We start from the raw sequence: 288,358 nt of genomic DNA, 5'->3' as shown, positions 1-288,358 counted from the left end.
AGCCTGCCAGTGACCAGAAGTCAAGAACTGGGGTTTGGGAACCTCCACCTAGATTTCAGAGTATGTATGGAAATGCCTTGATGTCCGGGCAGAAGTTTGCTGTCGGGGCAGAGCTCTCATAGAGAACCTCTCCTAGGGCAGTGCAGAAGAGAAATATGGGGTCAGAGCCCCCACACAGAGTACCTACTGGAGCACTGCCTAGTGGAGTTATGTGAAGAGGGCCACCATCCTCCTCCAGACCCCAGAATGGTAGATTCACTGACAGCCTGCACTGTGTGCCTGGAAAAGCTGCAGAACTCAATGCTAGCCCATGCAAGCAGCTGGGTAGGAGGCTGTACCCTGCAAAGCCACAGGAGCAGAGCTGCCCAAGACCATGGGAACCCACCTCTTGCATCAGTGTGATCTGGACGTGAGACATGGAGTCAAGAGAGATCATTTTGGAACTTTAAGATTTGACCGCTCCACTGGATTTTAGACTTGTATGGGACCTGTAGCCCCTTTGTTTTGGCCAATTTCTCCCATTGGAACGGTTGTACTTACCCAATACCTGTACCCCCACTGTATCTAGGAAGTAACTAACCTGCTTTTGATTTTACAGGCTCATAGGTGGAAGAGACTTGCCTTGTCTCGGATGAGACTTTGGACTGTGAACTTTTGAGTTAATGCTGAAATGAGTGAAGGCTTTGGGGGACTGTTGGGAAGGCATAATTGGTTTTGAAAAGTGAGGTCATGAGATTCTGGAGAGGCCAGAGGTGGAATGATACAGTTTGGCTGTGTCCACACTGAGATCTCATCTTGAATTCCCACATGTTGTGGGAGGGACCCGGTGGGAGATAACTGAATCATGAGGGCTGGTCTTTTCCATGCTGTTCTCAAGATAGTGAATAAGTCTCATGATATCTGATGGCTTTATAAGGCAGAGCTTCCCTGCACGAGCTCTCTCGTTGCCTGCTGCCATCCATGTAAGATGTGACTTGCTCCTCCTTCTGTCATGATTGTAAGGTCATTCTAGCCACATTGAACTTTGAGTCCAATTAAACCTCTTTCTTTTGTAAATTGCTCAGTCCTCGGGTATGTCTTTAACAGCAGCATGAAAGCAGGGTAATACAAGTAGTATTGACATTTCAGCAATATGAATTCTTCCAGTCCATTAAAATTTGAAATCTTTGCATTTATTGGTGTCTTCCTCAATTTTTAAATCAATGTTTATATTGATTTTTATTGTATATAAAGTTTTTATTTTATGGATGTTTCACCTCATTGGTTAAATTTATTCTTAAGTATTTTATTCCTTTTGATGCTGCTGGAAAGGGATTGCTTTCTTAATTTCTTTTACAGATAGTTTGTTGTTAGTATATGAAAATGTAACTAATTTTTGTATATTGATTTCGTATTCTTCAAGTTACTAGATTTGCTTATTAGTTCTAACAGTTTTTTGGTGGAGTTGAGAAATTTCTGCACATAAGACTATGTCATCTTTAAAAAGAGACCATTTTATTTCTTCCTTTCAGATTTGGATGAAATTTACGTATGTATTGTTACCTAACTGCACTGGCTAGACTTTGAGTCACTCATTGAATAGAAGTGATAAGAATCAGCATCCTTGTGATATTCTTGATTTTAGAGGAAAGATTTTCAGCTTTTGACAATTGAGTATGATGTTAACTGTGGGCTTATGATAATTGGCCTTTATTGTGTTGAGGTGCATTTCCTTTATACCTAATTTATTGATAATTTTTATCATGAAAGATGTTGAATTTTTTAGCTACCTTTTCTGCATGTTTATATAATTTTTTGTTCTATTAATGTAGTGTATTACATTTATTTATTTGCATATATTAGACTATATTTTTATCGCAGGGATAACTCCCACTTGATTAGGGATAAGCTAAAATAATCTTTTATATCACTTATTTAGAAAACAATCATTTCATAAATAAAAAGATTGTGTTCCAATGCAGATGAAAAACACCCATATTACTTGTATGTTACCACATAACTAGTTAATACAAAATTTAGTGGCTTAAGACAAGAATGCCACATGGTCTTTGACAGTATTTCATAAGGAGGTTAATCAAATGGTTCTGGCTTTGGGTCTTTCATGAGGTTGCAGTCAAGCTTTTGGCTGGGCTTCATTTCTACAGCTTGGCTGAAGCAGCAGGAACTGTTTTAAGCTTACTCATGTGGCTACTCGTAGAAGATTTTAGTTCCTTTCCATGTATATCAAACCATAGGGCTTTCCCAAGATCAAGTGATCTAAGAGAGGCTTTTCCAAGAGTGAATGATTTAAGAGAGAGAGGAATCAAGCAGCAAGTTATAATCTCTTATAACCTAAGCTCAGAAGTGGCATACTTCCTTTCTGCCATATTTAATTGGTTGCACACATCAGCCCTAGTACAATTCACGATAAGGGTTGTAGGACATCCATTTAAATATGGATAACACAGAGCTTTTGACTTGACATTCAAAAACTTGAGTTAAAATCACTGGGTAGAAAAAAAAAATTACTTTTTTTACCTGCCCTTTCCAAAAGTACCGTCTTTAGAAAAGATGATTCTATACATAAATTGTGTTTCCACTTTTGAGTTTTGGATATTTCCCTGATACTTTCTCATCGTTGGCAAACATAAACTAACAGTGTATTTGAGCAGTGAAGAGATAAACTGAATGTCCTCCTGAAATTCTGAATTCCCTTGCTTTTGTGTATCCTCCAGCTAATTCAGTGGATTTACTAGAAAAGCCTATTGTTAAGCAGAAGCTGAGGTAGTTTTCTTAATACGAGGAGCTGAGCAGAATGGCAGAGTAGTTGTACCTACACCTTTAATGTGTCACAGTCTGCATTCTTTTCAGAGTTTATATTTATCCTATTGGAACTCATGAAATAGCTTAACTCTTCAAGGACTTAAGAATTCCTCTTTGATGTTTTCCTGAGAAGTTTACAATATGCTTCAAGTCAGAGTATTAAATTTAGTTAGTCCTAAGGCTAATTTATACACTAAGCTGACAATTCCCATACTATGCTTTAGTCAGTTTAAACTAGGCTAGTAGGAGTGATATAATCTGGAATGACAGTTATGTTTTTGGCTTGCTATTGTAAGGAGTGTTTTACATATTGCAGACCTCACTCTAAGTTTGCCTCTTTAAAAACATTTAAAAAAAAGACACTTATTTTAAAATATTTTTTTAGGTACAATGATTGTATAACATTTAGGATGGGCTCAAAATCAGTGAGCATTAGAACTATAGAGAAATACTTTTGTGCTGAGCTTTGTTGCTCAGAGTAACTACTTACATGGAAGAAATGTGGTACAAATATTAGCTGGTGTCTTCATTCATTTTAAGATAGGCCCTTTTTTCCCTTATTGATTTTTCTCTGCTCATTACAGATCACTTCATCTCCCTCTGATTTGTTTCTCTTACTGACTTGGCACATCTTGTAGGTGCTTCACTTCTTACTAATGGCAATTGCTAGCTATTGACCAAATATGACATGACTACTGAATCGAAACTTTTTACATCATTATAGCTCAATATTGGTAAGTGCAGTTTTATGTGCTCTAAATTAGCTCTGCAAATGCCATTTTAAATGTAGCAACCAGCAAGGACAAAATCATAATAGAAATGTCCAATAACACAATCACAGTTTACATGTCTCAATATTGCTGGGTAAAGTAATTTTACTGATTTAGAATTAAATGAAGAAGATAGTTCACAAATATTCCTGTACTTAATGGGTTTTTATGTTCCTTCATTGGTATTTTTATTTTACTTGGTAATAAAATTGCAAAAATAAATTTAATCCTATGTAGTAAATATTTGGCCAGTGAGTAAACAAGCCAAATAATACATTGATTTTATTTATATATTTTTTTTATTTTTAGATGGTGCATTTTGCAAGCATGACTGTAAGGACAGTAATTGCTCTTTAGCCTGCTCTGTCAGTTGGCAGTGGCAGAAAACAGATAATATTGTGTGTTACATTCGCTGTTTTTTAATCTGCTTCTATGACCTAGAGCACTTATGGACTTAATTTTTTCTATAGGTTGCTTTTGTAATACAACATTCCAAAAATATATGCACCTGTAGCCATAAATGAAATAGATTTGTGAAATGTGAATTATTTGGAAACATGGATAGTCAGATAGAAGATGGAGAGTCATAAGAAATGATATGAGAAAATAAACTTAAAGTTGAAAAATTCGGAATAATATCTTAACGGCTTTTTTCATGCTTGCCAAGGCCCCAAAAATGATGTACACATTTTATACAGGATAACCTAGTGGAAACCAGAGGAAACATAAGGTACAGAGCTGTATATTGAGAAATTATTCAAATTCTTATTTGGATATAGATCTATTTATTTTTTGGCTTGAGCATATAACTGCATAGTCATTTCTATGAATGAGGTAGGTCTGCCCTTTCTTATTGACTTCCTTTGCCATTCTCCTCAGTGGTTGTATTATGTATTTACTACTCCCCTTGAATCCTTAGCCTGCCTCTTGACTGAAACCCTTGCTTTGACCTTTACATATACTCAGTCATCTATACTCAGAATGTGGACAGAAAGGTGATATATTTTAGCTGCTTCTTTCTCCTCTTCCAACACAGACTCTTAACAGTAATCTATACCCATTGTTTCAGTCTTTTGCCTTTCAGTGTGTATTTTCTCTCCTTTTAATAGACTTTATCTTTTAGAGCAGTTTTAGATTCACAGCAAAAACAACAACAACAAAAATAACAAGAAGGCAAATAAATTTCCCATATATGCTGTGCATACCATTACCAACATCCCCACCAGAGTAGTACATTTGTTAAAATTTATTAATCTACATTGACATATCATTATCACCCAAAGTCCATAGTTCCCATTGAGGTTCACTTTTAGTATTGTACATTCTCTGGGTTTGGACAAATTTATATGACATGTATCCACCATTACAGTATCATACATAGTAGTTTTACTGCCCTAAAAATCCTCCATACTCTGCCTGTTCATCCCTCCCTTCCCCTAAATCCTGGCAACCATGGATCATTTTACTGCCTCCATAGTCTTGCCCTGTTTAGAATTTGACATAGTGGGAATCATATAGTATGTAGACTTTTCAGACTGGCTTCTTTCACTCAGTAATATGCATTTAAGTTTTCTCCATGGCTTGATAACTCATTTCTTTTTAGTGTTAAATGGTATTCCATTATTTCGATGTACCACAGTTTATTTGTACACCTACTGAAGAACTTTTTTCTTTGCTTTCAAGTTTGCTTTCAAGTTTTGAGAATTATGAAGAAAACCTACTATAAACATGTTTTTGTTATAAAAACATTCAGAGTTTTGTGTAGACATAAGTTTTTAATTCCTTTGGATAAATACCAAGGAACACAATGGCTGGATCCCATGATAAGAGTATATTTAGCTTTTAAATGATGAGTTAATGGGTGCGGCACACCAGCATGGCACATGTATACATATGTAACTAACCTGCACATTGTGCACATGTACCCTAAAACTTAAAGTATAATAATAATAAAATAAAATAAGAAAAAAAAGTATATTTAGCTTTATAAAAATCTGCCAAACTATCTTTCAAAGTAGCTGTAGCATTTTGCATTACTGTGAGCAATGAATGAAAGTTTCTGTTGTTCCACATCCTGACCAGCATTCAGTGTTATCAGTATTCTGGATTTTTGCATTGTAGTAGATTTGTAGTGGTATCTCATTGCTGTCTTGAACTCACTGAACTATGTTTTTCTTTCTGGTATTCGATTAAAACTGCTTGGAACTGACCTCTGGATTGTCAAATAGACTTAATTTTTAATCTGCCTTGATTTCTTTGTGATATCTGTCTTCCTAGAATTCTCTCCTTTCTTGGCTTAACTGGCAATAATATTATGATTTTCCTTCTTATCACTTACTGTTATTTATCTGGCTGATTGAGCATTAGTTTTTTTGTCTGCTCTGTTACCCACAGATGACCATCTTTTTCCTTGTTATGATCTTTCTACAGTTCTTTCCATGATACAAATGTACAAAATTATTTCCCCACTATTAAATTTTCTTCTGAATGTAAGGGTAATTTTAATTCACCCATGAAACTCATTCATGTATTCTCCAATAGAAACCTCAAGTATATCATGCCCCCAAAATAGAAGTAGTATTAATAATAATGGCAATGATAGAAATGATAAAATAGTTTACAGACATTATTTGTTTTAATCTGCATAAATACCCCTTGACAGGAAATTACTCCATGTCTTTTACTGTGGACAAAACTGAGAATCAAATTGTGATTAGACAATTTTTACTATGTGAAAATGATGTGTGTACTCCCCTTGAATCCTTAGTCTGCCTCTTGACTGAAACCCTTGCTTTGACCTTCACATATGCTCAGTTATCTATACTCAGAATGTGGACACCCAAAGTCCATGTGTACTATGACCAAAAGTGAGAATCAGAATTGATTAAGTAATGTGCACAATGTCAACAAGCCAATAAGGGTAAATAGAGTTATTTGAATGCAAGTCTATCTGATTGCTAAACTCTACTGCTTCCTAAAGTAATTTTATATACCATAAAACCAGCATTTTTAGTTTGTTTAAAGCTCAGTTTAATAACTTTAGCATCCACCTGCCATTATACTTTAAATCTAAGATACATCTTTACCACTCCATCTCCAACACCATTCAGTTTGTTTCTGAGTTGTGATAAATGGGTGCCAAAAACTGTCAAAATAAATTTCCTGCTTCTATTTTTTTCTTCCACTATCCTTGTTCACAGACTTTCTGATCCATCCTCTATCTAAGTCTTCTTCCACACATTACTTGAAATATCAGACTGAAACTCAAGCTTTTTATTTCATTGCCTTGAATACAGTTTTTTAGTTATTCTAACTGCATACAAGAGAAAGTCCAAACTCCCAATCTTCTTGTTCACGTATCTGATATAATGTCTAGTTATATCCCTTGCCACTCAGCCCCATGCTCTTTTGACTTTAGATTTACCCTATCATTGGTGTGTGAACATACTAGTCAATTTTATACCTTCACTTATTCCTTTGCTCGTGATCTTCTTTCTGTCCTTATTTTCTTTCCTGACTGAAAATACACTCTATCTCTTTTCATCACTGATACATTTATATTCAGATAGGTTGCATATGGGTCTATCTCCAAATACACTGACAGGTTGTCTGGGCAAAAGTCAGGTCTTCATTTTCACAACCCTACTCTCTTTTCTGTAGAGGCCTTATTGTCTACAACTTTTTGCACACAAAGGCTCGGGTTGAAATCTTTGATTCATAGCCACAGTGAGAAAACAAGAGAAATGTTCAAAATCCATATATAAAGTTTTGAGATCCTAGAAAATGATATAAGTAAGAATAATCATAATAATTAGCTATTTAATAAATTACAGTGTGACAATGACACATGCAAAACTCCCACCACAGCATTACCTAGTAACATTTCAGAGCATTTAAAATACAGAATAGAGCATAACAGATTCCAGAGATAGAAAAACTAATTTTATACAGTAGTTGGGAGATCAGAAAAGCATTACATTTCTCAACATTTATAGCTATAAATATAACTAGGAAAAAACAAATATAACACAAAATATTCAAATCACCAAAGGAAATAGATGAAAGAAATACTCTTATTTTAGCAAAATTCATAAAAGCAAGAAAGGAAACCATAAGAAAGCTTAATAAACACGTAATGTATACTTGATTAGGATACATAAAACAAGTTTAACAATAAGTGTAAATTAATGTTTAAAAACTGTGTATTAAAGAAAAATGAAAAGAAGCAAATCTGGGTATACATAGCTTATAACAACAAAAAAATGAAAGATAAGCAAATAAGTAAATAAATACACAAAACTAAAATAGACAAAGGCAAAAATATTTCATAGATGACGATTTTATGTTCGATGACACAAGACTCAAGAAAAAGTGCTTTAATGAAACAAATGTATATCTTTCATTTCAAAGCAATATAAATATAAATATTTGTGCTTATAAATACAGTTTATTATATAGCAGCAAAATATATAAAGTAAGTATATCAGAAAAAAAGATTATCAGGCACTCCCACCAAAAATGATTCATTTTAGGAGATAATAATTAGTCTCAGAATTTGATAAACTATGGAGACCAAGAAAATGATACAAGATATTTGAATACTCCTATAATTTTATACCATGGTGTGAGTATATATTCTTTTAAAATTTACAAATATCACTTATGAAATTACTTCTTTTGCCACCAAGAAAATCTCAGTAAGATTTTCAAATGGTAACTATAAAGGCAATATTCCATAACTTCAATGCAATAAAATATATTTTGACAATTCATAGAAGACATTTTGAAAATTAATTCTCTGGATTTTTGAGGAACCTCCAAAGTGTTCTCCATAGTGGCTGTACTAATTTGTATACCTACCTACAGTGTAAGGATTTCCTTTTCTCCACATCCTCACCAGTATTTGCTACTGCCTGTCTTTTGAATATAGGCCACTTTAACTGGAGTGAGATGATAACTCAAAAAAATAAAGAACACAGCAATTGTAATAAGGATACAATGACAGATGAAAATAAGACTACAGTTGTAAGGGAGAAAAATTATTTTAAATTAAATAAAATATATATTATTTATATTAATTATATTATGTTTACAAGATATGTAATAGCATATGCTACCAGAGCTGATTTTAAAAATGTATGAAATCTAAATAAACCAATTTACTTTAAATAAATGGAAAAATTAGTCAATGATCTGCTTTGCTTTTTATGTCATTTCATCTAAATATTTAAAACCATATGTTAAAATTGCTTTCAAATTAATTTTACAAATCTAACTAAACTCTGACATCAAAATTGAGTAATATGGCACAAAAATAGAGAATAATAGACTCCCTTCATTCATAAAGTTGCAGTGGATTTTCATTTTACAGGAGGACTACTTTCTAAAATCAGTCTCTAAGGTGAAAAATGTGTTTAATATTTGGAAATACCCTTGAATACCCCTTTAAATACTCATAACAACATAATATATTGTCTATAGTAACAGCAATAAACATTATTTAAGCAGCATGCTGCTAAGATTGTTCTAATTACAGGCCAACTTATAGGAATCATGAGAAGAAGAAATGTCAACATTTATCCATCACCATAGCTGGAGATCTATCTTCCTAGTAATGATAGCAATTCATAGAGTAGGGAGGTAAAGTGGTTATGAAACTGCGCAACTTATTTCCTATCCTAATTTGACCAGAGTGAGGAGGAGAAACAAAGACTCTTCAATATTCCAAACTTGTCTTGGTTGCATGTCCTTAAATTAACTACTTGGAGTTCTGCATGATAAACCATCACTCCTGCCACAAGAAGAAAAAGCATACCTGCACCAGAAACAGACACCTGCACCAGAAACAGACACCTGCACCAGAAGCAGACACCTCCATTTTCTGCAGTGTCCTTTTAGCACCCTCTACTGTCAAGGGAGAAAGGTTTACAAGTTCTAGGATTATGACCAGGGCAATGGCGGGAATCTTTGGAAGTAAGAGGAACAGTTTCCAACTACCTTTGTTGACTTTTTCATTTTGTCTCTATAGGTCTTTCAAATGTTGCTTCATCTGAATATATGTAGGCTTTATTATTAAGAACATGTGTATTCAAAAATGTTACATCTTCTTGATCTATTTTTGCTTTAACAAGTATAATGTTCATATACAGATGTGGATACAGATATATAGATAGGTGTTTTCCACTTTGAGCTCTATATTGTCTGGCCTTAAAATTGTTACTCTGATTTCCTTTACTTCATATTAGTCTGACACTTTTCCACTTTTTTTTGCTTTGAACTTTATATATCTTATTTTATGCATATCTCTCCTAAACAAAATAGTGTTGAGTCTTACTTGTGTTTTTCTTGATAACCAATTGATAATTTTTATATTTTAATTAGTGGGTTAAATCATATTTGAATTCTGCAATGACCACTATAGTTTGGCTTAATCTAACTCATTTTGTTTTATATTTTCAATTTAAATATTGTCTTTTATTTTTGTAATTTTTCTGTAATACATTGGATAGGTATATGAGAAGAAATGGAATAATTAATTTGTTCCATTAATGTCTACAGAGCAAGCATAAAAAAATTAGAAATGAAAAGACAACAGAAGAGAGGAAGGAGGGAGAGGAAGAAGGAGGTTTCTGGAACAACTCAGAACCAAAACTCTTATTAACAATAATGGTCCAGGGGAATAAAGGAGGCTGTAACAAAGGAGAATGGAAGAAGGCAAAAGTTATTTCTATGTTCAGTATCTCTGCTTTGTTCTTTTTTTTTTTTTTTTTTTAAGACAGAGTCTCGCTCTGTCGCCCTGGCTGGAGTGCAGTGGTGCGATCTCTGCTCACTGCGAGCTCCGCTTCCCGGGTTCACGCCATTCTCCTGCCTCAGCCTCCCGAGTAGCTGGGACTACAGGCACCCGCCACCACGCCCGGCTAATTTTTTGTATTTTTAGTAGAGACGGGGTTTCACCGCGTTAGCCAGGATGGTCTCGATCTCCTGACCTCATGATCCGCCCGCCTCGGCCTCCCAAAGTGCTGGGATTACAGGCGTGAGCCACCGCGTCCGGCCCTCTGCTTTGTTCTTTATGACTTCTTGTTTCCCCTTCATGCTATCAATACTCTCTTCATTTTTGAACATATTTATTATGATTATGTTACATTATTGAACTAGCTTCTCTATTCTGGTTTGTTTAGACTGCAGCGCATTGTCTTTCTGTTATGGCTATGTCCCTCAGATGTCTGATAATTTTTTCCTGTAAATTGTGGGAAATGGAGAAAAATCCAGGCATGAATTAACTTTGACAATTCCTGTTTATTTTTGAGATATGGAATGCCCTAGGCAATGTCCTATAACTTCTCTGCCTTAAAACACCTTCATTCAATATCCCCTCAAAGGTGGCCCTAGTCCTTAGAGCCACCTTTTGAGGGGATATCAAATGAAGCCCTTTAAATCTGTTAGAGCTCTAAAGATACTCTCTTCCAAGAGCTCACTCTATAAATGCAGTGCTTCCCAAATTTGGCTGTACGTTACAATAACCTGGGCTACTTTACAAAATATTTGATGTTCACTTCTCAAAGAGTCTCACATACTTGGTTAGAGTTGTGTTCCTGGCATCAGAATTTTTTAAAGCTACCCAGGTGACTCTACTGTGTAGTCAAGGTTGAAAGTGCTACTTCAACAGAAGACTCAGTTTACAGATAATAACTATTCTTATTTCTCCATTTCAATGTTTTTGCATTTGCAATACTCTAATTGTAGTGGTGCTTAAACTATAGCCTACTTCAATGAAAACACAGATTCCGAGGCCTACCTCCGAAAATTCTGATTCAGTATTTTGGGCTGGCATTTGATAATTTTCATTTTTAACAAGTCCGCTGTTGCTATGGGTCCTACTCTCTAAGAGAATGACTGTCCTACTGTTGATATTTATGCATATACTATACTTAATTTCTAAAAAGTACATTAACAGGTTGCTGGCAATTATTTTCTCAATATTTAGACAATTATTTAAGACAATATAGCATGAGCATTCATTAAAACAATTTTAACTTATATTAATTAAAAGTTTTTTTTTAAAGAAAATGGATTGAAATTTTTGAATGCTCATATAAGTAAGTAGAAAAATTATAGAATGTTAAATAACTCATACTGGAAGTTACTATTCTGACTGGAAAGCTTCCTGGAAAATAACAAATTTATTAAAGTTGATAATGATCTTGAAGTTTTTCTACAAATATTATCTTAATTTTATTAGTACTTAAAGTATAAACATGAACAAATCATTTCCCAATATACCCTAGTGTAATATAATTTTAAAAATATTTTCATAATCATAAAGCTCAAGCTATTCTTTTTTGACTTAGTCTGAATTAAATAAACTGAGTAAAACTATCATTTTTGATAAATTGTTATTAAACCATCTTGTAGATGTAATATAATAGGTTTTTGTCCTATTAGAGTAGATCACATTATAAATTGAATCATACTAAACTATAAATTGATTTATATAATTGATAAGTTCAGTTTCTATGATACAGATTTGCGTGATGCACTATAACATTGAATTTTTTAAAAATAGAGATAGGGTCTCCCTAAGTTTGCCAGGTTGGTCTTGAATTCCTGGCCTCAAGCAGTCCTCCCACCTGGGCCTTCCAAAGTGCTAGGATTACAGGTGTGAGCCAGCACGCCCAGCCGTATAATATTGCATAGTTTTCATAGTTAAAATTCAAGAATATGTCAGTAATATTTAAAATTTTCAGATGTGACTATTATCACATAGCCTAATAACTCATTTTTTATGTTCCCTACATTAGTGTGACAGAAGCTTCAAAGCTTCCATTTTCCAAATATTGATTCTGCGTGAAAGTTACTCTTGACATGGAATCCTAGCTTGTAGGTACATGACATTGCACTGCTGAGAATCATGACTTTCACAAGAGCCTTTTCAAAAAGGATCATGAAAACTTCCATCCTAGTGCAACCGTTTTATTAAATCTAAACTTGGGCTAGAAACTTGAAATGTTTTATGTTTTTCCTAGTCGCTGCCTTCAACCATCTTGATCAAATCTCTTTCTCCACACTTAAGGGCATCTTTGGGTTCACAGTAGGACAGGAGTGATAGTTTCCTCAAATAATCCTGTAGGAGTGTTTGGCTTCATGTATTCTCAGCTCTCTTCAGAAAACATGATACTTAAGTCTCCTCATCCTCAGTTCTGGTTCCTAGTTATCAATTCCAAGGCCACAAAAAGACCTACTCACCAGTCTGTACATTTGTTGCAGAAAAGTGATCATGTTAACCTCAGAGCACGAAATTCTAATGAAATTAATTTTTTTGTTTCTTTTTACTGAAAATCTGTCTTTTATATTCAATTAAATAAAATGTTTTTCTTACATACATCTGTATAAAGTTTAAAGGCAGTTTCTCTTAAATATACAAACTGATTTATTTGCACAATTTAAAATATTATTTAGAAATACATTTGATTGGAGATGTTATAGAGCTATCTAATTTGTTTGATATTCCCCTACCTTCACCACCATCACCACCCACACCTAAAAAGAGAATAAAATAAATGTTAAAGAAAAGAAATAAGGAAATTTATCTTAAACTCTCTCACCAAACCTATGTTTTCCAGTAGAGCCATCTCAATGACAGAAACTTAAATAGTACATTTGGCTTTAAACATCACATAGTGAATTTTTAGAAGGGGTGTAGGTGACCCGATACATGACGTAGGACACAAATAGTATATGCTCATATTTATAACTTGCAGAGTTAAATTGATAAAAGTTGAGCAAGAGACATTAGTACACTAAAGATTAATTGAGGAAGATATTCTAGAGAAAGAATGTTTTAGGTTGAGTTCTGAGGAAATAAGAGGTCCAGGGGAAAAGTTAAAGATTATGTACTCTGGAGAGTAGGCAAAAGGAACAGTTACATCAGGACTGACACAATGAATATTGAGGTGGAGGAAGGGACTAAAAATACCACCTCTGATTCACTCAAATTAACCACTAACAATTTAAATTCCAACTGTCCCCTCCCAGCTTTCAATCATGTTACTTCTAAAATCCAATTCTTTTCTTTTCCTGAACGTGGTAGGGCGTAGAGAATGGGAGTTCCTGGAGTGTGACAGACTCACTGATTGAAAGGGTAGGTGGCTTGGGTCTCACTGGTTGTTCCTCAGCTTTTGAGCCCTCAAGAAGACTATTGTCCCAATGTCTGCTCTAGATTTCCTCTCTCCCTATTAATGTAAAACAAGCATTTTAAAATTATTCAGTAAACTAAATTTAATAAAAGCTATACGCCTAGTCTATTGAACAGAAGGTTAACCACAGATTAGAGAAAATCATCTCCTCAAACTAGTAAACCACAGAAGAAAGGGCATTCCTTTTCTGAGGGTAAATATTATTTATTTTAATATCTACTTTATGTACAAGAAACAATAATAGGAATTTTAGCATCTTCTTATGAAAAATTGTCAAACTCAAAAGACAGTATAGTAATTCTAAAGGACTAGAAAGAAGGAAAGGAGAACTGTCAGCCGAAAATTCTATACCCCAAAAATGTTCCTTAAAAAATAAAGGAAGTATATTTTTAGACAAATATTGATCTTTTTTAAGCAGACTTGAACTGTAAGGAATGCTAAAAGAAGTTCTTCAAGCTTTGAAGAAATGATACTATGTGAAGATAAAAAGGAAAAGTACTTATATATTTGTAGGCAAATATTAAAAATTGAACAAATATATGTAAAGAACTACACTGTCAGGTTAAAGAATGGAAATCTAGTATATAATAATGAAAGAACAAAATAATTTATTATCTATTTTTAAAAAAAAACTAGAAGAGTGGCATTGGAATGTGCCTAACACAAAGAAATGACAAATGCTTAAGGTGACAGATACCTCAATTACCCTGATTTGATCATTACACATTGGATACCTATACAAAAACATCATGTGTACCCCAGAAGCATATTAAAGTATTATTTGACCATAATTATTAAATTTTTTTTGAAATGGCATCTCACTCTTTTGCCCAGCCTGGAGTGCAGTGGTGCGATCTCGGCTCACTGCAACCTCCACTTGCTGAGGTCAAGCAATTCTCCCACCTCAGCTTCCCGAGTAGCTGGGATTATAGGTGCGCACCACCACACCCAGCTAATTTTTGTATTTTTAGTAGAGACGGGGTTTCACCATTTTGGCCAGGCTGGTCATGAACTCCCAACCTCCGGTGATCCACCCACCTCGGCCTCCCAAAGTGCTGGGATTATAGGCGTGAGCCACTGCGCCCGCCTACAATGTTTTTAAAGGTAAAATATTCTAATTCCTTCAAGGAAGTTTTCATTTCTAGAGGTTCTGTTTGGTTTTTTAAAATAATGTCTATCTCTTCTTTCAAATCCCAAATTGGTTTTTGGATTTATTTATGTTAGTTTTCAAATTTATAATGGATTTCATTGAGCTTCTTTAGAATCAATATTTTGAATTCTTTAGTATTTCAAAGTTTTCTTTTTGGTTAGGATTCATTGCTGGAGAGTTAGTGTGATCCTTTGGAGGTGTTATATTACTCTTTAAAAAAAAATACTTCCAGAATTGTTTTTCTGATTGCTTCTCATCTGGATAAGCTATCTCTCCTCAGTTTTGAATTCGCTTTAATTTGGATGGGATTTTCCCTCCCTAATAATGTGACTATAATATGTGTTGTGTAGCATACTAGTATAAAAATAGGCACATAGAAAATTGGATAAAATGGAGAACAAAGAAATGGAGCCACATACTTTCAACCAACTGATATTTGATAAAGTTAACAAAAATATACCCTGGGCAAAGAACACCCTATTCAATAAGTGGTGCTTGGGAAATTGGAGAGTAAAATGCAGAAGAATGAAACTGGAGCCCTGTTTCTCACTGTATACAAAAGTTAATTCAAGATAGATGAAAGATTTAAATGTAAGACCTGAAAATGTAAACACACTGAAAGAAAACCTAAGAAAAATTATTTAGACATTACTCTAGGCAAAAAAAAATTATGTCTAAGTTATCAAAAGGAAACACAACAAAAACAAAAATAGACAAACAGGACTTAATTAAATTAAAAAGCTTCTGCACTGAAAACAAAAGAAACAGAGTAAAGACACAGCCTATGGAATGAGAGAATATATTTGCAAATTATTAATCCAACAAAAAACTATTATCCAGAATCTACAAGAACTCAAACAACTCAACAAGAAAAAATACAAATTACCTCATTAGAAAGTCGGCAAAGTATAATGAACAGACACTCCTCAAAAGAAGACATAAAAGTGGTAATAAACATATGAAAAAATGTGCAACATCACTAATCACCAGAGAAATACAAATTAAAACCACAATGATATACCATCTATACCAGTCAGAATCGCTATTATTAAAAAGTTAAAAAAAACACACATGTTAGTGAGGATGTGAAGAAATGGGAATGTTTATACACTGTCAGTGGGAATGTAAATTAGTACAACCTGTAGGCCAAAGAGTATGGAGGTTTCTGAAAGAACTAAATATAGAACTACCCTTAAGTCCACTAACTGGATATCTACTGGGTATCTACCCAAAGGAAAAGAAATAATTATATCAAGAAAACAAAGTATATTCACAATAACAAAGTAATGGAATCAACCTAAATGTCCATGAATGAATGAATGATTAGATAGAGAAAATGTTATATATATATACTCATATATATATGCGTATATATATACGCATATATATACACATACATATATTTACACACCCATACATATACACAAATATATATATGTGTGTATATATATTATATGCCATGAATACTACTGAGTCATAAAAAGAATAAAATCATGTCTTTTGCCATCAACATGGATGATGCTAGAGTCATTATACTTAGTGAAATCATTCAGAAACAGGAAGGGAAAAAATTGCATGTTTTCATTTACAAGGGGGAGTTAAACAATGGGTGCATACAGACATACAGAGTGGAATAGTAGACTTTGAAGACAGCAAAAGGTAGGAGTGTAGGAGTGTGGTGAAAATTAAAATACTAACTATTGGGTACGATATATACTATTTGGGTGATGGGTATACTAAAAGCCCAAACTTAACCTCTACACAATATATCCATAGAACACAAGTGCACTTGTAACCCCTAAATCTATAAAAATAAAAAATTAAAATTAAAAAGTATTTTTAAAAAGTATTTTTAAAAAGTCAGAAAATGTGAAATTCACAGATTTATTTATAATAGTGGAATTTCTGAAGGAAAATGTATTTGAATATTTGGAGTCAGAGAAAAAGGAAAGCAAGACAACATAAAATAATATGAAGAAAATGATAGGGAAAATTAGGCTATCACGTAGGGCTGGGGAGGGATAGCATTGGGAGAAATACCTAATGTAGATGATGGGTTGATGGGTGTGGCAAACCACCATGGCACATGTATACCTATGTAACAAACCTGCATATTCTGCACATGTACCCCAGAGCTTAAAGTATAATAATAATAAAAAAAGAAATGTCAAATGCATGATTATATTATTAATTTATTTCATTAGCAGAGTACAAGAAATGTAAACTTATGGTAATTGAAAAAGTAAGTTTATTAATTTATTTCATTAGCAGAGTACAAGAAATGTAAACTTATGGTAATTGAAAAAGTAAGTTTATTAATTTATTTTGGTTAATTTTCTAAAATCTCTTGAAGTCAGGGCTTAACTGTGGCTTTGGAAAAATTTCTGTCCTCATTAATAAAGTAGTCTCCTGGTACATCTCAAAAGAGGCCCAAATGTTTAATACATAGAGGATGTAGGAAAAATGAATCTAATTGAGGCTTAATCATTGTGCTATTAGATTTATATCATAGAAACTTTCTGAACTGATCTAAATTATTATTTTTTCTTTTTTTTTGAAACGAAGTCTCCATCTGTCACCCAGGCTGGAGCACAATGGTGCAGTCTCGGCCCAATGCAATGCAACCTCTGCCTGCTGGGTTCAAGTGATTTTCATACCTCAGTCTCCAGAGTAGCTGGAAATACAGGCGTCTGCCACCAAGGCCAGCCAGTTGTTTTTTGTTTTGTAGAGATAGGTTTTCACTGTGTTGGCCAGGGTGGTCTCTAATTCATGTCCTCAGGTGATCTGCCTGCCCCTGCCTCCCAAAGTTCTGGGATTACAGGCGTGAACCACCACACCTGGCTGAACTGATGTAAAAATTTAAAAATACACTATATCATTCACAAAATGTAGAACCTCTCTAGAATTATATATTTTATTGAAAAAAGCATGTGACAGTGAATGTTAAGGTATTCATGAAAAAACAGTATTTTTTAAACTAGTATATAAAGTGTATGTACTGAATAAAAAACTTCTGGAAATTGCTCCTGATGACTCACATATGAATAATGTGCTAATTTCAAAAGTACTACTATGTTAATTTACATAGCACACATTTTAAAATGCTACCCAGGAGGCTGAGGCAGGAGAAGTGCTTGAGCCCCAGATGCAGAGGTTGCAGTGAGCCGAGATCGCACCACTGCACTCCAGCCTGGGCGACAGAGTGAGACTCCGTCTCCGAAATAATAATAATAATAATAATAGTAAAGTATACAATAAATTGTTGTTGATCATGTTACCCTGTTGTGCTATCAAATACTAGATCTTATTCATTCTAATTAACTATATTTCTGCACCAACTAACCACCTCCACTTTCCCCTTTCCGTGCTTTCCTTCCTATCCTCTGGTAACTATCATTCTGCTCTCTGTCTGGATGAATTCAATTGCTTTAATTTTTAGGTCCCTCATATGGGTGACAACATGCAAAATTTGTCTTTCTGTGCTTGCATTATTCCACTTAATATAATGTCCTGCAGTTCCATCCATGTTGCAAATGACTCAATCTTATTCTTTTTATGGCTGAATAATATTCCTCATGTATATGAAACACTTTTTCTTTATCCATTCATCTGTTCTTGGACACTTAGGTTGATTCCAAATCTTGGCTGTTGTGAATAGTGCTACAGTAAACATGCAGGTATCTCTTTGATATACTGATGCCCTTTTAAAAATATATATATACCTAGTGGTGGGATTGTTTAATTGTGATGAAATATACATAACATAAAATTTATCATCTTAACCATTTTAAGTGTATGTTTTTGTGGCATTAAGTACATTTTGTACAACCCACCATCCATTCATCTTCAGAACTCTTTTCATCTTGCAAAACTGAAACTCTAGTTAACTCTATTAAAAAATAACTTCCTATTCCCCACTTCCTCAACCCCTGCAATCACCACTCTACTTTCTGTCTTCATGATTTTCACTACTCTAGTTACCCCACATAAATGAAATCATACAGTATTTGGCTTTTTGTGACTGACTTACTTCACTTAGCATAATGGCTTCAAGGTTCATCTATGTTATAGCTTGTGTCAAAGTCCCCTTCCTTTTTATAGTTGACTGATAAGGAAGAATTTACTTCTGTCATTTTGCTATTGGTTTTCTATGTACCTTATAGCTTTTTTGTTCCTCATTTTCTGCATTTTTATTTCCTTTTGTGTTTATTTTTGTAATACAAATCCTTACATTATTTTCTTATTTCCTTTTGTGAATATTTTATATCCATATTCACTATAGTTATAGATTATATATAATATCCTTAAGTTATATACTAACTTAGATTTACCAGCTTAATTTTAATGACACACAGAAACACTGATCCTTTAAATTCTTTGTTCCCATTCCTTTCACTTGTTGATGTCACAAAATTATATCTTTACATAATGTGTTTAAAAACATAAATTAATATTTTTTAAATGCATTAGCCTCTTACGTAGAAAACAAAATGTAGAATTACAAACAAAAGTTAAAATAGCACCAGCTTTTAAACTAATAATTATTTTTAAAAAATAGATTAGTGACTTTCTGTTGAGTAGAGAACAAAAAGTGGAGTTACAGACTGTTGTTATGATAGTACTAGATTTTTAAAGTGTTTACATATTTATCATGTATTTTCCTTACTCAGATCTTTATTTTGCATATTACTTCAAGTTACTGTCTGGGTTCACTTACTAGAATGAAACTAGACAGTACTATCTATTTACTGTCTATACATTTAAAAATATGTATATATACCATATTTTTAAATCCAATCATCCGTTGTTGGACACATAGGTTGATTCCATGACTTTACTATTGTGAAGAGTGCTTAATGACTTATTTCCCTTTTGTTCCTCTGAAGATTCTTTTTTTTTGTCTTTTGAAAGTTTGATTATAACATATATTTATGTGTATATCTTTGAGTGCATCTTATTTGGAGTTTATTAAGCTTTTTGGATGTTTATGTTCATATCTTGTGTTAAATTTGGGAAATTTTCAACCATTATTTCTTCAAATATTCTCTCTTCCCACATTTCCTGTCTTTTGTACATTTTCTGTACCCGCAATACATATGTTGGTCAAGTTGATGGTGTCCTACAGGCTTTTTGGCTTTGCTCACTTTTCCTCTATTTTTTCTTCCTGTTCCTTAGACTTGATAATTACCATTGTTCTGTCTCCAAATTTGCTGCTTCTTTGTTCTGCCTGATTAAACAGTTTTAAGATACCTTTAAAATTTTTTCATTTGCATTATTATATGTTTCAGCTCCAGAATTCTTGTGTGTATCTTTATTGGTTTTCTATCTTTTTATTGACATCTCATTTTGCCCATACACTGTTTTCTTGACTCCTTCCATTTCTTTATTTAGGTCTTTGAATACCTTTAAGGTTTTTTAAAATCATTGTCTAGTAGATCTGCTATGAGGTCTTTCTTCAGAGATAGTTTTTGTTTTGTTTGTTTTGTTTTTTGTTTGAGTGGGCCATAATTTTTGTTTCTGTGTATGCTTTGTGACTTTTTTGTTTGAAATTGAAGATTTGAATTTACAATGTGGTTACCTCTTGAAATTAGATTACCCCCTTCAGGGTTTGCTCTTTATTATTATTTGTTACTGCTTTAGGCTGGCTCTCTGTTGAGGTGTGTAAACTTAAAAGGGATATTTTGCCTACCCTTGCTCCTACAAACTACATGCAAGCTGCTGCAGGAACAGGTATACAGCTGCCTGCCATGTGGCTGGAGGTGGAGGTAGTCACTATTGTGCTAAAAGCTGTGACTGACTGAAATTAAACCAAGCTTGCTGTCCAAGCCTCCCCCAGAAGTTGCAAGCCTTCAGTAAACTCCAGAGTTCCAAAATAATACATTAGACAGATTCTACCAGTTCAATTGTTATCTAGGTGGGAAGTCAGATTCCCTGTGTTTCCTGCTTGCCATTTTCCCAGAATTCTCTTTAAATAAAATATTTTTTTCTTTATATAACAACCTAGCAAAGACAGAACAAAAGTTCTAAGTTGTTAAGAATATCTAAAAGCAGTTATTTTTAAATAACATGTTACATTCATTATCAAAATAAAAGAAAACTTTGGGCTTAAAACATATTTAAATGTGACAGCTTCACTAAGCATTAAAATGGGTATTATCACAGGTACCCCCGAAATAGGTACATCTATTGTGTATCAATAAAAAATAATAACATAAATAAAATGGGTAACAGATACATTGAACTTTATTTTGTACTTGAAAATATAACATTTTTTATTAATTAGACTTGTATTTTGAGAAAAAAAGAGATAAATCACATAATGTTTTATATTTGGACAGAAATGACTTTAAAAAGTTTTTTTAAACAATATATCATACTTCCAGGTGAATCTCTGCTTCTAATTTACCTCATGTTGTTTCCATCATGAAAATATTCTTCATCCATAAGCTTCAAAATATTCAGGTTAAATGGCTAATTTGTTGTTTTCTCAGAAGCCATGTAACAAACAGTTTTTTGAATATATTCTTAAAGGTAGATACTGTTGTAAGTGCTAGAGATTAAGAAAAAAGATACATGAAACAATTTTTTTCTCAAAGAATATAAAGTCTCTGTGAGCACTGACAAATATAAAAACAAAGTCTACATAATGTATTAGATACAACGGACATTTATTTAAGATTTAAAAATTATAAAATAATTTTGATGTAGAACGCTAAACATTGTAATAAAATTTTGCACAAGATACAAACATAGAAATGTGGATGGTAAACACGTGTGGAAGACATGAGAAATGATTAAGTCATTGAGACCATTTAATATAATTGGAGGAAATATCTAGTCCATGTTTTTGAAGATGATAGGTACTCATACAGAGAATGATAAGGACATTTTAATACATAAATATGCATGGACAAATGAGGCAAAATAGTGCATTCAACCAACTACTAGTAATTTTATATTGCTAGAATGTGATGTTCAAAGATTAGAAAACAACAAGAGATGAAGAAAGCAGACAATTTAAACAGCCAGTGCAGTGATCCAGGCAAAATGCAAAGAGAACCAGAACTAACTTAGTGGCAGAGACCTGAGAAGAAAAAGAAAAATAGCCTCAAGGAATTGTCAGGAAACAGGAACTTTGGGACTTGTTGATTATTCAAAAGTAGGGGATATTTTAATCACTTTATACTTTCCAATGCCTTTTTGATCTTTAAATAAATATGAGAGCTGATATTATTAGAACAAAAAATATCTTTAGGTATTTATATATGGATCATTATATTTATATGCTTTTCCATTTAAATGTCCTGTTCATTAAATTTTTCACTTATCATCTAGATATTTTATTGATGAATACACAGAGAGTAGTTAAAATTATTAATACAAAGTGAAATATTTTTAAAAATAATAACAATAAAAGATTAAATTTAATGAGTCCAGATTTATTTAAATCCCAAAGTCAGTTAACTGGCATAGAACAATATTTTTATGATATGCAAAACTTTCTAAATTCTCTTCTCTATTTTGAGAACATCCTTCAAAAATGCTCCACAAACCTCTTTGCTTTTGGTTAGTCAATATAAGAAATAAAGTAGAAACTCTTTTCCAGCAGAGTGCAGAAAGACATTTTAGCTCCTTTTCTCATTAAAAAAACCCAGCAACTTTTCTTTCTTTGATGTATGCAACTTTTAAAAATATCTCCATCTGTATTCCCTTCTACAATATAACTAATTGAATTTTTGTTTTCTTATAAACCGTAAATGCAGCTGTAATGTCCTGGTTACTAAAAGTGACTGAAGTAATGTAATTCTTCTTAGAATTCATTTGATTGCAGACTTGTTCACTGTAATCAAGCAACAGCAAATACTTTTCTTGACAAAAAGAGGAAATAATTTATAAAAACCAATTTCAAAAAATTTTTTTGTTCAGGAATAGTCTTTGCTAGGCATACTCCTAACAGTGATTTTGCTGCTAAAAAAGAAAGAAAAAAAGGAAGTTACACTTTAGTCATACAGGGAGTGTTTATGAGGATATATCAACTTTCTTTAGCTTCCTTGTAATATACAATCAATATTCAGTAATATCTATGGACCTTGGATTTTATGCATATGCACATGTGTGTATGTATACATACACACACATATATGTACGCCTATACATATTAGATACAATAATCTGTAGGTATGTTTATTGGCCATCTTTTTCTGCTTAACAAACAACCACAAAACCTAATTGATTTAAACATGTTTTTCAGCTCATGATTCTGTGTATGATCAATTTTTGGTTGGGCTCAGCAGGAAGGTTCTCATGATTTAACCTGGATCTGCTCTTGCGTCTGCATTCAGCTACTGGTTAAGTAGGCAGATCTGCTTTAAAGGGATTGATTACTGGCTGGAACAATACGTGCAAGTCGGCTATGGGTCTCTTAATATCCAGTAGGCTGGTTCAGCCTTGTAAAAGTTGTTGTGACAAACTTCAAGATGGAGAGAAAGCAAGCGTCGATGCTTAATTGTCATTCAGTCCTCTGCAAGTGACATATTTGCTACTGTGCCATTGGTCAAAGAAAGCTGTATTTAATATGGCCAAGCACAAAATCCATGTAGGATGGTAATTTCCAAAAGGATAGGCATGCAGTGAGACATGAACAAATTAGCAGGAATTATTGCACTAGTCTACCACAACATGGCAGTCTGAAGGCAAGCTTGTCTATCTCTCTTCTTCTGTCTATCTAACTCTCTTATCTACAAATCAAGTGACTAAACAAATAAAATCAGCTCCTAAATTTAGCAGTACAACCTGTGACCCATGATTGGCCATTTCACGGAAGCCAGTGGCATGATTTGAAAGAGAAGTAGACAGAACAGCATTATATCATAGGACCTGTTTAGCTAGCATTTTTTATATTGTGAACACTTTCTTTCTAATTATTACTTTATCTACTTCTATTTATTCTGGAAATGTCTGTATTATTTTGCTAATTGCAGTGGGAGAGAAACCCTTGAGGTGACTCCCAATATTTCCCACTTTCTGGCATTCATGCCTTTTATAATGTCCTCATCTGTGACACATGGATTATGGCAAATTGGATGTCATTCTAATGATTACATTACATTTTATAAGACTCTGTCTTGCTAGCAGTCTTCCTCCCTTCCTCTGCTGGCCTTAAATAAGTTAGTTGCCATGTTGTGAACTGCCTGTGAAAAGGGCCACATGACAAGGAACTGTGGGTTACTGCTAGGAGCTGACAGTGTACAGCAAGAATCCAGGGCCCTGAGTCATAGCTTGTAAGAGGATTTTCTCCAATTAAATCTTTAGACAAAAAAGTAGCTTTGGTCAGCATCTTGATCGCAGCCTTGTGAGACCCTATGCAGAGGATCCAGATAAGCTGTAGGGACACAGAAGCTCTGAAATCATAAAAGTATGTTGTTTTAAGCTTCAAATTTTTGGTAATTTGTTATGCAGCAATAGAAAACTAGTACACTGGCAAATATGTACTTCAGTTAATATTCACATGGAAAAAGCTTAAATTTGTCCCTAGTTGTTTTTGTTTAAGGCTATTTTTTATACAAAACCTATATTAAAAAAGGCTTGGATCCGGGAGCCAAGATGGCCGAATAGGAACAGCTCCGGTCTACAGCTCCCAGCGTAAGCGACGCAGAAGACGGGTGATTTCTGCATTTCCATCTGAGGTACCGGGTTCATCTCACTAGGGAGTGCCAGACAGTGGGCACAGAACAGTGGGTGCAGCGTACCATGCGCGAGCTGAAGCAGGGCGAAGCATTGCCTCACTTGGGAAGCGCAAGGGGTCAGGGAGTTCCCTTTCCTAGTTAAAGAAAGCGGTGACAGACGGCACCTGGAAAATCGGGTCACTCACACCCTAATACTGCGCTTTTCCTACGGGCTTAAAAAACGGCGCACCAGGAGATTATATCCCGCACATGACTCGGAGGGTCCTACGCCCACGGAGTCTCCCTGATGGCTAGTACAGCAGTCTGAGATCAAACTGCAAGGCGGCAGCGAGGCTGGGAGAGGGGTGCCCACCATTGCCCAGGCTTGCTTAGGTAAACAAAGCAGCCTGGGAAGCTCGAACTGGGTGGGGCCGACCACAGCTCAAGGAGGCCTGCCTGCCTCTGTAGGCTCCACTTTTGGGGGCAGGGCACAGACAAACAAAAAGACAGCAGTAACCTCTGCAGACTTAAATGTCCCTGTCTGACAGCTTTGAAGAGAGCAGTGGTTCTCCCAGCACGCAGCTGGAGATCTGAGAACAGGCAGACTGCCTCCTCAAGTGGGTCCCTGACCTCTGACCCCCAAGCAGCCTAACTTGGAGGCACCCCCCAGTAGGGGCAGACTGACACCTCACACGGCCGGGTACTCCTCTTGAGACAAAACTTCCAGAGGAACGATCAGACAGCAGCATTCGCGGTTCACGAAAATCCGCTGTTCTGCAGCCACCACTGCTGGTACCCAGGCAAACAGGGTCTGGAGTGGACCTCTAGCAAACTCCAACAGACCTGCAGCTGAGGGTCCTGTCTGTTAGAAGGAAAACTAACAAACAGAAAGGACATCCACACCAAAAACCCATCTGTACATCACCATCATCAAAGACCAAAAGTAGATAAAACCACAAAGATGGGGAAAAAACAGAGCAGAAAAACTAGAAACTCTAAAAAGCAGAGCGCCTCTCCACCTCCAAAGGAATGCAGCTCCTCACCTGCAACGGAACAAAGTTGGACGGAGAATGACTTTGATGAGTTGAGAGAAGAAGGCTTCAGATGATCAAACTATTCCGAGCTACAGGAGGAAATTCAAACCAAAGGCAAAGAAGTTGAAAACTTTGAAAAAAATTTGGACAAATGTATAACTAGAATAACCAATACAGAGAAGTGCTTAAAGGAGCTGATGGAGCTGAAAGCCAAGGCTCAAGAACTACGTGAAGAATGCAGAAATCTCAGGAGCCGATACGATCAACTGGAAGAAAGGGTATCAGTGATGGAAGATGAAATGAATGAAATGAAGCGACAAGGGAAGTTTAGAGAAAAAAGAATAAAAAGAAACGAACAAAGCCTCCAAGAAATATGGGACTATGTGAAAAGACCAAATCTATGTCTGATTGGTGTGCCCAAAAGTGACGGGGAGAATGGAACCAAGTAGGAAAACACTCTGCAGCGTATTATCCAGGAGAACTTCCCCAATCTAGCAAGGCAGGCCAACATTCAGATTCAGGAAATAGAGAGAATGCCACAAAGATACTCCTCGAGAAGAGCATCTCCAAGACACATAATTGTCAGATTCACCAAAGTTGAAATGAAGGAAAAAATGTTAAGGGCAGCCAGAGAGAAAGGTCGGGTTACCCACAAAGGGAAGCCCATCAGACTAACAGCGGATCTCTCAGCAGAAACTCTACAAGCCAGAAGATAGTGGGGGCCAATATTCAACATTCTTAAAGAAAAGAATTTTCAACCGCGAATTTCATATCCAGCCAAACTAGGCTTCATAAGTGAAGGAGAAATAAAATACTTTACAGACAAGCAAATGCTGAGAGATTTTCTCACCACCAGGCCTGCCCTAAAAGAGCTCCTGAAGAAAGCACTAAACATGGAAAGGAACAACCGGTACCAGCCACTACAAAATCATGCCAAATTGTAAAGACCATTGAGGCTAGGAAGAAACTGCATCAACTACCGATCAAAATCATCAGCTAACATCATAATGACACGATCAAATTCACACATAACAATATTAACCTTAAATGTAAATGGGCTAAATGCTCCAATTAAAAGACACAGACTGGCAAATTGGATAAAGAGTCAAGACCCATCAGTGTGCTGTATTCAGGAAACCCATCTCATATGCAGACACACACATAGGCTCAAAATAAAGGGATGGAGGAAGATCTACCAAGCAAATGGAAAACAAAAAAGGCAGGGGTTGCAATCCTAGTCTCTGATAAAACAGACTTTAAACCAACAAAGATCAAAAGAGACAAAGAAGGCCATTACATAATGGTAAAGGGATCAATTCAACAAGAAGAGCTAACTATCCTAAATATATATGCACCCAATACAGGAGCACCCAGATTCATAAAGCAAGTCCTGAGTGACCTACAAAGAGACTTAGACTCCCACACAATAATAATGGGAGACTTTAACACCCCACTGTCAACATTAGACAGATCAACGAGACAGAAAGTTAACAAAGATACCCAGGAATTGAACTCAGCTCTGCACCAAGCGGACCTAATAGACATCTACACAACTCTCCACCCCAAATCAACAGAATATACATTTTTTTCAGCACCACACCACACCTATTCCAAAATTGACCACATAGTTGGAAGTAAAGCTCTCCTCAACAAATGTAAAAGAACAGAAATTATAACAAACTGTCTCTCAGACCACAGTGCAATCAAACTAGAACTCAGGATTAACAAACTCACTCAAAACCACTCAACTACATGGAAACTGAACAACCTGCTCCTGAATGACTACTGGGTACATAACGAAATGAAGGCAGAAATAAAGTTGTTCTTTGAAACCAACAAGAACAAAGACACAATCTACCGGAATCTCTGGGACACATTCAAAGCAATGTGTAGAGGGAAACTTATAGCACTAAATGCCCACAAGAGAAAGGAGGAAAGATCCAAAATTGACACCCTAAGAGCACAATTAAAAGAACTAGAAAAGCAAGAGCAAACACATCCAAAAGCTAGCAGAAGGCAAGAAATAACTAAGATCAGAGCAGAACTGAAGGAAATAGAGAAACAAAAAACCTTTCAAAAATTAATGATCCAGGAGCTGGTTTTTTGAAAGGATCAACAGAATTGGTAGATCGCTAGCAAGACTAATAAAGAGGAAAAGAGAGAAGAATCAAATAGGGGATATGACCACCAATCCCACAGAAATACAAACTACCATCAGAGAATACTACAAACACCTCTACACAAATAAACTAGAAAATCTAGAAGAAATGGATAAATTCCTGGACACATACACCCTCCCAAGACTAAATGAGGAAGAAGTTGAATCTCCGAATAGACCAATAACAGGCTCTGAAATTGTGGCAATAATCAATAGCTTACCAACCAAAAACAGTTCAGGACCAGATGGATTCACAGCCAAATTCTACCAGAGGTACAAGGAGGAACTGGTACCATTCCTTCTGAAACTATTCCAATCAATAGAAAAAGAGGGAATCCTCCCTAACTCATCTTCTGATGCCAGCATCATCCTGATACCAAAGCCTGGCAGAGACACAACCAAAAAAGAGAATTTCAGACCAGTATCCTTGATGAACATTGATGCAAAAATCCTCAATTAAATACTGGCAAACCGAATCCAGCAGCACATCAAAAAGCTTATCCACCATGATCAAGTGGGCTTCATCCCTGGGATGCAAGGCTGGTTCAATATATGCAAATGAATAAATGTAATCCAGCATATAAACAGAACCAAAGACAAAAACCACATGATACTCTCAATAGATGCAGATAAGGCCTTTGACAAAATTCAACAACCCTTCATGCTAAAAACTCTCAATAAATTAGGTATTGATGGGACATATCTCAAAATGATAAGAGCTATCTATGACAAACCCGCAGCCAATATCATACTGAATGGGCAAAAACTGGAAGCATTCCCTTTGAAAACTGGCACAAGACAGGGATGCCCTCTCTCACCACTCCTATTCAACATAGTGTTGGAAGTTCTGGCCAGGGCAATTAGGCAGGAGAAGGAAATAAAGGGTATTCAATTAGGCAAAGAGGAAGTCAAATTGTCCCTGTTTGCAGATGACGTGATTGTATATCTAGAAATCCCCATCATCTCAGCCCAAAATCTCCTTAAGCTGATAAGCAACTTCAGCAAAGTCTCAGGATACAAATTCAATGTACAAAAATCACAAGCATTCTTATACACCAATAATAGACAAACAGAGAGCCAAATCATGAGTGAACTCCCATTCACAATTGCTTCAAAGAGAAGAAAATACCTAGGAATCCAACTTACAAGGGACGTGAAGGACCTCTTCAAGGAGAACTACAAACCACTGCTCAAAGAAATAAAGGAGGATACAAACAAATGGAAGAACATTCCATGCTCATGGGTAGGAAGAATCAATATCGTGAAAATGGCCATACTGTCCAAGGTAATTTATAGATTCAATGCCATCCCCATCAAGCTACCAATGACTTTCTTCACAGAATTGGAAAAAACTACTTTAAAGTTCATATGGAACCAAAAAAGAGCCCGCAGCACCTAGTCAATCCTAAACCAAAAGAACAAAGCTGGAGGCATCACGCTACCTGACTTCAAACTATACTACAAGGCTACAGTAACCAAAACAGCATGGTACTGGTACCAAAACAGAGATATAGATCAATGGAACAGAACAGAGCCGTCAGAAATAACGCCACATATCTACAACTATCTGATCTTTGACAAACCTGAGAAAAACAAGCAATGGGGAAAGGATTCCCTATTTAATAAATGGTGCTGGGAAAACTAGCTAGCCATATGTAGAAAGCTGAAACTGGATCCCTTCCTTACACCTAATACAAAAATTAATTCAAGATGGATTAAAGACTTAAACGTTAGACCTAAAACCATAAAAACCCTGCAAGAAAACCTAGGCATTACCATCCAGGACATAGGCATGGGCAAGGACTTCAAGTCTAAAACACCAAAAGCAATGGCAACAAAAGCCAAAATTGACAAATGGGATCTAATTAAACTAAAGAGCTTCTGCACAGCAGAAGAAACTACCATCAGAGTGAACAGGCAACCCACAAAATGGGAGAAAATTTTTGCAACCTACTCATCTGACAAAGGGCTAATATCCAGAATCTACAATGAACTCAAAGAAATTTACAAGAAAAAAACAAACAACCCCATCAAAAAGTGGGTGAAGGACATGAGCAGACACTTCTCAAAAGAAGACATTTTTGCAGCCAAAAAACACATGAAAAAATGCTCACCATCACTGGCCATCAGAGAAATGCAAATCAAAACCACAATGAGATACCATCTCACACCAGTTAGAATGGCAATCATTAAAAAGTCAGGAAACAACAGGTGCTGGAGAGGATGTGGAGAAATAGGAACACTTTTTCACTGCTGGTGGGACTGTAAACTAGTTCAACCATTGTGGAAGTCAATGTGGCGATTCCTCAGGGATCTAGAACTAGAAATACTATTTGACCCAGTCATCCCATTACTGGGTATATACCCAAAGGACTATAAATCATGCTGCTATAAAGACACATGCACACATATGTTTATTGCGCCACTATTCACAATAGCAAAGAGTTGGAACCAAGCCAAATGTCCAACAAATGATAGACTGGATTAAGAAAATGTGGCACATATACACCATGGAATACTATGCAGCCATAAAAAATGATGAGTTCATGTCCTTTGTAGGGACATGGATGAAATTGGAAATCATTCTCAGTAAACTATCGCAAGAACAAAAAACCAAACACAGCATATTCTCACTCATAGGTGGTAATTGAACAATGAGAACACATGGACACAGGAAGGGGAACATCACACTCTGGGGACTGTTGTGGGGTTGTTGGGGGGAGGGATAGCTCTAGCAGATATACCTAATGCTAAATGACGAGATAGTGGGTGCAGCACACCAGCATGGCATATGTATACATATGTAACTAACCTGCACATTGTGCACGTGTACCCTAAACTTAAAGTATAATAAGAAGAAGAAAGTAATGGCTTTATGCATTTTAAGCAAATGGAAATGTATAGATTTCTTGCATTACACATTTTTCACACTCTCCACATATTTTCATATATTATACTTCAGATCAAGGCAGAATTAGCTTTGGGTATAGAAGACTTAATGAAACAATTTAAAAATCGTATTTCCTCACTGTGTTTAGCATTTTGCCATGACATGGCATATGTGTTTATAACCTTATTTCTTCCAAAACAGTAGGGAATAATCATTTTCATTGTATAACGTACTGTGAATTTACAGTGGCTACTCTCTCCAAGTTATTATATATTTAACTGAAAAATTTTGAATGTATGCAGAGTTCTTCACATTTTATGTTAAGGATATGTGTTCCTTTCTAGTATTCAAGGAGTAGTTGGGTGAAATAAAAGACTAGTATCTGTTTTTGCTACTTGTGGGCCCTAGGAAAAAATTAACACTAAAAGTTCATATATTATATATTAAGATTGTTTATAGAATATTTATTTATTTTAGCTTATCAAAATGTATTGGTTATAAGTTACTTGTATCTACAGGCACACAATTATTTTAAGAGAAAGCTGTTCTTAACATATTTTATTTATTTTCATCTTCTATTTATATGCCCATTTTAACGTTGTGTGAAATGAGTGTCAGCTGGTGAAGATCATTTTGATGTGATTTTGACATAAAAGCATTCTTTGCCCTAAAATAAATGCTATGATGGTAATGTTAATGAGTTTGGACTCCGACAGAATTTCAAGGAAAATATTAGAAAGAGAAAAACAACAGTATTATTACTATTAATTTTGTAATTACCTTCCAGTTATTTCACCATTAAAATATTTTTTTACTTTCTTTTAAAAATTAGCATGTCTATTTGAAATGGAAATTTCAAAATCAAGTCCTATAATGCTATTGTGTTATAATAGTAGAGGTAAGCAGAGCTTTAAAAGATGCAGCTGTATTAAAAGAAAAAATATTTCTGTTGTTCTCCAAAGTTACTCTTAGAAGAAAGGAAGCATTGAGAGTAAGGAACAAATGCCAGTGATGACAACCCAAACACTATGTGAGTAACATGCAAACTTTTATTTCTGGATGACAGTCACTCAGTGTTACAGGTAGCTGCAGCATTGGATACTTCCTTAGAATCATTTAAAGATACTATTTAAAGGTTATGTTGCAGAGGTAGAGAAAAACAGGGAGAATGGAAGAAAGCAGATTAGACTGAAACTGTGTGTTTTCTCAGAGGCCATCATGGTGTTAGTTAGAAACTAAACCACCTACAAAATAAGACCAAAGAGGAATGACATCACAATGTTGTGGCAGGAAGGAGTCTTCCTGGGTGTGAGCAAGAATCAAGTAGTGTCAGTTTTCATTTCCAAGGCCTGTAAAGCTAATTAGAGAGAGAAATTTGTGATTATATTACATGTACCATTCCACATTTTCATGCATTTTTCTGGGTCATTTACTTGAGGAGAGATTCCAGCAAAAACCAATGTATCTTGTTTCATTTAGGATGCCAAGATAGTGTGACATTTTTGCAGTTGAGATAGTATTGGTAGACTAACAAATTCAATACTTGATAAATATCATTTTCTCAGCCAAACAGATTTAATGATTGAATATCGTGAAGTCCATTTCCAATAAAAAAGAGACAAAAAAGTACAACCATAGTGGATAGTGAGTATTCAAGTTTTAAGAAATGACAATCACTTAAGCCAATTAGAATTTCACAATATTCGATTTAAAAAAAGGACTGTCAAATAGATATACATTTCAGCAGAACAAACAATAGCATATTTTAAAATACAAGGTTTACATTCAAAACATTAAGTATCAATGATACTGTAATAACGTTATTCAAAACAATCTTTTTCAGATGACTGGAATACGACACATATATAAATGAAATATATTTAGATCTCATAGGATATATGGAAGAAAATAGAATTGGAAATAATCTAATATAGTTTTCTTATTGTCTCGGTGAATAAACTGAAGCCAAAATTTGATAAGCATGTTTTATAAATCCTCATTCAAATTATTCAGAAAAAAATAATGAGTAAGAGTGTAATGGATGAAGATTTATACAATTAGAATCTTTTTTTCTCAGAAAGAGTTATTAGTCAAGAAATTATGGCTATCATTGCATAATGAGTTACTATTATTAAATAATATTAAATAATTAAATAATTAATTTTGGCAGAATCAGAACAAAGATTCTAGACATCTGACCTTAACACTTTACTCTTTATATGTTATGCTGCAGCAATTATTTAATGTTTCTTTCAACATGAGAAAATTGAATATGTTATAGCTCTCAATACTTATATGTCAAGATAAACATAACATTTTGTGAGTATATTGAAGATAACCTATTTATCACTATATATCTGTATATGTTTATTATAAAAACAGATGTGTGTGTACAAACATTGTAAAAACTATGGATCTCTTTATTATAACAACTATTCTTTAAGGTTGCTATTTTTGATATGTAAACAAATATTTATTCAATAGGTAAATGTCACTGTGTGACTTTTTCTATTCATTTCACAAATCGCCTTATGATATTTTTCTATTAGGAAGATAATATTTGAATGTGATGAATGTTAGTGCAACTAGGTGGATTAATAACTCATTATGCAATGATAGATGTAATTTCTTGACTAATATTCTTGCTGAGGAAAAATGATTCTAATTGTATAAATCTTCATCCATTATACTCCTACTCATTTTTTTCTGGTTAATTTGAATGAGGATTTATAAAACATGCTTATCAAATTTTGTTAGAATATATTTCAAGATGATAGTCCTTTTTAAATATCAGAAACAGAATCCAGAAATACCGTAGAGAAAGAATAAAATAGATTTGATAAGATAAATTTTAACGTACATAAATGTAAGACTTTCTGCCTAGAAAAAATCAAACTGAATAAATATCAGTACCAGAATTTATACAGGAATTCTCATATTTTAGTCCATCATTAATTATATCAATATGGGGCATGTAAGTGACTTATTATAATGTCAGGGCAATTTCCAGGTTTTTGCTAAGTAATTAATTCACAGATCAGTAGAAGGAAGTTGCGGAACACTAAGTGGTATGTACCAATAAAAATAGTTTTTCAACATTGGCATTGAAATTCAATTTAATATTATATAATAAAATATTATTCACAATTTCCATCAGCTTTTTGCTGATCAATATCTTTATACCATCTTATATATAAATTTCCAAGCAATGGATTTTGTCTCCTCCTATCCACCATTTTAAGAGATGTAGAGAAAACTAGTTAATCATAAAAACTTTCTCCAGCTTCCCCCAAATCCCTTATCAGTTGTTTGCCTTCCTGAGAGAGGAAACAGAGATGACCTTCAATTACAACTTTCCTTTCACATTTGAGAAGTGGGTATCATCTGTCATTTACAGAGATTTTATAAAGTAGCACACATGCAAAGCCCTCATGCCATATAACGATTTATAAAGACAAAGAGTCTCTCACATTTTTGTTCCATTACTATACAAATTACCTAATTGCAAGTGGAGAGCCCAAGGCTTATTTTGCTGTATTCTCCCTGTAATGTAAATTGAGATAAATTATACTTATCCTGGTTCTTTTTTAATGAACTCACTGTATTATGGTTAGCTCCTGGCACCAAATTAAAAAAAAAACCTCAATAAATAAAAAAACACATAGAAGTGATTATGATGAGATAGAGCATGTGTCAAAATAATGTAACCTTGAAAAAAACATATAGGAAAGTTTTATCTAAGTTTGTTATGGTAGCTGCCTTCAAATGTGTTTTTGTACAACTTTAAAAGTGGAATTAGTAAAATTAGGATATATAGTTATAAAGTTAGGTGGAATAAAAGAGAGCTCCCTAAAATGGAAGGCTGTGTAACAGTGTATGTTGTAGACGACATAGGTATTGTCAGGATTTGAAAAATTCTGCATAAAAAAGGGTTTATGCAGACATTTGATAGTCATTTGTAAGATGCTGATTCTTTAGGAATTAATGTGCCTTAGCTTTAAGCCTAAAGTTGCTATAATTCTACAAGTGGCTTCCTTATTACTGCTTTTCACTCAGCATCATAGGGTGCTGAATGGGATGGATAGATATTTATTTAATGCAAAATTATAATTCTTATATCTATTAAGAGATAAATATAGCCATCTGTGAAAGCAGAAATGATTATAACATGAAAATTGTAAATGAAAAATCCTACGCTGTTCTGTTCCAGTTACAAATGAGCCCCTCTTATATGTTTCTTATTATCACGTGTATGTATTGATATTAGTGTGTGCATACATGGAGCAGGGAAGGGGTGCGCAAAATATTGCCTTATGAGTCGTAAATCCACCACTCTGGAATCTATTCTATACGTGAAGATTTTTTTCTTTATGATATTCTGCCTTTTCATTTAAACTCAACCCATGTGTTCATTCTGCACTTTAGAAATTCCCTCTTTGAAATGTTCAATAATTTCTTGTCCTACCTATTCTTACACTGTCCATATATTTGTAGGCTTTTATCGTCTTACCTTTTAGTTATCTTTTTGCACAGTTATAGAGACTTCTTTTATTAAAATCTTTTTTTCACAAGTCAAAACCTATATTCTCCTAATCATTTCTGTTATACTTCTCTAAACTTCTTTTACAACTTTCTTATGTACAGTGTTTTAGTTCTGAGATGTTTAAAACCAAGCCTTTGGTAATAGTATAAAAGAGTGTGTCACAAATGTGGTTTTGAGACTCTCTACATTGAGAAATGAAGAGTTCCAGTTTTTCTCTGCTATACTGCTATATGGAGCATGAAAGACCTCAGTTTCTTAAAAAAAACCCTTGTTTAGAGGGAGAATTTATAATAAGATATATATTGATATATCTATAGATTATATCTATATATATAATATATCTTACTGTAGAAAGTCATTTTGCTATAGATAGATAGATTAGATAGAGAGAGTGAAATGACTTTCTGGCACTCAGCTGGTTATTTTGAAAAGGTATCTGGGTTTTCTTTAGGCTCATCTGCATGATTACTTGCAAAATTCTGCAGTAAATTCCTGTAATTTTATATTACCTTAGCATCTATTTTCAATACTTTATTTTTAATTGGAACATAATAATTTTACATATTTATGGAGTACGTCGTGGTGTTTTGGTACATATATAGTGATCAGATCAGGATAATCAGCGTATCTATTATCTCAAACATTTACAATTCACGTTGGGAACATTCAATATACTTCTTCTGGATATTTGAAACTATGTATTATTGGTAACTGTAGTCATCTTACAGTGTTATAGAACACTAGAATTTATTCCTCCTGTCTAGTTGTAATTTTGTATCCTTTAGCAAATCTCTCCCTTTCTTCTTCTTCCTACCCTTTTTAGCCTCTGGTAGCCTCTGCTCTAGTTTTTATTTCCATGAGATAAGCTTATTTTTAATCTGGCTTCAAAATTCAGTGAGAACGTGTTGTGTTCAACTTTCTGTTCCTAGCTTATTTTACTTAGCATAATGTTAACCAGTTCCATCTATCTAGGAATGATAAGATTTCATCCTTTTCATAGCTGAATAGCAGTTCATTGTTTGTGTGTGAGTGTGTGTGTGCGTGTGTGTGTGTGTGTATGTATATGCATGCCAGATTTTCTCCATTTATCTGTTATTGGACACTTAGTTTGATTTATATCTTAGCTATTGTGAATAATTCTGCAATAAACGTGGGGGTGCAGATGTCTCTTCAACATACTGATTTCTTTTCAGTTGGATAAATGCCCAGGAGTAACACTGCTGGGTCATATGTTAGTTCTATTTGTAGTTTTCTGAGGAAACTCATACTCATAGTGGCTGTACTACTTTACATTTCCACCAGCAGTGTAAAAGAGTTACTTTTTGTCTGCATCCTCAGCAGCATTTATTGTTTTTTTTGTCTTATCTATACCAGTCATCTTAATTGGTGTGAGAAGATATGTCATTGTGGTCTGGATTTGCATTCCATGATAATTAGTGAGGTTAAGCATTTTAAAATTCATTTATTGGTCATTTGTATGTCCTCCTTTGAGAAATGTCTGTTCAGATCATTTGCCCATTTTTTAAATTTGATTTTTTTTTTTTTGCTGTTGAGATGTTTGAGTTTTTATATATTCTGGATGCTAATCCCCTGTAGCATGAACAGTTTGTAAATATTTTCTGCCATTCTGGTGGTTGCTTTTCACTCTGTTAATTGTTTCTTTTGCTGTGCGAAAACTTTTTAGTTTGATACAATCCCAATTGTTTATTTTTGCTTTTGTTGACTATGCTTTTGGAGTCTTATTTATAAAATCTTTGCCCAAGTAAGTGTCCTGAAGCATTTTCCCTATGTTTTCTTTCAGTTGTTTTATAGTTTCAGGTCTTACATTAGGTCATTAATTCATTTTGAGGTTTTTTTTTTCTTTTGTATGAGGTGAGAGATGGGTATTTAGTTTTATTCTTCTGTGTATGGATATTCAGTTTTCCCAGCAAAATTTATTGAAGAGACTATCATTCCTCTGATGAATGCTCTTAGCACCTTTGTCAAAAATGCATTGCCTATAGAGGCATGAATTAATTTCTGGGTTCTTTATTCTGTTCCATTGGTCTATGTGTCTATTTTCATGCCAGTACCATGCTGTTTTGGTTACTATCGCTTTGTAATATCTTTTGAAATGTGGTAGTGTGATGCCTCCAGCTTTGTTTTTTTTAAAATTAGGATTGCTTTCCCCATATGGGTTTTTTCATGGTTCCTACAAATTTTAGAATATTTCTTCAATTTCATTAAAGAATGTTATTGGTATGTTGATAGAAATTGCATTGAATCCATAGATTTCTTTGGGCAGTATGCTCATCTTCTTAATTCTTCTGATTCATGAGCATGGGGTATCTTTCCATTTGTTTGTATCCCCTTCAATTGTTATTTTGCAGTTTTTCTTGCAGAGGTCTTTCATCTATTTGGTTAAATTTATTCCTATTTTTCATAGGTATTGTAAATAAAGTGGACTTCATGGTTTCTTTATCCACCAGTAAATTAAAATAAAACTTACAGGAAATGGACACAGCCCTGGATAAATGCAACTACTAAGATTCAACCAAGAAGTAAAAATCCTGAACACACCAATACAACTAATGGATTTAATCAGTAATAAAAAGTCTCTCACCAAGAAACAGCCCAGGACTAAATAGTTTCACTGCTGAATTCTACTTAACTTTTAAAGAAGAATTAATATTACTTCTTCTAAAACTATTCCAAAACACTGAAGCAGAGAGAATTCTTTCTAACTCATTCTGTGAGGTCAACATAACCATGATTCCAAAACTAGATAAAAACACCACCAAAAAAGGAAAACTACAGGCCAATATCCCTAATAAACATACAGGCAAAAATTCTCAACAAAATATTACCAAACTGAATCCAACAGCACATCAAAAAGATAATACATCATGATCAAGTGGGATTTATCCCAGGGTTGTAAGGATGTTTCAACATATGCGAATAAGTAAATGTGATACATCACATCAACCAGATGAAGGACAAAAAGTATATGATCATTTCAACAGGTGTGGAAAAACAATTGATACAATTTAACAATGATATATGATAAAAGCTCTAAATAAATTGGGTTTAGAAGGAAAGTAGCTCAGGGCTATGAATGTCACATATGACAAACCCACAGCTAACCTAGCAAACGGGGGAAAGCTGAAAGCTTTTCCTATAAGAACTGGAAGAAGATAAGAATCCCCACTGTCACCACTTCTATTCAACATAGTACCGGCAATCCTACCCAGAGCAATTAGGCAAGAGAAAGAAATAAAGGGAATCCATGCTAGAAAGAAAGACGTCAATTTACCTCTGTTTGCAGATGACATAAACTTATGTATATAAAAACCTAAAGACTCTACCAAAAACTCTTAGACCTGACAAAAAATTCAGCAAAGTTTAAGGATACAAAATCAACATATGAAAATTGGTACTATTTCTATACATGAACAACAAGCTAGCTGAAAAAGAATTATTTTTTTTTCTGAATCTGGTTCCTGCTGTTGCATTTCTTGTTAAAGTATTATTCATGCTCCCTTATTCTACTTAGATGATCATTGTTTACATTTATTCAATTTCTTATCATTTCCTTTCTGTTATTTAGCACTGCTTATTTAAAATTATAAATTTGAGTCAACTATTTCACAAGATAATATTCAACTATATTTATTACAGTGCAGAACATGGAAAGGTTCAGAATTTTAAAAGGCATATGTCTTAAAGTAGCAAAATTTAATTATACTCTGAATATTAAGTACATTTGAGAGATGTATCTTCAAGTTTAAAGTTCTTTTTTTGGATTCTACATCTGGAAGAAATAAAATGCAGAGTTTTAAAAAAATTCTTTTAAACTAGCTTCTGAATATCATCTCTGATTTTTATAATTTTCGTCAGGTCACATATCCTAGAGCCATTATTTCATTTAATTAGGGGCTTATTCTTCTCTGCCCCATGAGGAAATAATTTCTACACTTTGATTCTAGATCTCAGACAGAAATGCAGTGTTTTTGCTTGAGACTTGATCTGTTCTAACATTGACAGTTTTCACTTTTTTGACATTGTCATCTTCTGATTTCTCAAAGGAAAAAGTTCCCAAATCTTGAATTCGTTGGAGAACTGAAAAGTTAGTTCTTCTTTAAGTAATACCTTAGAAATATAATAATTTGAATTTGCATAGCTGTCCCTTAGGATTATGACTTGTCAATCATTTTTTGCTGTGCAACTCTAAAGCACATAATTTCTGCAGTGATAGGATTAATTTGCAATATCCTGAAAAATGAAGGTAGTCAGCATGTGCATAAATCACCTTGTTAGTATTTCAAATGATCACATTTATTTTACACAGTGATGTTAATCATTAGCTGAAAAAGAGCTTTTACATTTTTTTCTAACATAGAGGGAATGAGACCACCGGTTTAAATAATTTGAGGCCTTCAAGACCAATGACACACAGTTGTTATTCATGCAATTCAAGTTACCTGGGTGAAGATACAAGGTGTTTTGAAAAGGTAGACCCAGATTCGTTTTTGAAATTATAGTCTATACCTTGTAATTCACAATACTTTACAGATCATGTGTTAAATACACACACACACAAACACACATACACGCACAAGGTTAAACAAAATTCAAAGCAGGCAGTGCATCAGGTAATTAGACTAATATGTTGTTTGGAATTAAAGTCAAATTCTTTTAATTGGCACATCTCAGTGGGAATAGAAATACAAACTTGTAATTAAGTGATTGGCCTGATTATCAAAGCCTCATTGGCATGGATTGTGCACAGAGAGTCACTTTTTTATTTTTATTTTTTGGCTTGAGTTTCTCAAACAACTATAGCATGCTATGAGAGATGCATAGAATAGCATAGATAGCCATAATAGGAATTTGATGTTGACTAAAATGAATAAATGTATATAGAGTGAATAATCTAGGCCATTCAAAGCTATTTGACAACCGTATGTAAGTAAGAAATAGTGTTTTTAGAAAAAAAGTCTGTTATTTTAGTAAAATAATCTATTTCCTATTTATAATCAGTTAAATATACTAAACTAAAGCCTCTGCCAATTAAGCAGGCTTGCGTAATGTTTGTCATTATTAGACACACAACAGTTTCAGCTCAGATTTATACTCTGGAGTCCAGCCACGTTACTCTGGGGTGTGTGAATGGAAGTCAGTAAACAAGAATGAGAATTTTTCTTCTTTTTAATCAAATGTAAAAGCCTACGTGTGTGTGGGGGGGGGGTGTTCAAAATTTAAAGGGCTGTAAACAATCAACAAATCATTATAGATGTTTTTAAGGAATGATTTATGTAATTATTTAACAACATGTAATTGCCATTTTCTTTCCCTCACCTCTTTCTCTGTGTCCAGATAGTGGAAACTGGGACTTCACCAATAAACCAACTGCAGCATAACAACCACAAACAATTCAATGAAGGTCATTCAAGCACTCTTAATTAGGAATTTGTACTAAAACAGAAAGAGTCAGAGCAGAAGCTTAAAATGAATTGTTAATAACAATGGATTCTCATAAAATATTAAAGAATATGCTGAAATATTTAAGATAAACTATGTCAAATACTTTAGAAAACTTATTTGCATTTAATTCCATTGCTATTTGGGAATTATTTTTAACTGTGCCTAATATGTTGTTTGGATATCCTATTTTATGTATATATAAAACATATATATATATGTATATATAGCTGAGCCTGAGTGTTACGTGAGTACACACACTTGTGTGTATATTAACTCTAACTACATTTCCTACCAATAAGAAAAGCTCTATGACCCATAAAGAAATTAGATTAAATGAAAACATGAAGGACAAAATTAAAATATGTGAGTTACAAGTTATTTTCCTTGTCAAATATACTGAATGGTAGTGTTATCATTTTCAAGAAACCACTAAGGTCTTAGTTTTAAAAAATAGAAAACAAAGGGAAATAAAGTCTTACATGTTGTATTTATACTGCATGGACAGGTGTCCTGGGTGAGATAGATGCTAGCTCACCCACAATCATTCACATTAGCTTTCCTTGTAGTCAAAGATGATTTATACTATGAAGATTGTTGTTATTTTATACTGAAAATTCAGCCCAATAATGCTTTGTGTAATATGCTCTATTACATTAACACAGTGTTAATAGACATGCTAGTAAAATATAGAGATGAACTTGGACTGTAGTTTGGGTTAAAAGGTCACCTCAGCAAAAGATAATCATTTTCCATTAAGGTTGAAATCACTATGCACTTCACTGAACTATATGGAAGGACACAGTGTCTTATTAGAAGATTAGTTTATATTATGGGCTGACAGGAATGGCTTGTAAAGTGTGATTCATGCTCTGAAATAGCACATTAAAGATCATTTTTCCTCTGTCTTGTCTATAATAGTGAAAATAACTAAGAAACTACATCTTAGACTTTACAGGTCTATAAACATATAAGGGAATCAGGTCACCATATGCCACCACTGTCACTCCCCATTCATATGTACTGTGGTTGTTATTATCCAGGTCCACACTTGCATAGAAGTGGAAATAGAATCTGTTGTTCAGTTTGCAGGAATTCTTTCTCATTTCCCGAATGAACAAGATATGGAACACCAAATGATAAGAAGAGAAACTCAATTAAATATGCTCTGTGAATTTATTCTATAATTCATCTATTGATATATTCATAGTATGAATAATTTTGCCCAATTCATATAGTTAGTCATGGCCAAATAATTCAAAGATATTAAAATATTTAGAGAACTCTTGAAATAGTTTAAAATAATAGAAACAACCCATGATCCTTGGTATCTGGAAAGGTATAGTACAGAAGGATATCTAGTGGTGTATTATTTATTATTATAATTTTCATACTTAACCATTTTATAGATTATATAAAATTCTGGAGGAGAAAATTTGCAGCAATCCTCTTCAATATAAAAAAATTCCATGTTGTAAGAGAGATATAATAATTATGAATTATCAGCTTTATATTTATAAAATACATCGTTACTATGGAGTTACAGTATTAGACAATGAGTGGAAATTTAGTAACCTTTTTAAAGTATATTGTTATCTAACAGGATACATCTTAACTGATAGAGGTAATATTGTTTGCTAGATTATTTGCTAGTATTTGTTACTTAGACAAAATCTTCAATTGATGTTTTCCTATTATATAAAATACAATATCCCTTTACACTTCATTAATTGTATTTTTTAAAAAAACTTATTATTCAAACCCCAGTTTAGATGCCATTTTATTAATAAAAATTTCACTGACCCATTCTCAGAAACAATTACTCTGTTTCTTGTGCATTTCCCACTATAATTCAATTATCTATTTACATATAGCCTCTCTAACTCTTGAACTTATGAAAATTATTCATCCAGCACAATGATACTACAATAATGTGTGTATATGTGTATTTAATTCACAAAGATTCTATTGGTTATATCGAACAAGACTTTTTATAAGAAAACTGTAATACAGCCAAGTCCCAGAGAAGAGGTTACATTGGGAAAAATTAATCACCAGCATCAGAGATAAAAGTTGAGGTAAATTGCTACATTTTTAGCTTTTTATAAGGAGCTGCAGATATTGACATGTACCTTACTGGATCTATTCAAATTTGACTTTTTCCTCGAAAAGATATAAGAAATACAAATTGCTTAAAAAATTAGAATAGATTAAATGATTGTAATTGTCTATTGAATAACCATACATTAATTGATACAAAAAGAAACTTCAACTAAGAAACTCTGCCAGATGTGTGATCTTTCGCCATCTGGAAAATGTATAATTCAATTGTCAATATATTGAACTCAGTTAAACACATCAAAAGCCTGGACTAATTATAGTTTCTTGATTTCAGACCAAAGAAATAAAACAATGAGTTTGTATATTCTTCTAGAAAAATAGAGTTGGTAAGGAGTCCAGCTCCTAGTTAAAACCTGTGTGTGATTTTTCAGGCCTGGCCATAGGTGATTTCAAAAGCTTTACCTGGCAGTTCACACAGGGAAGCTACCCTGCCTACACAGAGCCGGTGCACAGCTGGTTCCTGGCAGCCTCTGAGAAGAGTTGCCCTCAAGATCCCAGCCCTCCCTTTCCCCTTCTGTTCTTCCCATATTTACATTCCTTGCCTGGTAAGAACTTGCACTCCTAGGTCTCTTTTTCTGAGGCCTTGGGTAGGGGTCTTCAGATGCCTTTGCCTAGGCCTCATCATGGAGGGAGAAGGGGGAAACATCAAGACACTTTTCTCTACTCTGACTTAATATCATTCCTAACCCATCACCCTTCAACCTCACCCGCTTTCCCACATCCTGCCTCCCAGATTCCATAATTACTGTCACAGCCTTTTGTTCTGGGCTTCCTCAAAAATGAGATGGCCCCCAAGTCTGTGCTGTTTCATGAGGGAAAATGAAACAGGGTGAGTCAGTGTTTTCTCTGGTTTTAGACTCTTGCTTATACCATAGCAGGAGGTGACTAAAGGCTGAACTCTTTTATTTCTGTCTTGCTGCTTTAAATGGCTACTCTGACAGCTGATGCCTGCTCAGCTGAGTTATCCAGGTGGGATAACTCTTAAACAAAAATCCACAAGATGTAACAATATGCAGAAATTAATTAACATTTTGAAATGTCATGAAAAGATAGTGGTAACTGGCAGGGATATTTAAGTCAGAGGTTGATATATCATCCCCTCTTTATATGTAGGCCAAGGGCCACGTAGTAAGTATTCTCCCAGAGTAATGGCATTTTTTGTCCTTTCTTTAACCCTTAGCTATATTGAAATGAATTCTTTAGAATGCAGGATGTTCCCTCTTGACTTGATGAGGGATGCCTACCTTGCACTTGATGAAAAGGAAAACTACAAGGAGGCTAACATGGTAACAGGGCCTAGGATATGGGTACTCCCATCTATATTTGCAAAGCTTCTTAATTAGGCATTTACCTAAAGGTAAGTTAACTGATTATTAAAAAGTTTCTGCACTATATTTTGCAAATAACTCAAAGTAACTTTAAAAAGTCTTGAGGTTCTAAAATTGTGAATAATTATATGGCAATATTCCAATATATATTTCATATATATTTTATGTATATAATAATATAATAGTATAATTATATATTATATAATATAATATTCCTATATATTAAGCATAGTCCAATATGCTTAATGTATATTTTTTGAAACATATATTTTATTCTTTTTATTTCAGTCTACATTTTTGTAGGATTGTGAGTTGTGGAAGTTTGTAGTTAAATTTTGGTCAATTGGAGGCAAGTCACAAAACGACGAAGACATACCAGAGAAAATGGGGCAATAATTATTGTTTGTAGGGGAATTTTTCTATTTAAAGGCTCGACTATAGCTTTTTTACTGATTTTACTCATACATTAAGTGACATGAAATATATATAATATATAATAAAAAATATAATATATAAGTATATATTTATAACAATAGATAATAAATATAATAGTAAATATAATAAAAATAATAAATAATATATTAAAATATATGAATATATATAAAAGTTCTGTTGCATCTCCATTATCTTCCCAAAGGATGAAGTGAACTTCCTAGTATGGCATTTGTAGCCTTTGAGCAGCTCCAAACTTCTTTTCCATTCTCTTCTGCAAAACTGCCATAGATCAGTTTTTGCTAAAAGAATAAAGTGGTTATAAAATGAGGTTAAGTACTTTATTGTTACTAAGTCTTATTTTCATATCTCATTCATTCTTTTAATAATCAATATCTGCTAATAATTTCTCCGACCTAGCTAAATACTGTTGTAAATTACTAGAATGTCATTTTGATTTATGCAGTCATTCATTCAATTATTAATTCAGCAAGCATTTCTTAAACATGATTATTTACTAGGGACTCTGCCAGACATTGGAGATGTAAGGTAAACTAGAAAACTGATGTGATCCTTGTCTTTATGGGCAGGAGCATGTGTATTTGACCATGTATTTTCCCTACTTCTACCTACTACAGTTCCCTGCTCAAATATTTTATCTTCTATGAAACCATAACACTTTGCCAAATTCAGTGTGGTTCAGTTCTCTGTGTCTCATAGACTTCCTTCTGTCCTCTATTAAAACAAATCAAAACTATATTTGTATCTGGTGTGGACATATACAATTGATATTTGTTTTTAAATGTTACTAGTAATAAAGCAATATAATGAGTATGGATACCAAATTAGTACCTATAATTTTTTTCTAATTTGATGCACAAAACACAGTATAAAATAGGTTACATTTCAGTATTCATCTTGACACTTATATTTGATATTTAAGAACCTCTAATTATAAAAAGTTGTCTTTTTCTTATTTATTTAGACCCTAGATCTAGTGCTCAAAATAGATACATTTGCTTAGCCCTCTAGTTTTCTTTTTTCTCCCTTTCTCTTTTCCTTTTCTTTTTTTTTTTTTTTCTGAGATAGTCTTGCTCTGTCACCTAGGCTGGAGTGCAGTGGTGTGATTTCGGCTCACCGCAACCTCTGCATCCTAGGTCCAAGTGATTCTCTTGACTCAGCCTTCTGAGTAGCTGGGATTATAGGCGTGTGCCACCATGCCCAGCTAATTTTTGTATTTTTCATAGAGACTGGGTTTCACTATGTTGGACAGGCTGATCTTCAACTCCTGACCTCAAGTGATCTGCCCACCTTGGCCTCCCAAAGTTCTGGAATTACAGGCATTAGCCACCGCGCCTAGCCTCACTTTCTTTTTTCTGTTTAAGTGTCCAGCCAATGAGTTTCAGACAGCTATCTGCACACTTCTAATTTTCTCAGTCATGTCTGAATGTAGTGGATACTATGAAGGTAACTGAGTAGGACTGACATTTTGCCTTTCTCTCTGAGAATTTTGAAGGACAAATGTCAGCAGTCATTGCTTAGTTTTACTAGGGGTAATCAGGACCAAATAAATTATTAAGTCTGTGGTACATACTTAGGTATTGCTTCATATGACTAGCACAGATTCAGGAAACTGCATATTTATATTTAAAAGTTTTATTGTACATATAAGAATGCACAAAATTTTTATGAGCAAGGGATAAACACAATTATATTATACATGTTCTACAGGGATCAGTCTCTCTTTTTTATCCTTTATTGTTTTGTTCTTCTCCTTCCAACCAATATCTTTTCCAGTCTCCTTCAGTTAACCAGTTAAATCAAGTTGCCAACTTAGAAAACATCCTTTCTTATTCTTCTTTAGAGCCACCAAATACACACTCTCAGAATCTTGCTTTTCTCACTCAATAATACTTTGTGAAATATTTTCAAGTCAGCTGAGATATTTCTAAAAAATTTTTGTTAATGGTTGGTGACATTTTATGGCAAGGATATAATGTAACATTGTTAAACAATTGCTCTACTAACAGGCATTCCATATTTCTTTTGCTGTTTGTTTTTCATCACTGGAAGCAATACTATAATACGCAACTTTTTAATGTACAACCTTACCTACTCGTAGCTTTACTTTAGCAGATAGGTTTACTGCATTGAGAAATACATATATGCCTATATACACACATATACACACAGTAATATATGTGCATTTGTGTGTACATATATATATTTTCCCATATTGCTTTCATAAAAGGTCAAAACAGTTCACATTTCCATCAGCAGTGCATGTGAACGATTTTCCAAAAACATTTCCTTAAGGAATATGTGTACCAAGTTACCACGTAGACAAAATTTGAAAATTTCTTTATAACAGCATTATTTTAAATGTAGTGATTATCTTCAGTGTTGCAGATGCTTAGGTGTAACACTTAACAAGACTGTCATGATCCCTGCATTTATAGAGCTTACAGGTAAATGGCGGAGAGCAACAATTAACGGTATGATACACTAATGATAAGGAAAGTACAGTATCATTAGAAAAAAATGCAGGAGTGATGTCTACCATGGACTTCAGAATCAAGGAACATATGGAAGTGACATGTATCTCAAGGTCTGAAAGATGAGTAATAATTACAGAGGCAAGGTATGGGGACAAGTATCCCAAGGAGAGAAATAGGGACAGTCTTAGTTAATTTATGTGTTGCTATAAACTAATAACTCAGGCTGGGTAATTTATAAAGAGAAGAAGTTTATTTGACTTACAGTTTTGCAGGCTGTACAAGAAGCCTGACACCAATATCTGCTTCTGGCAGGGGCCTCAGGAAGGTTACGGTCATGGTGGAAGGTGTAGCCCACTATATGGGGAGCCCACTATATGGTGATGGCAGGAAGCAAGCTAGAAAGGTCCAGGTACCAGACTCTTTTCAATAACCAGTTCCCCTGGGAACTAAAAGTGAAAACTTACTAACTCCACTGGGAATGTCATTAAGCCATTCATGAGAGATCCATCTCCATGATACAAACACTCCCACCAAGCCCTGCACCCAACACTGGGGATCAGATTTCAACATGAGACTGGGCTGGGTCAAGGAAACATATCCAAACCATAACAGTAACCTAGAGAACCTAAAAAGCAAAACGGAGCAACTTCAGGTATCACAAAAAAATCTCAGTGCAGAATCTTAGAATTAGAAAGTGGAAAGTGGAAACAAATGAGACTGGATAGCAAGAAAAGCATGAGATAATGAAGAACATTGCAGTATTAGACTTGCTAAGAACATCCTGTGACAGCAAAAGGCTAATAATGGTTTAATATATGTATTAATATAATTGAATATTGTATTTTTAAGCAGTCACCCTATTAGACCCTGATCTTTGTACTGGACATTTGGAATTCATCTGATATTTAATGCTCAATATTTAAATTTTATATTTTTCCTGGGTTCCTATTTGGGTGTAAGGAATACTATTCTGTTTAGATCCAAGCTATTTAAAATTTTGGTAATACATCTTTCCTAGTTTTGATTGATCTTTGTAAAATGTTCGTAATCTCATTAAATATTTTATGTAATTCCATGTTATTTTATTTATTATTTGTATCATTATGTCATTGGAAAAAAATTGCACCAGTGTTAGAGGTCATAAAGATACCGATTAATTCACACTCATGGAGTTTCTTCTACAAAGCTGTCTCCTTTCCATCAAAGGACCAAGAAGAAATTCAGTAGGAAGACATATATTTGGGACCTTCTACTGTGATGCAAGTTAAATGTTAGCATAATAGTACTTTTTGAAGTCAGGTAGCATGATGCCTCCAGCTTTGTTCTTTTGGCTTAGGATTGACTTGGCAATGTGGGCTCTTTTTTGGTGCCATATGAACTTTAAAGTAGTTTTTTCCAGTTCTATGAAGAAAGTCATTGGTAGCTTGATGGGGATGGCATTGAATTTACCTTGGGCAGTATGGCCATTTTCACGATATTGATTCTTCCTACCCATGAGCATGGAATGTTCTTCCATTTGTTTGTATCCTCTTTTATTTCCTTGAGCAGTGGTTTGTAGTTCTCCTTGAAGAGATCCTTCACATCCCTTGTAAGTTGGATTCCTAGGTATTTTATTCTCTTTGAAGCAATTGTGAATGGGAGTTCACTCATGATTTGGCTGTCTGTTTGTCTGTTATTGGTGTGTAAGAATGCTTGTGATTTTTGTACATTGATTTTGTATCCTGAGACTTTGCTGAAGTTGCTTATCAGCTTAAGGAGATTTTGGGCTGAGACAATGGGGTTTTCTAGATATACAATCATGTCATCTGCAAACAGGGACAATTTGTCTTCCTCTTTTCCTAATTGAATACCCTTTATTTCCTTCTCCTGCCTAATTGCCCTGGCCAGAACTTCCAACACTATGTTGAATAGGAGTGGTGAGAGAGGGCATCCCTGTCAAACTATACTACAAGGCTACAGTAACCAAAACACATGGTACTGGTACCAAAACAGAGATATAGATCAATGGAACAGAACAGAGCCGTCAGAAATAATGCCGCCTATCTACAGCTATCTGATCTTTGACAAACCTGAGAAAAACAAGCAATGGGGAAAGGATTCCCTATTTAATAAATGGTGCTGGGAAAACTGGCTAGCCATATATAGAAAGCTGAAACTGGATCCCTTCCTTACACCTAATACAAAAATTAATTCAAGATGGATTAAAGACTTAAACGTTAGACCTAAAACCATAAAAACCCTAGAAGAAAACCTAGGCATTACCATTCAGGACATAGGCATGGGCAAGAACTTCATGTCTAAAACACCAAAAGCAATGGCAACAAAAGCCAAAATTGACAAATGGGATCTAATTAAACTAAAGAGCTTCTGCACAGCAGAAGAAACTACCATCAGAGTGAACAGGCAGCCTACAAAATGGGAGAAAATTTTTGCAACCTACTCATCTGACAAAGGGCTAATATCCAGAATCTACAATGAACTCAAAGAAATTTACAAGAAAAAAACAAACAGCGCCATCAAAAAGTGGGTGAAGGACATGAAGAGACACTTCTCAAAAGAAGACATTTATGCAGCCAAAAAACACATGAAAAAATGCTCACCATCACTGGCTGTCAGAGAAATGCAAATCAAAACCACAGTGAGATACCATCTCACACCAGTTAGAATGGTAATCATTCAAAAGTCAGGAAACAACAGGTGCTGGAGAGGATGTGGAGAAATAGGAACACTTTTTCACTGCTGGTGGGACTGTAAACTAGTTCAACCATTGTGGAAGTCAATGTGGCAATTCCTCAGGGATCTAGAACTAGAAATACCATTTAACCCAGTCATCCCATTACTGGGTATGTACCCAAAGGACTATAAATCATGCTGCTATAAAGACACATGCACATATATGTTTATTTCGGCACTATTCACAGTAGCAAAGACTTGGAACCAATCCAGATGTCCAACAATGATAGACTGGATTAAGAAAATGTGGCACATATACACCATGGAATACTATGCAGCCATAAAAAATGATGAGTTCATGTCCTTTGTAGGGACATGGATGAAATTGGAAATCTTCATTCTCAGTAAACTATCGCAAGAACAAAAAACCAAACACTGTATATTCTCACTCATAGATGGGAATTGAACAATGAGAACACATGGACACAGGAAGGGGAGCATCACACTCTGGGGACTGTTGTGGGGAGTAGGGAGGGGGAAGGGGTAGCTTTAGGAGATATATCTAATGCTAAATGATGAGTTAATGGGTGCAGCACACCAGCATGGCACATGTATACACATGTAACTAACCTGCACATTGTGCACATGTACCCTAAGACTTGAAGTATAATAGTAATAAAATAAAAAAAGTACTTTTTGAAAAGTATGTTTAAAATGTTGTTAATCATTATTATTATTATAATGCTTGTTATATCAGACTATCTTTAAAATGTATTTGACAAAATTAATTGAAATGCCATTGAAGCATGTTTTTAAGATACTTAACCTTTTCTTCAGACATAAACTAATTCCTTCTTTTTATTGAGATAGCCAAGTCTATGTTGGCTGTCTCACCAGCAGCAGATCTTGGGGAAATAGAATAGATATACCACTGCTTTAAAAGCGATAGAGAGATAATTTAATACCACAGAACCATTAGAATCTAAAGCCCCAAAATATTATGTGTATGCAAAATAGGAGAAATTTCTATAATTTTTATTTGTTTTTTACACAAATAATGGCACACTCTCTGTTTTTTGTATGTTTTTCACTTTATAACATACCTTAGAAATCCTTTCATAATAATACATAAAGAGCTACCTTTCCCCACTTTTAGCAGATATATTATTTTTCATCATGCAAGAGTCTCACAATTTAATTTTTTAGCTCTTATTGATAGATTCAGTTTCTTTTAACTTCTTTGCTAATATAGACAGTGCCTTGATGAGAAACGTTTTACATATTGCACACATTTTGCACATATGTAAGTGTATGTGTAGGCTGATTTTCTAAACTACAATTGCTGGTATATTTATAAATACTGTCTAATTACTCTCCATCGATAGTCTACTTTTAGATTTTTATAATTTTGCTATGTGAGAAATGGTACCTCAGGGCAAAATTAATTTGCATTTCACTTATAATGACTGATCTCCTGCCCTGCATTTTCTATGACTTGTCTTATATTCTTCACCTATTTTCTTTTGGCTGTCAGTCTTCTTCTTACCATTTTTCAGGAACTATTAATTTATTATAGACTTTAGCCCTTTGCTTTTAGAATTATTTTTCCCTCCTTTTGTTATTAGTTTCCACATCTTGTATATGATGGCGTGTGGTCAGGCAGAATTTCTATTAATTTTTAATTTTGATGAAACCATAGATGAACACAATTATTTGATGTATTATTTTGGTACAAGTCACAATTCTGCTGTTAAAATTTTCAGAGTTAAGTGAAATGAAAGATGAACCCAACAAAATGATATAACAATGTGATATATGATAAGGTAGAGGGAAGTAAAAAGTGTTATACAAGTGTAGCTCTGCCCCAGCTATGAAATCTGATATAATCAATAATATTCTACCCAACATACCTATAAAATAATATTATTGTACACTTTACACTAAAGTTTTACCTAGCTAATAAAAATATTCTCAGGTTGATTTTTTCTTCCTTATATAATTGCAGTCTCCTCAAGAATAAGCACGCACTGTTTTACTTTAATGCCCTCAGAGAGTGAATGTCATATTTAACTTTAAACAAATGTATTGACTGAATTTATGTAATCTTTGAAAATTTGTTTCCATTCTAAGACTTGGGGTTTTCTATTTGATACGTACCAAATAAATAAGTCAGATAGAAGGAACTTAGATCCCTTGAATCAGAGATCTATGTAGTACAAGAATTTATGGTAGCATTAGTCCAATTGTTATGACAAAGAAATGTGTGCCAAAGGGAAGATGATAGCCATGTAAAGTCTATCTCTGTTGATTCTGCACAAGCTTCTGAATTTGCCCAATAGTATCATGTATTAGTGAGTATTCTCCAGAGAAACACAATCAATAGTATATATGTAGATCTACTAGAAGAGATTTATGATGGAAATTGGCTCATGAAATTATGGCAATTGAGGTGCCCCAGGATCTTCTGTCTGTAAGCTGGAGAACCAGAGAAACTGGTTATGTAATTCAGTCACAGTCTGAAGGGCTGAGAACCAGAGGAGACAATTGTTAAACTCCCAGACTAAGGCTGAATGCCTGATAACTTGGGGTACTGGTAGTGTTAACTCCTGGAATCCAGCAATCTTAGAATCAGGAGGTCTGATGTCCAAGGACAGGAGAAGATGGATGTACTAGCTCAAGAAGAGAAAGAGGGAATTTGCTTTGCCTCAATCTTTTTGTTCTATTTAAGTGGGCCCTCACTTGATTGGATGATACCCATCCACATTGGGGAAGGTGATCTTTACTCAGTCTAGTGATTCAAAGATTAATCTCTTCCAAAAACATCTCACAGACACACTCAGAAATAATGTTTTAGAGATATCTGGGTATCTTTTAACCCAGTGAATGTGACACATACAACTAATCATCACAAATGGCAACAGTGCCATCTGTATTTTTGGCATATATATAGCATTGAATTCTTCAATCACCAACATATCCTATGTACACTTCTGAATTTGTCCATTCAAGCGGATGCTGCCTCTGTTTCAGACTGAGATATATCAGTCTGTAGAGTAAATTGCTGCATTAAGGATAACCATTGCAAAGAAAAATAGTGACATATTTAAAGAGATTACCATTCAGTAAGAATAAACCATGTCCCACATTCTTTATTCTATTTCTACTTTTACAATGATCTTAAAAGTTCGTCAAATAAAACTGAGTCATAAATAGTAGATACCAGGCTTAATTTAACTTAGTCTGTAATAGAGCTGGAATTCACGTCTATGTCATTCTGATTTTAAAACCATTTTTTCATCACACCATGAATTCACCAGGACTTTTTCACTGAGTTAGGATTTAACACTGTTCATTCAAGTTTTCTAGATTAAATTTCAAAATGATGTGATTGGACCCAATTCTACATTTTTAAACAATAGTAACAGAGGACATTATTAATTATATTTTTTGCTTCTATTTGAATAATTAAAAAATACATAATTTCCTCAATGTATGCATTCCTCTAAAAATGTCCTTCTTGAAGTTTTGAATCAAGCAGGATTTTACATAAAATATAACCCATTCAGATGGTTTAAATAAAGGTAATTTAAAGATCGGACTGGGTAAAGATGTAGCAGTATTAAAAAAAGAAGGAGACATTACACCACTTTTTGAGAATCAGAGTGAAAATGAGGAAATGGTGAGAGCTGGAGCCAAGGGCGAGAGGCTACTAGGAAGTAAACTCACGACACAGTGTACTCCAGCCAGAGAAATAACTCTAAATAGAGATGGGGCTGGGAAGAAATGTTATCAAATCTCACCTTTCTTATTTCACTGTCTCTCAGTAGCTAACCCTAACTATGAACTAGCTGGTCAGGGAGCTCATATGAAGCAGTCTGTTGGTTTCGGCCTCCTAATGTATAGAGCAGGACAAAGATGGGTGGAGACCAGACAGGAGAGTATGTGCAGAAAGAGGAGGAATCAAATAAAAAAAAAAATTTCAATCTTTAACACTGATGACAAAGATATGTGTAAAAATACTCCTTGTCTGCATTAGATAGTAAAAAACTTACAAATAAAAATTCTTTACCTAACTGTAATAATTTAAATTATCTCAGCTATTCTCTAACATACATTCTTCTGCATTTCTTAATTTTGCTTTTTTCTTCTAAGTAACAATTTTGTGATGCATTGAATTTAGAAAATTTAGTGACACTGAAAATGCAAGATATAAAGAAAAACTAATATAAAATTAAAAAGATAATATAAATGATATACATAATATAAAGCTAATAGTATAAATTGCACAGCAAAACAAATATTAAATATTTTTCACAGATAATACAAAATACAAATATAATTAATATTAAAAATACATATTTTGTGTATATTAGAAAATTATAAAAGTAAATGTATGATCCTCATAACTGGTAAAATAGTAATCATTGTCTTTCTTTTTCTACTTCACAAACTGAATATTTTTAGCAAATGTTGCTGAAATAAAACCACTAGATGACAACACATTAACTTGAACATATTTAATGACCTCTAAGAGATGCAAAAGGCAACCATAGACTGCTAAAGATGAAGACACAAATCCAGTTGTTTTTACTGATGAGGAAATTGAGGTCCAAACATTTTACATAACTCGTCCAAGTGTCAGATTAAGATTAGAACCTAGATCTTTTGGTTGTTCTGTTCTTTGCCTTAAGCCCAGGAGACTTCTCATATGCAAAGTGCATTTTCAAATTCTGGCTTTACATAAAGAACTTTAACAAGGACCCACAGCATCAGGGCACATCTTAGATTTGTGTACTGTCTGTAGTTTATTATGACAGAGACTTACAACACTTGTGGAAAGGTTTCAAAACACAAGACTACAACAGGCCTTCTTAAGCCATAGTGAAGTGTTTGGCCTTATCTTAAAGGCAATGAGTAGTCTTTGATGGGTTCCAAATAGTGTAATAATATGACCATTTCTGCATTTTAGAATACACATTTTAATGCTTCTGTATGAAGAAATATTGTGAAGGGATAAGGCTGGAGGTGGGGATTCAGATGAAAGAAAATAAATGCTTAATGGGATAAAAGAACAAGTCATATTTGAGAATAATTAAATGCACAGAATTGACATGACTTGTTAATTGATTGGGTGGGAGAACTAAAAGAAAAGGGATAAAGTATAACTCCATATTTATGGATTAAAAAACTAGGTGGGTAGTGGTTGTCATTGACTGAAATTGGAAATGAACTAGTATATGTAAGCGTGAGCAGAAGACAGTTCCATTCTAGATATGTCAAAGTGTAGTGGCTGCAGGTTATCTACGTAGGCATTAGGTTTGAGATAAAAATGTAGAATTTTCAGTCATTTGCATATACCTCTGAAGCCTTTAAACCAATAAATGATTTTAGAAAACTCCTGAAAAACCTGAAATGGCAAACAATAGGTAATGTATGTGTATATGCACCTCTCTAGAAGAAAGTTGGTAATTTTTATTAGATTATAAGAAGATTCTCTTCTGCATATGGCTAGCCAGTTATCCAAGCCCCAGTCACCTGTACAAACAAACCCCCATAACACAAGATAACCTATATAACAAACCTGCCCATATACCCCTGAACTTAAAATAAAACTTAAAAAAAATAGCTAGTAGTAGCAATGAGAAAACAAAAATGTCCATAGTCGTGGAAGATATTAAAATAATTATAAGAAAAAAAAAGATTCTCTAGCGCACTAGTGCTTTCTGAAGTCTTGCCAAAGAATGAAATCATTATAATCTAGGGAAAGTTAATACATGAAAAAGGAGTGACTATATTACATTTCTTGGACTAAGTTTTTTTCTTCATATTGAATGGTATATTCTAAAGCCACTGAATTGCTGAGTAATAACAATTTTCCTCAGCAGGAACATTAATATGCTTTTGGTTCTATCCAGATTTAGATATTTTTAAAATCTGTGGTCCACAAAATGCCAGAGACAATGTTATAAAGTGTTCTCTACTTTATATAGTTCAGAACGCTTCTCAACCAAGACACTGGAAAAAAGTAACTCCCTCATGACATAAATGTAATGTTTTTAGAGTATGTTTTAAAAATATTATAATTGAACTTTTCCAAAAGTAGCTCACTGATATGTCAATGTACTACTTGTATGGGTGTGAGTACAACAGAGAGATGTCTTATGGAAGAAAAGCCTTAAATTATGTACATAGGAATCCCATATTTATTTAGACTTCTATCAATTATTCTTATCAGAGAAATGAATCATCATCCTATTTCCCATGATAGTAAATTAGAAAAAATAGAAAGAGAACATTTAAATTTAAGTATATACTGTTGCTCACCTGCAACATTGAAGTCCATTCCAATTTTCCACTCCCCCAAGATAGTGGAAAACATACTCCAGTTTTCAGTTTCACAAACTAATTTTTGAAATTTTCTTTATATACGATGTCTTTGATGCTTTTTCAAATGACACATAGGCTAAAATATTTCAATTCAATATTGATATTTTAAATCTTGAAAGTAGTTTGCATAGCTCCTATAGTTTCCATCACAGGAAGGTATTTTCTGGATTGTGTGTGTATTTAGTAAGTGAAAAAGAAGTGTGATATTAAAAAATTGTACATAAAATATTTCAATCCAAATATCATAAATTTATTGATAAAGAAAGATATCATCTCTGACATACTGGAAATGATATAATTTTAAGAATAAGAATGATGGCTGGAAGGATAGCATTTTACTTCACTCTATTACTTAGTCTTTGTTAACCTGTTAATAAAATACCAATGCAGGCACAAATAAATGATGAAAATAACTAATATTAAGGTTTACACTCAAACAATTGTCAGAATTAAGGAAGAATTTCCCTTGACTACAAGAGATAAAGAACTATAATAACTGGCTGTTGTTAGCATATTGTCTGCTGTTTGAGAGTAAACTGCTTTTTCTGATGATAAAGCAGTATCTCCTTCCTTCCCAATTATCTGTACTCTTACTTAAAGAGTAACCATCCAAAAAATTGAGGTGCTGACCCTGTACAATGGGAGCTTATTCTAGTACTGCCTTCACTATTTTTCTTTCTGTATATATAAAGTAGAAATAAAATATACATTGAGATTATCGTGTATTCTAGACAGTGTGTTCCTCAATAGCAATGGCGAACACAACATAGGTTCTGGTTTCATAGACATTATAGCTTAAAGCTTGATACAGACAAGTAAACAAGTAATTATAATGTTATTTTGAATGTTATGGTATCAGTAAGTTGGTAAGTGTTGTGGGAGTATTCATTCAGGAAGCATATAACCCACTCTTTGGGACTTCTCAGAGAAACGACTGTCTAAATCTCAACTTTATCTTATGTAATTGGGTAACCATTGAATGGTTTTAGGCAGAGCAGAAATATAATCAAACGTGTTCTTACAAAAGACCTTACAAAAGTTCTTACAAAAGTGTGTTACCAATTCATGCAATACCAGTACCTCTGTCTACAGTCATATTAAGAGTTCAATTCTCAATATTGCAACCTGACTAGCAACAGAAAAAGGCAGCAATTCTTAGATTCCAGGTATGTGAGGTCAATGCCAGGAAGAATTTTGGTTGTAACTATTAAGAAAATAACATTGCTACCCAGAATTTCAGTTAGGATTATATTTAATCTCATATCTAGGATAACCATATGTTCTGGTTTGTCTAGGACAGCTGGTTGCTGTCAGTTGTCCTTTAGACCCCAAATCTGTGGTCATGTTTATAAACCTCTGAAATAATTATGTAGTAAAGTAAATACATGTTCCATTCTGAGTCAATTCAGAAATCAGAAATGAAATCAGACATTTTAACATGAAACAATTTACTACAAAACTGTTTTAACCATGGTATCACAAAGATAATAATTGTAGGTGACAACTGAAATCCTTAGGACTGGATAATCAAAGGGAACAGACTGAAATGATTGAAATTTAGTAACTTGGAGAAGGCTCCCCGTGAAGATGAATACCAGATTTCTGAGGAGTGGGTGCTGAGCAGTAGGTGCTAGTGTTTCTGAGGACCTGTGTTGAAACTGATTTTGCAAATGTTGGGGAAAATGCAAATTCGGTTCAACTGCTGAAGCTATTAGAGCAAAATTTTTCCCAAATATTAAAAAGGTGGGCCTGGCTGAAGCTGACAGGAGCAGAAAGTAGGCAGAAAGCTCAAGGGAAATTCTCTAGCCCTGCAGTCGTCCTCTAGCTCCACCTATTGGCAGAGCCTAACTTTCAATGCGGATGGGCAAGTGAGAAATGTGGTTTGCACCCGCAGCCCCAAAACTGCATGCTCATTTACTGCTCATTTATTGGCACACTGGAAAATGCTTATAAAGAAAAATGAAGACTATTTTTAAGTTGATTTTTAAATTTTGGCCTATGTAGGTAAAGATATCAGAATATCAGAAAAATTAACCTTGTTTTTCTTCAAAGTCTGTCTTAACGTACATTATTTTAAAAGGAATATACAGTAAATTAAATATTAGATTGGATATTACTACACAAGTAAATACCTTTTATATGATACCTGAAGGCATTTACTTTCACTAGTATACTTAGTCTGTTTCTTCATATGTGAAGTAAGTTGGCTTAAGTGTAATAGATAGATCCAAATAAACATTCTGTTTTTGCAAAATTAAAGTTTGCTGTGCTGTTTTTACTGCACACAGACACACATAGATATGCATTTAGGTATACCGTTAGTAAAGATGATTGAATTTTCACCTTATTTGCAAGCATGGCCATGTTTCTTACTTTGCATGTCCTTCAGGCCTCATCAGAGCACAAAGTTCCAAGTGACTTCAAAGGGTTTTCTGTACTCGGAGCAGCTCTATGGGACATGGAAGATGAGAAATGAACCGACACCAGAGGTGCAATGAAAGGTAAAACTCATAGCATCACCACAGCTCTTAGGTAAGTGGCAGGCTAAATTACTGCATCTGGATATATGAATCTCATGGGTTCATGATGGAAAAGATGACAAGCATTTAAGGCCAAAAATAAATCTGAGTTTGTTCACTGGATGCGGGAAAAGTTTTCCTAACCAAATAATGTGGGTAACATTTCATTACTAGCATGGAAATATGTCCACTTTCATGTTTAGAGAAGGAAATAATAAATAAATGAATGATCAAACATAAAAGCAAAATACAGCATTCACAGTAGGCATCCAATATAACATGCTATTTAGATAAAAACAGTCCCTTCAAAGTCCAGTATGTTTTTAAAAGCCTGATATTTACAGTGGTATGATTTCTCGGGAAATTGAGAAATTAAATATATATCCAGCAACATACAGAAGAAACTCTATATATCCATTTGTACCAGCCTCTCTTCTCTCTGAAAGATTGGCCTTCGGAAAGTGAAGGAAGATTGGATTCAGACACTATGTCCTCTTACACAAATTGTTGCAATAACTTGTCATAAACAGGAAAATATAAAATTAAATGCAATGTTTATATACAGATAAATGTTAAAAAGAGCACAATATTACAAAATTAGGTGGTTTATATTTTAGGTAGATTGTATGTGTACTTGATAAAATATTATAAAATTTGCATTTTTGTTAACTTAATTCTTTGAATAATTGTGATTTGATATTAATCAACCTGAAATTTTTTTTCCAGGATTTAAGATGTGTATGCTCTCTTCGTTTAAGTATCAATTTAAGTATTTGCACTTGTGGACTTTCTCTTTATTTCTTTTTATTTTCATGACGATTCCCACCTTACAAATATCACTTTCAGGGTTCTTAGGGATCATATTATTATTATTTTACAATTTATTGAAAATGGCATGAGGTTAGATATCAGATTATTTTGGAAAGTTATTATAAACAAGAACATGTTTCCCTTTTTAGCTGAATGACAGGATATCTGTTTAACATGAATACTTAAAAGCAGCTTGAATTTCATTCTTCATGCTCATCATTTACAGTTTTCTATAGCAATATTATTTTTTCTGGAATGTGCCTTAGAATGCAGACAATAAAGGCTGGATGAGAGAAATGTTAGGCTAGGCTTAACAAAACACATTGCAATTATTGTTTCTTCAATTATGTCTAAAATGATTGCTTATAAAACAAAATTACATGATAATATTATCTTAAAACCAGCTATATTCAATAATTGTCTTCTCACTATATTTCTAATGTGTTAGCACTCATTCTATACAGTTTGTATTAATATATCTTATACTCTACCTCTATCCCTATTATCAGGCTTCACTTTAACTAGATACTTAGGATATTATCTTTACCTGGAAATGAAATTACGTGATTGGAGGAAGAGATTCCCTATAATTGGCAATAGGTTTCCTCCTCTAAAATGTTAGATCTTTTTTTTTTTCTACTTCCTTATTCTGGGATGTGGATGTGACCTCTTGGTACTGATTGAAATTTATAGTGTTGTATACCACTGTCAACTTTCCCAATGTCTGACAGCTTAACGGGGCCCCAGTTGCAGCCACTGCTGCCCACCTTGTTCTTCAGCTTCAGTTCTTGAAACAACCTTCTCACGGTTTCATGAGAGCATCCGCTTTTCACTGCATGGTATTTGACTCCAAGATTCACACCTGCAGTTCTGATATCTTTTATTTATGCTCTATTATTTCTGCTTGAATAACCTACTTTTACTAGAAATTTAGCCTATGAAACTTTGAAGATACAGGGCTAAAATCCACCTATGTGGCCCAAGTACCATATGTCTTGATAAGAGAAAGATTGTTTTAGATTCAAGACACTAAGATTGTTTTCAGTCTAGTCTTTATGAATTTGTTTTTCATATTAAAAATTAAAAAATCAAATGAAAAAATAAATGAGGAAAGAATAAAAAAAGAAAAAGAAGAAAACACAAGGAAGGAAGGGAGAAAGGGAGGGAGGGAGGGAGGGAGGGAGGGAGGGAGGAAGGAAGGAAGTACTAACTGAGGAGCCCACTGTGAGGACAAAGCATCAGCAGTGTCATTGCCAGCAACCTTGGCAGCAGTAGGAGTCAGGGATATTCCAATAGGCATCCATTTTTCAGGCATTGTTACCAGTCTTGGCACAGTCATTGACAACATTAGAGGTGTCATCAATACTTTCAAAACCTCTTTGTAGGAACAGCCCCTTCAGCAGACACTGATGGAAATTTCAGTGATTCCCTTCAGGGGACTTGATAATTTAAAAAGTTCAAAGTAACTAAAGAAAACGATAGATGTCATATGAATTATTCTTAAAAGTAGATTTTGGATCACATACAAAACATCCTCTAGGCACTTTCAAAACTGAAGGAAATTGATAAGCATGGTTGGAGATTCTGTAAAATGTGTAGGAATGGTGTAAAAATAATGCTATATTGTAACATTTATTGTGGCTCATTATTTACTTCTTATCCAGTGCACCTTACGATATGCAAGCCACCTGAAATTCTGACACTTAAATAGTCTGTTGTTCTTTATTTTCTTGCTGTGATGGTAAATGGATACTTAGCAGGATTTGGGATTTAATTTCTCCGGGAAGATGTGAACAAGTGTTTCAAATTGTTAAATTATTCATCCAAATTCCTCACAGTAGGTAATCTTTGCTTCATGCTGTAATGTTTAATATTAGGTATTTTTTCATAGTCTTAATGTAAAATTGCTTTCATTAATACAGATATTCCTTCATAATTTCCGGAAATCTATATGGCACTGTCATCCTTTTAGTATTCCAGGTTACAAATTTTAAAGTCATTTTATTTATTTTTATTTATTTATTTATTGAGACAAAGTCTCGCCCTGTAGCCCAGGCTGGAGTGCAGTGGCGCTATCTCGGCTCACCGCAACCTCCGCTTGCTGGGTTCAACTGATACTCCTGCCTCAGCTTCCTGAGTAGCTGGGATTACAGGCCCCTGCCACCATGCCCAGCTAATTTTTGTATTCTTAGTAGAGATGGGGTTTCACTACGTTGGCCAGGCTGGTCTTGAATTCCTGACCTTGTAATCTGTCTGCCTCGGCCTCCCAAAGTGCTGATATTACAGGCGTGAGCCACCGTGCCCAGCCTTAAAGTCATTTTTGACTACATATTATTGTCACTCTACATCTCACATGCATGAAAGTCAGTAATTAAAACATCTCAAATCACTAACATACAATTTTCCATCTAACTCTCACAAGTAGAACATGAATTGAGATGATTAATTATTTCCATTTCTGGATCATAATAATAGCTTCTTAAGAGTTTCTTTAACTCAATTTTTTGCCTTTTTAATTATCTGTCCATATTACTGCTAGATTGATCTTCTCAAAACTAATTTTGTCTTGACATATAATAGGAGAAAAATAATTTATCTGTTCAAAAGCTTATAATATCTTTATGTTGCCTATCATATTAAATTTAAATTCATGTCTGATTTGTGTAATTTTTTAAATAATCTGGTTCTAGATTATTTTTCTCAATTTAGTCCATTATTTAATCAGGAAGTCTTTCAGTGATTTAGTGAGTATAAACTATTAATTTGGTAAGTTCTACCTTTCCAACGAGAATGTGAACTTATTGATGGCAAGGATAATGTCTAATTTTTTCACAGAACTTATAGTAATTTCAAAAATGTAGTTTTTAAAATGATCACAGATTTATAAATGAACTTTGAAAAATTAAAGTCATTTCAAATGTTGCCGAAATATTTATTTCAAATAAACTAAAGTAATGTGAAATAAAAAAGATGAAAGCAAAATATTCGTATGGTTCAAGAATTGGTATTATGTCATTCATATTTTAATGTTCTTTGTTCATAGATGAAAAATTAGCTCACCATGTTTCCTAAAAGACAAAATGCTTTTCTATCATAAGTTGTTTACAGGCTTGATTTCAAACCTCTGTCCATTGTCTTTATATGAAAACTGCTTTGTATATTTCAGAATAGTTGTGGAAATTCCAATGCACAGCTTACACCTTCTTTGATAATTGCCTACTGCATTGTCATGCGTGTCTGGAATTGGTTCCTACTGGTGAGTTTGTGGTTTTGCTATTTCAAGAATGAAGCTGCAGACGCAGACCTTCGCGGTGAGAGTTACAGCTCTTAAAGATGGCACAGACCCAAAAAGTGAGTGGTAGCAAGGTTTATTGTGAAGAGCAAAAGGACAAAGCTTCCACAGTGTGGAAGGGGACCTGAGTGGGTTTCCACTGCTGGCTGGGGTGGCCAGATTTTATTCCCTTATTGTCCCCTCCCATGTTCTGCTTCTGTCCTATCAGAGTGCCCATTTTTCAATTTTCCCCGCGATCAGCTACTTTTAGAATCCTGCTGATTGGTGCATTTTACAGAGTGCTGATTGGTGCATTTTACAATCCTCTTGTAAGACAGGAAAGTTCCCCAAGTCCCCACTCGACCCAGGAAGTCCAGCTGGCCTCACCTCTCAATTGCATATGTCAAGCTCCCTTAAAAGGGGAATCCATTTAGAATTTAATTGAACTTAAATAGTGTTAGTATTGTTTTATTTATAACATATCTTCTTCAATCTACTTTTCAAAATACATTTTTTATAATGAAAAAACCAACTTCTGCTCACCTAAAAATAACATTATGTTTCATTTCTCACTGTCACAGCTTTTGAAGTATGCTCTCAGATTTTTAGTTTATGTTTTGTATTGTGTAGGGAAATGCATTTATTCAGTCAGACATTAAAAACTTTAAACTTAATCCTATTAATCACTCATTGCGAAGGTCTGCGGCTTCATTCATGAAGTCAGCTAGACCACGAACCCACCAGCAGTAACCAATTCTGGACATATCTTGGGGGCTCATCCGGGATATCGCTATGCAGTGAGTGCCATTGGACCCCTTTCACTTGCTCTTCTGTCCTGTTTTTCCTAGTAAGTCCTATTAAGACTTAATCACCTCTATATAGGCCTAATATGTTATTAAATCCATTGCTTTTAACCTATTGAGACTATTTGTTTCTTTTCTCCATTGTGCACTCAAGTAAATGCTATTTTATTGACATTTTATACTTAACATGTTGGAGATCAGGTTTATTACTTTTACCCAGCAAATTTTTCATTTCTCCAACACCTGGAAGTTCTCAGTCATACTGAAGCAGCCTTGTTGTCTGGGGTAAATACCAGGGTTCTTGGTCTCATGGCCAAGGAAATCAAGATCATGGACACACACACACACGTAGAGTGAGATTGGAGCAGGAGCTTAATAGGCAAAAGGAAAGAACAGCTCTCTGTCACAGGGAGGGGTCCTGAGCGGGTTTCCAAGTTGTAGTAAAAAGTCAGGGATTTTATAAATGGGCTAGTGAGGAGGGGTGTCTTATCTTCCTAAGGCCTGAAGATTTAGTTGGAATCAGGTGTGCTATCTGCATAGAGCAGAGTTTTCTATCAGCTCTCACCCAATTCCTTGATTACATAGGTAGACTCTTAGTTTTTGCTGCTCTGTTTTGCTTATCTGGGAGGGAGAGTTTCTGTGTCTGTTCCAGACATCTTCTCGTCTTCTTGCACAGCTGCAGGGATCCTCCCCTGCCCCCCTGCTTTTAGCTTCCTTATCTTAGTGTGCTTAAAGGGAAAGGAATGTGGTTATTAAGGCCCATTGTTTTTACTAGGGCCCATTTTATGAATGTGAAATTTGGTGATTACCGAGGAGACTCCCCCACCTCTTTCTGTGCCCAAGTTGTTTATCTGTGTTTTTACAGCCTTTCAGGTTGTTCTTTGTTAGAAGAGAAATGATTTCTTTGAACTTCACAAGGTTAGAAAGGGAGCCATTTCTGAGCTGCTTTTTGTTAGAAGGAAAGTATTCTGCCGGGGACTCTCTTTACTCTGTCTACCCAAATAATTTATTTTTATCTCCTATAACAAACACCCCCCTCAGGAATGAAATTCCTAACTGCTGTTAGGTGGAATTGGGCGACAACTTAAACTCTGGCTACTTCCTGCTGGAGAGGGGCGTGGTATGGGAATAGCAGCTAGGGCTCCTCCTGGGTCAATTTAAGGGTACGCAGTAGAAGGTCAGTTTAATTTTCAGCTCCTTTTGCCACACCATTTAAAGCTTGATGGTTTCTAGGTGAGAAGAAGTAAACTTTACAAGGAGGTTTAGAATATAGGGTTAAAATATGAGTATTAAGACTACCATTATTAGTGGGGGCACTATAGGCCATAACCATGACAACAGAGTTTGTTTGATACCTGTAAGCCATTTAGATGTGTTGTGCTGTTTTAAGTGAGTGTATGGGGGTAGGCTTTTTAAAACTTTCTTGATCTTACTTTCCCAAAAAAAGAAAACCTTGGGGTTATAGGCTACCTAGCAAGATTTATAGGATAATTGCCCAGCTAGAACATTGTTTGAGATTTTTACATTACCTATCACTTTCTGTTTTATTTGAGCCACAGCTGGAGATGTGGTTGGATTACAAGAATTAGCATGGTTAGTTTAAAACGTAGACAAGAATTTAAAAATGACTAATGAGACTTGAATCCAATGATAGATGTATGATAAATTTTGAAATATAATTTCTGTCTCTCTAGTCCTCATTTTGTTAAAAAACAACTTATGATAGGACTTAGCTGTTTGCAAAGTAAACTTTAGTTGTATACTTGGCCTGATTATTTGCATAAAATGAAGCAAGAATAATCACCTCTATATAGGCCTTTTTGATTGGCTTTGATGGAATTCTCTGTTCCACAAGGAATTTCAGATTGGACTTTTTAAAACCAAGCCCAGCCATGGGTTTGTATCTACAAATAACTGTGAGTTGGGTAAACTTTTTTCTTCCTGAGATTTTAGAAGCATGGAGTTCCTAGGTCTGTTAGAAAGTGACATTTTTTTTGCTCACCACAGGTCAGTAATATTGTACAGAGACTGTGTAGACAGGTAGGAGGCCAGTTTTCTTAAGGGGGTTTTATTGGCTTTGCAAATCAAGCTTGATTCCTTAAAGGGAAGCACACCCTTCCACTCAAAGCCTCCACAGAACAGTTTCTCCAGTTGTATCTTGTTGCAAAAGAAAACGGATACTTGTTGTACTGATGCGAACACCTATATTGTTGTAATTCAAGAATACTTACAACTAGTTTCCAAATTCTAGAGGAACTAGGCACAGAGAAACAAACACGTTTTAAATATTGTTCACAGGAGTATAACTTGTTTAGTTGTTAAAAGCCTTTAAGAAAGTTTCCTTGACTTTGAAAAACAAAATAATAATCAGCAATGTTCCAAGCATAAATTAAGAATATTGCTTTAATTTTCTATTAGTTCATTCCATTCTGTTAACTCTTGTTCTGCTTGATATTCCTAAACATTTTAGCTTTTTATGAGTCCTGTACATTTTTCTGTTATCAGAAACCTGCATTGAAGAGCACCTGTTAAAGTTCCACAGCTTGATTATAAACCATCTTTTGAAGACAATTAAAACAAGACAAATGTCTATAAATGACAAAATGTTCAGGGTGGTTACAGTTAAGAACATGATTGACAAATTTGGTTATTTCCATGGCTTACAATAACCCAACATAATAACCTTAATTGTGATTAATAGCACATATTCAGACACTAGAACCTTAGACAGCCCAGACCATTTTGGAACATATGTTGATATTATTCCCTAGAATATAACCTGAAGAGTATTAAACATCATTTTGGCAATTCCATGTGCCTAAACATGTTAAATAATCCTGTTTACCTCTTTTCCAGATGCTCCAGGGGCGCTCAGCAGCACCCAAAAGCTAGGGGTCAGGAAAGACAACCCTGAGACTAAAGTTTGATTTTGGGAAGCCTGTTAAATATGTTCAGAATTTAAAACACTTGATATTATGAAATAGAATTTTAGATTACCACAAGTTATTTGTTTTGCCAAAATGATGAGACAAAAATCTGAAAAAGCAAAAACCATTCATCAGCATTTTTAATTACATGAAAATCCCATTCAAGAAAGAAAGTTAAATTTTACCCATGCATTAGTTTGCTATTAAAATTAACTCTAATTTTTAATGAAACCTTGTAGACAATCCTACATAATCTTAACCAGTTTGACTATGAAGTGAGATTTTCACAAACCTTTTATAACCCTCTACAAATTTTGCTAAAGAGTGGATTGGCATCTTAAGAAAACCCTGTTCTGCTTTTATTATAGTGTTTACAGAAAAAAAAGTATAATACCCTTTTGTATTTAGTTAATATGTTCACACACAGAGTTTCCTTTGAAAGATTAATTTTTACAATCTTTTCACAATTTGCTTAAACTTTCTACTTTAAAAAGGCAATCCTTTATTTCTAGATAAAATGTATATTTCCATGCTTTCTTATAATCTTTAAATAAAAACACATTTTACTGTTTTTTATACACCTTGCAGGTAGATTTCTTTTTAGTAATTTCAATTACATGTCATAATGGTAACTCTTAGAAATTTTCAACTTTAATGTGAAATCTAGTAGGTTGTTTTAATTATGTGCTAGATGCAGATAAAGTTTGACTCCTTTTAGGATAGTTACGGGCATGGTAACTTCCCTATGTTCCCAGGCCTTACCAATTGTGAGGCAGGTGAGTTGACAGTTTTTAAAGGCCAAAGAAGAGTTTACAACCTTAAAACATTTAGCAAACCTAGTATCTGGCCTGCATAATTTAGACCACATTTTTACACCTTGAAGACATTTGTATTTTACCAATAATTTCTAGGACTTTTTATTTGTAAAGATTAAAGTCATGTGAACTGAAAAGTAACACAGCTTTTACTTTTCCCTTAAAAATATTTTATTTAAGTGCTTACTGTTCTTAGGCCAATTAATTAGAGCCCTTTTTAATAGATATTACACACATAACACATATGTAACCACACAGATAAACAGAAGAAGATCCAGTAGTTATGAGATTTTTCATTGGCTAGTTTCCTAATTGGATTATTACGCCTCCTAGTGAGACACTCTAAGAACAGGGCTAGGACTACAAATTCCAGGGCCTCATAAAAAGCATAGCCAGAAGACAAAGACAGATTTTGAGAGGTACTTACACACCTCTAATTCCAGGGGTTCCATGAGTAAAACAGATTGTTCCCAAAATGGGATTTGTGGCCCCTTTTCTGTTTTCCCAAGGAGTCCCAGGCCACCAGAAGTCATATTAGGGTCTTTGATGCATGCACGAAGAGTGGCAAGACACAGTGAAAAAAGTAATTCAGTCGACTGAGATAAAATCCTTTTCTAGGAAAACAAGATCTATGAAGAGAAAAACATAAAGGCCTTTTAAATATACTCATAACTTGGATATCTACTTTCGCTTAAGCTGAGCACCCTTTAAGACAATCATTTTTCATTAATTAAATCTTTACAGAGAATGCAAACAGTGATTCTTATTATTTCTCTTACCAGTTTGCTCCACTGCCTGTTCACAGTTATGTTCAGGTTCTCCAGTTTTCTCTGGGAGAAAGTGGCTGGGCTCAGGCAAGGACAGGTTTTCGAGTGGACTGCAAATCCCTTTAGCAGAAAAGTTTGATATTTGAGGAGGCGATTTTACAGTAGCCAGAGCCTTTCCTTAAAGGACAGCAGTCCTGCTATACTGTGTGGGGTGCACACAGTTGTTATTCCCCATGGTTAAGTCAGTAGCCTCTGGCACCAGAAAAGTCACCACTGTAACTGCTTGGAGGCAGGCTGACCATCCTTTAGACACCAGTTATGTTACTTGCTCAAGCAACCTACTGGCTGTTGAGTTGGACCTCAAGCCTTAGCTTAAACTTCCAGGGCTATTTCCTTCCTTTCTGATACATAGAGACTGAAAGTTTTCCCTATGGGATGACTGAGGGCTGGTGTTTTAAGTAAGGTACACTTTAGCTGGTTAAAGGCTTTTTGAGCCTTAGGTTCCCCAAAAAGGGGGTGGGGGTGAGTTTTAACTGCTTGACTTTCTCTTATGAGGTGGTACAAAGGGTAAGCCATTTTCCTGTACCCAGGTACTCACAGTCTGCAATATCTTGTAATATCCACAGAATCCTCTTAGTCGTCTTTTAGCTTCCATATCTTAGTGTGCCTATAGGGAAAGAAATGTGCTTATTAAGTCCCAGTGTTTTTACTGGGGCCCATTTTATGAGTATGTAGTTTCGTGATTAACCGGGAGACTCCCCCACCTCCTTCTGTGCCCCAGTTGTTTATCTGTGTTTTTACAGCCTGATCTTTCAGGTTGCTCTTTGTTAGAAGAGAAGTGATTTCTTTGAACTGCATGAGGTTAGAAAGAAAGCTACTTCAGAGCTGCTTTTAGTTTGAAGGAAAGTTTTCTGCCAGGGACTCCCTTTGCCCTGTCTACCCAAATTATTTCTTTCTATCTCCTATAACAATATATTTCTCTCTTTCTACTCCAGATAATTTGATGGATAATTGTCTTCTTTAAAGGTCATAAAATTGAGTGAGAAATATACCTAAAATTTATAGTAAGTAGACGTGAGAAAATTCCAGCTGTTCCTATTGAATATTAGTTGATATCTGGTCATTAAATGGACATAATAATATGTTCCCTTCTGTAGAAGTCTGGAAACCTGAGATCTCCAACTCTATCAAGAGGTGACTAAAAGTTAATAGTTCAATCTCTTTTGTTCTCCATTCCCTCATTTGTATAATTCAGTTATTGCGGTATCTCTTGGAAGTCCTTTTAACACGGACACTGGGCATAATTCAGTGGTTGGTGGGGATTCTGTGAGTGCATCTCTGTATCTGAACAATCATGGATAATCAGTATTTGAAATTCTTCTAACAATACTACCTACAAATGCAAGTTTGCCTCAGGTAATTACTTGCCACCTTGCATATATATATTATATTGATAAATCAAAAGTATTATGACTTTTAATCATAGTACACTGAGATATACATTTATTATATAAATATGGATTATTATAATTAGCATTTCTCCTTAAATTCATTTAATTTTTCTTGATTCCAATTTTTTTTTTTTACTAGTGTGAACTAGGAGATTCATTTTATCCTCTGAAAATAGAAATCATTTAGAAATCGGGAAAGAAACTATGTTCCCTTGGCAAAATCCCCTGGGCTAAGATGCCAGACTCATTTTTCTTCATTGTTCAGTGTTAATTTGGTTCAGCTTTGTTTGCTGCCAGTGCAGTGTCATTTGAAATCCAGAAAACAAGAAAAGAACTTCCATCCTAGTAAATCAATATATTTGGCCCATGGGGAGTTCTTGACTGCCGAATGTTTGATAATCTATGTATTTACTTCTATTTATGATATAATCATTGGAAAAGTGGCATTTTTTAATATAAAGTATATTGAACATATCTCTGTGCAATTTCCTATATAATGTTCAACGTCATACCTCCCTGATCAAGTCAGTTGGCTCAAAAATGTACAGTTATCATTTTTTAATCTCATGAGGAATTTTTAAACTATGAAAAATATATCAACAAATCTATGCTTAAAAGAAGAAATGATTCTATTTTCATAACTTCCTATTGAAATCGATGTGTCTAAATACTAATTATTTTGGCCTGGATTCTACAATAGATTTTTATGGAGTACATTCAAAAGGAGATACTATTAGTCAAATTATATTCTGCACATAACTATTTGGCACACGAAAAGAAAAAACTATTATAGTGGTGTTACCCCTAATGATCTGTTTGGTTTAACTATCATATAAGAATAGTCATCTGTTCTTGGCTTTTATTTCAGTTGCATGAAATTTCCTTTAGAATTGAGTATGTCTAAAAAAGGCTTTTGGAAGAATAAATATTTCTGAAGAAACAGTATATTTAAATACATTTTTAAAGAAGCAAGTTTACAAGAATAAAAAATGATGGCAGCTTCAAAACTTACTGCCCTGCTGTCATTATCCTAATTGCCACTAAACTACTTTATCTCTCACTTGCCACAGAGCTGCTGAGGCTTAGGGTCTGGTAGCAAGGCCTCAGATTTAAGTGGAGTCTCAAAGAGAGGGCTGGTGTATTAATTTTCCCCACTGGGCTTCATGTCACTTTGGAACAAGTGGAGGGAAGTTTATGATGAAGATCTAAAGAAATCAGATGGACTCCAAAGAGAACCTGGCCTGTGGATATCCTGGATCCCATCCCTCATATTGGGAGAGACTGCATCTTTTTTTTGAGTGTTTCATGGAGGACTAGCTGGTCCTCTGCACCAGAGGAGGTGTGGGACAAAACACTGGCATGTATGTTGAGCTCTCTGTACCCTAAAAATTAGAGTAACATGAAACTGAAAACTTGACTGTTGTCTCTTCTTAGGCAAGGAATACATTGTTTTGCACCTCTCTCCACATCACTGCCATGTCACTCCAGTATTAGGAATGAGCTTTAATGAGAAAACAAGAGAAGGCAACCCATCAGACAGAAAAAGCAAAAGAAGGAGAACAGACACAAATAAGATTGCTGTTAGGAGAAGAATATTTTCAATAGAAGTAACAGTTTCAATTTAACTTCAAAAATTGTATTTTAAACAAAAGCAATAAACATTTTACATCTGTGGCTTGATGATCACATTTGAGAAGTTCACAACCAATATTTCTTCAGTTACCATTCTTCCCTATTACTTCTCTTCTCTCTATTGCAAATTCACTTAGACGAATGACAGACCATTAGCTCTTTTGTTCTTTTCTTTATTTTCCTGGATATTTCTCTACTATCTTCTACCTTGCTTGTCTTCTGTTCGTTATGCTACTTTTAATTTACTCACTACATGTTTAATTTCAGTTAGCTGTGTTTCTCAGACTTAGCATTTCCAAGATTTTCTATTTTTAGGGATTCCAGTTTTCTGGTATGAATCTTCAGTTTTTCCATTTTCTCTGGAATATATTAATCACAGTAATTTTAAAATTTGTGTCTAGAATTCTTATACCTCCATCATCTCTGCCTTTGTTTCTTTTGTCTGATTTTTTTTTCTTTTTAATTTCTATCATTTCTATTCTACCTTCTCGTATTCCTGGAAATATATTTTACATTTTGAAGAAAGATAAACTTTTCCTGGTCTAAATAGGGATAGGATATTTCAGTCTTTGTGAAGGTTAGCCAATTTCCTATTGGCTTTTTGTTAGGCAGTCCTACGGTATACCTCTTTTCCTAACACACTTGCTAAGAAACTCCTTTCTGCAATCAAAATGTTGGGTTGAAACAGGAGTCAGCACACTTTTCCTTTGAATGACCAAATGATTAATATTTTAGGCTTTGTAGGTCAGACAGCACATACATAAATGGCTGTGTCTTTGTTCCAATAAAACTTTATTTACAAAAACAGATGTTGGGATGAATTTAATTTGAGTATCCCAAATTGCTGATACCTAATTTAGATCCTGAATATGTGTTCCCTCAATTTCTTAGCCTTTTCCCTATGACTGTATGAAATTGCTAATGCCTCAAGGATAAAAACAGCACAGAAAGGCAAGCTCATTTTTCCGCAGTTCCCTTTTCCACAGGATCTTTCTCTTCTAGTATTAACATAATTTGTAGGCTTGCATTGAAATTTTTTAGCCCCCTAACCCCATGAGACCACCATAAATTCTGAACCACAGTTTCTGCTTGTTTGCTAAGTTTTCTATTGTTATTAATCAACAAATATTTGGAAGGAAAAGTGGCAGAGAATGTCTGGCTCATGTCAATACTTTTCTCTCCATGATCTTGGCCCTATAAAATTCAGGCTTTCTTAACTGCACTCTATCACATTTAATGAGCAGTCTTTGGCATTTCTTACAGTGGTTTTATTTCTTCTTGAAAGGATAAGTTGGTCTAATACAAGTAATCTGTCATAAATGGAAGCAGAAGTACCCAAAGGGAAAATTAAAATGCAATTTGTAGCATCTTGAGTAAGTCAACAAAATATAGAAGTGAAAAACTATAATAACAATGAAATATATAAAAGCAAGCACTGCATAAGAAAATAGATCAAGTATATCTAGTGTTATGCTATATTTTGAAAACTGCTTAATCTTAATGCAAAAGAAAATATGAATAATAGAATGACATGCTGTGCTTTTGATAGGAAGATTAATACAATAAAATTGTCAGTTCTTTCTGAATTATATTATACATTTAATGTAATTTCCATTGGAATCACATGTGTTATTTCTTTGGTTAGGTAAAAATATCTCAAATTCCATTTGAAAAATAAATGCCTGAGAATACCCAGGTCACTTATAACAAAGTAGAATAGTTGCAGAATAATAGACTTATAGTAAAACAATGCAAAACCACCAGAATTTTAAATTGCCATTGCTATAAGAATAAAGTAATCCAAGAGTGAAACAAATGGATTCTAGTGCATGCATCGTTAAAAATTTTATGTTTGACAGTGGTGTATTTTAATTTTGTGGAAACATGACTGATTTAACAAATATGTTGACCAAAATACCATTCCAAGTGGGAGAAAATACAGATGATTAAGCCATGCTACTTATACAAACACATTTTACATAAATGTAAATTAAGGGTAAAAACTAAGTATGTTAAAATAAGATGTAAGAGATTAAACAAACATACTATTAGTTGGAGAAAGCTTATAACCATGTCAAGAAACCTAGAAACTATGAAAAACATAAAGGTAGACATATTTAACTATATAAAGTTTTGTTTTGTATAGATGGCTTCATGCTATGTTGCCTTGGCTGCTCTCAAACTCCTGGGCTCAATCAATCCTCCAGACTTAGCCTCCCAAAGTGCTAGGTTTACAGGTGTGAGCCACCACAGCCTGACCTAAAGTTTTAAACATATGCTGATTCACAAAATACAGTATAAACAAAGTTAATATACCTATTATTGATTAGAATTAATGTTTGCAACTAAGTTAATAACTGTAAGACTGCAAGGCCATACATTCTGAAAACTTAAAGCAAAAAATAATTTATTGTTATTACATTTCAATAAATAATATGTTCAATATGTTTTTCTCTCAGCAACAACTAATGTTGACAGAACAAAAAAAGACATTACAATATATTGCTAGTGGAAATGTACATTTTACAGTACTTGGAAATCTCTTAGGTGAAATGCATTGAAATGTAAATGTGTATATTTAACGTGTCTTCTGTGAATATATCCTATGGAAATAAAAGCCTCAATCATATAGCTACAAGGATGTTAATTGCAACTGGATTGTGGAAAACATAAAATAAGGTAAATATTAATCTATAAGAAAATGATTAAATAAAATATGGAATATTTAACTATGGAAAATATGAAGATAATAAAGAGAATCCTCACTCAGAAGTTTTCTCTTTTTGATCTATTAAGTAAAAACCGTAAGATACTGAGCAGAGAGTATGTATAATATGATCACATTTTTAAAAAGCAAATAAATATATTAAAAATATACTTACATCTCTAAATGTACTATTTTATATAATTTTCTTAGTGTGGAAAAACAATGGGGGTGAATATATATTAGTTTTTTTGCATGCAGTTGGGACAAAGAGACATGGCCCAGAAAGGGGAAATGTTTAATTTACTTAGCCCTTACAGACAAAGCTCACCAATAAAGTCCAAGTTTAAGAGATTTTAGAAAGTAAAATTCTAAATAGCTTGAAAGAAGATAGGTAAGAAATCTTCACACACTCGTAGGTACAAGTTTATCTGGACACACAAAAGAAGATCTTCAGTGGTAGCAGAATTAGTCCCTTAACCACACTTCTTTTAAACACTTTACAGCCTTGCTTTTCGAAGTATGACTTTTGTGCTAGCAGCATTGACATCACCTGGGAACGTGTTAGAGAGTCATATATCTGGCACATCCCAGAATTATTGTTCAGAATCTCCATTTTTACCAAGCTCCCCAAATAATTGGTATGTACATTAACGTCTGAGGAGCAATGCCTTAGTGGATGGCAGATGGACTAAAGTGAGAAGAATGTATTTTTCCTATTTAAGTATCTATAAGCATGCATAGAAATGTGTGACAAGTTCTTATTTTAAAAAATTTTTATAATAGACAAAGTTCATTTTAATGAAGACAATACAATGAATAAAGCAAAAATAACTCTGACAGATTTTGGTGGGAAACTCACAAATAATTCATTGTTAGATTACTTACCATTGAAGCTACTGGAGTCTTAGTTATCTCAACTACAGATTGGAATCTTAATGAAGTAAACCTGTTTCATTAGACTGTCCTCATAACAAAAAGTGTATGCAAAATAATTGAAATATTGAAAAGCATTACATAAATATAAATGAATTGTTTTCATTGGGGTTCTTATTAAATGCACAGAAATCTTTTCCTTTTCCTTTCAGTGTTTTTTCAAATTGAAATTTCAAAGAAGGTCGTGGAAAAATTTTAGTCAATCAGGAAAACTAAAGGCATAAAATATTATGTACCTACTTATTGACACATATTTAACAGATTCTTAAAATTTTGCCTTCAATTCTGTTTTTCTGTTTGCCCTCCAATCTAGTTTTTATGATTTGCACTAACCTAGATCTGTTTTATAAACATTCTGTAATTTTTATAATCTAAAAAAATGCATGAATACTAAATGAAATATAACATTATAAACTGAGTTATTTCAACAGAAATAATATATCTAACAGATAAAATAATGTGATCTATGATCACTGCAGTTAGAAATTTAAATCTTTCTACCAGTTTTCATCAACAGATTCCACCTTCAAATCTAGAGAAATATTTAGAAGGTTGATGAAGACTCAGGTATTTTATTTTTTTAATGAAAAAGAAGAGCATTTTCTTCTTTTTGGGAAGAGAAAGGAAGTACATACAGTGTCTTATAGGAAATATGCAAAAACACTCAAAAATATAATATTTTCATTAAAACAAACTACTTCCAATATCGTATTACTAAAAACATCTACTCACTAAAATACAAGCCCCATGAAAACAAGTGTTCTCAGTTTTGTTTACTGCTAGAACCCTAATCTTAGAACATTGCCTGACATAAAGCATAGAAATTTATGCTTTGGCAATTAAATATTTTCCAAATATTGAATTTTTCAAATAATTTTAGCACAATGATTTTTCAACTCATATTTCAGAAAGTAGAGATTTACCTCTCCTTGTGTAAGTTCTCATATTTTTAAGCTACATGTAATTAAATCATATTAAAATTGAGACAGTGCAATATTTCCAAGCTGTATCTTACAGGAACTAATATCCAGAATGTGCAAGGAACTTAACAAAGTAAGAAAACAAACAAAAAATGAATAATACCATTAAAAAGTGGACTAAGGACATAAATAGACACTTTTCAAAAGAAGACAAAAAATGGACAACAAGCATATGAAAAAATGCTTATCGCTAATCATCAGATAAATGCAAATTAAAACCATAATGAGATATCATCTTATGTCAGTCAGAATGGCTATTATTAAAAGGACAAAAATAACAGATGTTGGTTAACATGTGGAGAAAAGAGAATGCTTATACTATTTGGGAATGTATATTTGTGCAACCTTTGTGGAAAATAGTATGGAGATTTCTCAAAGAACTAAAAGGAGAATTATCATTTGACCCAGCAAATACTCAAATGAAAAGAAGTAATTATATCAAAAGATATCTGAGCTCATATGTTTGTCATAGCAATATTCACAATAGCAAAGGTATGGAATCCACCTAAGTGTCCATCAATGGCAGATTGGATAAAGAAACTGTCACAAATATGTATGTGTGTATATATATACGTATGTATATACAGGATTACACACACACACACACACACACACGATACTATTCAGCCATAAAAAGAAGGAAATGTCTTTTGCAGCAACATGAATGGAACTGGAGGCCATTATCTTAAGTGAAACAACTCAGAAACAGAAAGACAATACCATATTATCTCATTTATAAGTGGGAGATAAATAATGTGAACAGAGGCCTGGCGTGGTGGCTCTCTCCTGTAATCCCAGCACTTTCGGAGGCCAAGGCAGATGGATCACGAGGTCAAGAGATTAAGACCATTCTGGCCAACATGGTGAAACTACGTCTCTACTAAAAATACAAAAAATCACCCAGACGTGGTGGCAGGGGCCTGTAGTCCTAGCTATTTGGGAGGCTGAGGCAGGAGAATCACTTGAACCCAGGAGGCGGAGGTGGCAGTGAGCCGAGATTGCGCCACTGCACTCCAGCCTGGCGACAGAGTAAGACTCCGTCTCTAAATAAATAAATAAATAAACAAATAAATAACGTGAACATAGATTGTGGAATGAGAGGCAGCGGATGCTGGGAAGGGGGGAAGGGTTGAGGAACGGGTTGACGGAGAATTTCTTAAAGAGTACAAAGTAAGTTATTCGGGTGATATAGACACTAAAAGCCCTGACTTCCCCACTATGCAATATATTCATATAATGTAGCAAAATTACACTTATACCCCTTAAATGAATACAAATAAAAATCAAAAATAAATTTAAAAATTTGAGAGTGCAGTTCTTAAAGAATATGCACAAATAGTTTCTGTAAGTTAAGAATATTTTGTGAAGGCCAGGCATGGTGGCTCACACCTGTAATTCCAGCACTTTGGGAGGCTGAAACGGGCAGATCACGAAGTCAGGAGTTTGAGACCAGCCTGGCCAATATGGTGAAACCCTGTCTCTATTAAAAATACAAAAATTAGCTGCGGGTGGTGGTGTGTGCCTATAATCCCAGCTACACAGGAGGCTGAGACAGGAGAATCACTTGAACCCGGGACGCAGAGGTTACAGTGAGCTGAGAACGTGCCACTGCACTCCAGCCTGAGCAACAGAGCGAGACTCCATCTCAAAAAAAAAAAAAAAAAAACTGTGAAGCAAATAATTCAATTTCCTTTTGCATTTTTACTGAACATTTGGATTTTAGTCTCTAAAATTTATCTTTTCATTTTTTTTTTTTCTCTTTGAAGACCTGTGTTTCTTCCATGGTTAACTGAGCAGAAATTTTAAAACTTTATCAGAAAGCAACTACTAAATGAAGGCTTTTCAGGGAAACTGGGCTGTGTTTCTTCTTTGGGGTTCAGCCAGGATTAGTTAACACTAAGGAGATGAGACAATATTTTTGTTGTTCACACACCCCTTTTGTCACGAGCAGTAAAACTTCACATTGGCTACAATAGCAATTGGCCTGACATTTTCAGCCCCGATATTCTCAGCTGTGTGGTACAGCCCCCTGCAAAATGATGGTAAAGCAGTTATTGTTGTTTCTTGCCAGGATTAGAATTGTGAAGTGTAACCAGGAAGTATTTTTCCCCATTTATATGCATATTGATAATTAGGCTCAAGGAAATGAAGTGCATAGAATGGGAATTGAGATTTTGTTTTTTAATGTGAACTTGTTTGAGATCAGCTTCCACCGTTCTCTGACAGATGGATTCTTTTTGGCAGATGATGATGCAAACTGTTCCTTTCGTGCCTGTCTATATGAAATGTATTCTATAAACACATTGAAGCATCATGCTCCTCTGAGTCCTCAGTGCTTGGGAATGTATTAGCACCACCATGATTTGGATGACAGGATTCAGAAGCATCTGAGAGTGGAAACTGGGGGAATACTAGTGTGATTGCTTTGGTTCTCTCAAGGGTCCTGGGAGATAATAATGTGTGGTTCCCTTGAAATTTGACATAGGACATTTTTATGTCAATGAAAAAGAAAAAAGAAACCTCATAGATAACAGGAAATTTCAAACAAGCAAACTCTAAATAAGTTTTAATAAGTGTTTTAACAGATACTGGAAAACTGAACCATTTGGAAAATAGTACTTAGGAAATTTTAAATTCATGAGAAGCATGTAAGGAATAATTCTCTTTCAAGATCTAATTTTCAGGGTCAATTTTCCTCATGATTTAACAGTTTTATAATGATTGCTCTAATATGTTGATAACAAAGAGACTTTGCCTTTTATATTTCTACAATCAAGGGTATAACAGCTGACTCAGTTGTACTTTTACAATGCAAATTTTAATGGGAATTTTCTTGAGGAACTATCCCCCCCCTGGCAAAAATAAATAAATAAATAAATCTGTATTTTAGGAGAGAAAACTAAATTGCTTCAACTGAGCCACAGGTAATGTTAGTTAAGTACATTTAGCCATTCTCTTGGGCAGTATAAGAGTGCTACATTATACACTTATTAGGAAAATATAATGCTACCTTACACATCTGTCCAGTCAGCCACTTACCTAAAATTCTGAAAGTTAGTCTCCCTGAGGGGATTCCTGGAGCCTTAAGACTTCCTTCTTATTCATTGATATTGTTGGGAATTTTGTAGAATACAAAGGGGAAGGAGATGACAATTAAAGACTTTCTGAAATCCATTCAATAAGGTTTTGGTAAAGGCACATAGGGTACTAGCAGAACTAAAAAGAAAGGAGTATGTCTTCTAGATCCCACAGGCATGAATTTTCTCTCTAAAAGTTAGATTAAAAAAAAACTGTGATCTTTTATTTTCCAAGAAATAAATCCACACACTGCAAAAGGATAACACACAGTTATAGATGCTTCTGCACAAATGTGACAGCAAGAGTGCCCTGAATTAGGTAAAAAGAAGTGGAGTAAAGCGTTTATGTTTTTGAGAATGTGTGTGCGTGTGTGTATGTGCACGTGTGTGTATAAAACTATCATCTAACTCAAAATATGTGAGATCAGAGAGGCAGGCCCAGCATGGTCACTCATGCCTGTTATCCTAGCATTTTGGGAGGCTGAAGCAAGAGGATCATTTGAGCTCAGGAGTTCAAGACCAGCCTGGGCAACATAGTGAGACCTTATCTCTACATAAAAACAAAGCAAAACAAACAAAAAACAATTAGCCAGGCATGGTGGCACACATCTGTAGTTTGTAAGTACTTGGTAGGCTGAGTTGGGAGAGTCTCTTGAGCCGGGGATGCCAAGGTTGCAGTCAGCCATGATGGTGCCACTGCAATCCATGAAAAATACTCTAACTGCAGCCACAGATTGGATTTTTTTTGGTTGTGTGATTGAACAGCAGATTTTGATGTTGATTTTTCTAATTTATCATAACACATTTATCCAGGTCAAATCAAATTACATTGGTTTGTGATCAACCAGCCAACATTACAACTATCTGGATATTTGGGTTGTAGGTGTAAGATATCATTGTCATTGGTCAGTTACGAAGATTTGAGTCATTTATAATCTAGTTTCTTAATTGATGACTCAATATTTGAGAAATAATGAGAAAGGATTTGGGAACACAGAAGATGGACCGATAAGCTTCTAATATTCTCTGTCTCTATTACCACATAATCAGATCCTCTTTTATAGTAAAGTTAGTAGAACAGAATTAGTAATTTATTTATTCAATAAATATACAATAAGTGCATGTATATTGAGGTATTACTTTAAGTGAAAGTGATATAGCAAATAACAAGTCAAACAAATTCCTTTAATTTATGGAACTTGTGTTCTAATTATGGCAGGAGTAGGTATTTACAAATAAACACTTAACAAAACAAATACAAAAAAGATAATGTGATTGACTTGAGAGTATAAAGATACCTAAGACTGAGTATACGTTCTTACGATATTTCATTTAAGTGAGTACTAAGTACTGAACGAAACTAGCTCTGAAAAGATTTGTGTGACGATAATCCCACATAGAGCAGAATCATTCTACTGTGAAAATACTCTAGGATTTGAATAATCTATTTTTGGTTAATAATGCCAAAACATATTGGCTTGAAATAGAAATTTTATATTGCTCCTGACTTTGTGGATGAAGAATCTAGGATGGACTCTATGGTGTGCAAGTCTTTGCTGTATGTGCTATCAGCTGTGGTGACTCAACCATGGCTGGAGCAGCTACTCACATAACGGATGAACTGGTACTGGTTGAGAGCTTGGATCTTAGCTGCAGCTGTTGGCTTGGGGCCTCAATTCTTCCTCATGTGGGCTTACTTCAGCTCCCTCACAGTATGGTGGCTGGCACCTAAGAGTGAGTATTTCAAGAGAGAGGAATTGAAAGTTTTCAGTCTCGTAATCTGTCACTTATACTATACTCAAGTAGCTATAGAGTCCACAGATTGAAGGAAAGTGGGTATGGACTCCAACTTTCAGTGAGAGAAATGTAAGGAATATATGATCATTTTTGACCTGTCACAGTAAACCTCTGGCCAAAAACTCTTTACAATATTCCCACATGAAAAATACACTCACCCCATTTCAAGACCCCAGAAATTTCAGTTCAATATAGAATTAGTTTCAAGATCAGGATTCATAATGTAAATCAGGTTTAGGTGTTGAGGAGGCTCCTCACATGGAAAACAAATTCGATGTTGGCTGCTCAGCCAGGCTAGTCCTCTCCATGAGGCAGCTTTGGCTTTCTAACAGCATGATGGCTGACTTCCAAGAGTGAGTGTTCCAATAAACATGAAGTGGAAGCTGCCAGTCTCTAAAGGTCTGGAGGCAGGAACAGATGCACACACACACACACAGACACACACACACACAAAAGAAAGAAACCCTCCAATACATTTCATTAGAGCTGTCACAGAGCCCACCCACTTGATGGGAGGAGTATCAATGAATTTGTGATTTTCTTTAATTCTCACATCTGGTATATCCAAAGACCAGAAAGATGAATGCTTAGACAGTATCCCTTACTGCCCTTTGTGTACTTCTAATTTAAAATCAAATTCTTTAAAGAAATCAGAAATATAGATAATGCTCTAAATGGTATCTTTGAGTACAAGATATCTATAGAAGTTATAAAATTACTTAACTATGATAAGTCCATTTGGAGTATCAGTCAAGTCAATCGGCACAGAGGTCTTACTTTTAGAGTGCAACGAGAGAAGAATTACAGTGGCCCAAAGTAGTCAGGAGCAGGAGGAGCAAGAGAGTGATTAAGAGCTCAGTACTGAACTGCAGCTGAAATTAGAGGCATCCAATGTAAAAGTCCATTGGTGGAGGATGACAAGAGGACCACAAATTGAGCAAAACAATACAATTTGGAGGTTAAGTTCAACTGAAACACAACAGGAAGTGAGAACAAGGGGAACAGGAAAGTAAGGGAATTTAAATTTATTGTCATAAGCAGGACTTAGTATTAGCTCCCTAATACTGCCTCCTAGTGCTACTATGAATGGTGAATTAGGTTTAAAAGTACATAGGTAGGAAAAATAAATAAATTAATGATTTTCTTCCTCTGGAAATAAAAAAATAGATAATTACATATTGCTTAGAGTGAGATATTAAATGGCATATGGAAAATATGGATTACCAAGCTCTAAAATATTTACAAGTTTTTTCTGGGATCCAATGGAGACCTGATTTGGTATTTTGGAGGATACTCTTAAGTTTATGGGATTTTTCTGATGATTCCTTTTTTAATGCTTAAGTTAACACTGGAAGAAATCCCACAAGCACCAATCACAGTAAACAGAACAATCTATTTTTGAAAGTAGGCATGGTCAAGATGATTTTAATTGGTTATTGTTTTTTTTTTTTCTGCAAGTGAACAAAGAATCAACTTGGCTCTAACTCCTAGTCCTACTTCAAGACAACTTGTTTTTCTTTCCTTTAGAAACTTTCCTTTATGTTTCTCCATTTCTTCTAAGGTGAGTTAGAGCATCTTCAATGTTCCTTTAGTCACATTACATCCAATATTATGACTTTTGAATTGTGCTTAAGAATTCTACTTAATTGTTTTCTCCCATTATTGTGAAAATGAGAACACAGTAACTGTTTCTAACTGCCATAGATCTGTTCTGTTTAATGTGGTAGCCATTAGATACACAAAGATGTTACTTAAATTTAAATGCAGAGTATTATTTAAACTTACATTAAATTAAAATTAATTTCCTCAGTTGCACCAGCCACATCTCTGGTGCACAATAGCCATGTGTGGCTAGTGGCTGCCACTTTGGAAGGCATAGATATAAAGCACAGCCATCATTGCAACAAATCTATTGGACTGTGCTGCATAAAATTTTTCATAATTTTTATAGAATGAAAGAAAAACATCTATGAGTCAACATTGTTACAAGAATTTGACTTCATGTAGGAAATTGTGAAAATATGCATAAACATATACATATATATACACACACACACGCATACTGAATTTCAGTTTTCTTGGCATGGTACTGTACTTAGATATAAATAAAATTTGAAATATAAACATATTCAACATAAATTAATTCATGAAATATAAATTAGAACCTGGGCATGTTAAATAAAAGCATTCCATTTCACAGAAATGATTAATGACTACAGGTTGTTTGGACAGTCTAGCTTGGTTATTCACTAAGATTAGCCGTTGTACTCTTTAGTTGTTCATATCGAGGATCCATACTGGAGGAAATGGAATGACTAAGAGAGTGAATCTATATAAATCTGTACCATGCCAAACATGGTGTGAATTTCTGTCACACTAAAAGGTGCCTTAACCCTTACTTAAATCTATTTTTTAAAACAGCTTAAGCTATAGAATCCCTTAAAGAGGCAATCTGAGAGACAATGATGTAATGAAAACTGGTCAGAGTTACAAAAGTGCTTTTCACACACAAGTTATATGAAACAGAGAGCTAGAAATCAGCAAGTAAAGGGAAATAATTTTCTGATGGTCTTATTTTTAGCTCTTTGGAAAATTACAGAGATGATCTGATAATTTGATTTTTTATTCCTTAACTCACATAAATAAGACAGGAATGACAAAACAGTTGAAAGAATGTGCTCTTTGGTCCTTAGTGGAATGTGTGCTCCTGCTACTGATCAGAGACTCTCCAGATTTATGCATTTTGCTTCCTTAGCTGGAAATAATCGCAGACCTTCAATTCTACATGAAGAGGGGACAGGAAACCCCTATACTTTGGAAAATATGAGACAATGAAAATTAAATATTGACTGAAGAGGAAAATTTTTAATTGGATGGGAAAAGTTAATACATCGTGGAATAGAAAATGAGACCATACCTCAAAACAGTCTCAGATACATGAACATTTACTAGTTGTATTTTTCCATATAGATACAAAACAGTCTCAGATACATGAACATTTACTAGTTGTATTTTTCCATATAGATACAAAACAGTCTCAGATACATGAACATTTACTAGTTGTATTTTTCCATATAGATACAAAACAGTCTCAGATACATGAACATTTACTAGTTGTATTTTTCCATATAGATCGCCATGTATGGCAGGATGAATTTTTCATTTTCCCCATATGGATGTTCCTACACTGAATGTTTTCTAATCTCTGCTGTTCTTTTATAAATATTCTGAAGACATCATACTTCTTATTAAATAAATACAAACAACTCTCTCCATTGCAATAATTATGCAAACAGAGATTATTGCTTTTGCTTGCACCTGATGGAAATCTGTATATTCAAATATTTATTTTACTTCATATATTCTCCATGCTTATTGCCTTTTTTAGATTTTTATTGACATATTATAGCTGTACACATTTTGGGGGGATATGTGATATTTTGATACCTATATACAATGTGTAATGATAAAATCAAGGTAAGTAGGATATCAGTCACCTCAAATATCGATCTTTTCTTTCTATTGGGACCATTATAATTATTTTCTTCCAGCTATTTAAAAATATACAATAAGTTATTACTAACCGTAATTTCCCTTTATTCCATCTATACAATTTTATTTGTATGCCTTTAACCAATTTCTCTGTAACCCTTTTGTTTTTTAATTCTACATCCCATGACCTGTCTCCTTTCCCAATGTTCTTTTCTATCTATTCTTATAAACACTAGGCCTTCCCTTCTGAACTACAGTGTGGTCTTTGTTGAAGTCTTTAAATTTCTTTCTAAGATAATCTGATGGGAGTTTTGGGGTGATGGAATAATGGCTCCCAGTATAAAAGAAATCCATGTGTTATAGCTTATCCTAACATAAAATAGAAGGTCTATACTTTGGGAACAACAATATTCATAATGAAAGTAGACACAAGCTTTTTTTATGCTTTGTATTGTGATTATTATATGTTAAAACTTTATCTTGTTAAAAATTTTAATCTGCCAAAGTATTATTACAATCTTTAGTTTGGTCATGACTTTTGGTCAATTTTGTATCATTATTTGTAAAATACTCCATTATATTTGTCCAGAGTTTTGGAATTTGACCCACTTTTGTTCCTGCCCACTTACTGCTATATAGACAGAATCAGAATCTGCATATATAATTGATATCATCGTAAATTTTAATTGGTCTTGGCCATCAAATCTGATTTTGGACACGGATGGAATGACTCCAGTATAAAACCTTCTTGGCTGTAATAGTAATTTTTCTTTGCATGCTGGCTTCATCAAAAAATTTTTAATGTCATTTTCTATTATAGCAGTTTTGGAAGCATAGGTAACTGGACATTTCAGAAATGTCAATGACTTATCTTTCAGAAATACAGGAGATCTTATTATGGGAGAAGGATCCTGTGAAATTGTCTATATTTGAAGACAGCAGAGGAGCTCTTTGACTCTATTTTCTGTTTTTTTGTTTTGTTTTGTTTTGTTGTTTTTTTTGAGACGGAGTCTTGCTCTGTCACCCAGGCTGGAGTGCACTGGCGTGCCATCTTGGCTCACTGCAAGCTCCGCCTCCCGGGTTCACGCCATTCTCCTGCCTCAGCCTCCGCAGCAGCTGGGACTACAGGCACACACCGCCACGCCCGGCTAATTTTTTTTTTGTATTTTTAGTAGAGATGGGGTTTCACCGTGTTAGCCAGGATGGTCTCCATCTCCTGACCTCGTGATCCGCCCGCCTCGGCCTCCCAAAGTGCTGGGATTACAGGCGTGAGCCACCACGCCCGGCCTTTGACTCTATTTTCAAACAGCTGTTCCAATGATATTTCTGTAGTGCAAGTACAATATGAGCATATCACCACTACTCTACTTTAATATTTCCATGTTCTCGCACCCCTGGCATAAATTTCACATTCCACAGCGTGGTTTACAAGTTTTGAATATGTTCCCTAATATTTTTCCAACCTTATCTCCATCCATTTCCTGCCTCTCATATGCTGCTCCTAATAAGCAGTCTGTCATTGTATCATAAGCAGGCTGCTGTCCTAATCATCACATTCTCATTCTTAGGCCTTCACATGTACACTTTCCCCACTGCCTTGATATCTTACGATATCCCTTCTACATCCCAGACAGTTACTTAGCTTCTGTTCTTTCGTTTGACTCTCAATATCTGCTCAGCCTTTTTTTTTTTTCCCTGTGAAGTTTTTGACTATTCTTTGCTCTATACACAGCCAAATAACTAGAATCCCTCCTTCGTGAACTTGGAATGGATAGAGACAGCAGGAAAATTTTGAATTTTTTCATGAAGATAGAAAATAAAAATCTATTAATTATTGCATCTGGATAATGTGTGATTCCCACTAAGTATTTTGATCATGGGATATCTATGGGGGCCTCTTTTTAAAATCTCTACAAATGCCTTGTTTCCCTCTAGGGAAACAGTCATCACATTATATTTTTTTTGTAGATATAGAGACACATTTTGCATGTCCCTTCAAAGAATAACTTACTGTCAAGCTTCAGGGAATGTGTGAGTATGCAGCCTTTATTTGTGAGCTTCTTCAGGATCTGCCTTAGCTGTAGAAATTCACTTTGCCTGAGGTCATAACTTTTCCCTGGGCAGTTTGTCTGTTGACTCTCTGTGGTAGGGCTTAGAAGCCTAGCTATTTACTTAAAAAAAAAAAAAAACAAACAAATAAGAAGGAAAAATTGCACTAAAGGAAAAGAGATAACCAGATTAGAAGATTAAGGACAAAAAGGTCTGGAGTTAGAGGCATATATCAATGGATATATGGGAGCAGCTGCAATGTGAGAAGATCTTTGTGTTCCATATTAGTGTCCACCAGAAAGCATATACTACAGAAGAGGATTTGCACAGCCAAGTGGATAAAATAGACCCATCAGATGACATCGGCTTGTGTGTGTCATAGAGTCTTCTAGTACCAACACAATGAACATGTGCATGATGTTGACAGAGTGGTTGTTATGCAGGCTGCACATAAACATAAACCAAATAACACATACTCCATTAAGTTTGATTTACAAGGAGCCACCATCAGATACCAGTGCTGATCTTAGGAAGTTTGAGGGAGCTGGGGTTGAGAGTAATCCTTATATGTGTGTTGGGGAGTTTCTCCTCTATGTGATGGATGCTATAGTTTTGTTGTTGTAAACTGTGTAACAGAGTGAGACAGAGTCTCACTCTGTTGCCCAGGCTGGGGTGCAGTGGCGCCATCTCTGCTCACTGCAAGCTCTGCCTCCTGGGTTCACGCCATTCTCCTGCCTCAGCCACCCGAGGAGCTGGGACTACAGGTGCCCGCCACCACACCTGGCTAATTTTTTGTATTTTTAGTAGAGACGGGGTTTCACAGTGTTAGCCAGGATGGTCTTGATCTTCTGACCTCATGATCTGCCCACCTCAGCCTCCCAAAGTGCTGGGATTACAGGCGTGAGCCACTGCTCCCAGCCCGTATGCTGTAGTTTTAGGAAAGATAGTAGGTTTTTGACTATATGTCTTTGTTTTATTAACCCTATATTATCTCTTCCACATAGTTTTTTGTGCCTGCTGCCTAATTTTTGTGACAACTGCTTCCATAAGGGCATCCTTGCTGCTTTGAGAACGAACCACCCATGGACTTCATGGTTTCTGGGTAGTTTCATATGAGGCTGTTGCACTCTTTCTGGGAGGTGCTTTCCTAATCATTCTGATCTTTTCCTACTAGAAATTTCTGGATAATTTCCAGTTTTCAGTAGTCCTTTCATTTATCCTGATTTTATATTTTTCTAGGTTATTTCTTTTGGCATTTGGAGTAGGGAAGTCTGATGAAGTCCTCAGCTCTTTTTCCTTAGACGCCTTCTATATTTCCTATTTCCAAATTCTTAAGGATTCCTTATTTCTATTCTTTTTTTGCACCCTCTGCAGAATCAACCTTATATTGACAAAATATATTTTTACATTTTTGGGTGACATTTACAAGTCCTTAATTAATTAATTAATTAATTAATTAATTTTTTGAGATGGAGTCTCGTTCATTCACCCAGGCTGTAGTGCTGTGGCGTGATCTTGGCTCACTGCAAGCTCCGCCTCCCAGATTCATGCCATTCTCCTGGCTCAGCCTCCTGAGTAGCTGGGACTACAGGCGCCTGCCATGATGCCTGGCTAATTTTTTGTATTTTCAGTAGAGACGGGGTTTCACCGTGTTGGCCAGAATGGTCTCGATCGCCTGACCTCGTGATCCGCCCGCCTCGGCCTCCCAAAGTGTTAGGATTACAGGCGTGAGCCACCGCGCCCGGCCCAAGTCCTTAATTTGTAAGTCTTGAGTATTTTGGTTAGCAATAATTAAGACATGTACTAAACACATACTAACTTGTAGTGTATTTGAAATAACATTGCACTTGGCTACCAAGATTTTATACCCCTCAAATAATCTTGGCATTGGAAATAAAGTAGTAATAATAATAATTACTTGTTTCAGTTACTGTACTAGGTGTCTTTATGTATATTATTTTTAATCCTCACCCAATTTTATAAAAAGTATTATTTCTCATGTTTTTTTCAGTGGAGGAAACCAGGACTCAGCAAAGTTATATTAACTAGTACATGAACTCTGTGGGTTCAGGAGCATCTCTGTATAGTGCTGCCATCTAGTCTTGTCTCCTCATTTTCCATGAAATAAGGAGACTGAGGCTGGGCGTGGTGGCTCATGCCTGTAATCCAGCACTTTGGGAGGCCAAGGTGGGCGGAACACGAGGTCAGGAGTTTGAGACCAGCCTGACCAACATGGCGAAACCCCATCTCTACTAAAAATACAAAAATTAGCCCAGCGTGGTGGCGCGCGCCTGTAATCCCAGCTACTTAGGAGGCTGAAGCAGGAGAATTGCTTGAACCCAGGAGGTGGTGGTTGCAGTGAGCTGAGATCGTGCCACTGCACTCCAGCCTGGGTGACAGAGCGAGACTCTGTATCGAAAAAAAAAAAGAGACTGAGTCTAGTGAAGCCAGTGGACTTGCTCATGATCACGCAGCTAGTTAGCAGCAGAATGAGGACTTGGATCCCTGAACTCCTGACTCACATTCCGGTGCACTTTTCACTACAGCAGGACACCTGGGCTCCTGAGCCCCAAGTGACAGCCCCAAACAGCTGTGTTTATCTGTCTTGCATGTCCCAGCTTGTTTTGCTAGCTGAGCAAAAACTACTTAAAAGGATCCTCAATCTTCACCTTCCCACTCCCTTCCACTTCTACTCATATACTCCCACTTGCCTCATGAATGACTTCATAGAAACAATTGTGCAATGTCACTAAGCCTTCCTCTGGTGTCAGAGTTACTCCCTGAGAGAGCATTCACTTACTCATGACTCTGGTTTACTGGTTAGATTGGCTTTCCCTCTCTTCTCTTTGATCGGAATCTTCGTTGTTTAGGCAGGAATTTGAGGAGCAGATGTTATGCCCCTTGAACAGACCCTTTAATTCTCCTTAGTACTGTGTCTAATGACTCTTAATCCTGTCCTTTTAACTCTGTGGCTAGCAGATTTCAGAGTGAAGTGAGAGAGGAATGATGAGCTTGATGCTGAACACTTCATTTTAATGTTGGCAAAGTAGTCTACAGAGAGTACATGACAAACAGTGAGACAGAGGGAAAATGTTAAAAATGTTCCTATATAGCAGAAAAACAATGTGAACATTAGTGTGGGATCACTGAAATTTTGGGTTTCCCGTCAAATGTAGATAGAACAGTTTGGTTGATTAGTTTGCCAGAGAAATGGAGCCATTGACTGTTTCTACTTTGTCTTCTTAAACTTTTATATTTTTCAGATTTTCATTTCCCTTTTAAAATAAAAATAAATCATCAGAAGAAACAAAGTGATCTCTTGTTTTTCCTGGTTACTGGAGAAAATTACACTTCCCCCAAATGGGAGTAGCATTAACAAGCATATATCCTGTGAACTGATTCCTTCCATTCTTTAGAGACTTTGGTTTAGTGCTCTGAACTTTCTGATTATCAGATCTTATGTGTTTGCTAATATATAAAATAACAAATTAGACATAATGCCCTATAATTGTCTCAGTTTGATTAATTGCCTGAAATTTGATCTATCAGTCAGTGTTTGATTAGAATAGAGAAATCACATGTAATTTGAACAAGGAAAGATTAATACGAAGAACTGCTAGCTATAACAGGGTTTTGGAGCAATGAGGATTGGCTAGTAAAAAGTAAAGAGAACTCTAAGGAATATAAGAATAACAGGTAAAAGGAGCATCAACCCCTGGGGTTGAGATAGAACATCCATGGCCTCTGGGATTAAGATCCAGACCCTGTTTGAGGGGGCATGGCTGTGGCTCACTGAATGAAGAGAAGTTGCTGTGGTAGAAATCTGTCTCATCAGAATCACTCTGCTATAATACTGCCTTGTGGAGGTACTGGTGGAAGATACTGGGTGCTGCTGACTGCTGTGCACTTCAGGAGCCTGACAATGGAGCAAACTGCACGGATTCTGGATCTGGACACTGGAGAAGCTGTGTTGCAGTACAGAAGCCTGCCAAGAGGAGCACACAAGACTCTTGTAAAGAAGAGGAAAATCTCCTCTTACAATGTCGATCTAACATCATGCCAACTAGCAAAGGAAAAATGTTTAAAGGGTCCAGGTTCATTTCTGCAGAGCAGATAGGAAAGGATGAATTTGGAGCTGAGAGACAATAAGTGGACAACTGGCACATTTGGTCAAACTTGTAATTTTATATCTTAGATGGACAAATTTAAACCCAAGTCCATAGGTGTTTTCCTTACAAGCTTACATTTAAATTTGCGATCCTGGTCTGAATTTTGCTAAGGACTTCATTCTTTCCCAGTGTTTCAGGAAGGATACCATGGGGCCAGAGCCACTTTTCTTTATTGTAAGGTCCTGGGCTGTGGCCCCTTTTGCTTTTCTGGGCTCCTTTCTCATGGGCATCTGTTTTGGGAGCTTCATTTCCTCATCTGCTTTGACACTTTAATTTTGGACGTTGTAGTGAAATGCTTCACATTGTCACACATTCTAATCTCAGAGACCACTCCAAATCTTTTTGAATTTTCTTGGCCATTGGAATTAGTACTCTGGAATCAGTACATTAAGAATGGTTTTTTAAAAACTATGAGCTAGAATTTCAACATTTTAGAAGAAATGGTCAGTATAAATTTGGAGAAGCAGTTTCTAGCTAGTAGTAACTGTACAGAAAAACAGTTTTATTGATAAGTATCTGATTTGGATTTAGGAACCAGCTAGGATGAAAAATTCAATTGAGGTCTGGCCAGTTAGACATAAATTTTATTTTTCCTTTATATTCTGTGTCCAAAAGACAAATTGTCATGAGTTATTTTTTTTTTCTGAAGTATCCGTTTGTTTCTCAGCTTTGGAATTAGAGGTGTAGAAAATAAACGGGACTCAACAGCCTAAGATTTTGTTTAAAAAGATGTTCTTATTTATTTATATTTAAAAAATTTCTAAACTTTTTTTTTTGCAAGAAACTGTATGTCAGCATTTTCATTTTTGATAGATAAATTTTATATTTGGGATTTTGATTATGAAGTTGTTTCTGCACCAGAATTCCTTATGGATTTTTGTAATAATCTGTATTTAGTGTGTTTAATTATTTGCTTTCCATTTATATTTATTTTGGGATTTCTTTTTTAAGAGAATGGCACCTGTGACAGCATACTGTTAATATTACCCTTGTATCGTACTTTACCATGCCATCTCTGAAGAATATTACAGACCATTTTGGAGCATGGTGAATAACAAATTTTTACCTTAGGAGTTCACTTGAATAGTCGTTTTTATATTTGTGACTGCAAGTCACTTTTAGGGGCTGTACTTCCTTAGTACTGGTAGCATTATTATCCAATGGACTTTTATAGCTTTCATTAGGTTTTCTTTTGTTTTTGTTCTTTAAAGAACATTTTACTTATCTTAGTATTTCATTTTTCATCTATATTATGAGGCAGTAAGAGTCTTCTGTTTTTCCAAAGTGGAGACTGCTTTATATTTATCTCATATTGTCTACAGCTGTAGTGTTCAATACATTAGTCACTAGCCACATGGGGTTATTTAAATAAGATGAAATAAAAATTGGCCGGGCGTGGTGGCTCACGCCTGTAATCCCAGCACTTTGGGAGGCCGAGGCGGGCAGATCAGGAGGTCAGGAGATCGAGACCATCCTTAATAAGACAGTGAAACCCCATCTCTATTAAAAATACAAAAAATTAGCTGGGCGTGGTGGCGGGCACCTGCAGTCCCAGCTACTCAGGAGGCTGAGGCGGGAGAATGGCTTGAACCTGGGAAGCAGAGTTTGCAGTGAGCCGAGATGGCGCCACTGCACTCCAGCCTGGGGGACAGAGCGAGACTCCATCTCAAAAAAAAAAAAAAAATTAAAATTAAGTTCTTTAGTTGCACTAGCCATATTTCAAATACTTGATGGATACATGTGGCTAGTGGCTAACATAATGGATAGCACAGATATAAAACATTTCCTCGTCATATAAAGTTCATTGGATAGTGCTGGTCTGTAGCTTATAGGATGGTATCTTAGTCTGCTTCAGCTGCTAAAACAGAATACCATAAATTAGGTAGCTTAATCAGTAGATATTTTGACCAGGCATGGTGGCTTATGCCTGTATTCCTAACACTTTGGGAGGCCGAGGCAGGTGGATAACTTGAGCTCAGGAGTTTGAGACTAGCCTGGGCATCATGGCAAAACCTTGTCTCTACAAAAATTAGCTGGGCATGGTGGTGCATGCCTGTAGTCTGAGCTACTTGGGAGGCTGAGGTGGGAGAATTGCTTGAACCTGGGAGGTGGAGGTTGCAGTGAGCCATGATCGCACCACTGTACTCCAGCCTGGATGACAGAATGAGACTCTGTCTCAAAAAAAAAAAAAAAAAAAAAAAAAAAAAAAAAAAAAAAAAAAAAAAAAAAGAAGAGATATTTCTCACAGTTCTGGAGGCTGGAAGTGCAAGATCAAAGTGTTGGCAAATTACGTTTCTTAAAGAGGGCCTGCTTCCTAGATTGGAAATGGCCATCTTCTCTCAGTATCCTCACATGGTAGGGAGAAAAGCAGCTCTAGTGTCTCTTCTTATAAAGGAAGTAATGCCACCATAGGGGCTCTATTCTCATGACCTCATCTAAACCTAATTCTCTCCTAAAGGCCACTCCTCCCAATATCCTCACCTTGGGGGTTAGGGCTTTATCATAGGAATTTTTTTTTTTTTTTTTTTTGGGACAGAGTCTCGCTCTGTCTGTCACCCAGGCTGGAGTGCAGTGGCACAATCTCGGCTCTCTACAAGCTCCGCCTCCTGGGTTCACGCCATTCTCCTGCGTCAGCCTCCTCAGTAGTTGGGACTAAGGCGCCCGCCGCTGCGCCCGGCTAATTTTTTGTATTTTTAGTAGAGACGGGGTTTTACCATGTTAGCCAGGATGATCTCGATCTCCTGACGTGGTGATCCACCCGCCTCGGCCTCCCAAAGTGCTGGGATTGCAGGCATGAGCCACCGCGCCCGGCCTATCATATGAATTTTGAGGGAACACAAACATGCAGTCTGTAGCAGATGGTAATAGGCTGATATATTGCACTTGTTGATGTAAATCTGATAGGTTTCTTTGTCTCCAAGGACAGCTTTTAAAATATTTAACAATACCAATAATTTTTCAGGTTCTGTGAGAATTTTGTAATTTATAAGTTGCAAACTTAAAGTAATCTATAATCTATTTTGTCCTAACAATTACAAATATATTTTTTATTTCAGATTATATGTATTCCTACCAGATGGAGATAATTACAGCTTTAACAATTTTTATTTTTTCATTTTATTTCACATATTGACATTAAATTTTTATTGACACATACTTGTACATATATATGGGGTACAATGTGATGTTTTAATACATGTACTCAATGTGTAATGATCAAATCAGGGTAATTTGCATAATGATTTTTCTGTAGGGAGAAAATTCAAAATCTACTCTTCTGGCTATTTTCAAATATATAATATGTTATTGTTAACTATACTCATCCTACTATGCAATAGGACACCAGAACTTATTCCTGGGTTCTACATCTGTTTATTAAGCCAACCAAGGATCGGAAATATTGGGAAAAAAAATTGCGTCTGTACTGAACATGTACAGACTTTTTTCTTGTCCTTATTCCTTACACAATATAGTACAATAACTATTTGCATGACATTTACATTGAATATTATGAGTGATCTAGAGTTGATATGAAGTATATGGGAGGATGTGCAAAGGTGATGTGCAAATAGTATGCCATTTTATATCAGGGACTTGAGTATCCTTTGTTATCCTCAGGAGATCCTGAAACTAGTCCCCCATGGATACTGGGGGCTGACTGTATAGTCCTATCCTCACGGAACTTTCATTCTAATGAGGGAAGACTGACTATAAACAAAATATATATAATAGGTGGTGGTAAGTACCGTGGAGAAGTAACAAATGGGGCAAAGTGAGTTATACAGCTCCATTCTTAGAAACGTTGGAGTACTTTTCTTAGTTTATACTCGCGGTGGTTTCCTTTTGTCTCCTTTATTACATGGGACTCTGACATGTGCCCATAGCTAGGGTGGCAGTAGGATCTACCCGATAGTAGGGTGGCAGTAGGATCTACCCAAAAAGCATCCTGCTGATACAGGACCAAAGCATCCTGTTGTTCTCCAGCCTATAAAAAGAGCTAATGGTCTTGCTTCTCTTAACTGTGGCCTCCTACACTGTGTTTTGGACGATTGGTGATGTCTTGGATATTCTGTTTCTTTGGAACTTTGAATATACAACACTTTACTAGGGAATTAGCAATGGAAGCAGAGCAAAGATGTACAGAGGAAACAATGCATAACTCTGATGGAATTGAAGTCATGAGGCAGCAGAAAGCTGAAATAGGCAGAGTGGGAGGGTTAGAGGGAATTTAACTGGGAGTAACAGAAGTAATAGTTAACGGAGCCAGAATGCTTGAGTCATATAATTGCAAAGCAGAGTTGGGAGCAACAGATGCTAAAGAGTAGTTGCTGTAGTTCCTCTCTGGGTGGTAGGAGCAGTTGTCATATTACTATATAGCTACTGAATGAAGAAGAGTTCTTAGTGAGGTCTGGGTGAACAGCTCTTCTTAGTATTCTGTGTGACCCCATTTAACCTTTTAACAAATCTCTAAGTCAATAAATAGCCCCTAAGGTAAACTAAGTTTTTCTCTGCTATTTTTTTGCTTGAGAGAGCTATAACTGTAATAGACTTATATTTCTGAAGATTTTAGTGCTTGCCAATATTTGGTAATATTTATGTTTCCTATATTTGTAATGAACATTCTTCTGGTACATTTTTTGTAAATTATTGTTTCATGCATAAAAGTTCACCTTTTATTGTATAAAATTCACGCAGATTAATTTATACACATTGACAATGGGTAAATAGAATTTTTCAGATTATTAAAAGCTGAAGGATGCCCATGTAAGCAAAAAAAAAAAAAACAAAAAAAAAACCAACAAACATAAACCCAAACCCCTCAAACAATTTCGAACACAAAACATTCTTCTCATGCCGGCATTCATTCTCATGCCGGCATCCATGCTTGCAGCTGTGAAGGGGGCAGGAATCAGCGAGGTGACCTGGGCTGAGTCCCGGTAGTGGGAAGAGGTGGCAGGAAGGGGATCTGAGGAGAACAGGGGTCCTGGTGCTCTGTGCTTCTTTCCAGACACGGGAGCTGTAGAGGGGACCTCTGCAGCAGATGCTAGGGGGGCCACTAGGCCCAGGCAGTCTTGGGACTTGGGTCTGTCCTGCTGTGCATCCATAGTGGGTGCTTTAGAAACGGCAGACCCACCAGAAGCCCCTGTTGCAAGTGAGGACAAAGTGTGGGAAGGCCGTGAGGGTCTGCAGTCCGAGATGGCCTTGTCCTCAACGTGCAGTGCACTGTTGATGCGGGGCCTGGAGGCCTTGGATCTGGGGGAGCCACCGGTGGGGGCGAGTGTCTGCCCTGGTGCTGTATCTGCATTGTTTTCACAGTGGCTGTGACCCGAAGAGACAGCCTGAGGTCCGTCCTCACTCACTGTGTTTGAGGAACTGAGGGCCAGCTGGCAGTGGGATGAGGCTGGCCCCCTCCTCTGCTTTAGCCCCGGCAAGTCTCCCGTGGAGCTGTAGGAGCTGGAGATGGCATTTCGTTTGGTGCACGAGCTCGCCCAGGAGGTCTGGGATGTCTGATTATATCTGATTTCTGAGCTCTGGGCATGGAGGTCTGTCTGCAGAGGCCCGGGCCTGGGCAGAAAGGGAGAGAGGCCTCCATTGTCCCACAGGGGCCGAAATGCAGACCATGCATCCCCGGTGACCTTGGGGACTATTCTCTGATCATCAGGATTTTCTTGGACTCTGGGGTCCTCGTCCTGCTCAGGCATCCCTGCCCCGCTCTCCTGCCCTGCTGGCCCCCTCCTCCACTTTAGCCCCAGCAAGCCTCCCACGGAGCTGTAGGAGCTGGAGATGGCATTTTGGTTGGTGCACGAGCTCGTCCAGGTGATCTGGGATGTCTGGTTATATCTGATTTCTGACCTCTGGGCATGGAGGTATGTCTGCAGAGGCCCGGGCCTCGGCACAAAGGGATAGAGGACTCCATTGTCCCGCAGGGGCCGAAATGCAGACCGTGCATCCCCGGTGACCTCAGGGACCCTTCTCTGATCATCAGGATTCTCTTGGACTCTAGGGTCCTTGTCCTGCTCAGGCATCCCTGCCCCGCTCTCCTTTAGGGCCCTCAACACTATCTTCCCTGGACACAAGTCTGGGGACAGCCGGGTGTTGTGGACCCCAAAGGGGTGACTACCTGCTCCTGGGCCCCACAGAGTCCTCGTGCTCAGTGTAGTGTCTGAGCTGGAGGATGCCCTGGAACTCGGAGCACACAGCACTGGGTGCTATGGTACCTGTGCAGTGAAATTGAAGGCAGAATCACCAGGATGGAACACAGGTCTTGCAGGATCACGGAAAACCTTCTTGGAGTTGTCTTGACACCACTGATGTCGAGTGTCTGGGTGCTTGTAGGATGGCCTGCCACTCAGTCCAGGGGCAGGAGCAACGGGGAGATCCCACAAGCAAAGTGAACTGGGGGATGGGCTGAAGGGGCTCCAGGCAACTGAGCCCTACTCGCGGGTCCTCAGCCTTGGCCCAAACAGGAATGAGGGGCACAGAGTGCCCGGGTAACTGCTCCTGGGAGCAGTGGGGAACCGTCCGATGCTTGAACTCTTGAGAGCTGGGCTCTGAGCGTCCTCGTCCAGCTGCCAACTCGGCCAAAGGCTAAGACAGCAGACTCTTCTGTTGCCGGGCAACGCACCTTCTAAACCTGAGGGAGTGGGCACGTGAGCACATAATGGCACCAGTGACAGAGCGACCATAATGGATTAATAAGCACAGCCAGGTACCCGCACAAGGCACTTGCTGTCAATGGCAGGAGGCGGACGTGGGGTGTCGTGCAATAGGTACTGGAGGGAGAGACGCGGGCACAAAGATCGCGGGAGGAGCAGGTGCCCACAGTGGCTGCAGATCTGCCCGTGGATCACTGAAGATTCCTGCTCTCCTGCTGAGGTGGAGACTGCAGTGAGCTGAGATCGCACCATTGCACTCCAGCCTGGGCAACAAGTGCAAAACTCAGTCTCCAGATAAAAAAAAGAAAAAGAAAAAAAAGAGGCCGGGTGTGGTGGCTTATGCCTATAATCCTAGCACTTTGGGAGGTCGGGGTGGACGGATCACGAGATCAGGAGTTGGAGACCAGCCTGGCCAACATAGTGAAACCCCGTCTCTAGTAAAAATACAAAATTTAGTCAGACATGGTGGGCAGGAGAGAGCATGTGCAGGGAAACTCCCATTGATAAAACCATCAGATCTCATGAGACTTATTCACTACCATGAGAACAGCATGGGGGAAACTGCCTCCATGATTCAATTATCTCCACCTGGAGCCAAACCATATAATTCTTCCCCGGCCCCTCCCAAATCTCATGTCCTCACATTTCAAAAGCAATCATGCCTTCCCCAAAGTCCCCCAAACTCTTCTTTCAGCATTAACTCAAAATTCCATAGTCCAAAGTCTCATCTGAGGCAAGGCAAGTCCCTTCCACCTATGAGCCTGTAAAATCAAAAGCAAGTTATTTTCTAGATACACAGGGATACAGGCATTGGGTAAATACACTCGTTTCAAATGGGAGAAATTGGCCAAAGCGAAAGAGCTACAGGCCCCATGCAAGTCCAAAACCCAGCAGGCAAATCTTAAAGCTCCAAAATGACCTCCTTTGACTCCATGTATCACATCTAGGTGATGCAAGAAGTGGGTTCCCAGGGTCTTGGGCAGCCCCACCCCTGTGGCTTTGCAGGGTACAGCCCCCCTTCTGGCTGCATTGAGTGCAGCTTTTCCAGGCACACAGTGCAAGCTGTGAGTGGATCTACCATTCTGGGGTCTGGAGGATGGTGGCCCTTTTCTCACAGCTGTGCTTGGCAGTACCCCAGTGGGAACTCTGTGTGGGGGCTCCAACCCCATATTTCCCTTTGACACTGCCCTACCAGAGGTTATCCATGAGGGCCCCCCTCCCCCATGCAGCAAACTTTTGCCTGGATTTCCAGGCATTTTCATACATCTTCTGAAATCTAGGCAGAGGTTCATGAACCTTAATTCTTGACTTTGGAGCATCTGCAGGCTTAACACCACCTAGAACCTGAAAGGCTTGGAACTTGCACCCTATGAAGCCATGGCCTGAGGTGTACCTTGGCCCCTTTTACCTATGGCAGGAGCAGCTGGGATGCAGGGCACCAAGTTCCTAGGCTGCACACAGCACGGGGTTCTGGACCCACAAAACCATTTTTCCTTCTAAGCCTCCTGGCCTGTGATGGGAGGGTCTGCTGTGAGGGTCTCTAACATGCCCTGGAGACGTTTGCCCCATTGTCTTGGTGATTAACATTTGGCTCCTCATTACTTATGCAAATTTCTACAACCCAGTCTCCTCAGAAAATAGATTTTTCTTTTCTGTTGCATCATCAGGCTACAAATTTTCTGAACTTTTATGCTCTGCTTCTTCTCGAATGCTTTGCTGCTTAGAAATTTCTTCTGTCAGATACCTTAAATCATCTCTGTCAAGTTCAAAGTTCCACAGATCTCTAGGTAACTCTAGAAAAAAATTCTTATTTTCACTCTTTCCCGCCTATCTTATGCCCGTTTCTAATACAGGTGCACAATGCCTGCAGTGTCTTTGCATAGTAAGAGTGACTTCACTCCATTTCCCAACAAATTCCTCATCTCCATCTGAGACCACCTCCGCCTGGACCTTATTGTCCATATCACTACGAACATTTTGGTCAAAGCCATTCAACAAGTCTCTAGGAAGTTCCAAACTTTCCCACATTTTCCTATCCTCTTCTGAGCCTTCCAACCTGTTCCAGCCTCTCCCTGTTACCCATTTCCAAAGTTGCTTCCACATTTTCAGGTATCTTTACAGCAGCACCCCACTCTACTGGTATCAACTTACTGTATTAGTCTGTTCTCACACTGCAAATAAAGACATACCTGAGACTGGGTAATTTATAAAGGAAAGAGGTTGAATTGACTCACAGTTCTGCATGGCTGGGGAGGCCTCACAATCATGGTGGAAGGCAAGGAGGTGCAAAAGCATGTCTCACGTAGTGGCAGGCAGGAGAGAGCATGTGCAGGGGAACTCCCATTTATAAAACCATCAGATCTCATGAGACTTATTCACTACCACGAGAACAGTATGGGGGGAACCATCCCCATGATTCAGTTATCTGCACCTGGCCCCACCCTTGACATGTGGGAATTATTACAATGCTAGGTGAGATTTGGGTGGGGACACATCCAAACTAAATCAGTAGGTTTTGACTTCTTGCTTGATTGCTAGGTTGCATAGAGGACAAACATGGAAATTAATTAAGTACCTTAATATCTGACTTCAGATCTTAGACAGGATCAGAGGGCCAGCTCAAATTTGCAAGGAGGGGAGGTAGGTCCCACCATTTTATGGGTGAATGGCAAAATCAAACAGAAATTATGTGGGATGGGAGATACTGATGCAGGCATCTTTGGAAACATTCTACTTAGCTAATTTTATGCTAGGCTTTAGGTCAAGAAGAAGAGAGAGAGCTGACATGCTGTGGTACACACTTATAGCCCCAGCTACTTGGAAAGCTGAGGCAGGAGGATTGCTTGATCCCAGGAGTTTGAGGTAGTGTGCGATGATCGTTCTTGTGAATAGCCACTAGCCACTGAACTCCAGCTTGGGCAACATTGAGACACCCTGTCTCTTAATTTAAAAAAAAAAAAAAAAAAAAAAAAAACGGAGGGAAGAAAGTGATCAGTTTTTAATGTAAATATTTTTAATGGGATAATGATATTTTAAGATTAATGTATATTGTATATCAGTTAACTATAGGTCAATAATTATATAAAACTTAAGGTACGAAAAACATTTATTTTTGCTAACATATCCATGAGTTGACTGTTCTTGGCTTGGTGAGGCTGCAAGCTGCAGATAGAGTCTAGGTATGTTTTCTGTGTGTTTGTTCCCCCTTGGATCAGTGGACTACCTGAGAATGTGTTTTTGTCACAGTGATAGAATCACAAGGAAACTCCGGTTCTGGAAGTACATTTGAAGCCATTGCTTCTATCATGTCCACTAACATTCAGTCAGCCAAAGCACATACCTTGTCCATGGCTAACATTGATAGTCTAGATAAATATACCTGATCTCTAGCAGGAGGAACTGCATTGTCTTGGGGAAAGGTTGTAGATATAGGGAGGGGTGATGAGTTGGGAACAATAATGTAGTCTGCCACAAACATATTAAAGTGTAACTGGATATGGTTGATGCAGAATTTTGAACCTTTGTTTTAATTCTGATTTTCACTCTTTTCCCCGTATCTAGTGCCCTTTTGTAATACAGTAATTCTCATGATTTTTGTCTGAAATGAAATCTTCTATGAGATTAGATTGTCTACGAAAATACAGTCGATCCTCCTTGTTTTCAGCTTTTGTATTTGTGAACTCACCTACTATTTTTTGTAACCCCCAAATCAGTACTCACAGCACTTTCATAGTCATGTGTTTGCAAAGAGTGTCAAAGAATTTGAGTTTGAACAGGGTGATATTCTGCCTTCTTTTTCAGCTCTCATACAATAGTCAGGTATCCTTTTTGTGGTCTATTTAATGCCATGTTTTTCCTATTTTTGTACGGTTTGTTGGTTTTTTTGCCATTTAAATTAACCCCCAAGCATAGTGCTGAAGTGCTGCTTAGCATTCACAAGTCCAAGAAGTCTGTGATGTGCCTTACAGAGAAAGTACATGCATTATATAAACTCCATTCAGGCGTGAGTGCTGTAGTGCCATTGGCTGTGAGTTCAATGTTAATGAATGAACAATGTATATTATTTATTTATTCATTCATTTAATTAATTATTATTATTATTTTTGAGATACAGTCTCACTCTATTGCTCAGGCTGGAGTACAGTGGTGCAGTCTTGGCTCACTGCAACCTCTGCCTCCTGGGTTCAAGCGATTCCCCTGCCTTAGCCTCCCAAGTAGCTAAGACTACAGGCATGCGCCACCATGCCTGGCTAATTTTTTTTTTTTTTTTGTAGTTTTAGTAGAGACGGGGTTTCACCACGTTGGCCAGGCTGGTCTCGAACTCCAGACCTCAAATGATCTGCCCGCCTTGGCTTCCCAAAGTTCTGGGATTACAGGCGTTAGCCACTGTGCCTGGCCAACAATATATATTAAATAAGCACACATACAACAAAAGTAGGTGTTGGTAAGCTTACAAAAATATGACCAGTAGCTTGCTGAAACCTAACTTTTTATTTGTTCATGGAACTTTCTAGACCTAGACCGTAACTACACTGAATAATGAGAATCTGCTGTAATCTTTTTAGGTGCTGTAGATGAGCCATTGGATTAAATTATTACAGTATGTTTCAGACTGCTCTATGTTGAACCCTAGTGAAATGCCTCTCAAACCCTCATAAGGATCACAATCTCATGTCCTTTTTTTTGTTATTAAATGCCCAGTATGTGTTAGCGATTTAAACAAAGTTCAAATATAATTTTTTTTTTTTTTTGAGACAGCTTCTCACTCTGTCACCTAAGCTGGAGAGTGCAGTGGCATGATCTCGGCTCACTACAACCTCTGCCTCCCGGGTTCAAGCGATTCTCCTGCCTCAGCATCCTGAGTAGCTGGGATTACAGGTGCCCGCCACCATGCTGGGCAAATTTTTGTATTTTTAGTAGAGAAGGGGTTTCACCAGGTTGTCCAGGCTGGTCTGGAACTCCTGACCTCATGTGACCTGCCTGCCTTGGCCTCCTAAAGTGCTGGGATTATAGGCGTGAGCCACCATGCCTGGCGTTGACTTTTTAATAATAACCATTCTGACTGGTGTGAGATGGTATGCCATTGTGGTTTTGATTTGCATTTCTCTAATGATCAGTGATATTGAGCTTTTTTTCATATGCTGGTTGGCCGCATGTGTGTCTTCTTTTGAAGTGTCTGTTTATGTCCTTTGCCCACTTTCTAATGAGATTTTTTTTTTCTTGTAAATTTGTTTAAGTTCCTTATCAGTGTTGGACATTAGATCTTTGTCACGTGCATTGTTGCAAAAATTTTCTCCCATTCTGTAGGTTGTCTGTTCACTCTGTTGATAGTTTCTTTTGCTGTGCAGAAGCTTCAAGAAGAAAGGAATCCGATTGGTTCTGTGTCTATCTCTTTTGGTATTTTCAGACTTATGTAGTCATCCATATAGAAAGATGATTAGGAAAATAGGACAAGAATAGCAGAAATCTACATAAAAATGTAGGAAATTAAAATTAGTTACCAGCATACAAAAAACTACTATATGTTCTAATTACATACTATAACTCACCCCTCCTTGCCAAATATTCTCTCTCTTTTGACTTCAAAATCATGGCTTATATGTACTTTCTCTATTTCCCAGATTCAAATATAATTAATTGACTTATTTATCTAGGAAATGTTACTGATATCTTAATTGTAGTCATTGGCTTGAGTGACGGGTTTTGGTAATTCAACTACTATTACTTGAAAGTAGTAGATTTCATAGGATACTGTTATAAAATCTTTTTAACCTCTTTTCTGATTTCAGGAGTAATTAGTAATTGTGGTTTACTGGAAAATTCAATGAATAGGGTGTTAAAGGAAGCAATTCATTAATAATATATCTAATCTATTGGGAGACTGAGGCGGTTGGATCACCTGAGTTCAGGAGTTCGAGACCAGCCTGGCCAAAATGGCAAAACTCCGTCTCTACTAAAAATACAAAAATTCGCCGGGCATGGTGGTGCATTCCTGTATTCCCAGGTACTCGGAAGGCTGAGGCAGAAGAATCACCTGAACTCCAGAGGTGGAGGTTGCAGTGAGTCAGGATCGCAGCACTACACTCCAGCCTGGGTGACAGGGTGAGACTCCATCTCAAAAAAAAAAAAAAAAAAATTAAAAAATTAAATTAAAAAAAAGCGGGCCGGGCACAATGGTTCAGGGCTGGGCCCGGTGGCTCAAGCCTGTAATCCCAGCACTTTGAGAGGCTGAGGCAGGCGGATCACAAGGTCAGGAGATCAAGACCATCCTGGCTAATGTGGTGAAACCCCGTCTCTACTAAAAATACAAAAATTAGCTGGATGTGGTGGCAGGTGCCTGTAATCCCAGCTCTTCCAGAGGCTGAGGCAGGAGAATCACTTGAACCTGGGAGGCAGAGGTTTCAGTGAGTCCAGATCATGCCACTGCACTCCAGCCTGGATGACAGAGTGAGATTCTATCTCAAAAAAAAAAAAAAAAAAAAAGCAACAGAAGCAAATGAGAGTGCCTGGAAGTGGTCATTGTGGGGCATTCCCATTTGTGTGACCCAGGTCATGTCCCTCCCTAAGCCCTGGTCTCTCTTGCCTCCTGCAGGGCTGGTGAATTACCAGATCTCCGTCAAGTGCAGTAACCAGTTCAAGTTGGAAGTGTGTCTTTTGAATGCAGAAAACAAGGTCGTGGACAACCAGGCTGGGACCCAGGGCCAGCTGAAGGTGCTGGGTGCCAACCTCTGGTGGCCGTACCTGATGCACGAACACCCCGCCTACCTGTACTCGTGGGAGGTAATGGTGGTTTGGGACTTGCTTAAGGGAGGTCTTTTGCCCCCATCTGGTAGCCCTGGCTTCAGCAGGATCCCAGGACAGGTGAACGGGCAGGTGTGGTCCTCTGAGCTTTCTGATGTTTCCCACCCTTGGTGGGAGGCCCAGATTTTTTATTTATTTATTTACTTTTATTTATTTATTTATTTATTTATTTATTTTTTGTGATGGTCTCACTCTGTCACCCAGGCTGGAATGCAATGGCCTGATCACAGCTCACTGCAGCTTTGAGCTGCAATCCTCCTACCTTGGCCTCCTGAGTAGCTGGGACTACAGGCACATGCCACCATGCCTGGCTAATTAAAAAAATTTTTTTTGTAGGCCGGGCATGGTGGCTCACGCCTGTAATCCCAGCACTTCGGGAGGCTGATGCGGGCGGATCACTTTAGGCCAGGAGTTGGAGACCAGCCTGGCCAACATGGTGAAACCCCATCTCTACTAAAATAGGAAAGTTTGCAGGGCATGATGGTGCACGTCTGTAATCCCAGCTACTCGGGAGGCTGAGGCAGGGTAATTGCTTGAACCCAGGAGGCAGGGGCTGTGGTGAATTGAGATCATGCCACTGCACTCTATCCTGGGTGACAGAGTGAGACTGTCTCAAAAAAAAATCCTTTTTATAGAGTTGGGGTCTTACTCTGTTGCCCAGGCTGGTCTTGAACTCCTGAACTCAAGTGATCCTCTTGCCCTAGCCTCCCAAAGTGTAGGGATTCCAGGCATGAGCCATCTCGTCTGGTCAAGGAGAAGGCCCGATTTTGAAGGGCAGGTCCCAGGGTCAGCCAGTGAAGGGCAGAGCCTCTAAAATTGCTGCTTCTCTGCAGGCCCAGAGGTGACTGCTGGGGTGCATGCACGAGGGGTCTTCCTGTTGTAGGGCAGGCCAGATGGGGATCAGGCTGTCGGGGCGCTGACACCTGGCACTTTGGCTGTAGTAGGTGTGGCTGACTGCACAGAAGTCACTGGGGCCTTTGACTTCTACACACTCCCTGTGGGGCTCCGCACTGTGGCCGTCACCGAGAGCCAGTTCCTCATCAGCGGGAAACCTTTCTATTTCCACGGCGTCAACAAGCATGAGGATGCGGACGTGTGTTGGGGCTCCTGGGTCCTGGTGGGGGCTGCTTCTGGTCACCTTCCACTTTAGCCTTCCCTGTGTCCTGCAGTTGAGGGCAGCTGAAGGCAATGAGGCAAATGGCTCCAAACCACCCCATGGTGGAGCCGGTGCTTGGGCTGGAGAGGGGGCCTCATGGGGTGGTTCTCCAGGGTCCTGGCTCTCAGAGGAAGTGCCGCTTTGACAGGGACAGGGGTCACTCGGCTCTGCTGTCCCCTAGATCCAAGGGAAGGGCTTCGACTGTCCGCTGCTGGTGAAGGACTTCAACCTGCTTTGCTGGCTTGGCGCCAACACCTTCTGCACCAGCCACTATCCCTACACGGAGGAGATGCTGCAGATATGTTACCGGTATGGGATTGTGGTCATCGATGAGTGTCCTGCTGTGGGCCTGATGTTGCCATGAGTCCCTGCTGCGCACCCGCTCTGCCTGGCCAGCCCTCGGGCCACACCGTGACCCTCTGTCCCTTCCCTCCTGGCCCGCTGGCAACTCTTCAACAACGTGTCTATGCATCACCATATGTGGGTGGTGGAGGAACCGGTGCTCAGAGACAAGAAGCACCCGCCATGGTGATGTGGTCCGTGGCCAACGAGCCTGCGTCCTTCCTGGAATCTGCCGGCTACTCCTTCAAGTGAGTGCCCGCTGCCTGCCCTGGGCCGGATCAGGCAGGAGACCCTGGCAGATGGCAGACTGTGGTGGACGTGTGCTATCGGAGATCAGCATCCTGTCCTAGCCCAATGGGAGGGCCGTCCATACCCAGACGGTTCAGGGAACTAAATATCTACCCACCCAAATTGTAGTTTTCTTTTTCTATTTTTTTGAGATGGAGTTTCGCTCTGTCGCTCAGGCTGGAGTGCAGTGGCACGATCTCGGCTTACTACAACCTCAGCCTCCTGGGTTCGAGTGATTCTTCTGCCTCAGCCTCCTGAGTAGCTGGGATTACAGGCACAAATGAGCCACTGTGCTTGGCCTGTTTTTTTTTTGAAACAGGGTCTCACTCTGGTTGCCCAGGCTGGAGTACAGTGGCACGATCTCAGTTCACTGCAGCCTCGACTTCCCAGGCTCAGGTCATCTTTCTGCCTCAGCCTCCCAAGTAGCTGGGATTATAGATGTGTGCCACCATGCCCAGCTAACTTTTGTTTTTTGTTTTTTTTTTTTTTTTTTGACAAAGTCTTGCTCTGTTGCCCACACTGGAGTGCAGTGGTGCGATCTCGGCTCACTGCAACCTTCACTTCCCAGGTTCAAGCGATTCTCCTGCCTCAGCCTCCTAAGTAGGTGGGACTACAGGTGTGTCCCACCATGCCTGGCTAATTTTTGTATTTCTAGTAGAGACAGGGTTTCACCATGTTGGCCAGGATGGTCTCCATCTCTTGACCTTGTGAGCCACCCACCTCGATCTCCCAAAGTTCTGGGATTACAGGCGTGAGCCACCGTGCCCGGCCAACTTTTGCATTTTTTATAGAGACAGGGTTTCACCATGTTGGCCAGGCTGGTCTTAGACTCCTGACCTCAGGTGATCCGCCTGTCTCAGCTTCCCAGAGTGCTGAGATGATAGGCGTGAGCCACTCTGCCCGGCTCATTTTTGTATTTTTTAGTAGAGACGGGGTTTTACCATGCTGGCCAGGCTGGCCTTGAACTCCTGGCCTCTGGTGATCTGCCTGCCTCATCCCTCAAAGTGCTGGGATTACAGTTGTGAGCCACCAGTCCTGCCCAACTTTTCTTCCTTACAATTGTGCAGTTCTAACTCGGCATTCAGAGGTGGAGTTTTCATTTGCGGTAGAGGCAGCAGAGGTTGTAGAAATGCTCCTTGAGGCAGATGCCACACCCCAATTTCATGGAGTGCTTTGGGCTGAGCCGAGTCTGCAGCAGGCAGAAGGCTCTGAGATGTTGTCCCAGCCTGGGCAAAAGACAATTCAGAGCTCGGGGGAATAGGGGTGTGCTCAGCACGACTGGGTGGACAGGCCCTTTGTTGTGAATAGTACAGGCTTCCAGGAACGGGTGCCTGAGGCTTCCAGACAGGCTTCTTTGGGAGGTGGCCAGAGGAGATGCCTGTTTCCGGGGCAGGAAATGGAGGGAGCGCCCAGGCTGGAGAGGTTCAGCCAGGCTGTCACAAGGCTCTGAAGCTTCCCATCTGAGAGCCTGGCTGTTGGAGAGTGTGGGTTTGGAACTTGAGGCTAGGAGGTTCTGTTCTGTCCTGTGCCAGCCACAGCCTTCAGATGGGCAGAGCAATGATGGGGGGAAGATGTAAAAGAAAAGAATGAGGAAAGAAGAAGAAAACCAGCTTCAACAACAGTCTAGGCTGGATGCGGTGGCTCACGCCTGTAATCCCAGCAGTTTGGGAGGCTGAGGTGGGTGGATCACCTGAGGTTAGGAGTTTGAGACCAGCCTGGTCAACAGGTAGTGAATCCATCTCTACTAAAAATACAAAAATTAGCTGGGCATGGTGGTGGACGTCTGTAATCCCAGCTACTAGATAGGCTGAGGCAGGAGAATCACCTCAGGTGAACCGGGAGGCAGAGATTGCAGTGAGCTGAGATAATGCCACTGCATTCCAGCCTGGGCTACAGAATGAGACTCTGTATCTCAAAAAAACAACAACAAAAAACAAAACAAAACAGTCTGTTCTGTGGAGGCCTTGGGCAGATGCTGGGAGCTCTGAGCACGGACTGGTCCCTCTGTTGGGAGCCTCTTCCCTTCATCCCGCCTGGTTAACTTGACTCAGCGTAAAGGCCATTTCTTCTAAGAGCCTGTCCCTGACTCTCCAATCCGGGATGTGTCTGTTGTCTCATAGAGTGCCCAGTTCCTGCCACCACTTGTCATTTCCATTCGCAACATTTCTTTCCTTGTTTGTTTTTCAGAGTCAGGGTCTCACTCTGTTGCCCAGGCTGGAGTGCAGTGGTGCAATCACAGCTCGTTGCCATCTCGACCTCCTGGGCTTAAGCGATCCTCCCCACTCGGCCTCCCAAATAGCTGGGACCACAGACGTGCGCTGCCTTGCCAGGGTAAATTTTAATATTTTTTTTCCCCACGAGTCAGAGTCTTGCTCTGTTGCCCAGGCTGGAGAGCAGTGTTGCGATCTTGGCTCACTGCATCCTCTACCTCCTGGGTTCAAACAGTTCTCCTGCCTCACCCTCCCGAGTAGCTGGGATTACAGGCTCATGCCACCATGCCCAGCTAGTTTTCTTCTTTATTTTTTGTTGAGATGGGGTTTCACCATGGCCACGCTGGTCTCGAACTCTTGACGTCGTGATCCACCTGCCTCGGCCTCGCAAAGTGCTCACAGGCTTGAGCCACCATGCCCAGCCCTAATTTTTAAATTTGTTGTAGAAACAAGGTCTTGCTATGTTGCCCAGGCTGGTCTCAAGCGCCTGGTCTCAAGTAAGCCTCCCAAAGTGCTGGGGTTCTAGGCGTGAGCCACCTCACCTGGCACTTGCACTGTTTTTCTGTGCATGCATCTCCACTCCCACTGCCCAGGACCTGTGGACTTAGATTTGAGTCATTACTGAGCACCTAGCACCCAGCCCCGTGCCTACCTCCCACCTCGCACTACCTGTTTGCTTGATGCATTGATAAATATTCCACCTGAATCCACAGCCCATTCACTCCTGTGTTCAAGAGCTATTTCAGGAAGTGAACCTCATTTTTGGCAGTGTTCAGTCCAGTGACCTCAGCTGTGTGTACCTGGCAGGGTGGCTACGCCTCTGGGGGAATTGGATTCAGGGGTGGGGGAGAAAGAGTGATGTTAGAGAGCTCGGTCTAGGACTAGAGGAACGTGCCCTTATGTAAAATACATCTCAAGTTAGGGAAGAGAGCAGCGGCTCTGTGCTTTTTTTTTTTTTTTCCTTTTCTTTCTTTCTTTCTTTTTTTTTTTTTTGTTTGTTTGTTTGTTTTGAGGCAGGGTCTTGCTCTGTGGCCCAGGCTGGAGTGCAGTAGCCTGATTTCGGCTCACTGCAACCTCCACCTCCCGGGTTCAAGCAATTCTTGTGCCTCAGCCTCCCGAGTAGCTGGAGTTACAGATGCGTGCCACTATGCCTGGCTAATTTTTGTATATTTAGTAGAAATGGGGTTTTGCCATGTTGGCCAGGCTGTTCTTGAACTCCTGACCTCAGTGATCTACCTGCCTCAGCCTCCTGAAGTGCTGGGATTACAGATGTGAGCCATCGTGCCTGACCCCCAGTTGTGTTCTGGCAGGGGAAGATGGGACAGAGAGGATGGGAGGGTGTCTGAGCCTTTCCCAGACTGACGGAACCTGTGTCTTCTCTCTTTTGTGGACAGGATGGTGATTGCTCACACCAAAGCCTTGGACCCCTCCCAGCCTGTGACCTTGTGACCAACTCCACCTATGCAGCAGACAAGGGGGTGAGCCTGGGGGTCCCCACCCCATTTCTCCCTGCCTTTGCCTGGGCTTGTCCTGAAGCCTGCTCATGGGAACAGCTGGAAAGAACCATGTGCTGCCAGTCTGAGCTTTTTATTTTGTTTTACTTAGAAAGATAGAGACAGGGTCTTGCCATGTTGCCCAGGATGGTCTCGAACTCCTGGGCTCAAGTGATCCTCCTGCCTCGGCCTTCCAAAGGGCTGGGGTTACAGGCGTGTGCCACCGCACTCAGGCGCAGCCAGTCTGTTTTCAAAGATGGTCTTTGGGTTAATGACAATTCTCTCTCTGCTTACTCTCCAGGCAGTGTGGCTTTCTGAATCCAAGGAGGCTGGGCATAGGGAGATGGGATTTGTTTTGCTCAGTTTGGACTCAGCATTTTTTGTACTCGATTTAATAGACTCATAAAATGTCAAAGGTTTAAGTGAGCTTAGAGTTCGTCTGGCCCAAACCTGGCTGATCAGAATCTCCAGGGGACGTTTTTTTTGAAATGCCAGATCTCTGCATTCTGAGATCCTGATTTAGTAACTCCAGGGTTGGAACCTGAGATTTTTTTTTTTTTTTTTTTTTTTTTTGTGAAGGCAGGGTCTTACTCTGTTGCTCTGGCTGGAGTGCAGTGGTGTGATCACAGCTCACTGCAGCCTTGAATTCCTGGGCCTAAGCAACCCTCTTGCCTCAGCCTTCCAAGTAGCTGGGACTCCAGGTGTACACCACTGTGCCCGGCTAATTTTAAATGTTTTTGTAGAGATGGGATCTCACTATGTTGCCCAGGCCAGTCTCAAACTCTTGAGCTCAAGTGATCCTCCTGCCTTAGCCTCCTAAAGTGCTGGGATTACAGGCATGAGCCACCGTGCCTGGCTGATACTAGCATTCTTTTTTTTTTTTTTTTTTTTTTTTTTAAAGATAGAGTCTTGCTGTGTTGCCCAGGCTGGAGTGCAGTGGCACAGTCTCAGCTCACTGCAACCTCCGCCTCCCAGGTTCAAGCAATTGGGGGCATAGGTAGTGACATCCCACTTTTGTTTGACTCTTGCTCAGAACCTTTTGGCCCAGCTCAAATCTACCATCTACCTCTTAATTCTGACCCTTCCCATGGGCTGCCACATCCTATTAGAAATATCCTATCCCACCTGGCATGGTGGCTCACACCTGTAATTCCAGCACTTTGGGAGGCTGAGGCAGGTGGATCACCTGAGGTCAGGAGTTCGAGACTAGCCTGACCAACATGGAGAAAGCCTGTCTGTACTAAAAATACAAAATTAGCTGGAAATGGTGGTGCATGCCTGTAATCCCAGCTACTTGGGAGGCTGAGGCGGGAGAATTGCTTGAACCTGGTAAGTGGAGGTTGCGGTGAGCTGGGATCACGCCATTGCACTCCAGCCCGGGCAACAAGAGAGAAACTCTGTCGAAAAAAAAAAAAAAAAAAAAGACAGAAAGAAAGGGAAAAAAGAAATATCACATCCCGTTTCTCTCCTAAATTGGGAAACTTACAAGGAACTACAGTAAAGATCTATGAGAATAGTGCAAAAAGGGGAAAACCAAAGAGTTCCTAAAAATTCCTATTCTCTTAAAAGTAGCAAACCAAAATGCTGTTACCCTCTACATGGTCCATTTCCCACATGGTTTTGGAAGTACAAATTGGGTAAACACCAATTTTTAGCTATTACTATTTCCGCTATTTTAAAAATAATCTTGGAAGGGTAGTTTTTTGAAAGGAGAGAGAGGCATGACATGGCAGGAAATTAGAAAGATTTTAGTTTAAAGCAAAATTTGTGACTGTTGATTAAAGTGATAGAAAATATGGAATATCATGCTGCCTCAGGTTATATGAGGGAGGGATAGGAGGATTATTTTTTGGCATTCCTGCCAATAATTCATGGAGTTAACTGACCAGTCACCTATTATATCCATAATTATGATGAGCTGCTGTGAAAATGTCACAGGGTGAACCACAGCTTGCTTTGATGTTGTCTCCATGCCCATAAAAATTGTCTCTGTCACTTCCAATCTTTCTAAACAGGTTCCTGCAATGTCTCTAGGGTTGGTATAATGTTAGCTTCAAAATACATATTATATTTAAAGATGCATTCAGCACATTTTCCTCTACAGGAGTAAGCTTAAAACAAATTATTGTGTATCATAATACAGCTTTGGCGTTTACAGTAATTCTCAGGCAAAGCTCAGGGTATAAGTATGTACTTTGTAAAGTAATAGGGCTTAAATTCATTAAGTAAATCTGTTGCTACCCTTGGTGCTTCTTTCTTATCTTCATTCAAGTTATTTCTTTTGTTTCACATGAAATAGAGAAAAACTCTAAAACTTGAGAAATTTTAAAGTAACATTGTAATATTTATATTTTTAATTATAAACATAGGTTTTCAATTTGAGCTTTAATCTTGAATCTTATAATACATGACCATAACAAATTTGCGTGAGTTTCAATGTTTCTGCTTTCCTACTAATATAACAGTGTTTGTATTTTACTTCACATGCAGGGTTCTGTTAAGTTTTATGTTAGATGCTAATGTTAGTGGACTTTAGTTAAAACATTAGAGAAGTCAGAATTAATGAAATAACTATCCTATGGAAACAATAACATCTTCTTTTCCAGATAAGGTTCAGGGAAGCTAGGCAACTTATGTAGATCACATAGCTAATAATTTGCACCAACATTAACTTTTTCCAGAATTTTCAAACACTTTTAAAACTAGATAGCAGTATAATGAACGTACATGTGCCATTGCCAAGCTTACAATAATTAACCCTTGACCAGTCTTATTTAATGAACACTTCTTCCTACTTTCCCTCTCCTTCTGTTTTATGTTGAAGCAAATATTCATATTACTTACATCTTGTATTAGTCCGTTTTCATACTGCGATGAAGAAATACCCAAGACTGGGTGATTTATAAAGAAAAAGTTTAATGGACTCACAGTTCCACATGGCTGGGGAGGCCTCACAATTATGGCAGAAGGTGAAGGAGGAGCAAAGGCATGTCTTACATGGTGGCAGGTAAAAGAGAGCCTGTGCAGGGGAACTGCCCTTTATAAAACTTTCAGACCTCATGAGACTTACTCACTATCACAAGACCATCACGGGAAAAACCCACCCTCATGATTAAGTTGCCTCCCAGCAGGTCCCTCCCACAACACCTGGGGATTATTGGAGCTACAATTAAAGATGAAATTTGGGCGAGGCCACAGCCAAACCATATCATGTCTAAAAGTAAAAAATTATTATATAAATTACCAGAAGTATGATGATTATACTTAAAAATTATAATTTATTAATATTAAATATAAGGGACTCAAATTTCTCTCTTTTCAAGTTACTTGTTTTAGTTAGGATTATGAGATTAATACATTGAAAGTGGTTGATGCACTTGGTATTTTTAACCTAAAGCTCCCCTCCCTTCTTTTTATTTTTCTTATAATTCAATTGTTGAACCAACAAGGTTGTTTGATGGAATTTTCCAGTCTAATTGCCATCTTTTTGTAACACGGACTCAACGTAAAGGAATGAAGAAAAATCTATCATGCAAATGGAAAGCAAAAAAGAGGAGTCATCATTTTTGTATCATGAAAAATAGAGTTTAAACTAACAACAGTATAAAAGGACAAAGAAGGGCATTACATAGTGATAAAGTGTTCGATACAACAAGCAGACTTAGTTATCCTAAACATATATGCACCTATTTATGCACTAAACATTGGAACACCTGGATTCATAAAACAAGTACTTCTAGACTTATAAAAAGGCTTAAACAGCCACACAATAATAGTGGGTACTTTGACACCCCACTAACAGTGTTAGATAGATCATGAAGGCAGAAAAGTAACAAAAAAAATACTGGACTTAAATTTGACACTTGACCATTTGGACCTAATAGGCATCTACAGAAAACTGCACTCGTCAATCACAAAATATACATTCTTCTGGTCTCCACAAGGAACATACTCCAAGATTAACCACATGCTGAATCATAAAGCAAGTCTCAATAAATTTTAAAAATTTGAAATCATACCACCAATACACTCAGACCACAGTGGAATGAGAATAAAAATAAATACCAAGAAAATCCCTCCAAACTACAAAATTATATAGAAATTAAACAACTTGCTTCTAAATGACTTTTGGGTAGACAACAAAATTAAGTCAGAAATAAAAGGATTCTTTGAAATTAATAAAAACAGAGACACAATATACCAAAATCTCTCAGGTGGAGCAAAAGTAGTGTAAGGAGGAAAGTTTATAGTGCCAAATACCTACCTCAAAAAGTTGAAAAGTTTTAAATTTGTGATCTAGCATCACATCTAGAAGAACTACAAAAACAAGAACAGTATAGTCCCAAAGCTAATAAAAGAAAAGAAATAACTAGAATCAGGCTGGAACTGTACAAAATTGAGACCCAAAAATCCATACAAAGGATCAATGAAAGAAAATGTTGGTTCTTTGAGAGGATAAAACAACATTCATAGACTGCTGCTAGATTAACAAAGAAAAAAACAGAGAAGATCCAAATAGGCACAATCAGAAATGACAAAGATGGCATTATAACTAATCCCACAAAGATACAAAAGATCTTCAGAGACTTTTATGAACACCTGTATGTACAAAAACTAGAAAATTTAGAAGAAATGGATAAATTCCTGCAAACTCCAAACCTCCTAAGGATGAACTGAAAGAAATTGAAATCCTGAACAGATCAATAATAACTTCTGAAATTGAATCAGTAATAAAAAACCTATCAACCAAAAAAAAAAAAAAAAAAAAAGAGCTCTGTACCAGATAGATTCACAGCCAAATTCTGCCAGATGTACGAAGAGGCTGACATCATCCTGATAGCAAAACCTGATAAAGACACAATGAAAAAGGAAAACTACAGGTCAATATCCCTGATGAACACAGATGCAAAAATCCTCCTCAAAATACTAGCAAACTGAATCTAGCAGCACATCAAAAAGTTTATTCATCATCACCAAGTAGGCTATATTCCTTGCATGCAAGACTGGTTTAACATATGCAAATAAATAAATGTGATTCATCACATAAACCACATTATTCATAAACAGAATGAAAAACAAAAACCATATAATCATCCTTATAAAATCCAATATGTCTTCATGATAAAAATCCTCAAAAAACTAGGCATTGAAGCAATATCTCAAAGTAATAATAGCCATCTATGACTAACCCATAGCCAATATCATAATGAATGGGAAAAAGCTGGAAACATTCTCTTTCAAAACCATAACCAGACCAGGGTGCACACACTCACCACTCCTATTCCTCATAGTACTGGAAGTCCTAGTCCTAGCTAGAGCAATCAGACAACAGAAAGAAATAAAAGGCATCCCAATAGGAAAAGAAGGAGTCAAATTATGTCTCTTAATTCACAATACGATTCTAACCTAAACTCCACCAAAAGGCTCCTAGATCTGATATATGCTTTCAGTAAAGTTTCAAGATACAAAATCAATGTACATACTAATGTATAAGTCAGTAGCATTTCTAAACACCAATAACATTCAAATTGAGAGCTAAATCAACAATGTAATCTCATTTATAATAGTCACAAAAAGTATAATATCTAGGAATGCATCTAACCAACAAGGTAAAAGATCTCTATGAGGAGAACTACAAAACACTGCTGAAAGAAATCATAGATAAAACAATCAAATGGAAAAATATTATATGCTAATGGGTTGGAAGAACCAATATCATTCAAATGTCCATGCTGTCCAAAGCAATCTACAGATTCAACATTATTTTTATCAAACTACCAATGTCATTTTTCACAGAACTAGGAAAAACTAAGTTAAAATTTACATGGAACCAAAAAAGAGCCTAAATAGCCAAAGAAATCCTAAGCAAAAGGAAGCTGGAGGCATGACATTACCTAACTTCAAACTATACTACAAGGCTACAATTACCAAAACAGCATGGCGCCGACAAAAACCAGACACAGAGACTAATGGAACAGAATAGAGAACCCAGAAGTAAAACCACACACCTACAACCAACTGATCTTTGACAAAGTCAACAAAAATAAGCAATGAGGAAAGGACTCACTATTCAACAAATAGTGCTGCGATACCTAGCTAACCATATGCAGAAGAAGGAAACTGGACCCCTAACTCTTACCATATACAAAAATTAACTCAACATGAACGAAGGACTTAAATTAAGACCTCAAACTATAAAAATCTTAGAAAAAAACCTAGGAAATATTCTAGACATCAGCCTTGGGGAATTTGACCCAGCAATTCCATTACTGGGTATATACCCAAAGGATTATAAATCATGCTACTATAAAGACACATGCACACGTATGTTTATTGTGGCACTATTCACAATAGCAAAGACTTGGAACCAACCCAAATGTCCATCAATAATAGACTGGATAAAGAAAATGTGGCACATAAACATCATGGAATACTATACAACCATAAAAAGGATGAGTTCATGTCCTTTGCAGGAACGTGGATGAAGCTGGAAACCATCATTCTTAGCAAAATATCACAAGGACAGAAAACCAAACACCACATGTTCGCACTTTCAAGTGGGAGTTGAACAATGAGAACCCATGGACACAGGGACGGGAGCATCACACACTGGGGCCTGTTGGGGCTTGGGGGGCTGGGGGAGGGATAGCATTAGGAGAAATACCTAATGTAAATGACAAGTTGATGTGTGCAGCAAACCAACATGGCACATGTATACCTATATAACAAACCTGCATGTTGTGCACATGTACCCTAGTAAAGTATAATAATAATAATAATGATAGTAAAAGAATTTATGACTAAGTTCTCAAACGCAATTGCAACAAAACCAAAAATTGACAAGTGAGGCCTAACTAAATGAAATACTTCTGTGCAAGAAAAGAAACTATCAACAGAGTAACAAACAATCTACAGAGTGGGAGAAATTATTAGTAACCTCTGCATTTGATGAAGGTCTAATATCCAGAATTAGGAATGTAAACAAATCAACAAGAAAAAATTAAATAAGTTCAGTAAAAAGTAAGCAATGGACATGAACAGACCCTTCTTAAAAGAAGACGACAAGTGGTCAATAAACATGAAAAGAAGCTCACATCAGTAATCATTAGAGACATGCAGACCAAAACCACAATGAGATACGATCTCACACCAGTCAGACTGGCTATTAGAAAAAGTAAAAAATAACAGATGTTGGTGAGGATGAGGAGAAAATGGAATGCTTATTTAGTATTGATGGGAATGTAAGTTAGTTCAGCTACTCTGGAAAGCAATTTGGAGATTTGTCAAAGAACTAAAAACAGAACTATTGCAGGCACGGTGGCCCACACTTGTAATTCCAGCACTTTGGGAAGCCGAGGTAGTTGGATTTTTTTGAGCTCAGGAGTTTGAGACCAGCCTGGGCAACATGGCAAAACCTTGTCTCTACAAAAAAAATAGAAACAAAACAAAACAAAACAAAACTAGCTGGGCATGTGGTGTGCACCTATAGTCCCAAGTACCTGGGAGACTGAGGTGGGAGGATTGCTTCTGTGATCAGGTCACTGCACTCTAACTCGGGAACAGAGCGAGACCCTATCTCAAAAAAATAAAAAATAAAAATAGAACTACCATTTAATCCAGCAACCCCATTACTGTTTATACACCCAAATGAAAATAATCACTGTATCAAAAAGACTCATGCACTAGTATGTTTATTGTAGAGCTATTCACAATAGCAAAGAAATGGAATCAAGCCAGTTGTCCAATATTGGAGGACTGGATAAAAAAAAGTGTGGTACATATATACCATGGAATACTACGCAGCCATGAGCACAATTGAAATCATGTCCTTTGCAGCAATGTGAATGCATCTAGAGGCCATTATCCTAAGTGAATTAACACAGTAACAGAAAACCAAATACCACATATTCTTACTTATAAGTGGGAGCTAAACAGTAGGTACACACAGATATAAAGATGGGGACAGTAGACAGTGGGGACCATAAGGCGGGAAGTGAAGGAGGAAAGAAAGGGTTGAAAAACTATTTGGTACTATACTCCCTGTGTGGGTGATGGGTTCGATCATACGCCAAACCTTAACACAACACAGTGTACCCTTGTAACAATCCTGCACATGTACCTCCTGAATCTAAAATAAAAATTGAAATTAAAAAAGAGAAAACAAAAAAAGTTGATAAAATCAGAACAATGTGAAGGTAATAATATACAGAACAAAAAAATTGAGGTAAAAAGAGAGAAGGTAAAAGTCCTAGCGGAATAACTTTCTAAATGGGGAGCTAGACAAAACTGGAACAAGTAGCTTGAGATAAAAACATAGTGAACAACACATGATAAATTAGAAAAATAAATAACAAGTTTTAAAAATCAATGAATTAGGCTTCCATTAAAAAGCCAACATTAATAGAACGATAAAAAATAATAGTTTAGATGAGTTGTAGCATATTATACAAACTTTCTCTTTTTTGGTTTCTCCACTTAGAAATATATACTGGAGCTGACTCACTTCACCATATGGCTACTTATTAGTTTTTTTTCTTTTACAAATATGTATACTTCATTGCATACTTATGAAATATTTCACCAAGCTTCCCATTAATGGTTATTTTCAATATTTTGTGATAGTAAATTATAATGGTCTAATTCATTGCCATTTGCGTATTTTTAAAATTTTTTTCCTCATATATTTAGGATAGATTTATAGAAGAGAGATTGCTGGGTCAAAATTAAAGCATTTATGATTTTGCTAGATATGGTGAAATTCTCTTCTACAAGGGCTGTATCATTTTGCATTCCCACTAGCAACATATAAAGGCCCCTTTTACCTCAACTTGATAAAAAATGTAACTTTTGGATTTTTACCAATTGCAGCCTATGATACTTCATCCAAATGAAAAGCAGATATTTTTCTATTATGCTATATTTCCTTCTCTTACACTTAATTTATATTTTTTCTAGTATCATAAATGTAATTCTAATAACTTCTTTATGCTACAAAAACAAATGTATGCCTCTCTATTTATTCCCAGATAGTATTGCATTCTATAATATAGTAAATATTTTTATTCTACTGCTTCTCTTTATGTATTTTAAAACTGTACCTGAATACGTTAATTAAATTCTTCCAAAAGCATTCCCAGGATAATCTCTAATCAGCTCAATCTCTTTCTGTGGTGTGTAAGTAATACAGTTAAATCATGCTTATTTAGTTCCTGTGTAGATGATCTGTTCTGATCAGTATGACAGAGTTTTGATCACATTGCTTTTTGGGGTATTTCATTTTCTGCTAAATTTCCAAACTCTGAAACTTTGTTTCAGACAAAGAAAGCTTAGATGAAAGCTTTGATGACTATATCACAGTGTTGAATTTCTCAGCTCTTTGTTGAGTCACTAATATAATTTCTGAACATGATATATACTGCTTTCATTTATTGTCCTGAATTTTATTTTTTGCTTAAAGCTAGTTATTTTTCCTTAAAGTGAAACATTGATTTGCTCTCCCTCAAGCTGAATCTCAGACTCACAACCACCTGCAGTGATATGCTTCTTGTGACTGCAGAATCAGTCAGGAAAATAAAGCTGTTTTGAACTATACATGCAACAATGACTGCTCTTCTCTTTTTCCATTCAAAGAAACCCCAGACTGCCTTTAATAGAAAGCAAACAAAAGCAAAGGTTCAGGAAAATGTTTATGAAATGGGGTGTAGAAACCAAACACAGTGGCAGCCATGTAAACCTTTTAAATTTAAGTGGTTTCATTTTTAGAAGAAATAAAAATAAGCCTAGCTTTTCAAAACATCTCAGGTTCTGCCTGAGTTTTGTGAGAAGTTTTTGCAGATGAATATGTTTTTATATTATCAAGGGGTCAGTGAATGACTTTAATTTCTACTATTCAATATGTAACCAAGTATGACACATCAATTCCATGAACTTCAGTTCAACAAATACTGTTTCTACAGTGCATGAGGAACTATGTTAGGTGTTATGAAGAATACAGAGACAAATAAAACATGATTTCTGACTTCAAGAACATTCCCCAACTAGGTTAACTTATACCTCCTTTTTAACTTTCATAATCCTGTTAGGTTATGTCCTTTTGCAATTAGGTCAAATTATTTTGGAGATTGTGTTGGGGTCATTAAGTACTTTTTGTGTATCTCTGAAATGGAGCTACAGTATTTTAACTATTTAAAACACATTTATTTTATTTTAAGTTTGTGCCCAAGCTATTTCTGTTTCTTCATTTAGTATATAGAGAGAAATGAAGACGCTCTTGCTAGCACAACATGAAGAGAGAAAACCAGATTCTTAAATCAGTTTCTGGCTCAAAAAGTCAGGGTAATACCATGACTAGTGCCAGGTGCTAGAATGTCATTGAGGCAATGAGGCAGGCAATCAGGAAGAAAAGGACTCGGATGTAATCTGTGGCATCTCTCTCTCTAAGGTAAACAAAGAGCACCAGAAATTTTCAGTCTTTGGGAAATATCGAGAAGAGAATATTCTAACCAAACTCTCTTGAAATATAAAAGTGATGTAATATGTAGAACATTTTTGTGTTTTCTTTATTAGTAAGCCAGTTTTTCTGCCTGCCGTAAGACTTTTCTATGTAAGAGAAGCTGGAAAAAATGCAATGTAGATGAACTCTCAGGGAAGAAAAAAAAAAGCAAAGTAAATATGTGCTTCTTCTGGCCACAGAGAATTATGTGGACAAAAGAGAGCAGAGGTAAGAGAAACACCTGGCTGACATGTGTGAGTCGAAGCCTCACTCCTTTAAAATAAAACCCTGGCATGGAAAAGTATTTTAGGTAATAGAGGGGATCATTGAAGCCAGAGAGGGTTTGCCTTCTCTTCGATTTTAGGACTCTCAGAGGGACAACTGGTAGTACACCAAGGTCTGGAATCAACCCATGATATTCCTGTAAAGAGCAGAAGACTCTTTACAAAGTTCTGTAGCCAGATAGAGGGTACCTATTTAGCATTATTGAGTTACTTTTGGTTCTCTTTGGTTTTAAGACACCCAGAGTTTCCTACTTGTCCCATATCAGGGGCATTACAGCAGGTAGCTGAGAGTTTGTGGACATTCCATGGATGAGAGCCAAGATGATTCAGAGAGAAATATAGCAAAGGCTGTATGATAGATAGAATGTCTAAGTCTAAGAACCTGTGGTGGAAAGGGAAGAGAAGAATCAGACTATATATGTAATGCCAGCTAGAGTACTGAGTTGGGGCCCAGTCAGACAGAAAGTCTATCTGACCTCAGACCAAGTAGAGACAAAAGCCGCACATTATTCCAGGCAGTAGTTGAGAAGCAGGAAGCAACATATTCCACAAGAATGGGAACCTTGGTACCAATGCCTCAAAACCCCAGCCAGCACAGACACAAGAATCAGTAGAGGGCAAGGGAGTTTTCTTTGTTCTAATGCTGCGAAGTCAAGTAAACTACCTTTAGTAAAAGTGGATGTCTTCTTGGAGTGGAACGCTTGTTAAACTGAAGCATTATTTAGATAGATAAGAGACGAAGTTTTAAAGGAGAGTAAGGCATAAGATAAACATTTTACTATGATGGGAAAATTTAATATTTATGTTTACTATTCAGAAGCATATGAGCTACTCAGAAAGTAAGATCAGTTATAGACAAAAGGACATCTATGATCTGTTCACATTAAGTGCAATGTGAATAAATTTGTGACCCCCATTAGAATTATATCATAGCTTTTTTTGTCATCAATTCTATATATACTAATGGGACATGAATGACTTGAGGGCAGAAAGAAGTCTTATTCTTCTTCAGTATCTGTTATGATTAGCATAATGCTTGACATATACAAAGTATTGAAACAATGTTTGTTAGATTGAAATGAATTTATTGCCACTAAGAACATTTGCTTTGAAATCAAGGTTTCCTTGTATTTGGACTCAATAACCCTAGGCTAAAATTTTAGTATTTTTCCAAAGGTTCTTAATTTTGAAGGATTTGTTCAAAGGCAATCTAAGCTGAGGTATAGGCATGAGCAAAGACAGAGAAAGAGGAAACATGGAGTATGTTTGCAAAATGTGAGTTCTACAGTTTGACTTACTAGTGCTTGTCATTGTCAGGATTAAATTTCATTAATAATATTAACATCGACAATTTACTAAGCACTTTTACGGTATACATGCTACCGTGCTTATAACTTAAACCCTCTATTCAATGGACCATCCTATGACAATGGTTAATACTTTTGTATAAATCAGGTTCCAATTAGGAGACAGAAATCACACAGTAAATTAGACAGGGAAAGTTAAATATAAGAATTACTAACTATAATATGGGACTGGCTGGTGAGGGGAAAAGAAAATTCTAAAGAATTTAAATAGAGCAGATACAGGTAGAAGGGTTCTACCCCTATTTCTGGGTGCCCAGCACACAAGAAAGAGGCAAATCTGCACGAAGTTTCTCTCACAGGACTGAGATGCAGAACTTGCTGGAAATGGTGCAACTGTGTCTCACTTGATGGTGGATAAGTTGGCTGAAGTGTTGCAATGGCAGGACTCACTGGGGTATTTATCTTCCAGGGTAATGGCGGAAGTTGCTCGTGGGGAAGTCCTGAGAATTAGAACTACAGTAGTTGCCCATTATCCATGGGGGGATATACTCCAAGACCCCCCAGTGGATGCCTGAAACCATGGATAGTGCTGAACCCTATATATTCTATGTTTGTTCCTATACACACATACTTATGATAAAGTTTAATTTATAAATTAGACACAGTAAGGTATTAACAATAACTAATAATAAAATAGAATAATTATCATGTTATGCTGTAATACGTGAATGTGTTCTCTCTCTCTCAGTCTATCTCACTGTACTCACCCTTCTTCTTGTAATGACATGAGATGATAAAACGCCTACATGATGATATGAAGTGAAGTAAATGACATAGGCATTGTGGTGTCGCCTTAGGCTCCCATTGACCTTCTGACAATACATCAGAAGGAGGATCATCTGCTTTGGGTGATTCTGGATCATTGAACCATAACAATGATGACGGTTGGATGTCAGGAGCCAACGATGTCGATGACTAGTGGGAAGCTAGTATATGTATACAGTTTGGATCCCAGGGGGAAGGAGCATGATTTCATCACCCTACTCAGAACAGCGTGCAATTTAAAACATGAATTATTTCTAGATTATTCTATTTAATATTTTCAGACTATGGTTGACCATGGGTATCTGGAAAAGCAGGTAACTGAAACCAGGAAAAATGAACCCCTGGGAAAGGGGGTGGGGACTAATTCATGTGCAAAGCTGTGGAAAGGGTTACAGGGGAATGCTATTCACAAAGATGGATGGAGACATTGGCATCACTTGCAAAGCTGCTCTAGTGCCACAGGAAGCTGCCTGTGCAGATGTGCTGCAAGCTGCTGGCCATCAGGTACTACTTACTGGCTGCCACATGCTGCAGGAGTTGGGTACCATGGGATCCATGTGTGTTGCAGGAACCTGGGATAGAACCACATCAGAATGAGGAAGAGAAACCCCTATCACCTCCAGTGTCCCTCTAGCATCCTCTACTGATAAAGCTTAATATCACGCTAGCTGGCCGAGTCCAGGAGTAGGAGCCAACAAAGAAAGGTAAATTTGGAGCTGAAGGACAATAAATTAATAACTGACAGAAGCATCTTGTTTGCATTTTGAAAATTAGGAAATTGAGTGTCAGAGTGATTCTTTTGTGACATTCCTAGTCACACAAGGAATCAGAAGAGCTTGGAATTCAAATCCTTGTGTATTTAGTTTCCAATATATGTAGCTACTTTAGAAGATTCACCTGAAAACAGTGTATATGATAGATTGTAGTAGGAATGAGGCTGAAGTGGGAATATCTGGTAAGAAATCATTACAGTGGTCCAGGTAGAAGAAAATGGGGACTTCTAAGGTAGTTAATTACATGGACATTTCTTGCATGACCTCTGAATTTTCACATCCAAGTTAAATTGGTTAGTATAAAAATTCACAGGCTCATGCCTGTGAAATTCAGTGACTCACGCCTGTAATCCCAGCGCTTTGGGAGGCTGAGGTGGGCGGATCACCTGAGTTCAGGAGCTCGATAACAGCTTGGCCAACATGGTGAAACCCCATCTCTACTAAAAAATACAAAAAAAATTCGCCGGATATGCTGGTGTGCGCCTGTAATCCCAGCTACTCAGGAGGCTGAGGCAGAAGAATCACTCGAATCCGGGAGGCGGAGGTTGCAGTGAGCTGAGATCATGCCCTTATACTCCAGCCTGGGCAACAATAGCAAAACTCCATCTCAAAAAAAAAAAAAAAAAAGTCAACAGTTGTTGGAGTGTAACATGGTGAAAATAATTGACAGAAACATGCCAATGGACTCATTTTAAAGATATATTTTTATATGCATGTAAATAATATAACTTACTATGCTTAGGTAACTGTGCAATTGAAAAGACTTGAGAAAAATCTCCTTCTTAAGAGAAATAAGCCCCCTTGCTTTCAAAGCCCCCAAGGCCTCCTGGTGCAGATGTATCATCTGATGGGGTGGAGGTCCCAAAAGGTTCTTCAACACCCATTGCTATTCCTTCCAGGGGAATTTTTAGATTCTTCTTACGTTTCCCAACTGCCTTGGAGTCTGTGGCTATGTGTATATTATTATTATTATTATTATTATTATTATTATTATTTATTTTTTTCTTGAGACAGAGGCTCGCTCTCTCCACCAGGCCGGAGTGCAATGACACAATCTTGGCTCACTGCAAGCTCCATCTCCCAGACTCAAGAAATTCTCCTGCCTCAGCCTCCCAAGTAGCTGGGATTACAGGCGTGTGCTACCTACCGTGCCCGTCTAATTTTTGTACTTTTAGTAGAGACTGGGTTTCACCATGTTGGCCGGGCTGGTCTTGAACTCCTGACCTCAGGTAATCCACCCACTTCGACCTCCCAAAGTGCTGGGATTACAGGCATGAGCCACCGCGCTTGGCCATGTGCCTAACTTCTTACTAGATGCAAGTAAATGTGGACATTCCCAGCACATTCCTGAGTGCTTAATGGTCAGTTTTCTCAGGTATGTCAAACTCTTGCAGGCTCATGTTTAGATCTGAGATATATCCAAACTGTATATTACCTTTCACCCATAACGTATTTGGACTTATAAAGAGGAATTATTTAAAATTCTAATTCTCACTTGGAGAAATGTGCAAGGATTTCTGGAATCTGTGTTATACTGGATTCACTACTGCATCTTGCCCACTTTTACTAAACTTGGTCTTAGAACTTAGTGTCAGGACTGGTCTCTCTGGTTTATCTTTGTCCTTTCACCCTACTTTAGACTTGTGGACAATATAATGTAGTGCTTAAGAATGTGTTGACAGTCCCAAGAATGTGCCATATGGAACTTGAGAGATAGGGAGCATAATGGACCATGGGCCACAGATGCTGTGTTCAAGAACTCATGGCTTCACTTGCACTGACACACACCTCCCACTGGCTGCTCCTGGTTACTGACTAAGCACAGTAGGGAGCTAAAGGGAAGCCCTGTCCTGGGAGACAGGGAACTCCTCTAATGGCAACTTTGGCCTGAGGACTGTCTGACGGTCTTGCCAAACCTTCCTTAGATTGCCTTGCTGTCCAGATCACTGGCATCCACCCTTTCCTTTCCTTTTTAAAAATTCTGTAATGACTTATATAGTAGTTTGACATCTCTCCAATTCTTTTCTGACTTCTTTCTCATTTTACCATAGACAATTTCTGAAATAAAATACTTATGTTTTTTATTCTGTCTTGGTGTCTGCTTCTTGGATGTCTTGAATGCACCCAGCTTTGGTATTAGATAAATGGGTTTAAATATGGGTTCTTCAATATACTGGTTATGTACACAGCCTGTGTCTGCAGTTACTTGACACTCTGTGTTCTGTAGTTTAGTCACTCATAATATGAGAATAATAATGGTTATGTACTACACAAGGTTTTAAGGAATAAATACATTCATACATGAAATACAAGTCCAGCTATTATCAGCACTGAACATGATAAGAGAAAATCCCATATGAAATATTAAATGTGTTTTTTGACCTATCTCATTAAGTAACTCTTGAATTCATACTTGCAAATAAAGAGGAAGTCATTATATCTGAGAAACTTGAAGAGTAAAAGCAGAAATAGAGAACAATATTCATGCTTTCCATACATGGGTAGCACAATAATTAACATAGCAACAATCTCCACATGCATAATTTAAAAGGCCTCGTTTTGCTATATCGATCAACCTGGCATGAATAACAAGAGACAATAAATTAGAGGAGTCAGTGGGATCTTATTGAAGGCTGGGATACCCTACATATAAGTGAGACGTGTGAAGGATAAGAGGAAATAGTAAGCAGACATCTACTGAACCATAGGCAGCTTCTTGTGTGTAATCACTTCGTAAGTGATATTTTCCAAACATATTTACAAAAACTTAATTGTTTTAATTAATATTTTCTCAATGAAATTTTAATATGGACATGTCTTGAAACAACTATCCCAGAATATTATAATGTGATCTCTTCCCATTTTACACTTCATGTTTTTGAAACATTTTTATAAGTTATTTTAAATAATTTTCACAACCACGTGAGAGGTAACATGACAAATATTAACAATTTTATTTTATATCAAGGTAAACAGATGAATTATTTTAAATACATTTTATTATATTTTATATCAAGGTAAACAGATGAATTAACCAAAAATGAATTGTTTTATTTTAAATAAATTTTATTTTATTTTATATCAAGGTAAACCGATGAATTAACCAATAATGACCCTGTAGAGAGCATTTTGCTTATTCTCCCTTTATAGTTTAGTGAAATTCTAGATCTAATTGTTACCAGAAAAGGGGTCTTGTCCCAAGAGCGGTTCTTGGATCTCACGCAGCTAAAAATTCAGGGCGTGTTACAGAATACAGTAAATTTAGCATAGTTTATTAGAGACTATTACAGAGTAGGGTGACCTCAGTAAGCAAGATGAGAAACATCACTTCCAAAAATATAATGCTTACTTATATAGGATATTAGAGTTAAGAATAATGCGCTTTATTACAAAGGCTTGTGATCAGCCTGTGACAGGCTATTAGTATTTTTATTCTCTTGTGTAACTATTGATTTCAACAAGAATTTATGGTTATTCTATTATCTTAAAGTGAAACCTGTTCTTAAATTAAGAATTCTTGTCCGGGCGCGGTGGCTTACGCCTGTAATCCCAGCACTCTGGGAAGCTGAGGTGGGCGGATCAAAAGGTCAGGAGATGGAGACCATCCTGGCTAACACGGTGAAAACTCGTCTCTACTAAAAATATAAAAAATTAGCCAGGTGTGGTGGCGGGTGCCTGTAGTTCCAGCTACTCAGGAGGCTGAGGCAGGAGAATGGCGTGAACCTGGGAGGCAGAGTTTGTAATGAGCTGAGATCGTGCCACTGCACTCCAGCCTGGGTGACACAGCGAGACATCTCCTCAAAAAAAAAAAAAAAAAAAAAAAAAAAAAAAAAAAAAAAAAAAAAAAAAAACAACAACAAACAAAAAAAAGAATTCTTTTTGTCCTAAGGGGTCTTATTTAGTTAGTTAGCATCATTAACTCATTCCCTCAACCATAAACATCTTGTCACCAAGAGTACCTAACTTCCTGGGAATGTCCCCCAGCAAGTCTCACTTTATTGGGTCTCTATTCAAGATGGAGTCATTCTGGTATGGACGCCTCTGACATAATCAAGAAATGGATAAGTTTGGTCACATTCAGAACTTTTAGATCCATTAATATATTTTCAATACTACGTTAGTTGGGTCTTACATGAAACCTCTGAAACTTTCCAAGGTGTTATGGAACAGAAATTACTCTGGGCTTTGTCCAACTAACTGAACTCTGCAAGTGGAGTCATTTCTTGGCATTTGTTAAAAGATATTTGATGCAATGATAAACACTGTTTCCAAACAATCAGTCAGATCTTATTCAAGTAGCCTGTCTGAAATCTATAGCTGTTTGGTCTCTTACACTGTTCTCATCAGGATTCTGTCCAAGGACAAGTAGTAAGTAAACCATATGGATTTTAATCTCCCCTGGTGAGTGGAAATGTGTTTGATTGCACAGTTGAGAGCTTCTACAGAGGAAGGCCAGCACACATGAAACAGATGCAAACCCCTTCTGGATCCTGCTATACATCTGCTTTGAAAATGGGTTGTGACAGGGCTTTTATTTATATAAGGTAGGCATACTTTCCTGGCCTCTGTGACTCTAAAGAAAAATTTCTGTAAGACTTTTGAAATAAACTTTGTCTTCTCCTTTTAATCTGTGGTAATTCATAGGAAAGCCTACTATTCCATTGGAAACATATTTAAGTTTTTTGAATTCCCCCTGCTTATACATAATAGGTGAAATGAGGATAATGGCTTATGTTGTAGCAAAAGTTTAAAACCACTTGTCCTTTTTAAAAAATAAATTATAGTATAACAGTGTGTTAAAATGGGACTTTCTGCCTCAGTTTAGGCTAATCTCCAAGAAAATGGGTGGTTAAGAGTTTTCACATTTCAAAGTGAGGTTCTGGCTCACTTAATCAGAACTTGTAAAAAAGATGTTTAAGAAAAGTTTTTGTGAACCCTAGCAGAGCCATTACATCTGGCCAAATAAATGTAGACACTGAAGAATGAGCTGAGAGTTCTAACATCCCCCCATGTTAGGGTGAGGGGAGGATGAGTCATGTTTTCTCCTACTTCAAGTCAGGGGCAGGAGCCTCCTAGGACCACTCAAAAATCTTGATGGGTTTTGCCATGGGTCAAAGATGAATATTTCCAGTGGACCAAATTGTAGGTTAACTGCTGAAGAAAGACATTCTTCAATCCAAGAGGGACTTTTCTCAAGATGTCCACTAGAACATAAAGGACCCCAAACAGATGTAGCAGTGGATCCAAGAGTAGTCAACGGGGTTAACCGAAAGTGCCATTTGGATGAGAGGAGTGCTGGTGAGGGGCCCCAGGATGTGAGGATGTGTAAAAAAGCCCATAAAGCACCTGACAAAAAAAACAGCTCTCATTAAAGATCATTCATGTTCTGTCTACATCAACACTGGATCAACTCGTATCTTTTTCCTCTCCATTTAATTCCCATCTAGGGGATGAGTTAGAACAAAAAGGGAAATGCCCACTATGTCTCCAATTTTCACTTCAGACTTTCAACCTTCAGATATCCTGAGGTAGACATACAAACAAATTCTTGTAATTCCAGCACTTTGGGAGGCCTAGGTGGGAGGATCACAAGGTCGGAGTTTGAGACCAGTCTGACCAACATGGTGAAACCCCGTCTCTACTAAAAATACAAAAATTAGCCAGGCATGGTGGTGCGTGCCTGTAATACCAGCCACTCAGGAGGCTGAGGGAGGAGAATCGCTTGAACCCGGGAGGCAGAGGATGCAGTGAGCCAAGATCGTGACACTGCACTCCAGCCTGGGCAACAGAGCAAGATTCTGTCTCAAAAAAAAAAAAAAAAGACCAAAATAAAATTCTACTTTTATTTATTTATTTAATTTTATTTATTTATTTAATTTTATTTATTTACTTTTTTGAGACAGGGTTTAACTCTGTCACCCAGGTCAGAATGCAGTGGCACAATCACAGCTCATTGCATCTTCAAACTCTTGGGTTTAAGTGATCCTCCCACCTCAGTCTCCTTAGTAGCTGGGACTACAGACACACTGCCAAACTCTGCTAGGATTTTAATTTATATTTTGCAGACACAGTGTCTTACTATGTTGCCCAGACTGGTCTTGAACTCCTGGCCCCAAACAGTCCTTCCACCTCGGCCTTCCAAAGTGCTGGGATTACACTGTGAGCCAACACACGTGGCCTTAACTTTTCTTTTTAAAACAGTTTTATTGAGGTGACAGGTTTATTTACACTTTCCTACATATTTTAACAGTTTTATTTACTATCATAAAATTTAACTATTTTAAGTAAATATTTCAGTTATTTTTAGGAGGCTCATACACTTACACAACCATAACTAAACATTTAAAACATTTCCACCAGCTCAAAAAATTTTTTTTGTTTCTTTCTGTCAACCTCAGCCCTAAGGCAACCACTCAATGCCCAGCCTTAAGGCAAACACTCATGTGTTTTCAGTCTCTATGCATGGGCCTTTTCTAGAAACTTCATATCAATTGAGTGATACAATATGTAATCTTTTATGTCTGGCTTATTTCATTAGCATATCTTTGAAGTTCTTCCACATTGTAACATGTATCACTACTATCATGTATCACTACTAACTTGTATCACTGTGTCCTGAATTGGTGGGTTCTTGTCTCCCTGACTTCAAGAATGAAGCCAGGAACCCTGGTGGTGAGTGTGAGTGTTACAATTCTTAAAGATGGTGTGTCCGGAGTTTGTTCCTTCAGATGTTCAGATGTGCCCGGAGTTTCTTCCTTCTGGTGGGTTCGTGGTCTCCCTGGCTTTAGGAGTGAAGCTGCAGACCTTCGCGGTGAGTGTTACAGCTCTTAAAGGTGGCGCATCAGGAGTTGCTCCTTCCTTCTGGTGGGTTCGTGGTTTCTCTGGCTTCAGGAGTGAAGCTGCAGACCTTCTCGGTGCTACAGCTCATAAAGGCAGCCCAGACCCAAAGTGTAAACAGCAGAAAGATTTATTGCAAAGAGCGAAAAGAACTAAGCTTCCACAGCATGGTGGCCTGCTTTTATTCCGTTATCTGGCCCCACCCACATCCTGCTTATTGGTCCATTTTACAGAGAGCTGATTGGTCTATTTTACAGAGAGCTGATTGGTCCGTTTGGGCAGGGTGCTGATGGGTGCCGTTTCAAACCTTTAGCTAGACACCGAGTGCTGATTGGTGCTTACAGTCCTTTAGCCAGACAGAAAGTTCTCCAAGTCCCCACTGCACCCAGAAGCCCAGCCGGTTTCACCTCTCACCGGGGCTCTGCGGCACTCAGCCCAGGCGCTCAGGCAGCCCAGAGGGAGCTAGTCCCTGATCAACTCCAGCAGGCGCCGGCTGGCCGAGCCGAGTGCGGGGCCCACTGAGCCTGCGCCAACCCAGAACCCGCGCCTGCCCGGGAACGCGGCGCGCAGTTCGGGCTCCCGCCGGCACCTCTCCCTTCACACCTTCCGGTGAGCAGAGGGAGCTGGCTCCGGCATCGGCCAGCCCCACAGAGGGGCCCTCATAGCGCAGCGGCAGGCTGAAGGGCTCCTGGCGTGTGGCCAGAGCGGAGGCCCAGGAGGCGCTGAAAGCGAGCCAGGGCTGCTAGCACGTTTTCACCTCTCATCACTACTATCATGATCACTACTATCATATTTGTGAGTATTATTTCATACTGTGTATATATCTCAATTTGTTGTTCTAGTCACCAGTTAGTGGACACTTAGAATGGTTATAATTTTGGGCTATCATGAATACTGTTTGCTATGAACACTCCATGTATAAGTCTTTGTGTGAACATATGGGTCATGTGTCTTGGGTAGATACCTAGAAGTGGAATTGGTGGATCATATGGTAAGCACTGTTTTCCAAGGTGATTATACCAGTTTACATTCTCATCAGCGTTGTATAAGTGTTCTAGTTGCTTCACATCCTGGCCAACTTGATATTGTCAGTTGTTTTGATTGTAGCCATTCTAGTCGGTGGTAATGGTATCGCATTGTGGATTTAGCTTACATTTCCCTAAGGGCGAATGGTGTTGAACATCTTATTTTTTTTAATTTTATTTTTATCAACATAAAAGAAGGAACTTTGTTTTGTTTTTATTAAGTTGTTTGCTTTACTCTAAGTTCTTTGCATTCTCATATACATTTTAGAATTAGCTTGTTAATTTCTGTAAAAAAGCCTAAAAGGATTTATTTTGTTTTGTTTTGTTTTTTGAGACAGAGTCTCACTTTGTCACCCAGGCTGGAGTGCAGTGGCACAAATATTGCTTACTGCAGCCTTGACCTTACCAGCTCAAGCGATCCTCCTCCCTCAGCCTCCCGAGTAGCTGTAACTACAGGCATGCGCCACCATGTCCAGCTAATTTTTGTATTCTTTGTGTAGACGGGGTTTTCCCTTGTTTCCTGGGCTGGTACTGAACTCCTGAGCTCAAGTGATCCGCCCATCTTGGCCTCCTATAGTGCTGGGATTACAGACCTGAGCCACTGCGTCTGGCCAGCCTGATTGGATTTTAATAGGAATTACATTGAATCTATAGATCAATTTGGAAATAATTGCCACAAAATTTTAAATTGAAGGAAGTTTGGAATTTTAAAAATTGTTACACAAGAATGAACATTTAATTAATAAACTGAAAGTGTTCTTGTATACAGATGTGACTAGAGAACATTCAGTCTCTGAGTCACCAAAGTCATGGGATTGCCATTGACTTTCATTCAGGTGCAGAACAGAGCCTGCCTGCCCCTCAAGGTGGATTTTAAGAGGCCAGTCATGAAGAAAGATAATGTTGTGGACTGTTTGTACCTATTAGACCTATTCTTTTAGCTTATTAATTGAAGTTTTAGTCAAAGTCATTTGATATAATCAGAAATTCTGCCTTTTACTTTTTCTCAATTTTATTAAAGCTTTTGACTAATATACCTGTAAAATTATAGAAATTGTAGTAACATAAACACCTCATGTTTGTTTGTATTTTCATCAAACCATTCTTTCATTTATGTGTTTATTTTTCAAATGAACAATATGCAGAGAGAACAAAAACCACATCTAATCCCCCACGTTCCCTGCCAAATCTTTGTAATACCTTAAGGTTTGTAAAAATCAATCAATCTTTTACAGCACTTAAGGAATTGCAAATATATATATATTTTAAAGCCAAAGAGAAGGGAGTATAAAGGTTCTTTTGTCTACCATTTTATATTCTTCGGCATGCTCTCTGGATCCTTCACTTCCTTTAGCTGTTTTTATGTAGTATACACAAAGAAAATGTTACTTTCAGGGAAAATTGCATGCATTATTTACCTACGGGTTATTACAAAATGCAAGGAAAACATTATTTGACCTGATAAACTCTCTTAGTGATGACATAAATGATCTAAGAATCTAAGTCTCTGAGTAAAATAGAATGGAGAGACATTGAAAACAAACAACAATAAGACAAAAAAAAAAAATCCCCAAACAGGCCTAAAGACACACAGTCTGATCTCCCTGGGGAAATGAGGACTCAGTCACAGCAACTATTGATAACATAATGAGGGACATTGCTCCTATTTTTATCTTTTCCCATGATTAGTTAAATAAGGAAATTAAATAAGACAAAGAATGAATACTTGAGAAAGAAACAAACATCACATAATTACAGCCATTTGTCCACTTCCTGACTTTATTGCTGAATTTTCCTTTAACCTTAAAGATGCCCATATTTTATTTGGTCAACCTGGTGCAGAAGGAAGTTAATGAAGACCTAACAATTCAGAGAAGAATAGTGTTTCTTTGAAATCACCTTACTGATGACCAGGACTAGCAGATGACCGTTTTGTTCTTTTTCCTTTTGAAAGGTACCAGACCCAATAGCTGATAGCAGTAAGCACTTTAGATGATTAACTTGGTCTGAATCTTGGCTTTATTTCTTCTAACAGAAGACACTTTGGTGTATATAAGAAGCACTTAAGATTCTTGTTAAAAATGCAGTTTCCTGGGCCCCATTTTCAGAAATTCTGATTTAGTGTCTCCTGGCAACACCCAGGATAATCTGCATTTTAATAAGGATCATAGGTGTCTTTATTGCTAAAGCACTGGGCCACACTTTGAGAAAACTGCTCTGATGAGTGTGTTTTCTGACACAATTTTGCAACGGAATCATCTCTCCCAAAGGACTGCTTTGGCTGTGCATTTATAGCCAGTTGAAGGTTTGATAAGAACAGCTGAGGAGTTGTGAATAGTGCTTAATTGTAGGAAAGCTAATTAGCCTCTCAAAGGACAGAGGTAATAAATTATGGATTGTAACTTATTTTAATAGTCACAGCTTAAGTGGACGGCACAATGAGGCATAAGCAGTTTAACTTGATTAACACACTTCAGAACTCATTAAATCTATCATTTTTCTTTTCCATCCCATTCCTTCCTCCTTGATCTTTATTTTCTCTTTTCATATATCTTTTTTTCTGTTTTCTCTTTCAATAGATGATCTCAATCTATATGTCTCCTCCTCATGATTTCTCTCATTTTATGTTGAACCTCCTATATCTTTTTATTTCTTTCACTTTCCATCAAGCTGTTATTTTTATACTCCACTCATATTTATTTCTTTTTCTTATTTTTCTTCCCTCTCTCCAATGGATATCTTTCTATCTTATATGCAGACCGTTCAATACAACCACTTCTTCCTGATAGCATCCCAATTGAGTTATACTATTCAGAACATTATTGATGATCAAGTGAGATAATTTATAGGAAAGTGCTTTGAAAATAAGTAAAGATGTATTAAGCTAAAACATAAAGATTTATTTTGACTTTAAAACTTAGCAAGAATCGTTGCGGGAATCTATTTCAAGATTGTTTTCACAAACAGAGGGAAGAAGACACAAGTGACAAGGACACAACACAGTCAGGCTCTCCATGTTACTCCTGGAGGAAACTGACATTTTAGAGTCAGTACACTCACATGGAGGAAGGAAGCAGCCCAATAGGGTAGGTCAGAGCTGAGGTTCCTGCTCTTCTATCATTGGGAGGGGTGGATGGAAGAACACATTCACACTGAAGGGAAATTAAGAACATTTAGGAAATTTTGATCTTAAAAGAAACTAAGAAAATTCTGCCCAAAGATTTCAAGGAAATTCCTAATCTTACATTTTTACACACTACTCTGTTCTATTTATTGCAACAACATTGGTTTACAGAAGTCTGACCATAGCCTACTTATAGATTTTTCTATTTTGCATTACTTGCTTACTCTAAATATAATACGTGAGATGAAAGCAAGATAAGTGCTTAATTATTTTTTCTATTTACTAATTTTCATAACAATGAGTGGGTATTCTAGTAATTTCCAAAGATAATTCTTAAGGTTTTTTTTTTAATTTTTAAGTTCAGCGGCACATGTGCAGTTTTGTTACATAGGCAAAGTTGTGTCATGGGGGTTTATTGTACAGGTTATTTCATTACCCAGGTATTAAGCCTAGTACTCATTAGTTATTTTTCCTGATCCTCTCCCGCCTCCCACCCTCCACCCTCTAATAGGGCCCAGTGTATGGTTTTTCCCCTCTGTGTGTCCCTGTGTTCTCATCATTTAGCTCCCACTTATAAGTGAGAACATGTGGTATTTGGTTTTCTGTTCCTGTGTTAGTTTACTAAAGATAATGGTCTCCTGCTCCATCCATGTCCCTGCAAAGGATATGATCTTGTTCTTTTTTATGGCTGCAAAGTGATAATATTCCATGACATATATGTACCACATTTTCTTTATCCAGTCTATGATTCCTGGACATTTAGGTTGATTCCATGTCTTTACTATTGTGAATAGTGTTGCAGTGATCATAGGTGTACATATGTCTTTATAATAGAATGATTTATATTCCTTTGGGTATATATCCAGTAATGGGATTGCTGGGTTGAATGGTATTTCTGTCTTTAGGTCTTTGAAGAATCGCCACATTGTCTTCCACAGTGGTTGAACTAGTTTACATTCCCACCAGCAGTAGATAAGCATTCCTCTTTCTCTACAACCTCACCATCATCTATTATTTTTTGGACGTTTTCTTTTAATTTGTCATTATATACTCAGTAAACATTATTTGACAATTCTGTATGTTGCAGTTGTTATTTGTTATTATTGTTATTCAAACAGTTCTATCTTTGAAAAGTGGGAGCTTGTCTTCAGGATGGCACTATGTCTTTTGAACACAGTGGTCTTTGTTTTCTGTCAAAATAGGATATCTCAGATATCTCTTATACATCACTTGATCCAGCCTGAAGTCAGCTAAGTCCCCAAGGAGCCTTGGTTTCTTTCAGTAAGGAAAGTATAATTAGAATTCCACAATTTGGAAATTGCCTGGTGTCTTACTCTCTTGATTAGAAGACAAAAGAACATTGAGAGGAAATGGCAGCATGATCAGAGGACAGTAGTTTGTGTAAATACTTTAGGAAAACAAGAATGCTGGTGATTTTAATAATTAAAATATATCTTTGCAAGCTATCTTTCATTTTTATTCTAGCATAACTTGCTTCCTTATGTTTTGGTTTAACATTTTTTTCTGATTTTGTAGATACATATTTATTATCCTTTTTTTGTTTTGTGTCTCCTCGGTATTAACTTTATTAACTGTGAAAAACAAAATTGCTGCTATGAATGACTTGAGCAAACAGTCTCAACCAATGTTTTTCTCTTAGCTGGTTTATTAGTGTGCTGAGTAATGTGTGAATATATATTTAGGCTTAATATCTGGTTCATTAATTATCTAGTACTATTTTCCCCCCTTCCAAATTGTAAAGCTCCTATTAATGAAACTGATGGGTAGCAAAATAACAGCTAATGAATCCTCTAATTTTGTATTAGTGTGTTACACAGCTAAGAGGAATATAGAGAATTACAGTGTTTTAGAGGTATGCAATCTGGAAAAAATTGCTATTTTCTATCTTACAGATGAATAAATAGGGACCAAAAAAGATTAGATAATTTCCTCGATGACACATATAAGGAAATATTGTTAAAAATATGACTTTCAGCATTTTACCCTTGTATACCAATGCTCATTTTGTTTAGGGGAAATTAGGTGAATATTCAACTTTGTTTTAAATATGCTTAAGTGGAAGGAAAATAAACAAGCAAGTATTTATTTGAAATATGTATGTAATTACATGTACGTGAGAAAAATATAGGCATTAAATTAATTATATGGCATTCTCATCATGAAATTCCTTTTAAAGGAATGTTTAAGAAAGGACAATATGGTCGAGAAGATGTTTATGTAATAATAGAAAATGTATCCATGCTCAAATGATAGTGTATAAGCCAGTTTCTCACTTTTTTGAAGGTTTATTTTAAATTAAATATCTTGTATGAAGGTGATTTGTAGATTTTCTTATACTGCAGTTTCATTTGGTGGACAAACGCCAAATTAGGAAAGGAAACAATGCATTTAAATGATATAATGTTTTAAAATAAGTTTAGATGTATCTGTTTTTAAGGACACAGATTCCACATTTCTATGAGCAGAAAGCAGACAGAGCACATTGGAATGGCTTGTAATTAACTTTCACAATGACTGTTTAGCTACCAGTAGTAGTTTCTCAAATTTTTTTTTTTTTTTTTTTTTTGAGACAGAGTCTTGCTTTGTCGCCCAGGCTAGAGTGCAGTATTGCAATCTGGGCTCACCACAACCTCCACCTCCTGGGTTCAAGCAATTCTCCTGTCTCAGCCTCCTGAGTAGCTGGGACTACAGGTACGCACCACCATGCCCAGCTAATTTTTGTATTTTTAGTAGAGACAGGGTTTCACCATGCTGGCCAGGCTGGTTTCAAACTCCTGACCTTGTGATCCGCCTGCCTCGGGCTCCCAACCTCCCAAAGTGCTGTGATGACAGGAGTGAGCCACTGCACTGGAGAAGTTTCTCCAATTTTTTTCTTTTTTTTTTTTTTGAGACAGGGTCTCACTGTGTCGTCAAGGCTGGAGTACAGTGGCGTGATCTCGGCTCACTGCAACCTCCACCTCCCGGATTCAAGCAATTCTTCTGCCTCAGCCTTTTGAGTAGCTGGGACTACAGGCCTGTGCCACCATGCCCGGCTACTTTTTGTATGTTTAGTAGAGATGGGATTTCATCTTATTGGCCAGGCTGGTCTGGAACTCCTGACCTCATTATCCGCCTGCCTCAGCCTCCCAAAGTGCTGGGATTACAGGCGTGAGCCGCTGCACCCGGCCCTCTCCAATTTTTAAGAATATGCTTCTGTCTTGAATATTTGCCTAGACTTGTCTTTGTTATCTATTTATTTATAGATAGTACCATGACAACCCTTACATTCTATGAAATAAATATTTATTAAGTAAAAGATACACATCACTGTGCCAGACAATGTAGGAGATACTGTGGTAACAGAGTTCCTGACCTACAGGACCTGTAAGAATAAAAGCACAACCAAAATATGAAATGTGTAATACAGTAAAAGTGGCCTTACATCCTTAGCATCAAGAAGTGAAATTCATTCTTCAATTCTTAAATGAAAACTGGCTCTCTCTATTTCTTTTATCAATGGAATGAGATAGTCTAGCCAATAGGTGAATGGAAGAACAGGTTGAAAAAAAAAGAAACAGGGCACACCAGCCAGCAGCTGGTGCAAACTGCCCGACATGAGTAAGACCGTCTGGAGCCTTCCTGCTGAGCTGAGCTCCCAGCTGAATGCAGACACATACATGACCATAGGCAAACTCAGCAGAGAAACCTCCTAGCCAATCCTCAAAATACATGAAAAATAATATTGGCTATTTGTTATCCACTAAGGACTTGGGGGTGGTCAACATAAAGTGGTATTTAACCAGAAACAAAACACAATGTTCTATAAAAGAGCAAAAAATATATTTCATATAAGGAACGACAACATTTAGTTCAGGAGAAATGTGAAAATGTTCGTGAAGAATGTGGTGTTTGAAATTTGTACCAAACATTGTGTAGGAAACATGCATTGCGGACATGTTGGAGAAGTACTTTAAAGCCGGGACGAGGCATTCATATCCATCCCAGAAGTCAATGAGACTTCTAACCTTGTTTGTTTAGGGAAATGGCATAAACCCACTGCAATGCCGGTAACCAGGAGAAGAATGAGAATGGTGAGGCACCTCATCAACGATTGTTGAATGAATGACCAGAATTTTTCTTATCTATAAGATGTAATAATCCAGCGAAATCTGACTTAATGTCAGCTTACTCTACTGTGAGAAAGTGTCAGAAAATGTCAGGAAATGTCACTTCATCAAAGGGCCTGAGAACAGGAGTGAATAAAATGTCTTAATGTTAAGTAAAATGTAGAATATATTGGCATGCTGCAAATCTGCATGGATATGTTTTGAATTGATAAATAAAATGACCTTTCTGGCAAAGTGTGCTATTATTTTATGCACAGTCACAGAGTACGTTATGACACACAGTGTACATGTGGAAAACATTTGCCCTTCTTGGTCATTTGGATTAATTTGTACCATAAATGCATCTTTTACCACCCTGTTCTCAGATTCATGGGTTTGATGTATGGCACTGTTTAGGTCTTTATTTTTCCTTTTAACTTTCCTGGAGGGAGTCTTCCAGTGTGACCACAGTGATTGATGTCCACTCTCACAGTGACTAACCTCAGAGGGTGTGTACATGGACAGCTGTATGGCTCATGGAACTCTGGGAACATTTCCAACCACTTTTATTTTGTTTCCTCTTGTTTTTTTGCTGTCTCTCAAAGAGAGAAGTTTGAGCTTACTTTCTTAATTTATTTAACATCATCTCATAGAGAACCACTCCTGTGTCTTGATTTCAGATACTACATCCTTGCCTGAGGGTATCACTATGCCAATCAGTAGGCCCTTTGCATGAGCTCATTTGTGATGGTATCTATTATTAGTTGTATCTTCTGGCTCTAGCTTTGGGTCGTTGTCTTAATTTCTTCAGCACAGAGTGTTGTATATTGGAGACGCTCAATAGATCTTTGTTTTTGTTGATAATATGCTGTTATATTGATGTGTTAATTCATTATATTGTCTCTGTATTGTAATTTGCTGCACTTTAGCATGTACTATATGGATTTGTTGGCTTTGCTGAATTGTCAGTGGTGATTTTTACCATTTATATTATTCATTTTCTTGTGCTTGAATCTGTCTTCTAAGCTGCTGTAGCTAAAACTGCCATTCTTATTGTCATATTCCCTACTAATTAAAGATATAATAGGTGCTTCTCCAGTCATTAGGCTGACAAATTTGACACATCAGTTATGAGTAACCTGGAACAAGTAGCAAAAGCTTTTGACTTGAGCTACATCCCAGCAGTGTAACTGCTAAAATCCTCCCTCCTTTTTCCTTTCCTTTCCTTTCCTTTCCTTTCCCTTTCCTTTCCTTTCCTTCCCTTTTCCCTTCCTTTCCTTTCCTTCCTTTTTCCTTTTCCCCTTCCTTCCTCCCTTCCTTCCTTACTTCTTTCCTTACTGTCCTACTTCCCTTTCCCTCCTTAAAATAATGTTTGTTGTTTTCTGACGGTGTAAGTTATATAGGTCCATCAAAAGAAATTTTGGGAATTATGGGAAAAAACATCTACACCATTTTTCTTCACCAAGGGACCACCAAACTCTGTTTTCTAAAGTTTCTCTGTGCCTGAAATCAGATATCAATAAATATTCTCTCTTGTACAGTTAATTTTGCCCAAAAGTTATTTCTACCCTGTAAAGATAATAAATAATACTAGTACAAATCTTTGCTATACTCTTATTGTGGATAATCAAATTTAACATTTTCATTGATGCTGAATAATTGCATCATCACCACCTCTTTCTAAGGTCTCCTCACAAGGCAGAGAAGCCAGAGCCTTTGTGTTTAAGAATCCCCCTCCCTGTATGGTTTCAGACTGACCTATGCCAAGAAGTAGCATTTCTGCTTGATTAGGAAGGCAGAAGACTGCGAGGCCATTTTTTTTCTGAAGGCAATTTCCATCATATGCTGTGCAGATGAGAGATTCACATTGGCTTTCCAGCCAGCTACTGAAAACCATTGCTTTTACTGATGCAGACAGAGAAGATCAATGGGAGCTTTCATATACTCATATATTTCAAAGGCATTGCAGCAACTTCCCTATAAGCTCATGAGAAACCCCATACCAGTGCTTTGGGCTGTGATCATGGGCATGGGGCTTCCCTGACCACCCTCAACTCTTGTTCACTCCCCAACTCATCATTTACTTCCCAACTCTTCTAATGGTTGAATTCTTTACTTTTTCATATTAAACCCTTCATACTTAGAACACATTAAGTGGTTCTGTTTTCCTAGCCAAATATGTATAAAATTATTTAAATTTGGTGTTGATAGTCTTATTCTTCAGTTAAAGAAACAAGTTCAGTGGGTCATGTAACTTGAACAAGCACACAGAGCTAGGAGGTGAAGGAGGGAAGTTAGTACAGGAATCTGTCTTAGGGTTTATCCAAATCACTGTTCTGCTGTTGCTTCTGCCATCTTAAAAGGCTTCCTGTGCTCACTTCCAGCAATGCTGCCTCATTTATCCCCTAGTGTCCTGTAGCTTTAGCCTCTCCCAAGACTCAAGCCAGCTATCTCTACTCTGAAATATGCGTCTCATTTGGCTCTCAGGGCCCTGCCCAGGGTTCTGAATTTGGGGGGTTAGGGACATCTCTACTGTATTCCAAAGATGAAGAAACATCTTTCTCCTTTTCTGTCCCCTAAAGGTTTTACAAAATTGTGAAACCTCTCCTTGTCTATTTGTATTCTGGGGTATCTATCTTTCATCTCAAACCTTATGATTGATGGTGGGGAGCATGGTGTTTAGCTTTATTATTTCCATCAGCCAGATTATTTTCTGTCTGAGAAATTCCTTGCCTTTGCATTGAGTATGTAGATTTTATCCTTATTTCTTTTTGTGTTTTTTTTCCTTTATCCTTATTTCTTTTTGTGTTTTTTTCCCTTTAAAGAATCAAAATCTGAAATCAGAAACACATGTGTTTTTAATTTTAGTGTCTCTTATGACTTCCATGTTCTTCCTATCTCTTTACTAAAACTCAATAATCTTCTGAATTGATGAGATATTTACAGAGATTTTTCTCATGTCTATGTTTGGAGTAACAACCTCAAAATCTAAAGATGCTGCTTTTGAGTTTCATCTTGTGACTCTCTGTGTAGCTAATTGTTCAGGGTAAGTGTCTATATGTACTGTGAACATTTTAAATATGGCTTAAATCTGCTATCCTTTGTTAATATTAAAATTAAAACATCAAAGTTATTAATTTTTTTGTCAAAGGTTTAAATTCTGCATCAGTTAGCTGAAAATTAACTGTTAAATACATCAGTAACTCAATTTTTCTTTAAAGATAAGTGATTCATGAAAAAAATATGGAATAGTGTTTCAGTATGTCTTGCTTTATTTCATGGAGATTTTCAATTAGATGAATGCTTTTGTTATCAATTATCATGGAAAGATAAGTTAAATACACTCAATTAAATAGTCACTTTTGAAGTTTCTAGGTCTAACTTTGACCCATCCTAATTTACTTTAGCTTCCTTTTAAAGGAAGCCAATAATTTACCTAAGGATTTCTTTTTATTAGGTAAATTAGCGAACCCATTTGACTGTGTCAAGAAAAAGTAAGAGATATTTTGGAATGAAAAAGCAGTACCTTTTGAGGGACTATAATAATGATTAACATCTCTGTATTCACTTTCTACTGTCATGAAAGATACAGATGCTTTTGTCTATTGCTCTCTTTTGAATTCTTTTACAGCTGCCAGTACAGAAAACTATACATGGACTATAAGGAAACACTGCATTTGATTTTATGACATGGACTTACTATTAGTCATCAGATTTCAAACAAATTTAGATTTACTCATTTGTTCACTTACTCCAGAATCATACTGAGTCTTTGTTTTAGGTGCTCAGTGTATCCAGTCCCCCTCACTACCCCTCAAACAGTTAAATGTGGCCCTTGACATCAAGGACTCAGAATAAAGAGAGGGAGAAGCATGTAATCAATTACAATACAAACCAGAAAATACTGTAATCATGGAACACGAATTGACAAAATGTATATAGATTGTATGGGAAGACCACATCCAAGACGTACTGTGGAGACCCAAGCTGTATTAGCAGGAGATCTTCTGGTAGATGTGAGTTGGAAATTGAGTTGAAGATGAGATAAACAGTTCCAAAAAGGAACAGGATAGATATTTTCTCTTGGTTAAGAATAATAACATGAATAATAACATGAATAATAACAAGAATAATAATATGATACTACTTTTAGTCATCATTTTTATATTTAATCTTTGTAGCCAGATTAATTTAAAACTTTTTTCCATTTTGTATCTCATCTCTTGAGACTCATAGCAGCAGCTCATGTACTCAATGACACAGCTTTAGCATTTTCTTAGTTATATTACATAATTCCAAATTCTGTAACTTAAGGTAAAGTGAGTAAAGAATACCTTAATAACTTAGATACTATGAGTTATATTTGGGAATAATAGCCCTTCCAAAGAGAGCTTATGAATGCTGCTCTCCAAAGGTTAGCAAGATCATAAAAATTATGTGAGGGTTATTTTAGAAACTTTTACTCCTAAAAATGAACAATATCTTCAAAGACTGGACAAGAAATTGATTTTATTTGGGGAATGTATTAGTTTAGAAGAGAATGCATGTTAGTGAACTATTTGAGTGCCTTGCTCCACTCTGGCCCCAGTCTTTGGCATGTGGGACCTCTGTGGGATAATGAGCTGAGATAACTTTCTTACCTAACACTAAACACATGAGAACTTAGAAGATGTACTGATTCTGGCAGTTCCCAGTAATGTGGCATCAGACATTTACTTACACTTCCTAGAGGAGTAGCAGTTTTCCTACCTGTAAAATCAGGGTTATGTTATCCTGTGGAGATGTGAAAATAAATTAATGTACACAGCAAAGGGCTCTATATGCTACAGAGCACTTTGTCAAACTCCTGAACATTGAAGAGAATGTACAATGTGTAAGGAACCACTTTAGGATAGAGGAAGAAGCCACATGACACATAGTCACACAATGCCAGAGCAGTACCACAGATGCCATCTGATGTCTCTCGACTCAGGATTCATTCTACTACAGCATGTTGGCTTTCCTGTGAGTCTGTGTTGAAGAAATGGACCCAGAAATGTTGCTGTGTTAGCAGTTTGCTACTAAAAATGACCACTTAGGAAAAGCATATTTGTGGCCCGTCTGCTTTCATTGTGGGAGCTGTAAATGTAGAAGGAGATAAATTACTCCCCATTAATCTGTGCCTAACAGTGCACTTATTTTAAAATTCTTAGAAGTACCTGTCATTTCATACTTAATACTATACCAATTCATGCTAATGACTTGAGAATTCCTAAGAGATGACTGAATTGTGCAAATGAGTAGGGATGCACATTAGAAAACAACATTATAAAATCAGGTATGTGAAATCCTGAGATGTACTTGCTTTATTTATTTTGACAAGGGCAGTTTACTTTCTGTAACTCATAATAAAGTAGTACTGTGGAATAGAAAATGTACTAAAGTTGTTTTATTAAAGTAATAAAGCCTGAATAGGAGGCATCACTAAAGCCCACCACCATTAAATTGTTACGAATATTGAGTTAAAGATGCCAGGTTATTGTATCTTTAATTTTCTGTATAAAATTCTATTGAAAATTTTGCATGTTTCAGAGAACATAAGGAATTTATGACTACTCTTCTTTGCCTTACTTGTCTTTGGAATGAAAATATTTTTTGCAAATATCTGAAAAATTCCAAGCTGACATTTCTTTTCATTTGGCTAAGACGCTTGAGTAATACAACTGAGATCATGACCAAATTTACAGAGGAGCTCTCTGCTGAGAATATATGCTTGACTCTCACTAATTGCCCTTTTTCAAGCAGAAACCGAGGCACGAGCAACATGAGGTCAATGGATGGTTTCAAGGAGGAACATCTATACTGTGTATATATACTCTAGCCACTGAGCTCTTCCTGGTTGGTTCTGCCTACTCTTGGAGTTCATGTCCATCCACTCAGCTTTAGCATGGTTACAAGGTTTTGAAAATCAGAGCACATACCCTTTGCCTCCCCTGGGTTATCTCAGGGCTTATGATACATAGAAATGCGTAATACATGCTGTTGACCATATGAAGCTTGACTAATTTTATTAATCATGGCTAAAGAGGAGGGGAACCATATTTTTCTTTCTTTCGTACATTTTCTTTATCCTGTAAGTTTTGGTGCAATATAAAGCTAGTGGATTACAGTGAGAAAGGAAAGAAGAATCAATACTATTAGCACCTGAGAAAAATACATAGAATCAACATTCTTGCTTACAATTTTAGTAAGGCACCACATGAGCATCACCACTTGTGGAAAAGTAACTTAAAGTGCAACTGACTGGCCATTGTGTTCTTTATTCCACATGATCAATAACTCTTCGTTAACAGTATGGAAGTTGAAGCTATACATAAATGATTTCTGTACTTTGTTTATACACCTTTGCCCTCCTTAAAATCATATTAAGCTGAATCGTACTACACTATTTTTCATTGAGTGAAAACCCAGTTTGTATGAAGAAGGTTATTGTTAGCTCTTCAGAACTTCTCATAGGCTATAACCCATATAAAATAAATAAATAAAAACAGCAAGTACATAACATATTTGGAGGCCAAATTTTCTTTTATTTATTCTTATTGGCATGGTATACAAGGAAATAGTTGGAATAAAGTAATATATGGCTCACATGTGTGCACTTGTTTTCATATTACATTTTATTTAACCTCTTTTTATTAAATGGATTGTGTTTTATCAATTGCTAGTGTTAGCTCACCTGTTACAAATTTAGAAATGTATAACACAAAAATATAGCAAGAAAGCATGAAACAGCATGAAATTATATTGTTATTATATATTTTCCCCATCTTCTCCTTCCTCTTTGCCCCTCCAATCTCTTATCTGGACTGCTCTGGCTCATTATATATTATGAATTCAAAAGTGGAAGTTGGCAGTTTGTGAATTTTGAACAGAGAGAGAAAACTTAAAACTTGTTTATGCCATGTGAAGTAATACAGTATGGCCAAGATTAGAATGACAAAATTTACATGAAAGCAACGTTCCAAGCTCAGCTCTGGTCTAAAATATACAAGATAAGAGTTATTAGGTCTGGAATGTTCTTCTTGATGGTTTTTGGTAGCTCAGAGGCTGAAATTTGTCTGAAAATTCCCAATCTGAGTCCGGCTTTTTCCTTTGCCAACATCCTTATTTCAGGTTATCTACCCCTACTAACATAGGTTATGCAATGCAAGGTATCTTCATTCAAATTTCATCTTCACTATTTACTATTTGTATAATCTTGGATATATTAATGATTTTAAGCCTTGGCTTCCACATTAGTTACGTGGAATTAATAATTTTTCTTTTTTTCTAGGAAATGTGTGGGAGAATACATGGTATATGGTAAATAAAGTCTTAAATTTGGGTGCTGGCATATTTTAATATTCAAAAAGTAATGCTTTCATTTCTTTCCATACGTTGAGGAAGAAAAATGCTGGGTATTCATCCATTCCCTCACTCAACCAATCAATTTAAAGTCTGTATTGTAGTCCAGTAGTGTATTAGATATAAGGAATAGAAATCTGGGGGGATCCAATCACTTTCCTAATGAAGCTTGCTGATTAATAGGGGACACAGATGTACAGACAACCTATTATAATGTAATGACACAGATGCTGAAAAACATATATATTCATATATATTTAATATATATGAATATATATGTGTGTGTATGCATGTGTGTGTATATATATGTATACATATACACACACACACACACACACACACACACACACATATATATGACTATGGCCAGAGGAAGAAAAATGTCAGCTGATGTATAAACAAACAACACAGAAAGACTTCTTGGAAGGATGATGCTTAATCTCTGTCTAGAATGTTGATGAAGAATGAATCAGGTGAAGAAGGGGTTGTGATGTCTTGAACATTCCTGGAAAATAATACAATGTCAAAAGCCACTGATACCTAAAATTGCCTAGAGCTTGGAAAATGCCAAACACTTCCCACATGGCCAAAAGAAATCATTTTAGGACAGACATAGCTTTAAAAGTGGACTATTTCATGATATTTCCATTGTTTAACAATATTTGAGTAAATAACAAAGAAATCAGCTTCTCTCAAAGATATAAGCCGGGCCAGCTCTTAGCTTGTGTGAAGTTATTTATTTCCTGTGTCTTTGAGGAATTGCACTAAGGTGGACACAAACAGCTAAAATTATTTTATCTTGTTTCATGTACATAAAAATGTGTAATACTTGTCAAGATGGGTAGAAACTATGTTCTATGAAGCCCATATATGGTGAATACAATTTCTCTTTACCATGACAATAAAAGCTATGTTGGCAAAAGGTATGGTTTCTATCTCTAATCATAGCTTTTACAAAATAAACCATTTTAATTAGCTTATGATGGAATTTTGACAAGAATTTAAATACAACTTGTTTTTTTATTTAAAAAAATTTATGTTGTATTTCACACTGATGGGTCCCAGTAAGTCTATTAATTGCTGTGAAAAGTGGTAGATATTTTATAGGTAGTTATAATTTTACTATGGCTGTGATTCAATAAACAAGAAACAAAAACATGTTGACTCTGTTGTCATTGCTGTGAATTTTCTGTGGAGTTTACACTTTCATTGTGTGTTCCATTTTTACTTGGTGGAGTTTCTCTGACTTCTTTATGTTATATTTAAGATAAGTAACTTAGAACTGCCAGTGGGGTTTCTAAAATGGTAGTATTATGGTTTGGGACACTGGAAAAAATCGTAGTTCCTATTTTGTCGCATCAATTTTCTCATAATATCTAGCATTTTGATAAGTATTTTGGTAAAGATTTCTCCATTTGACATTTAATTTTAAAATATTTTCCTTTCACAAGGACATGTGTAAGCAAATTTGCTTTGAGTCTCTGTGGGGATTAGTTCTGTATTTCCAGAAGTCACATAAATAGAGGGTGGTAGAGGGGTCAAAGTGGTCTCCTTCATAGAACTGATTAGATAAATATTTAACTTACTTAGGAGTAAAAGCTGATTAAAACAGTATTGTTGAAAACCAGATATATGTGCTCTGAAGTTTCTGTAGTTATTTTTATGTTTCTATAATGTAATCACATATTTTCATGAAATTTTTTGAGGTAAATTTTATTTCAGCATTTCTTTGCTAACTTTGTCAATATGTTGAAGCAAATGTTACTCTTAAAAGACATTTAAAAGGTATATTTTTGTTTTATTTTGATTTTCACAATCCATTTCACTTATTTTTGACTTTACAAAATTAAAATATTCCAAATGATTTCAAAGTGTTTAAAGAAAATTTATTCATCTCCTTTGATCCATTAAAAATACATGTATGTGTTTGTGTATGAATATGTATGACAGAATGCATTTTCTCTCACTAATCTATTGTTACATAAGAATTAAAATTCTCTTGCTAATCTATTTTTACATAAGAAAGAATTAAAACACTTTCTCTTAAAAATATACAACTAAAAGTTTCTCTTAAAAGTATGCAACCAGTGTTCCAGTCTATGTGTTATTAAGAATTTAGAATTGAATAGAGTGCAATATTGAGGGCCACTATCTAACATTGTAGATAACTGTTGTACTGCTTCTGATTCTCTAAGTAAATCAAGTGCAAATTATTCAAATTAATGTTCTAAGTATTCTTTGAAATGCATACATCAAAATAGATTACATATGACAATTATATGGACTCTGTTATAAAAGAGGTACTCTAAACCAAACTCAAATTATGATTTCTAAAGTAGTAACTGAACTTTATGAACTAGAAGGTAGAGGCAGTTATACCAGTATTTGTGACAGCAACTCTGAGATTATCATTTTGCATAATATGCTGCATGTCATCAGCAGCATCATGCTTGAGCCTCAGGGTCTCTCATTTGTGCAAGACCCTTTGGAGGCCTGTACCTTAGTACAGGTACTGGCTTCTGCAACAGTATCTCCTGAGAGTGTGTTAGAAATGCAATGCCACAGGTATCACCCCTAAACTAATCAAATTCTGCCTTTTCACAAGATCTCCATGTGATTCATGTGCACATTAATGTTTAAGAAGGACTGTTCTAACTGCACTATTATTGATTAAAAAAATGCATAGCAGATAGTTGAAATTCTTAATGAAATGTAAACATCTTTTGCCAAAACACAAAAGTTTCAAATAACTCTTAGGGAAATCCTTTGGTCCATAAACCAATTTATAAAATCTATGATGGAAGAATAATATTTTGAGACATTAAGCAATATTTAATGTTTTCGTCTATACTTCCTGTATTTCCTCTTTTTCCATCACTCTCCTTCAAACAGTAGGTAGATATTATTAATATGTGCATTGCCTTAAGGGTGAAATGTGATATTCTACAAAGCTGAAATTTTATGATCATAGTGTTCCAAAGGCTAAGCCCTCAGGTCAGAGGTCTCAAAATTATGATCTGCAAGCTAAATGCATCCCACAGACGTGTTTTGTCAGTAAAGTGTTTGTCCAGTTTATTTTTAAATTTGGACATATGTAGGCAAATGGAGTCCACTATACCTGGCTCCAGTGGCATGGAAAGAGGATTGGGGATCCCTTAAAAGGCCAAGGTTAAACTTTCTCATCAAATTAACTGTGTGGAAGCCAAAATAAAAATTTAGAGAAATTATAAAGATATCAATAGCTAACACATAGCACTTCAAATGTGCTAAGCATTGTTCTAAGCACTTACTAAATTATTTAATCTCCACAACAACCCCATAAGATAGATGCTATGTTTATGACCATCCCAATATGAGGAAACTGAGGTATAGAAAGATGCTTATTTGCCAAAAGTTCCGCAGCTAGTGCAGAGTTGAATTTTGAACATAAGTAATATTATGGTGTCAGTCCTTGAAAAACTATGTTAGACCTACAGTTATATTTCCTGCACATAAGAAGTTCTGGGCTCATGTTTTTGAATCTGACATGTGCTTCTTCTCCTTTATAGTGCAGTGTCTATAGTAGACGAATCCAGCACTATTGCAGTCCTAGTGATTCAATAGAAATGACACACAGAACACTGGGCTGCAGTAGAAGTTACTTTCTACATAGTTGGTAGATCCTTGATGCTGTTGTGTCTTCCCCAGTCTAAAGATACAAAAGGAAGTGAGCTTATAGCCGTGAACTGCTCAGCTTGCTGGAAGTTTGCTTTGTACACAGAGCAAGGCCATGGAGAGATCCTGGAGAGCTGGGCCCGCTCACTCAGGTACTTACAGAATATTTATCTTCTACAGTACATATTTTCTGGTTCATCAGTAAGCACAGTGAGAGTAACCTTGAACCAAGCCCAAGTTGTCATGTTTTCCAATCTTGCACCATGCACAGGCCTTTTGCGGTCTGGACTAGCTTAGCACTCCTTTTGTGCATCTGTACAGTTTGCTTCCTATTTCTCATCTAATTTATTTTTTAGATTTTAAATTATTTTGTCTCAATTGCTATGCTTCTAATTTGGTGTTTCTGTTTCTAAAGTTTTTGGGTTTTTAAAGTATTTTTATTGCTGTATCATGGTTGTAGTTGTACATACCTTTGGAGTACACGTGATATTTTGATACATGTATACATTGTGCAATGATCAAATCAGTATAATTGGGATATCCCTTGTCATAAACATTTATCTTTTTTTTGCATTGGGAACATTACAATTCTTCTAGTTATTTTGAAGTATACAGTAAATTATTGTTAACTATAATTTTCTTACTGTACAATCAAATACTATAACTTATTCCTTCTATCTAACTGTATTTTTACACACATTAAACAACTTCTCTTCATCCGTTCTCCTGCTGAATTCCCTTTCCAGCTTTTGGTAACCACTATTCTATCTCTGCTTCCATGCAATCAACTCTTTTTTAAACGTTTTTCTTACATTTAGGGTACATGTGCAGGATTGTTACATAAGTAAACTGTGTGTTGTCGGGGTTTGGTGTACAGATTACTTCATCACCCAGGTAATGAGCATAGTACCTGATAGGTATTTTTCTTTGATCCTCTCCCTCTTCCCACCCTCCACCCTCAAATAGACCCCAGTGTTCTCCTGTTTGGGTCCACGTGTTCTCGCTGTTTACCTCACACTTATAATTTAGAATATATAGTATTTGGTTTTCTGTTCTGCATCAGTATGATTAGGATAATGGTCTCTAGCTCCATCCATGTTGCTGCAAAGAACATTATCTCACTTTTTATGGTTGTTTAGTATCCCATGGTGTATATGTACCATAATTTCTTTATCCTGTCTACTGTTGATGGGCATTGAGGTTGATTCCGTCTTTGCTATCATGAAGAGTGCCGCAATAAACATATGTGTGTATGTGTCTTTACAGTAGAATAAATTATATTCCTTTGGGTATATACCCAGTAATAAGACTGCCAGGTTGAGTGGCAATTCTGTTAGGGCACATATGCAGGATTGTTATATAGGTAAACTGCATGTTATGTTTGGTTGGTGTACAGATTTGGGACTGCAGATATCTCTTTGATATATACTGATTTCCTTTCTTTTTCCCCATGCATTTTAGCATGTGAAATTTAGTGAAAGAACGTTGTACTATAAAACAAGTTATACAGTAAGACTACAGCAAATTTATTGTATCAGAAGGAAAGGCAGAGAAGACTGGTGTAAGGGCAGGTCAGTTTGAGATTTGGTGGTGTCCTGATGAAGTGGCCTTGGACTTTACTGTTACAGTGAACTCCTTCCCACTTCCAGCTGCTGGTCCCGGCATCTCCTTGCCTGAGGGCTTTCTCCAGCTGCTCAAAGATGTTCTGCTTGAATGTGAGGGGCCAGAACTACCTGGGAATTAGGACTCTACAGGAGCAGCCCTTGATTTCTCGTTTTATTTGGAGGAAACTGTCTACAAGGACATCTTTACTCCCATTCCATGGGAAGGGGGATGACTTATCTGACTGGTGATTTTGGATTCAGTCCTGTCCTTTCTTTCTCTTCGGAAGCCATTTGGTCAACAGGAAGTACATAGGCTGGTTTCCTCTGTGGCTTTTGGTCAGGCCCTCGGGAAGAGATCTGGTCATGCCAGTGTCTTCATTGAAAGAAATATCTAATTCAAGGATGAAGTTTGTATCTGTATATCTTGCTTTCTGACTTTTGCCTCTGTCTCTCATTTTGTTCTGAACTCATGAAGGAAGAGGGAGGTCATTAACTATTATGATAAAGCTGTAACATTTGGCATTTCAGAAGATAAGGGGAAGAAGAATAATAAGAAGAGGGTAAAGAAAAGGGTAAAAAATCAGAAAATTGTCAAACTCGCTAAAGTTAAATCCAGTTGACACTTAGAATAAAATAAAATGAAATAGAAATTATTTGCCATAGCCTAAAAGGCATATGTACTTCTGCACTTCATCTCCCTTTTCTCTTCATGTTCATACTATGAGAGTCATAGTGTTTTTTGAACATGCTGAGCTTGTTTCTAACTCATGGTCTTTCTACTTGCTGTTTTCTCTGCTTAAAACTCTTCATTTATTTAACAAATGATTATTGAATACCTATAGCATACCAGTGCTATTCTAGTTATTGGTCATCTCTCAATAAACAGAACAAAGATTTCTGCTAAATTTACAAGTTAGCCGAGGGCCTGAGGCAAGAAAAGGTAAGAAATTAAAAACATAAATAAATAAATGAATAAGTCATCTGATATATCAGAAAAGCATGCTTTAGAAAAAGAAAAAATGTGTAGCAGGTTAAGAGGATCAGGAACACCTGGGTTTTGGGAAGCATGTTGAGATTTTAAGTAGTGGGAGTTGAGCAAGTCGGGGTAGGCCTCATTGAAATGGTAAGATTTGAAGGAAATGAGAGAGCCATAAAGCTATCGAGGGAAGAGTTCTAGATAGAGAGGACAGTCATTTCAAAGCCAATACAAAGGCTAGTGGCACTTGCCTGCTGTGTGCTAGCCAAGTAGGCCTATGTGACTGGAACAGAGTGAACCAAGGGGAGAGTAAAAGGAGTTGTGGCTACAGAAATGGCAGAGCCCTTTCTTGCTGGAGGACATTCTAACAGCCATGATGAGTTGTGGCTTTTACTCTGAGTGAATTGAGAGATATTTTAGGGCTCTTTTCCTAGATATTCACAGTTCCTATCATTCCATTCTTAGCCCTGATTTCATCTCTTCTGAAAGCTCTCCCCTGACCACCTTATGTAGTTGCCTTTTCATCCTATTTTTTATTCACTTCCCTTGATTTTTCTTTCATATATATTTGTTACTAAAATTATTTTATGTATTCATTGACTTTTGTCTGTCTATTTTGTTTATAGATTTTCTTCACTAGGAGGCAAAGTCCAGGAGGATATTAATTATGTCTTGTTATTTCTATATCCCCAGATCTTAGAACATATGCCTGACATATAGTAGGCTCTCAGTAAATATTTGCTGAATGTCAGGCATATAGTGTATGTCAGGCATATAGTAGGCTCTCAGTAAATATTTGCTAAATGAATAGTTGTATTGAAATGGCAATAATCACCTTATATATGTGTTTTATCCAGGAACATTCAACTGTTCAGAACTAGCCTTAGAAAAGTAAGAAGATAATTAGGCCCACACAAGTTTGGATTTGTGTGTGGAAGAAGACACATGCATAGGAGTAAAGGTTGTTTTTAAAAGGATGATTTTAATAGTTAACTATGGAATTTAAACTAGTCATGATGGCAAGTGAAGATGAACATAGTGATGGATAATGAAAGCTTATGAAAGTCAAGGGACTTGCGGTCTTGAGGAGTCAAAGCATTGATGTAAGATTGCTAGAGATGGAAGCTGGAGAGCCTGGTGGTGTTGTTTATAGTGGGCTTTCTGAAATTAAAAGATCTTGTTAATTTTCTCTTGTTAACTGTGAAGACACTCCAAGTGGTCTCTCTGCCTTTAGTATTTTCTTCCTTTAATCTGCCCATTCTACCCCAGTGTGTTTACTTCTCTAAAATGCAACTCAGATATACCATCAACTCCTTATAAAGTTCCCTTAACAAGTCCTCAAATCTCTGAAACTGATTCTCTTGACTTGCAAACACCTTCTTGATGTGGACTTTGCCTAATTTTTTCTTCAACGTTTTCTCATGGAGTTTCACCCGAGTCACTTAGGTGCAGATAAAAATGACCCGATGTTACATATTGTGCAACGTGACTTTGCACATACATTTCTTCTGCATTTAAAGCATTCTTTCCCTATTTTTTTTTTTACCCAATAAACCCTAAGTATCCTAAGACTTAAGTGGTTTCTTCTTCCGTGAAGCTGTCTTTACCATCTGCAGAGTTAATGTCTCTATTCCCTGCTCTACTTTTGCATCTCATCTATTTTTTCTAATTTTTTTATTATGCATATTGTCATAATATGCCTTCTCTGTAAAGCAGCAATGCTAAGGAAATGGAAAGACTGAATTTTGTTTTAATATCGATGAGTCATATTCCCTCAATAAATATTTCTTTGAATGAATGCATGCATAAATGGAAGACTCAACTAATAAACTTGTTAGGTTAGTTAACAGTGACTTCCAAAGATGCTTTTTGTTTATTTCAGTACAGGCCAGAGACAGATATTCAATTGTTTGCTGCCAATGGTAGCTTTATTGCTTCTTGCTATTCTGGAATAATTGAATTTTAACATTTCCGTGGAAAATATTGTAGTGTTATGTAAATATGGGCCATTGCCACACAATATCTTTTATTTCCCTGTCTTTGCTTGTTTCTTTTAGCCAGAATTATCCAACAAAATCTGGCCTTAAAATTGTTTTGTTCAAACACACTAGTTTCACAGAACAGAAACTAGTTTAATTAAGGACAAGGCATAATATTAACAACAAATGATTTGGTACTGTTTTGTTATTAGCAAAAAAGTTGCTCAATAACCTAGGCAAAAAATGACAATGAAATGAAAGTAGACCTTTTAAAAGCAATTTAAAATAATTAAATTGTCCATAATAAAGTGGAAATTAATTATGATGATTATTAATGAAAAGATTATTCTGTTTTGTGGAGAAGCTGCTTAAGAAGTGATTAGTATATATTTCATTAATATCTTTCTTTTGGTGTTGGATAGAATTAACAGATGGAAAATATACTTTCAGAATGCCTGCTAAGTTGTGACTATGGGTTTCCTAAATATGTCAGAAAAAGACTGACTGCTAGCAGATGTGCATAAAAACAAAGAAAACCTTTATATAACAAGAAAAGTCCGTATGTTTTAAATGATGTCAAAATACACAGGAAAATAAGGCATGTGTGAATATGGTAGCTGGTGGCATTGTCAATAAAATCACCTTGCTTGGCATACTTAAGACATATTTCTCATGGATAAAATCCTATAAGTTTGTGAAAATGTGCAACGCTAATGACACATACAACAATTTAAGTTGAATTCCTCAGAATTTCAAGATTTTTCTCAATCAAATGCAAATGACATTATCTCTTGAAACATGGCTACTTCTTGTTTTATTCAAATAGTTTTTCAGGCTTTCTGTTAGGCACCATGGCCTGAAACATCTAAGAAGAAACACAGATTTTTTTTTTTTTAATGTGTGTCTAACTGAAGATAAAAGAGATTTACTCTTTTTCTAGCTGCAACTATTCGATTTTACTTTTCTTTTTATGGGAAAGTTGTTGCTCAGCTTTCTTTGGAAAAATTGCTTTTGAATTGGGATACTGAGACTTGGTACAAAAGGTAGTGTAACATTTTCTTCAAGCTTATCTCTCTGCAATTAAGTAATCAGAAAGCACAGACATTCATAATTTGCTAAAAATAATTTTGTTTACATAATTTTTAAATTATGAGAATGACTAACAACAGTGAAAAAAAGATTCACCCACAAGCATAATCCATTTCTTATTCATCAAGATGGATCATTTGAAAGCTCAATTTACTTTGTAAAAGTGAATAAAAATTTAATGAATAAGGAGGACATTAAAGAATGTACAATACTCACAGCTGTGGATATAAAAGTACAAGAAGAATAGGGAAATATAGAGAAATAGAACTTTAACAACATGGAAAGTACTGTTTTTCTCCCAAATTTAATAGTTCAATAGATGATTGAAAAGTTAGTGTTTAGTTTCTTACAGTCCACTGTATAATTTTACATTAAATGTAATATTTTCTTTTCTTTTCTTTTCTTTTTTTTTTTTTTTTTTGAGACAGGGTCTCACTTTGTCACTCAGGCTGGAGTTCAGTGGTTTGCCCTTGGCTCACTGCAACCTCGACCTCCCAAAGTTCAAGCGGTCTTCCTGTCTCAGCTCCCCCAAGTAACTGGGGCTACAGGCACAGACAACCAGCGAATTTTTGTATTTTTTTGTAAAAATGGGGTTTCGCTATGTTGCCCAGGCTGATCTTGAACTCTTGGGCTCAAGCAATCTGCCCGCCTTGGCCTCCCAAAGTCATGGGATTACAGGCATGAGCCACCACACCCAGCCCAAACGTAATATTTTTATATAACAATTCATTTTATTGTATCTTATAGTGATGATTAACTAATAATTAAAATAATTACAATTAATACTATTGATGCTTGGGAAAAAGGGATATCAGGCTGACCGATGAAAGCATGTCCAAATTTCCATGGCCTGGTCTGCAAGAAGCTTGGGCCCACTAAATTGCATTCTAATACAAACATATTTTTGCGGAGAAGCCTGGAAAATTTATTTGACCTAGCCCAAACCCTCTAAAAGGCCTAGAGAAAGATAGCTTATATCTCTTTATATGCCTCTTAGGCTCTTGGCGTGTGATAGGTACTATCTTGTACCATAAATCTTGGAAAACTGATTATTTAAAACAAAATGAATGCACTTTATCTTGTTAAATAACATGTCATTTGATTGCATATTTAGGAATATATTATGCTTCTTCATAAATGATACCATAGTGTTGCTAGAATACTAGAAGTAAATTTTTTTTTTTTTTTTTTGAGACTGAGTCTCGCTCTGTAGTGCAGTGGTGCGATCTCGGCTCACTGCAATTTCTGCCTCCTGGGTTCAAATGATTCTCCTGCCTCAGCCTCCCGAGTAGCTGGGACTATAGGCATGCACCACCACACCCAGCTAATTTTTGTATTTTTAGTATAGATGGGGTTTCGCCATGTTGGCCAGGCTGGTCTTGAACTCCTGACCTCAGGTGATCCGCCCACCTCAGCCTCCCAAAGTGCTAGGATTACAAGCATGAGCCACCGCGCCTGGCCAGAAGTAAAATTTTAAATAACAGAATACTACAGGTATTATAGTAATACTTGCATTTACTTTGAGTTACTTGGAGATCTATTTTGGGGGAGGGATTTTGCTTCTACAGAATGGAGTTACAGGTATCAAATTGAGCAAGTGTGGGATAAATGTTGGCCCATTTTAAGAAAATCTTTAAAAAATACTACTTGCATCGTAGAGCAGTGGAGTAGACATTGCTAGTGTTTGCCACACAAGCATATCTGCCATTCGAAACGCCTCTTTCTTTCCTATTCCAGTGTGATTTTTCAGTCCATTAATCACAGTTCTCTCATCCTTGTGAAAGAAAAGATAGCATTTAGTCCTAGCTAAGCCGTCCAGAGGCAGGAATCTAAAACAGACAATGTATGAATTTCTGCCACTTCATTTTCTCTGACCCTGTTGCCTGTGGCCTGGTGTTTCACCTCTTCTGTGATTCCATGGATTAGTCTGTGTTCGTAAACGAATCTTCTTTCAGTACTTCCAGGTTTTCAGATGTTCCTACCCCTGGAAAATTAATGAGAGCCAGGACACCCAGAGGACGTTGCTGCTCATAAAGCAGGAAGCCAGGGCTGAGGAAAGGGTGAGAAGTTGCCTGTGATACAGAGGCTCACATATAACTTTGCTGAAGCCTCTTCCAAGCTACTTTGGGACTTGCTGTCTGGGTTGCTGGTGCCCAATTTATGGAGCCATTATGACATCTTGGCTTACATGCTTCTGAGAAGGGTACACAGGAATATGCTTTTCTTTACAAAGACTTAGGCTTTCTATATTAAAGCAGGTGGTCTTTTATGCTGAGGTGACATTTTAACCTAAATATGTACAATTTGCTATCATGAGCTTTATGTAAATGTTGAATAAACCAACCTATTCTGAGATATAAACTTTACAGTTGCCAGATACCATAAAAATCCTTGCTGGCTTACCTCCAATATGTTGTAAGTGAGTATTTAGAAATCAAACATCTTGATGAAGAAGAGTAGGTTTAATATCTCACAACTCCACCATGGACACTGTTTCTTCTTACATAAAAGTCAGTAAAGTATAAACTTTCTTTCTGTGACTTTTCATTAGCTTTTCATCTCAAAGGCAGGAATTGTTTATGGGCCAGGCTCTATTATCTCAATATTGATCCCCACCTTTTAAGGCTTCTTCAGAGATTTATCAAAACACTTGCACAAGAATCAGAGCGGTTAGAAATTGCTTTCTGAGAGCAAATGTCTATTTTGAGTGCAAAGTTAAAAAAAGAGGGGGGTTGTGACCTAACCACCTTCCTTTTTCACTTTTACTGGCACCATTAATTACAGCTCTTGGATGTTTTCCTGCCTTAGTAAATAATAAAGTAAGCATCTTTTTCTGTGTTTACCCTGTGGTCATCGGGAGCGAGTTAGAGGGCAAAGGGAAGCTAGGTATAACCTGCTGTTGAGGACGGTAATCTCAGGCTTGACTTGTGTAGACATAACTTGCTTTCTATCAGTTGGTGTATTGACTCAGGAAACTGCAATAAAGCAGCTACAGGCCATGATTCTTAAATTTGACATACCTTCGCTAAGATAAGTAAACTCATATAGCGTCTATCGCTTCGTCTTATCTTTAACATCTGGTGGTCCAAGAGAATTATGAACTTATCTATTGTATTTGCTTAAACTCCCCTTCTAAAGAAATTGGGTTCCAGACCCTGGACTCAGCAAGGCAGACATCTACAAGCCACACAAGTCATGAGGGCTGTGAGACTGGTGGATGAGATACAGGATAGGGAGTCTAGGGAAATTAAAAACGCACCATCAAAGGCTGAACTAAGATTGCATGCTAAGTGAATAGTGCAGTATCAGGGCCTTTCTGAAGAGGAATGTCAGGGACACTGAAATACATCTCAAGATAAGGGACTGGAATCTGGATATACAATAATAGAGCAAACTGGTCTTCAGTCACCCAGACCTAGACTCCAATGCATCACCCAGACCTAGACTCCAATGCATCACCCAGACCTAGACTCTAATGCATCAGAGATCTTGCCAGTCTCTACAGATCTGGCTATCCTCTGCAGGGAGACCGGTCAGATGCCCTGAAGCATTGGATCCTAGATGTGGGTAATTTTCACAAGGAACTGTGCAACTTTTGGTTGGAGATACAGCTGATCAGGGCTGATTTACAAATATTCTCCAGACCTTGCCTATGGGTGAATTAAGTGTGGGACTTCACCAGTCCAACCATTAGATTATAATATATTCAGGAGCATTGTAGAGCTGGCAGTTAGACTCCTATGACCATTAACTTCTCCAAGACAAATCCTTTGTGAACCAGATACTGAATATGACCCTGACAATTGTATGACTTCTGAACATTCCTTAGAACCTTCCGTTTCCAATATAAAACAGTAGGGCAGGTCCCTGAGGTCCAGGTCAGAAGATACATTTTCAGTGGCCTAAACATACTAGAGAGGAATAAAGTATAAAAGCCCAGGTGGATTCACATGAATGGTAGTAATTACCAACAAAAAGTCACCAGACCAGCCAGGCACGGTGGCTCATGCCTGTAATCCTAGCATTTTGGAAAGCTGAGGCAGGTGGATTGCTTGAGCTCAGTTCGAGACCCGCCTGGGAAACATGGTGAAACCCTGTCTCTACTAAAATACAAAAAATTAGTCAGGCATGGTGGCACGTGCCTATAATCACCGCTACATGGGAGCCTGAGGCAGGAGAATTGCTTGAACCCAGGAGGTGGAAGTTGCAGTGAGCCGAGATCATGCCACTGTACTCCAGCCTGGGCGACAGAACCAGACTCTGCCTCAAGAAAAACAAAACAAAACAAAAGAAAAAAACAAAAAACAAAAAAACAAACACCAAAAACAAACAAACAAAAAAAACAAATAAAGTCACCAGACTGATGTCTTCTACAACTTTTAAGAGCTTTAAATATTTGTCTTCAAGCTCTTAGCATGAGTTGATGATGCTTATATATTATAAGGGGTATCATATTTTTTGTGGTCTGTGTTTGATTTTTAGAATAGTGGGTAAAATGCATAGGGCAAAGAAGTAGTGAGAATGGGGACTATAGTTTCTCTAAAAAGTGAGTGAAGATATGCAATGCTGATTCTGTCACGACATTGAAGCCAAAATAGTCGTACTGTCAATCAAACACAGATATAGCCCATCTAAAAAGAATTATTGGCCAGGCGCAGTGGCTTACACCTGTAATCCCAGCACTTTGGGAGGTCGAGGTGGGTGGATCATCTGGGGCCAGGAGTTCGAGACCAGCCTGGACAACATAGCAAAACTCCATCTCTACTAAAAGTCAGGCATGATGGCAGGTGCCAGTAATCCCAGCAACTTGGGAGGCTGAGAGAATCGCTTGAACCCGGGATGCGAAGGTTGCAGTGAGCTGAGCTTGCGCCATTACACTCCAGCCTGGGCAACAAGGGCAAAACTTCGTCTCAAAAAAAAAAACAAAAAAAAGAATTATTTGAGAAAGTAATATTTTGCAAAGTGTGCTATTAATCTCATTTTTCTCTCTTTGGGAAAGAGAAACTTGACTATAATATTTAGTATAGGATACAAGATTTACCAATTTTAGGCATTTTTATGGAAGTACTTGGATAAATTCTTTAACTGCATGCTTTATAGCAACCAAAATATTTTTTAGACCAAAAGAATCTTTATTACAAAATGACAATTTAAATATGGATATTGACATCCATGTATCTTAATAAATGTAGTTAAAAATATATTTAGTTATCAACTCCAAAGGTTATACCATGAATTTATGACACGTACCTTCTGTTTTATAATTTAAAATTTTTAATTATGGGTAAATAATTGTGTATAACTATGGGGTACATGTGATGTTTTGATACAGGTATACAATGTGTAATGATCAAATTAGGGTAACTGGAGTATTCATCGTATTGAGCATTTATACTTTGGGTTAGAAATTTACCATTTCTATTCTTTTAGTTATTTAAAAATATATCATAAGTTATGTGGGAAGCTTTAGCCCTTATGACTAAGGTTTTGAATCATTTTTTTCCTGAGGTTTTAATGACTTTCTGTGTGTCTCATGGTTGCATTCCACTGGATTTGGTAGGAAAGGATCACTTTCAATAGATGACACATATTGGTTTTGTGTCTAGTAGGTGTTAGCATTGTGATAAGCATTGGGAGCATAAGTGAAGAAAAGTAAGAGTCAGGTCCTGCAGTCATGGAGATTAAAATTTAATTTGAAAAGAACACATTATTCGGATAATCTTTTAAACATCTCTGAAATTGACACTGTAAATAATGCTGTGGAAGGGAGTAACGAGATACTGTCAAGGGGTGACTTGGCCTAGGTAAGGAAATTAGGGGCAGGCCTGCCTGAGAGGTGAAGGATCATTTAGGGAAGTGAATATTTCAGGCAGTAGGAACAGAGCATGCAAAGCCTCATGGCTAAATTGTTTTAAAGGTGTTTCGGCTTCAGTCCTCTCTGCAAAGCGTAATTTTAACTATTTATTAGAGAGGAATGCTCTGTTTTGTGTGATGCTGTGGCTTTCCAATCTTAGCATTCCTGGCTACATCTTTGTTGTCTGTTGTAGTCAGCATTTTGTGCTCTGTACATAAATTATGTCAAATATTACAGTCAAAACCAAATACAACAGAAATATGTCCTGCTTCTCCTTGAGGGGTTATAACACAAACCATAAAATAAGTGTTGTTAAGGAAAGCATCCAAGAACCACTCCCCTGACACTTGGACAAATCTCTGACCCAGTTGTTTAAACCAGATACTGCCAATTCTGCTTTATAACCATGTTGTGTTTTGAAAGATAATTTGTAAACCTGTTCCTTAAAACCTGGAACTGATTTTTCTGTAGAAACAAGCTTTTCAAAGTTTAATAACAGTTTTCCTACCAATTTTGCCCACAAAATTTAAGGCAAAGAGAGAAAAGGAGGAACAAAGTGTTCGTGAATGTTATATCATTGTTACCATGTATTTGACAGAAAAGCTATTTTATCATTTAACCCTCATAATCAAGTGAGAAGGTATTAGAATCCCTATGCTATAGGTTTTTATAGACTAATACTTTTCCAGTTTACATCTTAAAATGTAGGAGTGCATCTTCCTTTCTTTAGCTGTATCAGTGAGGTTAGGCAGGAACATTTTTTCTTTTGAATAGAGGGGCTGGCGTGTTTGCTTACTCCTAGTTACAGTTGGTGGCATAACTAGGAAGAAGTGGTGAGATAGGAGTAAACTGACAGGAAGAGTTCTTCAGGACATCAGATCAATCACCATTATCCTCACAACCACCATCTCCCAAGAACACCTCCCAAGCCAACCCTATAAATACCTTCACCATTGCAATTACAACCACTTACTATTGCTAACCACACCACAGCTATCCGGAAAATACCAATACTGCTTCCTCTACCTTACTATTATCTCAACCATCCTCCCAATATTACTATTGCTTCCTCTACTGTTTACAGTCACCATCATCTTCCTGATGACCCTTTATTTAGCTAGGCAGCTCCTCACTCCTCTTTGTAAATGGGCCTGGATTTAAAGGCAAATAATTCTGATCATAGTTTTAAAGTTCTCTGCAGTCCACCCATAGCCCCTTGAATTAGAGAAGAAAATCATGAATACGTAGGTGAAAAACTATACACGTGTTCCCCAGAGAAAAACATTTCACCAGGGGAGTAAAGAGGTAGACGAAGGTAATATTAACTGAATGAGAAAAAGCTACCACAGAAGAGATTAAAGATCAAATCAGTCAACAACGTCAAAGGAGGCTGGTTATAACTAGAGAAATTGAAGGAGAAATAAATGAGAGAGCTTGGAGATACTTTAAAAGGGAGAAAAGATGAAAAATATCACTCTAATAAAAGCTCTTTCTTACCACTAGTGGTAAATTATTATTTATCAAAATTTGGGGGGGGGAGAAATTAGCAAAATTTGCCATTTTGTTTTAATGTGACTAGTAGAAATACATGAGATAATCTAGATAATAATCATTCAGAACAAGAATAATCATTCAGGACTAAACGGGGATAGAAATAAGAAAAACTACAGTGGTTGTGGGTAATCCCCTATCATGTTCTCCTCCCTCACTGTTAATGTATAGCGATATTGGTCAAACCCCATAATTTCTGATAATTTATTGTTTCTCCTCTGGCTGGTAGGGAGAAGGGAAAAGCTTCTGGGTAGTCCTCTGATACTGCTTGTCCCTGCCCATATCTCATGTTTAATTGTAATCTCCAGTGTTGGAGGTAGGGCCTAGTCGGGGGTCAGCGGATCATGGGGGTGGATTTCTCATGAATGGCTTAGTACCACCCCCTTGATGCCATCCTCACCATAGTGAGTGACTTTTCGTAACATCTGGCTGTTTAAAACTGTATGGCCTCTCTCTCTCTCTGTCTCTCTCTGTCTCCCCTGCTTTTGCCCATGTGATGTGCAAGGTCCTGCTTTGCCTTTCACCATGATTGTGTTTCCAGAGGACTCCCCAGAAGCAGATGCTGGCACTATGTTTCCTGTACAGCCTGCACATCTGTGATTCATCTAACCACCCCGCCTCCTTTTTAAATAATTACCCAGTCTCAGGTATTTCTTTATATAAATGCAAGAACGGCCAAACACACTCTCAAATAAGTTTCTTGAATTGATCATTTCTATTTGAAATGAAGCCTCAGAAACTTGCCCTTTTGAGAAACCAGGTAAAACTTGAAGGCATTTACCAAAAGAACAAGTTGAACTACTGTTAGGCAGAGTGCATTCTGGCCCAGTTTCTTTAACAAATTATAGGGAAAACACAAACAAACTTCAGGTCAAATGCACAATTGTGAATGCTTAAACGTAAGCCTCTGTTGACTAAAGAAAAAAAAAACAAAACACAGAGTCTCACTCTATTGTACCAGCTGGAGTGCAGTGGTGTAATCCTGGCTCATTGTAACCTTCTCTCCCTCCTTTGCTCAAGTGATCCTCCCACCTCAGCCTTCTGAGTAGCAGGAACTATAGGTGAGAGCCACCAGGCTTAGCTCATTTTTATTTTTATTTTTTGTAGAGAGAAAGTCTCACTATATTGCCCCAGCTAATCTCAAACTCCTGGGATCAAGTGATCCTCCTGCCTTGGCCTCCCAAACTTCTGGGATTACAGGCATGAGCCACTGCTACCAGCCAAAATCAACCTTTTAAAAGAATTAAAGTTGACTTTATTCAGAAATCTTTCACCAAGGACTATAGTCTGAGGTCTACTGTCCAGAAGTAGCCCTTTGGAAAGAGCCTACCAGACTGCTCTGGCACAGCATTTCAGTGTATTGTTAGTGTATTGATTCTTTGAGCATTAGAAATAATTTTTAATATTAATATATGTATATTGAATGTATATGCATGAATATTTATAGAAACATAGTTGCAGTGCGTATAAAATTCAGCCTAATTAAGGGTAAAGGGAGATTGGATACTTTTACAGATTGTAACCAATTTAATTTCCTTACATTTCTTATCCTTTTGCCATTCCTGTCATTTGAAAATGTGTGGGCCCAATACGAAGCAGTGAGCCAAATAAGCAGTGTAAGTATGCAGAAAACCTGCTTTTTGTTAAAGAAAGTCTACTTGAATTTTGATTGAAAAAGGTATTTTCTTCCAATATAGATGGTTGATCAAATATGTAAGTCAGGGAAGCAGAAAAAATTGTTTAAAATGAACCATCACAAGGAAAGAAAAAGAAAGTTAAAAAAAAAAAAGGAATTAAAATGGAGCGAGAAAGAAGAAAACTTTATATTCAGAAAAATTGTCTTGCCATTTCAAGTAATATTCTTATTCTACTTTGCTGGTGAATATATTAAGGTAGGAAGGATTTTTTTAGTCTTATCAGAATATTATAAATGTGTATACTATTTTAAATAAGTAGTACTTTGTTGTACATATTCTTTTATAACCTATCTACTTTAGCAGCATCCATTCATACTTCTCTCTCCCTTTGACTCTCTGATCTAGCCACAGTGGATTTCTAATGGTACCTTATTTGTACATATTATCTTACACAGATCTTTCTACCTGGGATGTTTTTCCCTCCTTTCTATATTAGTGGAAGGTACACTTAATGTTTAACTTTCTATTTGTTTATTTTATCAGGCCTTAGCCACAAATGATAAGGAGTTGTAACTAGGACTTTTGAATTAAATGGATTTACTGAGAATGCATATGGTTCTTTTTAAGCTTAATTTTTATTAATTTAGATTTATGAAAACTAGTTAATTTGTTCACACTAATAAAGTATCTTTCAAGATGTATTTTAATACATTCTATGTAAATAAAAATTATTAAAAAATAAACTGGTCATAAATAATAGCTATATTTGGTATCCTATTTGACTGATATTTTCCTTCCTTGTGATGTTAGAAAAAAATTATCCCTGAGTTCTATATAGTCCTAATGACATTTCTAAATCTTCAAGAGAGTAACATAAAAGTTTCAAACTTGAAGATTAATATATAATTGAACAGATCCTGGTTCACCCTAACTTTGAGTGATTTTGGAGGCAGAATAATGTATCCATTGGGAGAAGAATATAACAAATTAAAAATGTCACTCTCTTTAAATTTAAAATAGTTATAATAAAGTGAAAGCCATGAAACATTATCTTTGTATTAAAAATCATTTGTTATATTTAAAAAAGTGTCTCAGTATGTACAGAAATGAAAACAAAAATGACAGGCATTTGAACTAAACAAAGAAATGATTAATTTCCAGTTGATTAATCAAAATGAAGTTAAGGTTTCCTGGAAGATTTCTTTTGACTTACATTTTTTCTCTAGTAAAAAATAACATTTTTATATTATGTGTTCTTGCCAAACAATATAAACCGTTAAGGCCTTTAGTTAAATATTTTAATGAAAGAGCCTGTTTTTGTACATCTAAAGTTTTATATTTGAGTAGAAGTCCATGTAGTTTGTTTGAAATAATCAAGAAAATTGAAAAATGATTTTGGTAGGATATAAACTTATGTTTAAAGTAATTATTATGTGAACATTCTGAATTTTTAAATATTATTGTTTCACTCTATTGAAAAGCTGGTTTAGCTTATAGTTTGTGGGATAGATATTAAAATTTGATGTCTCTAGTCTGAAGAAATTTACAACAAACTTGCATTAACAAGTTATTAGACAATATCTAAACCTAAACGCATCAAGGATCTTAGTTTATGCATCATTTCAGTATCTGGTTCATGACTTAAGAAGCAGGTATTTCCTTTGTAGTTGTGAAGTCTTATTATAACTTTTTTAACTGTTGAATTTTTAAAAAACGTAAGTTTTTAAAAACGTATTCTCTTCTGCAAGAAAAACTTATTTCTCTTCTACAAGATTATGTGCCAGATAAAAGGAAAGGGGAAAAAATTAAAATACGTTGTCTACAAAGATCCTTTGTAGATCCTTTTAGTGGGCAACTAAAAGAAAAAAAGAAAAAAAAAGGGAGAATAGGGTGAAGAAAATATACAGCAAAATTAGATTTAAAATTTTCTGTTTTTTTATTATACTTTAAGTTTTAGGGTACATGTGCACAACGTGCGGGTTAGTTACATATGTATACATTTGCCATGTTGGTGTCCTGCACCCATTAACTTGTCATTTAACGTTAGGTATATCTCCTAATGCTACCCTCCCCCTCCCCCTCCCCCGACCCTACAACAGGCCCCGGTGTGTGATGCTCCCCTTCTTGTGTCCATGTGTTCTCATTGTTCAATTCCCAAAATTTTCTAATGTTTTCCTAAAATTATACTAATCACTGAGCAGGAACAAGGTAGACACACACAAATACAGACCCTGGCAATTTTTAACTTTTTTATTTTGAAATACTTATAGATTCATAGAAGGTTGGAAAGATAGGGACAGACAGCTTCTGTGTATCAATTTCTTATTTATCTCCCAATGGGTACATATTAAATAATTATAGTGTAATATCTAAACAAGGAAACTGACATTGATAAAATGTTATTTTACTGATGTGTCATTGTTCTATGTCATTTATCACAAGTGTAGATTTTTGTAACCACCCCTGCAATCAGGATACAGACCTACTTCATGAATATAAAAATCTGCCTCCTATTAACCTTTAATAATCATACCCACCATTCCCTCACCTATCCCTGAACACTGGCAACTATTACTTTGAACTTTAAAGTGTAAATGCAAACTTCAAATCCTTCTAACAATGAATAAAAAACAAAAGAACAGGTCACTTACAAGGATGTGACAGGCAGGCTGATAAAAAGCTTCTTATTAGTAATCTGGACCTCATCTCTGAAAATCAGACAAATTTTTCTTGAACAAAATACAGTTGAAATATTTATTTGAAGTAAAGTAAGTGAGAAGATTATGTGTTTAGTGCTTCTTCTCTGAAGAGAAGTGCCAGACTTTTTTGGTTAACTTATATCTTCTGAAAAATTTAGTGTTCAACCAAACAATAAATAGAAGAGGTAAGGTTTTTTAAAAGAATATAAAGAAAGTTTATGAAAGAGGTGCATCTAACATGTGACTTTTCTCTTTCCATTAAACTATTATGGAATTTTCACTGATAAAAAGTTTCTTCAGACCGGGCACGGTGGCTCACGCCTGTAATCCAGCACTTTGGGAGGCCGAGGTGGGTGGATCACCTGAGGTCAGGAGTTCGAGACCAGCCTGACCAACATGGAGAAACTCTGTCTCTACTAAAAAACACAAAATTAGCTGGGTGTGGTGGTGCATGCCTGCAATCCCAGTTATTTGGGAGGCTGAGGCAGGAGAATCACTTGAACCTGGGAGGCGGAGGTTGCAGTGAGCCAAGATCGAGCCATTGCACTCCAGCCTGGGCAACAAGAGCGAAACGCCATCTCAAAAAAAAAAGTTTATTCAAAGTCTCTTAGAGTTTAGATTAATATGCAGATAACTGTCTATATAATTATTTTTATTTCCATAGGTTTATGGGAAACAGGTGGTGTTTGGTTACGTGAGTAAGTTCTTTAGTGGTGATTTGTGAGATTTTGGTGCACCCATCACCCAAGCAGCATACACTGTACCCAATTTGTAGTCTTTTATCCCTCACTTTCCTCCCACCCTTTTGTGCAAGTCCCCAAAGTCCAATGTATAAATATCTATACAATTTACTGATGCAGAGTAAGAATCCTTTATATATATATATAATATATATAGTGTATACATATACATGTAATGTGTTATATATAATAATGTATTCTCTTATTGAGAATTATATACATACTAAAATATACACACACAGTTGAGAGATATATATATATATATAGCCAGGCATGGTGGCTCATGCCTGTAATCCCAGCACTTTGGGAGGCTGAGATGGGAGGATCACATGAGGGCAGGAGTTCAAGACCAGCCTGACTAGCTGAAACTCCATCTCTACTACAAATACAAAAATTAGCTGGATTTGGTGGCACATGCTTGTAATCCCAGCTACTCAGGAGGCTGAGGCAGGAGAATCGCTGAAACCTGGGAGGTGGAGGTTGCAGTGAGCCGGGATCACGTCACTGCCCTCCAGCCTGGTTGACAGAGTGAGACTCCATTTCTATATATATATATTTATATATAAATATATAAATTGTGTAGTATGTCTGCATTGTCTTAATTGAATACACACCTTAAGATATTTTTCTCTCTCTCTTATGGAGGTAAAATTCATCTAACACAAAATTAACTATTTTAAGGTATACAATTACTGGCATTTAGTACATTCATCCAGCTCCAAAAGTTTTAGGACATTTGCTTGAGCTGCTTGAAAGCCCCACTGCAGAGCTTTCTGCTGGCCTCATATGGTACCCACACTTTGGTATAGTCTCCTTCCATATTGACTCTGGGCTTGTCGTTGTGACCTGCTTTGGCCAAAAGGACAACAAAAACAATTCTAACAAAAACTTGGTAAATGCTGGCATGTTGAGGCTTGCCCTCTCGAAATTCAGCCTCCATGTTAAGAAGTCTTGGCTATTCTCCTGGAAAAGTTATGCAGAAAACAGAAGCACCCTGGTCAAGAGTCTTCGTTGAGGTCATAAACAAGGGAAGCCATCTGTGACTTGCCAACCACAAAACAACTTGCCAATTGACTATTAATGCATGAGTAGCACTCACTTATTCCCACATGGAACTTAGTTTAGTTCCCCAGCTAAGCCCTGGCTAAACACCAACACATAGTATTGTGGGCAAAGAAATAGTGGTTATTTGAAGCAAATAAATTTTGAATCACTTAGTTTTGTAACAAACAGGTAATTAAAATACTGCCTTTCAAATATTTTCTGCAGCTCTGCTGTCTACCCATCTAAATGCTACCTGTAATCACAGACTTCTAATATTGAAAAAATCCTGTGCTTGTTTTATGACAGAGTAAAACACAAAAGGAGAGAGTAGAAAACAAAGGAGTGCTTGGACCATAATAGCTCTCAAAACATTAACTCAAAGAGCCCCTTATATAAAACTACCTTTGAAATCCTGTGGATCCAACTTTGTGCTACGGTTCTTTTAAACAGGGATCAGAACAGTCTGGATTCTTTCTGGGTAAATTCTGACTTACTTTTTTCCTCCTAAGTCCCTCCTCCATCATTTGGGGAAGATAAGAAGGGATTCTAATTATTAAGTTATGTGTACATATCTACCTGTGTTTCTTGTTTTCTCACATGTTATTAGTGGGGATAATAGCAAGTCATTATGGCACATACTGGCCCTCTCACTTGCTCCATCAATCTCTGCAAATACTAATGATGTTCTCTCTTCACAAGTAGACTTAAAGAACAACAAAAAATTAACCTGAAGCTTCTTTCACAAGATAGTTTGTCATTTTTATAAAGTAACTGGTTTTCAAGGAATTCAATTTATCTTTTGTTGTCATTAGTTCGTTTTCTGTGCCTCTCGTTTCAGTTTCACCCTAATATTGAGAAATTCAATTTTTATGATGGAGGAGTATTGGACTCATGTTTCAATATGTTTTGGGGGTTATAATTATATTAAAATAATGGGCTAGGCACTGTGAGAGATTAAAGAAAAGTATAACATTATCCCTAACTGATATAAAATTAGAGTCCAGTTAATAGAATGCTTTATGTATTCCATTTCGTCTGAGATGTGGGTGAGAAGATATATTATTGTTGGTATTTTAAGCCTCTTAACAATGAAACAATCATATTTTCCCTAAACATAAAACAAAATAGCTTCTATATTTTTATTATTATAAAAGTAATATGTGTTATTTCAAAAAACGTGGAAAACAACGAAAAACAAATAAAAATGTTTAAAAGTTACCTGTATTTTAGACAACTTACTTGTATCTTTTATATGTATAAATAAATCAATAGGTAGAATGCATGCAAGAGAGAGAGCCCAAGAGAGTCATCAGAATGATCGGAGTGAGAGTGAAAGCAAAGACAAGGAGATTATCCAGACTAGAGTATAAAGCTGGTCTTATTTCTTACTATGTACTTAAATTTATATTGTAAGCATTTACCTATGAATTTAATAGGCTTTAAAAATTTAATTTTTATAACTGCATAGCATTTTATTTTGTGGATATAACATAAAATACTTACCATTCCTCTACTGTTACATCTCCCTCTCTCATTTTATCACATAGGCAATGTTTTAGTATATTAAAAATATTTCTGTTTCTTAAATGGAAAAAGTTCTTTAACAATTTCAGCCTATTATTTATGCTATTTTTAATGTCTTATATACTTCCCCGCCTCCTTGTGCTACACCCTCTACTAGTTTACCAATTTAACTCCTGCCCAGATATCTAACAATTATGTAAGCAAAAGCATTGTTACAATTGGAAGCCCACCTATGTCTAAATATTTAAAAGATGCATATCAAACTAACAGACTTTACATAAAATATGTTCTGCTTACTTACTCATACAAATATAATTTCATAAATACAAACTTGAAAAAGTATGATTTTTATATTACTAAACACTGGCAAAAAATCACGATAAAAATGACTCAATTTAATTAATATTGCCCATGTCTGGCCTTCTTTGATGTGCTGAAGATACTTGGATTAAACTTGTCATTTACAAATTATTGATTTATAAAATTTATTTCCTTCGTTTTGGCAAAATCAGTAGTCATGTTGTTATAATAAATATTCTGTCATAATTTGTATTCCAAACTTCTCTTTAATATTTATAGTCTTATATATCATTTTCTGAATTTAAATTTGAGGGTATTTATCTTTGCCAACATAATAGCAGATGGAATTGTCAATAAATTTCTTAAAACAATATCTAAATTGGAAAAAGAAATATACATTTCAATATATAATTTTCAAATATCATGTGGTTGCATATTATGGATTATCATTATATAAATAGTGCAACATATTTTAACATTATCATATAAATCATTATTATTTATAATCATAATATTCATAATATAGTAAAATGTAGACCCATACATTTTTTCTCAAGTCCTTCTTTCAAATATTTTAATGCTGGAATGTTAGGAAATACAGTATCATCTTTTAAAAAGCAGTATTATGTTTCTCAATATGTCATCTCTGTTTAATTAAGACTATCTTAGTCTATAGTGACTAGGAAATAGACCATATGAAGTAGTTCATTACTTTTTGTAAGTGGATCTTTTCCTGTAGACAAACATTTTTGCTTCTGAGTTGTATTTTACTGGATTGCCACCTTTTTGTTTTTTTGCTAATTTCACATGAAGTTTCTTTTAATAGAAAAATACCAAACTTCTTCATCCTTTAAAAAGTGAAACAGCCAAACTTAGATTTATCTAGTTTTTTAAAGGGTGTGTTAACATTAGTATTAGCAGAAAAATTTCTTATACGATGTAGCTATTGATATACTCAAATTTAAGTTTTTTTGTTAGACCATGCTTTGCTCATTATGTGGGATTTTTTTTCATAACTCTTCTGATACATTGTATCTTGGCTAAATGAAATCTAATTGGTTTAGCAACATGTAGTTATATTTTCATTATGCGTTTGAGAGAGGTTGTTGAGTCAAAATTTGATATGTGTCTTATCAAGATATCTCTGGTGATCTACTGCACAGCATGTTGATTATAGTTACAATAATGTATTATATATTTCAAAATTGCTGAAAGCATGTATTTTAAATGTTCTTACCACAAAGAAATGATAAATATATGGGATGATGGATGTGTTAATTAGCCTGATTTGATCATTCCACAATAGATACACATAACAAGACATCACATTCTGCCTTATAAATATATAAAATCATTATATGTCAATTAAAAATAAAATAAAAATTTAAAAATTTTATCTTGGCAAGAGCTGGAAAATGTGAAATATTATACCTAATTGCTCCATATAATGTCATCAATCTCAGTGTATTGGAGGCTATTTCTCCCAGTTACATGTATCATTAGTTAAGGAACTTACATCATTAGTTAAGGAATTCCTTAACATCCATTAGTTAAGGAATTCCTTAACATCCATTAGTTAAGGAATAACTTACATCATTAGTTAAGGAACACTGATAGATTTTTCAGCCAGACTTTTGTCTTACATACTTCTCCTTCACCATCAATGTTAGCAGTGTAATCATAGACTTGTTCTCAGTATCAGAAATCAGTTCACAATTGAAAGATTTTTGTTTGTTTGTTTGTTACTTCTTAAGTAAAAACTTAAGTTTAACTTTTACAGCTGGTCTAAAACAAGTAATTTTTTTTCTAATTGTCCAACAATACTAGTAATAAATATTAGTATTCAGCATAGTTTTTGTCTTTTATTATTATCATTTTAAATTTTTAAACATTATGGGTACTTTATTAAACACATTATGGATGTTTTATTCTCTTTGTTTTTTATTCCATTAATCTCATTTTGAAGTTACTATTTTAGTTGTCATTTAATTATTTTTAAAATTTATTTTCATGTTTCATTATTCTACCATTAGATTTTGAAGTCATTTCTCTTACATCTGGAAAATAACCATTATCGTAGATAAAAATTGTGAAATTAGTGTTACAGAAAATATCTTTTTTTTCTTTTATCTTTTTTTAATTTATTATTATTATACTTTAAGTTTTAGGGTACATGTGCACAATGTGCAGGTTAGTTACATATGTATACATGTGCCATGCTGGTGCGCTGCACCCACTAACTCGTCATCTAGCATTAGGTATATTTCCCAATGCTATCCCTCCCCCCTCCCCCAACCCCACAACAGTCCCCAGAGTGTGATGTTCCCCTTCCTCTGTCCATGTGTTCTCATTGTTCAATTCCCACCTATGAGTGAGAATATGCGGTGTTTGGTTTTTTGTTCTTGCCATAGTTTACTGAGAATGATGATTTCCAATTTCATCCATGTCCCTACAAAGGACGTGAACTCATCATTTTTTATGGCTGCATAGTATTCCATGCTGTATATGTGCCACATTTTCTTAATCCAGTCTATCATTGTTGGACATTTGGGTTGGTTCCAAGTCTTTGCTATTGTGAATAATGCCGCAATAAACATACGTGTGCATGTGTCTTTATAGCAGCATGATGTATAGTCCTTTGGGTATATACCCAGTAATGGGATGGCTGGGTCAAATGGTATTTCTAGTTCTAGATCCCTGAGGAATTGCCACACTGACTTCCACAATGGTTGAACTAGTTTACAGTCCCACCAACCGTGTAAAAGTGTTCCTATTTCTCCACATCCTCTCCAGCACCTGTTGTTTCCTGACTTTTGAATGATTGCCATTCTAACTGGTGTGAGATGATATCTCATGTGGTTTTGATTTGCATTTCTCTGATGGCCAGTGATGGTGAACATTTTTTCATGTGTTTTTTGGCTGCATAAATGTCTTCTTTTGAGAAGTGTCTGTTCATGTCCTTCACCCACTTGTTAATGGGGTTGTTTGTTTTTTTCTTGTAAATTTGTTTGAGTTCATTGTAGATTGTGGATATTAGCCCCTTGTCAGATGAGTAGGTTGCGAAAATTTTCTCCCATTTTTTAGGTTGCCTGTTCACTCTGATGGTAGTTTGTTTTGCTGTGCAGAAGCTCTTGAGTTTAATTAGATCCCATTTGTCAATTTTGGCTTTTGTTGACATTGCTTTTGGTGTTTTAGACATGAAGTCCTTGCCCATGCCTATGTCCTGAATGGTAATGCCTAGGTTTTCTTCTAGGGTTTTTATGGTTTCAGGTCTAACGTTTAAGTCTTTAATCCATCTTGAATTGATTTTTGTATAAGGTGTAAGGAAGGGATCCAGTTTCAGCTTTCTACATATGGCTAGCCAGTTTTCCCAGCACCATTTATTAAATAGGGAATCCTTTCCCCATTGCTTGTTTTTCTCAGGTTTGTCAAAGATCAGATAGTTGTACATACGTGGTGTTATTTCTGCAGGCTCTGTTCTGTTCCACTGATCTATATCTCTGTTTTGGTACCAGTACCATGCTGTTTTGGTTACTGTAGCCTTGTAGTATAGTTTGAAGTCAGGTAGTGGGATGCCTCCAGCTTTGTTCTTTTGGCTTAGGATTGACTTGGCGATGTGGGCTCTTTTTTGGTTCCATATGAACTTTAAAGTAGTTTTTTCCAATTCTGTGAAGAAAGTCATTGGTAGCTTGATGGGGATGGCATTGAATCTGTAAATTACCTTGGGCAGTATGGCCATTTTCACGATATTGATTCTTCCTACCCATGAGCATGGAATGTTCTTCCATTTGTTTGTATCCTCTTTTATTTCATTGAGCAGTGGTTTGTAGTTCTCCTTGAAGAGGTCCTTCACATCCCTTGTAAGTTGGATTCCTAGGTATTTTATTCTCTTTGAAGCAATTGTGAATGGGAGTTCACTCATGATTTGGCTCTGTGTTTGTCTGTTATTGGTGTATAAGAATGCTTGTGATTTTTGTACATTGATTTTGTATCCTGAGACTTTGCTGAAGTTGCTTATCAGCTTAAGGAGGTTTTGGGCTGAGACAATGTAGTTTTCTAGATATACAATCATGTCATCTGTAAACAGGGACAATTTGACTTCCTCTTTTCCTAATTGAATACCCTTTATTTCCTTCTTCTGCCTAATTGCCCTGGCCAGAACTTCCATCACTATAACACCAAAAGCAATGGCAATAAAAGCCAAAATTGACAAATGGGATCTAATTAAACTCAAGAGCTTCTGCACAGCAAAACAAACTACCATCAGAGTGAACAGGCAACCTACAAAATGGGAGAAAATTTTCACAACCTACTCATCTGACAAAGGGCTAATATCCACAATCTACAATGAACTCAAACAAATTTACAAGAAAAAAACAAACAACCCCATCAAAATTGGGCAAAGGACATGAACAGACACTTCTCAAAAGAATACATTTATGCAGCCAAAAAACACATGAAAAAATGCTCACCATCACTGGCCATCAGAGAAATGCAAATCAAAACCACAATGATATACCATCTCACACGAGTTAGAATGGCAATCATTCAAAAGTCAGGAAACAACAGGTGCTGGAGAGGATGTGGAGAAATAGGAACACTTTTACATGGTTGGTGGGACTGTAAACTAGTTCAACCATTGTGGAAGTCAGTGTGGCAATTCCTCAGGGATCTAGAACTAGAAATACCATTTGACCCAGCCATCCCATTACTGGGTATATACCCAAAGGACTATACATCATGCTGCTATAAAGACACATGCACACGTATGTTTATTGCGGCATTATTCACAATAGCAAAGACTTGGAACCAACCCAAATGTCCAACAATGATAGACTGGATTAAGAAAATGTGGCACATATACACCATGGAATACTATGCAGCCATAAAAAGTGATGAGTTCACGTCCTTTGTAGGGACATGGATGAAATTGGAAATCATCATTCTTAGTAAACTATGGCTAGAACAAAAAACCAAACACCGCATATTCTCACTCATAGGTGGGAATTGAACAATGAGAACACATGGACAGAGGAAGGGGAACATCACACTCTGGGGACTGTTGTGGGGTTGGGGGAGGGGGGAGGGATAGCATTGGGAAATATACCTAATGCTAGATGACGAGTTAGTGGGTGCAGCGCACCAGCATGGCACATGTATACATATGTAACTAACCTGCACATTGTGCACATGTACCCTAAAACTTAAAGTATAATAATAATAAATAAATAAATAGAAAGAAATATGTTTATTTTGTCTCAGTACTATGCAATATATTCATTGTCTCCCTCTTCCAAATTATATCACATGCTTAATGTTAGAATGTTATTTATTCAAGCTACAGTTGATTTCGTATGCTAGATTTTATTTTTAACCTCTTGACATTGTTTCAGAAGAATATATTGTTTTTGCATTTATTTGCAAGTAACTTACTATGCTGTAAAGTTGGGAATATAATAGAAAGGCTATTTATATTTATTTGCTGTATTCAAGTTTCATATATCTCACTTTCAAGGTAGTTCAAAAGTCTTTACATGAGATTTGAAAAACACACATACAACATCATTTGTGATTTGGATGGTTAATAAACATGAAAGAAACAAAAAAGGAATCAAGAAATTACAACTACACATTTTATTCAAATGTTATCATAGCAAAAACTTTGGAAGGGCTATACTTGTTGAACTTTAGATGGAAGGATATGCTTATGCTTATGCTGCTATTCCTGCTCTAGTCCCTGCCTAATTCTGGGGTCATTAAACAGGACTGTCCCTTTGTCTCCCATTTATGCAACCCAGGAACATGAACCATTTTAAGTCTCATAAATACACATGTTCCTTCTTACTTCAGGATCTCTCTCCGTGTTTTATTCTCTTCTTGTAAGCATCTTCTGCTCACTTTTTCCTGACCGATTCTTTCTTAGGCTTATAAATTCCTCTCGATCATTTCCACAAAAGACTCTTGTCCCCTTTTCTCTTTGGTCTCAAGATATTTCCCTTGATAACAATCTCAATATTATCTTGGATATCTTTCTTTATGATAAACTGAAGAGTTAAGGAATTAAATATTTAATAGCTGTATTTTTCTGCTGAACATAAGCTTTAAAGGGGCAGGGACTCTCTTGTTTTCTCTCAGTTTTCAATACCTAATACAGTATCAACATCTAATACTGAAGAGGCATGAAATAAATATTTACTGAATGAATAAATGCAATGGAATTTTAACTTCCTACCATATTAAAAAAAAATCATGATCCCATGTATTTAAACCTGCAGATTTAAGTAGGTAACTCTCATTTCAGGGGGAAAAGCCCACTATTGTTTTAATGTTTCTATGTGTATGTTTTATTTAAATACAAGTTTTCTTTTTTGGCAGGGCCTTATCAATTCATTTCTAATATATAGGTATATTTAAACATTTTATTTTTTAATCTCAAATCAGATATATTGTAATTCTTTCAACTGAATTTTTCATTTTCTGAATATCATACTAATATAGGTATAGGCAATAAATAATTTATTCCAGTTATCTAATTCATACTTTTCATTGAATTAAATAATTTCTATGTCATTTTAATGGTTAAACTTAGTGGCCCGTTAGCTAAGTTAGGGGCTCTATTAAAGTTAGGGGCCCAGTCAGGCATGGTGGTGGTGGCTGAAGTCTATAATCACAGCACTCTGGGAGGCATCGGCGGGAGGGTTGCTTGAGTCCAGGAGTTCAAGACCAGCCAGGGCATCATATCTACAAAAATAAAAATAAAAAGGTTAGCCAATCATGGAAGTGCTCACCTGTAATCCTAGCTATTCAGGAGGCCAAGGTGGAGGATCACTTGAGCTAGGAGTTTGAGGTTACAGTGAGGCTAGAGCTGCATTGTCTCCATACAGCAAGACCCTGTCTGTAAAATAATAATAATGATGATGATGATAAAAAATAAAGTTAGAGGCCCATTTGCCCCCATTTTTTATATTTTTGTTTCATTATACCTTTACTTCTAAGAACTTATTAACGCCAACACATGCTTTAAACTCTAAATAAAAACATCACTAAGAGATAACTTTTCTAAAAAGAATACTCAACTTCAAACATAATGAATTAGCACCTACTCTGAGCCACTCATGTTTTCTAAAGATATATACAGAATTTTTCAAATTTATTAGTTAAATTGCTATAGCCAGAAGAGTTAAAATAAAAGGTGCACAAGAGGAACATAACAGCTTATTAGCCTATTAGCAGTAGAATTAAACATGATTTTGTAATATCCATGCCTATGAGATGGGCTATGAAGGGAAGATAGTATCTCAAAGCCAGAGGTCTGCTTAGAGGCCATCTAATCCCAACATGATGAAGGGTGCTTTCTTCACAATTATCTCTCATCTCATAAGTACTGGAACAATTATAAGGATAAGTTTTTCACTATCTTTTCAGCATCTCTTTACATTTTTGAACATCCAATATTATTAGAAAGTTTTCTTTTACATTGACATAGAACATGTGATAACTTCCACACATCCTTACCTGTTTGTTTTGAATTCAAACAAAACACATTTAGTCCACATTTATATTAAACATCTTTAAAGCACATTTTTACTATTGTACCAATATTGATGTTGGTAGTTCTGAGATCTCTGAAGTTTGACTTACTACTCCAGAATGTAGTTAATTTAGACTAAGAGGCCTAGTCTCATCGGTAAAGCTTAGGTTTATGCTTTAGTTTATCTTTACCATCTTGTTCTTTAATTTGTTCTCATCTAAGCTTAGCATATTCTTTCATATCTGAAGAGTATTCCCTCTCTCTCTCTCTCTCTCTTTTTTTTTTCTTTGAGACAGGGTGGAATGCAGTGGTGCAATATCGGCTCACTGTAACCTCCGCCTTCCGAGTTCAAGCAATTCTCCTGCCTCAGCTTCCCAAGTAGCTAGGATTACAGGCACCCACCACAGTGCCTGGCTAATTTTTGTATTTTTATTAGAGATGGGATTTCACCATATTGTCCAGGCTGGTCTCAAATTCCTGACCTCATGTGATCCACCGCCTTGGCCTCCCAAAGGACTGGGATTACAGAAGTGAGCCACCAGCCCTGGCTCATCTGAAGAGTATTCTCTTCGATAAAGACAGAAGAAAAATAGGAGAGGAGCGATACCACAATGTCATTCATTCTTATTGTGATAGTCATTGCTGGTCGATGCTCTGGAATGAAGAAATATATGGACAAGTCCAGTCTTCTTCCATGCTCAAAGTAAACTAAAAAAAATCCTTTATGTGACCTTTTTATTAAACATAAATCTAAGTTTATTGAGAAATCATCTTTGATACTAGTGATATACTTACAAACCCAGGCCAAATTTTATGTTTCTTCTTGATTGTATGTTATACTGAAAACTGACAGACAATTTGGACATGCACAACTCTTAGACTCTCCTTGGGTAAATATGACTAGTTTCCAATAATTACAGTTGGGGAAGGCGACTGTTGTCACCCTGACGAAACTCTGACACATGTTCTGCTGCTAACTGGCAAGTAAACATGAACAATTATATAACTTTTGTGATCTGAATGACTTCTGATACTCTGTCCTTTTGGTGCTTCAATAGCATGTGTCATGCAGATCTAAAGGAAATGTAACATTGTTTTAGCAATAGGATTTGGCTGTGCAGACTCAGATAGCAAACAATCCTCTGAATCAGTGTGTGGGTATCAGTGCACTTAAAAATCAAGGATAAAATATATGTAAGTAAGGGAAACTATGTTTCTCACTGTCGGAGTGGGAAATTTCAAATTAGCCATAGGGAGGGCTAGGAATGACCCATGTGGTATTGAGCTACCATTAGCGACATCAGTAGGTGCTAATGTTTTAACCTAATATAGACAATGATGATAGATACATAGATAATTATAGACATGTCTATTTACAGAGATTATGTTCATTTATTTCTTGGTTCTGTCTGCTCATAAGACCTGGAAGCAATGGCGTTTTAATAGCAATGAGAACAGTTCATAATCACATCTTGTTTTTTAATGTATTATCTAATAAAAGGAACCAGTGTTCCTTGGAGAAATGACTAATTCTAGTACTGGGGCAGGAAATACACAAGGTGAGCCTGGAGCATTTTTTAGAGCCATAAAAAAGGAAGTGCTCATAAAACAAAACAATGGGGTATGTCAAGGAGATGCGGGTGACAAGTGAAAGAGCTCCCAATGGCCAAAGTCTGAACAATTTGGGCAACAAAATAATAATATAGTAATGTATTATAACCCAAATTATAAAATGACTATATATGAGTCCATGGCAATATATAACCGATTAAATTAGATAACTAAATAGGAAAGCAAATACACATATTTATGTGTATACACTTACCAGATTTTATACATTATTTGTTTAAGATAAGAAAAATATCAACCACTTCCTTTTTTAGAACCATTTCTCCTTTTTTATTCTGGTCAATCAACAAATTTTGAAAGACAAATTTTACCAATAAAATTTTTATTAATTATCATAATGCTAGTTTCATAACTTGTTAAAGCTATCTCTAGAGAAGTATATGCCCTTTGAGTATATTTCCAATTATGTTTACTAAATGTCCCTTAAGTATGAATTAAGGCTGTGGACACACACACACACACACACACACACTCAGAGAGAGAGAGACAGAGAGAGAGAGAGAGTCTATGTTGAAGTATTTTAGAGCAAATTATTGATATCATAATACTCTTTTTTCCACTTTTTTTAACTTGTCTTTTTCATATATGACTTTTCCATAGAGCTTTCTGTTCAGCCCTGTCTATTTCCTTAGGTACATACCTCTTGTTTTATTAGATGCAGTTATCATGATTTTCAGTCACGACTTCATTGTGGAGACTTTCCTAACTGGTTTTCTGTCTTTCTACTTCTGAATGCTGACTTTTGCCCACATTGGTCACTTTGCTGTCATTAACTATAAGAGAACAAGGTGTCTCTGACTGAAGTTTCCTGTAATTACTTCTTTTCCAACTGGAACTTGCTGTCACATTCATGTTATGCCCAGAGAAGCAGCTGTGTCTGTTACTTTTCAACATTTTTTTCAGATATAATTTTCAGCCTGTCAGGTTTTTCAGATGTTTAATATTTATCCAAATAAAGTATTCTTCTAGGAATTCTTTCATCAGAATTTTAGAGATACATATATATGGCAAGCAGAAAGAAGATACATTCTCTGCTACCAAAAGATTGCTGTTTCGTTAATGTGCGGGATGCAACAGATAAACAGATAGTAATTATACTGTGTAAAAAGCCTTTAGGATAAAGGTGGGCACAGGTGTTTATTAAAAGCCATTGAAGGAGTTTCCAAAACAGGCTTTTTGGGAGTGTTTGGTTAGAGAAGGCTTCCTAGAGGAGGTGTCTTCTGAAATGAATCCTACAACACAAAGGATGACGTATAGAGATGCAGAAATGAAAGAAGACAGGGTGAGCTGAAGCTCAGTTTGGAGAAAGAGAAGTTCACATTCTTGGGATGCAAGTAGCTCAGGAGATGAAGGTGGAGATAATTGAGGAGTAGCAAAAGATGAGTCTACAACAGTAAGCAGAGAATATATCACAATGGGTCTTCTATGTCATGCTACAGAGTTTGAATATGTTAGAGACTTGACATAATCACGTTTGTGTATTACAAAGATCATTCCAGGAATAATAAAGAGACAAGATTGAAAAGGCCATAATTAGAATCAGGCAGAACACAGCTGCTACTGCTAAGATTTAGCTGAAAAATTATGAGGTAATGAATTAAAACAATGGAAATGTGAATGGAGAGGACATAAATCTCCAGCACCACTCATAGTACCTATCAAAATCAACATTTCATAAATATATTTGAATAAATGAAGCAATAGATAAAATTAAGAAATTTACACTAGGATTTGAAGGGGTGTCTAGCTTGAGCAGCAGAATTGAAAACTATAATAATGAGAGGTAGCATGAGGAAAACTTTGACTCAAAGACAGGCAGAGGCCGGGTGCGGTGGCTCGTGCCTGTAATCCCAGCACTTTGGGAGGCCGAGGCGGGCAGATCACAAGGTCAGGAGATTGAGACCATCCTGGCGAACACTGTGAAATCCCATCTCTACTAAAAATACAAAAAAATTAGCCGGGCGTGGTGGCGGGCGCCTGTAGTCCCAGCTACTCAGGAGGCTGAGGCAGGAGAATGGCATGAACCTGGGGGGTGGAGCTTGCAGTGAGTGGAGATAGCACCACTGCACTCCAACCTGGGCAACAGAGCAAGACTCCGTCTCAAAAAAAAAAAAAATGCAGAAATTGGAAATCCAGATGGCAAGAGACTTAAAACAGGCAGATTTCAAGTGAATAAGTATCTTACCATTATTATACTGTTAGTATTCCAGAAATAATTTTTTAATACAAAAATCTTACATTTTTGACATCTGATTGGATCATTCATAATATACTACCAAAACAATATAAATTTTATGTTCTCTGTGTTATCTCCACCAAAATGTGTATATCTTCTGATTTATGAACTTCAATGTAAACATTGTATTACTGCTTAACTACAGTGCCCCTCTGCTGTCTGTCTAGTCTTTCTCTAGCTCTTTTCCTTTCTTACCATGCACACTTACATTGTGTTCTATGGTCTATCTTGAACATAACTTGCAGTATTTTAATCTGTGCCTATATCTTCTAACCTGTCAGGATTATTGGTAAAGAAGAACCAGATCATTTTTTCAACTCTGTTTTCATTTTCTGAGCTGCCAAGCCAGTTATAGAATTTTACAATATTTGATGATGTGGGTCAACACAGGCTGGAAACACCTGTGCTCAGTAAGTACTACCCCATACCTATGTTCCTAAGCATGTCTCACAAAAAGGCAAATTCACCCAGAAAAATCCTCAAAGAACCCTAGTCTCACCCCTGGTTCGAAGGAGGATCCAATTGTGGATTTGTAAGCAATTCATCATGTTAAGCCTCTGCAAACTCAGCAGACATATTCAAAAGGAACATTAGGAAGATAAGTTCTTAGACTTCCCATAGTGTTCATGTACTTCCTATTTTTACAAAATGTGCTTCAGGCTCTCTGGATTTACATCTGCTCTTCTGTTTTTTTTTTTGTTTGTTTGTTGGTTTTGTTTTGTTTTTTGTACCTTACTGATTTGACTCACTCCAAGATTTTGTTTTCTGGTTTAAGGCTGGTCTTCTCCATCATCCTTAGTTATGACCTGAACAGTCAGTTCATCTCTCTTAGGCCAGCTTACATTTCTGCAGCTGCCTGCTGGAGGACAATGTAGGACAGAGGCATCATGGAGTGATGAAGGGAGAGGTCCTTTACTTACAGGGACTGTTAACAAATTCCATCCAGATGCCAATGATTGTCTGAAAAGGAATGAAAGCTGATGAAATAAAAATACCTATTCTTATAGGCATCAGACAACTCACATTTCATTTGAATTAGCCAAATTTAAATAATATATTTGATGTTAATATAAGGATCTAGAGCTAGAAATACCATTTGATGCAGCAATCCCATCACTAAGTATGCTAGTGATTATAAATCATTCTACTATAAAGAAACATGCACACATACGCTTATTGCGGCATTGTTCACAATAGCGAAGACTTGGAACAAACCCAAATGCCCATCAATGATAGACTGGATAAAGAAAATGTGACACATATACACCATAGAATACTATGCAGCCATAAAAAAGGATGAGATCATGTCCTTTGCAGGGACATGGATGAAGTTGGAAACCATCATTCTCAGCAAACTAACACAAGAACAGAAAACCAAACACCGCATGTTCTCACTCATAAATGGGAGTTGAACAATGAGAACACATGGACACAGGGAGGGGAACATCAGACACTGGGGCCTTTCTGGGGGCTGGGGGGCTACGGGAGGGTTCGCATCAAGAGAAATACCTAATGTAGATGATGGGTTGATGGGTGTAGCAAACCACCATGGCACGTGTATACCTATGTAACAAACCTGCATGTTCCGCACATGTACCCCAGAATTTAAAGTATAATATAAAATAGATATTAGCCCAATTCAGATTAATTGGAAAAATATTTTCAATCATATAATTATTGTCTCATTGACATAGCCTGATCTGTATAGCTTATATTTTTTAACATCCCCATTTATAGATAAGAAAATGATTCCTATGGTGATACCAATTTGATTAAGTTTGTTCAATATTTATGTGGTTTAGACTTCCCTAAATTGGGAATATATTGATATGAATCCAAGTTTCCAAGTCACATACAATATTTTATCATGCTACTTAGGACTGCTTGGAAATATAATGTTAACTATCAAATATATTTTAATATTTATAAATAATTTCTTAATTTTAAACTGATAATATATTTTAAACAAGTGAGTTATCTTGTGGAAATATGTTTGATTAAATTTATTTCAAAACCTTAAAATCATAAGTGGATTAGAAATTTACTTTTAGCATTGCAAAGCCTGAAGCATAATGATTAAAAACAGCCTGGAACTGAATTGCCTGGGTCAGTTCTCAAGATTGCTACCTGCTAGCTGTTTGTCTGTGGGAAAGTCACCTGAACTCTGTGTGTCTAATTTTCTTCATCTATAAATTAGGAATAATTGTAGTATCTTTCTTACAGGGTTGTGTAAATATAAAATGAGTTACAACTAGCAAAAATCAAAGAACTGGCACAGACGATTATATCTATAATGTGTTTGTTAAATGTTTTAAATGTTCTGTCAGTACAGTGTTGCATAAAATTAAGAATTATAGATGTTATATCATAGAATTTACTTAAACTTGGAATAATACCTTAGTTTTCTAAGATTCTCAGAGGCACAAAAACAAGGCATTTCAATAGAATAAGAATTCTAATGTTATTTTCTTTCTACAGATATCAAATTTATGTCTCGATTAAAATGAGTCTTTCTAATATTTTGTCTGTCTAAAAATGTATTGTGAATTTTTCAAAACAAAATGTTGATTATATGGTCAGCAAAATCAATAAGTCTGGCATTTCATATTCATAAAGTTTGAGTTATTGTGATTATTACTGGTATTGTTCAATTTCCTATGTGCTGTCTTACCAACAAATAGTATGATTCCTGAAGGTCAAAAATGAAATAAAAATATTTTGTGCATCTGCTAGTTCAGTCTATTTTGAATGGCAAAATGGTTTGGCAATTGCCTCATTGAAAATTTAGTTTTTCTTTCATATCTTTCATCCTCTGTGGTTATATAAATGACTATATTTGCAATCATGTTTTTCCACAGATAAAAGCCCTGTGGGTTCAGTCATTGGTTAAACTTTAAAAATAAATACTGATAAAAGAATTCTTTATATCATATTTTCCTCATTTACTTATTCTAGTTAAGACCAAATTCTTTATGCTGTTTTAAACTTTATTTTCTCTATTAAGTTCTCTTATATTGCTGCTATTCAAATTTTTTTCCCTACTTCATTGTGCTTCATATTTATGACAGCACAATTCACAATTCCAAAGACATGCAATCAACCTAAGTGCCTATCAATTGAAGTGAATAAAGAAAATGTGATATATATATGTGTGTGTGTGTGTGTATTATATATGTGTGTATATATATGTGTGTGTGTGTATACATATATATACCACAAAACACTAAACCATATAAAAGAGTGAAATAATGTGTTCTTGCTACAACTTGAGTGGAATTGGAGGCCATTATCTTACGTGAAGTAACTCAGGAATAAAAAAACAAATACCACATACTCTTACTTATAAGTGGGAGCTAAGTTGTGGGTACACAGAGACATACAGAGTGGTAAAATGGACATTGAAAACTCAGAAAGGAGAAGGATGCAATGGAGGTGAGGGATGAAATATTAGCTATTGGGTACACTGTACACTATTTGCTTGACAGGTACAATAAAAGCCCAGACTTCACCGTTATACAATTCGTTCATGTAATCAGAAACCATTTTTTTTTTCTTGAGACAGGGTCTTACTCTCCCGCACAGGCTGGCATGCAGTGGTGTGACCACAGCTCCGCTGCAGCTTCAACCTCCCAGGCTCAAGCAATCCTCCCACCTTAGCCTCCCAAGTAGCTGGGGCTACAGGCACACGCCACCATGCCCACCTAATTTTTAAATTTTTTGTACAGACGGGGTCTCACTATGTTGCCAGGGATGGTCTCAAACTCCTGGGCTAAATTGATCCTCCCATGGATGCCTCCCAAAGTGTTGGCATACAGTGCCCAGCCTCAAATAATGCTTGGGCCCCTAAAACTATTGAAATAAAAAAAAATTAAAGGAAAAAATAAAATATATTCAAATACAAACCTAATAAGCATTTGTTTTATGTTAAAATAACATAAAATGACATTTTCAGGTTTCATTTTTTGTTGTTAGCAATAATATTTATATATGTTTAAAAACATCTTCTCTGTTGTTGAAAAGTGAAATTTTTTTTGTCTGACGTCCTGTTTTTTTTCACTATGATTACTCAAAATTCACTTGGATGATTTTTATTTTCATTTAAATCATACTGTGCCATATAATTCACTCAAACAGAAAAAGGATTCATCCAGGAATCCTTCCATAGTTGATGCTGTTATCTGGTTTGTACACTCCTAGACAAAAAATTTCATGGTCATTTTAATATTAGTTGATATGCCCATTTGTGGCCAAGTCCCTTAGGCAAAACCAGAGGGTCTAACTCAATATTTTTTAAAAAGTGACTGAACACATACTATAGAAACATCCACTGTCTGTTTATTAAATTGAAAAATACATGACAAACACACTGAGATCAATCTACATTTCATATGTAGATCTTTGTACAGTAAGATTCTGGCCTTATTTTAATTTCTTTTTCCTAAAGACCTTTGTAAGAGAAGTGTCCCTGTTCTCATTCTGTATGGGTAGTGTGGAGTCTCTCCTTTTTTTTTTCTTTTTTTAATTATTATTATACTTTAAGTTTTAGGGTACATGTGCACAATGTGCAGGTTAGTTACATATGTATACATGTGCTTGCTGGTGTGCTGCACCCATTAACTTGTCCTTTAGCATTAGGTATATCTCCTAATGCTATCCCTCCCCCCCTGTCCCCACCCCACAACAGTCCCCAGAGTGTGATGTTCCCCTTCCTGTGTCCATGTGTTCTCATTGTTCAATTCCCATCTATGACTGAGAACATGCGGTGTTTGGTTTTTTGTCCTTGCGATAGTTTACTGAGAATGATGATTTCCAATTTCATCCATGTCCCTACAAAGGACATGAACTCATCATTTTTTATGGCTGCATAGTATTCCATGGTGTATATGTGCCACATTTTCTTAATCCAGTCTATCATTGTTGGACATTTGGGTTGGTTCCAAGTCTTTGCTATTGTGAATAGTGCTGCAATAAACATACGTGTGCATGTGTCTTCATAGCAGCATGATTTATAGTCCTTTGGGTATATACCCAGTAATGGGATGGCTGGGTCAAATGGTATTTCTAGTTCTAGATCCCTGAGGAAATGCCACACTGACTTCCACAATGGTTGAACTAGTTTACAGTCCCACCAACAGTGTAAAAATGTTCCTATTTCTCCACATCCTCTCCAGCACCTGTTGTTTCCTGACTTTTTAATGATCACCATCCTAACTGGTGTGAGATGGTATCTCATTGTGGTTTTGATTTGCATTTCTCTGATGGCCAGTGATGATGAGCATTTTTTCATGTGTCTGTTGGCTGCATAAATGTCTTCTTTTGAGAAGTGTCTGTTCATGTCCTTCGCCCACTTTTTGTTGGGGTTGTTTGTTTTTTTCTTGTAAATTTGTTTGAGTTCATTGTAGATTCTGGATATTAGCCCTTTGTCAAATGAGTAGATTGCGAAAATTTTCTCCCATTTTGTAGGTTGCCTGTTCGCTCTGATGGTAGTTTCTTTTGCTGTGCAGAAGCTCTTGAGTTTAATTAGATCCCATTAGTCAGTTTTGGCTTTTGTTGCCATTGCTTTTGGTGTTTCAGACATGAAGTCCTTGCCCATGCCTATGTCCTGAATGGTAATGCCTAGGTTTTCTTCTAGGGTTTTTATGGTTTTAGGTCTAACGTTTAAGTCTTTAATCCATCTTGAATTAATTTTTGTATAAGGTGTAAGGAAGGGATCCAGTTTCAGCTTTCTACTTATGGCTAGCCAGTTTTCCCAGCACCATTTATTAAATAGGGAATCCTTTCCCCATTGCTTGTTTTTCTCAGGTTTGTCAAAGATCAGATAGTTGTAGATATGCGGTGTTATTTCTGAGGGCTCTGTTCTGTTCCATTGATCTATATCTCTGTTTTGGTACCAGTACCATGCTGTTTTGGTTACTGTAGCCTTGTAGTATAGTTTGAAGTCAGGTAGCATGATGCCTCCAGCTTTGTTCTTTTGGGTTAGGATTGACTTGGTGATGCGGGCTCTTTTTTGGTTCCATATGAACTTTAAAGTAGTTTTTTCCAATTCGATGAAGAAAGTCATTGGTAGCTTGATGGGGATGGCATTGAATCATCATCCTGATGATAAAGCCGGGCAGAGAGACAACCAAAAAAGAGAATTTTAGACCAATATCCTTGATGAACATTGATGCAAAAATCCTCAATAAAATACTGGCAAACCGAATCCAGCAGCACATCAAAAAGCTTATCCACCATGATCAAGTCGGCTTCATCCCTGGGATGCAAGGCTGGTTCAATATATGCAAATCAATAAATGTAATCCAGCATATAAACAGAACCAAAGACAAAAACCACATGATTATCTCAATAGATGCAGAAAAGGCCTTTGACAAAATTCAACAACGCTTCATGCTAAAAACTCTCAATAAATTAGGTATTGATGGGACGTATCTCAAAATACTAAGAGCTATCTATGACAAACCCACAGCCAATATCATACTGAATGGGCAAAAACTGGAAGCATTCCGTTTGAAAACTGACACAAGACAGGGATGCCCTCTCTCACCACTCCTATTCAACATAGTGCTGGAAGTTCTGGCCAGGGCAGTTAGGCAGGAGAAGGAAATAAAGGGTATTCAATTAGGAAAAGAGGAAGTCAAATTGTCCCTGTTTGCAGATGACATGATTGTATTTCTAGAAAACCCCATTGTCGCAGCCCAAAATCTCCTTAAGCTGATAAGCAACTTCAGCAAAATCTCAAGATACAAAATCAATGTGCAAAAATCACAAGCATTCTTATACACCAATAACAGACAAACAGAGAGCCAAATCATGATTGAACTCCCATTCACAATTGCTTCAAAGAGAATAAAATACCTAGGAATCCAACTTACAAGGGACGTGAAGGACCTCTTCAAGGAGAACTACAAACCACTGCTCAAGGAAATAAAAGAGGATACAAACAAATGGAAGAACATTCCATGCTCATGGGTAGGAAGACGCAATATCGTGAAAATGGCCATACTGCCCAAGGTAATTTATAGAGACTCTCCTTTTATTATCTCATTCTGAAGCACTTCTCTTTTAAGTATTCATGTATCCCAATATGGTTCATTTTGAAATACAAACTTTATTTTACTTTAAGGCTCACATGGTAATTACATAGAGTTCTGAATCTCTGCAATTCCCCAAACTTTCATCTTCAAAGTACAGACAAACATTTTCCAAACTTTGTTCAATAAAACATCAGAATCCGTCTGTTAAATTTGGAAACAATGCGATAGTTTGTCTTACTTTAGGATACCAATAATGGATTAAACCATCTTAAGGACTATAAAAATATCCTACTGTAAATAAACCAGCATAATTTTATGTAAAACAGTGTTTACGCATTTTAAAGGCTATAATCTCTTTATTTTTTCTTAAAATTATTAGTTATGGTTATAAGTAAGTGCTGTAAAAAGTATAATTTGAAAATGTTGTGATTTCTTTAGTTCTACTAATGCTGCTATTAATACTCCCAAGATACTTGCAACACCACAACCAAATGAGTTCAAGTTCTCTCCATACCTACTTTGCAAAAAATGCCTGTTGCAGCTGCCTGGAAATGAATATCATTCCTTTCTTTTCAGCAATGGTGGGTAGTTATGTAAACCACCTTGACTTTAGAACAGAATGAATTTTAGAGTAAGTAATACTTCACTGAATCTTCTTTGCTTAATCAAAAGAATTATTTTGGTTACTTTAGTTCATACTTAATTTGTATTACTTTATGGATACTACAGGCAGGGCATTGTCATTTAATTATGACATGCTAAGCTTTACTATTTGAAATTACTGAATTGACTGGTTGATTAAAATTATATGTCAATATTTACATCTATACATTTATGTCTACATGCATGCAAACATGTAATAATAGTGATTATAAAATATCTACTAAGTGCCAGGCAAGACAGGCAAACCAGGTCATTGTCTTCAAGGGTTTTAGAATATATGTATTCAGTATGTGCCTACTTGTCTCTAGATTGTGTTTTCACACAAACTTCCACACTTTTTTTTAAACTAGGATAGAAATGGATGCTCACCTAGATATTGAAGGAAAGTCCTAGGACTAACATTTTAGCATAGAGAATAGCCCAGTAGAAACCCACTCATAAAAGCAATTGGTCAAAAAAGACTCAAACTTCTTTTTTGCTGCCAGCAGCTAGAGTGAGACAAGTGATAGTCATGTGGCTGTGCCATCCTCTCGTTTTACCTAACTAAGAAGTTGAAAGACCTCTACAAGGAAAACTGCAAAACACTGCTGAAAGAAATCATAGTTGATACACAAAAATGGAAACACATCCCTTGCTCATGGATGGGTAGAATCAATATTGTGAAAATGATCATAATGCCAAAAGCAATCTATAAATTTAACGCAATTTCCCTCAAAATACCACCATCATTCACAGAACTAGAAAAAACAATCCTAAAATTCGTATGGAACCAAAAAAGGGCCCAGGTAGCCAAAACAAGACTAAGCAAAAAGAACAAATCTGGAGACATCACATTACCGAACTTCAAACTATACTATAAGGCTGCAGTCACCAAAAAAACATGGTACTGGTATAAAAATAGGCATATAGACCAATGGAACAGAACAGAGAACCCAGAAATGAAGCCAAATACTTACATCCAACTAATCTTCAACAAAGCAAACAAAAACATAAAGTAGGGAAAGGACACCCTACTCAACAAATGGTGCTGGGATAATTGGCAAGCCACATGTAGAAGAATGAAACTGGATCCTCATTTCTTACCAATTACAAAATCAACTCAAGATGGATCAAAGACTTTAATCTAAGACCTGAAACCATAAAAATTCAAAAGATAACTTCTGAAAATCCCTTCTAGACATTGGTTTAGGCAAAGACTTCATGACCAAGAACCCCAAAGCAAATGCAACAAAAAAGTAAATAGATGGGATCGAATTAAGGTAAAAAGCATCTGCAAAAGAAATAATGAGCAGAGTTAACAGACAACCCACAAAGTTGTAAAAAAATCTTCAAAATCTATACGTCGAGAAAGGACTAATATCCAGAATCTACAAGGACCTCAAATTAACAAAAAACCCCAAAAATCCCATCAAGAAGTGAGCTAAGGACATGAATAGGCAATTCTCAAAAGAAGATATACAAATGGCTAACAAGCATATGGAAAAATGTTCAGTGTCACTAATTATCAGGGAAACACAAATCAAAACCACAATGGGGTACCATCTCACTCTTGCAAGAATGGCCATAATAGAAAAATAAAAAAATAATAGATGTTGGCATGGTTGTGGTGAAAAGGGAACACTTTTACACTTGGTGGGAATGTAAACTGGTACAACCACTGTGGGAAACAGTGTGGAGATTCCTTAATGAACCAGAAGTAGATCTACCATTTGATCCAGCAATCCCACTCCTGGCTATCTACCCAGAAGTAAAGAAGTCGTTATATGAAAAATATACTTGCACACACATATTTATAGCAGCACAATTTGCAATTGCAAAAATATGGGACCAGCCCAAGTGCCCATCCATCAACCAGTGGATAAAGAAAATGTAGTATGTATATACCAGGAAATACTACTCAGCCATAAAAAGGGACCAAATAATGGCATTTGCAGCAACCTGCATGGTATTGGAGACTATTATTCTAAGTAACTCAGGAATGGAAACACCAAATATTGTGTGTTCTCACTCATAATTGGGAGCTAAGTTATGAGGACAGAATGGTATAAGAATGATACAATGGACTTTGGGCCTCAAAGGAAAGGGTCAGAGTGGGGAGGGATAAAAGACTACATAGTGGGTACAGTATACACTTCTTGGGTGATGGATACGCCAAAATCTCAGAAATCACCACTAAATAACTTATTCATGTAATCAAATACCACCTGTTCCCCAAAAACGTATTGAAATAAATTTTAAAAAAGAATTTAAGATCATGGTGTAGTATGCAGAGCAGTAGAGGAGTTCAGTGGTGATGCCCAATGCAGGATCCTAGACTGACTCTTAGTAAGAATTGGGGGTGTACTTTCTGCTGCCTAGTTACTACCCTCCCATCACCACCTTTGTTCCCACCCATTTCCTGGACCAGTTCACTGACTATTCAATTCTGTCACATACCTTGTATCCTTAACATGATTCTTAAACTAGAATTGTTTGTGTATCTTCCAATAAAGAAGGCTGATTGATAAACCTATTGTGAAAAGCCTGGAGTAGAGGGAAAAAAGAGGAAAATAAATGTGCCCAGAAAGGAACATCTCACTAGCTATAAGAATTAAAACCTCAAAAGCATATCCCCAGCTACCAAGGGGGATTTGAATTACAGTATTTGAAATGAAGTAAAATATTTAGTTTCTGTAGTTTATCCTCTAAGAGGGATTGAAAACCATATATACATACAAAATACACATACTCATTACACTGATTCTCTTGGAATTCTCTGACATTGATAAGAACAAGGATAGTGGTAAAATTTCATATTTATAGTACCTAGGTAAGGTTAATTTTATTTTCATAGCTCTATATAATCAAATTCAATTAAATAAAACTATAATAAAATTATTCTATTACTGTACCTTATGCTTCTTAAAAGGAGAAATTTTAATTTTATATTTTATTTTCTCTATGCTTAACAATATTTTGTACAATCTCTGTGTGTAGAGACAACTCTGTTAGATTGCATCAGCTTCCCTTTTCTTGAATGTTTTGGTTGAGTAAATAGGCCAAAGGTGTATTGTAGAAGGTGAATTGTAATTTTGGAATGCATTCTGTCCCTTCTCTCTTCCCTTACCAATCCCAGTATCCCCTCCCCATTATGTTTGTGTTATTACTTAAAGTGTCTTCATTCTCATAGTAATGTTAGCTGTGAAACTTCAAGTCCCTTCTGAATCTCCCAACTCCTTGGCCCCTATTTTTAGTTAGTTGCAAAATGATATAGATGCAAGCCTTCACTGGAGCTTGACTGGTCCTCTCTTATTCTAACTGGCCTTTATAACTTTCTTACTAGGCACCTACAATAAGTACATGGCTTTTCCTCCTTATTTTATCTAACAGCTTACATTTGTGGTTTGTCACTTCAATTCCTTGAAAACATGCTCCCTATTTTAGCATCTATGGTCTTTCACCATATGACTTAAACTGCATTTCTAAGTTGACAATCCTTAGTAATTTCTCCATGATTTTCATGTCCAATATTGAAAGTAGACCATGAATTTAAGCACATTTAAAAGTTACCACTTCTGTGATTTTTTTCTCATGCTGCTACTCTTGCCAGAGTTCAGAATGACCAATACGTATAAATTGCTTACTATGTTCCAGGCTCTCCATGAGCTTTTGGCATGTTTTATCTCAATCTTCATAAAAATCCTATGATATAGAAATGGAAGTTATGCTTATTTTACAACTAAAGGAACTGAGACGCAAATCACATAAGTCACATGCTCACAGCTGTACAGCTAATAAGTGAAAAAGATCCAGAATCTAACCATAGAGAGTCTAAACCAGCAACAATACCTAATTAATGAACATATGTTAAGTAGATAAAGGTATTTAAGAGATCACGTTCTTTGATTTGTCATGGTTACCATTCAAAATGAATAGTAAGATATCATATTATTGTTGACAATGATAATAAAGAAAAGAAAAAAAGGCCTTCTCTTTTATTTACACAAGTTTTACTTGTTCCCTAAAGTCTATGCCAAGTGATTCTCCTTCACAATTTCCTGTCCTTTTTCTCTCTGGATGAAATCCATCCCCTTTTTGAGCTCTTATAACTCCTTTCTCATGTTTCTCTGATCCACTGTGGTTTATTCTTGCATGGATTGGAGCTCTTCTAGAGGTTCATATCCTTGTGTTATGTTTCTGCTAGGCTGTCAGCTTCTCAAGCATGACTTCTCATTCTGTGGTTCTCTTCAAAAGAGTAGGTGCCCCCAAAATATTTATTATTAGCATCAAGCTCTTATGAACACAGAATTACAAACAAAAATGGCTAAACTTAAATTATCTGTGATATCTTTGATGTCTAAAATTGAAGCATTGTTATTTTTAAAGAAATTCTCACATTACAAATGTATATTTTATTTTTTATTTACATGTTGAAAAAATATTCTGCATGTTCTTTTCTTATGTTCATGGTTAAAATACGGAGTTGCTATTTCAGTTTTCAAAAAGGTTATTGCTTTTATGTATCCAGCTATAATTTTTATCTCAGGTTGCAGTTATAATCTGCAGGAAGACATTAAGACCAGTTTTCGTATGATCAAATAATCCGGAAGAGTGCAAAATTATCCATGTGCAGGGGGCTGAAAAAACCCATGAAAATACGGGGGTCCTGACTTGATGGTTTCAGATAGTGCCTGTTTTTCAAGGCACTTGCTGAAAGTGCCTTGAAATTTAAGCAACATTTCAATAAAAAATAGCAACACAGTCAAATAGGCATTAATCAATGGGGGACTAGAAACAGGAAAGCAGCTATAACTCTATTTAGACAATAGGTATGCTGAAATGAGGATCAGGTAGCTGGGTGAATGCTTTTTTTAAAATTTTTTTTCTGTTTATGATCAATTGGTGCAGAGCAAGGGTACCATGGAGTATAGCTGTGAAGCTAATTTCCACTCTTTCTGATAATGTGTGGTTTCTCAAATTGATCTGACACATGTGGATAAATAAAAAATGTGTATTTATTTGTCCTTGCAATAGTTTACTGAGAATGATGATTTCCAATTTCATCCATGTCCCTACAAAGGACATGAACTCATCATTTTTAATGGCTGCATAGTATTCCATGGTGTATATGTGCCACATTTTCTTAATCCAGTCTATCATTGTTGGACATTTGGGTTGGTTCCAAGTCTTTGCTATCGCAAGGACAAAAAACCGAACACCGCATGTTCTCACTGATAGGTGGGAATTGAACAATGAGAACACATGGACACAGGAAGGGGAACATCACACTCTGGGAACTGCTGTGGGGTGGGGGGAGGGGGGAGGGATAGCATTAGGAGATATACCTAATGCTAAATGACGAGTTAATGGGTGCAGCACACCAGCATGGCACATGTATACATATGTAACTAACCTGCACATTGTGCACATGTACCCTAAAACTTAAAGTATAATAATAATAAAAAAGGTGTATTTATTTTACGGTGTTATAGTAGGAAAAGTGTTATCCACAGGATAATGGATAAATACACATTATTTCTACTATTTAGTTTCATTGTGTTCCTGGCATCTGCTAGAGGGTAAGAATACTCTGGGCCATTTCTTTCTTTGATGTTATACTATATTGAAAAAAAGAAAGAAAAATAAATGCTAACATGGGTTACTACGGTAGAGTTATACTTTAAGTTGTATGACATTTGCTTTTGTGAAGCCCTTATGTTATCCTGTTTCTTCCCCAAGCCTTCTCCTTAGTACTCCCAGGATTAGAAACTTCCCAATGGCAGGAATATTTTGCTTTTTAAAATAAGATATTTAACAACATATTTTATTTCCTTCTTACATGTCACATGTCTTTGCAAAGTTATTTAAACATCAAGGTTTTGTAGAAATAAAAGGAGAGAATTAAGATAAGTGAAAGCAAGGAAAGAGGAAGATCAAAAAGAGTTCCCTGATAGAAGAAAAATCACCTTGACATTTCCAAAGTGTTGAGAACTGGGCTCAACAAATAGGACACATTCTGGAAATGGGTCTATCCAGCCACATCTTAGAGAGAACAATGGAGCCCTCTCATTATTGGGCAATTTATGGTGACCTTGAAGAGCTATACTCCCTTGGAAAGTTCCTCCTGTTGTCAGACCTTGAGGAGCAGAGGTGCAGTGGTAAATCACAGCAGCACTATTGTGGGATACTGGGCTGTTTGGCACCAGGGACAGGTTTGGTGGAAGACAATTTTTCCATGGACTGCAGCAGGGAGAGATGTTTTGGGGATGATTCAAGCACATTGCATTTATTGTGCACTTTATTTTTTATTAATATTACATTGTAAAATATAATACAATGAAATAATTATGCAACTCACCATAATGTAGAATCAGTGGGAACCCTGAGTTTGTTTTCCTGCAACTAGATGGTCCCATCTGGGGGAGATGAGAGAGACAGTGACAGATCACCAGGCATTAGATTCTCATAAGGAGTGTACTACTCAGATCCCTTACAAGCATAATTTACATAGGGTTCGTGCTCCCATGAGAATCTAATACCACCACTGATCTGACAGGAGGCAGAGCTCAGGCGGTAAAGTGAGTGATGGGGAGTGGCTGTAAATACAGATGACGCTTTGCTCACTAGCCTGTAGCTCACTTCCTGCTGTGTGGCCCAGTTACTAATAGGACACAAACCAGTACTGGTCCATGGCCTGGGGATTGGGGATCCATGCTGTAGATTGATGTGAGCATCTTATACTAGGCAGACCAGAGGTGGGCTGGGAGGTTGAGGTATTAGTGATCATCAGATGGCAGAATTTGGACTGAAATGTTATTGCAGTTTCACTTGTTCAGCTGATATCTCCAAAGCATTGGTCTTGGGAAACAAGAATTAAGCTCATTCTTATGCTTTAAATGGTTTGTCCTATACATTTCTCTAAAACATGCCATTACTTTGATGCATTCAGTGATTCAAAGCTTGAGTTAGAATACTAAAAAGTGAGGTTGCCAGTGCAATATTAAAAAATAGAAACTATTTAAGAGACAACTCCTACAGATAGGTGACCAACTGTCCTTCTTTCCTGGGAACTGTCCTAGTTTTTGCACTGCAAACCCCACATCCCAAGAAACAGCACAGTCTCTGGCAAACTAGGACTAAACAGATGCTTGAAGATTAAAATGCCTGTAGTTTCAGAGGTAGTTTTTTTTTTTCCCCCTCAAGAAGCCTTTTATCTTAAGCATCCTCTAACATAGGTAGTGTTTTCTCAATTTCAAGACACTACTGCAGGTCCATCTGTTTAGACAGGTTTTCCTCCACTGATAGGGGAGGAAATAAATATCTCATTAATCCTCACAACATTCCTGTTGGTAGGGGAGCAAGCATTATAACTTCAGGTAGTGAAGATTCTTGTCACTCTAATAATGGCATTTTATTACTTAGCTTAATATGATTTTATTACGGATGCCTGGAAGTTTGAAATAGAGTAGTTTTTGCAAATGGAAATAGTAAATAAACAAAAAACAATCATCTTGGACATAAATGCCTTAGGTTAAATGTTAAAGTTTGACATTGAAGTTTGAGATATGAGAACACATAGTGCCTTCTTTTCCATTTTTGATTTACATTCAGCTTTTCTATTTTGTTAGTTTAGTTAGATAGCTTAACATTGCTTGTTTTCTATGGAAATGCTTAAGACTTCTCACATCTTTAGTATGCTTTAATGTGGAAACATGCAATTTTAGAGCTGGAAGGGATTCTAGAGTTCATCCAATAGTCTATATTAATAATTCAAATTGTCAATTCCTTTTTTAAGTTAGGAGGGGCAGTATGTTACAGTGGCAAGTTTTCTGGAGTGAGTTTCCACATTGTTTTTGCCCCTGCCAGGCTGTGGGACTGTCAGAAAGTCCCTTACTCACTCTCAGACTAGGATTTTACATCTTGAAGATGAAGGGGTTGAACAAAGTAATTGCTGAGGTTGTCTCCAGTTCTGAAATGGTAAAGACCAGATGCTTTGGTAGTTTGTAACTCACCTGGGGTCACAGAGTCAAGACCCTTATCCATGTCTCTGAATCCCTGTTCCAATCCACCTCCCACAAACAATCTATTCTCGTGATTTTAAAAATTATTTACATAATAATCCTTCTATTTCACCTCCCCTGAAATAAAACCATATTGAATATTTTCCCTGTGTTTTTTTGCTGGTATCTCCTGAGATTGGAAACACAATCAAACTTGCTTAGTAGGCCACCTGTGTTCATAGACCACCTGCCTAAACAAATTTGCCAAGCACCGATTATATTTCCTAGAGGTGCACTGCATCTTGTGGCCACCTGCTTTATGGGTCTGTGAGCAGCTCATCAAGTGCATTAGGTGGGAAAGTCAGAATTTTTGGGAGGAGAGTAATAAAAACCACAATCCCCCAAATTTGTAGAAAATTAGACCTTTAAAATGACAAATATTTGTTGATTGCAAAAAATTCACTTAGCATAACTTGTGGCTTCAGAAGTTCACAAATCAAATTGCAAATAGTAATTCTGACCTCCTTATACTGAGTTTTTTCCTTTTATTTGTATTGGAATAAACTTTTCCTTCCAAGTGGCAAAAATTGCTATACATTTTGATTGTTTTATTTGCATGTTATTTCACAGAGATTGAAAACATAATTATTTCCATTTTACAGCTGAAGGAGTGTTGGTTGTGTGAGGAAATAATGAAGATACATTAAATAGAAATAGTTTCTGGAGTCCCACCTTAATGTTTTATCCATTAACATGGTTCTCACTTCAGTATTTCATCATCTTCTCTGGCAGGTTTTACAGCAAGCATTCTATCTTGGGCAGTGGTACCATTTCATTCTGCTATATAATTAAGATAGAATGGTCACACAAGTGATTTGCAGTGGTTCTAGAAATAGTAATTAAGGTTTCTACCATCACACTGTCAGGCATTTATTTTTTTTTCCCTCAAACATTAAATGAAACAAACTGTTTAATTTCTTGAGCAGCTATACCTGTCTCTTGGGAATTAAAGTGCATCCAAGTAGAGGTGAAAAGAGCCATTTTAAACATTACTGGGCAAGCACATAGCTCACTGAGGAATGACTGCACCACTGATCATGTGGCTGACAATCCTGTATAATAACTTCATGATTCTCATCAGAATTTATTCATTTTTTTTACTCTGTATTAAAATTCTTCTTTGGGTCACACATTCCAAGATATGTTGGGGATTTATTGCTAGATATTATCAGTCTTACTGTATTTCCTCAAATCTATGACAGACTGTATTTGGTGAACAACGAACAAGGCAAAAACACTTGCATTCATGAATTCAGAGATTTCAAAGTGTGAAAAAGTGCATGCTAGAATGGATGCAATGTGATTGTTTTTAAAATTTTAGTATCTGTTGACCTAGGTCTGTGCCAGGACTGTGAGGGCTTATAAATAGTAAATAAAGCTATGACCTTTTAGTTTTGACAAGATCCAATATAAAGTACCATTTAAAAGGACTGTTGTTTCAGAGAGAAAAGTGGGAGATACAATACTAGAGATAGTAATTTTTATTTTCTAATACTGTAAGACTAGAAAGTAATTTTCTACAACCAGTTCAAACAGCTTCCAAGGGATTTACTTTCTTTTGAATAACTCATTTTAGACCTGAAAATACTTTATAATATTCCAAGGGAGACAACATCACTATTATAAACAGACCTTAAACAGTGCCTGAAACTAATGCAAAAAAAATATTTCATTCCTATTTTTTTTCCTGGTTCACAGAAGTTGTGGGTAGAGAACATACAAAGCATTGCTGTATTATTTGGTGCTGACATTTGTATGTGAATAACAGCAACATTTATTATTTTCTTCAAATATCAACCAAATGCTTTCTGACATTGTACTCTAATTTTGCAGGATACAGAATCAGGTGTCATAATGACAGTGGAGGTGAGCTGCAAGACTCAGTTTAGTGTCTCATTTTTCTCATGTTTCAGAGGTTGAGATACAAGCATTCTGAAAAAGTCACTTCAATAATATGAATCTTCATAAATGCAAATGCTATTGACTTTAACATTCAATTTGGTAGCAAGCTCAAAGGGTTTGAAATTGTACTTAAAAATGTTTTCTTTTTGGTAGTCAACAACAAATATTTCTGAGCAGTCGATGACATTAAGATTAAGTTGCAGGAAAACCACAATTCAATGCATAAACATTAAAATGTAGATTTCTATTTTCAGTTGGCAATGTCATCATCTTTCTTATGTGGCAAATAAGGAAATTTTGACATCATATTTACTGCCTGTCTCTAGCACAAAACTCAATTCCTAATTCATTGTGTGCACTATATATTCGTTGAACTAAACGTATTGTCATGCAATAAATTACTAATCAGTCCATTCAGTAAATATCTTTTGATCAACTTATTTTTGCCAGTTCCCTGAGGAAACATTACAGCTGCTTTCTACTTTTTAGTCCCTGTTCTTTCACTTTCCTCTGTGTTTTCTTCTTACTATAAAATCGACTCAATTATCTTTAGCTTGGCTGCTAGTACTTCATTTTCACTTGATTTTCCATTTTCAGGATAGAGTACATTTCATCTCTCTAGCTATTATTGTCAAAGCTGCATTCTTCATCTGTCACACTGACCCATCTTTCCCTACCCGAAGTCCTTTATCAATTTTCCATTGCATTGAACACCAAGTCTGCGATATTCTCATTATTTCCTAAAGCCTATCAGCAGGAAGATCAAAATACTTTTCCTTTTGCCAGTCACCACCTCTCCCAATTTCTTTTGTTTGCCTCGAGTTTGTCTCCTTGGGTGTGGCTCATTTAAACTGTCAACATTTTTAAAATTGTTGCCTATTAATTGTACATATTTATGAAGTACAAAGTGATGTTTTAATGCCTACATTTTATAGTGCTCAAATCAGTGTAATTAGCATATCCATCACCTCAAACTTTTATCATTTCTTGTATTAGGAACATTCAAAATTCTCTCTTCTAGCTATTTGAAAATAGATAATAAATTATTGTTAACTATAGTCAGGCTAAAGTGCTATAGAACACCAGAACTTTTGCCTCCTGTCTAGCTGTAATTTTGTATTTTTTCTTTTTTTTTATACTTTAAGTTTTACGGCACGTGTGCACAATGTGCAGGTTTGTTACATATGTATACATGTGCCATGTTGGTGTGCTGTACCCGTTAACTTGTCATTTAACATTAGGTATATCTCCTAATGCTATCCCTCCTCCCTTACCCCACCCCACAACAGTCCCCAAAGTGTGATGTTCCCCTTCCTGTGTCCATGTGTTCTCATTGTTCAATTCCCACCTATGAGTGAGAACATGTGGTGTTTGGTTTTGTGTCCTTGCGATAATTTGCTGATAATGATGGTTTCCAGTTTCATCCATGTCCCTACAAAGGACATGAATTCATCATTTTTTATGGCTGCATAGTATTCCATGGTGTATTTGTGCCCCATTTTCTTGATCGAGTCTATCATTGTTGGACATTTGGGTTGGTTCCAAGTCTTTGCTATTGTGAATAGTGCCGCAATAAACATACGTGTGCATGTGTCTTTATAGCAGCATGATTTATAATCCTTTGGGTATATACCCAGTAATGCGATGGCTGGGTCAAATGGTATTTCTAGTTCGAGATCCCTGAGGAAACGCCACACTGACTTCCACAATGGTTGAACTAGTTTACAGCCCCACTAACAGTGTAAAAGGGTTCCTATTTCTCCACATCCTCTCCAGCACCTGGTGTTTCCTGACTTTTGAATGATCACCATTCTAACTGGTGTGAGATGGTCTCTCATTGTGGTTTTGATTTGCATTTCTCTGATGGCCAGTGATGAGCATTTTTTCATGTGTCTGTTGGCTGCATAAATATCTTCTTTTGAGAAGTGTCTGTTCATATCCTTAGCCCACTTTTTGATGGGGTTGTTTGTTTTTTTCTTGTAAATTTGTTTGAGTTCATTGTAGATTCTGGATATTAGCCTTTTGTCAGATGAGTAGATTGCAAAACTTTTCTCCCATTCTGTAGGTTACCTGTTCACTCTGATGGTAGTTTCTTTTGCTGTGCAGAAGCTCTTGAGTTTAATTAGATCCCATTAGTCAATTTTGGCTTTTGTTGCCATTGCTTTTGGTGTTTTAGAAATGAAGTCCTTGCCCATGCCTATGTCCTGAATGGTATTGCCTATGTTTTTTTCTAGGGTTTTTATGGTTTTAGGTCTAACATTTAAGTCTTTAATCCATCTTGAATTAATTTTTGTATAAGGTGTAAGGAAGGGATCCAGTTTCAGCTTTCTACATATGGCTAGCCAGTTTTCCCAGCACCATTTATTAAATAGGGAATCCTTTCCCCATTTCTTGTTTTTGTCAGGTTTGTCAAAGATCAGATAGTTGTATATATGCAGCATTATTTCTGAGGGCTCTGTTCTGTTCCATAGGTCTATATCTCTGTTTTGGTATCAGTACCATGCTGTTTGGGTTACTGTAGCCTTGTAGTATAGTTTGAAGTCAGGTAGCATGATGCCTCCAGCTTTGTTCTTTTGGCTTAGGATTGACTTGGCAATGCGGGCTCTCTCAATGAAATACAGGAGGATACAAACAAATGGAAGAACATTCCATTGTCATGGGTAGGAGGAATCAATATTGTGAAAATGGCCATACTGCCCAAGATAATTTATAGATTCACTGCCATCCCCATCAAGCTACCAATGACTTTCTTCACAGAGTTGAAATTTTGTATTCTTTAGCCAAGGTTATATCTATCGTATTCCTATTACTCACACTCTTCCCAGCCTTTAGTAACTACTGCTTTACTCTCTACTTCTGTGAGATCAACTTTTTTAGCTTCCACACATGAATGAGAGCGAGCAGTATTTTTCTTTCTGTTCCTGGCTTATTTCACTTAACATAATGTCCTCCAGGTCAGGCTTATTCATGATGCTGCAAATGACAGGATTCCATTCTTTCTTATGGCTGAATAGTATTCCATACTGTATGTGTATGTGTGTGTGTGTGTGTATAATGTGTGTATATATACACACATTATGTATGTATGTGATATATATGTACCTATACGTGTGTGTGTGTGTGTATATATATATATATGTGTATATATATATATATATATATATATATACACAAAACTTTATACATTAATCCATTGACGGACACTGAGATTGATTCCAAATCATGGCTATTGCGAATAGTGCTGCAATAAACATGGGAGTGCAAATATCTCTTGGATATTCTGATTTCCTTGCCTTTGGATATATACCCACTAGTTGGATTTTTGACTCATATGATAGTTCTATTTTTAGAGTTTTTTTCTAACTTTTATTTTAGGTTCAATGGGTACATGTGCAGTTTGTTACATGGGTAAATTGTATGTCATAGAGGTTTGGTATACAGATAATTTTGTCAACTAGGTAGTCAGCATACTGCCCAATAAGTAGTTTTTCAATTCTCATCCTTCTTTCACCCTCCAACCTCAAGTAGACCACAGTGTCTGTTGTTCTCTTTTTTGTGTCCTTATGTATTCATTGTTTAGCTTCCACTTAAAAGTGAGAACATATGATATTTGGTTTTCTTTTCCTGGTTAGTTTGCTTGGGAGAATGACCTCTGGCTCCATCCATGTTGCTGCAAGGGACATGATCTCATTCTTCTTTAGGGTTGTGTAGTATTCCATGGTGTGTATGTACTACATTTTCTATACCCAGTCCACCATTGATGAGCATTTAGGTTGATTCCGTGTCTTTACTATTGTGAATAGTGCTGTGATAAACATACACGTGCATGTGTCTTTAGAATGGTAGAATGATTTGTATACCTTTGGATATTATACACAGTAATGGGGTTGTTGGTTTGAATGATAGTTCTATTTTAAGTTCTTTGAGAAATCTTCAGACTGTTTTCACAGTTGCTGAATTAATTTACATTCCCACCAACAGCACATAAGCCTTCCCTTTTCTCCCTAACCTTTCTAGTATCTCTTATGTTTTAATTTTTTTAGTAATAACCGTTCTGACTGTGTGAGATGGTATCTCGTTGTGGTTTTGATTTGCATTTCCCTAATGATTACCAATATTAAAGCATTTTTATATGCTTTTTGGCTGTGTATATATCTTCTTTTGAGAAGTGTCTGTTCTTGCTCTTTTCCCATTTTTTAATGAGGTTGTGTGTTTATTTGTTGGCTGTTTAAGTTCCTTGTACATTCTGGATATTAGAACTTTGTTGTTTGAAAATATTTTCTCACATTCTGTAGGTTGTCTGTTAATAGTTTCTTTTACTGTGTAGAAGCTCTTTAGTTTAATTAGGTCCCAATTATCAATTTTTGTTTTTGTTGCAATTGCTTTTGGAGTCTTTGTCATGAAATCTTTGCCAGAGGTTATGGCAAGAATGATATTTCCTAGGTTATCTTCCAGGGTTTTTATAGTTTTAGGTTTCACATTTACGTCTTTAATCCATCTTGAGTTGATTTTTGTATATGGTTAATAAAAAGGGGTCCAGTTTTAATCTTCTGTATATGGCTAGCCAGTTATCCCAGGACCATTTATTGAATAGAAAGTCCTTTTCCCATTGCTTTTTTTTTGTCTGCTTAGTCAAAGATGGGGTGATTGTAGGTATGTGGCTTTATTTCTGGAGTCTCTAACCAATTCCATTGGTCTATGTGTCTATTTTTGTACGAGTACCATGCTGTTTTGATTACTGTAGCCTTGTAGTACAGTCTGAAATCAGGTAGTGTAATGATTTCAACTTTGTTCATTTTGCTTAGAATTGCCTTGGCTATCTGGCCTCTTTTTTTTTGGCTTCATATGAATTCTAAGGTACTTTTTTTCTAATTCTGTGGAAAATGTCATTGGTAGTTTGATAGGAATGGCATACAATCTGTAAATTGCTTTGGGCAATATGGACATTTTAACAATATTGATTTTTCCTATTCATGAGCATGAAATGTTCTTTTATTTCTTTGTGTCATTTCTGATTCCTTTCAGCAGTGTAATTCTCATTTTAGATATCTTTCATTTCTTTAGTCAGTCATATTCCTAAGCATTTCATTCACTTTATGGTGATTGTGAATGAAATTGTGTTCTTGATTTGGGTCAGCTTGGATGTTATTGGTATATAGAAATGGTACTGACTGTTTCTAGATTGATTTTGTATGCTGAAACTTTGCTGAAGTTATCAGATCCAGGAGTCTTTGTGCAGAGACTATGGGGTTTTCTAGGTATAGAATCATATCATCTTCAAGAGAGGAAGTAGTTTGACTTCCTCTCTTTCTATGTGGATGGCTTTTATTTGTTTCTCTTTTTATATTGTTCTGGCTAGGACTTCTCTATTTTCAGTTTTTTGAGTAACCTTCATACTGTTCTCCACAACGGCTGTGCTAGTTTACATTACCACCAACAATGTATAAGAGTTTCTTTTTCTTGCATCCTCACCAGCAGTTATTTTTTGTCCTTTAGGTGATAGTCATTGTAACTGGGGTGAGATGATAGCTCATTTGGTTTTGATTTTCAAGTTATTGACAATTAGTGATGGTGAGCATTTTTTTCATATACTGTTGGCCATTTATATGTCATCTTTCAAGAAATATCTATATAGATCATTTGCCGATTTTAAAATGGGATCATTTAGTTTTTGCTGTTGAGTTGTTTGAGTTCCATATATATTCTGGATATTAATACCCTATTGGATGAATCGTTTGCAAATATTTTCTTCAGTTCTCCCATTTTGCCTTTGTTGCCTGGGCTTTTAAGGTCTTATTCACGAAATTATTTTTCCAAACCAATGTCTTGAAGCATTTCCTCCGTTTTCTTCTAGTAGTTTTATAGTTCCAGGTCTTACAGTTAAGTTATTTTGAATTAATTTTTGTATATGGCAAGAGATATGGGTCTAGTTTAATTCTTCTGCATATGAATATCAATTTAATTTTAATTTTAATGATGTTGTACCCCATAAAAAATTGTCAACATTTTCATTCTTTTGCAGACCACAATTTATTTTGGTATACTCTCCTATTCTAACATGCAAAACATTATTTAAGTAATTAAAACAGCTTCTGAAATGTCATTCTGTCCACTAAATCTTCCTAGACTATTCAAATTAATACAAGCTTACAGTCATCCTAACTAATCAAGATAATGAGATTTCCTTTTATTATACCCATATCTCTCCTGTAGTAATGGAGAGTAATGTTTGTCTTTGAAACACTTCTTAAATTTATTCACCCAAAATCATGTACATAGAATATCTTACATTTTATTCAGTTCTTGATGTATGAATTTGTTCCATTGTTGGTATATCTTATAAATGTTTTCCCATGTCTGTGCTACCTCTTTGATGTCAGGAACTGTTTAAATAATTTTATCTGAAAATATAAAAAAAATATCCAATTAAGCGCTTAATTTTTGGCTGCTTCTGTTCTTTATTAGTTATTCTTAGAACAAAGAATATGATATTCAGATACGCAAAATGTACGGAAAAGAAATATAAACTAGTGTGATGAGAATTTATTAAAAAAAGAAATGGTCTTTTTTTGGTGGTGAGGAAAGCCTATATTTTATACATAAACAGTAAAATTAATTTTATTACACTTGAGAGTTTTTATTTTTACCCTGGGAAGTTATGGTTCTTGTACTTCAATATGCATGAGAAAAATCTAGATAGTTATTAAAATTATAAACTATAAGATCCTAGCAGTAGCAATTTAAATGTATCCTAGAATGGGTTCCAGGAGTCCACAATTTCAGATTTTAAAATGTAGCTTCTTACTATGCTTCTTGATAATTTTATGTTTTCATTGTATTAGGCCATATCAGCAGGTTGATTTATCCCATTATATGCCTGAAAAAAGATTCCTTGAAATTAGAATTATTATACCTCTTTCTTATTACCTTACATTACTGTTGCCATTTGAATAGCAAATTCATATAATATCATTTTACATTTTTATTGGAATTTTTGTCAAAAATGTAAGGCATTCAAATTTTCTGCTTCATATACTCTGTGGGAGACATCAGTCACCTGTAATAGAGTGCATTGCTATGACCTTTTTGCAATTTTGCAATGCAATTTACTGTGAATACTACTGTATCATTTTATAGATTCCAAATAGTCTTTGAAAAGGAGTTATCAGGGCCACTTGTGACAAGAATGTGATGTGCAACAAATAAAAACTTCAGAAGTAGCTAGTTTTTCTTGATACTGGACAGCAGACAGGGGTGTGAAGCTATGTAGAAAATAAACATTGTTTCAGTAGGAATATAACACCAGAGGAGGGAGAGTTCTTTAAAAAAATTGAACATAGTTTATGGAAACGTTCTCTCCTCCTCCTCTGACTCATTTTCCCTTTCATACCTAACATATGAGCCAGTTGTCTTGTTCAGTTTCCTATAAGGTAATATCCCTTTCTTAACAATAACACTGTACCATTTTCAATAACTTGTACACTACCCCTTTCTCTTTCAATTCCCATAATTTTATACATTTCCTAGGACTAGAAGATTGTAGTATAAACACGTAGTTATCAGAATTAAGTCTTGCTTTCTACTTAGAACTTTTTTCTTTTTTATAAATGTCTAATACTTTTATATATTCAATACTTTTTTATTACACTTTAAGTTCTGGGATACATGTGCAGAACGTGCAGGTTTGTTACATAGATATACACATGCCATAGTGGTTTGCTGCACCCATCAACCCATCATCTACATTAGGTATTTCTCCTAATGCTATCCCTCCCCTATTCCCCCCGCCCCCTGACAGACACCGGTGTGTGATGTTCCCCTCCCTGTGTCCATGTGTTCTCATTGTTCAACTCTCACTTATGAGTGAGAAAATGTGGTATTTGCTTTTCCATTCCTGTGTTAGTTTGCTGGCAGTGATGGTTTCCAGCTTCATCCGTGTCCCTGGAAAGGACATGAACTTACGCTTTTTATGGCTGCATAGTATTCCATGGTGTATATATGTGCCACATTTTCTTTATCCAGAATATCATTGATGGGCATTTGGGTTGGTTCTAAGTCTTTGCTATTGTGAACAGTGCTGCTGCAATAAACATACATGTTCACGTATCTTTATAGTAGAATGATTTATAATCCTTTGGGTATATACCCAGTAATGGGATTGCTGGGTCAAATGGTGTTTCTGAGTCTAGATCCTTGATCAATCACCACATTGTCATCACCACATTGTCTTCCACAATGGTTGAACCAATTTACACTGCCACCAACAGTGTAAAAGCGTTCCTATTTCTCCACATCCTCTCCACATCTGTTAAAACCTGACTTTTTTTTTTTTTTTGAGATGGAGCCTTGCTCTGTCACCAGGCTGGAGTGCAGTGGCACCATCTTGGCTCACTGCCACCTCTGTCTACAGGGTTCAAGCAATTCTACTGCCTCAGTTTCCAGAGTAGCTGGAACTACAGGCACGCACTGCCATGCCCAGCTATTTTTAAAATTTATTTATTTTTGTATTTTCATAGAGACAGGGTTTCACCATGTTGCCCATACTGGTCTCCAACTCCTGAACTCAGGCAATCTGCCTGCCTTGGCCTCCCAAAGTACTAGGATTATAGGCGTGAGCCACCGTGCCCAGCCATTTCTCACTTTTTAATGATCATCATTCTAATTGGCATGAGATGGTATCTCATCATGGTTTTTTGATTTGGATTTCTCTAATGACCAGTGATGATGAGCTTTTTTTCATATGTTTGTTGGCCGCATAAATATCTTCTTTTGAGAAGTGTCTGTTCACATCCTTTGCCCACTTTTTGCTTGGGTTGTTTGTTTTTTTTCTTGTAAATTTGTTTAAGTTTTTTGTAGGTTCTGGATATTAGTCCTTTGTCAGATGGATAGATTGCAAAAACTTTCTCCCATTCTGTAGGTTGCCTGTTCACTTTGATGATAGTTTCTTTTTCTGTACAGAAGCTCTTTAATTTAATTGGATCCCATTTGTCAATTTTGGCTTTTGTTGCCATTACTTTTGGTGTTTTAGTGATGAAGTCTTTGCCCATGTCTGTGTCTTGAATGGTATTACCTATGTTTTCTTCTAGGGTTTTTATGGTTTTGGGTCTTACATTTAAGTCTTTAATCCATCTTGAGTTAATTTTTATATAAAATGTAAGGAAGGGGTCCAGTTTCAGCTTTCTACATATGGCTAGCCAGTTTTCCCAACACCATTTATTAAATAGGAAATCCTTTCCCCATTGATTGTTTTGTTAGGTTTGTCAAAGATCAGGTGGTTGTAGATGTGTGTGGCATTATTTCTGAGGCTTTTCTTCTGTTGCATTGGTCTGTATCTCTGTTTTGGTACCAGTACCATGCTGTTTGGTTACTCTAGCCTTGTAGTATATTTTGAAGTCAGGTAGCTTGATGCCTCCAGCTTTGTTCTTTTTGCTTAAGATTGTCTTGGCTATAAGGGCTCTTTTTTGTTTCCATATGAAATTTAAAGTAGTTTTTTTCTAACTCTGTGAAGAAAGTCAATGGTAGCTTTCTGAGGATAGCATTGACTCTGTAAATTACTTTGGGCAGTATGGTCATTTTCATGTTATTGTTTCTTCCTATCCATGAGCATGGAATATTTTTCCATTTGTTTGTGTCCTCTTTTATTTCCTTGAGCAGCGGTTTGTAGTTCTCCTTGAAGACAGAACTTTTTTCTTTATACTGGATTTATACATGTGTTCATATAAACTTATATTTATATGGGTATATTTTTAGAAGGAAAATGTAATAAATTTGTATTTGGCTCTAAACAGTATTTCTTTATAAAAATATTTAGTGAGAACAAAAAATGACTATTTTATTTTGTTTATAATGTTATCTTTGCTTAAATACCACCTTACCTGCTTTGGTTTTTTGTAGCGCACTTAAGAAGGCAGAAGCCTTATTAAGTCACACATCTTGCTTAATAAGGAACTAAGAGAGAGCTAGTTTGTGTAGGTAGAACTGAGGTTTCAGAAATTTTGTCACCAGTAGTCATCTGGAGACACTAGCCATATGTCTATTATAACTTGAAAGTATTGAAGGGGTTTTATACATGACTTGAGAAAGAAAACATAAATATAGAAAACAAATGAATGGACATTGCTGTGGTTTTGCTGTGTGTCCCCACCCAAATCTCATCTTGAATTTTACTCCTGTAATTCCCACGTGTTATGGGAAAGTCCTGGTGGGAGATAATTTGAATCACCGTGGGGTAGGGGGGTTCCCCCATACTGTTCTCATGGTATTGAATAAGTCTCATGATATCTGATGGTTTTATCACGAGTTTCCCCTTCTGTATCTTCCCCATTTTCTCTTGCTGTAGATATGTGAGAAGTGCCTTTTGCCTCCTGCCATAATTCTGAGGCCTCCCCAGCCATGTGGAAATGTAAGTCCAATTGAACCTCTTTTTCTTCCCGGTCTTGGGTATGTCTTTATCAGCAGCATGAAAACAGACATAATACAGCATGAATACAGACATAAAAATTACATGTAGTTTTCATAAAGTTAAACTATACTTAATTATATGAAACAAACTGAACATTTCAGTGGAATTCTGATAGATGTTGTCAATTCCACCTTCTTGTACACTGGTGAAAACTCATAGCCAGCTAGTTCTTGGAAAGTACATTAGTGTGATTTGGTTCCAGAATAACTTTATCTGCATTTGTATAGAAAGATTCTGCAGAACTTTTATAGGTAAGTACTACACTAAATGAAAAGACTAGCAAGTTTGGCAGCAGGGAAACCTGGTCTTCTCTGTATTCTCCTTTACAGTATTCGTCCCCTTCTGACCCATCATTTCTTTGTATGTTTAATGCTACTAAAGCTAATTTATAGCTAGATGAGGTTTACATAAAATGGTATGTCATGTAAAGTAATTATTGAAATGCCTGATGCATAGCTGGTTCTTAGCAAATGATAGCTGGTACTATAATGAAATTAGTGATGATCACCTATAATTACAAAAATGTTTGTTTCTTTAAATCAAGTCTTAACCTCATAAAAATTATTTTATCTCAAATTGGAGGGCTTATTTTTAATCTTTATCAACTGTTTTAAGAGATTTTTACCCTCTAATGTTCTCTGCTAAATAACTATTACACAGTCTTGTTACTAAAGGTATCATTTCTTTGCTCCTGATACCTTTGCGACCCAACTTTTGGCTTAATAATTGGGGAAGGTGGATTACCCTGCTCTGATTTTTATGAAAAACGTCTTCCTCTGGTTGGGGTTGAAATGAAAAATATGCTGTATATATACACACATGCCTCCCATGACATTTCCTAAGTTTCTTGATTTAATATACTGTGGGTACAGCCACCACTATTGATGGCAGACTGTAGAAGAGGCAACAAAGGAAAGATCGACTTGCTCTGGAGGGATATCATTAAATTTCAACTCTTTAGTAATGTTTGTTGTTGTTGTTGTTGTCGTCTTTTAATCAGGCATTCAGAGGGTCTGAGCTGATTTTGGTGGGGCAATTTCAGAGACAGAACTCTGGCCTGTGAATAACTTACATTAAAATGGGTCATATATATTCCTTCTTTACAAAGAATGGAAAAACCACAAAATATTATTCAGATGAAATGAGCTAACCTTCCTTTAGTTAGGATATTGGTTTTAAAATAATATTCTGTTATTCAAAATTTCATTCCTCTTTAGAAATATCTACTACTTGTTACCAAAAGTCTAAGTGCCTGTTAAAACTTCCATTGCAATTTATAAACCAAGTTTCTAAGCAATGCAAGTCATTTTATATATTTATCTCTCTTTGGCAGTTCTAACAGCTGAAGACTTAGCATTAGCTATGAATTTCATTACTGTAATTTTACTCCCATTCCAAATCATTAATATTGATGCTAAATAAGTGATAGTGTTAGCCAAACTCAATAATATTACTTTAAACTGCTTAGAAAAGGAAGTACACTCTCAGAATTTTTCTCATTGCCTTTGCAAATTGAGGATGAACTTAAATATGACAGCAGAGCTTTACCCAGAGGTTGTCATGTTGCCATTCTGGTTCCCCACATCCCTAATACATGTCACATTTATAAAAACTAGAAAACTATTGTCTTATCACTAAAGGCTCATTTTATTCAAAAATAGTTAAGCCAGAATAGCATTGATCTTTATGCTTTTCTGGCCACTTAAAGTAAATTTTATATATTGGGAGAAATTTGATCTGATGATGCTATTAGACAACGTAGTATATACATTTGATTTTTAAAAATGTATCCATTATCAAACCAAAGACTCGAATTAAAACATCTTACCTGCATCTTTCCCTGACACCATTTACCCTACATCATACATAATTTTTATCTATGTTCTAAACATTTTCTTAGATGTGTTTACTTTGACCCACAGGGAAAATAAATGAAAAGATTCAGTTTGGTAGGAGAATGACTTACCATGAAGAGTAATGTTACGATTCTCTCTCTCTGTGTGTGTCTCTCTGTCTCTCTATATATGTACATATACTGCTTCTTGGTTTTTTATGATGTACATATGTTTCTTCTTTGCTTCTTGGCCCTCAGAATCTTTACTGATTGACTTCTTGTTTTAACATTCTTATTAATTTCTTTTGAGCAAGGTAATTTAGAAGGAATTTGGACTTTGTGACTGTTATACTTACATTCTCATTCTAGTTCTGTGACATGCTAGGTAAGAGAGTTTGAACAATTTGAAGATTATTTGCTTTCTTTGGATTTTATTCATTTTATACAATAGAAAGAGATAATAATTATTGTACTGTGGAGAATTTTTGGCAAATAATAGGTTTGCTACAATATTAGTTCATCACCTTACTTTCATATTTTCTTTTTGCTGGAATGTGAGTCATTTGTCTTATTTATTTGTGTATATTTATGGCCTAGTCCAGTATCTGAGACATTATTGCTGCCTACTAAATGTCTGTTAAATATAAATGGTACCCTACTCCACTTTGAGTCATTTTTATACCCCAAATTCCAAGAGTTTCCTCAGGCAAGTTCCTATTAACTGCTGTTGGGTCACTGTTAAACAATCACAGGCCTATGCAGGCATCTTTCCTGGGAATGTTAGATGTGACTCACACTTACTTCATTAGGCTTGCAGAGACAAATATTAAAGTGATGAAGTTTCTAAGATAAAAAAATCTAGAATGAAATTATGGCAAATTATATATGTAGTTTTATAGGCAAAAAGAGAACATTTTACAATGAAAATAACAATTATTATAGTGTCTAAATGCAAAGGACTGAGAAAATATCATGAAGAAAAAAGAGTGGTCAATAATATCCTATATTGGAAGGATGACATGTGAACTAAAATAATGCCATTAAATTTATTAATTTGGAGTTGATTAATTATAATAAGGGAATACTAATTATCATACCCATAAAAATAATTATGGTATAAATAAAAACATACTGCTTTGTGTAGATAGTAAGAAATGTATAGAACTTTTTAGGAAGTGATACAGAATATCAGTATGGATCTAAGTATTTAAAGTATTGCATGATATATTCATATGGAATATTTTAATATGTGACCCTACTGTGAAAACATTTTTTAAATAATTCAATTTTTATAAATAAATTATTTTTTAATATTGAGAAAAGAAAAACCCTCTCAGCCTTCCTTAATGCCCAAAAGGAAAAGAAAAGGAAAATCCTCTTTAGAAAATTCAAATTTAAAACACAAATTATTTGGGCTGTTTGAATCTTCAAACTTTTTTTAATCTTCAAATTTTTAATCCTTTTTTGAAAATTAATCTTACAATTTATTATTAAAATCTTCAAATTTTTTATTAAAATTACTTTATTTTAAAGGATTATTTAAGAGTCAGAGACTATGTGTTTAAACTTTCCCACTAACAGATTTCTCTGTAACTAAGCATTATAGTTACATGATTTATTTCTTAATTAACTCATTTCTTTGTTTTTCCCAATTGAACTTTACACTCTATTTAAAGCAAATTTGTTTGAGGTTTCTTGACACATCATTTTTTTCTGCCCCCACTGCCTTGCTGTATATTCTTTTCATTCTCTGAACATTAGTTTTCTTCTAGACTCATCTTCAAGATTCATTCTACAGTAATCCAGGATAATTAGGTTATATCTAACTCTGTCTACAAACTATGCAGACATAGAGATGCATGGGATAGAAACCCATGGTTGTCAATTATACTTTACATTTAAGTAGAGACAGATAGAATTTGCAATTTGTGACTCAAATCTGTAACTGCTCATCTTCATTCACATTATTGCAGTTGATAACTTTTCAGTCTTTCAAAAATATGGAACTCTTCTGTCATCCAGTTTCTGTTGAACCCATATGTTGTCAAAGAAAAAATGCACTAGACAGAATTAAACAGGCAGGAAAGAATTCATTCAAGACTATTTTGATAGGAGAGATTCAACTCAACTCCAGTGAAACAAAAATGGAAGAGTTTCCACTTGATGGGGTAGCTAGTGAAAAAGTGCTGGAGGAAGTTAGGCAATGTAATTAGGCCATCTATATTTACTAATTGGTGCTTTTAGAAGTTAGAAGTTAGGCTCCTACCCTCTCACGCAGCCTGAAAGATAGGACGCTATCTCCTTAAATGATCACATTTCGAAGAGATGGCACCCAAGTCCTTGAGGAAGGGTTGTAAAACTAATTAGAGGCTTGGAGAAGATTTCTGTACATTTCAGAGGGGCAGAGAAATAATTTGCAGTTACAGATTCTCTAAAGTAAATAAAATGGAAGTCAAGAGCTTATAGTTGGGAATAAGCCAGTCTAAAATTTAGTCAAACAGAAGGAAATATTAAAGTCATTAGGCCATCTTTGTTAAGGCCATGACAGTCCTCCATTGTAAAACTCCTTTAGTATAGTGACAATAACATACTTCTGATAGTATGTTGCACTATATCTCACAAAAGGAGAGGAGGAGTAAATATTCATCAAGTACAATTGTTCATTATTTCTTTTTCTGTTGTATGCACAGATTGATTATAAGTAGCTCTTCCCCACCTCCCCAAAGAATCATAAATTCTGGGACAGGTTTTTGAAAGTTGTTATTATGCATTATGTAATATGATTTGGGATATTATTATTTTTCTGAAAGATTTAAAGCTGATAGGCATTAGGCTTATTTTCCCTTATGACCAGGCTGAAGCACAGTGTCTACAGGTCAAAGGTTTAGACTATACAGGACCCAGTGTTTAATTATGCTCTGCTCTTACCTCGGGTTTTTTTTGCTTTGGTTTACTCTCACCTGGTACAATCTGCTCAACTGCTTAGAATCTCACTTTTCATAGCTCTCGGCAGATTAACAGCTTCTTCTGTTTTCCTGAAAGTGGCATGTTGGGAATTAGTCATGGTTATAGAAAGCCTCAGGCTTTTAGGAGAAAGATGCCACATTAATGCTACATTACCAAAGGAAATCTATAGAAATCTTTGTTTTTAGGCTATATTGACCCATCTGTATATAAATCATTTTTACACACTTCTGAAATTTAATATAATTTGTTACTACTACTTTTATATTTCTGCTTTTAATATTATTTGTAAAGGTTGACATTCCCATGACTCCTGCCCAGGAATACTATTTGATATCCCCCCTGAATTATATGGAGTGTGGGAATGGAGGGATGAGAGAAAAACCAACAGAAAACAATTAAACTTTGTGTTATTGTTGCTGGATAAAATCTATGTATTTGAGAAAAATATATTTCAAAGCCTTTTCATCTTTAAATGTTATTCAGTAGTTGAAGGCTAGCCATGAAACTCTACAATTTCAGTAGCAACTGAAAAATTCATCTCAGACCTTTGCTTTTTTTTCATGCAAAAAAACAGCTGCAGGCACAAAAAGCAATCCCAAGGATGCAATTACACTCAATTGCTTTCTAATGTATTCACTCTTTACAACTATTACATTTCCACAGTAATATATTACTTAAAGTAACAATTATCCTGTGATTTGGATTGTTTTACACAAAATTTTACGATGGCAAGAATACTATTTATATATAAACTATAAGATATGAGTGTTCAGTTGAAAAGTTTAGAAAAAAATAAATTTAAGTTTGGCTTTGCTTTAGCTACAATTTTAGAAGGTAAACTTAACTTTCAGTTTTTAGACTGGGAAAAATGTGCCAATTCTTTCCAAGGACATCGTATTAAGTGAAACAGAAAATACAGGAAAGCATTCTGCTACTAGGACAGGTTATGGACAGCTCTGTGTTGTGTGTGATGGAGAATGTTCTGGAGCTTTTATCTTTACAGCTCTATAGCAAGTAACTGGAGACATTTTTCCTTGTTGATAAATGAGTGAAGGGCCAGGGGAAGGAAGTTAGAACAAAAATTACTCTTAGAATTCTTCTACTTTAAGAACAATAATACCTAACACGTAGGTCTTGCCATGTACTTGGTTTTACAAACATTTGATTCTCAGCACAACCTTGTTATTTAGGAATATCCATATCCTATTTACAGTTGTGGAAATCTAGGCTCTAAGAGGTGAGCATTCAGCCCAAGATCATGTAGTTGATAATTTATAGCTGGAAGTCAAATGCAGACCTTTATGTTTCCAAAACCTATGTTCAAATTTGTTGGCCTCTACTCTGTTTGTTTAAAATCCAGAGTACTGTTTCATGTAGATGCATTCTGTAAGATTTTTGTGTGTGCCTGTTTTTGTTGCTATTGGTATCATAGGTCAGCAAGTTTTTGTTTGTTTAAAAATTCAGTTAATATAAAATTTAAAAATTACATATGAATGTAATTGTAATAGTATATGAATGTAATTGTAATAGTAACAAAATTAATATGGGGTACCCCTCAATAGTACATATTTTGAAAAACGTATATGAAAAAATCCTATGGCTTTGAAGTTCCTGGATTGATTTTATAAGTTTAAAAAGAAAAACAATAAGAAAACTAACTACTAATAGATTTTTTTGGGTTTTCTGGGTTTTCACAGTGAAAACCCAGAAAACTCTTCTAGTGCCATACTTTACTCAAAGACAGTTTTGTTCAAATGAAACCTTACCTGCAGTAGGGTTTGTTTAGAGGTGGCAAATTTAACTTCTAGTGAGAATTATCTTGAGGAGGTGAATCTCATCGGTGGAATCTTGCCATTTGTGATGCAAAGGAAAACATTAAAATCAAGGGAGCTCAGAAGGGTTGAGTCCAGCTCCAGAAATACAGCTTCTCCGGTCCCATTTCAAACCTGCTGAAATATAATCCACATTTTAGGAAGATCTCAGCCATTCTTATTCATATTAAAAGTTGAGAACCACTGTCGTAAAACAAGAGATGCAGGGGAACTTTTAATTTATTCTTATAAAATAACGTTTTGGTCCTCAATATATGTTGTTTATTAAAATCAACTATGGGACTTAAAAAGAATGAAGTAGCTGTTGGGTTTATTGCAGACCTGTTGAATCATAAAATACATGGTGTGGGACATTGGCACATGGCATAGATAATTTGAGAAAAATTAATACACCACCCCCAAGACATATACATAAACACATATACACTTAATATGCTCTCTCCCCCCCCCCAACATAACTACATTAAAATGTATGTGGGTGATTCTAACATGACCACAGTTTGAGAAAACTGAGTGAAGTCTCTTTGATGCAGAACAAGCCATCTTCAAATCATCTTTCTGGAAAAAGCAGCATTTTGTCCTAACATTTACCCTATTCCCGTTGATTCTAAATGTATTGGATCTTTAAAATTTGGTAAAATGCTACATTATCCTTAAAGTATATTTTCAATGCCCATTTCATCCAAAGGAGTTTTTCTTTTGTAAATCCCAATTCCTCTTTATCTGTATCTCTCAAAAGAATAACCTCAGATCTATTTTGTACTATTTACTTGTGTGCAGTGTTGCTAATAGTATACATTTTTATTATCATTATATTTCCCACATTACCTAAAAAGTTACTTCGAATATCACACTGTTGGCATTCATTTTGTTGAAAAAACAAATGAATGAATAAATGGATGATCACGCAAAGGATAATAATGATGTAAAACCAGTGTAATGTATTAGAATACTAACTGAACCAGGAGTTAAGATATTTAGCTCAAGCCTCTTTTCTGCTGTTAAGTCAAGTATGACCTCGAATTAATTTCTCCTTTATACCAACTATTTTGGTATGATTATTGGGTGAGATATTTTAAGACTTTTTCTATACAGATAAAGTTTGAAAAAAAATAATTAGCTATTTTTTGACTAAATTATCTTATAGCTTCGAACAGTATTTTTCTGTGTCTTAGGATCTATTTCTACCTAATTAATCAAGTCTTGATGTTGTAGATAGTTCTCATCAATAACTGTTGGTATCTTAATACAAAGATATCACAGGGCATTTAGTATCTGCATTCTCTATATGTGGCTGAATTTTATTACATGACTATACTTGCTATCTATGCTACATCAAAATTTTCAAAAAAATTTACTGACTTAAAATACTGACAGATTTATTATCTCACAGTTACTATAGGATAGAAGTCTGGGCACAGTTTAGCTAGGTTCTCTGCTTTAGGGTGCAAGCCCCAATTCAGATATTGGCTTGTGCTTCAGTCACATCAGGGTTTTGATTGGGAAAAGATCTGCTTCCAAGTGTCCTCAGATTGTTGGGGCAGAGTGTTGGCAGAGTCCATCTTTTGTTGTTGTAGAATAGAGGTTCGTGTTACCTAGTGTAAGTTGGATTCCTAGGTATTTTATTCTCTTTGAAGCAATTGTGAATGGGAGTTCACTCATGATTTGGCTCTCTGTTTGTCTGTTATTGGTGTATAGGAATGCTTGTGATTTTTGCACATTGATTTTGTATCCTGAGACTTTGCTGAAGCTGCTTATCAGCTTAAGGAGATTTTGGGCTGAGATGATGGGGTTTTCTAAATATACAATCATGTCATTTGCAAACAGGGACAATTTGACTTCCTCTTTTCCTAATTGAATACCCTTTATTTATTTCTCCTGCCTGATTGCCCTGGCCAGAACTTCCAAGACTATGTTGAATAGGAGTGGTGAGAGAAGGTATCCCTGTCTTGTGCCAGTTTTCAAAGGGAATGCTCCCAGTTTTTGCCCATTCAGTATGATATTGGCTGTGGGTTTGTCATAAATAGCTCTTAGTATTTTGAGATACGTCCCATCAATACCTAGTTTTTTGACAGTTTTTAGCATGAAGCGTTGTTGAATTTTGTTGAAGGCCTTTTCTGCATCTATTGAGATAATCATGTGGTTTTTGTCTTTGGTTCTGTTTATATGATGGATTACATTTATTGATTTGTGTATGTTGTACCAGCCTTGCATCCCAGGGATGAAGCCAACTTGATCATGGTGGATGAGCTTTTTGATGTGCTGCTGGATTTTGTTTGCCAGTATTTTATTGAGTATTTTTGCATCTATGTTCATCAGGGATATTGGTCTAAAATTCTCTTTTTTTTGTTGTGTCTCTGCCAGGCTTTGGTATCAGGATGATGCTGGCCTCATAGAATGAGTTAGGGAGGATTCCCTCTTTTTCTGTTGAATGGAACAGTTTCAGAAGGAATGGTACCAGCTCGTCTTTATTATACCTCTGGTAGAATTTGACTGTGAATCCGTCTGGTCCTGGACTTTTTTTGGTTGGTAGGCTATTAATTACTGTCTCAATTTCAGAGGCTGTTATTGGTCTATTCAGGGATTCAAAGTCTTCCTGGATTAGTCTTGGGAGGGTATATGTGTCCAGGAATTTATCCATTTCTTCTAGATTTTCTAGTTCATTTGCGTAGAGGTGTTTATAGTATTCTCTGATGGTAGTTTGTATTTCTGTGGGATTGGTGATGATATCCCCTTTATAATTTTTTATTGTGTCTGTTTGATTCTTCTCTCTTTTCTTATTTATTAGTCTTGCTAGCGATCTATCAATTTTGTTGATCTTTTCAAAAAACCAGCTTCTGGATTCATTGATTTGTTAAAGGGTTTTTTGTGTCTCTATTTCCTTCAGTTCTGCTCTGATCTTAGTTATTTCTTGCCTTCTGCTAGCTTGTGAATGTGTTTGCTCTTGCTTCTCTAGTTCTTTTAATTGTGATGTTAGGGTGTCAATTTTAGATCTTTCCTACTTTCTCTTGTGGGCATTTAGTGCTATAAATTTCCCTCTGCACATGCTTTAAAAGTGTCCCAGAGATTCTGGTATGTTGTGTCTTTGTTCTCATTGGTTTCAAAGAACATCTTTATTTCTGCCTTCATTTTGTTATGTAGCCAGTAGTCATTCAGGAGCAGGTTGTTCAGTTTCCACATAGTTGAGCGGTTTTGAGTGAGTTTCTTAATCCTGAGTTCTAGTTTGATTGCACTGTGGTCTGAGAGACAGTTTGTTATAATTTCTGTTCTTTTACATTTACTGAGGAGTGTTTTACTTTGAACTATGTGGTCAATTTTGGAATAAGTGTGATGTGGTGCTGAGAAGAATGTATATTCTGTTGATTTGGGCTGGAGAGTTCTGTAGATGTCTATTAGGTCCGCCTGGTACAGAGCTGAGTTCAATTCCTGGATATCCTTGTTAACTTTCTGTCTCGTGGATCTGTCTGATGTTGCCAGTGGGGTGTTAAAGTCTCCTATTGTTATTGTGTGGGAGTCTAAGTCTCTTTGTAGGTCACTCAGGAATTGCTTTATGAATCTGGGTGCTCCTGTATTAGGTGCATATATATTTAGGATAGTTAGCTCTTCTTGTTGAATTGATCTCTTTACCATTATGTAATGGCCTTATTTGTCTCTTTTGATCTTTGTTGGTTTAAAGTCTGTTTTATCAGAGACTAGGATTGCAACCCCTGCCTTTTTTTTTTGTTTTCCATTTGCTTGGTAGATCTTCCTCCATCCCTGTATTTTGAGCCTAAGTGTGTCTCTGCACGTGTGATGGGTCTCCTGAATACAGCACACTGATGGGTGTTGACTCTTTATCCAATTTGCCAGTTTGTGTGTTTTAATTGGAGCATTTAGCCCATTTCCATTTAAAGTTAATATTGTTATGTGTGAATTTGATCCTGTACAAGAAGATTATAGAACACCAAGCAGTATGAGCCAAAGGAAGACAACCTCAAGACATTTAATAATCAAACTTTCAAAGGTCAAGGATAAATAAATGTTCCTAAAAGCAGCAAGAGAAAAGAAACCAATAACATATAATGGAGCTCCAAAACATCTGGCAGAAGATTTATCAGTCAACACCTTACAGGCCAGGCCAGGAGAGTGTTGCATTATATATTTAATGTGTTGAAGAAAAAAACAAAACAATACAAAACAAAACAAAACTCTTGTACCCTAGAATAGTATATCCATCAAAAATATTCTTCAAACATGAAAGTGAAATGAAGACTTCCAGATTTCATCAACATGACCTGTCCTGTAAGAACTGCTAAAGGGAATACTTCAATCAGAAAGAAAACAACATTAATGAGCAACAAATAATCACCTCAAGGTACAAAACTCACTGGTAATTATAAGTACACAGTAAAACATAGAATATTAGGCCAGGCTCAGTGACTGATGCCTGTAATCCCAGCACTCTGGGAGGCCAAGTTGTCTGGATCACTTGAGTCCAGGAGTTTGAGACCTGCCTGGGCAACATGGCAAAACCCCATCTCTAGAAAAAATACAGAAATTATCCAGGCATGGTGGTGTGTGTTTGGGGTCCCAGCTACTTGGGGGGCTGAGTTGGGAGGATTGTTTGAGCCTAGGAGGTAGAGGCTCCAGTGAGTTGTGATTGTGCCACTGCCCTTCAGCCTATGTGACAGAGTGAGGCCATGTCTCAAAAAAATGAAAATAAAACAAAAATAAGATTAAAAAGAAAGAAAGAAAGAAAAGAAAAGTGAACTAATCAAAAATATTAGTTACAATGACTTTCCAGGACATAGTTCATACGGTAAGATATAAATAGAAAAATAACAAAAAGTTAAAAAGCAGGGTGATGAAGTATAGAGTTTTTATTAGTTTTATTTTTGCTTGTTTATGAAATAGCATTGAGTTGTTTTCAGGTTAAAACAATGGGTTATTAAATTGTTATCTTGCTAAAATAATGGATTATAAGATAACATTTGCTAGCCTCATGGTAATCTCAAACTAAACAACATAAAATCAATACACAAAAAATAGAAAGCAAGCAACTAAATCATATTACCAGAGAAAGTCACCTTCACTAGAGGAACAGAAATAAAAGAAAGAAAGAAGAGAAGACCTCAAAACAACCAGAAAAGAAATAACAGCATGGAAGGAGTAAGTCCTTTCTTATCAGTAATAACATTGTATGTAAGTGGACTAAACTCTCCAATCAAAAGACATAGATTGGTAAAATGGATGAAAAACCAAGACCCAATAATCTGTTGCCTACAAGAAACACACTTCACCTATAGAGACACTCACAGACTGAAAATAAAGTGATGGAAAAAGATATTCCCACCAATAGAGAAAAGAAAAAGAGCAGGAGTTGCTATTCTTATATCAGACAAAACAGTTTTAAGACCAAAACTATAAGAAGATGCAAAGAAAGTCACTATATAATGATAAAGGGGTCAATTCAGGAAGAGGATGTAATAATTTTAATATATATGCACCCAACACTGGAGCACTCAGATATACAGAGGAAATATAATAAGAGCTCAAGAGGCCCCAGTACAATATTAACACCCCACTTTCAGCATTGAACAGAACTTCCAGGCAGAAAACCAACAAAGAAACATCAGACAGTCTGCATCATAGACCAAATGAATCTAATACATATGTATAGAACATTTCATCCAAGAGCTGCAGAATACACATTCTTTTCTCAGCACATGAATTATTCTCAAGGATGGACCATACGTTAGGTCACGAAAAAAGTCTTAAAACATTTAAAAAATAAAATAAACATCTTCTCTGACCACAATGAAATAAAACTAGAAATTAATAACAAGAGGAATTTTGGAAACTATGCAAATATATTGAAATTAAACATTATGCTTCTGAATGACCAGTGGGGTAGTGAAGAAATTAAGAAATAAATTGAAAAAAAAATCTTGAAACAAATCATAATGGAAACATAACACCAAAACTGTGGGGTACAGCTAAAGCAGTAGTAAGAGTCAAGTTTATAGCAGTAAGTGCATACATCAAGAAAGAGAAAACACTTCAAAGGAACAATCTAATGATACATCTTAAAGAACTAGAAAAGCAAGAGGAAACCTAATCCAAGATTAGTAGAAGAAAAGAAATAAAGATTAGAGCAGAAATAAATGGAATTGAAATGAAGAAAACAATAGAAATGACCAGTGAAACAAAAAGTTCTTTTTTGAAAAGTTAAAGTTAACGAAACTTTAACCAGACTAGGAAAAAAAAGAGAAGGTCCAAATAAATAAAATCAGAAATGAAAAAGGAGACATTACACCTGATACTGCAGAAATTTGAAGGATCATTAATGGCTACTATGAGCAACCATATGCTACTAAATTGGAATCTGTGGAAGAAATGAACAAATTTCTAGAGACATACAACCTATCAAGATTGAACCAGGAAGAAATCCAATATCTGAGCAGTCCAGTAAAAAATAATGAGATCAAAGCCATAATAATAAGAGCTTCTGCACAGCAAAAGAAACTACCATCTGAGTGAACAGGCAACCTACAAAATGGGAGAAAATTTTCACAACCTACTCATCTGACAAAGGGCTAATATCCAGAATCTACAATGAACTCAAGCAAATTTACAAGGAAAAAAACAAACAACCCCATCAAAAAGTGGGCAAAGGACATGAACAGACACTTCTCAAAAGAAGACATTTATGCAGCCAAAAAACACATGAAAAAATGCTCATCATCACTGGCCATCAGAGAAATGCAAATCAAAACCACAATGAGATACCGTCTCACACCAGTTAGAATGGCAATCATTAAAAAGTCAGGAAACAACAGGTGCTAGAGAGGATGTGGAGAAATAGGAACACTTTTACACGGTTGGTGGGACTGTAAACTAGTTCAACCATTGTGGAAGTCAGTGTGGCGATTCCTCAGGGATGTAGAACTAGAAATACCATTTGACCCAGCCATCCCATTACTGGGTATATACCCAAAGGACTATAAATCATGCTGCTATAAAGACACATGCACACGTATGTTTATTGCAGCACTATTCACGATAGCAAAGACTTGGAACCAACCCAAATGTCCAACAATGATAGACTGGATTAAGAAAATGTGGCACATATACAGCATGGAATACTATGCAGCCATAAAAAATGATGAGTTCATGTCCTTTGTAGGGACATGGATGAAATTGGAAATCATCATTCTCGGTAAACTATCGCAAGGACAAAAAACCAAACACCGCATGTCCTAACTCACAGGTGGTAATTGAACAATGAGAACACATGGACAGAGGAAGGGGAACATCACACTCTGGGAACTGTTGTGGGGTGGGGGGAGGGGGGAGGGATAGCATTAGGAGATATACCTAATGCTAAATGACGAGGTAATGGGTGCAGCACACCAGCATGGCACATGTATACATATGTAACTAACCTGCACATTGTGCACATGTACCCTAAAACTTAAAGTATAATAATAATAAAATAAAATAAAATAATTCTCCCACTAATGAAAAGCCCCAAGGACCTCAACAGATTAAAGGATAAAAACCCTATGATTTCGGTTGATGATGAAAAAGCTTTTGATAAAATTCAACATTCTTTCATGATAAAAACCCTCAAAAAATTGAGGATAGAAGGAACATACCTCAACATAATTAAAGGAATATATGTCAGACCCACAGCTACTATCATACTGAATAATGAAAAACTAAAAACCCTTTCTCTAAGATCTGGAACATAACAAGAATGCCCACTGTCACCACTGTTATTCAACATAGTACTGGAAGTTCTGTCAAGAATAATCAGACAAAGGAAAGATATTAAAGACATCCAAATTAGAAAGAAGTGAAATTATTCTTGTTTGCAGAAGATATTATCTTATATTTGAAAAGACCGAAAGACTCCACAAAAAACTATTAAACAATAAATATATTCAGTAAAATTGCAGAACACAAAGTCAACATACCAAAATCAGTAGCATTTCTATATGACAACAGTGAACACTGTGAAAAAGAAATTTAAAAAGTAATCTTAGTTACAAAAGCTACACATAATATAAAATATCTAGGAATAAGCTTAACCAAAGAAGTGAAATATAATGAAAACTATGAAATACTCATGAAAGAAATTGAAAAGAACACACACACACACACACACAATATTCCATGTTCATGGTTTGAAAGAATCAGTATTGTTAAACTGTCTATACCCAAAACAATCTACAGATACAGTGCAACTCTGATCAAAATACTGATTACACTCTTCACAGAAATAGAAAAAAAAAACCTAAAATTTATATGGAACCACAAAAGACCAAGAATAGTAAAAGATATCCTAAGTAAAAAGAATAATACTGGAGGAATCATATTACCTGACTCAAATTATACTACACAGCTATAGCAACCAAAACAGCATGGTGCTGGAGTTAAAACAGACACATAGGCTGGGTGCGGTGGCTTATGTCTGTAATCCCAGCACTTTGGGAGGGCAAAGTGGGCAGATCACCTGAGGTCAGGAGTTTGAGACTATCCTGGCTGACGTGTTGAAACCTCATCTCTACTAAAAATACTAAAATTAGGCAGGCATGGTGATGCACACTTGTGATCCCAGGTACACGGGAGGTTGAGGCAGGAGAATTGCTTCAACCCAGAAGGTAAAACTTGCAGTGGGCCGAGATCACGCCATTGCACTCCAGCTTGGGTGACAAGAGCAAAACTGCATCTCAAAAACAAACAAACAAAATACAGATACGTAGATTAATGGAACAGAATGGAGAACTCAGAAACAAATTCACACACCTATAGTGAACTCATTTTTGGCAAAGGTATCAATAACTTACACTGGGGAAAAGACAGTATCTTCAATAAATGTTTCTGGGAAAACTGGATGTCCATATGCAGAAGAATGAAACTAGATGGCTATCATTCACCATACACAAAAATCAAATAAAAATGGATTAAATACTTAAATCTAAGACCTTAAACCATGAAACTAATAGAAGAAAACCTCCAGGAATATTTCCAGGATATTATTCTGGGCAAAGATTTCTTGAGCAATACCCTATAAGCACAGACAACCAAAACAAACATAGACAAATGGAATCACATCAAGAACTAGAAATACCATTTGACCTAGCCATCCCATTACTGGGTATATACCCAAAGGACTATAAATCATGCTGCTATAAAGACACATGCACACGTATATTTATTGCAGCACTATTCACAATAGCAAAGACTTGGAACCAACCCAAATGTCCAACAACGAGAGACTGGATTAAGAAAATGTGGCACATATACACCATGGAATACTATGCAGCCATAAAAAACGATGAGTTCATGTCCTTTGTAGGGACATGGATGAAATTGGAAATCATCATTCTCAGTAAACTATCACAAGAACAAAAAACCAAACACTGTGTATTCTCACTCATAGATGGGAATTGAACAATGAGAACACATGGACACAGGAAGGGGAACATCACACTCTGGGGACTGTTGTGGGGTGGGGGTAGGGGGGAGGGATAGCATTAGGAGATATACCTAATGCTAAATGATGAGTTAATGGCTGCAGCACACCAGCATGGCACATGTATACATATGTAACTAACCTGCACATTGTGCACATGTACCCTAAAACTTAAAGTATAATAATAATAAAATAAAAAAAATACAATCAACAAAATAAAGAGACAGTTTGCAGTATGGGTGAAAATATTTGCAAACTACTTCTCTGATAGGGGTTTAATGAGAATATATGAGGAGCTCAAACACCTCTACAGGAAAAAAATCTAAAAATCTAATCAAAAAATGGGCAAAAGATCTGAATAGGCATTTCTCAAAAGAAGACATAGAAATGGCAAACAGGCATATGAAAAGGTGCTCAATATCACTCATCATCAGAAAAATGCAAATCAAACTACAATGAGATATCATCTCACCCCAGTTAAAATGTCTTATATCCAATGAGCAAGCAATAACAAATGCTGGTGAGGATGTGGAGAAAAGGAAATCCTTGTACGCTGTTGGTAGGAACCTAAATCAGTGCAACCACTATGAAAAACAGTTTCATGTTTTCTCAAAAAAGTGAAAGTTTAGCTATGAAATGATCCAGTAATCCCAATACCGGGTAATACCCCTAAAAAAGGAAATTGGTATATCGAAGAACTATCTGCATTCCTATGTTTGCTGCAGCACTATTTACAATAGCTAACATTTGGAAACAATCTGTGTCTATCAACAGATACATGCATAAAGAAAATGTGGTACATATACACAATGGAGTACTATTCAGCCATTAAAAAAGAATGAGATCCAGTCATTTGCAACAACATGGATGGAACTGGGGATCATTATGTTAAGTGGAATAAGCCAGGCACAGAAAGAAAAAAAAAATTACATGTTCTGAGTTATTTGTGGGACCTAAAAATGAAAACAATTAAACTCATGGACATAGAGAGTAGAGGGATGGTTACCAGAGGCTGGGAATGGTTGTAGGGGGTGGATGCAGGTTTGTTATTGGATAAAAAATATATAAAAAATAAATCAGGCCTATTATTTAACAGTATAATAGCATGACTATAGTCAACAGTAACTTAATTGCACATTTTAAAATAACTTAAAAACTGTAATTGGATTATTTGTAACTCAAAGGATAAATGCTTGAGGGGATGGATACCCCATTCTCCAGGATGCACTCATTTCACAATGCATGCCTGTACCAAAAGATTTCATGTACTCCATAAATACATACACTTATTGTGTAGCCATAAAAATTTAAATAGTAAAAAAATTAAAAAAGAATTCCTATATATTTAAGTAACAATTACAGTTTATGAATGACCCTCTAAACATACAACTTAAATCCCAATAGGATTGTTATTTCAGTCAGTATGTCTCTTATCTCTGCAGATGTGGCTTTGTGTGGAAAAAATAGAATCATTTCATATTCTTCCTGCTAAAATTTTTTAACAATGAAGAAAATTAGTACATTTATTAATACCCCCCATATTTGTAAATAAAAGATATGCATGTACATAATCATAGAAAAATTGTAAAGGGATAAGCCATAAATAAAGATGTGAATAATCTTGGAACAGTGAGATTAACAGTGAATTTCATATTATCTTCTGGCTTACTTAAAGTTTTAATCTTTTCTATACTATAAAAACAATGATTTTGCTTTTGATTTTAGTCTGATTTTCTCCTTAATTTGTGGGAATTTTGGGTATACAAATTGAGAATGCTTCCCTTTGGAAAGAATTTGCATTTGCTTCTTCTTACATGAAAATGCAGCTACTAAACTAGTAGCTCTTTAGCCTCTTTATAAGTCCTGGCTTTGAAAAGAAGTCTTAAATTGAGTATCCTCATCTACTGCTGGCTAAAGTCTTTGCTTCATTTTCTGACTTGCTTGTTAATGAAGTAGAAGCACAGGGATTTTTCCCCATGGATCATAACACCTGTGAGAACAATTTAATGACTCAACAAATGATGGAAGTCTCCTAACACTCTGTTACAAACTTTCCCTGGATCAAGGATGGTGGCTGACCATAGTCTCCACTCACTGTGATCTGAATCCATTAAACCCTCTCTGTGGCAGAGTTCCATTAGACAAGAAATAATCTATAAATATCCTTCTAAATAGATTAGGGAGGCCGAGCAATTGAAAAAAATTTCAGAAGAATTTCCAAAAAAGTAACTTTAATCATGAGCATTGCTTACCTTTTATGTATATTTTTCCAATTGTAGTATGTGGCCAACCTTAAAAGAAAATGGTGGCATTGACTTTGGCTTCCTTTGGTTAAAAGCAAGAATCATAATCTATAAATCTCACATGTTCTGACAAAAAAAAAATAAATAGCTATTGCAGCGTCAGGGGACTTTCAGGTCCCATTTATACATTTTTCAAATTTCCTTACCAGATTTGTAGACCTGAACGTACACATCTCTCTCAATATTTCATTTGGAAAATTACACATGTAATACATGAAAAAATTTTTCATGTAAAACATTAAAAATATGGTCGGGCGTGGTGGTTCACTCCTGTAATCCCAGCTCTTTGGGAGGCTGAGATGGGCAGATCACCTGAGGTCAGGAGTTCGAGACCAGTCTGACCAACATGGTGAAACCCCGTCTCTACTAAAAATACAAAATTAGCCAGGCATGGTGGCACATACCTGTGATGCCAGTTGCTTGGGAGCCTGAGGCAGGAGAATTGCTTGAACCTGGGAGGCGGATGTTGCAGTGAGCTGAGATCGTGTTATTGCACTTCAACCTGAGTGACAGAGAAACTCCGTTTTAAAGAAAAAAAACATGAATACCTCTGACTTTACCATTATCCAATCTCATGCCTCTCATGAGGAGGGCCACTGTTTTGAATTTAGAAGGTAAACCTCAGCCATTGCTTTTTTCTTTCCCTTTATATTTGCTATAATTTCCTTGAGTTATATTTACCTTGTCATTCACCACAGTTTCCCTGTAGATGCTTAATTTTTAATATAAATAATAGTATATTGAAAAACCACATTTTTGCTCAAGTTCCCTCTGGCTCTCTCTTCTTGTTCACCAATTTATTCTTTAATAACAACTGTTCTGCTTTATCATTTGGCTCTTCTTTAGATTACTTATTTTAAAAATTTTTCTTAACTTTCTGTTCTTCATATATAAATATCCTTTTGCTTTTGTATAAAAATTTTGAATACATACAGGCTTGCCTTGACTAGCAACACATTCTTAGTCATTATAAAGTCTGTGATGGATATGGACCGATCAGGGGGCCATCTCCTTTTGACATATATTTTGTTCCATATTGTATATTGGTGTACAAATGAGACACATTTAAAAATCTACTATTAATGAAGGGGAAATAGCTTCTGAAATCCTTGCAAACACATAAATAAACTCAGTAAAATCAAATATTTTCATTCAAAATTTATTCATTAAGTACCTATTAACGTTAGTAACTGTGTTAGGCATGAGTGTACTAAAAAATTATAGTAAATGCCATTAATTCTCCAATTCATTAATTTATTCATTTAACGAATATTTACTGAAAGCTACTACATGCCATACATGATCTATGTGTCAAGATTAGATCTTGATGTTGATCACAAGATCAGCAGGGCCACTATGGATAATTGTCCCATGAATGATTTTGTAACTTATCAGGCATTGTGAAGCAATTTAAGTAATGTGTGTAAAGTGATTGAACAATACTGAATCATTGAGCTAGATGGTGAAATCTGATAACTTTCTGGAAAGGTAACAATTGAGGTAAACCTTAATAACGTAAAGGAGCCAACCAATGAAAGACCTGGGGAAATAGCATTTCATTCAGAGGAAAATTTAGGGAAAGTCTTCATGGGAAAAATGAGTTTAGGGTGCTTAGTGAGTAGGAATAGGACATTGTGATTAAAGTACAATGAGCAAGTGGGAGATGTATGTAATGACTCCTCGATCATGTGCATGTGGTAGACTACAGTAAGGAGTTTGTCTTCTTTTTCATTTCTTTTTTTAAAGTTCAGTAGGAAGCTATTAGAGGGTGATGTGGAGCAAAACGTATGGTCTGAACTCATATTTTAAAGCTTACTCTCTGCTTATATGGAGAATGGGCTATAGAACTGCAAAGAGGGGAAATAGAAAGTCTGTTGAAGTAGTGCTGGTGGTACTTGATAGTGGCTTGGAGTAAGGAGATGGAAAAATGGATGCATATATTTAAAAGTTAGGATTAAAAGCACTATAGATATTTTAGATATAAAAGAAGGGGAGGAAATAGATGACTCGAAGATGAATTCACCATAGCAGGGGATAGTAATACATTTCGAAATTCTCATAGGAAGAGCTATTTTAGCTGGAGTACTAAACGATGAGTTAGAGCTAGCCCAGTGTTAGCAGAAGGTAGGAGAACGTCAACAGCCAGCCATGTAAAATGCTTTATCTTTATTCTGAGAATAAAGGGGAATAAATGAAAACTTTAACTGAGAGGTAACATCATCATATTTTTCAGATCAGAATGATGGATTATAAAAATCACCTGGCTCCCATCTCTGTAATTTCAGACATTTTGTGGGACAGTTGCAACTTTGATATTTAGCTTATTCCAAATTTGGATGAAACAATATAAATTTTCAATTTCTTGAAATTCTGGTAGTATATGACACTGAGGAAGGGTTTTATGCCCAGATTGGAGACTCTCTAAGATCTCAGAAATTTGGCAGGAAGAAAATTTGGATGTCTATATTCTCCATCCTGAACCATCTTGAAGATTTTGCAAGGAATTTTGCAGAGGCTGTTAGAAAAGCTGTAAAAGGAATAGATACTTGTGATAATGCAAAGTGAGAAATAAATCTTCCAATCTGTACATAGATTATTTAAATACCCTGTGAATCACTGTAACTCATTTTATAAAGTAACAAAATCCTCTTCTTTCCAATTGGATGTTTGATATGTGAAGAAATCTGAAACAATACTAAAAGTGCTACATTATTTTAAAACAATATTTTTTATATTGCTTGCTTTTCAATATTTTTATTGTTAAGTTTTCCAAAAGCTGGCAGTGGAGATTTAAAAAAATCCATTAAGAAACTGCTTTTCTCAGAATGAAGCCATGATCTTTGTGTGTAGTGAACAGATCTAATTTTTTACACTATTTGGCAGCACAGATGGTTCAAAAAATACTACAACCACTGACACTCTTCAGCTTTTTATTCCTAGTCATGTTACGGCAAGTGCAGAATTAGCAAGTGCCTTGCAATCTAATTATGGTGATGGGATATGTTCTTTGTTGTATATCGGGAAAGGAGAGTTTTGCAAAGTTGGATACTGATTTTGGGGAATTATCAAACATTGTTCTTTTTAGATTGTAAAATAATTTCAGGATTTGCATCTTTGATTACATTTTCTTTTCCTCCTTCTATTGCCAACCAGTTTCCTAGAAATGCAACAAAAATAAATTTGGCAAAGCAGATGATAAGAGCAAGTTTTGATTGGTACCATTGTTACTCTGTTGTGTCAGACATCATGTTAAACAATTTGCTCAACTACCACAAAGAGATAAACTATACTTTTGGGGTACACTCTAATGTATGCAATTCTTAACTGCTGATCTACACTCACATTTTACGTTTGTAGTAAGATCCCTATAATATCAAACTTTAAACCTACATAATTAAATCATGACATTGAATCATGAAAGCCAAACATATTCTATCATGGGGATCAAGGAGTTGAGGAAATTTTTACCGGTAAGCCTTGGGTTGCTTTTCTCCTTATTTCCTAGTGTTTCTGTTATCTTTGAACTGATGCCTCTTATATTGGAATTTTATTTTCTAACATGGATTAGGAGTGCTTATAAATGTTATCTTAGTAACTCACATCTTTACTGGTGGTAATCTTACCTCACTTATATTTTTTCATGCTGATTGGCACTTCCCTGTGTGTTCAGATGCTCCTTCCTGGAATTTCTTACCTGTCTCTTTCTATCACTATGCAAAGATAAAATTAGAGAAACAACAGAAATGTAAAGAAAAACAACAAAAGCAAGATCATAAGAGAAGATCATGGACTGTTGTAGATTGTTCTTGGACACAAAGATTTACTTTCTAGGTAAATATTGTCTTATGTAAGTCTCAGCCAAAGACAACAAATGAATGTACCTCAAGTAAGTTTTTGTCTAAGCAATTATTATTTAAAAAAATCTCCAAAGTTTTTTTAATGTCAGACTGCACCAGAATGTTATCTTAGAAATATAAAATCATTGGTTATGCTTAGCAATTATCAGTGGTATTTTGGTTTGAGTTCTCCCAAAGTTAGAGTCTGATACAATGATTTTGATCTGAGTAATTTATTTGGGATGTGCTCTCAGGAAGTGCTGTAGGAGAGTGGCAGCAAAATGAATGAAGAGTGTGTTATTGAATGAGCAGCTGACAGTCAATCTTTCATACATAAAATATATGAAAAGTACCTCCAAACTGTCTCAACTGGGGATGAACAACTGACATGCAAGGCTTACATCCCTCACTGTGTGAGGGTCGTTTTGTGGCATAGCTTTTTGGTATGTCTGACCTGTTTCACTAATGAGATTGCTTTTGAATCCAGAGAACAGGCTATTGTCTCTGTTTGATATTTGAGAGTATGCAAGGAGATATGAGCAGGGTACCAGCACCATCTGTTTCACAAGGTACAGGCCTGTGTTTCAGACCATTGCAATAAGGTGAATATTGAAATAAAACAAGTCACAATTGTTGCGGCTTCTTAGTGCAGATAAAAGTTATGTTTATACTATACTATAGCCTATTAAGTGTACAGTAGCATTATGTCTAAAAAATCATACATCACTTAATTAAAGAGCTTATAGCTAAAAAATGCTAATGATTATCTGAACCTGCTGTGAGTCATAATCTTTTTGCTGGTGGAGGCTCCTGCCTCAAGGTTGATGGCTGCTGACTAATCATGGTGGTAGTTGCTGAAGGTTGGGGTGCCTGTGGCAATTTCTTAAAATTAGACAAAATGAAGCATTCACATTTTTTGACTCTTTCACAAAAGGTTTCTCTGTAGCAAAAAAATACTGTTGGATACCATTTTACCCACAATAGTACTTTCAAAATAGGGGTCAGTCCTTCCAACCCCTGAAGTTGCTTTATCAGCTAAGTTTATGTATTATTTTAAATACTTTGTTGTCATGTCAACAGTGTTCACTGCATCTTCACCAGGAGTGGATTCCACCTTGACAAACCACTTTCTTTGCTCATCCATAAAAAGCAGCTCTTTAATTATTGAAGTTTTATCATGAGATTGCATTGATTCAGTCACATCTTAAGGTTCCACTTCTAATTCCACATCTCTTGCTATTTCCAACCCATATACAGTTCCTTTCTCCACTGAAGTCTTGAGTCCCCGAAGGGCATTTATGAGAGCTGGAATCAACTTCTAAACTGCTATTCATGTTATTTTGACCTCCTACCGTGAATCTTGAATGTTCTTAATGACATCTAGAATGATGAATCCTTTTTAGAAGGTTTTCAATTTACTTTGCCCAAATCCATCAGAGGAATAGTGATCTGTGGCAGCCATGGACATGCAAAATATATTTTTAAATAATAAGACATAAAAGTTGACATTACTCCTTGACACATGGGCTGCAGAATGGATGTGAGGTTAGCAGGCATGAAAACAACATTAATGACATCTCCATCAGACTTCTTGTCTTGGGTTACTAGGTGCATTGCCAATGAGCAGTAATATTTTGAAAGAAATCTTTTTTTCTAAGCAGTAGGTTTCAACAATGAGCTCAAAATATTCACTAAACCATGCTGTAAACAAATAAACTGTTTTCCAGGCTTTGTTGTTTCACTTATCAGGCACAAGCAGAGCAGATTTATTATAATTCTTAAGGCTCTTAGGATTTTTGGAATGATAAATGAGAATTGGCTTCAACCTATACTGATTAGCTGCATTAGCCCCTAGGAAGCTAGCCAGTCTGACATTTGAAGCTTTGAAGCCAAACACTGACTTCTCCCTACTTATGAAATTCCTAGATTACATCGTTTTATCATAGAAGACTTCCTCCGTTGAAAATCCATTGTTTAGTGGAGCCAACTTTATCACTGTTCTTAGCTACATCTTCTTGATAATGTGCTATAGAAGCTACATCAGCACTTGCTGCTTTACCTTGCACTTCCATGTTATGGAGACAGCTTCTTTCCTTAAACCTTATGAAGTAACCTTTGCTAGCTTCTAACTTTTCTTCTGCATCTTCTACACTCTCTCAGCCTTCATAAAATTGAAGAAGTTAGGGTCTTGCTTCGGATGAGACTTCGGTTTCAGAGAACGTTGTAGTCGATTTGATCTATCCAGACTAAACTTTTCCATATCAGCAATAAGGTTGTTTCATTTGTCATTCGTGTGTTCACTGGAGTAACACTGAATTTTCTTCAGAAACTTGTCCTTTGCATTCACAACTTGGTTATCTGACACAAGAGGTCTAACTTTCAAGTGAGTTTTGCTTTTGACAGGCCTTCCTGATTAGTCTTAATCATTTTTAGCTTTCTATTTAAAGTTGGAGATGTGCAACTCTTTCTTTCAGGTGAATGCCTAGAGTCCATTGAAATGCTATTAAGTGACATAATTTTACTGTTGTTCTGTCTCTGGAATTAGAAAGGCCTGAGACGGACAGAAATGAGGGAATAGCTGGTTGGTGGAGCTGTCAGAACACATACAACATTTATCAATTCAGTTTGCTGTCTTATACGGACACAGCTCGTGGCATCTCAAACCTTTGCAATAGTAATGTCAAAGATCACCGAACACAGATCACTGTAAGAGATATCATAATAGTGAAAAAGTCTAACATATTGTGAGAATTGCCAAAATGCGACTCAGAGACACAAAGTGAACACATGTTGATGAAAAACATGGTGCAGATAGATTTGCTCTAGGCAGCTTTGCCACAAACCTTCTATTTGTAAAAAAAATGCAGTGTCTACAAAGTGCAATAAAACAAAGTACAATAAAATGAGGTATGCTTGTGTATGCAAGAAATATTATGCATCTAAGTGCTCCCTTTCCTCCCATGGAAAACAAAAACTTGTAATCTTTTAAAATTAGTAGGCAAAGTTAAACTTATTTTTTTCAATAAATGCCCATTCTTAAATCAGTTTAGCTGCCATATCGAGGTATTATCTGTCTGTAATATTATTTCACAGCCTTGTTTCAGTCTCTTTTTTCCAGGAGAAAAAAATCTCTAGGATGGTGGCTCTTTTAGTGTGATACCCCTTATGGAAAGTGCTTTGAGACATCCCTACAGAAATATGCAAGCAATGATAAGTCCTAAGTGACCAGACATAAAAGGCTTTATTGAAATATTGTCAAGAAAGAAAAGAGCGTCTATACAGTCCACTGTTACTATTTCTTTTTATTATTTTATTTTATTATTATCATACTTTAAGTTTTAGGGTACATGTGCACAACGTGCAGGTTTGTTACATATGTATACATGTGCCATGTTGGTGTGCTGCACCCATTAACTCATCATTTAGCATTAGGTATATCTCCTAATGCTATCCCTCCCCCCTCCCCCCACCCCACAACAGTCCCCGGTTTGTGGTGTTCCCCTTCCTGTGTCCATGTGTTCTCATTGTTCAATTCCCACCTATGAGTGAGAACATGCGGTGTTTGGTTTTTTTGTCCTTGCACTGTTACTATTTCTAACTCTAGATGAATGCTTATGCAGCTTTGGAATACCTAAAAACAAATTGACTCTCTTTTTCCAAGTTTTGTGTAATTCTGTGGCTATAGTGAAAAAACGGAAAGACTTGGACTTAGCTGGGGGAATATCGTCTTTGAAGATACAGTACACCTGCTAAGTTGGTTGATTCTTGCTACATCAAAACATTTCTGAAACTCTCCTTAATTTTTCAACCTCTTTTAGACAGGGAAAGGAAACAGCCTCTCTAACTAATTCCTCTGGGTTATGGACAGTGGCCAGGTTTGATTAAAAAAAAAAAAGAAAAAAGAAAAATCCCTCAGCAAGCATTTGTGAATCATTGGTAAATGATTTAAATAGCACAGGATTTTCTGACTCGGCTCAGTACTTCATTATTTACAAAAATGAGATGGTTGTGCTTAAAAGTAGAACAAAAACCACAGTTGCCTCTTCTGCCTTTGCTCTCAGACTGATTTCTGGGAAAAAATCCAAACTTCTACCATCTGTGGTTTCTTAGCAATATGTAAAAGAAAAGAGTTTGATTATTAATTGAGCTGAGTTAGCTATCCCCCAGAGATTTACACTTTGATAAGTCCCTACTTGACCAGTTGGCTTGCTTCTTTTATCTCTGATGAAGCAGGAGCCTGAATCGTTCAACCATTTCAAAACATCCACGTTTCTCCTCCAGCAATAATAGTAGCTATAAACTCAGAGTGTAGCATAGGATCTTACTATTATCGGATTACAAAGTTATGAGCATTCTCCCCCACACACAACATACAGTCAGCTTAGAGTTGAACAGACAAGAAAATAAGAACATAAATTTTACTCAGACAGCTGCATTAATAATGTGTTATGTTCATCTGTTTGCCAGCCATTAAGAAAGAATAATGTGTAGATAAAAATAAAACGATCCATTCTCAGGAAGCATCTGACCTAAATTGACTCTCATCTCCACAGTATTCAGTGAATGTAAAGACATTTTCAAATCCTTCTTTTGAATAGTCTATTTGAAATTTTGAGGTACCTTAAATAACTATTTCTTTATTTTTCAAATTATTCATAAGACTTTTACCTAATACATTTTCTATCAATGTAAAGGTTAGAATAAGAAAGATAAGCCTAGGCATGAAGGATAACTTTGTTATTATTGAGGTTGTGAAAATAGAAGATATTACCAAAACCTTCTCAATATTTATGTATTATCTATCGTTTATACCATGTAATGTCTATTAATTTTATGTCTTATCATCTGAACCTGCAAATGTTTTTTATGTTTTCTGATGTGTTATATTCTCATAAGTAAATTTCTTTTTGAAGAAATTCTCTTCTTTTTTAAATACTGCAAAGCTACTCTCTCATCTTTTGGTGTCTTCCATTTGTTCAAAGACCTTCATGATCCTGTTTTGGCATCATCTACAGACTTGCCCTTCCCTTCTTACCCTGCTTCTGGGACTTCTTGCAAGCTTTGAATACAACTTGCTCCTTTTTGCTGCTGGGTTCTGTATTCTGTCTGAAATGCTCTTTCTCTAGTTAAATATTAATTTGTCTAGTTAAATATTATGAATTCTATAAGTCTTCTCTTCAACATATTCTTCCTTGAGGCATGCATGACTCTCCAAAGTAAGGTCAATTGCACTTACTATACATTCCCATAGAACCAACCACTCTCCTTCGCTAGTTTTTAATGCTTATCTTGCTGGTAATGCCTTTTTTGTTGTTTGTCTTTCACCACTAGATGGTGAGTTTCACAGGGCAGAAATCATGTTTTTCTTATTTTCTGATACATTACTAGTGTCTAGCAAATATTCTACATAGTAGGTGCTGAATAAAAATTTATTGAATATTTATTTTATGTTTGTTACTGACAGTAGGAAGCATTTTATCCTGGGAGAAAAATATTTATGGACAGTTCAAGAAATGAGAAGAAGATAACTCTCCTACATTTGTAGTAAAATGTAGTGCAAGCATGCACACACTATTAGTAGTTTGTAGATATACACATATAAACAAATAGACTAACACATATGAATGTCTAGTTGTTAAGTTATATTTAATCCGTCTTTGGACTATCCAGTAAATGTGGAAGTGGGTTGAACAAGTATGGTTTTTGTTAGTAGAAAAGAGGCTAAAAATAATCTACTTTCAAATAATTATAGTTAAACTACATGCAAGGTGTAGCTCAAATTCAAGTCATTTTAATATGCAATACAATTTGAATGCTTTATATATGTATACATTTCCATGTTTAGAGATGCCTCTGCTTTGCATTCTTAAAAATATTTCCATCATTTTTAATGACCTCTAAAATTTCAAGGTCCCGTCTCTTATCAAACATTTCATTCAGATATTACAGAATTCTCTGAATGTTTAAAAGCTTAATGAAGTAAATGGGCTTTTCATTTTCTTCCAAATATGGTCACTACCATTCAATATATCATTTGTTGCTTAAAAATGTATGTTTGTTATACCGCCAAAGGAGAGCATGTGAAAGAAAGTAAGGGTTGGGTGCAAATAAAGGAAGGTAGGTGACTTTTATACATTTTTAGAATATTAAATCATGGCAGATACATTTACTTATTATTTAAAAAGGCATAACTATGGGTAATTTGATGTAACATTCTCAAAAATATGTTGGCAAATTATTTAAACAAGTCTAATTGCTCTAGTATATAAATTACTCCCAGAGAGCAAATTAGATGCTTCTACAACTATGCTAATTCTTTAAAATAAGACAGAATGCACCAGAGCAGTTATTCATCAATGTTCTTCTAATATTAAAAAATGACTTTTAAGGATTCCCTCAAAAATGTTTCAGAAGTAGAGCACAGTAACAACATGTTTGATTATCTGTAAGTTTTTCTTAGACACTCAGTAACAGGTGAAACTTCTTAAAGATTTTTAAGTGATAACATACTAAAACTTATTGCTATTTACTTATTTCTCTGGACAAATTGTTCTTATTGCATGGCCATATTACATCAACTTATTTTATCCTTTTGTTGTTTCAATATTTAATATGAGTGGTAGTGTTCATCGGTGCCCTAGCTCAGAGGTCTATTTCTCACCATTTGGAGAGCAAGCCTGCCATTTATTGAAACAATTCCATGCACAAGCTGTTTAACCTATCTCTGTTTTGGGGTCTTATGAGTGCTCAGATTCCTAAGCAAAATCTAAATTTAATCATTTAGTTTGACTACTTTCAGTAAAAAGTAAGCATGGGCTAAATTTGGGGGTTTATGTAGCACTGAAGAGTTTGTGAAAGAGTAAGGAATGGAACCCATTCTCTTAGATGTAGTCTATTTTACTTCCATTGCAGTATGCTGGATTTGGAATATGCATTCATTCTCTTTACAAATATTTCTTCCATATCTATGGTGTAAAGGCCCTTGGGAATACAGTGGTAAACGGTCGGAAAATAGTGTGCACCCTCATAGATAATAAATCCTAGTCGGAAATTATGATGTTCGATGTATTTTACATTTTCTACCTTCTGTCTCTATATATTACGTAGTTTTTATTTTATATTATTTGGTTATGCAAAAATGGTACATTCTTTGTGAATAATTCAATCTTTATAGAACAGTTTATGCTAGTATCTCTTGCATAATTACTATGATGAACATCCTCCCAGATATCTTCTGTATCTGTGGGCACAGCTTTCCATAAATACAATCATACTATTTGTCAACATTTTTCTCTTCATGAAATTACTTTTTAAAGACATTGCTTATGATATATTTACCCTGGATATTTTACATCAAAATCTCCCTGCACCATTGTTTCCTAATAATTCTATATCCTGATCCCCCAAAATTTCATTAGAATTTGATGAATGGCAGGTTAAAATGGAAATATTAAAAACATAAATGTGAAATATTTATATTTTATATGAACTTACAATATAAAATATTAAAAACACATAAAACTTATGGTGCCTTCTTTATGGAAGGGTGGAGATAAATCATATAGTGATCTCAGATAAGTGGACCAGGCAGGTAACAGCAAGGAAATTAATGAAGACAGCTGGATACAAATGTATTAGTGTGCTTGTCTGCCACAACAAAATAGTGGGTGGCTTAAACAAAAGACATTTTAAACAACAGGCATAGTTGGGTCACTTAAACAATAGGCATATTTGGGTAGCTTAAACAATAGACATTTATTTTCTCATAGTTCTGGAGGCTAGAAGCTCAAGATCAAAGTGTTGGCAGAGTTGGTTTCTGGTGAGGCCTCTCTTGGCTTGCAGACATCCAGCCACCTTCTTGCTAAGTCCCTACAAGGCCTTTCCTCTATGTTTTGCAGAGAAAGAGAGATGTCTGGTATCTCTCACTCTTCTTATAAGGACACCAGTGCAATAAGATTAGGACCCCACTTTCATGACCTCATTTTATCTTTACCTTCTTAAAGACTCCATCTATAAACATAATTATATTGGGGGTTAGGTATTCAACATATGAATTTGAAGACACAATTCAGTCCATAACAATAAGTAAGAACAGACCTGCAAGCATATCTCTTCCAACATCAGTGAAAGGGTTGTAGAAGGAATTGGGGAAACTGTTTTGAAGCCTTGCCCTAAGTAAGGGACATAACCACTGTTAAGCTCCATTTGGCTGTTGACAAGCAGAAGTGCCAACTTTTTCATTTTTATGTAAAATTACTGGCTTTTTACAAGTTTGGCAAATAATTCTAAATTGTTGCAAATAATTATGTAGGCTAAAGAAAGCTGTCTGTGGATCATACTTGGCCCTCAGGCTGTCAAATTATGATTGCTGGTGGTGTCAAAAGAGCATATTTTTAGCACCATATAGAGCTGGATTCAAATATTGGTCCAGCCACTTGTTCATCATATAATGTAGCAAATGTTCACTCCCAAACCCCACCCCTTATACCTTAGATTCTCAATCTCCAAAATGAGAATAATAAAAAATCTAATGACCAATATAATATTTAAATTACATTAAATTATTAAAGTACTTGGGACATGGTGTTACATATCCCCAAACACTGAGGTGCCTTGAATTCACTGAAAGGAATTTTCTAATACACTGAACAATTTAGGGGTTAATAGGAAGAGAGTTGCTTCTCTTCCCTTTTCTGAAACATATAGCTATGTAAATATATGAAAAGAAGTCATCCTCTCTTACTGTCTGTTGTTATCTTGTGTAGTTTTACACCTCTGCCCTTGGAAGTTAAGCAGGAAATAGCATTTCTTTTCCCTAATTCTGCATTAGCTTTGCTGTCTTGTACTCAAAAGACATAACAAACCAGTAATGGCAGTTGCCGATTGTTTTTTGTCTCCAGGAAAGTAATTCCTTTCTCAAGTAGGCCAAGCAGAAAAGGATAATGTTGTAAAGGACTTTCCCTATAAATCAAGCTGCTTCTAGTCTTCAGAGCTAAAGGAGGAGATTCAAGCTCTGCAGGAATCCAAGGACCTTGACATTTGCTTTCCCCATCATCTTTCAGGGACATTTGAGTTTTGGTGAAGACTATGAATTTATTCTGTAAATGAACAACTAAGAAGCTGCTCCTTGAGCATAGATCTTTAATTTGGTGAAAGTTCAATAACATTTGGATGAAAGCATCTATAATATTTTAATTCTCATGTGAAATTTGACATGCATATACTTGTAATAATTCAATAAGCTCTACTACTCACACTTACTGTAAATTTGAATTTCTTTTCCAAAATTATTGGGTACTAAGGAGTTAGCATAGTTGATGTCATGGTTCTAGTGACCTTCTGTTTACAGTAAAACTAAGCCAGTTAGTTGTGAGAAAATAATTCAGAAACAATGTTTCAAAAGCAGAAAAATTCTGTACACATTTTTTTATCAGTAATACATTTCGTTTAGTTAATGTAGTGTTAGTATAATTGTTGCTATTATATTCAAAGTAGAAATAATTTACATGAAAAAATGTGTTTATATTTTTGAAATATTGAAAAGTAAAAACTCATTAGATTAATGGAGGACTGCACACCCTTTTGAAATGGTAAATATTCTGATTTCAAAGTGTAGGTTTAGAGACAGCAGTATAGTATTGGAAAAATATTTAATATAATTCAAAATAGGCTTGAATATTTATAAAATAAAACACACCAGGTATATATTTAAAAAATAAATACATTTACTTACAGGTGGTGTTATGCAGTTGATAATATGTTAAGTTGTGTTTCTACATTATAGATAAATAAAATGTTTCTTTAATAGGTAAATAGTTATTGATAACCTTACTTAACCTCTCCTCCTCAGGAAGTTAACTCATGAAATGGAAATATAAATTTTAAATAATTATACCATATATTTATAATATTTTCTATGACCAGGGAAAGGGAGCAGAAGGCTTAATTTTGTGTTTATTTTCTTTAAAGCTTCTTAGAGCTCAATCATTAGCTTGTAGTAGACTCTATGGTGTGGCATTCAGCCATTATTCCAGAGCTAAGTCACCCATTCCTTTATCTTCCAGCAATGTTAAAGGCTAAAGGCTCACAGCCGAGTCTCTCTTCAGGAATTGTCCTCAGCAGGAGGAAGCTGTCTCACACAAGATTATGCTTCCTTTAGAGTGGGAATGTCCAATCTTTTGGCTTTCCTGGGCCACATGGAAAGAATAATTGTCTTGGGCCACACATAAAATACACTGACACTAAGGATAGCTGATGAGCCAAAGAAAAATTGCAAAAAAAAAATCTCATAATGTTTTAAGAAACTTTACAAATTTGTGTTGGGCTGCATTCAAAGCCATCCTGGGCCACATGCAGCCCGCAGGCTATGGGTTGGACAGACAAGTTTGCTTTAGAGGATCAGCCTGTATCTAGTGATTGGTCCATTTTACTTTAATCAGGAGCATCTCTGAAAACCTCAGCTTCTGATCTTGCTGTGGAATGAGCTGAGGCCTCTATGGCAATCAATCCATTTCAGTTCAAGTTCGTCCTCTACACAATTCTACTTTTCTCACACTCTCACAAGTGTTATTTTAACAGCACTTTCCAACAAACTCTCTGAACACAAATCTTCATCTCAGACTTTCCAGACTTGCTAGACTTCCATCCTAGTACAACAACTTGGAGAATTTCAAAGGCATTATTATGTCGAGCTAAAAACACCAATCTCAAATGGTTATATATGGCAATATTCCATTTTTATAACATACTGAAAATTACAGTTACAGAGATGGAGAATGGTTGGGTGGTTGATGAGGGTTAGGGATGGTGGGGAAAAGGTGGTTAGTGTGACAGTCCAGAAGCAACTCAAGGGAGATCTTTGTGCTGAAAGGATAGTTTTGTATCTTGTTTCCAGTATTGATTAGTCTATACATATGAAAAATAATGACATAGAACTATTCACAAGTATTGTACTAATGTCACTTTCCTGATTTTGAAATTGTTACTATAATTATGTAGGGTGTTGTTATTGGAGGAAATTGAGTGAAACTTATATACTTAGAACCTCTCTAGACTATATTTTTATTTACATTTATTTAAGAATAAAAGTTTTAAAAACCTCCAAACAATTGAATGTAGTGAGTGGATTAAAAAGTAGGAGAGTAAGAGAACAACTACAGGACCAAGTCTAGAAAAAATGAAGTCTAAGGGAATAGTAAAACACATGAAGCTTGTTTTATTTATTGCTTGCTGTTTTTATAGGTTGAAGGATACCAGTAGTCATCTTTCTCTTTACTAAAGATATAACTAAGGAAATGGAGTTTAAATTACAGTTAAGAAGGTTTAGGCAAACAATTGGGAGACTTTCAGGGATAAAAGTTAATAATAGACTAGGAGTTTCAGTCAATATTAAAAGATTGTAATTTTTGTACCTAGTGATCTTATAAAATTAAAATTTCCAGGGGAGTTTGGAGACAGAAGACAGCATAATTGGATAATATATAATACTCTAATAGATCATGTATAATTATATTTTGTGGTCCTCTAAGATTATCCAATCCAAGGGCATGCTATTTTCTGAAATGTAGCTGGTAAATCAACTGATAATTTTTCTACTACTTTTTTCCTTTCTCTTTTTTTCTCATTATACCCTGTGGCTATACCTCCAGACTACCTTTTTTTTTCTTTTTCATTCATACCACAACATTTTTTAATTAAAAAAACCAAATGCGGAATTTTTTATTGCAATGAATATTAATAACAATGGTGAAGAAAAAGATTTCATTCATTGGTCACTCAGTTAATGTGATTATCAATATGCTATTAGAAACTTGTGCTAATTCATTGTTTAAGAACTAGTAGTCTACCAGAGATGTGACAGATGAGAATTATTTTTAATATTTGAGAAGTTCACAATGGTGACCCTAGTATCCAATAGGAAAAAAATCACAAAGAACATTAGCAACTCACAGCAGAGGAGCAACGAGTCAATTCTAAACATTCAAAAATGCAGACTTTCATTAGTAACAAAATAAATGCAAGCTAAAACATTGATGTGATAACATTTCTGTCTTGTCATATTAGCAAAGAGTCAAAGACCTTTTGTCTGTTTTAGCTGAGCCACTACCTCATAATTATGCAGAGTTCTGGAAAGGTCCACACATCCAGAGCTCTTCTGCGAGTACAGGATTTATTCACCTGTCTGCCCACTCTCCAATAACTTCTTGGGGAGATTCAGATTTAAGAATCATGATAAGTTAGTGTTTTTGTCTATTTTATATTGCTATAAAATAATACCTAAGGTTGGGTAATTTGTAAAGAAAAGGGGTTTATTTGGATCACAGTTTTCCAGGCATGGTACTGGTATTTGCTTGGCTTCTGGCGAAGGTTTCGTCTGCATCAAAACATAGTGGAGAAAGTCAAAGGGAAGTGGGCATATGTAAAGAGGGGCCAAATCTGCGGGGTGTCCTGGCTTTATAACAGTCCACTTTGTGGGGAACCAACCCATTGCCCTGAGAACCAGTCTATTCTTGGAAGAGCAAGAACTCACTACTATGATAATAGCAACAAGCCATTAATGAAAAATCCATCCCCACGAGTCACATACTTCCCACTAGGATCCACTTCCCAACACCATCACACTAGGGTTTAAATTTCAACATAAGAAGTTTAATATTGGTGGGGACAAACAAGAAAAATCCAAATCATAGCAGTAAAGAAGGCTCTAATCAAGGTCAGTGCCAGGGAAAGGTAGAAGGGTAGAAAGAAAGAGAATAAAGAAATAAAGAGAGAGAAAAAAAGAAGAAGAAAGGAAGGAAGCAAGGGAAGAAAGGAAGGAAGGAAGGAACCAAGGAACCAAGGAACAAAGGAAAGGAAGAACATGGGAGCAGTGGGTTTGCCCCTACCCTTGAGACAGGAGGGAGGGAAAGAGAGAGAAAAGTATGTGGAGGCCTATGTGACAGCTGATTGTGAAAATGGTTCTGATTTAGCCTTCTGCTCCTGGCGTCTTTGTTTTTCTACCACTGCCATTCAAACATAACCTTGTCTTACAAGAAGAGATTTATTTAAGCATGAAGGAAGGGTGGCTTATCTATTTCAGTTTATATTTCTTCCTCATCACTTGCCTTGTGAGTCTTTTGATCTCATCTTGAGAGTGTCACTTTTAAGGATGCTGACAATGATGTAGAAATGACTAGAATATAGAAATCAAAGAATTTTTACCCAAAGGCTCTTTAACAATTTGACAAGGACTTTCTTTTCTAAGCCAATGCTTGGAACTGGAATATCTTAGCTTAAAACATTGCTACAAAATAGATAAGATTTTAACTAAGCATCCACAGTAGCTACTGAAGCATGTGATTTATGCCAAACACTGTGTTTTAAATGTTGCATATAGTGACCAGTTCTCTATTATACTTGTGCAGACTCAGCAATAAACTGTTCATAAGATAGACTCAGACACAATTGAACACCTTTTCTTCCTGGACCCAAGTAACCACAAGAGAATCGGTAGACCAGCAGGGATAAGCCTTGAAGCCTTGACTGAAAAGAGCATTAGTGATATGGCCAATAATTTGCCATTTGTTCCCTAATCTATTTACAGAAAGAGACATCCCAGTTACATTTCCTACACAGAGTTTTACAATGATCAGTGAATTATACCGGGCTTCAGTCTCGAATTAACCTAAGCTTTCAGTTTCAGTACTTCGCATTACTTTCTCTGATTAAGAAGGTCACACACAAAAAGGTGTCCACATTACCTGAAAGCAGGAGATTAAATACAAAAAATATGATTTTCTATTATATAGGCCATGCAAGTGAAGTATTACAATTCAGTATATTGGAGGAAAAGCCAATTGAGTGGGTGGCCTATAATCAGTCTTTGAGCAGTAACTGTGAGAGACAAATTATTTCTGTGAGTGAAGAAATAGAAATCCTTTCACAAAAAATTATATAACTAATAAATGAATTTAGAAATGTTACAGGATATAAAATCAACACACAAAAATAAGTTGCTTTGTTATATACAATGAACAATCTGAAAGGGAAATTAAGAAAGAATCTTATTTACAATAGCATCAAAAACAATGAAATAAGAAACTTAATAATAAACTTAATCAAGGAGGTGAAAGACTTGAACATTGAAAACTATAAAATATCTACCCTCCCCCACCCCTCCCCTTACCAAAAAAAGAAAGAAAGAAAGAAACTATAAAATATTGCCGAATGAAATTAAAGACGCAAATAAGTGACAAGGCATCCCACATTTATGGATTGGGAGGCAATATTATTTAAATTTCCATATTACTCAAAGCAAATCCAGTGTAATCCCTATCAAAATTCCAGTAGCATTGCTTGCAGAAATAGAAAAATAGCACTATAATTAATATGGAATCTCAAAAGATACATAATATTCAAAACAATCTTGAAAAAGAAGAATAAACTTGAGGGCCATACACATATTCCAGATTTCAAAACATATTACAAAGCTATAATAAACAAGTATTGTATATACTGTCATAGCATACTGATATAGTAAGGTAGTGGCATAAAGATAGACATATAGACCACTGGAATATAACAGATTCCAGAAATAAACCATTGCATAAATGGTCAAATAATATCCAATAAGAATGCCAAGATCACACAATGGAAAAGGAAAATCTCTTAAACAAATATTTCTGAGAAAATTGGATATCCATATGCAAAAGAAAAAGATTGGATTCTCTTAAATAATTTTAAGAAAATTGGATATCCATATGCAGAAGAAAACGATTGGATTCTTACTTTACAACATACACAAAAATTACCACAAAATAGATTAAGATCATATTTAAGACCTAAAACTATAAAACATCTGGAATAAAATAGGGGAAAAGATTTATGACATTGAATTTGGCAATTATTTCTTTGATACTACATTCAAAGCACAGGCAATAAAAATGGACAAACAGGATTAAATCAAACTTAGAAAATATACTAATAGCAAAGGAGACAATCAACAGAGTGAAAACCTACAGAATGGGAGAGAATATTTGCAAATCATGTATCTGATAAGGGTCACTATGCAGAATATATAAAGAACTCCTACAACTCAACAACAAAGAAATATAATCATACAAAATATTCAAAGAACTCTTAAAACTCAATAATAAGAAAGCAAATAATCCAATTTAAAAATGAGCCGGAGACCTCAACAGACCCCTCACAAAAAAGATATACAGATGACAGATGAGCATGTGATAAGTAGTTGCACATCACATGCTATCAGGGAAATGAAAATTAAAACAAGATACCACTACATATATATTAGATGACCAAAATCCAGAACACTGACCAAAGCAGGCAGGAGAATATGAAAAAGCAGACTTGCTGAGTCCTCTGGCCATCATCTTTCTCCTGTGCTGGATGCTTCCTTCCCTCAAACATCAGACTCCAAGTTGTTCATACGGGAATTTCTGTACCTTCTGCTCAACTTTTTTGTGAACCTAAATGTGCAATTGTGTGTATATACATTTAATATAATATTTATTCAGCTCTACAAAAGAAAATCCTGACACATAATACAACACGAATGAACCTTGAGGACATTATGCTAAATGAAATAAACCAGTCATAGGATGATAAATACTGTATGCTTCTACTTTTATAAGATATTTAAAGTAACCCAAGTAATAGATAGAGAAAGTAGAAGGGTGGTTGCCAGAGGCCAGGGAGAGAGAAAAATGTAGGTTTATTGTTCAATGAATAGAGTTTCAATTTGATAAGATGAAAAAATTCTAGATATTTGTTGCGTAAGATAGTGAATGTAGTTAATGCCACTGGACTGTACACTTATAAATGTCTAAGAGAGTTTTATATTATTTTTCTCTAACCATAATTAAATGATAACTATCTGAGTAAGAGCAAGAGACAAGTGGACACAAATTTAATTAGCTGATATTTTGCTTTTTAAATTTCAAGGTTATGCTTGAATATTAGTTTTACTGAGAATGTTTCAAAGTTATTCTGGAAGAAAGAAAAGGAATTAAAGAAGAATGGAGAGAAGAATGGAGGGAAGGGAAATTTAAATAGGGTCTTCTTTTAAAGTATGTTCCAATTCAGTTCATGAGTCAAGAAAAATATTTGGATTAAAAATTTGGAAATTATTCACTTTGATGTATTATATTTTATAATAAGCAATTTATTGAAACAAAGAACAATAACCATAATTAATGAGATTTGAGAAGAAAAAAAACATGGCAAAATATCTCGTACCAAGCATGTACATATAGACCTTGAAGAATAAGTATAAATTTAAGGCTTATGTTCAGATGTTCTTTCCCATTTTAAGTCCAGAAAGGAATTTTCATGGCTAGTTCAAAGCTATCTCTAGCAGAAGGTTTTAATCAACCAACTGTAAAAATAAATAGCCAGCATAAAAATAGTTACAATTGCTCTGAGTTGTGCTATTTACAGTACAGACCTTAAAATGTTCAGTTAATTAAAGTGATTGCAAACCCATTTATGTAAAGTACTTTGTACACATTATGTGCCTCTGAGTTTTTCCTTGGCATCCACTAAGAAATGGCTACTATGTGGTAGGCATAGCTGGAAAGGGAGAATTGTAACGTGAGGGCAAATTCACTGGCAGCCTCATGCACTTTTCCAAAGGTGAACACCTTTCCTGCTTGGTCAAGGGATCAAAATAAAAATGTTGATCTAATATATTAAATTTATATTTATAGCTTATCTATTTTAAATATTGTTATGGTTTTATAAGTAAAGAGCATGATGTAAATTTGGTTCAAACCTCTAGAAAAAGTTAGGTTGCCTTCACTGAATTTCAACATCAGAAGGTAGTGTAATAAATTACTCATGTAACACTCATCACACTAATTATTTATCATAATACTAATTATTTCATCTTAGGGTTTTACCATGTTTGCTAGTTGAAACAACTGTTCCTTGTGTTGCTTTTTTCAAGAAAATTGTCTATTCACCTAAATTAACAAAGGTATTGAAAAACTGTTGCTAATAGTATCTTTAAAGTCTTTGCCATTTGTCTACCTGTGTTCTCCTTTTCTCTGCCTTATTGGTTTATTTTCTCCGTTTTCTTTTATTGGTTTTGCTAAAAGTTCGTCTTTCTTTTTAAGTTTTCCAAAATAATTAGTTTTGGTTGTAATTGTTAAAAGTAATTTCTAAATTTTCTAATAAATTTTAAACCTTTTCATTCGTCTTCATTATTGTCTTTCTTATATTTTTCTTATTATATAATTATTAATTGCATTTTGCTGCCTAGAAATTCATTTGTGGATGTCCTATCCCCAGTACTTCAAAATGTAACTAACTATACTTGGAGACAGGGTCCTTAAAGAGGTCACAAAGATAAAGAGTAGAAGGGTGGTTACCAACCAAAGACTGGGAAGGTGGGAAGGGTAGTGGCAGGGGGAGTGAGCAGAGGTGGGGATGGTTCATGGGTACAAAAAAATAAAAAGAATGAACACCACCTAGTATTTGCTAGCACAGCAGAGTGACGATAGTAAAAAATAACTTAATTGTACATTTTAAAATAACTAAAAGAGTATAACTGGATTATTTATAACACAAAGTATAAATGCTCGAGGTGATGGATACCCCAATTACCCTGATGTGACTACTACTCATTGCATATCTGTATCAAGATATCTCATGTAATCCATAAATATATACACCTACTATGTGTCTATATAATTTAAAAATTAAAATAAAATAATGGAATTAACAAAAGTTAAATGAGCTCATTAGGTTGGACCCTAATCCAATAAGACTGTGTCCTTGTGAGAAGAGATTAGAACACAGACATACATGGAAGAAAGACCATGTGAAGAAACAGGGAGAAGACTGCTATTCACAATCCCAGGAATGCGGCCTCAGAAGAAATCAACCCTGTGGACATCTTGATCTCACATGGCTAGCCTCCATAACTGTCAGAAAATAAATTTCTGTTGTTTAAGCTACCTATTTTTGATACTTTGTTAAGAAAGCCCTAGCAAACAAATACATTAATGCTTAACTGGGGAGGGGGTGGGTGGGTGGTTGGTGGGGAAAACATTCTGAGCAATGTGTTGTCAGGTAATTTTGTCATTGTGTGTTTACTTAGACACACCTAGATAGTATAGCCTACTATAAACCTAGGCTATAATTGCTCTTAGGCTATAAGCCTGTATAGAATGTGACTGTACTAAATACTGTAGGAAATTGCAACACAACAGTAAGTATTTATGTATCTAAACATATCTAAACATAGAAAAGGAAATATATTACATTATAACATTACCACCACTATAAAATCTCTTGCCAAGAGAAATTTTTCAGCTCAATTATAATCTTAAGAGCTCACCATTCTATATGTGTTCCGTCGTTGACCAAAATGTCATTGTGCAGTGTATGACTACATATTTTAACTTGTTGATTAATGTTTATTGTACAACATCATGGGTTATAAGTAAATATATGATGAATTTTCATAAACAGAACACAATCATGTAACCAAATATGCTGACCAAGTAATTGATCAGTACCAGCATCCCAGACGCTTGTCTTGTGTCCTATTCTAGGCTTAATGCTCTCTCCTCACCAGTCCTGACCAAGGATAAAGTTCAACCTAATTTTAACAACATAACCTAGTTTTGTCTATTTTTGGCCTACTACCAATGAAAAAAATACATTATACCTTCTTTTGTGTGTTTTTCATTTGAGATTATGTTTGTTAGACTCATTTCATGTTGTTCCATGCAGTCATAGATTGCTCATTCTCATTTCTGTATAGTATACCATTGGGCAAATACATCATAAACTGTCTCTTCTATTGTTGTATTTAAGTTTTGTCTATTATGGATATATTTATAATATTTACTCTAGTAGATGTCTTTTGATAAACGTATGCACATGTTTCTCTTGAGTATAACTTAGAGTTGAATATTTGGGCCACAATGTATACATATATTCAGTTTTAGTAGATTTTGCTAGACCATTTTTCAAATGGGTTCACCAATTTACATCCTACCAGCAGTGCATGACTTGGTCAATATTCTCACCAACTCAGTATTTTTCATCCTTTCATGACTCTTTTCTGGAGCATTGTATTTGTATTTCCCTGATAATTAGTGAAATTGAGGCCATTGTTGTGTGCTATTGGGCACTTGAATATTCTCTTTTTTGAAGTGCCTGTTGACATCTTTTGCACACTTTTCAACTGAGTTTTCAGCCTTTTTCTTGGCCCATTTCTATTCTTTTTCTGGTCCTTAAAGGTCAGTTATGGTTGTTTATTTATTTTTAGTCTATCATTATGCACTGTATTTCTCTTTCAAAATGTTATATATTATACATTTTGTCTGGTAGTTTTGCTATAACATGTTCCATCTGTATCTGGAAGTATTTTTTAAAATTTATTTCTGCCTCAAAGATAAGCAATCATATCTCTGTACTTAGAAAATATAGGATCTAAATTCATAAGAATGGGATAATTATTTCCAAAAGTTTTATAATATGTATCTATTTATCTTAAGCCAATTTCATTTTATCAGGAATTTAAATGGAGAGTATGATGATAATATTTTTAGTATTTACCTGAAAAGATTAAATTATGAATATGTTTTCTGTGTACTAAAAATGATTTTATAGATTTTTATACACTTTTTATGTTAAAAAACACACAGTAAAATAATCAATCATTACAAAATGGGTCACTATGTATTTGTCTATTATTCAAAACTAATATCTAATATGCTGTCAACAAAAAATCTGTGTTAATGTAAACTAAATAGCATTGGTTTATATAGTTAACCCACTCATCCCATGGAATGAATGCTACTAAGGCAATGTGAATAAATAAGTTAACTCAGTCATCTAGAAAATGTAGGAGATAAGGAAAATAGAGTTGAATACCAATTTTATAAGATAATGAGTATATTTAGGAAATTTAGTAAATAGTAAAGCCAAAACATATTGTTAGATCTCCTGAGGAAGATATTTGGAAATGGATTTAGCCTATGCTTTGTAGATTGCCTATTCCAGTAATCCCTAACCTTCCTGCACATTTTAATAAATTATGTATTTTCAATAATGCAACCTTAAAAACAAAAATTGCCTTCATTATTCAATGTCGAAATTAAAAAGTAAAAACACAAATGATACTTGTTATCTGGTTTTCTTCTTAACAGTTCTTCACTCTGGGCCTTAGAATAAAAAATTATTATAGTCCAGGACAAAATTCTCTTATAAAGACTGTTCCCCATATGCACACATTTCTCTTGAGTATAACTTAGAGTTGAATATTTGGGTTTATGGCTTAGTTGTATGGATCCCAGTCTTTCTCAGCATGGAAAAATGTTGAGTTATGCAATAATCCATAATCAAAATAGTAATCTCCTAATAAGATGTTATAGGGGATCCTCAAGTCTTTTTTTGGAAAGGCAAATTAATATTTTAAAACAAATTTCTGGCTAGGTAATGCTGATTGCTAGAAAATTAACTTTGATAGTCAAGCTAAAACAAACTCACTATGTGAACTCTGAATATTAATATTCCTTATTTTCCAAATGAAATAAAAATATAGAATGTATGCCAGAGACTTAACCCAGAGACTTAACTCCAGGATACTTCAAACCTCTACTTTCATACAATTAATTTTGCTTCTATTTGCTAAATCACACTTGTTTTTTCCTTTCCTTACATTTTTCAATTAATGCTATATTTGGAGAGTTGGCTCGATTTATTATTTCACTTTCTTTCCAGATCTTTCCCTCACTCACACTCTGTGATAAACCCTGCTCATAAGACATTCAGGGCTCTGCCAAATCTCCCAGACTATTATTCCAGTCTAGGCCCAGCATGCCAGTCTTCATTTTTCCTGTATGGGAAAATTTATCAGGAAATTAGAAAAACATGACATGGATGAGATTAGCCCCTGAGGTGGGAAGAAATTATTATGAGGCTAAAAAGTGTGAAAAATTTATATAATTAAGGAGATTAGACTATACATTTTGGGAAACCAGGACTTAGAAGTACTTGTTTTTGATCAGTGAGTTGAAAGGTCTCAACTGTGTTGTAGCTTAGCAGAGAGAGGATTTATTAAGAGAAGGGAGATAGCCTGTGGAATCTTTAATGAAAAAGAGGAGGACTTAAAATTAGAAATTCAACAAACTTTGAGGAAAGAGATCTTAGCTCTCAGGGGCATATATATATTAATAGTTAGAGATTTGTATAATACTTTAAGCAGAAAAGTTTATAAATCTTTTACATAGTTTGAACAATTCTGATTCTTTAACCTATAGTCTGTCTCCTTTTAGCTGCTCCTAGACAAGAAAGGCAGGTTAGTGCTTGCTGGTAGGAGAAAGTTTCTAAAATGTCAGGGACAAGTGTGGAGGTGGTGGGTGGGTGGTGGGGATTAATTTCAGGCAAACTGCTGTGTGTGGCACCATCAGGACTTCTGAAGGACACTGCATGACTACCTCAGAGAAGCATCATGATCATAGAGCCAGGCTGAGAGAGATGATTTCAGGACAGAGGAAAGCAAAAGACAAAGTATGAAGTAGAGAGTGGGAGACAGAAGCACAACTTAATTTTCATAGCTAGGAGAATGTGGCTTCAGAGTTTGTTATTTGTTTACTTTTGGTTGGTATCTTCTGTCTGCTGTAGAGGTCAGAAAGGAACCTACCAAGAAAACCTGTGACTTCTAACTGACCATTCCAGGCACATGGCTCAGGAAGGCAATGTCCTGAGAAGAAGGAAAGAGAACTCAAAGTACTAGAAAATGTATTCAGCAATAAATTTACATTTTTATTTATACACTGTTCTTTGGTAATTTTGATTGCCCTGATTCAACACCTGAGAACTTAGTAGAAATGGATATAATTATAAAAATGAAATGCTGGACTATAAAAGCTAAGGGTAAGGTTATAGAACATGACAATTATTTTAATCACAGACCATTCTATAAGTCTTCACTTGGGTGAGTAGGGGAGTAGGGGGAGTCTTTTATTTTCTTTTTATAATACATTTTAGGCCATTGCTCTTTAACTGCACAAGCATATGAATTGAGAAATTGTAAGAGACAGCAGTAATTTGCAGCAGAACTGCTTTAATCTAACCACATCCTATATCTAGAAAAGAAAATTAATGTAGATATTGGTATTCAAATTGTGTGTAAAGGTGTTTATGTGCATGCAAATGCTTAATTTAATGTTACGTTGTGGGTTAATAATAGCCAGTTTCCTTAGTATGGATGTTTTCAACATTTTTTTCCAATGTGAATTAATATAATCACGTTGTAACTATTTACGAACAGCTGCCTCATTACAAAAGTGCTGACATAGCATTTACTGTATTGCCGTTGATTAGTGGGTAGAAACCAGCTCACTACATTCCAGAGTATGGAAGGTTTATGCTTCTTAGAAGTATTTTTATACCCCATGGAAACTTGATTTTTTTTAATGAGGGGTAAAACTACTAACATATCATCTTTATCAGACTTTGTAATTTTTCTTCTCAAGCCTTCAAATTTTAAAAGAATACACTTTGAATTTGTTCATAAGAATGAATTTCACATTGAAAAACTGCTGTTAATTTCAACCCCATTTATGGAAATGCATTAATCATTTCTATATCCTATATATAAACCAATGCTTATGCATGATTCTGTTCCAGGCACTCTGTTATGGGCTGAAGACATAATGATGAAATATATAGTATTTTCCCTCAATACTTGTAGCAAACACACTTGTAAACAGATTGTTAAAAATAAGTATTAGGATATCCAATGATATTGATATACAAGATGTAGAATTAGTAATGAGAAGAGGGTAATCATTATATTGTGTATTTAGAGAGAAATGAAAGACCTTCTAGAAGAGGTGCCATGTGAACAAAGTTTCAAAGAATGAATAAACATATGCCAAATAGGGAAGGAAAAACATTTCCACCAGTACATACTGTCCCTGTGTTCCATTCTTACAGCAGCTCTACAGGCATGGATAACTCAGAAATAATTCAATATTGTTGGATTAAGAATCTAGAAGGAAAAAACTGTGGGAGGTGAGACTGAAGTTATAAGAACTTACCAGCTTATAAAGGGTGTTTTCTGTCTTGCTGAGGAAGTTCGACTTCATCCTATAATTAATGGGAAACCACTAATTGGTGTGAAGCAGAGTAATGATGTCTTTATATTTATGTTGTGGCAAAATCACTTTAATGGCAAATCTAGGGGTGAGTGAGGGAGAGAAAGCTTGGAATCAGGAAGCAATACTCCATGCATATGAAGACAAGGATATATATTTAGACAGAAGCAGTGGGGAAGAAGATAATTTAAAATTGAAAGTTATTTCAGAGCAAAATTATGCAGTAGGCATGAATAAAACTGCCAAGGTCAAATGTACAGTGTATTGTGAAAGAAAAAAGTGCTACAAACAATTTCACAAAAGATCCACATGTAGGCTGTGGAGAAAAAGAAATAACCAGCATAAGAGATTGAAACAAGAGTAAAGCAGGAAGAGAACCTTGAGAAGTATAAGGTGATTGTATTAGTCCATTCTTGAACAGCTATAAAGAACTACCTGAGACTGGATAATTCATAAGAAAGAGGTTTAATCAGCTCACAGTTCTGTGGGCTGTACAGGAAGCATGGCTGGTAAGGTCTTAGGAAACTTACAATCATGGTGGAAGGCAAAAGAAAAGCAAGCATGTCTACATGGCGGGAGCAGGAGGAAGAGAGAGGAGTGGGAAGTGATACACACTTTTAAACAAGCAAGTCTCAGGAGAACTCTATCACAAGACAGCACCAGGGGGATGGTGCTAAACCATTAGAAACTGCCCTCATTATCCAATCACCTCCTACCAGGCCCCTTCTCTAACAATGGGGATTATAATTTGACATGAGATTTGGGTGGGGACACAGAGCCAAACCATATCATTCTACTCCTGGCCCCTCCCAAATCTCTTGTCTTTCTCACATTGCAAAATACAATCATCCCTTCTAAATAGTTCTTGAAAGTCTTAACTCATTTCAGCGTTAACTCAAAAGTCCACAGTCAAAAGTCTCACCTGAGACAAGGCAAGTCTTTTCCACATTTTAGCCTGTAAAATATAAAGCAAGTTAGTTACTTCCAGATACAATGCGGGGACAGGCATTGGGTAAATGCTCCCATTTCAAAGGAAGAACTTGGCCAAAACAAAGGAGCTACAGGCCCCATGCATATCCAAAATCCAGCAGAGCAGTTATTAAATCTTAAAGCTCCACAATCATCTCACTTGACTCCATGTCTTACATCCAGGCCACACACTCACGCAAAGGATGAGCTCCCATGGACTTGGGCAGCTCCAACCTTGTGGCTCTGCAGGGTACAGCTCTCATGGCTGCTTTCACAGACTGGCATTGAATGCCTGTGGCTCTTCCAGTGCACAGTGCAAGCTGCTGGTGGATCTACCTTTCTGGGGTCTGGACGGTGGCCTTCTTCTCACAGCCGCACGAGGCCATTCCCCAGGGGCACTCTGTGTGAAGGTTCCAATCCCACATTTCCCCTCCATGCTGCCCTAGTAGAGCTTCTCCATGAGGGCTCTGACCCTGCAGCAGACTTCTGCCTGGAAATCCCAGGTGTTTCCATGCATCCTCTGAAATCTAGGTGCAGTCTCCCAAGCTTCAACTGTTGCCCTCTGTGCATCCACAGACTTAACAATATGTGGAAGCTGCCAAGACTTGGCTTGGGGTTTGCACCCTCTGAAGCAACAGTTTAAGCTGTGCATTGGCCCATTTTAGCCAGTGGCTAGAGCTGAAGTGGCCACAATGCAGGCATCAAGTCCCGAGGCTGCACAGAGCAGCAGGGCCCTGGGCATTGCTCATAACACCATTCTTCCCTCCTAGGCCACCAGGTCTGTAATGAGAAGGGCTGCTGTAAAGGTTTTTGAAATGTCTTGGAGGCATTTTTCCCATTGTCTTGGCTATTAACATTGGGCTCCTTTTTACTTATGCAAATTTCTGCAGCCAGGTTGAATTGTTCCACAGAAAATAGGTTTTTCTTTTGTACCACATGGTCAGGCTGCAAAGTTTCCAAACTTTTGTGCTCTGCTTCCCTTCTAAATGTAAGATTCAGTTTCAGATAATCTCTTTGTGCATGCATATGAGTGTCTGTTGTTAGAAGCTGCCAGACAACATCTCGAATATTTTGGTGCTTAGCATTCAATTTGAAATTTAAAAAAATTGTGGAAATTTATTCCACGAAATATACTAAATCATCTCTCTCAAGTCCAAAAGTTCCACAGATCCCTAGAGAAGGGGCACAATGCTGCCAGTCTCTTTGTTAAAGCATAGCAAGAGTGACCTTACTCCAGTTTCCAAGAAGTTACTCGTCTTCATCTCAGACCACCTCAGCCTGGAGTTGATTGTTTATATCAGTATCAGCATTTTGGTCACAACTATTTAACAAATATCTAGAAAGTTTTAAACTTTCCCTCATCGGCCTGTCTTCTTCTGAGCCCTCCAAACTGCCCCACCCTCTGCCTGTTACCCAATTCGAAGGTTGCTTCCACATTTTCACGTATCTTTATAGCAATGCCCCGCTTCTCTGGCACCAATTTTTTGTATTAATTTGTTCTTGCACTGCTATAAAGAACTACCTGAGACTGGGTAATTTATAAGAAAAGAGTTTTAATTCGCTTATGGTTCTGTGGGCTGTACAGGAATCATGGCTGGGGAGGTCTTATGAAATTTACAATCATGGTGGAAGGCAAAGGGGAAGCAAGCTTGTCTACATGGCAGGAGCAGGAGGAAGAGAGAGGAGTGGGCGGTGCCACATACTTTTAAACAAGCAGGCATCAGGAGAACTCTATCATAAGACAGCACCAGGGGGATGTTGTCAAACCATTTTTGTTTGTTTGTTTGTTTTGTATTTTAAGAAGGATTTAATGAAAAGACAACCAGCAGAGTTATGGGCAGGTTTTTTTTAAATTATAATTTAAGTTATGGGATACATGTGCAGAAAGTGCAGGTTTGTTACACAGGTATACATGTGCCATGGTGGTTTGCTGCACCCATCAACCTGTCATCTACATTAAACCATGATCCAATCACCTCCCTCCAGACCCCTCCTCCAACACTGGAGTTTGCAATTCAACATGAGTATGGAAAAATTCAGTTCTGTTCTGCTGAGAGGGTTGACAAAGGGGCTTAATTTTCCTTAATGTATTAAAATTTTTCTCACTATAGGATTCCTTAACTTCATTTGTTGCTCCTTTGTCAATGTCCTTATAGCATGGAAGTCCTGGTGAATTATCACACACTCCTAATGTGCTGAGAAATACCACTTTCAAGACACTGAGATATAAAACCACTTAAAAGTAAGTACTCATTTTTTCAAATAAGCCAGGAGCTTTTTAAACCAATGATAATAGAACTAGTATTCTTAAGAGTAGTCCCTTATAGCATTGACATGTTTTATTTACCGACAATTTTAGAAGAAGTGCTTCATAAATGTTGGAGACTGCTGTTATCTCAAATGTATATCAAACATGGTTGGAAGGGATTTTTTTACATAAGCGTATATAGTCTCTGTCATTTTTTTTTAAGGATATAATCTGAACGTACATCATTTTGGCACTCATACTTTAAGGTGGCCCTGTAAACCCTGCCTCATGGTGTTGAGGCTTTTGTGGGATCTGTTACTTGATTCTGACCAACGAAACATCAAATGAAAGGGATAGGTAGATAGGTTTGTTGTGATTACAAGTACTTGAATAAATAAGAGTGTAGAGTTGATCCTGGTGCAATCTTCTTCTCAGTTCCAGGCTTTGAAGAAGGAAGGATTCATGAATTTTATAACTGTAAGAGAATGAGTTCTGCCAAAAATCTAAGGGAGCTTGAAAGCATATCTTTCCTTAGTTCAGCCTCTGCATAAGAACCCAGCTTTGCCTGACACCTTGATTGCAGCCTTGATAAGACCGTAAGAAAGACCATAAGAAAACCCAAGCAGATGTGCCTATAGACTCCTCACCAACAACTGCAATATCACAGATGCGTCCAGACTCCTTACCCACAACTGCGATATCACAGATGTGTCGAGACTCCCCACCCACAACTGCGATATCACAGATGTGTCGAGACTCCCCACCCACAACTGCGATATCACAGATGTGTCGAGACTCCCCACCCACAACTGCGTTATCACAGATGTGTCGAGACTCCCCACCCACAACTGCGATATCACAGATGTGTCGAGACTCCCCACCCACAACTGCGATATCACAGATGTGTCGAGACTCCCCACCCACAACTGCGATATCACAGATGTGTCGAGACTCCCCACCCACAACTGCGATATCACAGATGTGTCGAGACTCCCCACCCACAACTGCGATATCACAGATGTGTCGAGACTCCCCACCCACAACTGCGATATCACAGATGTGTCGAGACTCCCTACCCACAACTGCGATATCACAGATGTGTCGAGACTCCCTACCCACAACTGCGATATCACAGATGTGTCGAGACTCCCCACCCACAACTGCGATATCACAGATGTGTCGAGACTCCTCACCCACAACTGTGATATCACAAATGTGTCTTGCTTTAAGGGAGTAAATTTGTGGTATTTTTTTCCATAGCAATAGAAAATCACTATAGTACTATTCACTCATGTGGACAGTGAAGTTGTTTTACTTTGTTTAAAATTAAGAAATAACAGTAAAATCCACATACTTAAGTATTAATCTCAATGGATTTTTATATATACATTCCCTTGATAAAGAAACAAATAACTTTGTTAAACAGTTTTTAATATTGCTATTGTTTTCTTCCTAAAATTTTCATAATAATTTAACATTAAAGTCCTATGCAACTAGAGTGTTCTTTGTGGGAAAGTTTTGAATTATGTGTTCATTTTAATAAATATAGGACTATTTAGATTTCTACTTCTTGTTTTGTCCATTACAGTACATTGTGTTTTTCAACCATTTTTAAATATAGATTTAAAAATGTATTGGTATAAAGTAATTCATAATATTCTGTCATTAAAAGAATGTCTTGTGATCTGTAGTTATCTCCCTTGTTCTTTTTAGGCATTTATAATTTGTGTTTCCTCCATTTTATTTCTTGCTCTGAATTGCTAAGTATTTATTGATTCTAATAGTCTTTATGAAAAACATATTTTTGGCTTTGTGGAATTTTTCTATTATATATGTTTTAAATTTCATTAATTTATTGCCCTATATTATTTCTTTCTTGATGGTATTTTCTATAGCTTTTAGCAATGGAAGCTTAGAAAATTGACCTTCAAACTTTTATCTAGCATATGTGCTTAAAGTTAAATTTCCTTCTAATTACTCTGTGGTGTCTATGTTAGGGTGAGTCTTCAGATTTGCTCCTTGAATGTAGCCTTAATTTCTTACTTTTGGGCATGGTTTTGGGGGGTATCGCCTAACCCTGAAATGCTTATCTATGTCTAACCTCTCTGACTACCAATGAAATCAAATGTTTATTCAGAACTGACAAGGCCTCTGAAATCTCTACTCAGTTTGTGTCTAAGTAGTTATCCTCTCCTAGTCCTTCTGGAGGACCCACAGACCGGCAGCTTAAGCATTGAACTAAGAGAAATCTTACACAATTTCTTCTTAGCAGCTTCTCCTTAGCATTAGTACCCTGGTACCAAACCCTAGCAGCTTTGGCAACCCTAAACTTTGATCTCTGTTTCTTTGACCCAGTATGATTTCCAAACTCTGTGTGGCCTCTGTTTCCTCACACTGTATTTTCAGTATAATTTACTGTGATATCCACTTTTAGTATGAAAATTATATCAGCTACCCCTTTAAGTCAAGTATCACATGCTTGTTTTGGTTGCTGTCCAATGCCCAAAGAGAGTTGTTTTATATTTGTTGTCAGATTTTTATAGTTATTTATGGTAAGAGAGCAGTCTGATTCAAGTTACTTTGCCATAACTGTAAATGGAAGTCTTCATATCGTTTTGAATTCGAATAAGGTATACTTGTATTGATTCTTCATTTTTTTTTAAGATCCAATTTTTACTGCATAGCAAGCTACCCCACATTTAGTGGATTAAAACAATAATATGTTGTTATTTTTCATGTTTCTATGAGTTAAGTGGCCTCAGGTGGATGGTTCTTGCCAGGAATCTCTCAGGCAGTTGGAGTAACATGTTGGTTTGGACTGCTAGGATCTGAAGGCTCAAATGGATAGGACATCAAAGATGGCTCATTTTCATGGCTGGCAGGTCATGTTAGCTGTTAGCTGGGAGTCCAGCTGGGGCCGTAGACCTAAATGCCATCTCCATGTGGCTTGATATTTTCACCACATGACATCTAGATTTGGAAAGGAAACATTGCTACTGTGAACAATTTAAGAGGTACAGGCAGAAGCTACATGGCTTTTTTAAAATGTTTTTGCCTTGGAAGTCCAGAATATCACTTGTGCCATATTCTGTTCATGAAGCAGGTCAAAAAGGCCAGCAGAGAATGAAGGGGAGGTGAATTCAGCCTATGACATAATGGGAGGACAGTCAAAGATTATGTAGCCATCTTTGATTCTCTTCCCTCTGGCCATTTATTATTTACATAATTCTCACATGCAAAAGACACTCTTCCCTTTCAAGACCCTGGAAATATTTATCCCTTTAAAATGTTACACTGAGAAATGAGGTCCAGGATCTTGTTATTTAAATAAGGTATAGATAGATATAAGGGAGGTTCCTTAGGTACAGTTGCTTGAGCAAGTGAAGCTGAAGACTAACGACCTAAAAATAAATGTTCTCTAAAATTCAACATACATGGCAAAAAGAGAGAGAATACTCACAGCACTTACTCCTAATCAAAAAGGGAGGAAAAGAAGGGAAAGTATGGAACTGTCCCTGGTCCAGAGCAATTTTAAATCCAGATAGGCATATCAGCTCCTTGATTAAATCGTAGTTCTACTGTCTGAAAATTATTCCTTGTGATTTAATTTTTTTCCTTTTAAGTTGACAGGTAATAATTATATGTATTTAAGGGATACAGAGAGATATTTTCATAGATGTATACAATGTGTAATGATCAAATCAGAGAAAAAAATAGCATATTCATCACCTCAAACATGTATCATTTTTTTGTGTTGTGAACACTCAAAATCTTCTCTTCTAGCTTTTTCAAAATACACAATCACCTATGGTTAACCACTGTAGGGTGCTGTAGAACCAGAACTCATCCCTCCTATCTAGCTGTAATTTCATGCCCGTTAACCAACCTGTTCCCATACTCCCCTTCTCCCACCTTTTCCAGCCTCTAGTAACCACAGTTCTACTCTCTACTTCCAACAGCTTAAACTTTTTCTTAGCTCTTATATATGAATAAGAACATGTGATATTTATCTTTATGTGCTTGACGTATTTTGCTTAACATACCGTTCTCCACGCTCATCCATGTTGCTGCAAATTACAGGATGTCATTCTTTTTGATGACTGAGTAGTATTTTCTTTATCCATTTGCTGATGGATATTTAGGTGGATACCATATTTTAGGTGTTGTGAATAGTGCTGCAATAAACATGGGAAACGAGTATCCTATCGACATGTTAATGCCATATCCTTTGAATTAATATCCAGTAGTGGGATTGCTGGATCATATGGTAGTTCTATGGGTAGTTTTTGGGAAACCACCATACTGTTTACCAAAATGGCTATACTAGTTTACATTCCCAACAACAGTATACGAGTTCCCTTTTCTCTGTACCTTGGCCAGCATTTGAAATTTTTTGTCTTTTTCATAATAGCCATTCTAGATGGAGTGACATGATATCTCATTATGGTTTCGATTTGCATCTCCCTGATGATTAGTGATGTTGAGCATTTTTTCATATATTGTAGTCCATTTGTATGCCTTCTTTTGAGAAATATCTGTTCAGGACCTTTGCCCACTTTTTAATTGAATAATTTGTGGGTTATTCATCTTTTTCTATTAAAAAGGGAAGGTCAAGGCTTGCAACTGAGAAACTTCTTAGCCTATTGTCTGACCACCGAAGTTTGCAGCCTTCAGGCATTTTAAAATTTTGTACCACTTTGTCTCTTTAAATCTGCACTGTTATTATTTCATTAAAACGATTGTGAGCTTCAGTGTATCAACTATATTTGACAAAAGCCATACCCACATTTCCTTGTTAAACAGTGTGCTAAGAAACAGTGTCACTCAGAATTCTGAAAATATTTTGTTTAAGGAAAGTTTATATGGGGCATACATTTGAGATTCTTAGAAACCCTTTTTTTTCAGACTAAGCAGGTTTCATATCATTGACATTCTTTGAAAACTATTAATTATGCTGTTAAATCTTAATAAGGACATACAAAAGATCTTATAATTACACCATTGTGATGTATACCCTGGAGCTCTAATTTCCTGGTATCACGTGACCCTATATTTGCTCTGAGGCCATGTTTTTTTCTTTAAGTCTTTTGCAGGAAAAGAGTGTGGAGAAGAAGCTGTTTTATTTTTAAACCTAGCAATTTCTGTCTCATTTCCATTTCCTCCAAATGCTGCCCAAAACTAAGTAATTATCTCTTTAGTATTTTTCTGCCTTTTCGTAAGCCAACTGGCACTTTTAATATCTGCCTGGAGATCTCTATAACCAGATCATGGAGATCATTATGTACTCATTCTGTGTTCCTTACTATATAAATCAACAGTTTTACTAACTCTTCTGTCATTATATAACTTGGGTGACTTTTTTTCTAGTCACAGATAATCTTTTCCTTACTAGCAATTTCCTCAAGCAATAATCTTCAAGTCCTTACTAGCAATTTCCTCAAGGCCCTTCTAGCTTCTGCCCCTCATGTGGTCTCAAAGCCAATATCATATATTTAAAATTTTTGTCATGTTAACATCACATTTCCAGGTCACCCATTTTGACTTGGTTACCTATACCCATGTAACAAAACACATCAAAGTCCCATGATTCTGTGGGTTGATTAGGCTCTGTGGAGTAATTTTTATTTGGAATTTCTCATACAGTTGAAGTCAGTTGTTGGCTGCACCTGGAGTTACTAAAAGGCTTGCCTGACCTAAATGAGTGTTCAAGATGACTCGTTGCATGACTGTTGATTAAGGCTGGCTGTTGTCTTGGAGTTCAGCGAGGGCTGTCTAACAAAGTGCCTGTACTTGGTTTATTCTCATGAGTTGAGTTTCTTACAGCATAGTTTCTAGTCTCTGATAGGAATCATTCCCAAAGATTCAGGTAGAAGTTGCAAGGATTTTTATGACATAGCCTCGGAAATGTCTTCTGACATATTCTATTAGCAAAGCAATTCACAAAAGACAGTCTATGTCCAAAGAGAGAGAAATTAAACTCCTCTCTCCTTGACATGTATGTCAAAGAATCTGTGGCCATCTTTACTGTGCTAATTCAGTGAAAGACCAGACTTTCAGAAGTTCATGTGACTGTTTTAAAAACTCTTTTATACAAATTCTTATTTATATCTAAAATTCATATGTAATTTATACCAAAATCATGTTTGTATCACCAAGTAGTCAGTTCGCAATAAGCTTTAAAGAACAATTCTAACCAGGAATGAAGAATGACAAATAATACATTTAGAATATTTCCCTTATACACAATAAGTAAATAAGTAAAATACTTCAAGTCAGGATTGAAATCACTGTTGAATCAAATTATTTGATAAAATTATCCAGGACTTATTAAAATAACTTTTCCTCTTACTGTTGCCTAACTTAGCAATTTTCATTTGAATTTCAAATACTAAATACACATCACCTTCCTTGTTTCCATGTTCAGAAGGCTGTTCACACTCTATGAATCCTATATTAATAACACATCATTTAATGTTACAGTTATAAAACTGAATTTATTGCAAAAAAGGAGATTAAAAATGCCTTAAACTTTAGACAATATACCAATTCAATGCCTTTAATTGAATTAATGAAAAAAGTTTGTTAAAATGCAGAAAAAAATATATAAGCATGTTGCTAACCCACATAACAGAAAAAAATTGGTGGAACCCATAATGGAGTGAACCATGTATATCAGTTCATTCTTCTGCTGCTATAAAGAACTGCCCGAGACTAGACAATTTATAAAGAAAATAATTTAATTGACTCATGGTCAAGGGCTGTACAAGAAGAATGGCTGCGGAGGCCTCAGGAAACTTACAATCATGGTGTAAGAAAAAGGGAAGCAGGCACATCTTACATGGCCAGAGAAATGGGAAGAGAGTGAAGGGGCAGGGAGGTGCTACACATTTTCAAACAACCAGGTCTCATGAGAAATCACTCACTATCATGAGAAAAGCAAGGGAAAAATCTGACCCCACCTCCCACCAGGCCCCTCCTCCAACATTGAGGATTATAATTTTACATGAGATTTGAGTGGGAACACAGAGCCAAACTGTATCTTCTGCCCCAGCCCCTCCCAAATATTGTGTCATTCTCACATTGCAAAAACAAATCATCCCTTCTCAATAGTCTCCCAAGCTTTGCTACTTAGAAATTTCTTCCACCATATACCCTAAATAATCACTCTCAAGTTCAAAAAGTTCCACAGATCCCTAAAGCAGGGGCACAATGTTGCCAGTCTCTTTGCTAAAGCATAGCAAGAGTGAACTTTCCTCCAGCTCCCAATAAGTTCCTTATCTCCATCAGAGACCTCCTCAGCCTAGACTTTATTGTCCATATCACTATCAGCATTTTGGTCACAACAATTTAGAAAGTCTCCAGGAAGTTCCAAACTTTCCCACATCTTCCTGTCTTCTTCTGAGCCATCCAAACTGTTCCCACCTCTGCTCATTACCCACTTCCAAGGTCTCTTCCACATTTTCAGATATCTTTATAGCAATGCCCCACTCCTGGTACCAATTTTCTGTGTTAGTCCACTCTGGCATTGCTATAAAGAACTACCTGAAACTGAGTAATTTATAAAGAAAAGAGGTTTAATTGACTCATACTTCCACAGGCTGTACAAAAAGTGTGGCTGGGGAGGCTTCAGGAAACTTATAATTATGGCAAAGAGCAAAGGGGAAGTAGGTGGGTCTTACATTGCCAGAGAAGGAGGAAGAGAGTGAAGGGAGACATGCCACACATATTTAAATAATCATATCACACGAGAACTCTGTCACTATCACAAGAACAGTAAGGGGGACATATGCCCCCATTATTCAGTCACCTCTCACCAAGCCCCTCCTCCAACATTAGGGATTAAAATTCAATATGAGATTTGGGCGGGGACACAAATGCAAATCATATCAGTATGGGAGGTGAGTATATAAGCTAGGTATTGGCCCTGAGTTAAGAATGAAAAAAGAACAGGAAACTTGCCTGTTTTTATATTAGTATTGGGCAAAGGGGGCAGGGTGAACAAAATATTTGAAAAGATAATCACTTAGAATTTTACAATATTTTTGATAAACAATAACCTTGATGTTCTAGAAGCCTAGTGAAACCTAAATAGAATACATAAATTTAATCTTCATCTAGACATATCATAGTTGAAATGTAAACTGTCAAATAAAAAGAGAAACATTTTAAAAGCAGCCAGAAAAGAAATACAGATTAAAGAATACTAATTGATAATCAATTTATGTATAACAACAATTAATATCAGGAAACAGGCCAGGCGCAGTGGCTCATGCCTGTAATCCTAGCACCTTGGGAGGCAGAGGCAGGCAGATCATGAGATTAGGAGATCAAGACCATCCTGGCCAACATGATGAAACCCTGTCTCTACCAAAATACAAAAAATTAGCCAGGCGTGGTGGTATGTGCTTAGAGTCCCAGCTACTCGGGAGGCTGAGGCAGGGGAATCGCTTGAACCCAGGAGGAGGAGACTGCAGCGAGTCAAGATCGTGCCACTGCACTCCAGCCTGGTGACAGAGCAAGACTCCATAAAAAATAAATAAATAAATAAATAAATAAATAAATAAATAAATAAAACAGGAGAAAATGGAATAATTTCTTTAATGTGTTGAGATAATGTGACTGTCAACTTAGAGATTAATACTTGAAACAAAAAATTTCCAATTGTGAAGGAAAAATAAAAAATATCTTCAGAAAAACAAAAAGCTGGGGTTTACTATCCACAGACAAAGACTAAAAGAAACTGTATAAAGAACCAGCCTGGCCAATATGGTGAAATCCCGTCTTTACTAAAAATACAAAAATTATCTGGGTGTGGGTGGCATGCGCCTGTACTCCCAGCCACCCAGGAGGCTGAGGCAGAAGAACAGCTTGAACCCAGAAGGCGGGGCTGCAGTAAGCCAAGATCGTGCCACTGCACTCCAGCCTGGGCAACAGAGTGAGACTCCATCTCAAAATAAATAAATAAATAAAAAGAAAGAAGCTGTAAAAAGAATACATTGAACAAAGAAAATTAGGAGGGGATGGCCAAGATGGCTGACCAGAAGCAGCTAGTGTGTGTGGCTCTCATGGAGAGGAACAAAAGTGACAAGTAAATACAGCACCTTCACTTGAAACATCCAGATATTCGCACTTATCAAGGGACTTATCAAGGAAGCTTATCAAGGAAACAACTTGATTCACAGAGAATGAAGAAAAGCAAAACAGGATGATGGCCTGCCCAGGAGTGACATGGAGCCAGGGAAATCTCACAGGGCCCACCTAGGAAAATGGTGAGTGAATGTGCTACCCCGAGAAACCAAGCTTCTCCCAGGGATCTTTGTAACCTTTGAGTCAGGAGATCTCCTTGTGAACCCATTCCACCAAGGCCTTCAGTCTGACACAGGGATATATGGAGTCTCAGCAGAGCAGCCGCTCAGACATGCAGGGAGACCCGCGAACTTTAGGTCCTCAGGCTCTTCAGGCTTCCCAGCCAAAGAAGCTTCAACTCCCACAAAGCAGGAGGTTAGACCCTCATATACACCCCTAGGCAAGAGGCTGAATCCAGGGGGTTGAGCAGCAACAGGGCCCAATTTCATGGCATCTCACAGAATATGACCCACTGGCTTGAAATTTCAGCTAGCCACCAGTAATGGTGTTGCATCTCTCTGAGACAGAGTTCCAAAAGGGAGAAGCAGGGTACCATCTTTGCTGTTTCACAGCCTTCACTGGTGATATCTCCAGGTACTGGAAAATTTGAGGTGACTAGGGAACGGAGTGGACCCCCAGCATGCCGCAGCAGTCCTATGGAGAAGTGGCCAGACTGCTACGTGGATGCCAGTTCCCATATCTCCTCACTGGGAAGGTCCTCCAGGCCTGGGCCTCCAGGAACCCCCTACCAGATCTGTCTAGCAGTAGCAATTCAGCAACTCTCTAAAGAGAGCCTCCAGAAGCAACTAAAAGCCTCTCTGCTACTGCTTCTGCAGTAGAACTGCCCTTGCCCCCCTCAGACTAATGAAGGAGCAGACCCTAAGTGCCTTATCCACACCTCTAACAAGTTGCAACCCAAGGAGAGGCCAGTCCATCTCCCACAGGTCCCACACACACCTCACTGCTCATCACCAGTCAGGGAACCCCTGGCTTGGGCCCACAGTATAGACCCTCCATCCTGGGCTGACTGCACTGAGAGAATGCTGACCTGCATCTCTTTCGGGTGGAGCCAACAGGAGATAAGCAAATGAGCCTTGGTCACAACTACTATTAAGATTCCTTCCTCTGCTTCCTCCAAGATGGGAAAGGAACATAAACCCTGAGATCACCACGGAGCTGCAGTGGGCAGCCCAGGAGTGACAAGTCATGATCTACAGCCAGCACTTAAGGAGGAGAGGAACCTACACTTTCACGGCATTAAGAGTGAAGACAACTGCCACTGTGAGGATATACAGGGGAGACACACAACCAAACACAAGTCTACCAACTGACCAGTAAGCCTAAGTGCCACCTGCTGGATCATACCCCAAAGCTTCAACACCAAAAATATTTCACTAACCCACTCCCTTCTGAAGCCAAAGACGAGAAGTCAGCTTAAAATACAGACCCTGTACAAAGCCTTGGCTTGGTGAAAATACCCAGAAAAGAAGTCTATTGACTGTGCTAAATCTACATTGTAGTTAAAGAAACACCCATAAACAGAGATGAGAAAGAACCAATATAAGAACACTGGTAACTAAAATGGCCAGAGTGTCAAATGTCCTCCAAACAACCACACCAGTTCTCCAACAAGAGTTCTTAACCAAGCTGAACTGGCTGGAATGACAGGAATAGAATTCAGAATACAAAGAGAAAAAAGATCATTGAGATTCAAGAGGAAAGCAAAACCCAAATCAAGTAAAATAAGAATCACAATAAAGCGATACAGAAGCTAAAGAACGAAATAGCTGGTATCAGAAAATCTAATGGGTCTGACAGAGTGGAATAACATGATACAAGGATTTCACAATGCAATCACATGTATTCACAGCAGAATAAACCAAGCTGAGGAAAGAATCTCAGAACTTGAAGATTGGTTCTCTGAAATAAGACAGTCAGATAAAAATAAAGAAAAAAGGATACAAATGAATGAAAAAAGTTCTGAGAAGTATGGGATTATGTAAACAGGCCAAATCTAAGAATCATTGGCATCCCTGAAAGGGAGGGGGAGAAAGAAAGCAAACAAATTGGAAAACATCTTTCAGGATATTGTCCATGAAAACTTCCTCACCCTTGCTAGAGAGGCCAACAGTCAAATTCAGTAAATATGGAGAACTCCTGCAAGATTCTATACAAGAAGATTATCCCCAAGACACATAATTATCAGATTTTCCAAGATCGAAATGAAATAAAGAATATTAAAAGCAGCTAGAGAGAAAGAGCAATTCACCCCATTCGGCTAATAGCAGACCTGTCAGCAGAAACCCTACAAACCCAGAAGAGATTAGGGGCTTATATTTAACATTTTTAAAGAAAAAAATACTCAACCAAACATTTCATATTAAGTCAAACTAAGCTTCCTAAGGGAAGAAGAAATAAAGTCATTTTCAGCAAATGTTGGGGAAATTCATTACCATCAGATCTGCTGTCCAAGAGATCTTAAAAGAAGCACTAAATATAGAAAGGAAAGACCACTACCAGCTAACATAAAAAGCACACTTAAACACAGACCAGTGCCACTCTAAGGGAACCACACACACAAGCCAACATAGTAACCAGCTAACAGCACAATGACAGGATCAAATTTATACATATCAATACTAACCTTGAATGTAAATGGGTTAAGTACCCTACTTGAAAGACACAGAGTGGCAAGATACATAAAAAAGCAAGACCAATGGTATGCTGTCTTCAAAAGACGCATCTCACATGTAATGACACCCACAGGGTCAACATAAAGGAATGGAGGAAAATCTAACAAGGAAATGGAGAACAGAAAAAATCAGGAGTTGCAATCCTAATTTCAGACAAAACAGATTTCAAACCAATAAAAATCAATAAAGATGAAGAAGAGCATTACATAATGGTAAAGGGTTCAATTCAACAAGCTAACTATCCTATATATAGATGCTTCCAACATAGGAGCACCAAGATTCATAAAGCAAGTTCTTAGAGATTTTCAAAGAGGCATAGACTCCCACACAATAATAGTGGGAGACTTCAAAACTCTACTGACAGTATTAGACATATCATTGAGGTAGAAAATTAACAAAGCTGTTAAGGACCTGAACTCAACATTGGACCAATGGATCTGATAGACCTTTACAGAGCTCCCCACCGTAAGCAACAGAATATACATTCTTCTCATGTCCACATGGCACATACTTTAAAATTGACCACACAATTGAACATAAAACAATCCTTAATAAATGCAAAACAACCAAAATCACACCAAACACACTCTTGGACCACAGTACAATAAAAATAAAAGTTAAGACTATGCAAATCTCTCAAAATTATGCAATTACATGGAAATTAAACAATAACCCTTCATGTTAAACATGCAATAAACTAGATTTTGAAGGAATGCAACTCAAAATAATAAGAGCCGTCCATGTCAGACCCACAGCCAACATCATACTGAATGGACCAGAGCAATCAGACAAGAGAAAGAAATAAAGGGCATCCAAATAGGATATATCTCTGTTTGCAGATGACATGATTCTATATCTAGAAAACCCCACAGTCTTGGTCCAAAAGCTCCTTCAGCTGATAAACAACTTCAACAAAGTTTCAGGATACAAAATCAATGTACAAAAATCAATAGCATTCCTACACACCAAGAACAGCCAAACCAAGGTCCAAATCAGAAAAGCAATTCCGTTTACAATAGACACAAAAAGAACAAAATACCTAGATATACAGGTAAACAGGTAAGTGAAAGATCTCTACAACAAGAATTAAAAACATTGTTCAAAAAATCATGACACAAACAAATGAAAACACATCCCATGCTCATGCATAGGAAGAATCAGTACCATTAAAATGACCATACTGCCCAAAGCAATTTACAGATTCAGTGCTATTCCTATCAAACTACCAACAACATTCTTCACATAACTAGAAAAAACTATTTTAAAATTCATATGAAACCAAAAAGTAGCCCAAATAGCCAAGGCAATCCTAAGCATAAAGAGCAAAGCAGGAGGCGTCATGCTACCTGACTTCAAACTATACTCCAGGACTACAGTAACCAAAACAGCATTGTACTGGTACAAAAACAGGCACATAGACCAATGAAAGAGAATGGAGAGCCCGGAAATAAGGCTGCACATCTATGATCATCTGATCTTCGACAAAGGGGACAAAAACAAGCCATGGGGAAAAGACTCCCTATTCAATAAATGATTCTGTGATAACTGGCTAGCCATATGCAGAAAATTGAAATTAGACCCCTTTCTTACACCATACACAAAAATCAACTCAAGATGTTTTAAAGACTTAAATATAAAACCCAAAACTATAAACAACCTGGAAGACAACCTAGGCATTGTCATGCTGAACATAGGAAAGGGCTAAGATATAATGACAAAGACACCAAAAGCAATTGCAACAAAAGCAACCATTGGCAAATGGAATCTAATTGAACTCAAGAGCTACTGCACAGCAAAAGGAACTATCAACAGAGTAAACAGACAACCTACTGAATGGGAGAAAATTTTGCAAACTATGGATCTGACAAAGGTCTAATATCCAGTATTTATAAGGAACTTAAATTTACAAGAGTAAAACAATTCCATTAAAAAGTAGGCAAAATATATGAAAGACACTTCTCAAAAGAAGACATACATGTGACCGGCCAGGTGTGGTGGCTCATGCCTGTAATCCCAGCACTTTGGGAGGCTGAGGCGGGTGGGTCACGAGATCAGGAGATTGAGACTATCCTGGTTAACACGGTGAAACCCCATCTCTATTAAAAATACAAAAAATTAGCCAGGTGTTGTGGCGGGTGCATGTAGTCCCAGCTACTTGGGAGGCTGAGGCAGGAGAATGGCTTGAACCCGGGGAGTGGAGCTTGCAGTGAGCTGTGATCATGCCACCACACTCCAGCCTGGGCAACAGAGCGAGATGTGACCAAAAAGCATATGGAAAAAAGGCTCAATGTCACTGATCATTAGAAAAATGCAATCAAAACCACAATGTGATACCATCACACACCAGTCAGAATGGCTATTACTAAAAAAGTCTAAACATAACAGATGCTGGAGAAGTTGCTGGGAAAAGGGAACACTTATACACTGTTGGTGGAAGTGTAAATTAGTTCAAACATTGTGGAAAGCAGTATGGCGATTTCTCACAGAGCTGAAAGCAAAACTACCATTCTTCCCAGCAATCCCTTTACTGGGTACAAACCCAGAGGAGTATATATCATAGCAGAATAATAAGTTAGCAAAAGAATAAAGTCAAATAAAAGAGAAAGAAATCATATAGCTAGAGGTAAAATAAAAGAAGTAAAAAGCTAATGTACAGTAATGTAGAGTCTTGCTTGAACCCAGGAGTTGAAGACCAGCCTGGGCAACATGGAAAAACCCCTCCTCTACAAAAAATACACAGATAAGATGTGCCTGTAAGATCACCTGCAGAGAGCTGTAATTGTGCCCCTGCACTTCAGCCTGGATGACAAATGATAACCTGTTTAAAAAAAAAAAAAAAAAGCAAGGATTATAAAGGAAGAATACAACTGTTATTAACTGCTACAAGTTGTACTTAATTGTTTCTACTTTACATGTCATTTTAGTTTATAGTTTTTTTCAGTTAACATTATTTCAAGAATGTTACATTCACAGAGTTAATATATTTTTTGTTTTTATGTAAGAAAAATTATGCCATTGTATTAATATTCCATATCAGTCCTTTATTTGTGTTTCTGTAAGTCTGTTTTATATAATCAGGTCACACAGAATTCTGTTCCTATTCTTAAATTTTGCTCACATAATCCAAACAAGTTTACTAAGGCAGTTATTCAACAATCATCAGATGGCAACATATCCCAAACTAATTCAATTTTAGCTATAATATATGAATATGATTACTTTTCTCATTGTCAAGTCCTTGATTACACTTAGAAATTTATAATTTGTTAGTTTCCTTGATCTTACATTTTTTTCTTCACTTTTTAAAGCTTCACTGGATGCAATAAGATGCCTGTGCCAACATCTAAGAGCTGTTTCATTATCTATATAATGATTGTAAGGATACCTTGGGTACTTCAAGGGTTGTTCAAAAATTCAAATACAATTATGGATGCAAATTTTTACTCAAATTGCAAGCAATATCACAATTTACAGTCTGATCTCAGATAACAAAGTAAAAATACAAATATAAATGTTTAAAAAATTCACAAAACTTGAATCAGCAAAAACAAATTTAGAAGTAGAAATCTCAATGCTGGCACAGCCTCTGTTAGAAAGATTGAGCTGTCAAGAGCAGTAGATGTTGGCTGAAAGCTTTCACTACAAGGCTGTTATTGTAAGGCTAGCTGAACACTCATGGCATCAATTCATTCCTGTCACTTGTATGGTGTCCTTTGAAGCTTTGCTGTAGTGAAACTGTGAACCTTGCCCATTCTAATGACTGGATAGGGCTGAAACTTTCTATATCATTTTTCTCATTAGCGCATTAGCTAATGATAAAGAAAATAGGTAGAGATTTTCTGGCGTACCATAAAAGACTGGTGCTCAGCATAATGGTAATTTCTTATTTGATGCCAGTAGTTCTTAACCACATCCATGGCTTTGACTGCCATTTTATGCTGATATTATTAACATAATAAACATTCAGCTAATGTGCATCAGTAAGGATAAACACTTTGGTGATATATTTAAATGATCACCTTCCCCCAGTGCTATGGTCAGGATGTGCTCTGGTTAGCCATATGTGTGTGTGTGTGTGTGTGTGTGTTCATCTCAAATTTGTCTCCTGAGCTTCAGATCCATTTATCCAACTGTTTACTGGACATATGTGTCTGATTATACAATGTATTACACGCATATACATTTTTTCAACAAAACTTCCTATTCATTTTTTATGCACAGTTCATGCTGAATGGCTCTGACATTTACTTGGTTGTCTAAGCTAGAACTTGAAGGTCAAGTTCTTTTTTTTTTTCTTCACCTCTATCTCCTAATCAATGATAACATTTCCCTGTTCCTTCACTTTAGTAACTCCTATACTCACTCATTTCTTTATAATATCTCCATTGTCATTGTTTCAGTTACCATTACCTCTCACTTGGATTAATGGAGCAGACTCTTGACAGGTACCCCTGCCTCCTATATTCTTCCCACCCCTCTATCACAGCCCATTTTATTATTGAAAAGAAAAATACATAATTTAAAAAATGGCAAATAGTCTAAGATTCACCTTCTAAATGCTCTCTATGCCTCCACCTTTGACCTCTCCTATTCAGCAGGAATAGTGGTCTTGATCATTTTTTAAAATAAGTTAAATCATGAGCAAATTGTTCAATGGCTTTCCATTTTTAATAGGAAAACATGCTAACTCTTTTGCTTACTGATGAAATTTTACAGTATTTTGATCTACTCTCCCCTTGCAGCCTCCTTTTATATTACACCATTTGCTATACTTCGTATATTCTGGCATTATTTCTCTTCTTCATATAAGCCATGATCTTTCCAGCCTCAATTCGTTTTTTTTCTTGCTGTTTCAATTCTGTTTCCTTACCCACCTTTACTTATGACTTATGTAAGCACTGGAGGTTAATGCTGTGGCTCAGGTTAAGAAATTGTGTGATTTCAAAAGTAACTCTTGGAGCATGCAGGGTTTTCAGTAGTCCTGAAAGATAATATATATATGTATATAATTACCCATTGCTCTAGTTTTCTTTTTTATGCTAAAGAAGACAATATCATGATAATGAAATCAATATAGAAATGTAAGATATTTGTTTATGTAGTGTTATGGAAATATTAATGTCACAGCTCATGCAGAGGATTTAACTATAATTCTGAATACATATGCCACATCCTCTTGCTTTTCAGTAAATAAAATAACAGGCGACATTTTAGTTAATTTCTTAGTCAATCTTTATATTCTGTTTTATTGTGTTTTTACACCTAAAAGAGAAAGGAAAACTTTTTGCTTTATTGAAAGTATCAATCTTTAGATACTATTATCCTTCTTATTTGTCTTTTAGTGTCTTATGGTGATCATAACCTCTGACTGTGAACCCTCACCAAAATTACTGTGTGCAGTTGCTCCATGTAAATGAAAATATATCTGAAGAAAGACTTCCACATTATTATTAATCTTTCCTGCTCCAGGCATTTGCCTATGCCTTACATACTCCTTGAGATGGCCTTTTCTACTTGCTTTGCCTTTTATAAGCTAATTACCTCTTGGCTCTCATATCCAAAGTTGGGTTGGGTGCCCTTGTATGCGCTTCCTTCCACTCTTTATCCCTTTCTCGTCTCTGTGGTGGCATTGACTGTAGTGCATTACATTCTTCTACAATAGAATTCTGAGAAACACAACTGTGTCTGTTATATTAGTGAAGTCCAAGGACACAATACAGAACTGAACATTAAATGGGCAATACATAACAATTTGATAACTTAATAAATAAATGGCGCCGGAATATTTACAGAGGAGGAGAGTGCCATCTCCAATAATTAGAATTTGATTGACTGAAAAGGTAGAGGCTGAAGTGAGCTTGATTAAATGTGAAAACATCTGGAAGTAACAGACACAGAATTAATACCCAAACCACTGCATTTAGCAAATTAAAAGAAAAAATTTAAAATAAAATAGTACAATGGCCAATTATTATTTGACAGCATTATCAATACAAATCTTCTTAATAGTAGTAACTCCCATTTATTAAATACTTATCCAACACTGTGGTAAGTGTTGTTTTGAATCCTCTACACAATCTGAAATGCCAGTTCATAACTTCCTTTTAACAGATACCCTCAAATTTCAAAAAAAAAAAAAATGTGGGTCTAAGGACTGAGGGAATTGGAATGAAAGACAAGGGCTGATAATGAGAATGGAAAAAGTTAAATATGTGGCATTTCTTAGTACTGGTAGTGATTTCATCTTGATTTCCTTTTTATATATGAAAGATAATAAATGTATCAATTTACTGATAATGCTAAAGTTTCAAGAGGAGAAGTAATTTTCAGTAAAAAAAGTGAAGATGTGAGATTTCTTAAAAATAGCTCTTCATTTATTAGTTTTTTAGAATTAAACCACAATGTTTTTAGAACACCTTCATTTTATTTATTTTCAATGCTTGTTAGTTGTTAGCATTCATTAAAATGCTAAGAATTTTTAGGATCATTAATGATATGACAAACCTCACACATAAGATGTAAATAGTCATGTAGTACAATTTGAGCATGCTTCACTTATGGAGCACACACATTCAGTGTGCCACAACACATTTTGTTTTTTTCCTTCAAAAAATAACTCTGATTTAACTTAGTCCCATGTGAGCTTTAATTAGAAAGCTCACATGCACAAAGCAAGTAAAGGCATTTTCCCTCGGCCTGATGATGTTCATAAGGGTAAAGAATCAGGTTGTTTATTCACCTCCTCTTACATGTTGATCTTGAGTCAAAGCTGTCATCCATTTGATGAGTAGCATCTACAGCTTTTCAGTTTGTGTGACAGACCTCTGTGCAGCCAGGAGACATGCATAAATCCTAATAGAGAGGGTGGATGGTAGAATGGTTCTTAAAGCAGTAAGTGGCTAAAAAATGACCATCCTTGGTTGAAAAATGAGGTCATGAAGTTTTAAATGTGGCAAGAAAGAAGAAGGTCCTGTCTGTGCAGGAAAGATACTTACTCAGAACCCATCTGTGGTAATAGATTAATTGCCTCCATTAGCAAAGATGTATATCTCACACCAACCATCAATAAATGTTTCAGATCCACTCATGAGTGATTGCTATATTGATATAGAAGGTAAAACTTACTCCCTAAAAAAAAGTAAATATTTTTCAAAAATTTTCCATAATCTGAAACATAATTCCATAATAAAGAATGTATATCAAGTAAAGAAATAGAGATGAGAAAAGAGTTGCTTTAATAAACTACATTACCTCTAGTGAATAGTTTTTATAAACCTTACAATAGTCTGAGAAATAGCTCTGCTGGAGGAAATAAAACTATTTTAACTGGGCTTGCTTTTGCTTCAGTCTTTAAGAGAATCAGACTTTAAAGAAAAATGATTTATTTAAGTTAAGCACTATCTTAACTCATAGTTTTCCCATCCTCAGTTCAAAGAGATGACTCCTGCACTTAATTCTTCCATTAAATATCATTATTATGTGTGATATTCAGTGCAGAACAATACTCTGGCTCAAAAAGATTTTCATTTTTCCTTAAAGGTTACCGGGATAGGTGGATTAAGAAACCAATTAGGGAATAATATCTACATAGTTCATGAAATATTTTAGGTAACTTATAGGTTTAAACATAATGGAAAATGAGACAATTATTGATATATAATGACTTTCAATTTAAAGCAGTCAGAGGGAGAAGACTATCAGGTTAACAGTAATTGGATATTGGGCATAACTTTAGGTTGCTTAATATATAAAGTAAAAGAAGAAAAGTATAAGTTTTACTTTATACCAAATGAAAACACCCAATTTTTGTAAAAATAACTGATATTCAGGACAAAATATAACATGAGAACTTTTAAATGAGTCTCTACCTATATAAGGGGCATTAGCTAAAAATATTTAACAGCTTTCATGGGGATCACACAAAAGGCACTGTAGTATATGATATCAAGTATTTCAAACACACTCAAATCAATCAAACCAGGTTGATTTAGCTATTTGTTCTTCTGTGTTTCCACTAATTGCAAATATCTTGCATCTCATAAACTTTTGTTGTAACCTGAGAGGGACTTAGTAGCGGTCAAGGAAAGAGAAGCTGTCTCTTCAGTATATTGTGTCTTACCATAAGAAAATAAGAAAAGAGAGGGAAGGAGTATTACCTTAATCCATGGCATAGAAAGGGCTCTGTAATTTATTCATTTATTCATTAATCCAAAAATATTTATTGAGCCCTTACTATGTCTTAGGTAATGCACACGTTCTGGGGACAAATGTAAGAATGAAATGGACAAACATTTCTTCTCTAATATTAATTTATATTCTAGTTGGAGAAAAAAAACAAAATTAAAATGTAACTTATATAAAATGTTAGAAAGTGATATATATGTGATGGAAAATGGAACAGTGTTAAGAAGATTGAGAAAGAATTTGATAGGGAGAGGCAGAGTGTCTCCCTATAAAAGCAATAAAGACTGTCAGAGGTAAGGAAGTGTGCCATGTGGGTATGTGAGGAAAGATCATTCCAAACAGAAGGAATAGCCAATGCAAAGACTGGCAAGTGGAGGTGTATGAATCATATTCAATAAATACGAAGGCGGCCCCTCTGGTGAAGCAGAGTTAATTATGGGGCAGGTGCTCTAGAAAGATGTGCCCTTTACATTAGACTTTGGTCTTATTTATGTTTGTTCTTTCTCACTTAAGGACAGCTTCACACATACATTTCATACACGTACATAACACACACATTGTTGGCTTTTAATTAACTTACAGGTAAACATCCTAATTGTGTCTAAAAAACAGTAAAATAAAATGAGGATATTTTGAATAAATTTCTCTTAGTGAATTCACAGGACCTATTTTTAGGACACTGGTTTCCCTTTATGCTATTATTTTAAGTATTTTTCAAAAAACATTGTTTCAATAATATGATTTTAACAGTTTTTAGAATTTCATCTCACCATTTCTTCTTTGTTGTTTTGGAATTCACAAATACATTCGTTTGTCATAAATGCCAAAAAGATGCTCCTGAAACACTATAAGTTCATATCCCATTTTCTGTTTCAGAAGCCCTCAAATTATCAAGGCCTGTCTATATTTTAAGACATTGAAACCACCTTTTATATGCGTCTGTTTTCTGAAAAGGATAAAACAGTAAATAAGCATTAATAAAATAGCTTGAACTGATCAGATAGCAGCACTTTGATTTTAAAGAATTTTATAAAACTTTAAAGTGTTTTCACATAGTTAAAATATTTTAGTCTTTTGGGGTGTTATTATTCCTATTTTCTAGATCAAGAAAGTGAAGCTCAGGTCTTTTGCCTACTTTTTAATGGAGTTTTTTGTTTTTTTCTTGTAAATTGACACTTTCAAAAGAAAACACTCATGCAGCCAATAATCGTATAAAAAAGCTCTACCGCACTGATTATTAGGAAATGCAAATCAAAACTACAGTGAGGTACCATCTCACACCAGTCAGAATACCTGTTATTAAAAATTCAAAAAATAACAGATGCTGGTGATGTTGTGAATAAAAAGGAATGCTTATACACTGTTGGCAAGAGTGTAAATTTGATCAACCTTTGTAGAAGACAGTGTGGTGATTCCTCAAAGACCTGGAGACAGAAATACCATTAAACTCAGCAATCTCATTACTGGGTATATACCCAAAGGAATATACATTTCTTTTACCATAAAGACACATGCATGTGAACATTCATTGTAGCACTTTTTACAATAGTAAAGACATGGAATTAACCTAAATGCCCATCATTGATAGACTGGATTAAAAAAAAATGTGGTACGTATACACCATGTAATACTATGCAGCCATAAAAAAGAACTAGATCATATCCTTTGCATGAACATGGATGGAGCTGGAGGCCATTATCCTTAGCAAGATAATGCAGGAACAGAAAAGCAAATACCACATGTTCTCATTTATAAGTGGGAGCTAAATGAAGAGAAGACATGGACACATAGAGGGAAACAACACACACTAGGGCATATTGGAGGGTGGAGGGTGGGAGATGGGAGAGGATCCGGAAAAATAACAAATGGGTACTAGGCTTAATACTTGGCTGAGGAAATAATCTGTACAGCAAACCCCTACGACAAAAATTTTCCTGTGTAACAAATCTGCACATGCACCCCTGTACTTAAAAGTTAAAAAAAGAAAGTGAAGCTTTTAGAAATTAGTGACATGCACATAATCATATAAGCTAGTAAAAAGGAAAGCCCAATCTACCCTTTAGATATTCTGATCCCAAATGGGAAAAGAAATCAATTAACAAGGACCAAATTTTAGTCATGCCCTTCTGAACTATTTTCTTGACTAGGCCTTGTCCTTGGCCTGCAATACTTGATTTGCTTAGTCCAGTTCAGAAAGAATACTGCCAAACCAATTTGGTGAGGATCCCCCTCCTTTGATACCTAAGTTTCATTTAGTAATTTTTTAATCCGTTTACTCTTTTACACTGACATTTGGCTATAAATCATCCTATTACCTCTTCTATATACAGAGCTAAATTTATTTTCTCTCCTCTATTGCAATAGTCTTAAAATAAAATTATCCTTGCCTGTTTAATTCCATTTGGTGAAAATTTTCCTTGACGTAACACAGGACACACAGTGTTCTACACAGAGAACACAAGCCACGATGAGCAATTCTGGGCATTTATTTCAAAGCAACAAAGTGGCTGAACATAATATCAATTACTAGCGATTTTATTGAACTTATTGTTATTATACATTTTTTATCTTAGTTTCAAATATGCAATTTCTTATATAATTAATTAGAGAACACAACTGGGAATTTTCCTGATGAGTTATAACTTTTACAAAAATGTCCTCTAAACTTAAGATATCACAGAAATATGTTGAATGTAAGACCCTCACGAAATTCACCAAACTTGACTTTTTCAGGAGTTTAAATATGAACGAAATGGCAATTTTTTCTTCCTTATTCTCTTCAGTGTTAAAGGACTTAAAAAATTACTAGGAATAAAAAAAGCTTGGGAAACAAAATCAACTTCAATTGATTAGAGTGGTTTTTATAAATTGATGATTGTATTTGTTCTCCTTATTAAACTTTAATAATGTGCAGAAGTCCATGCATTAAAAAAGTTTTCCATAAACTATGGAATAAAAACAACCCTGGATCGACAGGGTTTATTCTTCAATATTAAAAATAAATTATATTGATGACATTGTTAATGAAAATTTACAAGCCACAAATTATGATTTCAGAGTAGGTGATTTACAACCTTTTTGCCTTGGACTCATGAATTTTACTGAGTTGTGACTATAATTATAGCTGCAGAATAATGCAGCTTATCCTATTAGAGTATTTTATACATGTTAAAAGACAAAAATCTGTAATCCACCAATAAGAATTTTAGAGGATATATCAATATAAAACATCCCTCTATGATGTAAGTGATAATGATTACAAAACCAAACCAAACCTTATTGGGTCACAGTTCTGAATAAGATTGTATATCCGTAATATCCTCCTATGGCACTCAAGAAAATACTAGGACTTGAATTTTATTGTAAGTATAGGGAACTTTGGGTAAATTAAATGTCACACCTTAGGTAGTATTTGCTACCTATAAATCAATTCACCTACATTAAGTAAAAGGAATGTGAATGTGATACAAATAACAGGCTTGACTGACTTTTCCATTTCCAACTCTTTCTTAGGATGTTATTAAAGGAGCCTACTTCTCAGCAAGAGAGTAAGGAATCTTAGATCCTTAAGATCATTAAGTTATGGTAAAGGTTTGGTTAATTATTTCATGGAGATAGAAAGTAACAGATGTCATATTTTAAAGTAGCTAAGTGTAAGAAATGCTTAAGATATACCTGTACCAGAAAGAGTTTGAGAAATTAGGAGTGTAGAAAGAACAATTGAAACTAATATCAATTGCTTTTCTCTTTCCAAACTAAGATATCTGGCATATATGTTGGTATGGTAAAAATTTCACACAATTAATAAATATTTATCCATCGAGCCAGACACTGACACTGTGGATATACCTGCAAACAACAACAATGACAAAAACATAAAATTCTGACCTCATGAAGCTTTTATCCTAGTAATGGAAATAGACAATCGGTAAGATTAAAAAAAGTGAAATGTATCTTGTGTTAGATAACATAAGTATACTAGTATGTGATCAATGCCCAGAGGAAAAAAATAAAGTAGGAAAGAGAACTAGGAAGAGGTATCTGTATGTGTGTGTGAGTATGGGATGATCTGAGGGTGTTATTTTAGGCAGAGTGGCCAAGGAAGACCTGCCAAGGAAGGCAAAATTTGAATTGGACCCCAAGGAAATAAATGAGTTGAACCATGTAAGTCTCCAGGAATAGCATATTCTTCATAAAGGAATGAAAATATGTAAAAATCTTGAAGCAGGAGCTTGACTAGATTGTTTGTGATTAAGGAGTAGCAAGGAAACCTTATGACTGGCACCACAGAGTGATTAAAGGGAGAGAGGTAGGAAATGAGATCAGAACACCTGTGCTGATTCTCTCCTTTCCTTTCTCTCTACATGTAGCAGGTTTTGTCTTCTCTAATCACAATACTGAAAGTAGGTATTGCCTGTTAAGCTTTATCTTGGTGCCCTAGTTGTTATTTATTATCATCAATAATTACTTGTGATTGTCTAAGTAGATTACAAATACCATGAAGTCAGGGACTGTGATGTCTTATTTGTCACACTAGCATTATATACTAGCTAGTACGTAGCACAGTGCCTAACTGGTAGGCACTCGAAGTGCCTACATCGAATGAATGAATGCCTGTTCTGTGAGGCAGTTACTGGAACATGCTCACTTGCCAAAAAGTTATCAAGCTGTGACTTCAGATTTGTGAACTTTCCTATATGTACTTCAATAAAAATTAGTTCCCTTAAAAGTAGCATCATGAAAATATATATATAAACTAAGAAATTAGTTTAGATTAATATAAATTAATTGTTATTAATATATTAATATACACAACTGTATAATATAGCTGTATATATGATTATATATATTTATATAGGTAAACTTTAACACAATCTCAACAAATTCTAAAAGTTATAATTTTTTTTTTTTTAAATAAGGCCACTCTCTCAGCACCTTCTCTGTTGTCTCTGAAGAATGGACCTTCTACTCTTGGTGCTGTGTCCCAGGGAAGCAATGGACATGAAATCCTCCTATGTAGGCTGAGAACTTATCCCCTAGAAATTATTTCCCCAGAAAAGCAAATATACTTTTGACGGAGCTCTTTAACACTACTATCATTCAGTAACATTTTCAATGAAACCATCTTTTGTTAACTCTCTGGGGGACTGACACCATTTAATTCACTGAGAACAGATAATAAACAGAACATTTAATTCACTGGGAGAAAATAAACAGAAAGCCTAATTCCACTTGGCTGAATCTGCCTAAGTCCAACTTTTGCATATAATAAATGTTTAAAATAATGAACTAGTGTAAGGTATTTATTATTTTATTCACTGAATATTAAAAATTAGTGATAACACAAATTTAATGAACTTTCTAATACCAGCTGAAGTTATGTGTATAGTCTAGATGCAAGTTATGCGAAGTATGAAAAATCCTGTGGCTTGTCACTCCTGGGAAATATGTAAAACCTCCCTTTCCCCTTCACCCTACTCTCCAGTAGCTTGTGACCAAGTATCTTCAGAAATAGACAATCTTTTAGCAATTGCCAGAGGTACATAAATGCACCACTATTTTTCTTCCTGATTTTGTAAGCTTTTAAAAAGAAAACCTGATTAAATTTTAAGGGAGACTGTGCATTTTTCATACATATCAGCCCTTCTCGTTGACTGATTGCCTGAACCCAGTTACTGCTATATATACTTCATATACTACATGAGAAGAAACAAAACTTGAATTAACATCTGTCTACTTTCTTGTTTACTGAGAGAATAGCTTTGTTCCAATGGCTGAGCTTTTTTCTTGAAGAGCTAAAGCCTATTATCATTTGTTGATTAATCTGCAAGATTGACTAATCTCTTGCACAGATCTTCTCAATCATTAAGGGCTTAATTGACTTGCTGCTTGCTAAATGGACCAGCTTTCTCAGTGTCATCCTGAGCCTGGAATGATGAAGTGTTCTTAGCCCACCATCACACCTCGGTATGACAATTAAAAAGATGGTATGTTCCAATAAGTTTAGACATAGCTCCGAGGTTTCAAAAATAAATATTTCCAAGAAAGTCCTGTTTTGTACATTTACATTTATTAGTCAGGACATTTTTATTCTTCATCATGTTTGACATATATTTTGGTATGGCATTCATTCACTGGCTTCTCTAAAATATCCTGACTCTAAAATGGTCAATTAAGGTAAATAGTATAAAGGTGGGTGTCCATTAACTGCATATATTAATTTAATCTCTTTCTTACTCTCGTTTTTTCATTTAACTAATATTTATTGAGCAAAAACTTGTGTCTAAGGTTAAAGGCCAGACATTTGAAATGCAGCCATGAAAAAAGATATGGCTTTGGAAATCTGGAAGCTTTTTATTTAGCTGCAAAGAAAGATTCAGACAAAGTACGAATATGGAGCTGTAAGAAGAAAAGCCCATAAATGACCAAATTGCTTTTAATTTGTAAAAACGTTAGATATTTTTAACTTCAGTAAAATTCAATCTCATGTAACTAATATGGTTTATATTATTTTATTATAAAATGCTATTTTATAAATTATTTGTACTGTACATCATCCTACAAAATTAAAATGTGTTTTCATTAAGTGACACTTAAAAATATTAAGGAACACAAATGTTTAAGTAATGAAGTATGATTATTCTCCCTACTTTTCAGATAAGTAAACTTAGATATAGAAAGATTAAATAATTTACACAAAGTCCTACAGCTAGTAGAGGTAAGAACTAAGATTCAGACCCAGAGGGTCCAGCAAAGCCGCTTGTTAACGTAACCACTAAATCATCTTGAAAAGGTAGAAAATCCATTTGGTCAGGATACCTTTGTTTTATGCTCAGAAATTTTCCAAATGCTAGAATGCTGCTTGACTCGTTGTATGTGTTTGTTATATATTTTCAAAGTTAGTACTTTTCCTTCTTTCCAATGGATATTTTTATATCTGTGATTCTTTTGTCCATAATTCTATTCCTCAGTATATTATATTATTTATAATTTTAGTATAACCTCATTGACCACTTTTTACTGAATGATTTGACATGGGTGTAAGAAAATACATGCTTTCTCTTCCTAAACTTTTAGGATTAAGTTCCTGTATACAGGAAGTAACAACTGTACATAGGAAGTAACAAGCTGTACACAGGAAGAAGATAAAGTCTTATGAGAAATATAAGTTAAAATAATTAAGGCCATGAGTAATTATAAAACCTGTGAAAATATCTTATGTTTATTAAAATACCAAGAAACTAATCCAATTTCATTTCTTTCATTTATATTATCTCAATATATTTGGCCTCCACAATTTTAATAAGATGCTTGGAATTTTTTTTTTTTTTTTTTTTTTTTGCTTTGTTAAAGCTACACAACAAGAAGCATTTGTCCCTCATGCGTAATCCTCATGAATTCAATTCTGATTTTATGGGTTAGAATTTTTTTTCTTTTTTTTTATTATTATACTTTTAAGTTTTAGGGTATATGTGCACAACGTGCAGGTTTGTTACATATATATACATGTGCCATGTTCGTGTGCTGCATCCATTAACTCGTCATTTAACATTAGGTATATCTCCAAATGCTATCCCTCCCCCCTCCCCCTACCCCAAAACAGGCCCCAGTGTGTGATGTTCCCCTTCCTGTGTCCATGTGTTCTCATTGTTCAATTCCCACCTATGAGTGAGAACATGCGGTGTTTGGTTTTTTGTCCTTGCAATAGTTTGTTGAGAATGATGGTTTCCAGCTTCATCCATGTTCCTACAAAGGACATAAACTCATCCATTTTTATGGCTGCATAGTATTCCATGGTGTATATGTGCCACATTTTCTTAATCCAGTCTATCATTGGTGGACATTTGGGTTGGTTCCAAGTATTTGCTGTTGTGAATAGTGCTGCAATAAACATACATGTGCATGTGTCTTTATAGCAGCATGATTTATAATCCTTTGGGTATATACCCAGTAATGAGATGGCTGGGTCAAATGGTATTTCTTGTTCTAGATCCCTGAGGAATCGCCACACTGAATTTTTGACTCTGGTCTTAGAGAACCTAGCTGAAGACCTTGGGATTCAGAATATCTTAATAGCTAAACAAGAATATTCAGAAAAGATTATTTATTTGCTCAAATCAACATAAATAACAAATTATGTTGAAACTCTCCCTTCATAGGATGGTTACAGAGTTTAATTCTATCTGTGATAACTGAATTCCAGCATGCATGAATATATGAGGATGTACCCAGCATGCATGAATATATGAGGATGTACTAAAACACTTGACTTTAAAAATAATTGTTTATTGGATACATATATAAACACACATATAAATTTACATTTTGTCTGTGTTGCTCACATTTTACATGTTTATTTTCCACTTGCATAATGTTTTCTGAAGTGTTTTCTCCTTTCTTTTGCCAGTCTGTCAGTTTAAAAGAAATATATTCTATACATGAATCCTTTATCAGATGTATATATTGCAAATACCTCTTTTACTCCATTGGTTGCTTTTTCACTCTAACTTTTGATAAGCAAAAATCTATAATTTCAATATATTACAATGTATTTTTTATTTTTATGATTAGCATTTTATTTGTGTCTTATTTAAGAAAACGTTGTCCCGCTTAAAGTCACAAGGATATTCTCCTATATTTTCATCCAGAAGTTATTGTTTTGCCTGTCACACATTTAGATCTTCAATCTGTCTGTGATTGATTTTTATATCTGGTGTAAACTAGGGTCAAAATACAATTTTGTTTTCTATATGGACATCCAACTGACTCAGCACCATTTATTGAAAATACCACCTTTTCCCAACTGCCACTCTGACTTAATTTTATCTTATCTCTTCTCTTCCTAACAGGCATGCTTTCCATTTTATACCCTTGTCCTTTTCTCTGCACCTTTCTTTGTTACTTTTTAAAAATTATTATTATACTTTAAGTTTTAGGGTACATGTGCACAATGTGCAGGTTAGTTACATATGTATACATGTGCCATGCTGGTATGCTGCACCCATTAACTCGTCATTTAGCATTAGGTATATCTCCTAATGCTATCCCTCCCCCCTCCCCCCTCTGCCCACCCCACAACAGTCCCCAGAGTGTGATGTTCCCCTTCCTGTGTCCATGTGTTCTCATTGTTCAGTTCCCACCTATGAGTGAGAAGATGTGGTGTTTGGTTTTTTGTTCTTGCGATAGTTTACTGAGAATGATAATTTCCAATTTCATCCATGTCCCTACAAAGGACATGAACTCATCATTTTTTATGGCTGCGTAGTATTCCATGGTGTGTATGTGCCACATTTTCTTAATCCAGTCTATCATTGTTGAACATTTGGGTCGTTTCCAAGTCTTTGCTATTGTGAATAGACCTGCAATAAACATACGTGTGCATGTGTCTTTATAGCAGCATGATTTATAGTCCTTTGGGTATATACCCAGTAATAGGATGGCTGGATCAAATGGTATTTCTAGTTCTAGATCCCTGAGGAATCGCCACACTGACTTCCACAATGGTTGAACTAGTTTACAGTCCCACCAACAGTGTAAAAGTGTTCCTATTTCTCCATATCCTCTCCAGCACCTGTTGTTTCCTGACTTTTGAATGATTGCCATTCTAACTGGTGTGAGATGGTATCTCATTGTAGTTTTGATTTGCATTTCTCTGATGGCCAGTGATGGTGAGCATTTTTATTATAGGTATGTGTGATTTAAGCCAGTTTATCTCCAGTTTTAAAGAATAGATATAAATATGAATCTTCCAAAAACACTAAAATTTTCAAAAATGGGTGTTTGCAGAGAAAATGAAACACTATAATTACCACACTCACTAATTAACCAATTGTCTCAATAACACCTAGCATAGGCAGGTCTGTAGTAGGTAGAGTGGAGCTGGTGACCAGAAAATAACACCCTCTCCATCCTCCTTGCATGTCTTCCTGTTCTGTGGAGTCTGAGAGTGTAAAAATAAAATAAAAACGAGAAACTTTGTTTGCTAGCTCCCCTTGTAAAGTCCTGTGCATTAATTAGCTGTGCTCATACAAGATTTGAATGACTGAAAAAGCAGAGGATATTTTTCTTCCTTTTTCTTTTCAATATACTTCAAGTTCTAGGGTACATGTGCACAACATGCAGGTTTGTTACGTATGTATACGTAAGCAGAGGATATTTTTCTACAGCTTTAACTTTTTATTCTGATGTGGAGTAGCTTACTTTTTCTTTTTCTTTCTTTTCTTTTCTTTTTTTTTTT

At 36.0% G+C, this 288,358-nt stretch overlaps 1 protein-coding gene, 2 long non-coding RNA genes and 1 pseudogene across 3 annotated transcripts; 2 read left to right on the top strand and 2 right to left on the bottom strand.

The window, feature by feature from the left end:
• Nucleotides 1-58,513: 58,513 nt before the first annotated feature.
• Nucleotides 58,514-105,411, top strand: LOC100609813 (beta-glucuronidase-like; annotated as a pseudogene).
• Nucleotides 67,681-86,446, bottom strand: LOC107974788 (uncharacterized). Its single transcript, XR_001717795.3, has 4 exons — nucleotides 86,097-86,446; nucleotides 80,406-80,524; nucleotides 68,615-68,683; nucleotides 67,681-67,878 (listed from the first exon to the last, which is right to left on the bottom strand). It is a non-coding gene; the product is annotated as an uncharacterized LOC107974788 (long non-coding RNA).
• Nucleotides 95,025-97,278, bottom strand: LOC107971486 (putative POM121-like protein 1-like). The gene has a single exon (XM_063811433.1). The coding sequence runs from the start codon at nucleotides 96,327-96,329 to the stop codon at nucleotides 95,046-95,048; it is 1,284 nt and encodes a 427-aa protein (XP_063667503.1). The 5' UTR covers nucleotides 96,330-97,278; the 3' UTR covers nucleotides 95,025-95,045.
• A 24,633-nt stretch (nucleotides 105,412-130,044) lies between the features above and the next one.
• LOC134806986 (uncharacterized) lies at nucleotides 130,045-258,112 on the top strand. The gene is made up of 3 exons (XR_010157283.1): nucleotides 130,045-130,562; nucleotides 209,430-209,492; nucleotides 258,027-258,112. It is a non-coding gene; the product is annotated as an uncharacterized LOC134806986 (long non-coding RNA).
• The last annotated feature ends 30,246 nt before the right edge of the window (nucleotides 258,113-288,358 follow it).

The sequence above is a fragment of the Pan troglodytes genome, chromosome 4, assembly GCF_028858775.2.
Source record: "Pan troglodytes isolate AG18354 chromosome 4, NHGRI_mPanTro3-v2.0_pri, whole genome shotgun sequence".
Lineage (NCBI taxonomy): Eukaryota > Metazoa > Chordata > Mammalia > Primates > Hominidae > Pan > Pan troglodytes.
The sequence above is the reverse complement of the archived record's forward strand: the minus strand, read 5'-3'. Positions and strand labels throughout refer to the sequence as shown.

Bases quoted from the DNA above. Each gene is read 5' to 3' on its own strand.
- LOC107971486 (XM_063811433.1), bottom strand. From the start codon at position 96,329: ATGCCTGAGCAGGACAAGGACCCTAGAGTCCAAGAGAATCCTGATGAT.